At 47.9% G+C, this 244,335-nt stretch overlaps 15 protein-coding genes and 4 non-coding genes across 24 annotated transcripts; 13 read left to right on the plus strand and 6 right to left on the minus strand.

Moving 5' to 3' along the window:
* The first annotated feature begins 275 nt into the window (after window positions 1-275).
* On the plus strand, window positions 276-5,978 carry LOC126002044 (zinc finger protein 10-like). The gene is made up of 4 exons (XM_049769269.1): window positions 276-301; window positions 2,308-2,434; window positions 3,150-3,251; window positions 5,871-5,978. Coding segments are annotated over exons 1-4 (246 nt in total). The 5' UTR covers window positions 276-286; the 3' UTR covers window positions 5,873-5,978.
* Window positions 5,979-13,883: 7,905 nt separating this feature from the next.
* ANHX (anomalous homeobox) lies at window positions 13,884-30,194 on the plus strand. Its single transcript, XM_049768273.1, has 10 exons — window positions 13,884-13,952; window positions 16,936-17,188; window positions 19,944-20,071; window positions 20,822-20,945; window positions 21,455-21,659; window positions 22,072-22,177; window positions 26,714-27,006; window positions 27,724-27,868; window positions 29,501-29,582; window positions 30,114-30,194. The coding sequence occupies exons 2-10, from the start codon at window positions 16,940-16,942 to the stop codon at window positions 30,192-30,194; spliced, it is 1,413 nt and encodes a 470-aa protein (XP_049624230.1). The 5' UTR covers window positions 13,884-13,952; window positions 16,936-16,939.
* A 23,643-nt stretch (window positions 30,195-53,837) lies between these two features.
* Window positions 53,838-53,944, plus strand: LOC126003065 (U6 spliceosomal RNA). Its single transcript, XR_007493609.1, has one exon. It is a non-coding gene; the product is annotated as a U6 spliceosomal RNA (small nuclear RNA).
* A 13,898-nt stretch (window positions 53,945-67,842) lies between these two features.
* On the minus strand, window positions 67,843-68,001 carry LOC126002844 (U1 spliceosomal RNA). The gene has a single exon (XR_007493463.1). It is a non-coding gene; the product is annotated as a U1 spliceosomal RNA (small nuclear RNA).
* Window positions 68,002-68,723: 722 nt separating this feature from the next.
* Window positions 68,724-68,785, plus strand: LOC126002406 (U7 small nuclear RNA). The gene has a single exon (XR_007493118.1). It is a non-coding gene; the product is annotated as a U7 small nuclear RNA (small nuclear RNA).
* Window positions 68,786-80,806: 12,021 nt separating this feature from the next.
* On the plus strand, window positions 80,807-90,352 carry IL9R (interleukin 9 receptor). Its single transcript, XM_049768274.1, has 10 exons — window positions 80,807-80,873; window positions 84,739-84,846; window positions 85,013-85,124; window positions 85,261-85,439; window positions 85,824-85,969; window positions 86,215-86,413; window positions 87,468-87,573; window positions 88,104-88,188; window positions 88,723-88,749; window positions 89,903-90,352. Exons 1-10 carry the CDS (start codon window positions 80,807-80,809, stop codon window positions 90,350-90,352), a joined length of 1,479 nt encoding a protein of 492 aa, XP_049624231.1.
* A 12,219-nt stretch (window positions 90,353-102,571) lies between these two features.
* On the minus strand, window positions 102,572-106,265 carry POLR3K (RNA polymerase III subunit K). Its single transcript, XM_049768010.1, has 3 exons — window positions 106,145-106,265; window positions 104,347-104,434; window positions 102,572-102,972 (listed from the first exon to the last, which is right to left on the minus strand). The coding sequence occupies exons 1-3, from the start codon at window positions 106,253-106,255 to the stop codon at window positions 102,845-102,847; spliced, it is 327 nt and encodes a 108-aa protein (XP_049623967.1). The 5' UTR covers window positions 106,256-106,265; the 3' UTR covers window positions 102,572-102,844.
* A 404-nt stretch (window positions 106,266-106,669) lies between these two features.
* SNRNP25 (small nuclear ribonucleoprotein U11/U12 subunit 25) lies at window positions 106,670-112,565 on the plus strand. Its single transcript, XM_049768002.1, has 5 exons — window positions 106,670-106,817; window positions 110,903-110,993; window positions 111,155-111,260; window positions 111,836-111,910; window positions 112,261-112,565. Exons 1-5 carry the CDS (start codon window positions 106,683-106,685, stop codon window positions 112,316-112,318), a joined length of 465 nt encoding a protein of 154 aa, XP_049623959.1. The 5' UTR covers window positions 106,670-106,682; the 3' UTR covers window positions 112,319-112,565.
* Window positions 109,533-109,720, minus strand: LOC126002901 (U2 spliceosomal RNA). Its single transcript, XR_007493499.1, has one exon. It is a non-coding gene; the product is annotated as a U2 spliceosomal RNA (small nuclear RNA).
* A 635-nt stretch (window positions 112,566-113,200) lies between the features above and the next one.
* RHBDF1 (rhomboid 5 homolog 1) lies at window positions 113,201-128,034 on the minus strand. Its single transcript, XM_049767962.1, has 17 exons — window positions 127,959-128,034; window positions 119,492-119,832; window positions 118,549-118,762; window positions 118,086-118,295; window positions 117,806-117,928; window positions 117,556-117,713; window positions 117,085-117,342; window positions 116,883-116,994; window positions 116,697-116,771; window positions 116,454-116,615; window positions 115,330-115,430; window positions 115,168-115,231; window positions 114,775-114,869; window positions 114,451-114,526; window positions 114,281-114,381; window positions 114,020-114,173; window positions 113,201-113,871 (listed from the first exon to the last, which is right to left on the minus strand). The coding sequence occupies exons 2-17, from the start codon at window positions 119,806-119,808 to the stop codon at window positions 113,452-113,454; spliced, it is 2,640 nt and encodes an 879-aa protein (XP_049623919.1). The 5' UTR covers window positions 119,809-119,832; window positions 127,959-128,034; the 3' UTR covers window positions 113,201-113,451.
* A 65-nt stretch (window positions 128,035-128,099) lies between these two features.
* MPG (N-methylpurine DNA glycosylase) lies at window positions 128,100-138,772 on the plus strand. Of its 2 annotated transcripts, none has more exons than XM_049767988.1 (5): window positions 128,100-128,341; window positions 131,480-131,569; window positions 132,317-132,553; window positions 135,829-136,033; window positions 138,325-138,772. In XM_049767988.1, exons 1-5 carry the CDS (start codon window positions 128,336-128,338, stop codon window positions 138,699-138,701), a joined length of 915 nt encoding a protein of 304 aa, XP_049623945.1. In that variant the 5' UTR covers window positions 128,100-128,335; the 3' UTR covers window positions 138,702-138,772. The 2 variants fall into 2 exon arrangements, with proteins under 2 accessions (XP_049623945.1, XP_049623946.1); XM_049767989.1 differs by having other exon boundaries at window positions 138,328-138,772.
* Window positions 138,773-139,375: 603 nt separating this feature from the next.
* On the minus strand, window positions 139,376-173,195 carry NPRL3 (NPR3 like, GATOR1 complex subunit). Of its 3 annotated transcripts, XM_049767972.1 has the most exons (14): window positions 172,965-173,195; window positions 168,590-168,659; window positions 165,012-165,050; window positions 161,991-162,120; window positions 159,357-159,431; window positions 155,306-155,459; window positions 153,225-153,306; window positions 149,088-149,225; window positions 146,861-147,017; window positions 143,024-143,130; window positions 142,569-142,698; window positions 140,687-140,876; window positions 140,121-140,313; window positions 139,376-139,695 (listed from the first exon to the last, which is right to left on the minus strand). In XM_049767972.1, the coding sequence occupies exons 1-14, from the start codon at window positions 173,080-173,082 to the stop codon at window positions 139,530-139,532; spliced, it is 1,749 nt and encodes a 582-aa protein (XP_049623929.1). In that variant the 5' UTR covers window positions 173,083-173,195; the 3' UTR covers window positions 139,376-139,529. The 3 variants fall into 3 exon arrangements, with proteins under 3 accessions (XP_049623929.1, XP_049623927.1, XP_049623928.1); XM_049767970.1 differs by lacking the exon at window positions 165,012-165,050 and having other exon boundaries at window positions 172,965-173,192; XM_049767971.1 differs by lacking the exons at window positions 161,991-162,120; window positions 168,590-168,659; window positions 172,965-173,195 and having other exon boundaries at window positions 165,012-165,041.
* Window positions 173,196-182,771: 9,576 nt separating this feature from the next.
* HBZ (hemoglobin subunit zeta) lies at window positions 182,772-184,181 on the plus strand. Its single transcript, XM_049768007.1, has 3 exons — window positions 182,772-183,279; window positions 183,738-183,942; window positions 184,052-184,181. Exons 1-3 carry the CDS (start codon window positions 183,185-183,187, stop codon window positions 184,178-184,180), a joined length of 429 nt encoding a protein of 142 aa, XP_049623964.1. The 5' UTR covers window positions 182,772-183,184; the 3' UTR covers window position 184,181.
* Window positions 184,182-189,436: 5,255 nt separating this feature from the next.
* Window positions 189,437-190,523, plus strand: LOC126000850 (hemoglobin subunit zeta-like). The gene is made up of 3 exons (XM_049768009.1): window positions 189,437-189,531; window positions 190,047-190,251; window positions 190,371-190,523. Exons 1-3 carry the CDS (start codon window positions 189,437-189,439, stop codon window positions 190,497-190,499), a joined length of 429 nt encoding a protein of 142 aa, XP_049623966.1. The 3' UTR covers window positions 190,500-190,523.
* Window positions 190,524-191,129: 606 nt separating this feature from the next.
* Window positions 191,130-191,780, plus strand: HBM (hemoglobin subunit mu). The gene is made up of 3 exons (XM_049768008.1): window positions 191,130-191,224; window positions 191,358-191,562; window positions 191,652-191,780. Exons 1-3 carry the CDS (start codon window positions 191,133-191,135, stop codon window positions 191,778-191,780), a joined length of 426 nt encoding a protein of 141 aa, XP_049623965.1. The 5' UTR covers window positions 191,130-191,132.
* Window positions 191,781-193,565: 1,785 nt separating this feature from the next.
* On the plus strand, window positions 193,566-201,846 carry LOC126000847 (hemoglobin subunit alpha). Of its 2 annotated transcripts, XM_049768005.1 has the most exons (4): window positions 193,566-193,680; window positions 193,790-193,994; window positions 194,086-194,246; window positions 201,797-201,846. In XM_049768005.1, the coding sequence occupies exons 1-3, from the start codon at window positions 193,586-193,588 to the stop codon at window positions 194,212-194,214; spliced, it is 429 nt and encodes a 142-aa protein (XP_049623962.1). In that variant the 5' UTR covers window positions 193,566-193,585; the 3' UTR covers window positions 194,215-194,246; window positions 201,797-201,846. The 2 variants fall into 2 exon arrangements, with proteins under 2 accessions (XP_049623962.1, XP_049623961.1); XM_049768004.1 differs by lacking the exon at window positions 201,797-201,846 and having other exon boundaries at window positions 194,086-194,297.
* LOC126000846 (hemoglobin subunit alpha) lies at window positions 201,089-201,846 on the plus strand. The gene is made up of 3 exons (XM_049768003.1): window positions 201,089-201,230; window positions 201,340-201,544; window positions 201,636-201,846. The coding sequence occupies exons 1-3, from the start codon at window positions 201,136-201,138 to the stop codon at window positions 201,762-201,764; spliced, it is 429 nt and encodes a 142-aa protein (XP_049623960.1). The 5' UTR covers window positions 201,089-201,135; the 3' UTR covers window positions 201,765-201,846.
* A 2,460-nt stretch (window positions 201,847-204,306) lies between these two features.
* Window positions 204,307-204,979, plus strand: LOC126000856 (hemoglobin subunit theta-1-like). Its single transcript, XM_049768014.1, has 3 exons — window positions 204,307-204,426; window positions 204,516-204,720; window positions 204,812-204,979. The coding sequence occupies exons 1-3, from the start codon at window positions 204,332-204,334 to the stop codon at window positions 204,938-204,940; spliced, it is 429 nt and encodes a 142-aa protein (XP_049623971.1). The 5' UTR covers window positions 204,307-204,331; the 3' UTR covers window positions 204,941-204,979.
* A 1,562-nt stretch (window positions 204,980-206,541) lies between these two features.
* LUC7L (LUC7 like) lies at window positions 206,542-228,564 on the minus strand. 2 transcript variants are annotated; one of them, XM_049767986.1, is made up of 11 exons: window positions 228,492-228,564; window positions 227,927-227,997; window positions 226,788-226,882; window positions 225,949-226,047; window positions 219,550-219,660; window positions 218,135-218,278; window positions 215,545-215,721; window positions 212,651-212,739; window positions 212,023-212,052; window positions 207,545-207,712; window positions 206,542-206,886 (listed from the first exon to the last, which is right to left on the minus strand). In XM_049767986.1, exons 4-11 carry the CDS (start codon window positions 226,042-226,044, stop codon window positions 206,745-206,747), a joined length of 957 nt encoding a protein of 318 aa, XP_049623943.1. In that variant the 5' UTR covers window positions 226,045-226,047; window positions 226,788-226,882; window positions 227,927-227,997; window positions 228,492-228,564; the 3' UTR covers window positions 206,542-206,744. The 2 variants fall into 2 exon arrangements, with proteins under 2 accessions (XP_049623943.1, XP_049623942.1); XM_049767985.1 differs by lacking the exon at window positions 227,927-227,997.
* Between the last annotated feature and the right edge of the window lie 15,771 nt (window positions 228,565-244,335).

Genomic DNA, 244,335 nt, shown 5'->3' on the forward strand with positions numbered 1-244,335 from the left:
CCTGGCTTTGGGGGACCATATGGGATGCCCGGGGATCGAACCGCGGTCCTTCCTTGGCTAGCGCTTGCAAAGCAGACACCTTACCTCTAGCGCCACCTCGCCAGCCCCAAATTTTTCCGTTTTTGTGTGAGTTACTTGTGTTACACATTAGCCAAACTAATGTTGTATGAACCCTCCTATCACAGCACTTTCTCATGCTTCTTTCCTTTCTTCAGCTTCACCTTTTCAGAATTCTGCTTTTGAAGACCACATCAATCCCAAGGAGAACATGGAAGCTGAGTGTCTGATGGCCCAGTCCCATGTAAGCTGAGCTGTCTCCTTTTCTTTGTTTTCCAAAGGAAAATCTCTTTTTTGCTTATGTTCTGATTAATTCCTTTGGAATTATCTCATGCACTATCTTCCAGGACACTAGCACTGTTTTGTTTGCTTTATTTGTGGTTGTAGTTTTATTTCTTCATAGAAACATGAATGTATGTCTGTATGTAGAGTCCTATGAGATAATGTTAAGGACTGATGAAAAGCTCATTCATTCATATTAAGGTGCTGAGCTCACAGCCAGTTCCTTTCCTTAAATAAGAAGAGAGACCTGGGGTATTGGTACTTCTTGAGGTTTCCTGTGGCCCTTCGTTGTCTGAAGTGTGGTACCGTGTTGGGTAATGACTGGAGCTTGATTTAGGTGGGAATAGATAACTAATCAGTCAAACACAATTGTCTTTCTTCAAAGACCAAATCAGGTGACTGAGTTTCATAAGCCTGTTGACTTCTTTTCCTAGAGAATTCTTACAGGCTTGAATAGGTCATTTGGGCAGACAGGCTGATAGAATCCAACTTCTGTGGCCTCTTCTGTCGAGGCTTAGACTGGGGACTTTGATGTTTGCTACCCCTGGTGAGTAGCACTACACAGTATCAAGTCTCACAACCAAATGTATTTTTTTTTTTTTGGTTTTTGGTTTTTGGGTCCTACCCTGCAGCGCTCAGGGGTTCCTCCTGGCTCTATGCTCAGAAATCTCTCCTGGCAGGCTCAGGAGACCATATGGGATGCTGAGATTTGAACCACCGTCCTTCTGCATGCAGGGCAAACATGCTACCTCCATGCTATCTCTCCGGCCCCTCAAATGTATTTTTTTGTTCACTATACTCATAGCAAAGAGAAGAGGAAAATAGTTTAGTTAGTATTGTTCACAAAAGTGTTTAGTTTTGGGATTAGGGAGTTAATTCAAATGATAGAGCACATTTCTTTGCATGTATTTGTATTTGTATTAGGCTTTGTATTTGATCCCCAGCCCTATGATCACATAAGTCCTCCCTACCTGGCCCTATGATTACATAGTTTCTCCCCAGTGTGTAACCTCCCAAAACACACACACACATACACACACACATACACACACACACACATACACACAACCGAAATATCAAACTTTTACACTTCAGGGCTTTTCATTGAGGGGAATGGTCCTTATAAGATTAGTTATAAGGTGCATATTCTCAATAACCATCTTGTTAATGGTATCACTGATTTTAATTTTGTCTTGATGAATATATTATGTATTTATTTGTCTCATATATCTATAGTAAAGTGTTTATTTTCTTATGCTCACTTCTCAAGTAGGCTGCTTAATATTGAGTTTTGAGAGTCCTTATATATTTCTCACTTTCTACCTAGTCTTTTTTGTTTTGTTTTGGGGCCACATTCAGTGGTGCTTGGGGAGTGAGATAAGGTTCTAGGTGTCACACACAGGGTCTCACAGGCACAGCACTGTGCCGTACCATTTGAGTTCCAATCTCAGCTCTGACTTGTCTTTTTCTACTATCAATAGCATGTGTCTTTCTTTTTTTATCTTTCAGTGCTGGGCATCAAACCCAGAGCCTCATATATGCAAGGCAAATACTTTACTACTGAGTCCCATCTCTGGCCCCAGCAGTGTCTTTGTAAAGGAAAAGAAGGGTTTTAATTGTGATGAAATAAGTACCTAGGGGCCGGAGAGATAGCATGGAGGTAAGGCGTTTGCCTTTCATGCAGGAGGTCATCCGTTCGAATCCCGGCGCCCCATATGGGTCCCCGTGCCTGCCAGGAGCAATTTCTGAGCCTGGAGCCAGGAATAACCCCTGAGCACTGCCGGTGTGACCCAAAAACCACCAAAAAAAAATATTCCTTTTAGGAACTAACCAGATTCTCAAAAGGTTCTTGTCCATCCCCTTTTTCCGTCCTTTTGTCACCCAGCTGAATTTTGTTTCTGCCAATATTCAGGAAAGGAAGGTCAAAGATAGACATCTGATTGAATATAGAATTCTTTCTTCTTATAGACACAAGTGACCTTCAAGGATATACTTGTGAACTTCTCCAGGGATGAGTGGAAGCTACTGGACACTGCCCAACAGATCCTATACAAAGATGTGATGTTGGAGAACTATAAGAACTTGGTTTCCTTGGGTAAGATTACTTCTGTTGTTGGAGTTAATCTCCCTGAAACAAAAAATTTTTTTGGTTTTGTTTGTTTTCTTTTTTGATCAGTAGACACAGAGACTATAAGACAGATATTAGAGTATGGACGTAGAAGTAGGAAGTTAATTTTTTTGGTACATAGAACAGAGTTTTTATGTCTCTGTATTTATAAAAATTTACTTTGACTTGTTGAATTTTAGAGTGGGGAGATACATGTCTGGAGTATTAAGAGATTCACTCTTAGCCATGCTTAGGAACCATATAATGCCAGAGATTGAATCAAAGCCTCCAGCATGCAATGCATCACACTAGCTTTGTGAGCTATCTCAGAGACCTTTTTCTTTTTTTTTTTTTTTTTTGAGGCGGTGAAGGGGAGAGGAGTGTTTTGGGCCTCTAGTAGTGCTAAGAGACTGCAGCTGAATGTCATGGGAACTTCCTGCTGTGGTGCTCAGAGAACCACATGGTGCTAGGAATTGCCCCATTAATTACTTTCTGTATGGAATAAATGCACTCATTCCATTGCCTCCTCATCCCTGAATGTTTTTAAATTTTAGGTTTCTTTTGTAGTTTCTGTGACCTTACTTTGACCACTCGTCAAGCTCCCCTAGTACTATGAAGATATCTCAGGTTATATAACCTCAGTTGCTTCTTTGTACTTGGAGTTCCCCAGACCTTATACAGCTCCTTATCTTTTCTGAACCAGGACATCAGCTTTCCAAGCCAAATGTGATATTCCAGTTGGAAAAAGGAGAAGAACCATGGCTGGTGGAGAAGGGTATTCAACACAAGATTCACCAGGCAAGATGTGGTAGGTAGTAGCTCAGATAACTCATTAGGGTGGAAAAGAGACTTAAATAAAAATTAAAACTGCAAACTTCAGGGGGCTGGAGTGCTGGCACTAGTGATAAGACATCTGCCTTGCAAGCGCTAACCTAGGATGGACTGCGGTTCAATCCCCTGGTGTCCCATATGGTCCCCCAAGCCAGGAGCGATTTCTGAGCACATAGCCAGGAGTAACTCCTGAGTGTCACTAGGTGTGGTCAAAAAATAATAAAAAATAAAGAAATAAAACTTCAGGGGGATCATTTACTGGTATATTTTCAAGGACTTCTGAACCAAAATTTCTTAAACTGGCTTAAAACAACACCAGTTTTTTGTGTCACAGTCATAGATGCTAGAAATCTGAGACAAGTAGGGCCATTTTTTTCTCTAAAGAATGTAGGTGATCATTCTTGCTTCATCCAGACTCTTGTCCTCAGGATTTGTGTTCCAATTGATTGTCTTCATATGATTATTTTCTCAGTGTATGTCTCTATGTCTCCCTGGTATATTGAATTAGGGGAACTGCCTTATTTCAGTACTATGTCCTCTGAAATAATGATATATGATGATTCTGTCCTACATCAGGTCAGATTCAGAGACATTGCAGATTAGGACATTAATAGCATCTGTTGTTTTGGGGCAACACATGACAGTGCTCAGGGCTAACTCTTGGCTTTATGCTTAGGGATCAGTCCTGATGATATTCAAGAGATTGTGTGGGTTCTGAGGATCAAAACTGGGGTGACTGTGTGCAAGGCAAAATGCCCTATCCATTTTACTGTTGCTCAGGTTCCTATTTTGAGGGGATACAAATCAATCCATAATACCAAGTTGGGTTGGGATTTGGGGTACCACTTTAATTATGTAGGAAAAGAAGTGATATGTTATTATTATTATTATTATTATTATTATTATTATTATTTTGATTTTTGTACCACATCCAACAGCACTTGGGTTACTTTTGGCTTTGTGCTCAGAAATTGCTCCTGGCAGGCTCGGGGGACCATAAGGTTTTTTGTTTTGTTTTGGGGGGCATTGGGTTTTGGGCCACACTCAGTGATGCTCAGAGATTACTCCTGGCTATGCGCTCAGAAATTGCTACTGGCTGGGGCCAGAGCAGTGACACAAGGGGTAAGGTATCTGTCTGCCTTGCCCGTGCTAGCCTAGGATGGACCGAGGTTCGATTCCCTGTCATCCCATATGGTCCCCCAAGCCAGGAGCAATTTCTGAGCACATAGCCAGGAGTAACCCCTGAGCATCACCGCGTGTGGCCCAAAAACAAAAACAAAACTAAAAAAAGAAATTGCTGCTGTGCTATTGCTCTGGCCCCTAGGGTAGAATTTTTATAAATAATATCCTCTCCTAAGTTCAGAACCAATTATTCTATCTGAAATGAATGTAGGGAGAAACATAGGCTTTAAGCAAAGGAAATTACATTGTTGTATATAAGTAGAAGGACAAAATGTTGAGGAGAATATGAATTGGGATCTGGGTTCTAAGTTAAAAGTCTTGAGGTTTCAGAACTAGGGAATCAAAATAGAAAGCAGAAATGATAATGATTATCTATGGTTTGCCATAGACTGTAGAGCTCTCATCTGAAATCAGAGTTCTCATCTGAAATCTTTGAAGATAATATAATTTTGGGGAGGAAAGGTTGGGCTACACCCATTGGAATTAATTCCGGTGGTGCTTCGGTGGACCATATGGGGGACTGGAGATCAAATCGCCAGTTTGGCTGAGTGTACAAACAGTCCTTACTCATACCTGCTCTAATTCCTCTCCAGCCTTTAAAAAAATACTTTTAAGTTTAACAACTTGTTTAAGAACTATAGGTTCAGTATAGTTTAGATTAGAACTTGAATGTGAATATCTGTGCCATTGTTTTTCCAGCTTGTTACATGACTTCTGATAAATGTGTATGTTGGTTGTAGACATTATTCTGTACTGCTTTGGTGGTGTAGATAAAGGATATTACCTGACTGATAACTGCTGTTGTAGTTTTGTTTTGTTTTTTACTACTATTGTAGTTTTGTAATATAAAGTTGATGGTAGAATGAAGAATGTATGTTAGGGGTAGGGCTTGACCCAAGTCACATTAGATCTATGTCATTAATAATTGGATTATATGATAGGAGTGTAGTCTTTTCATATGTCTTCATTTATTACTGGTTCCACCACTGAGTATTCTGGGGTTTTTGTTTTGTTTGTTTTGGGCTATACTCAGTGTTGCTTAAGAGCTTAATCCTGGCTCTGCACTCAGGGATCACTCCTGGCAGAATTTGTGGGAGAGTATGGGATTCCAGGGATTCAACCCAGGTCAGCCATATGCAAGGCAGATGCTTACCCATTTTACTATCTCTCCAGCCAAAGGTATTCTGATTTCATATTTTGTACCCTGTCTTGTGGATTGTCTTTACTCTTTTTTATTCCTTTTGAATACTGAGTACTTTCAGTATTGTTACTGCTCCTCCTTTCTCACTCTCTATCAAGGCTGTAAAACCATATTTGAAGCAATGCTACACAGCTTACACACCGTTTCTACAAACAGCACACTAGTATTGTTATTAGTTATGTAAAGCTCTTTCATTTTTTTCAGTTTCAGAGACTGCAGTTGAAATTAAGTCATCAGTTTCAAATAAGAGCATTTATAAAGGTAAATCACCCCATGGTATTAAAAGAGAAAAAACACCAAAGGATGACCTCTGGTATTTGTCATTAGAAGAAGTCTGGAAGTGTGATGACCAGCTAAATAATTATCAGGAAAACCAGGAGAGACATTTGAGACAAGTGGCATTTACTGAAAAGAAAATACTTAATCAGGAGAAAGTCTGTGATAATGGTAGATATGGGGAAAACTGTCTTCTTCCTGCTCAGCTAGTACTGAGAGACTATTTTCATAAACAAGACTCAAGTACTAAGAGTTTACAACATGATTTAATTCTTACTGGCCATCAGGAAAACTATGTAAGTAACAATAATGCGTGTGATAAAACCTTCTGTCAGAATATTCACCTTATTCAGTTAACAAGATCTCAAACGGGGGATAATTCTTACAAATGTCCTGTTGATAACTCTCTTAGTCATAGTACATCTCTTGGTATATCAAAGGCTATGCAGAGAGAGAAGCCCTATGAATGTAAGGAATGTGGAAAATTCTTCAGTTGGCGCTCTAATCTTACCAGACACCGACTTATTCATACTGGAGAAAAACCCTATGAATGCAAAGAATGTGGAAAATCTTTCAGCAGGAGTTCTCACCTTATTGGACATCAAAAGACTCATACTGGTGAGGAACCTTATGAGTGTAAAGAGTGTGGAAAATCTTTCAGCTGGTTTTCTCACCTTGCTACTCATCAGCGAACTCATACCGGAGACAAATTGTACACATGTAATCAGTGTGGAAAATCATTTGTTCATAGCTCCAGGCTTATTAGGCACCAGAGAACGCATACTGGAGAAAAACCTTACGAATGTCCTGAGTGTGGAAAATCTTTCAGACAGAGCACACATCTCATTCTGCATCAGAGAACTCATGTGAGAGTGAGGCCCTATGAATGTACTGTCTGTGGGAAATCTTACAGCCAACGGTCTCATCTTGTGGTACATCATAGAACTCACACTGGACTAAAACCCTTTGAGTGTAAAGATTGTGGAAAATGTTTTAGTCGCAGTTCTCACCTTTTCTCACATCAGAGAACCCATACTGGAGAGAAGCCGTATGAATGCCACCATTGCGGAAAATCCTTCAGTCAGAGCTCTGCCCTCATTGTGCACCAGAGAATTCATACTGGGGAGAAACCATATGAATGTCGCCATTGTGGAAAGGCCTTTATCCGTAAGAATGATCTTATGAAACACCAGAGAATTCATATTGGAGAAGAAACTTTTAAGTGTAATCAGTGTGAACTGTTCTTCAGCCAGAATTCTCCATTTATATTACATCAGATAGGTCATAATGGGAAGCAGTTCTTAAGTTGTAATCATTGTGGATCCGCACTTGTTAGTAGCCTTAACACTATTAGATATGAAACAAATCATATAGAAGATTCTTTGTAATATAATGAATATGGAAAATTCTTAACAAATAACAGCTACTTAGTATTGAAGAATTCCTTTTGTATAGTTGTACAGAAGGGACTATATGAACTTCTCTAACTGTCCTGTAACGCATTAGTGAATTGGTACTGTAATGGGTATGGAAATGTGTTATATTTTTCCCTCTACATTCCTACAAATGTAATTCACCTGGGAGCTTTCTGTTTTTTGTTTGTTTGTTTGTTTTTGTCATGGGGATACACTGGTGCTCAGGGGTCATAGAGCCACTTCCAGCAATACTTCAGAACCAGACAGTATTGGGAATTCAACCTGGGGCTCCTGCATATAAAAAAGCTTACATTTCAGGGGCTGGAGAGATAGCATGGAGGTAAGGCATTTGCCTTTCATGCAAGGGTCGGTGGTTCGAATCCCGTCATCCCATATGGTCCCCTGAGCAAGCCTGCCAGGAGCGATTTCTGAGCAATAGTGCCAGGACTAACCCCTGAGCGCTGCCAGGTGTGACCCCCAAAAAAAAAAAAAAAAAAAAAAAAAGCTTACATTTCAGCTAATTGAATTATTTCATCTCTGGGAGCTTTACTGACCTAAGTGTTAAAATACAAGAATGGTCCATTGTAAAGGTTATCAAATTTGAAATATAAATGAGAGGGCCCATCGTTGTAGCTCAGCAGTAGAATTATTTATCTTTCCTTTCAGAGGCCCTGTGTTTGATGTATTCCTGGCGCATAAAAAACGAGACTACTACCTAAAAATCTAACAAAGTTTGCCACTGAGAGATTAAAAGATGGAAAAAGAAGTTATGCTCTTAACATTGGAGTATCATTTCAGTATATTATGTTATTTCCACTTTGTTGTCTTTCTGGAATAGTTGCTATAACATTCACTCTATTTCATATGTTTTAAACTACATTTTGGTTAATGTCAGGGAAAATGTTTCTAATTTAAAGCAGCTCACTATCAACCCATACACTATTACCCATTTAAATGATAGTGAATTAATTGCTAGTTGTTCATGGGCAGTAAGAGTTTTTTTTTGGTAAATGAACTAGTAAGATTGAGTTTTACAGTATATTTATGCTTTCTATATTGAAGACTATTAGGAAATATTGAGAATCTCTTGCTAACAAACCTTTCCATGAATTATATATTATTTGGAGTTATAGAGTTCAGCTCTTTGAGACTGGATGCCAAAGGCTCCTGGAAATTTTAAAACACACTCTGGATATTGAGATTTTATTGAACACAATATTGAACATCAGGGAGGGTCTTTGATCAGGAACAAGTACTGGAAGGTCTGAGGACGTGAATAGTCATATAAGATAAAAAAAAAAAAAAACAGTGCCCCAAACAGTCCCACTCCAACATAGTCTTTCCTCTGTGAAAAGTTAGCAGTTAAAAGAATAGAATTGACTGAACTATTCACATTGAAATTCTACTTCTGCTCTTAATTAGTAGGGTGATGAAGTGACATGATACCTAACTTTACTTGGCCTAACTTATATTTACTTCCTTTGTAAGTTAGAGATAGTGCTTACCACATAAGATGTTGTTATTTAGTGGGTAACATAAGCAATATTGTGCCTGACATAATAAAATATTTCATAATAATCAACTGTGATTATTAATGTTACTTCTCCACCCTGTTATCTTGTTGGATCCTCCTGTGTCCCGACCACCTGTCAGACAGTTCCCATAGAACCACTCTTGAGGGGATCCTATAGAGCAGCTGCTCCGTGGACTTTCCTTGTAGTCAAAGTCTGAGACACTCCATTCCAGAGAAGGGGAAGGACAAAACCATGGTGTGCTGCCCCCCATAATGATCAAAAGTGAGGGGATGGCACACCTAAGACTTGACTCTGGACCATCCCTTCTCCCTTACATAGAGTTCTGGACAGGAGAGATAAAGCTACTTTTATGGCCCATCATGTTACTTGAAAAGCATTCCTAATCCCCAGTGTTTGTTTCTTATTCCTGGTGCCTCCCTCCCTCTGACTATACTTCTGTTTCGTCCCTGGTCCAGCCACCCCGCATGTATCCAAGTACCTCTGTTTCTATATAAGCTTTGTTAGAATGAAATAAAATGTCTCTGGTCATCAACCTTGGACCCATTCTTTCCCCTGTCATTAGCTGGGGGGAACTTACCTGGTCCCAAATGCATCAGAAGGATGGAAGCGATGGAAGTTGCTGGTGGTACAGTATCTGACATTTAAACTTGGCTTGCGGATGGATAAGAAATGTTAGTATTCACAGTCACACACTTCTCTATATATCTTAGGACTAAACCTTGGGAAGATCACATTTGATGTATGAGGATTTTACAATCCAATTGTTTGTAAACTCTTTGTACAAAGATCTAGGGAGAGAATTTTAGTATTCCGCTTCTCTAGTAAATCCATGGACCAAAAAATATTGGAAATAGAATTTTTTGTTTTTGTTTTTTGGCCACACCCATCAGCTCTCAAGGGTTACTCCTGACTCCACTCAGAAATCATTCCTGTGAGGTTCGGAAGACTATATGGGGTCCTGGAGGTCAAACCTGGGTCAGCCGCATGAAAGGCAAATGCCCTTCCCACCGTACTATTGCTCCTATTCCAGAAATAGAATATTTTAATCTCATTCTATAAAAGGAACTGTGTTTAGGTATTGACCATTTGCCATTTTCTAGTAAGCTCTTTGTATTCAATATTTGTGAGATCAGCAGGCGATTCTCAGGTATAAGTATAAAGTAATTTTTAGAATGATAATACTTGAACTTAAAGGAACATGATATCACTCAGTGCATTCCTATTTATGACTGACAGGAAATGTGTTGGCTCAGGTTTCATAATTTGATATTTTGAGATCAGGATGAAGTCACCCAGAACTACATCTCAGGTTTCTCTACATTACTGCTTCTCTCAGTGTTTATTTACCTATCACAAGTGACTCCTATCAGAAACAACTTTTATTATAAGTAGTTCTTTATGGAAATGAAAGTAAGTGAATTTATGAAAATGAAGTGTTTCTTAAAGTTTTTGTTTGTTTTTGGCCACACCCAGAGGTGCTCAGGAATTAGTTCTGGCTCTATTCTCAGAAATTACTTCTGACAGGCTCAGGAGACCATATGGGATGCTGGGGATTGTGGACCATAGAACACCATTGGAGTGACCTGACCATACACATTAAACTTTAAAGCAGTCAGCCATCAACCATTCACTAAAACTGGTATTTAAAGCAGAATCTATGAATACTACTGTTTCTTCTGAAATTTTACATGCTTATAATAAAACTAGGATTTTCATTCCTAGAAGAATGAAAAGTTGTACTTGAAAAGCCAAAGAATTAGAATTCAAATATGATAAAACTTGTTAAGGCAATAAAATCCAAAACAGTTTGTCTCTGGACACTGACTGAAAGTAGAAAAACAATGTCTTGGGCCCGGAGAGATAGCACAGCGGCGTTTGCCTTGCAAGCAGCCGATCCAGGACCAAAGGTGGTTGGTTCGAATCCCGGTGTCCCATATGGTCCCCCGTGCCTGCCAGGAGCTATTTCTGAGCAGACAGCCAGGAGTCACCCCTGAGCACCGCCGGGTGTGGCCCAAAAACCAAAAAAAAAAAAAAAAAAAAAAAACACAATGTCTTCATGACAGCAAGAATATGCCCTATTTTTTGTCTTAATGTTAGTATTTCATTTATGTCAAGTGTAAAAAAGACAGTAAGTCTCTTTGGGGAAACTGTTAATGAGCAAAAAGTTCCAAGAGAAATCTGAAGTGTGCAGAAAGTGGTGATGCTAAAGTACATACAGGGTCCCAGAGAGACAGCACAGCGGCGTTTGCCTTGCAAGCAGCCAATCCTGGACCAAAAGTGGTTGGTTCGAATCCTGGTGTCCCATATGGTCCCCCATGCCTGCCAGGAGCTATTTCTGAGCAGATAGCCAGGAGTAACCCCTGAGCACCACCGGGTGTGGCCCCAAAACAAAACAACAACAACAACAAAAAAGAGAAAGTACATACAGATACAAAGAATGAAAGATTTATTCTTAAGATCTGTACATTTCCCAAAAAAAAAAAAAAAGAAAATAAAAGGGCCCGGAGAGATAGCACAGCGGCGTTTGCCTGCAAACAGCCGATCCAGGACCAAAGGTGGTTGGTTCAAATCCCGGTGTCCCATATGGTCCCCCGTGCCTGCCAGGAGCTATTTCTGAGCAGACAGCCAGGAGTAACCCCTGAGCACTGCCGGATGTGACCCAAAAACCAAAAAAAAAAAAAAAAAAAAAAGAAGATCTGTACATTTTGAGAGGCTGGAGTGATAGCTTTTAAGGCTGAAGTGCACTGATAGAATGAAAAGGCTAATCGTGGAGCTGGAGCAATAGCACAGAGGGGAGGGCATTAGCCTTGCAACTGGCCCAGCCGGGACTGACCCAGGTTTGATCCTCGGCATTCTATAGGTTCCCCTGAGCCTTTGAGGAGAGATTTCTGAATGCAGAGCCAGGAATAACCCCTGAGTGGCAATGGGGATCCCCCCAAATGACTAATCATTGCGTGATGAGTCTGATCTCTAGTACCACACAGCGCAGTAAACTGATGCTGGGTATAGCTCTTATGCTCAGCAGCACCGCTGGGAATGTAGTTCAGTGGAAGAACTTGCATGTGTAAGGCCTGGGTTTCATCCCTATTTCCACTATGTAAATACAAATAATTTTCTAAATGGTTTAGGTTTTGGGGCCTATTGTGTGACTGATCAAATATTCAAGACTTAAAATGAGAGACATTTTACTACTTGAGCTATCTCAACCTTTGATTTATTATCTTGTGCAACAAAAGCATGTAGGTAGATTTTTTTCAAATTCTGCCATACTCAGGGGAGTCACTCCCATTAGTAGTACCCAAGGGAGCATTCAGTTCAGGGAGGTGGGACCAGGGCTTTGATATGTACACTCACCCTTTGTGAAATCTCCCTGGCTCCAACAATTCTTTTTTTAGATGACAGTTTTTTTTTTTGTTGTTGTTTGTTTTGGTTTTTGGGCCACACCCGGCGGTGCTCAGGGGTGACTCCTGGCTGTCTGCTCAGAAATAGCTCCTGGCAGGCACGGGGGACCATATGGGACACCAGGATTCGAACCAACCACCTTTGGTCCTGGATCGGCTGCTTGCAAGGCAAACACCGCTGTGCTATCTCTCCGGGCCCTAGATGACAGGTTTAATCTGAGCCAGTAGATGGCCTGGAAGGCAAGAAACATGAGGGAAGTTTGCTCAGTAAAGTTCTGCAGGATGACAGAAAACTAGACCCAAGCTCCTTATTTTGGAATTGTCTGCTCATGGCCAAAAAACCCTTGTCCCAGAGTCAAGTCAGAAAGAAAGTCAGCCACATGGGAGTGGGCTACTCCTGGCTGTTTGTAAAAATTCCTGGCAGACTCGGTTTATATGGGGTGCTGGGGATTGAGCCCAGGCTGGCCATGAGCGAGGCAAGTGTCCTTCCCACTGTTCTTGTCATTTTATTTTTTTGTGGGAATTCGTGCCACACCTGGCAATGCTCAGGGAGGAGTAGCTCCTGTCTGCACTCAGGAATCACTCCTGGGGGAGCTCAGTGGGTCATAGGGGGTGTGTCAGGAATTGAACTTGGGTTGGCCATGTTGAAGGCAAGTGCCCTACCCACTGTACTATCTCTGGCTTTTTTAAGGCAGAAGGAAAAATCAGTAATCTTGTCTTTTAAATTATTAATATTTATCGTAGATTATCTGGCATACTTTTGGGGGAAGCCACACCATGTGGCGCGCAGGGGTTCCTTCTGGATTTGCGCTCAGAAATCGCTCCTGGCAGACTCAGGGGACCATACAGGATGCCGGGGATCGAACCTGGGTCTGTCCTGGGCTGGCTATGTGCAAGGCTAAACCCCCTACCGCTGTGCTAGCTTTTCAGCCCCACATAAATTTATTTTTTTATTTTAAAATTTTGAGTGGCCACACCCAGCAATGCTCGGGTGATTCCTGGTGGCTCTTGGAGGACCATACAGAATATCAGGGATTGAACTTGGGTTGTCTGTGTGCAAGGGAAGTGCCCTACCTGCTGTGCTATTTCTCTGGCCCATAAATTAATCCAGGAATTCAAATCAGGATCAACCTTAGGCAAGGCAAAGGCCTTAACCTCTGTGCTCTCTCTGACCTCCCCTGAAATATTTTAGAACATTTACTGTACTGTAGAGAAAAATCTCAGTAAAAGGGAGAATGGAAGGGTGTGCTACAGCAAATCTCTGATTTCCTGTCATTTCTACTCCTGGGCAGGTTCCTTGAGCTTCAGTATACTCCAGCAACAAGATTGCTTCTCTCAGCCCCATTGTCTTTTTCTTTTCTTCCTATTACTTGGAAAAGAACCTTAAAATAGGAAAACTGGGGCCGGGAAGGTGGTGCTAGAGGTAAGGTGTCTGCCTTGCAAGCCCTAGCGTAGGATGGACTGCGGTTCGATCCCCCGGCGTCCCATATGGTCCCCCCAAGCCAGGGGCGATTTCTGAGTGCATAGCCAGGAGTAACCCCTGAGTGTCAAACGGGTGTGGCCCAAAAACCAAAAATAAAATGAAATAGGAAACCAAGGGCCAGGGAGATAGTTCAACAGGCTGGATACTAGACCCTCAGACATAACCAGCAGTCAAGGATGAAGGTCAGTGATAGTGAACATGTTTTTCTTTTTTTCTTCCTTTTTTTTTTGTTTTTGTTTTTGTGTTTGGGTCACACCCGGCAGCGCTCAGGGGTTACTCCTGGCTCTATACTCAGAAATCGCTCCTGGCAGTCTCGGAGGACCAAATGGGATGCGGGGATTCGAACCACCGTCCTTCTGCATGCCAGGCAAACACCCTACTTCCATGCTATTTCTCTGGCCCCTCTTTTTTTTTAAATGCTTTTTATTTCAATCTTGATTGATTTTTGGGCCACACACAGTGGTGCTCAGGGTTTCCTCCTGGCTCTGCACTCAGAAATCACCCCTGGCAGGCTGGGGGGACATATGGGATGCTGGGAATTGAACCAGGCCCCTCCTAGGTCAGCTGCACGCAAGGCAAATGCCCTAGGTCTGTGCTATATCTCTGGCCCATGCGCACATGGTTTTCTTGTGCTTCCCCCTCCCTGGGTTCCACCCTCAGCACATGACCCAGCATTGGGCCCCTAAGCTCTGTTACTAAGGGACTTAAACCAATGGAGGAAGTTGGAACACTGGGCCTGGAGCAGGCTCAATGGTAGGAATGTTCTCTGCACGTGTAGCTCTGGGTTTGATCGCATTGCAACAGAACAATGACTAAGACTTCAGCAAAGGCACGGGAAGAATAAGAAAAAAAAGAATGATTCTGTCACCCATGGGCAACCAGAATTTAACTGTGGCCTGCATATCTGGCTTGCTCTTTTCACATGGGAGTCCTGCTAGATTCCAGCTGCACATATATCCCCATCGGTGGGGCCAGAAAACTTTTGTACTCAGCGCAATTGTAGTCACCTCCATCCAGGAACCCCCTTAGTCTCTGGGAGTGTCTCTGGGAGCCTTCTCTCAGGTGGGCCTGTGCTTTCGGTTTTCTTTTGGAAAAAAAAACAACAAAATGTTTCTCTTGTCGTCCAAGCCTTAGCAAAAACCTTGTCTCTAGAGACATTTTCTGGCTTGCAACCTAAGACCCAGCTAGCTGTGCATGGAAGCTTTGCATGCAGGAAACCTGGGATTCACGCCCCTTCCCTTGTATTTGTGCCCTGGAACACCGAGAGGAGTGATCCCCAAGCACCAGGCCGTTGTGAGTCAGTAACCCTTGAGCACTGCCGGTGTACCCCCAAACTGAACTCCCTGGAAGTCCAGCTTCAGAACTTTCTGTCCTCGCTTCTCGAGCACCTTTGAGCTTTCCTGGCCCGAACCTGCAAGTGGAAAACTGGGCCTTGCTGGCAACACTCACAGCAAAGCTTGACAGGGAGGTCGCCTGGTGGAAGTTCAGATCTTTAGTGGTCCCTGGGGGTGGGTGGTTGTTCCTAGGCCTGCCCCTTGGAGCCCCCTCCTGGGCACCCAACAGGAGGTGGGGTGAAGCAATGTCCTGGGCCTTCCTTCCCTGGGCGTCTGGGACTGAGCAAGGGGGTGTCCGCCTGGAAGGAACCTCATCAGCAGGTTTCCTCACCTCCACTGCAGGGGGCACACATGGGGCGCAATTCTGCAAGCCCTCGGCCTCTGCCTGAGGCTCGAACCCGGGACCCGGGCGCTCAGGGCCTTGTGATTGGCGGGTGCCTCGATATTTTGTAGCGCTCGTCGAGCATCTGCGCAGGACCGGGCCGGACCAGAAGGAAGCAGGAGCTGGTGTCGGGCTGTGGGCGTCGCAGGCCGAGGAGACGAGGCCCGACAGGCCCGGGAAGCATGCACGCCATGTCTAGGCCGGCCATGGCCCAGGGAGGAGCGCTTCTGCCGAGGTTCGGAACCCCGCTGGGGCCCTGGGGAGGCCCAGAACCTGGAGGGCCCTCTCCCTCCAGAAGCCAGACTAGGTTCTGGCTCTGCCGGGCCCAGTGTGGGAGGAAAAGTCGGGGTGTGTGTGTGTGGGGGGGCGCCCCGCTTTGCTCCAAGGCCTCAAGAAGGACGCGGGGCATCTGGTGCATGGAGGCTGAGGCTCCTTGGGGAGCCCGGCCTGGCCCCTTGGGAAGGCGTCTCACGGCGAGGCAGGCCGGCCTGCAGGGTGGTGGAGGGAAGAGCTCGAACCCTGAATCGGCCCCCCACCTCCCCACGCCCTCAGGCCCTGAGCAAGGCCTGGCGGGGTTGGGGTTGGGGCAAGAGCTCGAACCCCGAATCCTGCGCGCAGGCCTGGCCGTGCAGCGCGGGGCTGAGTGAGGTGGGGTTGGGGAGACCTGGAACCCCGAAGAAGGCCCTTCAGGGGGCGCAGCGTGAGGCGTTGCGAGGACGAAGCCTCCCCAGGCCGAGGCTGCACCAGGCCCGGAGCTGCTGGGCGGGCGTGTGCGCAGAAAGAAGGCCTGAGCCCCATCTTTTTTGGGCGCCCTGGAGGTGCGTCATTTCGGGGCCCCCCATAAGTGAGTTCACTGGAGAAGGTGAGGCGAGGAGAGGCAGGCAGAACCGTCTCTCCATGGGTGATTGTAATCTTGCACTTTCTTTTTTTCATTTTGGTTTTCGGGCCACACCCGGTGACGCCCAGGGGTCCCTCCTGTGTCTACCTTACAAATGTTAACCAAGGATGGACCGTGGTTCAATTCCCCTGGCGTCCCATATGGTCCCCCAAGTGAAGAGCAGTTTCTGAGCGCATAGCCAGGAGTAACTTCTGGGTCACAGGGTGTGGCCCAACCCCCCCCCCCCGACCCCCCAAATTTGTTCCAGGTTCCAGGGCCAGACCATAGCACAGTGGGTAGGACATTTTTTTTGTGTGCATGCAACCAACCCGGTTCAATTTCTAGCGTATCATAAGTTCTCCCTGAGTCTTCCAGGAGCGATTTTGAGTGCAACTGGGTGTGGCCCCCCAAAAAACAAACTAAAAAAATAAGACTTAAGGGGGCTGGAGTGATAGTACTGTGGGGTGGGTAGAATTTTTTTTTTCTCTCCAGTGAACTCTTGACCTTGAGGTTCCAAGCCGTTCTCAAAATCACTCCTGTCAGCCTCAGCTTTGTTTTTTCCTTTTTTACAGCAGGATGCAGAGCTTCTTGACACTGCTGAGGGGAACCCAGGGCAGTGGTCCACCCCTGCCAGAGCTGGTGACCCTTGCAGGCACACTGTGTCGTGACTTTAGGGATGATCCTGCTCAGGTACAGCCCTTGGTCGCGGCTGTGCTGGACAGCCAGATTCGCCCGCACCTTCTGAACAATGTGGATGTGACCCTGACGTGTGTCCGCATGCTGGTCCAACAGGACCAGCACCAGGCTGCCTGCTACCTGCTTGAGGTAGGACTGGGTGCCAGCAGAGCTGAGAAGAGGGGAGACAGCCACAGGAACTTCGGCAGCTGTGTTATCCATCAACCCAGCCAGCACCATCCACTCTCACTTCCTTAATCACCAATGTCGTAGGGATTCAGAGGTGACAGAAGTGGGAGCATTAAGTGTGACTCTAGGTTCACTATGCACACCTCTCACAAAAGTGGGTTTACCCCTAAGCAGCTTAAAAAAAAAGAAAACAGGGGCCGGGCGGTGGCGCTAAAGGTAAGGTGCCTGCCTTGCCTGCGCTAGCCTTGGACGGACCGCGGTTCGATCCCCCGGTGTCCCATATGGTCCCCCAAGCCAGGAGCAACTTCTGAGCACATAGCCAGGAGTAACCCCTGAGCGTTACCAGGTGTGGCCCAAAAACCAAAAAAAAAAAAAACAAAAAAAAAAACTATAGTTAGACACACAGTGGCTGGGCATTGTGTTGGGGAGAGCTGGCATCCTGTAAAGTAATTAGACAGCCCACCCAGCCTTCCTTTGCTTCTGGTCAACAGTTGAGAAATCTGAGATAGTATCTCTGCCACTTTTTCTTGTGATCCTGGGAACCTCAACGTGGGTTAAGTTTTGCATGTACCCTTTACATGTGCTGTTGTAAAACTGCTTATGCCGAGTTACATTTTTGTTTTGTTTTGTTTTTGGGCCACACCCAGTGATGCTCAGAAATTGCTCCTGGCTTGGGGGACCGTATGGGATGCCAGGGGATTGAACCTCGGTCTGTTCTAGGTTAGCGCATGCAAAGCAAATGCCCTACTACTTGCGCCACTGCTTGGCCCTATGCTGAGTTACATTTTGTTTCCGGAATAGCAGTTTGTCTGAATGCAAAGTGCTGCATTTGGGTCCATGGTATGTTTTATCTAGTATTGCTCTCAAAAGAAGATTCCTGGGGCCGGAGCGATGGCACAGCGATAGAGCATTTGCCCTACACTTGGTCAACCCAGGACAGACCCCAGTTCAATTCCCAGAATCCCATATGGTTCCTCAAGCCTGCCAGGAGCAATTTCTAAGCCCAGAGCCAGGAGTAACCCCTGAGCGCTGCCAGGTATGACCAAAGAAAATTAAAAAAAAAAAAAAAAAAGGAATATTGGGGCCAGAGAGATAGCATGAAGGTAGGGCATTTGCCTTGCAAGAAGTGGTTCAAATCCCAGCATCCCATATGGTTCCCTGAACCTGCAAGGAGTGATTTCTGAGTGTAGAGTCGGGAGTAACCCCTGAGCACTGCCGAGTGTGACCCAAAAACAAAAGCCAAAAAAAAAAAATTTCTGAATTCTATAATATATCTGTCTGAAGGATTTCCAAGAAAGAACGTGGCATCTCTCATCCCTTTGTATGTCCATGCATGCATCTTGCAGAGTTTCCCTACCCAATCCTTCCCTGTTTTATCTCTTTCTACTCTCTCCCTAAGCTGTGTGGTGTCCTCTGCCCATTCTATTTACTCCTCATGAACCATCACATTTTTTTTTGGTTTTTGGTCATACCTGGAGGTGCTCAGGGATTACTCCTGGCTCTGCACTCAAAAATCATTCCTGCCAGGCTTAGGGGACCATATGGGATGCTGGGATTCAAACCACCGTTTGTCCTGAGTTGGCCGAGTGCAAGGCAAACACCCTATTGGTGTGCTATCTCTCAGGCCCTTATTTTTAAGCTCTGGATGTGGTGTATGCCTGGTGTTCTCTGAGCCTGCTCCACATCTGACTTTGATCACACTTTGCACTTTCTTTGTTGGCGCTTGGATGTGCCATGAACTTTTTCGATGTCCCTGTGTCTCAGGACCTGTGCACAATCCTTTCCTCTGCTAGGGCTGGGACCCCGCTCTCAGTGTAGGTGCTGGCTTCCTGCCTCTTCTTACCTTAAAGGTCACTTTCTCTAGTCAGGGGCTTTCCTTGCTTTTAGAGAGCCGCCCTCAGTTAATAACTACAGTTCATAGCTAGAAACGTACATATATGCTATTTTTTTTTTTGTTTTGGAGCCACATCCGACTCTGATCAGGGTTACTCCTGGCTGAACCCACATTAACCCTGCTCATAATGTATTTTATATCTGCCAACCTCACGAGGCAGGGGCAAGCTCAGACTTAGCCTTTCCAAGATCCAGGGCAGTAGTATGAATCTCCATATAACAGCTGGCTAAAACACTCTAGTGACTCATTGGTTAAAGAAGTTTGTGCTGGAAAGATAAAACAGTGATAAGACGTTTGCCTTGCACGCAGCTGACCCAGGACGGACCCGGGTTCGATTCCCAGATCCCATATGCCAGATTCCCATATTCCCAGATCCCATATCCCCAAGCCTGCCAAGAGTGATTTCTGAGTGCAGAACCACGAGGAACCTCTGAGCACTGCTGGGTGTGTCCCTCCCCCTCCAGAAAAAAAAGTCAAAATAAGTGAAATAACAAGTGAACTCAGAGTTATGACTGCCGTGAAGGCAGCCAAGAGGAGGTGTGTGCATGACTTGAGTGTTGGAAAAGTTCAGGAGAGGAACTATGGATGCAGTCATGGTTTTGCAGTGGTATGGCCAGCAGGCTGGTGTCTTCTGTCCCTTACCCTCCCTTTCAATGTGTGGCAGGAACTGTGTTCTGGAAAGGTTGAAGTCCTGTCGAGTGGACGGCCAAAGGACATAACTATGAGCCTGGTGGGGCCTGCAGAGCTGCCATTGCCGCCTGCCTCACTGATGGCTGCAGATTGATCACTTTTTCCCAGCCAAATCCCAGCTTTTGTTGCCAGGATTGCCGGGTCCCAGGAGGCAGTAAGGAGCTGGTGAAGCTTTGGTATGACATCCATTACGATCTGGCCATAAAGAAACTGGACGTGGCCACACTGACTCCCGTGCAGAAGTTCCGTTGCAGGAAGAGGTATTGGTCACTCACTCGCCTTATTTCTCTGTTACCCTGTCGGGACACACTCTCAGAACCACAAAGGCAGGGGTGTCCAGGCAGGAAAGGCATCAACACCATCAGCCCAAGAGTTGTGCTCTTCATTTGCACTGCTGGCTGGGGGTAGATGCCTTCTTGGATATGCAGGCTGATGAGGGGATCCCATGGAAGTCCCCACTGTGGCAGGACCCTCCAGCTATTCCCTCTCCCATGGCAACACCACAGACACCTTTATCCATGTTCCCCATGCTGGGTTTTGCAAGGCCAATGCCCTAGGACCCCAGGACCTCAGATGTGGCTGTGAGCAAACCCCAGGAGGTTCTTAGATGAGTGTGGCAAGGCATTCCAAAAAGATGTTAGGGACAGCAAGTGGCATCCTGTGGCCTCAGACTGCTGGTGGCTCATGTGTGATCAAACTGAGGCACATATAGGCAAGTGACCTGCCACTGCCACACAGGAAGGAAAGGAGGCAGGAAGCCCACACATGGGGAAAGGAAGTGCATGGCCACTCCAGCATAGCAGTCCCAGCCCTGGCTCAGCTCTGCATTCATCCATGAACCTGGATCTTTGCAGCTAGGCAGGCTCAGTCCTTTCTGTGCACGTGCCCCATATCCACCCCTCGCTGGGCAGAGGAGTGGGCATTGAAGTGTAATGTTGGGGTGTATGGTGTGAGACTGTGGGGTTGCATGCAGGGTGTCTCTGCACCCACCTTCTCACTGTCTTTCCCAGGAACCCTCCGCCGCCCTCCCTCTGCCCTGATGGTCTGAAGAGCAGGAACTTCTCCATGGAGGTTCGCCAGAAGTTGCAGGACTTTGCCTCGGGTGTGAGCAGCAATCCCAGCAAGGCCAATCGAGTAAGAGTAGCCCCCCCCCCCCACCAAGGGACTTCACCCTTCGAGGTGGGCTCTATCCTGAGGAGAGGGTGCCTGCATGGGGGAAGGTTGGCTTCCATCTGGGATGAAGAGGGCCCATGTGGTGGCATCAGCGGGTACTTCTGAGCACTCAGTGGCCTGGCAAGCACCAAAGTGCAGTGAGAGCTTTTTTCTGGGCCTGTGGCCAGGCCTCTCTCTGAGCTCTGATCCTCGACTTAGAGTCTGTAGCCTCCTTCTGAGGCAGGAATTCTGTGTGTGCATTGTCCTTGGACACTCACATCACTGGGCAGTAGATATCCAGCTATCTAGCTCCATCCTCAGTCCCTACCCCCAATGCTGCCTCCCCGCTCCAGCATTGGAGGCAGGTATCTGCCCATGTGGTTCCCTGTTCTTCCTCTACTATCCCCTGTACTTCTCTTTTGTTCCCACCATACCTTTCATCCTGTGGGTCCAGGGAGGGAGACCAGGTGAGTTCATGTTGTTTGGGACAGGAAAATCTGGCTTTGGAGACCAACTTGACTGCAGAGCAGGTGTACAACTGGTTTGCCAATTATCGGCGGCGCCAAAGGGCCCTAGCCCGGCAAGTAGAGTCAGCTGCAGAGGACCCCAGTGCAAGAGAGAGGTGCCCTCTACAGCCCTTAGGACACCTTCATGTGGATGTGGGCTCCGAGCATATGGATAGGCCACAATGGGCAGGTGAGTGGCCTCCACACTCTTATTTTTTGTGTCTGGGGACTCATTTCTGACATTAGTATCCCCTGTCTGGCCTAGAACTAGAGATTGCCCCACCAGTCTGCCCATTTTGGATTTGACCATATGGGCAGCAAAATCACTGCAACTGAGGGTGGTGTTATGGATAGACCCAGGAGGGACTTGGCTTTGGTGTTAGGTACTAACCGGCACTTTGTGGCCAGGCATCAGTGAGCTGAGGGTGCCCCGCACTGGTCATTATGGATTTACATTCACACCAAAGGCAGACTTAGGGACAAAGGGATATTGTGATGAGTTGTGAGCTACATCAGTCTTTAGCCCACTGAAGCATAGTTGCTTATGGGATGCAGGCAGGACTTAAGCACACTCAGCCTCTCTTTCTCTTCTCTGCTTTCAGCATCACAGGAGGAAAACAGGCCAGTGCATACCTCAGTGACCACTCCAGAATTGTGGGAACCACTGGCCTTGGCTGTAGAAGAGACTGTGTCAAGACCACTGCCCAGGTACTGCCAAGCCTACAGTGGGATGGGAGGTCCTTGCCTTATTGGGAGCCCCATCTCACATGGTGACTGCTTGGTGCAGACTCCGCCACAGACCCAGGGATGCAGGTCATGTCAAGAAATGACCTCAGGGGACCCCACACGTATTCAGGGAGGCTGCCGAGCTGCTTCTTTTGTAGGCTGAGAGTGCCGAGGAAAACATTTGGGCCTGGTTTCTTTCTTGCATCTTGTAATGTTTGTACCTCAGCAAGTTAGCACCAGTCACATTCTTTGAGTACCTTGTATTGTGCCAGGCATCGTTCAAGCACTTTCTCTCACTATTCCCTCAAGGATGGGGTGAGCACCAGATCTGTGACTGAGTAAAGCACTGGTCATTAATGGTACAAGGGCCAAGTCTGTGTCTTGTGTCATCATTAAGAAGTATGCTCTGGGGCCTGGAGAGAGAGCACAGCGGCGTTTGCCTTGCAAGTAGCTGATCTAGGACCAAAGGTGGTTGGTTCAAATCCCGGTGTCCCATATGGTCCCCTGTGCCTGCCAGGAGCTATTTCTGAGCAGACAGCCAGGAGTAACCCCTGAGCACTGCCGGGTGTGGCCCAAAAACCAAAAAAAAAAAAAAAAAAAAAAAAAAAAAAAAAAGGTGTGCTCTGGGGCCGGAGCGATGGCACAAGCGGCAGCCTGCCTTGTGCGCGCTAGCCTAGGATGGACTGTGGTTCGATCCCTGACGTCCCAAATGGTCCCCCAAGCCAGGAGCTGTTTCTGAGCGAATAGCCAGGCGTAACCCCTGAGCATCACCAGGTGTGGCATGCTCTGCATTTATCATTTCAGCACCTCATGGTACTGCTCACTATTGGCCTATTGGCCCTGTTTCCAATTCCTTGCTTTATTTCTCTGAGAAATGGGTGTAGTGGTGGGGCCTTCTGTGCAGGTTATTGTGCAGACCACAGGTCAGGGTTAAGGTACTGTAAAATAAATTCCAACTTTGTGAAATCACCACACACACGTATTTTCACTCCAGGTGGACAGGTCAGATGTAGGTAGGGTAGCTGCAAAGAATAAACCAAGCCAGTCAGGAGAGAGTCATGGAGTCAGTTTGCTTTTCACCTCATGGTATCTCTGCCTGCGTGCACCAAAGCCAAACTGTTCTTTCTTTATTCTCAGTACCAATTCAATTGGGTGAGGGGAGTGGAGTAAGATGCAGGTGGACCTTTACATATCAAAGGGCTAGGTGAAACCGAAAGAGGATATTGGGGGAACACCTTTGTTTGGGGTTAACAGCTGGGTATCATCTTTCAGGGGGCCCTGTTTGCCAAGGCTCAGGTGCACCATCCAAGACTCAGTATTTTTGGAATAGAAACTAGTTCCAAAATTTCTCAACCACTGGGCCCGGAGCAATGGCACAGCACATGGCCAACAACAGGATGGACAGTTCGATACCCAGCATCTCATATGGTCCCCCCAGTGCCTGCCAGGAACGACTTCTGAGTGCAGAGCCAGAAGTAACCCCTGAATACTACAGAGTGTGACCCCAAAACAAAACAAAATCTGTCAATTGTTGAAAAACATATTAATTATTGAGTCCTGAATGGAGGTGGATGATGGTGAAATAGATGGATGTTGAGGCCTTTCTCTGCCGGCCCAGGCTATGCACCTGAAACCCCTTTCTTCCAGCCAGCGGGTTTTAGGGTGGCGGTGAGGAAATGATCCACAGGCAATCAGGTTTCTGTCTCCTGCTGCTTCCTGAATCTCCTGCTGAATCCCCCTTCTGAGTCTCAGGCAATCTTTTTGTTACCTACCAAAGAACTCTCCCAGAAAAGGGCTGGTCTTACCATCAGGTACACAGGAAGATGCGGTTGAGTTGACATCTTCCCCTCCTTGAATAATTAATGAAGAAGGGTAATCTTTTGTTTTCCTGACTTCTGCCAGCCAAAGATGGGAACCTTAATATTCCCAAAAGTCACGAAGTCTAAAGTGAAAATTAACATATCAGCCTTTTCCAGAAACTTATCTTTTCTGCAAAATATACCTGTAGTTTAAAATTTTCTTAATGCTTATTTAACCAAGCACTATCCTGGAACTTCCTTGTTCCTATTCTTCCTAATGCTATTTATTTTATTTTATTTTGTTTTGTTTTGTTTTGTTTTGTTTGTGGGTCACACCCAGCAGCGCTCAGGGGTTACTCCTGGCTCTACACTCAGAAATCACCCCTGGAAGGCTCGGGGACTATATGGGATGCCGGGATTCGAAACATCGTCCTTCTGCATGAAAGGCAAACGCTTTACCTCCATGCTCTCTCTCCAGCCACTAATGCTATTTAACCAAGCATTTTTTTCTGAAACATCCTGTTCCTTTTTATTAACCTTCCCTAAACACAAGTACAAGAACATTTATACAGAAAATACAGTTTGAAAACAGGCTACTACATTAAAACACACACTGTAAAACATTATGCAGTTGGGGGCCGGAGAGGTAGCATGGAGGTAAGGTGTTTACCTTGCATGCAGAAGGTCAGTAGTTCGAATTCCGCCATCCCATATGGTTCCCTGAGCCTGCCAGGAGCGATTTCTGAGCATAGAGCCAGGAGTAACCCCTGAGCACTGCCGGTATGACCCAAAAAAAAACATTTAAAAAACATTATGCAATTGAAAACGTTAATTATGGGAAACCCGGCCCGGAGAGATAGCACAGCGGTGTTTGCCTTGCAAGCAGCCGATCCAGGACCAAAGGTGGTTGGTTCGAATCCCGGTGTCCCATATGGTTCCCCGTGCCTGCCAGAAGCTATTTCTGAGCAGACAGCCAGGAGTAACCCCTGAGCACCGCCGGGTGTGGCCCAAAAACCAAAAAAAAAAAAAAAATTATGGGAAACCATAAAGCACATTTAAATCAGCAAGAAAATGACTTAGATCAAGAGATACATCTGAAACAAAGTTAGATGCAGGTGGTTTTAAATCAAAATTTTCAGTTGGGCTTCGCTGTTTTTTTTTTTTCTCCTATTTTAATTTTTTATCCCACCACCAAATTGTCCAAACGTGGATACACTGTGGACTTTCCCATTTTATCCCATCCCCAAATTGTCCAGAGGCTGGGCTTCTCCCAGACTGCTCACCACATGGCTTTAGCTCCATAGAACCTGGTCCAGCAGGCGGTCCGGCTGGGAGCTGCACCACTCGCCTGGTCGGAAGCTTCGCCACAGCTGCAGTTTGTTGCCTGCCCAGGAGACACTGCCTTCGCCTCTTCTCTGCCCCTCCAGGTGGTATTTGGAAGCAGGCTGCAGCATCTTCTCCACCCATCGCTTTTTGCTGCTGTGGTCCACACATCTGGATGTTCAAAGCATGCGTCTGGGCGTTCAAAGCATGGTGGTTTAAACTGAAAGTCCATTAGTTCCAAAGGCCAAAATCCTGTTGGGGGCTTAAGGTCGTAATCCAGGAATCAATCCTTTTTTAATGAAGCTATTTCTTTCTGGTCCTTTTCCAATCAGGGTTCTCCATCAATCTCTGAGGAGGCTGAAGTTCTTGGAAAATGGACTTTTTGCAGAAAAATCGCAGTCCTGGGCCTCGGATGGGGGGGGTGTAATCCAAGCTTTCACCTTCCCTGGCCCTTCTGCCCCCAGACCCTTCTCCATGTTTAGAAATGGCTCCACGTGGTGGCCTAGGCTTTTGTGCTCACTCCAGCTGAAAAGAGCCAAAATCAAACACAAGAAAACCCCATCATAGCTGTCTTCTCAGTCCAGGGTTCAAATCAACGTTCGAGCACTAAAATGTTGAAAAATATATTAATTATTGAGTCCTGGATGGAGGTGGATGATGGTGAGATGGATGGATGTTGAGCCTTTCTCTGCCAGCCCGGGCCACGTGCCTGAAACCCCTTCCTTCCAGCCAGCAGGGTCTTAGGTTGGCGGCGAGGAAATGATCCATAGACAGTCAGGTTTTAGGAGACATCAGCTTTATTAAGGCCCTAGTCACCATGTGTGGCATTTAATCTTTGGGGTTTTTTGTTTGTTTTTGTGTCACACCTGGCAGTTCTCAGAGGTTACTCTTGGCTCTACACTCAGAAATTGCGCCTGGCAGGCTTGCTCGGGGGACCATATGGGATGCCGGGATTTGAACCACAGTCCTTCTGCATGCAAGGCAACACCCTATCTCCATGCTATCTCTCTGGCCCCTAATCCTAAAACTTTGAAGCATTCTCTCTTCAGCTGCTCGGACATCAATTACTTTGCATGGTTCCTTCAGGGTCAATCATCATAGACAAAACATCAAGCCTCTTACCAATTCTCTTAGTTTCAGTGCTTTAGTTTCAAACCATTGTCAATAATCATTGGTGTATCGTAGGTCTCCAGTAATAGCATAAATATAGTGCATCTTGGGCCCTGCAGCCATAAGGGAGAGAAGGCACTAGAACAGGGTTGGTGCTGACTTCACAGCTGTCAGTGTCTTTAAGTCATGTCAGGAACTCAACCTGGGCTGAGCCTTCTCCCGTGCCTCTGCCCCTGCCTCAGGGAGCTTGTGCCCACCCAGTGATGGTGTCTACTGTGTCTCCCAGGTCTCCACAGGGTGATGAGATATATCAAGAGGCTTCTGGACATGACCCTGCCTCCCTCCCTCCTGTCTGCTCTGGCCCTGACTTGTGCTCTCTGGCTGGCAGCAGTGACATGCTGGAACCATCTCTGGCTGCTCCCGAATCCTGGCTGATGTCTCTTTCACTGGCGTCCTCCCTGGAAGCTGGCTTTCAGAGAGGGCCACTGGCACACAACCCCAGCCTGGACTTCATGATGCACCCCACAGATGCTGCTGTGTCTATGTCCATCACCACCCTGGATGAGCCCCATACCACAGGTGTGTCTGCCCCATGGAAATAGGTGTTTGCCCCAGATGCTTTAGCCACCCTGGGTAGAGTTGGAGGGACCAAGGACGTTGCTGGAAGATTTGTATTTGATTGGATCTAGGGTCATTATAGTCGGAACAAAGAACTCATTTATAGAAGTGCTCTTTTATAAATATCCTCAATATTTGTGTGTGTATGTGTGTAGAGGGGCTTCCTAGCCTGTATTAGGAAGGCCAGGGTTGGCTCTAAGCCATCTGGACTCATGATGTCATGCTCGGCCGAAAGATTTGGTGCTGCTCAGCTCCTATGGAACCAAGCATTACCTGTGCACTCCGCATTACTGAGCCCCCATGTGGTGCAGGGGATTGAACCAGGATTAGCTGTATGTAAGTCATATACCTTGACTATTGTGCTCTCTCTGTTCTGTTACTCTTTCTTCAAAATAAAGTATCCACACCCTCACCTGGAGCCTAGGTAGGGGCAGACTAAAGAGGCTGTTTTGGAAGGAGGCAGTGGTGTGAGCTCAGGAACCAGTAAGACTAATTTAAAGTTCAAATGGTGTGACTTTGTCCTGATGTCTGGATACCTGGAGGTATCAATGACTGTTACTTCTTCACTTTCAGCATGGCAGGGAGGTGCTGCCTATCTTCTGAGCAGCTTTGGTTGGACAGTACCTGGTCCCTGGTACTTCCTGATGGCCTTGGGCTCAGGAACTTCTTCCTGTGCAGGATTTGTTGACCCAGTCACCAGTGGCTCCCAGATCATCTACCCAGAGGAAAGGTCGGGCACAAGTGGTAGGCAGGCAGAAGCACAGGTGGGCAGCTTCCTTTTGACACAATTCCAGTCGCAGACTCCTGAATTCATCATGCAGAGGTAAGTTGAACAGTGTCACAGTCTTGGATATGTTTTTTATTTTTTGCCTTCCAGATGTAGTGGTATTCACTGTATAGACTTGCCAGCTAACTCACAGCACAGGCTGAACCTTTTCCCTCGGGATTTTGAAATGCAGTAGCGGTTGCTGTGTTTATCCAAAGAAGAGCGTATATTTACCCACAGAATAGCAGCAACTTAGGAACTGACATTAAAATTGTCCTGTGGATTGTCCATGGAGAAGAGGCAAAAAGATTGCTGTGGGCCCCAGTAGCCTAATCTTGATACTTTCTTTTCCTCAAAGACTCCTGTAATTGCTGAGAAATATCAAACCTTGTTTTTGATTTAGTTTTTGGGGACCATGTGAGATGCCAGGGATCGAACTTGAGCAGAGTGCAAGGTTGGCAGAGTGCAAGGCAAACGCCCTACCACTGTGCTATCACTCTGGTCTCCAAATCCTGTTTTTTGTATTTGAAATTTGTTTGAAAGTGACTGGTAGGGCTGTGACTAGCCTACTGCAGACTATAGTGTGGGAACAACCCCGGAGACTGCAGGAATACAGAGGCCTTCGGGTCAGGTCCCCAGAGTAGTGTCTCCACCTTCTGGGAATGAAAGGGCAGGCAACCTATAGTGGGAGGAGGGAAGATGTTGGCGATCAAGTCACCGCTGTGTCTGTGAACATAGCTTGATGGTGGGAAAACCGATCCCCTTTTTTTGTGCTTCATCAAATTGGGTGGTGTTGAGGGGATCATGAGTTGCTGTCAGGGAATCTTGGCTTCTCACATGCAAAGCACATGTTCAGCCTGTTGATCTACTTTTTCACCTCCATCTTCAGTTTTTGAGCATAGCATACTTGGCTGTGCTCAGGGATAACTCCTGGCATTCATTGTTCAGGGCATCATATGTTATTCCATGGATCAAACCGGGGTTTGCCATGTGTAAGTCAAGAGTTCTGCTAGTTCTATGGCCCTGTTCCATACACACACACACACACATACACACACACACACACACACACATACATGGCTTTTTTTTTTGCCACACCTGGCGATGCTCAGGGGTTACGACTGTTACTAGCCCCATGTTCCATATAATCCATATAGTTTTTATAGTAGTCACCCAACATAATGCAGGTTTCATTACTTGGCCCTAGTAGAGTGAACCTCATTCATGTGCTCAAGCCTTGCTTGGGCCTAATGCTACTGGGTCGGGCATTGCAGTGCTGAGATGAGTGAGGCCCCACCCACAGCTGTGTGCTCAGCACTGGGGCTCCTCCATCCCCGTGTGTGTTTACATTTTAACAAACTCAGACTGTTGTCCTCAAGGGCCACACCTGTCACCTTTTCTTCTGCTCTCTGATACGGTCCTCAAGGTCTCGTTTCCTACACATCCCGAGCTGGGTCTTTATTTTGACTATCTTATTCCTTAGGTACCTGTCAGGGCTTCCCTGCCTTCTCTGAACCTGCTTTAGTATGTTTTGACTCATCCACCTCGGGTGTTACCCAGAGCATCCTGCACTCTGAGAGCACTATGAGAACAGACTGTTCTGGTGGAGAGCTCTCTGGGCTTGTTGCTTAGGGGTGAATGGTGTAACCCGGCACCCTTTGATCGATTTTCATGCCATCCATTTTCTAGTTCCCCAGAGCTGGAACCTGCGTTCCCCAGTCCAGTGTCTGTTGCAGAGATAGCCCAGCCTTTGTCCTCCAACCAGGTGAGGGTTTCTATGGTTTCTCTATGGGTTTCCTTCTCAACTCCTGGGTCTTTTTTTCCTCCTCCTCCTCCTCCTCCTCCTCCTCCTCCTCCTCCTCCTCCTCCTCCTCCTCCTTCTCCTTCCTTCTTCTTCTTCTTCCTCCTCCTCCTCTTCTTCCTTCTCTTCCTCCTCTTCTTCTTTCTTCTTCTTCTTCTCCTCCTCCTCTTCTTCCTCCTCCTTCTCCTCCTCTTCTTCTTCTTTTTTTGGTTTTTGGGTCACACCCGGCAGCGCTCAGGGTGACTCTATGCTCAGTAATTGCTCCTGGCAGGCTCGGGGGACCATATGGGATGCTGGGATTCGAACCACCGACCCTCTGCATACAAGGCAAATGCCTTATCTCCATGCTATCTTTCCAGCCCCAGAGTCCTTTCTTCTTGGTGTTAGGAGAATTAATCTGTTTTGGTGTGACTCAGTGAGGCAGAGACGAGCAGGGGTGTGGGTGTGCTGAGGGTGTAACACTGTGTATAAAGCAAAACTTTATTGGTTTTTCAGGGGCAGTGGCCAAACATACAAGCTTCCAGCGATACCTTCTGGGGAGCCCAGGTGCTTCTGGAACTTTCTGGAAGTAACCTGAGTTGAGCTGCCTGCATCTCGTGAACCTGTGTAGCCCCACATTACACTTTTGTGGGCATCCAGCTGTAGGCTGGAGAGCTTTATTTGGAATTATAAAGAGAGGTTTCTTCTGAGATGCACCGAGGGGATTTCATCCCCTGACATGTTTCAATGATTTGTCAACTCCTATACCAGAGAAGAGTTTGAGAAATGTTCATGAGATTATAAATCAGAGCTAGGGTCTTACCCCGGGGCCAGATAATTGCAGAGCTGACCTTCTGGCTAGGTTGTAGGTGGAGAGGCCTTTGTAGTGAGTGGAGCATGCCCACATTGCTTCCACCCTACTCCGTGTTGGGACAGGCCAGATTTGTTGAAGATCTCTGAATAGTGGTGTGAGGGCGGGGATCGACCGTTATGCATTGATCTGTGATGGGAGGCAGGCATCATTGTTGATGCTCATGCATGGTGGGACATGGTGTGTTATCCCCTGGAGATGTAATTGTTAGAAAAGCAAAATGTTTTATTCAATAAAGTAAGTTTAATGTTGTGAACATCGCCATCAGTAATAACATTTTACACTCAGGACAGTCACTCACTGGATCTATTTCCTATATCCACTACTTTTTTTTTGGGGGGTGTCACACCTGCCAGTGCTCAGGGGTTACTCCCAGCTCTATGCTCAGAAATCACTCCTGGCAGGTTCGGGGGACTATATGGGATGCCAGGATTCGAACCACCGACCCTCTGCATACAAGGCAAATGCCTTACCTCAATGCATTCTCTCCGGCCCCCATATCCAGTACTTTTTAGTTTTAATATTTTTACATAATTACCAATTTTCAGAAATATAAACATACGGTACAAGAACGTTTCTTAGTACCATTTAATACTTACTGACCTTCCATCCAAGTATTTCCTGAATCCTTAATTGTCTTTTTGGGCCACCTCCAGTGGTTCTCAGGGATCACTCCTGATGGTGACTAAAGGACCATATGGGATGCCTGGGATGAAACCTGAAAGTGAGAACCTGTTTAGAGTACAGGCGGGGGTCGGGTGGGGAAGAGGGAGACTTGGGACATTGGTGATGGGAATGTTGCACTGGTGATGGGTTTAAAAAAAAAAAAAAAGAAACCTGTGCCAGGGTCATGTGTAAAATAAGTACCCTGCTCACTATACCATCTCTCTGGTCCCTACTTTTAAACTTTTTTAAAGTTGTTTTTGGTGATTACACCCAGTGGCAGTGTTCAGGGCTTAATCTTGTTCTCTGCTCAGGAATCATTCATGGCAGTGTTTGGGGGACCCTGTGCATTGCGTGCAAGGCATGTGCTGTACCAACTGTACTTTTATCTCTGGCCCTATTCCTTAATACTTTCTAAGTGTTTCCTTCAGATAAGGATTTTGATGTATCTGTTGTACAATCCTGAAAATTGGGACATTAACATAGATACTCTTCTGCCTCCTAGCCACCACACTCGTTTCAATCTAACTCTTTAAGATACCTAATCTGTTCTCATATCCATGTTGCACTCATGTCACATGTCTTCTTTTTGGGGGAGATGTTTCCAAGGGGGATCTAGGGAATACTGTGTACAATACTCAGCCAGTTTCTTTCAGCTCAATGCTTGGTTCATAGCATGGAGTGTTTCTTCGTTCCTGTAGTGTTGGAGACCAGTAATACCACATGAGTGATGCTTGGAGACCTCCACAGCTACTGCTTACAATGCTCATGGAAGAGGTCATGTAAACACATGACCTCTTTCTCTGCTTCATTTATTTTACTCATTATGACACTGATCCTGACCATGTATAAACAAATACCCTGACACAATTTTTCCTAAAAATGGCCTATTACTACATTGTTTAGATATGCTTCATAATTTGTTTTCAGATTCCCAGTATTGATAATGTTTCTACACTGCACAGAGGTTGGTAACTGCCTTCTGTGTATTTCAGGAATCCTTTTTTGATTAAAATAATACCACCATTATTTGAAAGCATGCGACCTTAAAATATCTGTACAAAGTCTGAGGAAAGGAGAGTATCCTCACCAATATCTTCAATGCCATACCTGAGCAATTGTGAACACAAATAACAATTTAACATGTGATTAAAATCTAGAGTTGTCCTAGTGCTTGGCACCTCCAATTCCAGATTCCTCAAAGCTCCACCATCGCCATCAAAACCTGTGGGAAATGGCATTTCTCTAGAAACCTGTTTTCATTTAGAACCAGTCAGGGAGACCTTTTGCAACCTTCACACTACCCATTTGAAACCATTAAGAATGTTCCAGAACATTTAATCCCTAAGAATGCTTGCCCAATGCTCCACAATTGCCATAGAAATTATGGCATCAAAGATTTTCTAGATGGTACTTTCAGAGATACGTCATTTTTGACTGGCTAGATTCAGTCATGTTGACCTCCCTAACTATTCCATTCCTTTAACTACCCAGTTGATACTATCAGTACTGGTCTATGACTTTTTTTGTTTTTGTTTTTGGGTCACACCTGGCAGCACTCAGGGACTACTCCTGGCTCTATGCTCAGAAATCGCCCCCCGGAGGCTCGAGGAACCATATGGGACATTGGGATTCGAACCACCATCCTTCTGCATGTAAGGCAAATGCCTTACCGTTGTGGGGGCCGGGCGGTGGCGCTGGAGGTAAGGTGCCTGCCTTGCCTGCGCTAGCCTAGGACGGACCGCGGTTCGATCCCCTGGCGCCCCATATGGTCCCCCAAGAAGCCAGGAGCAACTTCTGAGCGCATAGCCAGGAGTAACCCCTGAGCGTCACAGGGTGTGGCCCAAAAACCAAAAAAAAAAAAAAAAATGCCTTACCGTTGTGCTATCTCTCCAGTCCCATGTCCTGTGACTTTTATTCTCTATATTTTATTACTCTATATTATCATGGTTTTATTTAATTGTTTTATAATTTTAAAACATTACTTATATTTATATTTTAATACTCTATTACATTTTATTATATTTTAATATAAATATATGAAACATTAAATATGTTAACATAGTAAATATATAAATATGCAATATCACCACTAAATTAGTTAATACTATATTAAATTAATATTGTAATCAGTATATTTTATAATATACTATAATTATAATGTATACAAATAGTAATAGTAATGCAAATAAAGCAATAGTATTACAAATATACTAGAATTACAGAATAAATATAAAATTATATAACTGATTATTTTAGAATAAAATAATAAATCACAAAATTATAAAATCTAAATATAGCTAAAATATAAATTAAATTACAAAATCATGAAACAAGTTATAAATATATTTTTATAATTACGTATAAACATTTGGGGGGGCTGGAGAAATAAAACAGCAGCAGGGCATTTGCCTTGCATGCGACCTACCCGGGACAGACCTGGGTTCAGTTCCATCATATATAATTAAAGAAGTATGGGAAAGCATACCTTAAAATCATTCACTATTACGCATCGTAATTAAATAGCATAACCTATTAGAGCATAACTTCACACAACTCCATAATAAAACAATGTAGCATATATATATATGCTACATTGTTTTATAAATAATATATATATTTTATATATATTTATATATATAAATATAAATATATATAAAATATATATAATATATAATATATATAAATAAATATAAATATATTTATTTATATATAAGTTTTGTTTTATATATAAAAGTTAAACTTTATATATAAAGTTATATATAAGTTAAGTTATATATATATATATATAAGTTTTTTTTTTGGGGGGGGTCACATCTAGCAGCGCTCAGGGGTTACTCCTGGCTCTATGCTCAGAAATCGCTCCTGGCAGGCTCAGGGGGCCATATGGGATGCAGGGATTCAAACCACCATCCTTCAGTGTCAAAGGCAAACGCTCTACCATTGAGCTATCTCTCCGGCCCCACCATAAACCTTTTTTTTTTTTTAATTTAAACACCTTGATTACATACATGATTGTGTTTGGGTTTCAGTCATGTAAAGAACACCACCCATCACCAGTGCAACATTCCCATCACCAATGTCCCAAGTCTCCCTCCTCCCCACCCGACCCCCGCCTGTACTCTAAACAGGCTCTTCATTTCCCTCATACATTCTCATTATTAGGACAGTTCAAAATGTAGTTATTTCTCTAACTAAACTCATCACTCTTTGTGGTGAGCTTCCTGTGGTGAGCTGGAACTTCCAGCTCTTTTCTCTTTTGTGTCTGAAAATTATTATTGCAAGAATGTCTTTCATTTTTCTTAAAACCCATAGATGAGTGAGACCATTCTGTGCTTTTCTCTATCTCTCTGACTTATTTCACTCAGCATAATAGATTCCGTGTACATCCTTGTATAGGAAAATTTCATGACTTCATCTCTCCTGACAGCTGCATAATATTCCATTGTATATATGTACCACAGTTTCTTTAGCCATTCGTCTGTTGAAGGGCATCTTGGTTGTTTCCAGAGTCTTGCTATGATAAATAGTGCTGCAATGAATATAGGTGTATTTTGGGGTTTTTGTATTGTATTTTTGTGTTCCTAGGGTATATTCCTAGGAGTGGTATAGCTGGATCATATGGGAGCTCGATTTCAAGTTTTTGGAGGAATCTCCATATCTCTTTCCATAAAGGTTGAACTAGACGGCATCACAAAGAATGAGAATAAACAGTGTTGGCGGGGATGTGGAGAGAAAGAAACTCTTATCCACTGCTGGTGGGAATGCCGTCATAAACCTTTTTTTTTTTAATTTTTATTTTGATCAAAGTGGATTACAAATTTTTCACAGTAATTTTTTAGGTACATAGTGACATTGAATCAGGGGCATTCTCACCACCAGTTTTGTCCTCCCTCCACCCCTGTTCCAGCATGCATCCCAGATGCCCCTTCTTTACCCCTGGGTTGCTAGTTTAAGTGTGTACCATAAATCTTATTGCAATTTTATAATATAATAGCACCACAATAGAACATTCCTAAACACAACAAAATAATACGATTATAAAAGTTTAATGCATATCCTTATAAACCCTAAAATATCCATAAAATAATGTAGCAGATAGCATCATAAATAATGCTAACCTAGAATATCTGCATTATAATAGCACAGTACATTTTAAATTTCAATATGCATTAATATACAATTTGCCTAAATATCAGTGACAGTAAATAATACATAATATGTAATATAGTTCATAATATCAGACATAGCATGTACTAAATGCTATGTGTAATATTAGACAAAATATATGAACAGTCATACAATGTTTTTTTCACATACTTTATTATGCTCTAATCAACACCAATTCTTTTTTTTGGGGGGGTCACATCTGGCAGAACTCAGGGGTCACTTCTGGCTCTACGCTCAGAAATTGCTTCTAGCAGGCTCAGGGGACATTATGGGATGCCGGGATTTGAACCACCGTCCTTCTGTATGCAAGGCAAATGCCTTACCTCCATTCTAGCTCTCTGGCCCTGAATCAATTTTTTTCTTAAAAGGAAAGAAATTTAAAGTGAAGCAAGGAAACCCTCTTCAAAAAGTGGTGTTGGGGGGCCAGACAGATAGTCTACTAGAAGCAATTTCTGAGCACAGAGCCAGGAGTAACCCCTGAGTGCTGCTGGGTATGACCCAAAAACCAAACCAAACAAACAAAACAGAACAAAAGTGGTGTTGGAAAAATTGGTCAACTACATGCAAAATAGTAACCTCAGACCTCCATAAAATGGTATCAGAACTGAAACCATAAGTTACATACATACATACATACATACATACATATATATAAAGTAAATCTTTGGCAGAATACTCCATGACATTGAATCTTAAGCATAATTAAGGTTGAAACCACTGGCCAAGCAAGTGGAGGCAAATATAAACAAATAGGACTAATTTAAACTGAAAAGCTTCTGAACCTAAAAGGAAATAATGACTAGGAGTCAAAGACTCTCCAAGGAATAGGATTAAACTAATTACCCAAACTTTAGTTAACATTAAAAACATACAAGGCAATGTTAGATCTTAGCTATAAAAAATCATCTTACCTCATCAATTTATAGGGAGAGGGAATGCATAGACATTTCACCAAAGAACATATTTAGATAGCCTAAAGTCACCGGAACAAATGGTCCACATCACACTAATCATCAAGGAGACACAAATCAAAACAATTAGATATCATCTCACACCACAGAGACTGGCACAATTAACAAAGAACAAGAATAACTAGTGCTGGGAAGAGAGGTGAGAAACCAACACATTCACCACTACTGGGAATGCTGTAAGAACCAAGGCCTCCTGGGTTCCATCACTTACCCCAGTGAAGGAGTTCTTGAGACTGGTTAAAAGTTTATGGGGCCGGAGAGATAGCATGGAGGTAAAGCGTTTGCCTTTCATGCAGGAGGTCATCAGTTCGAATCCCGGTGTCCCATATGGTCCCCCGTGCCTGCCAGGAGCAATTTCTGAGCCTGGAGCCAGGAATAACCCCTGAGCACTGCCGGGTGTGACCCAAAAAACAAAAAAACAAAACAAAAAAAAAAGTTTAGGTGAAGCAGAGAGAGTTAACTCAGAAATAAAATCAAAGTTGGTGCCCTTCAGGAATGAAGATCTAGGGGTTGAATGAGCTCGGAATGTTCTATCTGAAATGGCTCCCTTGACAACCAAAGTTTAAATCAGAGTATCCCTTGACAGCCAGGATTTGAATCAGGGTATTCCTAGACAACTAAAGTTGAGCTAGAAAATTCAGTGATTAAGACATCTACACAATAAAGTAATTGTACTATTACTGCTTGTGGGTTTGTTTTGTTTTGTTTTGTTTTTGTTTTTGTCTTTGGATCACACCTGGCGGTTCTCAGGGCTTACTCCTTTCTCTGCACTAGAAATCACTCCTGGCAACCATAGGGGACCATATGGGATGCCGGTATTTGAACCACCGTCCATCCTGTATTTGATCACGTGCAAGGCAAATGCCCTACCATTGTGCTATCTCTCCAGCCCCTGCTTGTGTGTTTTCTATATAAATTGCTTGAAGATTTGACTTAGTTGGATGGGACTTGGACCTCAGCTAGCCAAATAAACTCCCTTTAGTGCTTTGCTTTATTGGAGGTTGGTCTGGATATAGCTCCTGGTAGGCACAGGGCCATATGGGATGCCGGGATTTGAACCATTGTCTGTCCTGGATTGGCTGCGGGCAAGGCAAATGCTCTGTCACTGTGCTATCTCTCCTGCCCCATAGATTGGTCTTTAATTCTCAGTGCTGAGTGTCAACTTGGTCCTAACAATGAAAAGGTCCAGCCCTTTAGAAAAAAACAATAAGTGAAGGAGATCATTCCAGGTTGAATGGATCTGAAGTATGGGAACACAGTTTCATAAAGACATTAGGGAGAAACACATGGTTTCAGGGGCTCCCTGCCTCATTGACTAAGAATCCTGACTGTTCCACACGTACAATATTTATCGTCCAGGGCCAATCAGCATGACAAATAGAGGAGAATTAACATAACAGTTATGTTGAGGTTAGAAGGGAAACTGGGGACATTGGTGGTGGAAAATATTTACTAGGGAAGAGTGTTGTACACTGTATGACTGAAAATCAATTATGAACAACTTTGTAACATGGTGTTTAAATAAAGTGAATGATAAAAATCCGGGGCTGGAGAGACAGCACAGCGGTAGGGCATTTGCCTTGCACACAGCTGACAGATGGTGGTTTGAATCCCAGCATGAATCCCAGCAACCCTCTGGTCCCCCAAACCTGCCAGGAGCGATTTCTGAGCACAGAGCCAGGAATAACTCCTGAGTGCCCCTGGGTGTGGCCCCAAAACAAACAAACAAACAACAACAAAAAAGTGAATAATAAGGGGCCGGGAAGGTGGCGCTAGAGATAAGGTGTCTGCCTTACAAGCGCTAGCGTAGGACGGACAGTGGTTCGATCCCCCGGCGTCCCATATGGTCTCCCCAAGCCAGGGGTGATTTCTGAGCTCATAGCCAGGAGTAACCCCTGAGCGTCAAATGGGTGTGGCCCAAAAACAAAAAAAAAAAAGTGAATAATAAAAATCTGAACCAAGGAAAATAGGTCAAAGGATGGATGTGAGCTCCTCATGCTGGAGGCCTGAATTTATCTCCTTCACTGTACTATCCGGAGTGGTCCCAAGCACCAAGCAGGGTTAAGTATTAGTACCTCTGGGTGTATCTCAAACAAATAAACAGCAAAAAATCAAAACCAAAAAACAATTCCACATGAATCTGTTTACCCTTACACTCTTGAATTTTGTTTGTCCCCTGTTCTATACAAATGCCCCTTTCTTTCTCAGCATTCTTCAGTGGTCTGGCCTTGTATTCAAGCTTGGCTAACTGGAGGTTAAAGACCCAAGATTTTTTTTTAAGATTTTAAAAATCTTTATTTAAAATAAAGTCTCTTCCTTTAAAATATGTTACAGATAATTGGATAAAATATTATTTTAAAAAATCATAGGGAGGAGGGCCCGGAGAGATAGCACAGCGGCGTTTGCCTTGCAAGCAGCTGATCCAGGACCTAAGGTGGTTAGTTTGAATCCCGGTATCCCATATGGTCCCCCGTGCCTGCTAGGAGCTATTTCTGAGCAGACAGCCAGGAGTAACCCCTGAGCACCGCCAGGTGTGGCCCAAAAACAAAACAAACAAAACAAAACAAAAAAAAATCATAGGGAGGGGCTGGAGAGATAGCATGGAGGTAAGGCGTTTGCTTTTCATGCAGAAGGTCATTGGTTCTAATCCCGGCATTCCACATGGTCCCCTGAACCCGCCAGGAGTGATTTCTGAGCGTGGAGCCAGGAGTAACCCCCGAGCGCTGCCGGCTGTGACCCAAAACCAAAAAAAAAAAAAAAAAAAAAAAAAAATCATAGGGAATAAAGTCAGATTCTGATATAAATCAAGGAGAAATGAGTGATGCCTCAGTAATCAATAACAAAGGTGCAGAGGGGGCTGATTGTTAAAGAACCACTGCATACAATTTCCCTCCAATCCTTCATGCAGTGTTTTTGTTCCGAGTTCAGTTCAGAAGTTTTGAATTATATTCTGTCTTATTTTTCTACCCACCTCAGAATGGTGACAGCCTTCATCTAAGAAATAACAGAGAAAGGGACAGTTTCTAGAGGAAAACCACTTGATCAGAGAAACTGAGGATAGGATTCATGTGGGAATTCCCCCTTGTAGCAAGTAGAAAATATTGTTGAAAGAAGGCACGCTTTCTTGTCCAGCTATTTTCTTGACTCAAAATAAAATTTCATTTCTTTCTTTGGGACCATTGGAAGGGCAGTAGTCCCACCAGCCTCCAATCTCCTGACTTCAGCCCAGGGGCCTGACTTTCCTGGGATACAACTGTGAGCAGGAGCAGTGGACAGACCACTGCTAGCCACCCATCCGTACATAAAAATAGAGACAAGAAATTACTCCCTATCATTGTATGTGGGATCACAGCTAGTGGGAGACCATCATAGTTTCAGGGTCTTGATGGGAAAAGCTAAATAGCCTTGACTTTTGCCATCTGTGAGTATGCTGGTCAGCTGAGGGTGGTTGACAAGGCAGGAGGCCATTTCCAGAGACCCAAGATTTTTATGGTGACTGTAAGCTTGAAAGACAGGATACAGTCAACTCCTATTCTGGATTAATTTAAATAAAAATAATATGAAACTTTATGGGGCCAGAGCAGTGTCCCTTGCATGTGCTAACCTAAGATGGACCTGCGTTTGATCCCCCAGTGCCCCATATGGTCCCCCAAGCCAGGAGCGATTTCTGAGCGCATAGCCAGGAGTAACCCCTGAGCATCACCGAGTGTGGCCCCCAAAACCATAATATATACATATATATTCATCTGTATTTCATATATATGAAATATATATACATATATATGAAACCTTACACGCAATGCCTCTCACGTCTACAAGAACTAATAGTGGCCAACAAACAGGTAGAAGACACAATGTAATAATATAAAATGAAGTGACTGAAGAGTAAATTACTAGTATGGCATCCATGCTTTTACACACACTTGCTTTTACATCCATGCAGCACTTGTTTGCTGCCCCTTAGTATTTCAGGTGTATCCTTGGAAGCGCCTGAGCATATCTGGATGGCGTTGGCAGTCCCTAGAATTTTAGGACTTGAGTAGCACTATGATCACAGGCCTGCTAATTTGACTAATAGTCACTGAAAGTGACCCTGATTTTTCCAGAGCACTGATTACCTGTATTCCTTCCTGTTGTAAAAAGAACGCTAGGGGTCAGAGTGAGAGCAGAGCTGGTAAAAAGTTTGACCCACAGAGAGCAGGCCTGGTGTTACCCCTTCTCCCAATTTCCTGTTTATCCCACCTGAATGATCAGACCCACCCACATCTGGAATGGAAGGGGGTATCTTGAAGAAAGGAAATAGAGCTGGCTGGGGGGCGGGGGAGGAGAAGGCTGAGGGCTGATGCAGCAAGGATGGATGGAGGACAAGTGAATCACTTGTAGGCTGCTTGAAAAGGCTTAGCTTAGAAGCAATGTGGAGAAATGGACATGGCATTTAGGACCCTGTAATAAAACTGGCTGTCTCCTGACACCTTAACTGATTGTCTCTGGATCATTTCTCTGCCATAATCCTGCAAATTCAGACCCTCTGGGCAAAGGGGATACAGGATCTGGGCCAAGCCAAGGGAGGCCTCACCCCTCACTAGCACATTATATTTTATATTAATACAACAATTTAAGTTTAGTCCTCGCATCCCTAAGGTCCCCTGAACTGAACTGAAGAAGAAATCATGAGTGAAGAGCCACAAGTGACCCCTGAACAGTGCCTGGTGTGGCCAAAAATAATAAAAAGAATCAAGCTTGCCCCAGAAATATGCCTTCGCTTTTTATAACCATTATTTTAGCCTATTATAGGAAAAAGAGAGAAGATACACACCTTAAAACTGCTCAGTCCAAACCACCCGAAGAAAATCAGAATCAAGGGAAAGAAATAAAATCAATCTTGCTGAAGGGTGCTAAAATGAGCGATGCCAATCTCTTATCCCAAGCTGTGCGCTCAGGAATCATTCCTGTCAATATTCTCAGGACCACATGAGATGCTGGTTAGAACCCAAATCAGCCAGTAATAGTCTCTGGTACAGAAAGAAAGAGTGCTTGAGGCACATAACTGTACACAATTACAGTCACAATTATCAGTCTACATATAATAAGAGAGCCCCATATCCCCTTTTGGAGCATTCAAAAGCTGCAATAATAGATGCTAATGAGCTAGATCTTTTCAGAGCAATCCTGATTATTTATCTTCAAACTAGATGTTCTTTTCCTTCCTTTGAAAAAATAATTTATATTTCATATGTATTAAAATACTTCTAACTAGATAAATACATGATTTGAAACAACGTATATTATAAAAGAGAACATTTTATTTCATTATGTAAATGTTTGTGATAAGACATTCTTTTTTTTTTTTTTTTTTTTTTTTTGTGGTTTTTGGGTCACACCCAGCAGTGCTCAGGGGTTTTTCCTGGCTCCGTGCTCAGAAATTGCTCCTGGCAGGCACGGGGGGACCATATGGGACACCGGGATTCGAACCAATGACCTTCTGCATGAAAGGTAAACGCCTTACCTCCATGCTATCTCTCCGGCCCCTGATAAGACATTCTTAATGTCCAAATTTATATGTGATTAAAGACATATTAAAAACATATATAAGCTCATTAACATATTTAAGGGGAAGTTTTCTCTAACATAAGAGCCTGAGGAAAGTGGGACTGTCTCATCTTTTGTTAGGATTACATCTTAGATCTCAGCTTGCTTCATTCTACCTCTTCCCTTTCTATTCTCTTTTGTGACTCTGACCTCCATCTTGGCTAGCCCCTACCTCTACACTCTCTGCTTTATGACATCATCCTCCCACCAGACCTATCATCACTTGGTAGAATCTTGAAGTTCCCATGGATTTGAGTGTAAACAAATTTGGATCATTGTAAGTAACTACTGACCAAGACCAAAGACCAGTGGCCAGTCACCTTGACTGGAAACTCGGAAGTCTTCTGCCTCAGTATTCAGACATGCTCTACATTGTCTCTTCAGCTCTTGTACCGAAGTTAATACTTTCTCTTCTCTGACCATGTCAGGTAATGGAGGAAACTTTTCAGAGATTTTGTGAAGTTACTTAGCCTTAAGTTCAGAAGTAAAGTCAAAATAGCATGAACTAATGGAGGGAAGTCTTTAACTAAAATTTAACAAGCCTAATTTCAGTTTTGCAACTGACAATTTTGGCTGTGATTTTATACAGGTCATACAAACTGGTTTTATCAGTTTTATTGCATTATGTCTTATAACTACATGCTATGTCATATATATATATTTGTTTTGTTTTGTTTTTGGGTCGCACCCGGCAGTGCTCAGGGGTTACTCCTGGCTGTCTGCTCAGAAATAGCTCCTGGCAGGCACGGGGGACCATATGGGACACCAGGATTCGAACCAACCACCTTTGGTTCTGGATCGGCTGCTTGCGAGGCAAACGCCGCTGTGCTATCTCTCCGGGCCCCTGCTATGTCATATATTTTATGTAAGTAGTTTTTTTTTTCTGTTTTTGGGGGGGCACCTGGGCAGTTCCAGGGGCTACTCCTGGCTCTACGCTCAGAAATTGCCCCGGCAGGCTTGGGGGACCATATGAGATGCCGGGATTCGGATTACTGTCTCTCTGCATGCAAGGCAAAGGCCCTACTGCTGTGCTATCTCTCCAGCCCCTGTAAATAGGTTTTTATGTTCTCAAACAATATTAATGTATTTGAGAGTGCTCGTTCTCTGTGATTTTTACATGGTATCCATGAAAAGACTTAAGTCAGAAACAGGAGTATTTCAACAGAAACAGAATACGTATTCATCATGGAAATATAAACCAGGATATTGTAGATAAAATGGTCTCTACAATTGGATCTTCACTTTAGTATTTTAAATTCCATGCTGCCCAACGATAATAACCACATCTTGGGTTTTCTTTCAAAACATGGTGAAAGAGAAATTGGGGAGAAGGGAGAGGGTGTGGAGTGCTGAGCTGAAAGGAGGAAAGTTTTCGAAGGTAAGGAAGTGTAGGATTCTTATTATTAAATGCTGACCAACAGAAACCAAGGAGAAAACTATATGAGGGACACCAAAATAGAAAATGAATATCAAGGGGCCGGAGAGATAGCAAGGAGGTAAGGCCTTTCATGCAGAAGGTCATCGGTTCGAATCCTGGCGTCCCATATGGTCCCCCGTGCCTGCCAGGAGCAATTTCTAAGCATGAAGCCAGTAGTAACCCCTGAGCACTGCCGGGTGTGACCCAAAAACCACAAAAAAAAAAAAAAAAAAAGAAAATGAATATCAAGGTAGGGGAAACAGTTGTTTGGCAAATGATCAAACAATGGAAAAAATACTCAAAGAATGTGAACAGATAAAAATAGAAGTCCTTGACAAGTTCAATAGAAACAACATAAGAATCATTGGAGTCTCAGAGACCCAGGAAGAATATCCCCAGGAAGAATCAACAGCCAAGAACATCATTTCAGAGAAACTCCCAGAGCTAAAGACTGCATGCCCGAAGAGTACCAGATAAAAGAGACCCAGTGAGGGGCCGGAGAATAGCATAGTGGTAGGGTGTTTGCCTTGCAAGCAGCCAACCTAGGAGCAACAGTGGTTAAAATCCTGGCATCCCATATGGTCTCCCATGCCGCCAGGAGCGATTTCTGAGCAGAGAGCCAGGAGAAACCCCTGAGTGCTGCTGGAAGTGGCCCAAAAACCAAAGAGAGAGAGAGAGAGAGAGAGAGAGAGAGAGAGAGAGAGAGAGAGAGAGAGAGAGAGAGAGAGAGACCCAATAAAAAGCACCCCAAGACACGTTCTAGTCACAATGACAAATACCACAGATAGGGATAAAATACAGAAAGCAAGGGCTGGAGAGATAGCATAGAGGTAAGACGTTTGCCTTGCATGCAGAAGGACAGTGGTTTGAATCCCGGCATTCCATATGGTCCCCTGAGCCTGCCAGGAGCGATTTCTGAGTGTAGAGCCAGGAGTAACCCCTGAGCACTGCTGGGTGTGACCCAAAAAGAAACAAAAATAAATACAGAAAGCAGAATAAAAAGAGAAATTACATTTAAAGGAGCATTCTTAAGATTTACAGCAGGGGTCGGAGAGATAGCATGGAGGTAAGGCGTTTGCCTTTCATGCAGGAGGTCATCGGTTCGAATCCTGGCGTCCCATATGGTCCCCCGTGCCTGCCAGGAGCAATTTCTGAGCCTGGAGCCAGGAATAACCCCTGAGCACTGCCGGGTGTGACCCAAAAACCAAAAAAAAAAAAAAAAAAAGATTTACAGCAGACCTATCAAAGAAATCCTCAAAGCCAGATGGCAGTGGTGGGATAAAGGGACAAAACTCAACGAAATGAATGCTTCGCCTAGAATACTGCACCCAGCCACACTCACTTTCAGGTTTGAAGGAAGTATACATAGTTTCACATATAAACAGCAGCTCATAAACTTTACAGACTCAAAACCAGCCTTACAATAAAAACTTTACGAGAAGACAGACCATGGGGTCGAAGAGATAGCTTGGGGAGGTAAGGCGATTTAGCTTGCATGCTAAAGAAGGACAGATGTGGTTCAAATCCCGGCATTTCATATGGTTCCTCTGAGCCTGCCAGGAGCAATTTCTGAGCCATAGTGCCAGGTGCCATAGAGCACTGCCGGGTGTGACCCAAAAATCAAATAAACAAATAAATAATAAATTAATAAAATAAATAAGACCTAAAAACAGAAGGGCCTAAAAACACACCAAACTTCTACACAAAGATGACTCTAAATACCATGGCAAATATCTCTCTCAACATCAATGGATCAAATGCACTAGTTAAGAGACACAAAGTGCACTAGTTAAGAGACACAAAGTGGGGGGCCGGAGAGATAGCGTGGAGGTAAGGCGTTTGCCTTTCATGCAGGAGGTCATCGGTTCGAATCCCGGCGCCCCATATGGTCCCCTGTGCCTGCCAGGAGCAATTTCTGAGCCTGGAGCCAGAAATAACCCCTGAGCACTGCCGGGTGTGACCCAAAAACCACAAAAAAAAAAAAAAAAAAGAGACACAAAGTGAAAAAAATCAAAAAACTGAATTCAACATTCTGCTGCCTACAAGAAACACATGTGAATAGTCAGAACAAATACAAACTCACAAAGTTGCAAGTACACATCAGAAAAAAAGAAGAGGTCTACTTAAATAGCTTAATGACAGTTTATAAAATTAGAAAATGATCAACAAAATGAACCCCAAATAAGTAGGCAGAAGGAAATAACAAACCTTAGAGCAGAATTTAATGGAGTGTAAACCCCCCCAAAAAAGCCAAAAGATCAATGAAAGCAAAAGTTGGTTCTTTGAAAAAATAAACAAGATTGATAAACCACTAGCAAAACTCACAAAGGGAGAGAGAAACTAAATAAACAGGATTAGAAATGAAAAGGGGGAGATCACTACAGATAATACAGAGATCCAAAGGTTAATCAGAGGGGACGGAGCGATAGCACAGTGGTGAGGTATTTGCCTTGCACAAGGCCAACACAGGATGGACCCCAGTTAGAATCTGACATCCCATTTGATTCCCAAAGCCTGCCAGGAGCAACTTCTGAGAGCATAGCCAGGTGTAACCCCTGAGCACCACCAAGTGTGACCCCCCCAAACCAAAACAAAACAAAATTTAATCAGAGACTAATTTTAGAAACTCTATGCCATGAAACATGAGAACTTGGAAGAAATTAGAAAAAAATAAAATAAAATAAAATAAAATAAAATAAAGACATTGTTGTAATAATAGACAATAAAGAAGAGAGCCAGAAGGATTGACTCATGATAGAAAGCTCGCCACAATTATGACTAGAGTTTGTTTTTGGACTTAAGGACCTTGGCTTTTCCTAACGCGAACTGCTACCTTCTCTCTTCCAACAGCAAACATAGAACATTCTGATGTGATAATTTATGCAATGGGGGCTTCGATATTGGATTTACTTATGTTCGTTTGTAAGAATTGTGAGATTCAAAAACTGTGTATTGAATACTTATCACAAAAAATGTCTGAAGTGTACTCAAAATACTCTGGCTTATTACAAAAATTGTCTGTGATGCTTTCAATTGTTTATGAAAAACATATAAAGGACCAGAAAATATAAGGATTTCCCCATTACACATGTCGTCAAGCCAAAATTCCTGGGGTTGGTGTTTCACTGCCCTCTACAGGCAATAAGCCAGAAGAGCCTCTACTTGCTTCACCAGATAATTTTGGCTTGTTACCTACTGGCGCTAGGCCAAAAGAGCCTCAAAATATTTTACCCAAAATACTTGGTCTCATAAAAGAAACTAATGTAGCCCAATCAGATGAATCAGAGGGAAGATCTATAAGCTTATCATCCAACCCCCCTGCAGCTTTTTTAAGGGAGTGTAGAACAGATATGCTTTCCTCACAACAGATAATTAGAGAGATTGGTATAAATACGAATTGAAATTAAGTTTTCCCTACAGGAAAACAATTTACCACAATTTATTAGTTCTTAAAGAAATAAACACTAATGCAGAAACAGAAACGAATTCTCATCATAAAAACACTCAACCATATGTCCAGTTTGTAAAAAAAATTGGTGCTAATACGGAATCAGAAACACATTTCCTCCATCACAAAAAGTTGATCCTCAACCTATGAAGGCTTAAATATGGGTTATATTTGTTGATTTAAGAAAGCATGCTTTGATGATGATCCATTTTGTGTTGAATTACTTGGTACCTGAAATATATGGCGAAATGAACTCACCAGAATTTCAACACTGCTGCAAAAATTTGTCTAAACACATCCCAATATTTACAGTGAAAGATGTAGCTGCCTGCAGCAGTGAAGAAAAAAATTAATAGCCTAGATCACTTTGGAAAGATGGTTGCAGGAATCATGTTGGCTTATGAAATACTGGCAGGAGAAGGGGAATTCACAGAATTAAGTAATCAGGCAGGATTATGCCATGTTGTTTTGAGAAAAGTCAGAGAAATTTTGCTTTTAAGGGTTTGGAAAAAGTTGACTGTGAAACCAAAAAAAAAAAAAAAAGGAAGGTAATTATACTAAAATTATGCTTGTAGCTATAGAGCCATATGCAGATTTTTCTAGGTAAATTACCAGAAGCAATTAAGAGAAAAAGAAAAGGTAAGGAACTTCAAAAACTCTTACAAAACCTTAGAATTTTTTTAAATTTTTTTTTATTTTGGGCCACACCCAGTGATGCTCAAGGGTTACTCCTGGCTGTGCGCTCAAAATCACTCCTGGCTTGCGGTTCCATATAGGACTTGGGGAATCAAACCGTAGTCTGTCCTAGGCTAGCGCATACAAGGCAGACACCCTACTGCTTGCACCACCGCTCTGGCCCAAAAACCTTAGAATTTGATAATACTAATGATTAGAGCCAGGCAATATTACACTCAATTAGAGAAAAAGATGTTAAGGGATTTCTACATGCTTGTAAAAAAAATGCTGGAACTTACAAGAAGGCTTAAGGCACATAATTCTACACAAGTACAATCATAACAGTCAGTCTACACTTAAGTTATAAGAGAGCCCCACACCCCCTTTTATTTATTTAAAAAAATTTTGTTTTTGGGCCACACTCGGTGATGCCCAGAGGTTACTTCTGGCTATGCACTCAGAAATTGCTCTTGGCTTGGGGGGCCATATAGAACACTGGAGGATCCGAACCATGGTCTGTCTGTCCTAGGTCAGCCTTGTGCAAGACAAATGCCCTACCTGTGCACCACTGCTCCAGCTCCTCACACCCACCCCCTTTTTAAAAGCTACCATATATGCCACTAATGAGAGAGATCTTTTCAGAAAATCCTGATTGTTCTAGGTTTCCTTTCTTTAAATAAAATAATTTATATTTCATATGCATTCAAAGTACTTCTAACTAGATAAGTACATAATTTGAAACATAATGTATATTATAATAGTGAACATTTATTTTATTATGTAAATGTTTGGATAAGAGAGTATTAATGTCCAATTGTATAAGTGATTAAAGGCTTACTATATATTAAATATATGTAGCTCATTAATATATTTAAGGGGAAGATTTCTCTAACATAAGAGCCTGAGGAAAGTGGGACTGACTCATCTTTTGTTAGGATTACATCTCCTCAGATCTCAACTTGCTTCATTCCACCTCTCTCTTTCACACACACACCCCTTTTTAGTCCTCTTTGTGTGAATCTGACCTCCATCTTGGCCAGCCCCTACCTCTAAACTCTGCTTTATGACATCATCCTCCCACCAGACCTATCATCAAGTAGTAGAATCTTGAGGTTCCCATGGATTTGAGTGTAAACAAACTTGGATCATCGCAAGTAAACACTGACCAAGACCAATGACCAGTGGAAGTCATCTGGACTAGACACTTGCAGTATTCTTTCTCAGTACTCAGACATGCTCTACAGTCCCATCATCCCTGTACCCGAAGTTAATACTTTCACTTCTTTGACCATTTCAGGTAATGAAGAAAACTTTTCAAAGTTTTATAAGGTGTTTAGCCCTAAATTAAGAAATGAAGTTAAAATAGTATGAAATAATGGAGGAAACTATTAAACTAAAACTTTATAGGCCTAATTCAATTTTGCAACTGATAATTGCTGGCTGTGATTTTATACAAGTCACACAAACTTTTATATCTAGTTTATTGCATTATGTCTTATACCTACATACTATTTCATTTATGTAAGTAGGTTTTTAGTTCTTAAACAATATTAATGTATTTAAAATAAAATATTAATGTTTTTCATATTGTATCTATTAAAAGACTTAAGCAGAAACAAGAGTATTTCAAGAGATATAGACATTCACAGTGTAAAAATAACAATATATATAAGATATTGTATATATAATGGCCTCTACAATTGTATTTTCACTTTAGTATTTTTTTTTTGTGGTTTTTGGGTCACACCCGGCAGTGCTCAGGGGTTACTCCTGGCCCCATGCTCAGAAATTGCTCCTGGCAGGCACGGGGGACCATATGGGACGCCGGGATTCGAACCGATGACCTTCTGCATGAAAGGCAAACGCCTTACCTCCATGCTATCTCTCCGGCCCCATATTTTCACTTTAGTATTTTTAATTTCATGCTTTCCAACAATAATAGCCACATGTCTTAGAGTTTTCTATCAAAATATTGTGGGTTTTTTTTTTTTTTTTTGGTTTTTGGGCCACACCCGGCGATGCTCAGGGGTTACTCCTGGCTGTCTGCTCAGAAATAGCTCCTGGCAGGCACGGGGGACCATATGGGACAGTGGGATTCGAACCAACCACCTTTGGTCCTGGATCAGCTGCTTGCAAGGCAAACGCTCGCTGCGCTATCTCTCCGGGCCCTCAAAATATTGTGAAAGAGAAATCGAAGAGAAGAGAGTGTGGAGTGCTGAGCTGTAAGGAAGCAAGTCTTCAAAGGTAAGAAAGAAAATTTAGGATCATTGTTATTAAAGACTGACCAACATAAACCAAGGAGAAGACTATATGAAGGACAACAAAATAGTAAATGAATAGGCAGTCCATGTTATCGAGGGAAGGGAAACAGTTGTTTGGCATAGAATGTTGGAGAAAGCCAAAGATTTTAAACAAAAACAGAAAGAATACTTAAAAGTGCTCAGAGCAAGTCAAATCTTGTTTATTTTAATAAACGTTAGGCCTCATCGACTCAAAAAATCTAAACAAACCATAAATAAGGTACTCATAGGAAAAAAGTTGATCAGAAAGCTGTCCTTGATGTTTTCCTGTTTCTCAGAACACAGTTGGCAATTGACAGTTTTGAATATAAACAAACTTTAGAAATAATGCTTCCTATAAATAATGCAGTTATTTTTCTAGGGGAATGGAAGAAACAGAATCTTCAATGTTTTATTCTGATTTTGAACTATATGCATGCTCTGTTGTTCAAATAAATCTTATCACCAACTAACTTGAAACAGGACGATTGAATCCTTTGTATGATAATTAGGTACCAAGTGAAGGCTACCATTTATCCTTCAAATATTTTTTCCCAACATGAGAACATACTGAAAAGAGTCGATGGGGCCGGGTAGGTGGCGCTGGAGGTAAGGTGTCTGCCTTGCAAGCGCTAGCCAAGGAAGGACCGCGGTTCGATCCCCCGGCGTCCCATATGGTCCCCCCAAGCCAGGGGCGATTTCTGAGCACATAGCCAGGAGTAACCCCTGAGCATCAAACGGGTGTGGCCCAAAAACCAAAAAAAAAAAAAAAAAAAAAAGAAAAGAGTCTATATCTATCTTTAGATGCTGAGAAGAAAAAGAAAATTCAAGTCTCACTTTTGTTTTGTTTTGTTTTTTTTTTTTTTTTTTTTTTTTTGGTTTTTGGGCCACACCCGGCGATGCTCAGGGGTTACTCCTGGCTGTCTGCTCAGAAATAGCTCCTGGCAGGCACGGGGGACCCTATGGGACACCGGGATTCGAACCAACCACCTTTTGGTCCTGGATCGGCTGCTTGCAAGGCAAACACCGCTGTGCTATCTCTCCGGGCCCCAAGTCTCACTTTTGTAACTACACATTTATATCTCAGTGTTATGGGGTCACTGAGTTTTCCTACATCAAAATATTTCATTTGGATTCATTTGTATAAGAATTGAGCACGACATTTTCTCGGATGCTAAAATACTCATGATTTTTTTGGGGGGGCCACACCTGGTGGCACTCAGGGGTTACTCCTAGATATGTGCCAGATATCGTTCCTGGCTTAGGGGGCCATCAGGGATGCCGAGGGATGGAACTGAGGTCTGTCCTAGGTCAGCTGTGTGCATGACAAACACCTTACTGCTGTGCCACCGCTCTGGCTGCACTCATAGTTTAAATTTTAAGAATAATATTAAAAATTGTTCGATCAATTTTTTTTTTTTCATTTTTTGGCCACACCCGGCGGCGCTCAGGGGTTACTCCTGGCTATCTGCTCAGGAATAGCTCCTGGCAGGACCATATGGGATGCCGGGATTCGAACTACCACCTTAGGTCCTGGATGGGCTGCTTGCAAGGCAAAGGCCGCTGTGCTATCTCTCCAGCCCCTGTTCGTTCAATTTTAAACATGTCTTTTTTCATTTTACTGAAACTTTATGTACACTACCTTTAATATCTGTTGCTTCCTGATTAATATTCAGACAACATGAATAAGCATATGAAATTGCTTAGACCTATCATTTTTGAACTGTGTGTTGACACACAGCCATGAAATAACTTAAAATCTCCTAGGTGTGTTCTCAAAGTAGGATCACAGCACATTTGATGTCAAAGTTGCAAAAAGACCACCACTTTCAATGAGTATTAACAATAGCATGAAAAACCCCACTACCAGCACAAAGCACAACCTAGTAAATCCTTTGATAATGGTATTAGTTAAATCATTGAGATATAATGATTATTTCATATAGATACTAAATGGTCTAAGTTTTGATAATTTCACTTGCCTTTGTGTTATACAATATGTAGAATGTAGGTTTGTGTCTGCAAATGGGCACACAAGGTGATTGGGGGAATCAAGGATACTGGTGAAGGGAAGATCACACTGATGATGGGATTGGTATTTGAAAATTGAAGGGGCCTGGAGAGATAGCACAGCGGTGTTTGCCTTGCAAGCAGCCAATCCAGAACCTAAGGTGGTTGGTTCGAATCCCCGTGTCCCATATGGTCCCCCGTGCCTGCCAGGAGCTATTTCTGAGCAGACAGCCAGGAGTAACCCCTGAGCACCGCTGGGTATGACCCAAAAACAAAAACAAAAACAAAAGAAAAGAAAATTGAAGAGATAGCAAGGCCAGAGAGATAGCATGGAGGTAAGGCATTTGCCTTGCATGCAGAGTGTAGGTGGTTCAAATCCCGTCATCCCTTATGGTCCCCTGAGCCTGCCAGGAGCAATTTCTGAGTTTAGAGCCAGGAGTAACCCCTGAGTGCTGCTGGGTATGACCCAAAAACCAAGAAAACAAAACAAAACAAACAAAAAACTCTTCTATCATGAAACCTTGGTAAATTATAGTGTCTAAATACAAATAAAAAATTAAAATATAATTGAATTTTTAATTGAATTATTTTTAATTTTTGCTTATATTCACTTATATTCACTTTATAGTTAACAGGCTTGGGGGAACTTTTGGGATGCCAGGAATCAAACTTGGGTCCATACTGGCTCAGCTGTGTGCAAGGCAAACACCAATCTACTGTGCTATCACTCAGGTCCCTTGAGCATTTTCTTTAAAGTCTTTTTCTACAGCTGTATAGGGCTATCCTTGGGTAAATTTAAGAAGTTCAATGAAAATGATGCTAAGGATAAAATGTCTGACAGTGGCCTGCACCTTTTTATATATTTTAATAATTGAGTTCTGAGGATTTTATGAGCAATTTTGAACTATGGCTTGTTATATTTATATTTTATATTTTTGCAAAATGATTGAAAAGTTTTACTGGTATAGGCGCACCATTGTCCATCTTTATGGCTTGTGGATGCCCCTTACAGAAAATCACTGGAGCATGAAGGTACAAACTACTTTAGCTCATTCAGAAGTCATTGGAACTCCCCAGATAAAATGGTAATAGATATCCACCATCACATAGAGATAGGGTTACTTTGGAAAAAAAAAGTCAATATGTGTAAAATCCATTTGCCACAGTTCATTAGTATATAACCCTGGGGGTTGACCCAGTTACATGTGTTCTTTTATTCAAGAGCACACAAACATGTACCGTACCAACTAATTGTCATTACCTTTAGCCATCAACCCTGAGAGACCAGAATGGGCTCTTTCATCAGTGATAAAACTTGCTCACAACGTTTTTGCAGAATTGTTTGTAATTCCTGCAGCAAATCGTGAACAACCTGATTATGAGGACTTAAAGAGGTGATAACTATGCCTGGGATCAATCCTAACACAGAAGCTGAATTGCTTATGTTGCTTGGCTCTGTTACAGTAAGTTGGCTGTTGGAAGAAAGAAGGCAGCAATTTGCGTAAGGAAAAGCCAAGGTCCTTCAATCCAAAAAACAAACTCTAATCATAATTCAATTCCAAATAGACACAAGCTTAAAAACCCAAAATTAACATCTCAACAATCATCAGCCTAGTTCCTGTTTCGGGCACAATGTGCTAGAATTAGGCCTCAGGTTCCAAAGCTAGGAGAACACTGAAGAGATGCCAGTCTGGAAGCAAATGATGTAAGAAATAATAAACACACACTAAAGAGGGAGAAATGGGTTCAGAAATAACAAATTATAAGGTTTCATCTCCTAAGAAGCAGGAAGTTCCAGTGGGAAGTCTAAAATGTAAGAGATCATTTTCCTGCAAGATGGTGTATTTATTGGGAAGGAAGAAACCACACCCGGAGGTGGGATTAGGTGTTCTAAACACGAGTCCAAGGTACAGAGCCAGGGGTGTGGCCCCAAGAGCTAAATATAAAGAAACTGCTCAAGTACAAAAAAAATAATTCACTTATTTGGATAAAAATGAATAATAAATTGATTGCTGGTAATCTTCACATTTGAGGAAATGGGTATGCTTATGTTTCTACAAATTACAAATTTGCCAAGAAACTCTGGCCCCTCTATGCCTTGTCAGAAGCAGGATTCTCATAAATGAGAAAACTCAGACAAAAGTGCATGATAAGTGCTCGCTTCGGCAGCACATATACTAAAATTGGAACGACACAGAGAAGATTAGCATGGCCCCTGCGCAAGGATGACACGCAAATTCGTGAAGCGTTCCAAATTTTAAAAAAAAGAAAAAGTGCATGATAAAACTGCAAACATCCGGGGCCGGAGAGATAGCATGGAGGTAAAGCGTTTGCCTTTCATGCAGGAGGTCATCGGTTCGAATCCCGGCATCCCATATGGTCCCCCGTGCCTGCCAGGAGCAATTTCTGAGCCTGGAGCCAGGAATAACCCCTGAGCACTGCCGGGTGTGACCCAAAAACCAAAAAAAAAAAAAAAAAAAAAAAAACCTGCAAACATCCCCTCAGAACCAACAAGATTCCTAGAAAGGATAAGTGCAAGAAACAAATTGTGACCTTAACTGGCAATCAAGACAATAAGATGACACCATATAAGAGGCAGAAACTACAGGGAAATGACCAGATCCAGAACCTCAGCTCTGTAAATGAGGGAATTGGTCCTGCTCTCACTGGACTTCATAATTTAGAAAACACTTGTTACTTGAACTCAGTATACTACAATACCTCTATAATATTCCAAGTTTGACTGATTACTTTACCAGAACCATTATAGGGGATGTTAACAGTTCAAATCTGTTGGGACATAAAGGCAAAGTGGCAGAAGAGTTTGGTAAAATTATAAAAGACTTGTGGCAGAACAACATTTGTATATTTCAACCCAAAAGACTTAAGATGACCATTGTAAAGATAAATAATCAGTTTACAGGAGATAGTCAACAGGATCCACATGATCTAATTCTATTCTTGATGAAGGGTCTCCATCAGGGCTTGAACAAAGCTGATAGGTAGAACAGACATATAGGAGAAAATATTGATCATCTTGTTGACTCAAAAGTCTTTTTTTTTTTTTTTTTTGGGTCACACCTGGCAGTGCTCAGGGTTTACTCTTGGCTCTATGCTCAGATATCACTCCTGGCAGGCTCGGGGGTGGAGGGGGAACCATATGGGATGCTGGGATTTGAACCACCATCCTTCTGCATCTAAGGCAAACACCCTACCGCTTGCTGTGCTATCTTTCCAGTCCCTACTCAAAAGTCTTAAAACAGGCTTGGCTGAGACACAAGAAGTTTAATGAGTCTATTACTGCTACGTTTCCAAGACGTTTCTATGCCTCATCTGCCACCATGAATCTCAGACATCAGAGATCTATACTCATTTATGCTTGCCTTTGACATCTACAGATAAATGCATATTGCAAGGTTGCCTTAAAGTGTTTTTCAAAGAAAAAGAATTGAGAAACAATAATAAAGTATATTGCAGCCACTGCAACACACAGCAGGATTCCATAAATAGGGCTAAATTTGGAAATTACCACCTGTGCTCTTTTTTTTGGGGGGGGTCGTCACACCTGGCAGCACTCAGGGGTTCCTCCTGGCTCTATGCTCAGAAATTGCTCCTGGCAGGCTCAGGGGACCAGATGGGATGCTGGGATTCGAACCACTGCAAGACAAATGCCTTACCTCCATGCTATCTCTCCGGCTCCCACCTGTGTTCTTAATACAGTGAAACACTTTCCTACTATGGCAAGAAGATAAAAAAGTTACAGGCCTACATGGAATTTCCTTTAGAAAATATTGAATTAGCACAGTACACTATGGACTCAAAAAACAACCCTAAAAAAAATAAAACTTATTCTGTTTTGAGCCATTATGGTAAAATGAAAAGGGGTTATTGCAAGTTCATTGTAAAAATACAGCAAGACGGGGCCGGAGAGATAGCATGGAGGTAAGGCATTTGCCTTTCATGCAGGAGGTCATCAGTTCGAATCCCGGTGTCCCATATGGTCCCCCGTGCCTGCCAGGAGCAATTTCTGAGCATGGAGCCAGGAATAACCTCTGAGCAGTGCCGTGTGTGACCCAAAAGCCAAAAAAAAAAAAAAAAAAAAATACAGCAAGACACCATTGGTTTAAATTTGATGATCAAAAAGTTTCAGAAACTGGGGCCAGAGTGATAGCACAACCTGGGATGGACTTGGCATCCCATATGTTACCCCAAGCCTGCTAGGAGGGATTTCTGAGCAACCCCTAAGAACCTCCGGCTATGGCCCCAAAAAATAGAAGTTTCAGATATCTCCAACACATCTGTGAAATCTTCAGCAGCATTTTTTTTGTTTTGTTTTGTTTTTGGGCCACACCCGGCGGTACTCAGGAGTCACTCCTGGCTGTCTGCTCAGAAATAGCTCCTGGCAGGCACGGGGGACCATATGGGACACCGGGATTCAAACCAACCATCTTTTGGTCCTGGATCGGCTGCTTGCAAGGCAAACACCGCTGTGCTATCTCTCCGGGCCCAGCAGCATATATTTTTTATACTTCAAAGAGACTGCTGCAACTGATACAGCTGTTTAAATTAGTAGATGTTCAATTGAATGCTCTTTGGAGATGTCTATAATAATGTTCTAACGTTTCTACCAGTAGAAAACAGCTGCAGGATGCATTTGAAAGGCATGGACGCCCATTACCATGCTCACCAGAATGTTTTAATGTCTTAATTTATATGTTACTATGTTTATAACCTTTTAATGATTTTGTTCACAGTTATCTGTGGAAATAGTTTGAGTGCCCTCATTTTACATTACAGTGATTTGTTCCTTGGACTCTTAATAAAGTGTTCATTATGATAATGTCTTAACAATTTTTTTTGGTTTTTGGTTTTTGGGCCACACCCGGCGGTGCTCAGGGGTTACTCCTGGCTGTCTGCTCAGAAATAGCTCCTGGCAGGCATAGGGGACCATATGGGACACCGGGATTCGAACCAACCACCTTTGGTCCTGGATCGGCTGCTTGCAAGACAAATGCCACTGTGCTATCTCTCCGGGCCCCTTAACAAATATTTTAAATTACTCATTTTCTATTTGATTATAATGGCTTGTATGATCTTTTGCTTTGTTTTCTTGGACCAAACCTGGCAGTGCTCTGGGGTTACTCGTGGCTCTGCACTCAGAAATTGCTCCTGGCAGGCTCGGAGGACAATATGGGAACCCGGGTCTATCCTGTGTGTAAGGCAAATGCTCTACTGCTGTGCTATCTCTTTGGCATCTGCTTGTATGATCTAATGTTTCTTTCTACAGAGAGCCTTGGATAAGGCATCTGAATGCTATGGCTTCTTGCTACTGTGCTCAGCCATTGAGTTATGTGTTTGCAATTTACCTTTAATTCTTGTTAAGTAATATGCATTTGTTCTCAGTTTGCTTTCAGGAAAGGAACCTGGATGTTTGAAACTTAGATTCTAGACTCTGAGGTATAGACTCTTTTTACAGTGCTCATTACCATACTATTAGTATTGTAGACTTAAAAATCATGATTGTTTATGAAATGTTCTGAGCTCATTCTAGATCAGAAATCTTTTCTTCAGCAAAGTTCCCCTCCAAGAAAATAGAAAAATTTTACACCTGACATGCCGGCTTTCTATTTTGAAGCACTTTGATCCATTATATTTGGGTCTATCTATGTGTGTGTATGAATGTGTGTGATGGCCACTCCTATGTCTGCTTAATGTCCATAATATTGTATGTATTGTCTAGTTATGCTATATATTAATCCTTCTGTTGTACTTGGCCTTTTCTTTTCTATTCTTTCCCACTTTCACCTCCAATTTATTATTTCTCTCTAGTAAATTCTTTTTTTTGTTTGTTTGTTTGTTTGGTTTTTGGTTTTTGGGCCACACCCAGCGGCACTCAGGGGTTACTCCTGGCTATCTGCTCAGAAATAGCTCCTGGCAGGCACGGGGGACCATATGGGTCACCGGGATTCGAACCAACCACCTTAGGTCCTGGATCGGTTTAGGTCCTGGATCGGCTTAGGTCCTGGATTGGTAGTAAATTCTTTTTACCCTCAGTTCTTAACTCCTTATGAACCCCTTTGCCTGGTGGGAACCCCCACCTCCAGTTTAACTCCTGTCTCTGACCCAGAAAGAAGATACTGCCACTGTAGAGTTCACTTTTGGGGGGGGGGATTTGGGGTCACACCTAGTGGTGCTCAGGGCTTACTCCTGGCTCTGTGCTCAGAAATCACTCCTGGCAGGCTCAGAGGACCATATAGAATACTGGGGTTCAAGCCACCGTCCTTCTCCATGCAAGGCAAATGCCATGCCTCCACGCTATCTATCTGGCCTCTGAGGTCACTTTTCTTTTTACCACTTCCCTTCACCATAGACTGTTGCTTGCAACTGGTTTCAGCTTTAGGAAATCCTCAGATCTAGGACATTTCCTGATCAGTGAGTGCTGTAAGCTGTTTTTTCAGACCACAAGACCACATTGATGACTGAGGTTGTGATCCAGAATAATATCCTCCTCTCAAACTACTTGAAATGATTTATAGGGGATATGTATACATCTTCTATTGTTGCAAGTCAGCCCCTGAAGAGGTTGACTGATGGAAGGATGGAGGATGAGATCTTTCCCCTTCAGCTCGGATCACTCGTCTGCCACCCTATCTAGCCGATGGTTCTGAGGTGAAACAGCAGGTAAACAGCTCGCAGATAGTCAGGCTTGTGGAAATATTAGCTTTATTTGGTGGACAAGACTGAAGTCCAAAGCCTCAGCATCAGCTCCTGCCAAAAAGCCCCCCCCCCCCCCGCCTTCCACAGACCCTTGTTTTTATCCCCCAGAATCAGGTAGCACCCAATGGTGGGATCAGATACCAACCAATGGTGGAAGCAGAATCAGGTACTACCCTAGGGTGGGGGCAGAATGCCAGGTCACACTCTAGGGTAGGGCACAATCGCCAATCAGGTTAGGGTCAGTAATATAATAATCCCCTAAAATATTTACATACACAACATTCTATATATTTCTTAAGTGTATTTTATATATATTGGTTTTGGGGTCACACCCGGCAGTGCTCAGGGGTTATTCTGGGATCTACACTCAGAAATCACTCCTGGAAGGCTCGGGGACCATATGGGATGCAGGGATTTGAACCACCGTCCTTCAGCATGTAAGGCAAATGCCCTACCTCCATGCTATCTCTCCAGCCCCTCGATATTTATATTTTTATTGTACATTCATTATGTAGTTATGACTTTCCCCCTTTTCTTTAGATTTGCTAGTAGGAATTCTTAGAAGTAGTATAGATAGTACTCTTGGAGTTTTGTGCTTTAGATAGAACTAGGTCATAGGGATAGTTTGCTTTCTTATTATCTTCCTCTTAGGCTCCATAGTATCTTGTGGCACCATTCTTTTTGTATGGGTGCATTAAAATCAGAAAATATTAGCTAGTAAGAGGAGTTATTATTCATCAGGAATGACAACTCAGAAGTTTTTTGTTACAGGGCGCTTCCACCCTGAACATTTGATATAGTGGTTTGACAGGCTTACATCTGCTTTGACATCAACTGATCATCCCTGAACCTTGGGTCTCATGTTGAGATCCGGCATGGTTTTCTGCACCTATACCAGAAATTGACCTTGTACCATTACAGACCATGGAACGTGTCATATGGAACTGGCTCCCCTGCTAACCTGACTACAGCTTGGAAATCAGCAATGGCCTGCTGAGACATATAATGGTGAGATGAAACCAGGAGATGCCTAAGGTCATCCTGACTTTGATATATAGGATATGTGCTAACACCAACATCTCCAATTACTGATACCTGACAGTGAAAAGAACCTTTCCTGGGACCTTGAAGAAAGACTTTGAGGTTAGACCAGGGATCTCAAACTCGTGGCCCGCAGGCCCTTTGTGGCCCTCCATACAACATTTTGTGGCCCGCGGCCGGCCTTCAAATATTGCAGTATTTGTGATTATTCGCTTATTGAATAATCGCAATAAAAATCGCATTAGTAAGAAAAAAATTGCATTAAACATTCGCATACCCCGAGCAGTTCTGTTCGAGGTATGCAAATGCTTAATGCATTTTTTTGCAATTTTTTTCTTACTAATGAGATTTTTATTGCGAATATTCAGTATGCGAAAAATTGCGAATACTTTGCACCTAGCGCAGAAGTCACCTTTCCGCTGCTCCTGCCCGCTATCCCTTGCATTATCGGAGGCCTAAGGGAGAGAAGGGAGAGAAAGTTTATTACAGAATTAGATTTTGTCATACCTTCATCATGACTTCATCAAAGCCTGCAGTGAAGAGAAAGATTGATGATGAGCACAGACAATTTCAGGAAAAATGGGAGATGCAGTTTTTCTTTGTTGAGCACAGGGGCATCCCCACATGTCTTCTTTGCTCAGACAAAGTTGCAGTGCATAAGGAATACAACTTGAAACGCCATTATTCAACTATACATGCTGAGGAATGTGCAAAATATCAAGGAAATGAGAGAGCCAAGTGGGTTGCCAGTCATAAAGTATGTCTAATGAGGCAACAAGATTTCTTCAAGAAAGCAACCAAAGGGGCTGGAGAGATAGCATGGAGGTAAGGCGTTTACCTTTCATGCAGAAGGTCATCAGTTCGAATCCCGGCGTCCCATATGGTCCCCTGTGCCTGCCAGGAGCAATTTCTGAGCAGGGAGCCAGGAAATACCCTGAGCACTGCAGGGTGTGACCCACAAAAAAAAAAAAAAAAAGAAAAAAAAAAGAAAGCAACCAAAGAGAATGTTGCATCAGTTGAAGCTAGTTACATGGTTAGTGAGATGATTGCTAAGGCAGGGAAACCATTCACAGAAGGAGAGTTTGTTAAAAAATGCATGTTACAGGCTGCAAGTATTATCTGTCCGGAAAAGAAAGGTCAGTTTAGCAAAATCAGTCTTTCTGCCAACACTATGGCAGAGCACATTTCTGACATGTCAAGTGACATTTATCAACAACTATGTGAGAAAGCCAAATGTTTTGATGCATACTCAGTTGCTCATGATGAGGGCACGTGCAGCTCACAATTTATGTCCATGGTGTTGATTGCAATTTTGAATTGACAGAGGAGCTGCTCACAATAATTCCAATGCATGGCCAGACCACCACTAATGAGATATTTCGGCATCTGTGTGATGACATTGAGAATGCAGGTTTGCCATGGAAGAGGTTTGTTGGAATAATAACCGATGGAGCGCCATTGATGATAGGAAGGAAAAATGGACTGGTGGCACTTGTTCAAAAAAAAAACTTGAAGAGGAGGGTGTAGAGAAGGCCATTGCTCTTCACTGCATTATCCATCAGCAGGCCCTTTGCAGTAAATGCCTGCCGTGTGACAATGTGATGTCTGTTGTTGTGAAATGCATCAACCAAATCAGATTCAGTGGCTTAAAGCACAGGAGGTTCGGTGCTTTTTTAGAGGAAATCGAGTCAGAATATGGAGATGTGCTCTATTTCACCAAGGTACATTGGCTCAGCAGGGGAAATATCCTGAAAAGATTTTTTGAGTTGAGAGAAGAAGTGAAAGCCTTCATGGAGAAGGATGGGAATGCTGTTTCTGAGGTGAGTGATCACAAATGGCTCATGAGCTTAGCTTTTCTTGTAGACATCACACATAAGCATCACACATAAGCTGTGTACTAAACAAGATGTTACAAGGCCCGGGGCAGCTTATCAGTGTTGCCTATGACAACGTGAGAGCATTCTCCACAAAACTTGTGTTATGGAAATCCCAGCTCTCTCAGACAAACCTTTGCCATTTCCCAGCATGCAAGGAACTTGTGGATGCAGGCATACCATTCAGTGGTGAGAAATATGTTGATGCTATTTTTAAGCTAGAGAAGGAATTTGATCACAGATTTGCAGACTTCAAAAAGCACAGAGCGGGCCTGGAGAGATAGCACAGCGGCATTTGCCTTGCAAACAGCCAATCCAGGACCAAAGATGGTTGGTTCGAATCCCGGTGTCCCATATGGTCCCCCGTGCCTGCCAGGAGCTATTTCTGAGCAGACAGCCAGGAGTAATCCCTGAGTGTGGCCCAAAAACCAAAAAAAAAAAAAAAAAAAAAAGCACAGAGCCACTTTCCAAATTTTTGTGGACCCCCTTCCCTTTGATATGTAAGATGCCCCTCCTGTGCTTCAAATGGAACTCATTGACCTGCAATGCAACTGATCTCAAAGCCAAGTTCAGGGAGATAAGTGGAAAAGCAGACACGCATGGGCAGTTTTTGAGAGAATTGCCCCCCAGCTTCCCTGAGCTTTCCCGAATGTTCAAGCACACCACGTGCCTTTCTGGGAGCACATATTTGTGTGAAAAGTTATTCTCCACATTGAACTTCAATAAGTCAAAGTACAGGTCTAGACTTAATGATGATCATCTTCAAGCCATACTGAGGTGTAGAATCAAATAATTAACGATGATGCTGGATGGAGAAGGATGGAGGTGGATTTCTCTAGAATCAAATAATTAACGATGATGCTGGATGGAGAAGGATGGAGGTGGATTTCTCTCTGCCATCCCAGGCCACGTGGCTCCGCAACCCCCATGAACCGGTGGGTCCAGGGTTCAGGAAAGCAACGGGTATTGAACTCACTCACAGGCAGGCATCAGGAAGCATTAACTTTATTCATGCCCTATTCACCACGTGTGTGGTCTATCTCACAACCTTTCAAGCATTCAGCCATTCTTATCTAGCCCTGCATCTTAACTCCTTTCAGTCATCTCGTCAAAGACCAAAAGAGGCAATGACCCAAAAGCCAGAGAGCCCAGCAGGGCAGAAACACCTAATCCCCTGGCTCAAAGGCTTATCTACCTTTTCCAAGACCCCTCCCAGGAATGGGTGGGTCTCAGGTAGGTACACCTAAATCCAGGGTGGAGTTACACTGAGGGTCTTAACTGCTTCCTCTCTAAAGCCAAATGTGGTTCAGATTTGTGAGAAGAAGCGCTGTCAAGTCTCTGGCAGCAAGGAATAGGCAAAAGATGCCATGTTCAGAAGAACTGTTCATGATCTTCACTCAATGTTCTATTCATGTTCAGAAGAAATAATTAAAACTGTTAATGATGTTTGAGGGGGCCGGCAAGGTGGCACTAGAGGCAAGGTGTCTGCCTTGCAAGTGCTAGCCAAGGAAGGACCACGGTTCGATCCCCCAGTGTCCCATATGGTCCCCCCAAGCAAGGGGCAATTTCTGAGTGCTTAGCCAGGAGTAACCACTGAGCAGCAAACGGGTGTGGCCTGAAAACCCAAAAAAAGAAAAGAAAAGAATGACGTTTGAGGACTTTTCTTTTTGTGAAATCCCTTATGTGGCCCTGCCTCACCCCGACTTTGCCTCCTGCGGCCCCTAGGTAAATTGAGTTTGAGACCCCTGGGTTAGACAAATTAGTATACCTGGAGCCTGTACTTGGTCTTATGGCAGGATGCTCTGTTTTTAGGCCAAAAGTGTTTCTATTTTTTCCAACTTTTGCTGCACTTATGCAAATTTTGCCAATCCCTTTATCTTTTAGTTAGAGGCAACCACCCTTTTCTTAGAACTTTGGGATGTAAAGTTTTTTGTTTTTTTTTTGGTTTTTTGGGCCACACCCGGCGGTGCTCAGGGGTTACTCCTGGCTGTCTGCTCAGAAATAGCTCCTGGCAGGCACGGGGGACCATATGGGACACCGGGATTCGAACCAACCACCTTTGGTCCTGGATCGGCTGCTTGCAAGGCAAACACCGCTGTGCTATCTCTCCGGGCCCGATGTAAAGTATTTTACCTCATATTTTTGTTTCATATTTATGTTGGATAACCAGGTCCATTCCTATTCTCCACCCCAGAATATGGTCTGGCGTTTCCTAATAAAGACCCAGGTCCCTCCTTATTCTCTACCTTAGGGTGTGATATAGTACTTCCTAATAAAAACCCAGGGTCTCAGCAAAACACTCTCTTGAATTTCCAGATGAAATACTCACTGATCTATGTGCTTCTTAGGAGTGGAAAGCTTGTGTGTTGGAGTTCCTGAACCTGGTTGGTGATTTCCTGCATCAGAGTTTGCTTCTAAACCTGTGTCTCTCCAATGTTCTAGTCTTGAGATATGAGGTTTCCTCCACAAAGCACCAGCCAGACTCTAATCTCTTACTAAATTTTGCCCATACTAAAAAAAATCACAACATATTTATAAATGTAAAATGGTTCAGTTCTTTTCAAAAAAAGTCTGAGAGTTCCTCAATTTACCCACCAATTCTACTACCCAAAGTACATAGGTTTCTAATTTGCGAACCTATAATTAGGCATATTACACAAGTGAAATTAAAATGTCTACCAGTGATATAAAATGAAATATGACACAAATGAAATAAAAATGCCAAATGTGTCCACTTGTCTAGAGAAGCATTGCATGTGATAATCAAAAGTGAAACCACCCTTGGGGGCCAGAGCAAGATAGCACAGCGGTAGGGCATTTGCCTTGCATGCAGCCAACCCTGATGGACCTCAGTTCGATTCCCGGCAACCCATATGGTCCCCCTGCCAGAGGTGATTTCTGAGCACTGAGCCAAGAGTAACCCCTGAGCATTGCCGAGTATGACCCAAAAACCAAAAAATGAACAAACAAAAAAAACAAATCAAAAGTGAAACCACCCAAATATCCATCCACAATGAAAAAGAAGAGTAATTCCTGAATGTGGAGCCAGGAGTAGCCCCCTGAGCAACCAAAAAATTAAGTGAAGACATTAAATATTTCTCTTTAAACATTAGCCACAATAAATTTAAAGTTATTTTTACTCCTGGGGACCTGAGCAATAATACAGTGGGTAGGGCATTAACATTGCCTGTGGTCAATCCGAGCTCGATCCTATATTGTCTTCTGAATCAGCCAGGAGTAATTTCTGAGTGCAGAGCTAAGAATAACCCCCGAGTGTTGCTGAGTGTGACTCCAAATTAAAACACACACACACACACACACACAAACAGCTAATTATTTGTATTCTTAGTCCAATGGCTTATTCTGATTTTTTTCAATTAGATACACATTGTTGGTATTTGGGGTTGCATGGGACACATTATCCCCCCACAATCATTGTATCATATAAAAAATCTGGTAACCAGGAAGACCTATTGTCTTATATCCTTTTGCATAAGATAATTTGGGTGGCCACTGTAGAAAAATCCCATAAGCACCCTGAACATTATTTTCCCTTTCCTTTCTTCCTTCTGATTTCCGCAAGGAGAATACATTTCTATAAATGTTACATTTCTCTCCAATTGGGTGGGGGAGAAAGTGCAGTGAACCCCTTTCACAGCACAGTTACCAAGTAAATAAAACTAGGTGAATAGAAAAAGCATTCTCTACTCCATGGACTCATTTATAACAATACTTTTTTAAATTGGTTTGCTGGATAAGGAGCTCTCTGGCTGTGCACAAGCAGGGACCCTTCTCAAGACTCTTGCATCTGTGGAGGGTACCAGGATTGCCCTGGGAGGAAATGCAGGTCCTCTACCAGTGCAGTATACACCTTGGCACATCTGCTGAAGGTCAAAAAGGTCACACTCAGAGGCATTGAGTGGGGAGGGGGAAGGTAGTCAAGGTGAGTGTGAGATGGAGCTTGGGGTCTGTTGCCTGCAAGGTACGAGCTCCAGCCCTTTAAGCTGTCATCCTGGCACATGACACACTTTAAATCATTGAAAATTCAGGGCCGGATCAATAGCACAGTGGTAGAGTTTTTGCCTTGCATGCAGCCAATCCTGGACAGACCTGGTTGGATTCTCTGCATCCCATATGATCCCCTGAGGGCAATTTCTGAGCACAGAGCCAGGAGTAATTCCTGAGGGCCGCCGGGTGTGGCTCCAAAACCAAAATAAAATAAAATCATTGAAAATTCAAAGCACAGACCAAGTATCATTATATATCATAGATGTTAATTAGATTTTAGGCAGTTGCTATCATAAATTGAATCTTCCCAATTTATATCTTGATATTCATTAAGATACACATCTTTCCCCTTAAAATTACACATCCCAATTTAAATATTGAGGTACAGAAACTGAAATTAGGGAAAGGAAACCTGACCATGCTCAAGAATGGCTGCGAGGTCTTGGATGTATTGGCAGGGAAATAAAAATAAGGATAAAACTAAATACCTAAGTCAAAGTCGACGATAATAGAATCAAGGGGCCTAAACTTTAACAATCTAAACTCAAAGGGGGGCTGTTACACTAGCATGCCAGAGGGCAAAGGATGGTGGGATAGGATGCAATCTGGGTCCACTGGAGGAGGGAGGTTGACACTGGTGGTGGTAAGGGTCCTGACTCATTGTATATCTGAAATTCAACTATGAAGGACTCTTTAGATCACAGTTGTTTCAATAAAAAAAAAAAAAGAGTGGCTGAAAATTGAAATAGCCCAACTAAAATCCTCAAAAAAATGATTTACGCCATGATTTCACTCAGTTCCTCAATAACTCACTATAAACAAGAAACTGAAAACCATTTCAGACCCATTTATAGGATTCTCAGGTTCTTCCGTTACCTGAAGGAGATATTAAATGTAGGGTGCAGCACAGTAAAGAGAGAGGACCACAAATTCAGGGTACCGTACCCTAAACCAGACAATCCCCCAGAACAGTCCCCAATCTCCAGAGCTGATTGCTGTGTCGAAGCAGGAGAGGCAGGAAAACAGCAGTTGAGCGTCAGACTCGGTTCAGATTCTGGCACCTAATTCCACAGCAAGAATGTCAAGGAATCCCCAAAAAGTTTGGGTGTAGCTCAACCACGACATGGGAGCAGAGCAAGGTCCTGATATAAGGAGAGAAGCCTGAACCCCAAGTCCCAATGCAGGGATCAGAACCGCCACTGGGAACCCCTCAGAGCAAAGAGTCAGGTCCTCCCAGCGCTGGCCCAGACACAGAGCTGGTCTCCTGCTACCAAATCACTCCCTCTTAGAGCCAGAGGAACCTCTGAGTCCCCAACCAGGACTACCACAGTACAGTCTCTCTTGGGCCCCCACAACCAGCTCAAGGCAACTGAAGCCCCATCCCACTGCTCACTGTTCATTGCGGGGTTTGTAGGATTTACAGGGTCCTTGGAATTCGCAGGATCCTTAGAATTTGCCAGTTCCCTGGGATCCCATGAGAAATTGCTTAGGCTCCATCTATCTTCACCGCTCTGAGTCCAGAGCCAAAGTGCCAAGTGGGAAAACTGTCACTACGTGGAAACCCGCCTCCTGACCTCTTATTGGTCCATGGTCCGCACTGCTCTTTTCTCATTGGCTGTTACTAAGGCCAGAGATGCAGTTGGGTTGCTAAGGGCAGACTTATAGGGGTCAGTGCTGGAGACAGTTGGTGAGGGCAGTCTTTGCCTCTGATCTGTTGGCACCATGGCAGAGAGGCATCTTTCAATCCCCACTAACTGTCACTGGGGCTCCCTCCTGCTACCCACTTCTCTCTAGATTGGCATAAATGAATCTTTCAGCTATAGAACATGGGCACTATCACTATAGATAGTCCTTTAGTGTCCATTCATAAGTTTCCCCCAATATTTTGCTAAACTTTAAAAACAAACAAACAAACATCCAGTCCTTGGATTCTAGACCAAACTGGAGAACCTTAAGGCTGGGATCCAGGCACAGTGATAGCTTTCTTTGGCTTTCTACAAAGGAGTTCTCAAATCCGGTAGCAGTACTCAAATAATAAAGCATGTCAGATAATGCCTCCATTCCTAGCCTTACCAATGTCACAAAAGAGAAAAGGTGACCAACAATTACCAAAAATTTTTATTCAGACTAATGCCACTGCCCCCATCTTTATTTTTCTTAGTCTTGAAGTCCTTGAGACTGACAGTGAAGTTAAGTATACAAAGCTCATAACTCGGGCCCGGAGAGATAGCACAGCGGCGTTTGCCTTGCAAGCAGCCGATCCAGGACCAAAGGTGGTTGGTTCGAATCCCGGTGTCTCATATGGTCCCCCGTGTCTGCCAGGAGCTATTTCTGAGCAGACAGCCAAGAGTAACCCCTGAGCACTGCCGGGTGTGACCCAAAACAACAACAACAACAACAAAACAAAGCTCATAACTCTGGACTTGTTTTTTTATTGTGTGTTGTTTTGATTTTATTTTTGGGCCACATCCTATGACACTCAGGGGTTACTTCCTCTTTTTTTTTTTTTTTTTTTTTTTAGGGGAGAGTGAGAATGCAGTCACCCACTACCACTAATTATGTAGTCGAGTTTCCCACATTTGGGGAAATCACAGGGGTCAGCACATCCAAAGTGCAATGGCTAAGCCTCGCCCTGGGGAAACCACCTTTGTGATCATGGTATCTCCCCTGCCAGTGTGGCAGGATTATTTCTGGCTCTGCACTTCAGAAATAGTCCTAATAGTGCTTGGGGAACCAAATAGGATGTTGGGCATCAAATTCAGGTTGGTTGCTATAATAGAAATGTCCTATGAGGGACTGGAGAGACAACATGGAGGTAGGGCATTTGCCTTTCATGCAGAAGGTCATCGGTTTGAATTCCGGCATCCCATATGGTCCCCCAAGCCTGCCAGGAGCAATTTCTGAGCGTGGAGCCAGGAGTAATCCCTGAGCGCTGCCAGGCGTGACCCCCCCCCCAAAAAAAAAAGTCCTATTTTCTATCTGGCTATGGGCCTATTTCTATGTAAATCCCTCAAATGTAATCTTTAGCAGTAGAGTCAGTTGTTTATAGGAGTGATGTAAAAGGTACACGTTGAGAAAATATATTGGGAACTTATATTGTATCTTAGTTCGATTTTAAATTAAGTTTAAATTCATTTTAAATGAAGTCATTTGGTTGCAGCAGTGTCTTCAAGGCCTTATTTTTATATAAACCTATTATTTTATCTGTGACAATGAGTCAGTCCAGTAAAGAGATATTGTTTTAATCTCAAAGGCCGGTTCCCTCTTGTAAATACGAAATAGAGTCTGGAAAGAGCTTAAATGATGAGAACACCAGCACAAAGTAGAATAAACCCTTCACAGGAGCTTTTCTTTTTCATACAGAATATAATAACTTAATAAGATTATTAAAGACAATTTAAGTGTTACAGCTCTTTTAGAATTTGTCCAGCAGGCCTTCTGGTCTCCACCGGAAGGCCCTCTCCTCTTTAAAAAAAAAAAAAAAGACAATTTAAAGTTTAAGTCCCTTACCCATTACTACACCCTAACAACTGACATTAGCTGATAAGTCCTGGCCAAGGCAATTCTGATAAAAAAAAAAAAGCATTCCTTCAGGGGCTGGAGAGATAGCATGGAGATAAGGCTTTTGCCTTGCATGCAGAAGGATGTTGGTTCGAATCCCGGCATCCCATATGGTCCCCGAGCCTGCCAGGAGCGAGTTTTGAGCATAGAGACAGAAGTAACCCCTAAGTGCCACTGGGGGAGACCCCAAAACAAACAAATAAACAAAAAACAAAAACAAACAACAAAAAAGGCATTTCTCCAAAATCATTCCAGATTCTCTCTCCTTTTCTGAGAAATCCATATTCTCTTTTGAATACATTACAATTTGTCTTCTCAAGAAAATCTTATTTGGGGGGCCAGAGCTATAGAACAGTGGGAAGTGCTTTTTTCTTGCTGAACCAGGTTGGATTGCAAACATCCCACCACTAGGAGTAATGAATGTCTGAGGGAAAAGTCAGGAGTGACCTCTTGGACATCGTAGGGTATATCGTATTTATTTTTGCCAGTGTAAGAAGAAATCTGAGAAATTTTGGCAGACCTGAGAATTGAGTTTCCTTTTTATTCCTTCATAGAGAAATACACATCTCTGCTTGAAGTCAGAGTTCCTATGACCAGAGATCAAAGAGTCAGTGGTCACGGAGATCTCAGTACATTTGACAACTGCCTTGGGCTACTGGGACACAAGAAATCTGACAGCCATGGCTGACCCCAGAAATTCGTCTGACCCACACTCCAACACCAGCTCCCAGGGAAGATTGAGGTGATCAGATGGGAGGGTAGTACAACTCTCAAAAGAGACCATTTACCTCTCTGACTCCCAAACATCTTCCCAACATTGCCACTAACAGATAACTGTGGAGTGTTACAAGACTATGGCACGATGACTTCCAACTGTTGAAGATTAGATTCCACAATGCTTCATATTCTTTCTTTCTTTTTTTTTTTTTTTTGGTTTTGGTTTTTGGGTCACACCTGGCAGCACTCAGGGGTTCCTCCTGGCTCTCCGCTCAGAAATAGCTCCTGGCAGGCTCAGGGGACCATATGGGATGCTGGGATTCAAACCACCGTCCTTCTGCATGCAAGGCAAACGCTCTACTCCATGCTATCTCTCTGGCCCCAATGCTTCATATTCTAACTAAACTTTTTATTAAGCTTTACTGTCATTGCACTATAAGAATAATTATATTTTAGCCTGCTGGTTTACTCATTATTTTTTTGTGTGTGGTTTTTGGGTCACACCCGGCAGTGCTCAGGGGTTACTCCTGACTCCATGCTCAGAAATTGTTCCTGGCAGGCACGGGGGACCATATGGGACACCTGGATTCGAACCGATGACCTTCTGCATGAAAGGCAAACACCTTACCTCCATGCTATCTCTCCGGCCCCTCATCTAGTTATTATTAAATTAATATAAAATCTTAGTATTTTAGGGGCCGGAGAGATAGCATGGAGGTAAAGCGTTTGCCTTTCATGCAGGAGGTCATCGGTTCAAATCCCGGCGTCCCATATGGTCCCCCGTGCCTGCCAGGAGCAATTTCTGAGCCTGGAGCCAGGAATAACCCCTGAGCACTGCCTGGTGTGACCCAAAAACCAAAAAAAAAAAAAAAAAAATCTTAGTATTTTAAAAGAAAAACTAAAAATAAAATCTTAGAATTTTATTTTAGTCTTTTTGTGGGGGAGCACACTCACTGTTGCTCAGGAATCACTCCAGTTCTGTGCTCAAAGTTCATGCCTGATGGGACTCTGGGAACTATGGGTTGCCCAAATTTCTTTTCTTTGGTTTGGGGGCCACACCAGGCTGTGTTTATGATTTATTCCTGGCTCTGTGCCTCAGGGATCACTTCTAGCAGTGCTTGGGAGAGAGACCATACGGGATATGGGGAATCCCTCATTATATTATCCCTCTAGGCCCTATTGCCCACATGTTATCCTTCCTAAAAACATTAATCATTCCTCTCAATTTTAATATTAATTAAAATTTCTCTCAATTCTCATATTAATATTTTAATATGACCTCAAATATGCAAGTCATCATATAAAACATATAAAAGACATAAACATATAAAACACATATAAGCATACAATATAAACCTATATAAAGCATATATAAAAAGCATATAAAACATTCAGATATGGGCCCGGAGAGATAGCACAGCGGTGTTTGCCTTGCAAGCAGCCGATCCAGGACCTAAGGTGGTTGGTTCAAGTCCCCGTGTCCCATATGGTCCCCCGTGCCTGCCAGGAGCTATTTCTGAGCAGGCAGCCAGGAGTGACCCCTGAGCACTGCCAGATGTGGCCCCAAAAACCAAAAAAAAAAATTCAGATATGGGATCCAGAGAGATAGTAGAGTGGGTAAGATGCTTGCCTTATACTTGGTTGACCTGGGTTTGATGTTAAACATCTTAAACATGAGATCATCCAAGGGGCCGGTGAGGTGGTGCTAGAGGTAAGGTGTCTGCCTTGCCTGTGCTAGCCTTGGACGGACCGCGGTTCGATCCCCTGGTGTCCCATATGGTCCCCCAAGCCAGGAGCAACTTCTGAGCACATAGCCAGGAGTAACCCCTGAGCATTACCGGATATGGCCCCCCCAAAAAAAAAAACAAAACAAAAAAAAAAACATCTTAAACATGAGATCATCCAAGGGGCCGGTGAGGTGGCGCTAGAGGTAAGGTGTCTGCCTTACAAGTGCTAGCCAAAGGGGCCGGGCGGTGGCACTAAAGGTAAGGTGCCTGCCTTGCCTGCGCTAACCTTGGACGGACCGCGGTTCGATCCCCCGGTGTTCCATATGGTCCCCCAAGCCAGGAGCAACTTCTGAGCACATAGCCAGGAGTAACCCCTGAGCGTTACTGGGTGTGGCCCAAAAACCAAAAAAAAAAAAAAAAAAAAACAAGTGCTAGCCAAGGAAAGGACCACGGTTCGATCCCCCGATGTCCCATATGGTCCCCCCAAGCCAGGGGCAATTTCTGAGCGCGTAGCCAGGAGTAACCCCTGAGCATCTAACGGGTGTGGCCCGAAAAAAACAAAAAAACAAAAAAAAAAAAAAACATGAGATCATCCAATCCCCACCTGGAATGATCCCTGAGAACAGAAGCAAGAATAAGCTATGAGCAAGGAGAGTTGATGCCAATGGAGGACTTCTCTCTGTGGGGAAAACTGTCCACCAGCTCTGCTCTTGATCAGGCCTCTAGAGTTCTTTTTTCAAAAGGGAGAGTTTAGGTAATACACAAGCAGTGCTCTGGAAAAATAAGGGTCACTTTCAGTGACTATTGGTCAATTTAGCAGGTCTGTGACCACAATGCTACTCAAGTCCTCAATTTTTTTTGTGTGTGTGATTTTTGGGTCATACCCGGTAGTGCTCAGGGGTTACTCCTGGCTCCATGCTCAGAAATTGCTCCTGGCAGGCACGGAGGACCATATGGGACACTGGGATTCGAACCGATGACCTCCTGCATGAAAGGCAAACGCCTTACCTCCATGCTATCTCTCCAGCCCCAAGTCCTCAAATTTTATAGACTACCAATGTCCTCCCAGATGTGCTCAGTAGCTTCCAGGGATACACTTGAAATGCTTAGGGGCATCAGGCAAGTGCTGCAAAAACTAATCCAGGGTCAGGTGTGTAGAATCATGGATGACATACTCGGAATTCACTATTCAGTCACTTCATTTTACATTATTACATTGCTCGTGTATTGTTTCTTTTGCAGTTTTTGTGTGTCTTCTACTTGTTTGTTGGCCACTAACGGTGTGCCTCTTTTAGTACTTGTAGATGTGAGAGGCATTGGGTGTAAAATTTCATATTGTTTTTATTTAAGTGAATCCAGAATAGTGGTTAACTGTATCCTGACTTTCTTTTTTTTTTTTTTTTTTTTTGGTTTTTGGACCACACCCGTTTGATGCTCAGGGGTTACTCCTGGCTATGCGCTCAGAAATCGCCCCTGGTTTGGGGGGACCATATGGGACGCTGGGGGATAGAACCGCTGTTCGTCCTATGCTAGCGCTGCAAGGCAGACACCTTACCTCTAGCGCCACCTTCCCGGCCCCTGTATCCTGACTTTCAAGCTTACACTCATCATAAAGATCTTGGGTCTCTGGCCTCTGGTTAGCAGAGTTTTGATAAAAGGCCAGACAACTACCCATCAGATAAGGGGCTAATTTAGAAGATATCAAGGTACTAATAGAACAAGGAAAAAAAATCTAATCCCATCAAAAGTGGGGAGAAGAAATTAACTGACACTTCCTCAAAGAAGAAAAACAAATGGCCAAAAGACATATGAAAAAAATTACACTAACAACTATCATGACAATGGTAGTGAGTGAGAGAAGTACTATGCCTGCCTCGAATATAGGTAGGGGTTGTGGAGGAATGATGGCGTCATTGGTGGTGGAAATGTTGCACTGGTGAGGGGGGTGTTCTTTTTTATAACTGAAATCCAATCACAAACATGTTTGTAATCATGGTGCTTAAATAAAGGTATTAATTATTTAAAAAAAAAAGCAAAAGAAGAAAAATGTGAGGGAAAAATGTCAGAGATAACTCAATAGCTTATGCTATTTGAGCCAGGAATATTGCTCACACTATCACCTTACCAGATATGGCCAATCCCCAACCTACCAAAATTAATAAGAAAAATATTGATAGTATTATTTTGTCTAATGATAATCTAAAACTTCCATAATGAGCATGCACAGTTCAAGCTCATATTGCTCCATATGGTCAACTGTTCTCATTAACTTTGTACATGGTTGGAAATAAATTTCTATGAAGATAAAGAGAACAATCTTGAAAAGTATCACATGGGCCCGGAGAGATAGCACAGTGGTGTTTGCCTTGCAAGCAGCCGATCCAGGACCAAAGATGGTTGGTTCGAATCCCGGTGTCCCATATGGTCCCCTGTGCCTGCCAGGGGCTATTTCTGAGCAGACAGCCAGGAGTAACCCCTGAGCACTGCCGGGTGTGGCCCAAAAACCAAAAAAAAAAAAAAAAAAGAAAAGTATCACAGACCTGAAAAAGAAGTATAGATATTATTGAAACCTTGGTTACTTAGCAAGTAGAAAATATGAGGATAGGGTACAGAGTCAGAAATAAACTTTGAGCACACAATTGAGTTGGCCCCAACAAATAAACAAACAGTACAAGTGAACTAACAAATTATGTGTGAAAGATGCAATATTATGAAATATATAGATATAGATATAGATATTGTTTGGTTTTTGGGCCACACCCGGCAGTGCTCAGGGGTTACTCCTGGCTGTCTGCTCAGAAATAGCTCCTGGCAGGCACAGGGACCATATGGGACACCATTCGAACCAACCACCTTTGGTCCTGGATCAGCTGCTTGCAAGGCAAACGCCACTGTGCTATCTCTCCAGGCCCTTTAATATTTATTCTTAAAAATTAAATTATATGGGGCTGGAGAGATAGCATGAAGGTAGGGTTGTTTGCTTTGCATGCAGGAGGACTGTGGTTTGAATCCCGGCATCCCTGAGCCTGCCAGGAACGATTTATGAGTGTAGAACTAGGAGGAACCCCTGAGCGCTGCCAGGTGTGACACAAAAACAAACACCAAAGCCAAAAAACTTAAATTATGAGAATTTTAGCATCCAAAAAAATGTCAGTCCCAATTTTTACACAAATGATTACTAGAATCCAAATGAAATATTTTCATGTAGGAAAACTCAGTGACTCCATAAGAGTCTATGAGATAAAGGTGTAGTTCCAGTGATATTTAAATTTTCTTTTTTTCTCAGCATCTAAATATGATATCGACTGTTATCAGTATGTTCTCATGTTGGTAAAGAAATATTTTAAAGAATAAGTGGTAGCCTTCACTTGATCCCTAATTATCATACAAAGAATTCGATTATTCTGCTTCAAATTAGACAGTGGTAAGATTTATTTGAACAGCAGAGCATGCATAGAGTTTCAAAATCAGAATAAAATAAAACATTGAAGATTCTTTTTCTTCCATTCCCATAGAAAATCACTAGTAGTTATTTATAGAAACATAATTTCTAAATTTTGTTTATATTCAAAGCTGCCAGTTGCCAAAAATGTTCTGAGAAACAATAACGCATCAAAGACAGCTTTCTGATCAACTTTTTTTTCCCTATCAGTACCTTATCTTAGGGTTTGTTTAGATTTTTCAAGTCAATGAGACCTAACATTTATTAAAATAAACAAGCTTTGACTTGCTCCGAGCACATTTAACTCTATTCTTTCTGTTTCAATGTTAAAACCTTTGGTTCTCTCCAACATTCTATCCCAAACAACTGTTTCCCCTTCCTCAATAACAATAAACTGCCTATTCATTTTTTATTTTGGGGTCCCTCATATCGTCTTCTCCTAGGTTTCTGTCAGCATTTAATAATAATGATCCTGTCCTACACTTCCTTACCTTTGAAGACTTGCTTCCTTACAGCTCAGCACTCCTCTTCCTTTTCCCGATTTCTCTTTAACCATGTTTTGATAGAAAACTCTGAGACATGTGGCTTTATTTTTGGACAGCATAAAATTAAAAATACTAAAATGGAAATACAATTATAGAGACCATTATATATACAATATCCTAGTACATATTGCTATTTTTCTACTGTGAATATCTATTTCTGTTGAAGTACTCTTATTTCTGATTTAAGTTTTTTTTATAGATATCATGTAAAAATCACAATGAACACTCTCAAATACATTAATATTATTTGAGAAAATAAAAACCTACTTACACAAAACATATGACATAGCATATAGGTATAAGACATAATGTAATAAGGCAGATATAAAAGTTTGCGTGACCTATATAAAATCCAGCAGCAATTGTCAAATGCAAAACTGAAATTAGGCTTGTAAAGTTTTAGTTTAAGTCTTTGCTCCATTATTTCATGCTATTTTGACTTCTGAATTTAGGGCTAAGAAACCACAAAGAAACTTTGAAAATTTTCTTCATTACCTGACATGGTCAGAGAAAAGAAAGTATTAATTTCGGTACAAGGATGAAGAGACACTGTAGAGTAGAGTGTGTCTGAGTACTGAGGCAGAACACTGCGAGTGTCCAGTCCAGATGACTGCCACTGGTCATTGGTCTTGGTCAGTGGTTACTTGCGATGATCCAAATTTGTTTACACTCAAATCCATGGGAACCTCAAGATTCTACCACTTGGTGATAGGTCTGGTGGGAGGATGATGTCATAAAGCAGAGCGTTTAGAGGTAGGGGCTAGCCAAGATGGAGGTCAGAGTCACAAAAGAGAATAGAAAGGGAAGAGGTAAAATGAAGCAAGCTGAGATCTGAGGTGTAATCCTAACAAAAGATGAGACAGTCCCACTTTCCTCAGAGAAAAGAGAAATCTTCCCCTTAAATATGTTAATGAGCTTATATATGTTTTTAATATATTCTAAGTCTTTAATCACTTATAAATTTGGACATTAAGAACGTCTTATCACAAACATTTACATAATAAAATAAAATGTTCTCTTTTATAATATACATTGTTTCAAATCATGTATTTATCTAGTTAGAAGTATTTTAAATACATATGAAATACATTTTTTCAAGGAAGGAAAGAAACATCTAGTTTGAAGGTGAATCAGGATTGTCCTGAAAGGATATATCTCATTTGTGTCATATATTTGCAGCTTTTGAATGCTCCAAAAGGGGATGTGGAGCTCTTGTAACAAGTGTAGGGCTGACAATTGTGATTGTACTTGTGTAGAATTATGTGCCTCAGCCTTCTTTCTTGTTTGTTTATTTGCTTTTTGTTTTTTGTTTTTGGGTCACACCCGGCAGTGCTCAGGGATTACTTCTGGCTCTACACTCAGAAATCACTCCTGGCAGGCTCAGGGGACCATATGGGATGCTGGGATTCAAACCATCGTCCTTCTGCATGCAAGGCAAACGCCCTTCCTCCATACTATCTCTCCAGCCCCAAGCCTTCTTTCTTGTTCAAACATTTGTTACAAGCATGTATAAATCCCTTACCATCTTTTTCTCTAATCTTGTGTGATATAACTCTAATCATTAAGTATTATCAAGTTCTAAGGTTTTGTCAGGAGTTTTTGAAGTTCCTTACCTTTTATTTTTCTCTTAGTTGCTTCTGGTAATTTACCTAGAAAAATCTGCATATGGCTCTGTAGCTCCAAGAATAATCTTAGTATAACTGCCTTCTTATTTGGTTTCAGGGTCAACTTTTTCCCAAGCCTTCAAAGTAAGTTCTCCGACCTTTCTCAAAACAACATGGGGGTAATCCTGCCTGATTATTTACTTCTGTGAATTCCACTTCTCTTGCAAGCATCTCATAAGACAACATGATTCTTGCAACCATCTAGGCTATTAATTTTTTTCCTTCACTGCTTCAGGCAGCCACATCTTCACTGTAAACATTGCGATGCATTTAAACAAATTTTTGCAGCATTTTTAAAATCCTGGTGAGTTCAATTTGCCATTTTTATCAGGTACCAAGTAATTCAATACAAAATGGATCAGACTCAGGGCATGCTTTCTTAAACCGATCAAGATAACCCATATTTAAACCCTCATAGCTTGAGGATGAATTGTTTTCATGATGGGGGAAGTATGTTTCTGATTCCGTAATAGCACCAATTTCTTTAGAAACTGGCCATTGTAATTGTGTATTTTCATGTTGGGGAGAATTTGTTTGTTTCTGTATTAGTACTAATTTCTTTTGGGGGGGGGATTTGGGCCACACCCAGCAGTGCTCAAGGGTTACTCCTGGCTGTCTGCTCAGAAATAGCTCCTGGCAGGCACGGGGGACCATATGGGACACCAGGATTCGAACCAACCACCGTTGGTCCTGGATTGACTGCTTGCAAGGCAAACGCCGCTGTGCTATCTCTCCAGGCCCTAGTACTAATTTCTTTTTCTTTTCTTTTTTTTTTTTTTTTTTTGGTTTTTGGGCCACACCCGGTGATGCTCAGGGGTTACTCCTGGCTGTCTGCTCAGAAATAGCTCCTGGCAGGCACGGGGGACCCTATGGGACACCGGGATTCGAACCAACCACCTTTGGTCCTGGATCGGCTGCTTGCAAGGCAAACGCCGCTGTGCTATCTCTCCGGGCCCCTAGTACTAATTTCTTTAAGAACTAGTTGTGGTACGTTGTTTATCAGGTAGGGAAAACCATTCCAATTCTACACTGGTGAAGGGGGGTGTTCTCTTTTTGCGTTTTGTTTAAAAGATTTTATTTTGGGAGGCCGGAGAGATAGCATGGAGATAAGGCGTTTGCCTTGCATGCAGAAGGTTGGTGGTTCGCATCCCAGCATCCCATATGGTCCCCTGAGCATACCAGGAGAGATTTCTGAGCATAGAGCCAGGAGGAATCCCTGAGCACTGGTGGGTATGGCCCAAAAAACAAAAAAAAAAAAAAAGATTTTATTTTAAGTATCTTTTATTTAAACACTGTGATTACAAACATGATTGTAGATGAGTTTCACCCCCTTCTCCATGCAACCTTCCCACCACCAATGCCCCCATCTCGTCCTCCCCCAAGCCCTGAATGTATTCGAGACAGGCATTCTACTCCATCACTCATCAACATCGTCATGGTAGTTGTTAGTGTAGTTATTTCTCTAGCTGCACTCACCACTCTTTGTGGTGAAATTCATATCATGAGCTGGTCCATCTGGCCCTCATCTCTGTTTGTCTCCGGGCATTATTAAGATAATGTCTTTTGTTTTTCTTAAAACCCAGACATGAGTCAGACTATTCTGCGTCTCTCTCCCTCTGACTTCTTTCACTCAACATAATAGATTCCATGTACATCCATGTATAGGAAAATTTCATGACTTCATCTCTCCTGATGGCTGCATAGTATTCTATTATGTATATGTACCACAGTTTCTTTAACCTTTCCTCTGTTGAAGGGCATCTTGGCTGTTTCCAGTATCTGGCTATTGTAAATAGTGTTGCATGAATATAGGTGTGAGGAAGGGATGTTGTATTGCGTGTTTTTGTTCCTAGGGTATATTCCTAGTGGTATAGCTGAATCATATGGGAACCCGATTTCCAGTTCTTTAAGGAATCTTCATATTGTATGACCCTGACCTGGACACGTTACCCTGACCCGACAATGACCATGACTCTCAACCTGACACAGAAACATTCATACCCTGACCCACTGAATCTGAGATTATTACTCACTCTGATCCTGACCCTCACATGGACCCTGACCCTACCCCTGTCATAGACCTAGACCCAGACAAGGACCTAGACCTGGACCCTAACCCTGACACATACTCTGACCCTGACAATGACCCTCAACCTGACACACTGACCTTGACCTGACCCGGATTCTTTTTTTTTTTTTTTTTGGTTTTTGGGCCACACCCGTTTGATGCTCAGGGGTTACTCCTGGCTATGCGCTCAGAAATCACCCCTGGCTTGGGGGGACCATATGGGACACCGGGGGATCGAACCGCAGTCCATCCGCTTGCAAGGCAGACACCTAACCTGTAGCGCCACCTTCCCGGCCCCTGGACCCGGATTCTTAAGTGGACCCAGTCCCAGACCGTGACCCGGACCCTGATTTGAACCTGACCTTCACCCTGACCCTAATCCTGACCTGGACCCACAGGGAAAATTAGATTCAGACACTCAAATGGAACCACGTCAGGAATCGGACCTGGAATGAGCCTGTACCCTGACCAGGACTCTGACACTGATGCAGATGATGAAGCTAACTAACCCTTACCCAGACCCTAGGGTACCCAGACCTAAGTCCTGACATAGATAGTGACCTTGACCTGGACCTGGACCCTGGCACTAATCCTGACCCTATGCCTGACTTTGACCCTAACCCAAAGCAAAACCCGGACCCTCGTCTGATGCTAACACAAACCCAGACCTAGAGGGTACATAGACTTGCAGACAAGACTCCGACAACTCTCAGTCTTATTTATCAGAGAAGCTCAGGCATCTTTGGCAAACCCAATTCCAGGAGAGAGATAAAGAGGGAGAGAGAGCTGGGCTTGGGGCCAGGGTACGATCAGATTGAGGGACAGATAAAGCATGCAGTCAAAACTTGCCAAAGGTCTGTCCGAAATCAGGGAGAAAGCCAAAGTCAGGAGTAGAAACAGTTCAATTCATCTGCTCCTTTCAATTGCAACAAACTCTCCTCTTTCTCCAACTGTCTCTTCCAACTGCTAACCCTGAGGATGGTTTTTATAGACACAGTAGCCAATCACACTTAGAATCTTATTTAAGGGGCCCAGAGAGATAGCACAGCAGCGTTTGCCTTGCAAGCAGCCAATCCAGGACCAAAGGTGGTTGGTTCGAATCCCGGTGTCCCATATGGTCCCCTGTGCCTTCCAGGAGCTATTTCTGAGCAGACAGCCAAGAGTAACTCCTGAGCACCGCCGGGTGTGACCCAAAAAACAAACAAACAAACAAAAAGAATCTTATTTAAAGGGGCAAGCTCGGGGCCAGAGAGATAGCATGGGGGTAAGGTGTTTGCCTTGTATGCAGAAGGTTGGTGTTCGAATCCCGGCATCCCATATGGTCCCAGAGCCTGCCAGGAACAATTTCTGAGCGTAGAGCCAGGAATAACCCCTGAGCACTGCCGGGTGTGAACCAAAAGACAACAACAACAACAACAACAACAACAAAAGAATCAAAGTTCCCCTGCACACAGCCAACCCAGGTTTTACTCTCCTGCACCACAAAGGGTCACATGAGCTCCACCAGGTGGACCCCATGAGCACAGTTCCAGGAGGAAGTCTCGATGTGTTCTGTAGCAAACTAAAAACCGAAAAAGAAAAAGATGAGACTTACAGCAGGTATGAATGACTGCCAAATTGGACTGGATGCAGGATTTAGGCTACATTTGTCAGAGGGCTTCCATCTGGGTGTGCTAACAGGATGCCAGTCTCTGTTTCTCTTTGGGTACTGAAGCCTGAGCTCAAGCTGTATGGGACCTCAGACTTAGAGATGCCTGGATGGGTGAGGAGAACCTGCACCTCTGGAAAGAGCCAGAAGAGGGTGCAGCCACTACTTTGTACCTAGGTGAGTGCTGCCTCCTGGAGCTCATTTCACAGACATCTGTGCTGTTTCTGGACAGAGGGGGTAGGTGCCCAAAAAAATGAGGGTCATTTGCACATCTCCCTGTCTGGCAAACTTAGTGTTCCAAGTGACAAGTGATACCCCTCGAGACTGAATGTGTGTGAGCAGGGTGATGCCTTCAGGGGTACCTAGGAGTGACAGGACTGAATGTGATGGGTGAGGTAATAGCACCCCACCACCTGAGCTGCTAAGACTCTGCTCTGTGGTTTCAGATGTGGGCGGAGCATTAGTCGACAATTAGCACACAGATCATTGCTGTGTTGTTCTCCCTTGAAAAGACCTAGGAGCTACAAAAGCACGGATCATCAGCTGGCAATCCCCTTCCAGGCCTGGAGTGCTTTTCCAGCACCCCTCAGAGTCCCATGGCACCAGGCAGATGCTCTTGGGAAGGTGAGTCTATCTGGCTTCCCGACAACTCATCAGCACAGGCCTCAGGAGGCACCCCTCCTCACAGTGAGGGGGCCTGTGCACAAACCCTGGACATGGGTTTGGGGAGTGTCAGCTTTTTGGCTATGCTCCATGTGCTTGCCTGGGCGCCATTAGGAGTCCACACATACATGTGAACAATCCGAATGGGAGACAGGCAGGTTGGGGTGCAGTGAGGGGGGTTAGAGAGGGAAAACTGAGGCAGACTCTTTACTTCACTGATTGAGCAGATCCTTATGTAGATGAAGGCAAGTGGGCAGTCTGGGGCTGGGGGGTCTTTTGTGATGGCCATAAGAAAATATGAGGCCCAGTGGCAGGAAAGCCACTTCAGGACCACATGCCCGGGGACTTTAGGGAGGAAGGGGCATTGGAAAGCCGGTGAGAATGACTACAGCAGAGACCAAAGTAAGAGATCATTCTGCATATTCTTCCCCTCAGTTCCATCCCTCTGTGCTAATACTAACACCCTAAAAAACACTCAGAAGTAGCCGGTGGTCACTCTTCTACCACTTTGATTTTTCTCACTCTTGGCCTCCTTGCTATGTGCCTTCAATCATTCCAAGTCTTTCCTGCCTAGAGCATGGGTCACCCCCAAAGTAGCTTGGGGTGGCCTGCAGGTGATGCCAGGACTCCCTTTTACAGCCATACTTCTAGGTAAAGTCCCTGCACACTACAGGGTTCAGTTTGTTGAGGGGAGCAGGCCTCGTGTCTTACTCATCTGGGTGTACACCTGATGGTAGATGCTCAGGGGACACCCTAACAACCTATCAGCAACTACGCAAAGGGATAGAGCTCTGGAAGGAAACTGACTCTTAAGTCAGTTTTTTTTTTTTTTTTTTTTTTTTGGTTTTTGGGCCACACCCGGTAACGCTCAGGGGTTACTCCTGGCTATGTGCTCAGAAGTTGCTCCTGGCTTGGGGGACCATATGGGACACCGGGGGATCGAACCGCGGTCCGTCCAAGGCAGCGCTGGCAAGGCAGGCACCTTACCTTTAGCGCCACCACCCGGCCCCTTAAGTCAGTTTTTAAGTGTCTTATGCAGGCACCAAGGAGCCAGGGCAGACTGGTCAGCCCCTGAGACAGTGGCCTGGCCTAGACTCATGACTGTGCTCAAGGCACAAGCTGAGGACAGGCCGTCCCCAGAGAGAGTCACACTCGGATGTGCTGCTTCCCTGTCTGGGCTTTGTCCTCCACACAGCTGCATCTGTGTTGAATCGAAAACCCATGCTCCTGGGTCACTCTGTGACCTGTGGCTGCACTGCCCTCAGTCTGTATAGAGGCACAGGCCTGCCCTTAAAGACCTGGGCCTATCTTCTGAACCTGTCCCCATGGGTCTCTGTGCACCAGTCTGCCTTCTCAGGACCTGGAGCACCTCAGCCTGGTTTCAGACCCTCTGAAGGGCTGTCATCCATCTATTCCCCTGCCTGCCCAGTCAACTGCTGCAACAGGAAATGGGTTCTGCTGCACCAGCAACATAGCGTCTGCTCACCCCAAGAAAGGGAGCAGCGTCTTCCTGAGGTTAGCCAGGTCCTTCCTAGGTTGTCTGGGAAGGTGGGGAGGTGTGTTGGATCACACCCAGCAGTACTAGGGCTTGATCTGACTCTGTGTTTGGGATCACTACTGAGGGGACCCAGGAGGTGCCATGTGCAGATTAGCATCAGCCATGTTCAGAGCAAGGCCGGTGTCCTCTCTCTAGCATAGGATCTTCTGCTATGGACTCAATGCTGGTCTGCTGGGGGTAGAGGATGGGCTTGGCATGGAGCTGGCTACAGAGAGATTGACAGTGGGTACCTTATGTGCTGTGGTCTGTCTGCTGCCTCTTATCATCCATCAGGCTTGCATAACCAGGCTAGTCCCTCTTCGTGCTTAGGAGGTATCAGAACCCCATCTGCAGCTGACAGCAGGGGACAGGATGTCAGCTACCTCCCTGCAGCCAAACTCCTCCTAGCACCCGTTCCTGGTCTGAAGCAGCTCACCTCTGTTCTCCTTGTCTCACCCCCACCCCCGATAGTGAGGAGACAAGCAGTGCAGGTCTGTGGGCTGCTTGTTTCATGAGAGCCACGCCAGCAGAACTCGGAGCTGTTCGGATTTAGTTTGGCACCGAGGTCTGTGCTCAGGGATCATATGGCACAGGAAACAGAACCCAGGGCTTCACACATACATGGTGAGTGCTTGGTCACTGAGCTTGATCCCGGGTCTATCAATGGTATAGGAATGAGAATGACAGGGCCGGAGAGATAGCATTGAAGGTAAGGCATTTGCCTTGCATGCAGAAGGACGGTGGTTTAAATCCTGGCATCCCATATGGTCCCTCGAGCCTGGCAGGAGCAGTTTCTGAGTGTAGAGCCAGGAGGAACCCCTGAGGGCTGCTGGGTGTAAAACAAAAACAATAACAAAAAAAAAAGGGGGGAATGAGAATGACTTTCTGGGGCTGGAGTGGACAAGTGAGTAGGGTGTTTGCCTTGTACATGCTGATCCTGGGTTTGAGTTGTGGCACTACAGATAGTCCCCCGAGCCCTACCAGGAGTGACCCCTGAGTACTGGGGTCAGGAACCCTGAGCACCACCTGAGTATGCCACCACAATAATTACCTTCTGGGGGTCAGAGGGATGGTACATGAGAAAGGCACTGCCTTTGTTTGTGGCTAACCCAGGTTCAATTTCCAGTAGCACTTAAGATCCCCAGGTGCACCCTGGGAGGAAACCCCTAACCTGAGCAATGCCAGGTGCCAATCACAAAATATTGACAAAAGCCCTCCCCTCTTTAGGATTCTGCTCTCTTGTCTGGGAGCAACTGGCCATGGCTATTGTGGAATATGCAGGGGAAATGCTTGTTACGCAGCTGAGGGGCCAGATGCATAGAACAGCGGGGAGGGTACTAGCCTTGCACACAGCCAATCTGGCCTTGATCCCCAGCAACCAACAGATCCCTCAAGGCCAGCCACGAATAAGATCTCGAAGTACAGAGCCAGGAGTAAGCCCCAAGCACTACTGGGAATGGACCAAAAAATACCATCAAACAACAGGCACAGTTGATCCACAGAAATTATGGAAATATTATCTGCAGTGGTGGATTATATGCAAGAACCAGCCCTAGGACTAGGGGTAGCGGCTGGGATGGCAGGGGTTGCAAGTACTGGGGCGGGGGTAGGGAGATTCACAGTGTCACAACTCAGGTATCTGGGACCAGAATCACTAGGGGGAGATCCTTTGGGGAGTGGCCCCCTGTGAACTGTAGCTGGGAGTCCAGTGAGGTCAAAGCACCTTGCTGGGGTCCTGTGAGTGGCAGATACATTATGGCTGTGACATGCTTGGAAAAAAAACCCTGACAGGGGGACCTCAAGGGAGCACACTGAGATCCTAAGAACCACAAACCTTTGCAGGTCGGACCTGGGAGAACCACACCCAGCACAAGATGAGCACCTGGTTCCTCTTCTTCACCTGCATGGGCTCCTGGGCTGGTACCAGCATCTCTGTCACAGAACCTGGAGGTGAGGCAGGTGGAAAGAGGGCTGGAGGGGAGGCTGTCATGGGTCTGACTGCACAGGGGAAGGTCTGGAAAGTGCTCAGTCAGAGCATCCTGAGCATTACAGCCTGAGCCTGAGAAGGTGTCTACTGCCAGCCACCTCCTTCCCTCACACCAGTCACTGTGCCCAGGGCCCTGTGCTAGAGATTTCCTCTGCCTCAACAACAACATCCTCAGGATTGACTGCCACTGGTCTGCTCCTAACTGGGCTCAGTACACAGACCCCTGGCTCTTGTTCACTAGGTAAGTGTGGAAGGCAGGCCCTCCTCGGCAGGGGCAGGACAAGGGGCTACAGGAGACATTGGTCCACTGGCACGTGTGTGTGTGTGTGTGTGTGTGTGTGTGTGTGTGTGTGTGTGTGTGTGTGTGCTATTTCCAGTAACCACGAACCAGACATCCAGTCACGCTGCATTTTCCGGGACAATACCTGCACAGTGCATCTACCAGAGGAAAATGTGCTTGTGTCCTCTGACAACTTCACCATCACTTTACACCACCGTGTGTCTGGAAAGGAGCTGGTCACCTGTCAGATCTCAGATTATCTGCCCCGGAAATACGGTGAGGTCTGAGCTGCCTGGGTGGGAGAACTCTTGTGTGAGGAAGATTCCAGGGCACTGCCAAGTGAGTTGCACTGGGGAGACAGCTGAAATCTGGCAGGAAAGGGACACTTAGGATTGGACATTGGGGATGAGGACAATGAAGAAGCTTGGAGTTGGAGAAACTCTGGAAAGATGGGGAAGTGCTTTCCCAGGTAGCTGCAGGAAAGGAAGGAGATTTGCAAGGAACCTTGTCTGGGGAGTGAGGAAAGAGGGGTCCTTGGTGTCCTGTCTATTCCTCCTGGGATTTCTCTGGATTCTGAGCTTTTTTTTTTTTCTGAAATGGCCTGGACCAAGTCCTAGCGGGCAGATCTCAGATGGCTCATGTGGCCTCTTTCTGTTCCAGTGAAGTTGGACCCTCCCTTTGACCTGCACAGCAATGTCAGCTCTGACCACTGTGTGCTGAGCTGGGCTACCAGTCCTGAATTGGAGCCGTTGGGCTCCTTATTCAGCTACGAACTGTCCTTCAAGAGACAGGAAGAAGCTTGGGAGGTAATTGGCTCTCCATGGGGGGCAGCAGCCTGGCGTAGCTCCTCATCTTCCTCATGGAAGAGATGGAGATTGTGGCTGGAATGTATGCACACAAGGGTATCTGCAGCCTGTGTGAGTTTGTGCACAGGCACCTGTGGGAAGAGCAGATGTGAGCCAGCCGTTGATTTTGTGTGTTCTTTGGACATTGCATGGCTCTGTCCTCAACCTGATTACCTCCAACCTGCTCCCTGTCTCTGACCCCACAGCAGGCCAGGCACAAGGATCGAATTGTGGGAGTCTCCAGGATCATACTCGAGGCCATCGAGTTGAAGCCTGGCTCTACCTATGAGGCCAAACTGCGTGTCCAGATGACCACACAGGAGGATGAGATGCTGGAAAACCGCTACGAGGGCCAGTGGAGTGAATGGAGCCAGCCTGTGTGGTTCCCCTCTCCCCAGAGACAAGGTGTGCTGCCCTGCAGCTGCCCTCTGAGGCTCTGGGCAGGGTCTCCCCATTCAGGCCTTTCCCTCCCACCCTCTGGATCTTCTCCCTACAAAGTTCCCTGCTTCTCCAACTGGACTCAGAGGTCGCTGTACTACGGCTCCAGCCTCAGGTTTGCCCATTTCTGGAGTCTGGTCACACACCCCTGAACTCCTAAGGGACAACTGGGCTCTGCTAATAGAGGGACTAGAAAGCCTTGATGGCCCTCAAGAGCACTGTAGAAAAACAGCCCTTAAGATGGGCTTGGATGGAGATGGAGGCCTTTGTCCTTAGGCCCCGGCCATGTGGCTCCATCCCTCATTAACCAGCAGGTCATTATCTTCAGGTGGTCGTGGGGGGAATCAGACTCACTCAGACAGGCTTCATGAGAGATAACATCTTTATTGTCCTGGCCAGCATCTGTGTGGCCTATATCATAAACCTATTTAAGCATTTGCCATTCTTAGCTAGCCCTACATCTTACTTCTTTCATCCAAGTCTCCTTCAACCTCCATCCCGGCAAAAGACCTCAATCCCCTGGGTCAAAGGCCTTATCTAACTTTCCCAAGACCTCTCCCAGGAATGGGCGGGGTCTTGCAGGTAAGATCAGGTTGCCCAGGAAGAATGGGGGGATGGGGCCACAAGCACAGGTGTGTGGTAGGGAGACCCAGGAAGCAGGATGACCCCAAGGTTTCAGAAAGGCCCTCAGGACTGCCAGGACTGCTGCCTTTGTACTTGGACTCTGGACCCTTGCCAGGTGCCTTCACCAAGGGGGTTGGAAGAATATTCTGCTTTGGAGGCATCTGTAACTTTCCTTATTTATTTATTTGTTTGTTTGTTTGTTTGTTTGTTTTGGGTTTTGGGTCACACCCAGAAGCTCAGGGGTTCCTCCTGGCTCTCTGCTCAGAAATTGCTCCTGGCAGGCTCAGGGAACCATATGGGATGCCGGGATTCGAACCACTGGCCTTCTGCATGAAAGGCAAGTGCCTTACCTCCATGCTATCTCTCCGGCCCCTGTAACTTTCCCTTATACTCACAGGCCACCGGAACTCACCTTTGGGACAGCCCCACAATGCCCTTGTCACTGTGTGCATCCTGGTCCTACTCACCAGCCTCACCTACCTTCTGTTCAAGCTGGCTCCCAGGTCAGTAAGCCAGCGGGAGGGAATGTGAGAGTGAGAATGTGTCCATGGGAATGTGTGCGACTGTGCGTGGGAATGTGGGCGCATGAACCTCAGTGATTCCAGGCTTGGGTGAATGTGAGTGAACAAATGTGCCAAGATGACTGTGTGATTGTGCTTGCACGTTTGTGCCCAAGTACTCCTGTGTGTCTTTGAGGTCTGGCTCCACAGGAGGTCCAGCTCCACAAGCTGGATTTGAACCTGTTGGGTTTGAGAATTCTTGTGCAGGGAGCAGAGAGCATCTGATATGCTGGCCTGCTCATGACACCAGTGGGTCTCTGGAGGTGCTGCCACTTCCTCGTCACCACTAAACCACACCATGGCTTTGAGAGGACAGTACCTCGGCACCGATCATTTGAATGGCCAGAGGTTGTTGCCCTGGGAGGTCTGGGTCCAGGAAGGGGCGAGAACTTGCCTGTTGGAAGGATGCTAGACTCATGCTGGGACCCCAGGCTTCCTGCTCTACCTCACTCCCAATATTCTCCTGGACTCAGGGTGAAGAGAACCTTCTATAAGAATGTCCCCTCCCCGGCAGCATTCTTCCAACCGCTCTACAAGGTGCACAATGGAAACTTTCAGGTGAGTTGAGGCTCTTTGAGGTAGGAAGCAAAAGCGACCCCAGGAGGACTGGGCAAGGTTAGGAATCTTTGGGGAAGGGTTCACAGCAGCATGGGCACCTTTGGCCAGTCATCAAAGGTCAGTCACCTTTGGTCAGTTACAGCAGCATAGGCAGACATGCTATGTTTCCATTTACACACAAACTCCAAGGAAGGAAAATGTTGCTTTAGTTTCTACCAATGTTTCGTCCACGGTGGATGGCAGAAAGTTATAGGTTGTCGGGGCCAGAGCAGTGGCGCAAGTGGTAAGACGTCTGCCTTGCCTGCACTAGCCTAGGATGGACTGTGGTTTGATACCCAGTGTCCTGTGTGGTCCCCAAGCCAGGAGCGATTTCTGAGCGCATAACCAGGAGTAACCCCTAAGCATCACCAGGTGTGAGAGAAAATTATAGGTTGTCATGACATTGCTGTTGCAGCCTCTCTGAAGTCCTGAGGTTGCAAACTACTGGAAAGGAGTGGGAGCTGGCCCTCTCTGGCCTCTTCTCTGAAACTGCAGTGTCTGCATCTAGGGGAGGGTTTACGGGTGAGCATGCTAGTCACTAGCATGGAGGCTATCTTGCTTCCAGCACATACTCTGATCCAACAGGGAACAGGCCCCAGAGGTTCTGGCCTCAAAACCCAATAATTCTGCTGTGTCCAAGTACAGAAATGCACATGATATGTGCATGGACTCACAGACCTGTATGTTTGTTCTCTTGTGTGTATATATATACTGCATGATATATAGATACATAGATACATAGGGTTTGTTGTGTGAAATAAATAACGATGGGGCTGGATGGCGATGGATGGAGGCCTTTGTGCTTAGGCCCCAGCCACGTGGCTTCATCCCCATGCAGCCGGTGAGTCCCAGGCCCAGGTGAAATCACTCACTCACACGCAGGCGTCAGGAAGCAACAACTTTATTCATGCCCTATCCACCACATGTGTGTGGCCTACTCATAACCTTTCAAGCATTTAGCCATTCTAGGCTTGCCCTGCGTCTTATCCTCTTTCAGCCATCTCCCTTCGAGAGCCCAGCAGGGCCAAAAGGCAAAGACCCTTAATCCCCTGGCTTCCGGGTTTATCTACCTATTCCAAGACACCTCCCAGGAATGGGCCGGGTCTTGCAGGTAAAGTCACACCTATTATCCGGTTCCCAAGACCCCTCCCAGAAATGGGTGGGTCTCAGATAAGTACCCTACAGGGTTGACATGTCTTGTATGTGCATATGCATATGGGTGAGGGGAATCAGGATGAAGGTGAGTGCTTGACCTATGCAGCTTCTGAAATAAAAAGCACTGTGAGGGGCCGAAGCAATAGCACAGCAGTAGAATGCCTTGCACATGGCCTACCTGGGACTGACCCTGGTTTGATCACCAACATCCCGTATAGGTCCCCCAAGCCTGCCAGGAGTGATTTCTGAGTGCAGAGAATAACCCCTGAATGCTGCTGGTTTCCCCCCCCCCCCACACACACACAAAAAGAACCCACTGCAGCACTCGGCATTTTTTCTCCTTAGTCCCTATTACTTCAGGGACACAAGGAGCTGTGGAAAGGTCAGGGAGATACAATACTTGGGCTGAGAGTATTCTAGACATTCTAGAATGTGATGCTAGAATGCCAGGAGGACTTCCTGGAGAAGAGGGAAAGTCCAGGACAGTTGTCTGATAATCCTCTCTTTCGTACTATCTCAGACCTGGACAGGATCCCACAAAGTTAACCTGAGGTCCAACGAGGCCTTTGCCAGTACCTCATCAGGAGTCTCGGACCCTGCTATCCTGGAATCCATTGATTTGCTCATGTGTGATCCTGCAGAACCCTGGAAACTTGGCCTGAAGAAGGAGAGCTTGGGAGTACAGGATACACCAGTGGGACATGTGGAGGCGGGGCCTCCTCTGGCATACCTGCCGCAGGAGGACTGGGGCCTAGCCAGACCCCCTAGTCCAGCTTCCAGAGGGCCAGCAGGCAGCACTGACTACTGCGCCCTGAGCTGCTCTGATGGGGGTTTCACTTCAGGCTCCACAGGCACAAGGCAGAGCTTTGTGCCCATCCTGGCCAGGGCCCAGGGCCTTTCCTGTGCCCAGTCAACTGGGGATGCCCAGCAGGAATATGCCTGTGTGGGAGCTGGTCAGCACCTGACGTGAGACCCCAGGGACAACCCCACCAGGACCTGGGGGACATTTTCCTCCAACCCTTGGCAGACAGCTCAAAAGTGTGGAAGTGCTGAACTCTGGGGAAGGAAGGGAAGTTTTGAGAGCTGACCTCTGACTGAGTAAAACCCTCTGCCAAGGAGACCCACCAAGTGGACACATCCCCTTCTGGAGAAAGGCAAGAGCCCTGAGCACTGACCCCACACTGCGGCCCAGGCCCTAATCTGCTGAGAACTATCACCTCAGCCCTTGCTAACATCTCTGTATTTATCAGGATAGCCAAAAATTGGGGGTTAAGGGAAGCTGGACCTGGGAGAATTGTACTTGCTGCCCCCATCGTCCCATCAAGGCCCTTCTTTTAAAAACACACATGGTCATCCTTGACCTCTGTGTGCCTGGGGGCTCCCAAGGTTTAAAGGGGGAGTCTCAGCTGAGCCGGATGCTGGTCAGTGGGGCCTGGGGGCAGCACCCAGAATGTATCTTTAGTGTCCAGAGAGCACTGGTGTGGACGGGAAGTAAGGTGCAGATGTCCTCAGCTCTAACCAAGTTAAAAATACTGGCATGAATCCACTTCCTGGGGAGCCCCGGATGTGTATTTATAGGGCTCTGTGTGGCTCCTGTGGGTGAGAGGGACCTAGACCACCTGCATGTGAACCCCCCAATGGGAAGGCTCTCCTGTGGAGGCAGGAACAGTGTTCATCTGAACCACAGACTTTCTCTAGGTGGTACCTGAATGCCTGTAAGGCTTTCAAGGCTCAAACTTTTACTGCAATATTAAATTACTCTGGCTATGCACCTTGGGTTTGGCCAATAAAATGTACAAGACAGCAAGGAATGCTGTACATCAGTATTGCACCTAAGAACTTGACAGATGCTAAGCTATGTAAATCCTCACAGCCAAGATACACTAGGGATTGGTTAGCAAACTACAGCCTACAGATGAAATTCAGCCCATCCTTAAAAACAAGCACATGAGCACAGCAGTAAGGTATTTGCCTTGCACGCAGCTGACCCAGGCTCAATCCCCGGCATCTCATATGGTCCTGATTTCTGAGCACAGAGCCAGGAGTAACCCCTGAGCACCACTGGGTATGGCCCCAAAACAAGAAAAAAAAACACAACAAACAAACAAAAAAAAGCACATGCTTTGCATGTGGGAGGCCCAAGTTGGATTCCCAGCATCTCTCCCAGCTAATCCAGCAAGCACTACAGGGAGCATTGAGCTGGGACTAACCAAAGTACCACAAGGTGTGGTCACAGACACCCCCAGGCTCCCCCAAATACCTGTAATCTAACAAGAGTATACATTGTTTTAATTGCTGGGCGAGAATTTGTGATTCCAAAGTTGGCATCCATAGCTGCATTGAAAGTCACACTCGGTCTGACATCTATGGCTACCACACTGCCGAGAGTGAGTTCAAAAGTGCTGGAGAGATAGCATGGAAGTAAGGCATTTGCCTTGCATGCAGAAGGTCGATGGTTCAAATCCCAGCATCCCATATGGTACCCTTGAATCTGCCAGGAGCAATTTCTGAGCATAGAGCCAGTAGTAACTGCTGAGTGCTATCGGGTGTGACCCAAAAACCAAAAAAAAAAGTGCTGGGTCCTATTGGTGACCATATACCATAGCTGCCAAGACTGCTTATACAGGGGGGAAACCTGGAGAATAATATCTTGACACTGCTCTGTGAAAACCATTCTTCAGAGACACTCGGTTGGTTTAGGATCTGACCCTCGGGCCCTAAATCAGGCTTCTATAGCCTGGTATACTGGATTATTTTTACCAAATTAGATGCCAAGGAATTGTGTTTATTGTAAATGATGCATCCAATGGACACATCATTATTAACAGACCATTTGTCATTATTCTCTATGTATAAAATTTATTCAGGAAAACTAAAGAGAAGCCGGAACAATAGGATAGTGGATAGGGCATTTGCCTGGCATGCAGCTGACCTGGGTTTTAGCTCTGGCATCACATACAATTCCCTTAGCACTGCCAGGTGTGACTCCTGAGTGCAGAGTCAGGAGTAACCCCTGTGCATCACAAGTGGCCTCAAAACAAAACAAACCCTCTAAAAAATAAAATAAAATGTGTATAACTAAATCAAACTTCACGTGATAATCCAGCAAGAAAAGGGTTTCAACTGGTGACTTCTGTTCAGTGATGGCAACTGAAGATGTCCAGAGAAAACAAAACTAAGATATGGGCTTTGCAGTGAGTACTTTTGAAAGTTAAAGATGATAAAGCAATATCAACAGTCCATTAAGAATTTGGTAAATGAGGAATGGGGATGTAGCTCAGAGCGAGAATGCAGACTTCAAGTGTGAGACCCTGAGTTCCATAGCAAACATCAAAAATCAACAACAAAAAACCCAAAAAGAAAAAAATGTCTTGAAGTGGTTTCTTTGAGCCGTAGAGGAATTCATATCTTACTGATACTTATCAATTGTTTCTTCTAAAAAATTTTTTTTTTTTTTTTTTTTTTTTTTTTTTTTTTTTTTTTTTTTTTTTTTTTTATTTTCTTTTTTTTTTTTTTTTTTTTTTTTTTTTTTTATAATTTTTTATTATGAATTATGAGAACAAAAGATGCAAAGAAAGAGGATAAGGTAAAGTTACAGTGGAAGGACAATCACCCATAACATAATTATCAGAAGAAGTCCCCTTGCTGATATCTTAACTTTGAATTTTCACCAAAGAAAGTTAAGATAAATAAAACAGAATCCATGTGCAATTACTTTTTCCCTCAAGTCCCCAGATTGTAGCACATTATAATATTTCTTAACAGCACACAAGGCAATCTAAAGCCATCAAACTTACGTAACTCCTTAAACATTAGAGGCATAGTGTTTTTTACATTTCCATGTACATGCATATTAGCTTAAGTTAACCTCAAATTTTAAGTGGGTGTGTTTTAAGGATTAGAGTCAAAGGAGCACAGTAAAAACGGTGTTAGAGTGGCAATTGTTGTTTGCATAGGCCCACCAAAATATGAGAGGCATGGAAAGGAATAGCCTTGGCCTAAATACAAAGAGATCCTACCCCTGAAGTTTCCTGGCATAAGACCAGCTCTAGGCCTCAGGAAAGTTATCGTTCGCTCCAAGACATTGTCCGTAGCGCCAACACACTTATCACACAGTCTCTGTTGTTGGTCTCATGTTTCTGTATTAAAGATTCTGGAATCTGCATGTCCTACATTGAAGTCGTGATGAGGAGTGCCTTCTCGTTTCACCTCACCATGAAAGGGGAATGCAGGAAGCCCTGTCCTATAAGCAGGTTGTTCTTGTTGTTAAGTCTTCTCAGTGTTAAGGGAAGTCTCTTTTGAGCAGGACGATGTCTGAGCAGTGGTAGGGTCTTCCGTGGTAGAGGATTGCTTCCAGGTGATGTTATAGACAAACCTCACCATAAAGGGGCAATACAGCAAGCCCTGTCCAGTAAACAGGTCATTGTTCTTGTTGTCTTCTCAGTGTTAAGGGATGTCTCTTTTGAGTAGATCGATGTCAGAGCAGCTGTAGGGTCGTCCCTGGTACAGGAATGCCTCCGGGTGATGTTATATACAACCTTGGATGTTTTGTAAATGTCTTCTGTAGATGAAGGGGTAAATGGAGAATGCCCATTCTTCTGAGGCCTGTGCCAGGTCTTTATGTCAATGTTCAGGGTGTAAGGTCTCATTGTACTACAAGATTTGTGTGTTCCCATTTCTATTAGATAAGAACTTATTGGTATGTATAGTATTTTCCCATGTCAGTGTGCCTACGCAAATAAGATATAAAGCCACGTGGTGTTATCAGATATATGGGGGCATAAGAACATTTCCAACAAGACCCATGACTTGGTTCAAACATAAGTATTAAACTGAGGGATTCTTTCACACCAAATTCCATATTGAGCAGTTCACAAAGAGAAGATAAAAAAAAATGGGGGGGGGATCATCACTGTATAAGAAAGTATTTAGCAAAAGTTATAGCCGTCAAAGAAAACACCCATAAAATGTTGAAAAGATATGTGTCCTTTTTATGCCTTTTAAAATAGTTGTGTGGGTGTTAACTCTAGGGCACCACTTTGGTCTGTGAATTAGGACTCAAGAGTACTTAAGTTAGAAAGGGTAAAAAAGGAGTAATGATGATAGGAGTTAAAGAAGTTAAAGAGAAATATGAACTTATGAAGGGGTATGCAAAAGGGCAGAGTACAAAATGGACATTCTGCATACATAAAAACATAATTCAATGATAGTGAGTGCTATTAATGTTTCTTGTGAGAGTACTATTAATGTTTCTTGTGCGATTCTGAAAATGTAGACTGGACAGAGATTACCAGTGCCAGCCAAACCTCCTCCTGCTAGACTCCCGGCTCCCAGGAAGGAGAGATCCTTCAAGAAGCTGGGAGAACAGAAGTTCAGAGCCCCACCCAGACCCTCCCTAAGGAGCCGCATGGATAGTGGGGGAAGGCCTAGGGTCCTTCAAGCTCCACCAAGGGACCCAACTCACCGGCTTGCCCAGGGGTGTGGCCCGGGGAAGCCCTGGAGATCTGGAGCAAGGCGGCAGAGGGGTGCTGGGGTTACCCAAATCCCGCACCCCCCCTAGGCCTGGCCAAGCAGGCCTCCGGCATGGCGTGGGCCTGCCAAACCTCCTCCTGCTTGACTCCTGGCTCCCAGGAAGGAGAGATCCTTCAAGAAGCTGGGAGAACAGAAGTTCAGAGCCCCACCCAGACCCTCCCTAAGGAGCCGCATGGATAGTGGGGGAAGGCCTAGGGTCCTTCAAGCTCCACCAAGGGACCCAACTCACCGGCTTGCCCAGGGGTGTGGCCCGGGGAAGCCCTGGAGATCTGGAGCAAGGCGGCAGAGGGGTGCTGGGGTTATCCAAATCCCGCACCCCACCTAGGCCTGGCCAAGCAGGCCTCCGGCATGGCGTGGGCCTGCCAAACCTCCTCCTGCTTGACTCCCGGCTCCCAGGAAGGAGAGATCCTTCAAGAAGCTGGGAGAACAGAAGTTCAGAGCCCCACCCAGACCCTCCCTAAGGAGCCGCATGGATAGTGGGGGAAGGCCTACGGTCCTTCAAGCTCCACCAAGGGACCCAACTCACCGGCTTGCCCAGGGGTGTGGCCCGGGGAAGCCCTGGAGATCTGGAGCAAGGCGGCAGAGGGGTGTTGGGGTTACCCAAATCCCGCACCCCCCCCTAGGCCTGGCCAAGCAGGCCTCCGGCATGGCGTGGGCCTGCCAAACCTCCTCCTGCTTGACTCCCGGCTCCCAGGAAGGAGAGATCCTTCAAGAAGCTGGGAGAACAGAAGTTCAGAGCCCCACCCAGACCCTCCCTAAGGAGCCGCATGGATAGTGGGGGAAGGCCTAGGGTCCTTCAAGCTCCACCAAGGGACCCAACTCACCGGCTTGCCCAGGGGTGTGGCCCGGGGAAGCCCTGGAGATCTGGAGCAAGGCGGCAGAGGGGTGCTGGGGTTACCCAAATCCCGCACCCCCCCCTAGGCCTGGCCAAGCAGGCCTCCGGCATGGCGTGGGCCTGCCAAACCTCCTCCTGCTTGACTCCCAGCTCCCAGGAAGGAGAGATCCTTCAAGAAGCTGGGAGAACAGAAGTTCAGAGCCCCACCCAGACCCTCCCTAAGGAGCCGCATGGATAGTGGGGGAAGGCCTAGGGTCCTTCAAGCTCCACCAAGGGACCCAACTCACCGGCTTGCCCAGGGGTGTGGCCCGGGGAAGCCCTGGAGATCTGGAGCAAGGCGGCAGAGGGGTGTTGGGGTTACCCAAATGCCGCACCCCCCCCAGGCCTGGCCAAGCAGGCCTCCGGCATGGCGTGGGCCTGCCAAACCTCCTCCTGCTTGACTCCCGGCTCCCAGGAAGGAGAGATCCTTCAAGAAGCTGGGAGAACAGAAGTTCAGAGCCCCACCCAGACCCTCCCTAAGGAGCCGCATGGATAGTGGGGGAAGGCCTACGGTCCTTCAAGCTCCACCAAGGGACCCAACTCACCGGCTTGCCCAGGGGTGTGGCCCGGGGAAGCCCTGGAGATCTGGAGCAAGGCGGCAGAGGGGTGCTGGGGTTACCCAAATCCCGCACCCCCCCTAGGCCTGGCCAAGCAGGCCTCCGGCATGGCGTGGGCCTGCCAAACCTCCTCCTGCTAGACTCCCGGCTCCCAGGAAGCTCTTCTAAAAAATTAACCTAGATACATAGTCTACAAGAAGAATTGCAGCAAAAAGAAAATTTGGGGACCATACCGAGCAATGCTTAGAGCTTGGTTCTGCACAGGGGTCTCTCCTGACAGGTTCAGGGATCTATATGGGGTGCCAGGGATGGAACCTGGGTCAGCCATATTATGGCAAGTACCCTACAAGCTGTTATACCGCTTAGGCCTTAAAATTTTAACTCAGTCCAAAAGTCTGCACCATTTAATATCTGACCCTTCACAGAAAAAGACAAAAAAGTAAACTCTTGAAACATTATTTTGGGAGATTTGGGACATTGATGGTGGAAATGATGCATCGGTGAAGTGGGGTGTTCTTTACATGACTGAAACCCAACTACAATCATATTTGTAATCAAGGTGTTTAAATACATATTAATAAATAAAAAAGAAACATTATTTTATTTTGGAGGCCTGGGGGCCAAACCCAGCTGTAGCAAGCAGGGCTTACCTGGCTTCTTCACTCAGGGATTATACCAAATAGGCCTCAGGAAACCAGATGGGATGCCAGAGACTTAACCCAAGTGGGCTATGGACGAGGCAAGCACCCTACATGCAGTACTACTGACCCGGCCTTTTGTGATTAGATAACTTCGAGGAGAAAAAGGATGACAGGGTTTAGCAATCAGAACCAGTTTCATGTCTGCCGCCTCAAAAGGCATGACGGCCCCTGGCTCACGAAGCCACTCACCCATGCAGCAGCTGTTGCCTGAAGAAGGGAAACTAATGCAGAAGCAGCAGATCCTAAAGACAACAACATCTGAACCCTTGGAAACCCAGAACAAATTGTTTTCAAATACACCAGATAACAGGCTCGGGACCTGGTCAAAATGTGTTATCAATGAGAAAATAATCAGATAAAACCTCAAGTTTAGTCACTTAGAGCAGTGATAAGAAATCTAAAAAAAAAAAATATGTCTAACAAAAAAGGTTAAGATTGATTGATGCCTTATTATTTCATAAATGAGGCTTTGTTATCGTCTCCTGGAGATCTTGAGAACTATTCCATGAAGTTTTATGGAGTCTTACCCCACCAACCAGCACAGTTTCTGAGTACTGAGCTCAATTGGGACACACTACCCAGATAGCGATAGTCCTCCGCCACCACCCTGACCTCAGAGGCCAGTCACAAGCCCTGAGATTCTAACAACTCTTCCTCAGATGTGAGAGACTGATTATAAGGCCGTCTAGACTAGCAGCAAATCATAAGCTACCCAAGGACCCTTTCTTTAGAACACCTCACAGAACTCCAAAATCCGAGTTTCCTAAAGTACACTTAAGGCATTAAAAACACTGAGGAGGTATATGAGATTTATTTTCCTTCCTTTTTATTGCTGGTGCAAGGAAAGAGACCCACAGAATCAGGCACACAAGGCACAGAGCTATATTTTACCTCTAGACTTTTCTAAATAACTTGTTTTACATCCTGTCCACTGTACTATCACTTCAGACCTCACTTTTCCTACTTAAAACTGAATTACGTGCTCACTTTGGCAGCACATATACTAAAACTCTGAATTACTTTTGACAAAGTTGCAATTACCACGAACATATTAGGGAAAACCAATAAACCAAGTATTCATTTTATCAGTGGTGCAAATAGCTAAAATACTAAGAGTGCTGGTTGATGGTGAATGAGTGTTACCTGTCCGGGAATCGTGCAAGAGCCTCTTGGAACACCTTGCTTTTCCCCCAAAAAAGGAATCCCCCAGTTTCATTTTATTTTTCACTCATCTCTTTGACATGTAAAAGTCCCTTACAGGGGCTGGAGAGATAGCATGGAGGTAGTGTGTTTGGCTTGCATGCAGAAGGTCAGTGGTTTGAATCCCAGCATCCCATATGGTCCCCTGAGCCTGCCAGGAGCAATTTCTGAGTGCTGCCAGGTGTGACCCAAATACCAAAAAAAAAAAAAAAAAAAAAAAAAGGAAAGTCCATTACAGTAGGTACTTTTGGTCTCTCACTCTACCCTTCTCCTCTTGTTGGGATTTAAACTGGTAAATAAAGAGGTTTCGGTTTGGAGGGCCTGGAGACCACATGGCGAGAAGACATTTCCGACTCCATGATTCTCTTCTTCATGATTGTCTTGGTTTATTAATTCTTCATGGTTACCCTTCTTCAGACCTGCTCACCTAGGATTGGAAATAAAGGGTGTGGGCATTTTTACACCTGGTGCCCAAACAGGGATTTTGAGAACAAACTTCAACTAGTGAGTGATTTGACCCCTGGTAGATAATCACCATGATGGCCTGCTCAAACTGGACTGAATGTGCCGTGCCTTCACCAGAACATCACCCCTCTGTATGGGTTCATGTTGTTGTGGTCCACCTACCTGCATTTCTCATCTGAACTGTATGTGCCAGGTTCCGTAGATTCTCCATGCACATGCCCCAAGAGGAGGGAGCCTCCCAGTGGTGACAAGTTCTCAATCTAAAGACCTTACCAGGGTCAATAATTTATCATTTGTAGAGAGACCTCCCAGGACTGAGAATAGAACCAAATATCTTTTTTATTCCTCCTGCTGCCACCCAGGGGGTTTCAGAGAGAGGGAGAAAGAGATTCACCAGCCAGAGGTGGCCAGGGGAAGAAGTTCAGGTTCAAGAAAAATAAAGGGATAGATACAAAGCAGACAGCATCTTGTTGATGCTTCATCTCTGGCCCCTGCAAGCTGGTCGGTCGTTTTCCTTTTATACCCAGCATGACAAGAGGGTGTATCCAGGTTCAAATGTCATTACAGTGGATGTGTCCAACTGCCATGCATCAACAGAAGCATTCGCTACTGGCACTAAACCAGAGACCCCATTTTCCAGTAAGTCTTCAGACTCAAGAGTCTAAAAAAGGTTCAATCAGAGATACCCCCACACCCCAAGCACTGGATCAGGTGGACAAGCCGGGTGCTAGTAATCCAATCAAATGGTCAAATGTCTAGAATGGGGGCCGGGCGGTGGCGCTGGAGGTAAGGTGCCTGCCTTGCCTGCGCTAGCCTAGGACGGACCGCGGTTCGATCCCCCGGCGTCCCATATGGTCCCCCAAGAAGCCAGGAGCAACTTCTGAGAGCATAGCCAGGAGTAACCCCTGAGCGTCACAGGGTGTGGCCCAAAAACAAAAACAAACAAAAAAAATGTCTAGAATGGTTATGAATTTATCAGCAGAAATGACACCAAAGATGTCCTTGTTCACCAAACAGCTATTAAGAGAAACAATCCCAGGAGTTTCTGTAGAACGTTGGAGATAGGGAGACTGTGGAGTTTGTGGCCTTGAAAGGAGTGAGGGGTACAGAAGCTGCTAATGATCTGAACCTGGGGGATATGCCAGTGTCCTAAATGACACAGGTCTTGCCACTTCATCCCCCAGCCTCCTTGCTCAGCTGAACCACCACCCATAATGGCAGAGCCCCCTCAGGCAGGACAGAAGCAGACAGTGAAGAGAAGAGCTAAAGACTGGGTAGTGTCCCAGACACCCACCCCACAACCGTTTTCTCTGGAAGGTGCTTTGTGTGAGGACCTTGGCCCTCCCAACCTGTAGCAGCTTATCAAGGTCTGATGGGGTAAAAGCCAAAAAGAAAGGCCCATTGGAGAGGGATCAACAGCAGGGAAATAGATGGGTAGCTCCCCACCCCACCCAGATTCCAGCCCAGGTACCAAACGCCTCCGTCCTTCCTTCCTTTCTTCCTTCCTCCCTCCCTCCCTTTTTCCTTCCTTCCTTCCTTCCTTCCTTCCTTCCTTCCTTCCTTCCTTCCTTCCTTCCTTCCTTCCTTCCTTCCTTCCTTCCTTCCTTCCTTCCTTCCTTCCTTCCTTCCTTCCTTCCTTCCTTCCTTCCTTCCTTCCTTCCTTCCTTCCTTCCTCCTCCCTCCCTCCCTCCCTCCCTCCCTGCCTTCTTCTTTCTCTTTCTCTTTCTTTCGTGGTTTCTGAGTCACACCCGGTAGCACTCAGGGGCTACTCCTGGCTCTACGCTCAGAAATTGTTCCCAGCAGGCTCGGGGGAATATGGGATGCCGGGATTCAAACCCTGTCCTTCTGCATGCAAGGCAAATGCCCACCTCCATGCCATCTCTCATGCCATCCCCCAAAGGCCTTTCTGTCCCAGGCAGCCTATCATAGAAGGTGGAGGAGAAACCAAGCCCAGCCAAAACCCAATTGAGAAGCTGCTTTCAGACATTCCTGCACCGGAGTCACCCAAAAATTAACTTTCCTCTAGTTTACTCTCTTAATCCTATTTGCATTGGTCACTATACTGCTGGTTAAACTCTGTGTGTTCTACCTGTATAGCTTTAAACAGCTACTCTTTTGTTCTATGCCCCACTGCAAACAGATAATTATGTATCCAACTCTAGTGGGTTTAATATTAGTTTGCACAATTCTGGGGAAGTATATATTCTTATTAGATCTTTAATGGTTCTTAGCTATTCTAGTGAATGTTTCCCAATTGCTGTAATGTTTGGTTGAGTATATTTAGCAACTTATTCTTAAATTATGTCTGCAAAAATGCTCTACTTTGGGGCCGGAGCGGTGGTGCAGGGCATAAGGTGTCTGCCTTGCACGTGCTACCGTAGGATGGACCACGGTTTGATCCCCTGGCGCCCCATATGGTCCCCTAAGGCAGGAGAGATTTCTGAGCACATAGACAGGAGTAATCTCTGAGCGGCACTGGGTATGACCCAAAAACAAAACAAAAACAAACAAACAAAAATGCTCTATGTTTCTGTCCACAAAAGTCTATGGAAAAGGAACTTGGAATCTATACTTTTTTTGGGGGGGTTTTGGGTCACACCCGGCAACACTCAAGGGTTACTCCTGGCTCTACGCTCAGAAACCGCTCCTGGCAAGCTCGGAATGCCAGGATTCGAACCACTGTCCTTCTGCATGCAAAGCAAACGCCCTTTCTCCATGCTATCTACGGTCCCTGGAATCTATACTCTTATTACAGTGCTCATTGTAAGAATGTTTAACAAACTTATTTTCAAATTGTGTATAACTGCAGAAATATTTTTATGATTTGTTATGAGACATTTATGGAAAAAAACCTGGATGCTCTACTCATATTACAGTGCTTGGTGTAAGAATATTTAGCAACTTGCTACAACTGTAGAAAGGTTCTAATGTTTATGTTCAGAAAAGTCTATAAAAAAGTCTTGTAAAGATATGGAAAGGCTGATTGTTTTGAGAATGATGGATCTAACCTATTATAATTTTACTGCTAAGTCTACCCTCACCGGCAGTGATTCTAGGAATTAGAAAATTTCTTCACCACCTTAGTCGCCACTGAGGATTTTTTTTCTTTTTATTTCCCCAACTTTTTTTTTTTTTTTTTTTTTTTTTTTTTGTGGTTTTTGGGTCACACCCGGCAGTGCTCAGGGGTTATTCCTGGCTCCAGGCTCAGAAATTGCTCCTGGCAGGCACGGGGGACCATATGGGACGCCGGGATTCGAACCGAAGACCTCCTGCATGAAAGGCAAACGCCTTACCTCCATGCTATCTCTCCGGCCCCTTATTTCCCCAACTTTTACTGTGCCTATGCAAATTAAGAGCTATTATTCTAGTTCCTTTTGGGGTTCCCCCTCTTGCAGAGAACAACAGAACAAAACATGTAACCCTTCTCAATTTTTTTTAACAGAAAAGGGTGAATAGTTGAAACACCCTTTTACCCAAAACAAAGGCCTTCCCAGCTTCCTCTTTCCTTTTTACTCATCTCTTTAACATGTAAAAGTCCACATAAAATAACTACTTTTGTCTCTCACTTGATCCTCCACCTCCAGCTGGGATTTGAACTGGAGGAGGTTTTGGTTTGGGGGGGCCCTGAGACTCGAGGCAAGAAGCTACCCGATGGGGCCGGAGAGATAGCATGGAGGTAAGGTGTGTTTGCCTTTCATGCAGGAGGTCATCGGTTCGAATCCCAGTGTCCCATAAGGTCCCCCGTGCCTGCCAGGAGCAATTTCTGAGCCTGGAGCCAGGAATAACCCCTGAGCACTGCCGGTGTGACCCAAAAACCACAAAAAAAAAAAAAAAGGAAGAAGAAGCTACCGACACCATGATTCTCTTCTTCATGATTGTCTTGTTTATTAAATCTTTGTGGCTACCCCACTCATCCGGGGATGGAAATACAGCACATGGGGCATTTTTACAAGAGCCCAGCTCTGGGTGCTCGAACCAGAACACGGATCTTCCCAAACAGCAAGGAGCTTCTCACTGACTGGCACCTTGGATCGCTTGCTCACAGCCTGGCAGGCCATATGAAAGGGTCACAGCAAACATCCTCCGGACAGATGTCAGAGGCGTGGCTACAGACTGGCCATGCACCAGCCTCCCTAATCCCTCCAGCGATGCCCACACTGGGCATTGCAGCATTTGTAGAAGGTGGTCATGGGCTCGTCTGCAGATCGTGTCTGAAGTTGCATGAAATAGGCTCGAGGGTGTTCACACTTTGGACATGGCTCTGGTAACAAGAAAACAAACACGTGACCCATGTTTTTATAAACAAACAGATATACATCTACATGTACATACATAAATTTGTGACCAGCATGTCTATTAGAAGTAGGTATTCTGAAAAGACAGCAAAGCCTAGCCCTTGCTCAGATGATGCTGGGCCCTACCTTTCCTTGGACTAACTCTGCTTCTCTAATCTGGTTGATTTATTTTTTTTTTTGGGGGGGGTCACACCCGGCGGTGCTCAGGGGTTACTCCTGGCTGTCTGCTCAGAAATAGCTCCTGGCAGGCACGGGGGACCATATGGGACACCGGGATTCGAACCAACCACCTTTGGTCCTGGATCGGCTGCTTGCAAGGCAAACGCCGCTGTGCTCTCTCTCCGGGCCTTCTAATCTGGTTGATTTAAAATAACATGGATGGGGCCGGAGAGGTGGTGCTAGAGGTAAGGTGTCTGCCTTGCAAGCGCTAGCGTAGGACAGACCATGGTTTGATCCCCCGGCATCCCATATGGTCCCCCCATATGGGGGGAGATTTCTGAGCACAAAGCCAGGAGTAACCCCTGACCGTCAAACGGGTGTGCCCCTAAAAACAAAAATAAAATAAATAAAATAAAATAACATGGAAAGGGGCTGGAGAGATAGGATGGAGGTAAGGCGGGTTTGCCTTTCATGCAGAGGACGGTGGTTCAAATCCCAGCATCCCATATGGTCCTGAGCCTTCCAGGAGTGATTTCTGAGAATAGAGCCAGGAGAAACCTCTGAGCGCTGCTGTGTGTGACCCACCCCCCCCCCCCCCACAAAAAAAAAAAAAAATAATATGGAAAGGGGCCGGAGAGATAGCACAGTGGTAAGGTGTTTGCCTTGCACACAGCCACCGATCCAGGATGGACAGTGGTTCAAATCCTGGCTTCTCATATGGTTCCCCATGCCTGCTAGGAGTAATTTCTGAGCACAAAGCCAGACTAACCCCTGAGCGCCACCAGGTGTGACCCAAAAGCCAAAACTAAAAAAATAAAATAGAATGTTTCTGATGCAGTGTCACTATGTACCTAAAATATCACTGCCCCTGGCAGGCTGGGGGACCATATGGGATGCCAGGAATTGAACCAGGTCCTCCTCAGGTCAGCCTCATGTAAGGCAAAAGCTCTACCACTGTGCTCTCTCTCCAGACCCTGGAGTCATGTCCTGTGGTGTTTGGGAAGCAGGGGGTCCTGGGAAACCAACAAGGCTTCCCACATGCAAAAAGAACAGGCTCTGGTCCTCTGAGCCATTTCCAGGTCTGTACTTCTATTTTTAGAGAGTTACTTCACAGAAGTATTTCACAGGCTGACAAAGATAGCCACCTCATACTTAAACACAGCTCAGTGAGAAAAACTCACCTGCAGTGGAGTCCACATTTTCCCAGGCAGCTGCTCCTCCTAGCACATCATCCACTTCCTTCAGCTTTGGGTACTTCCGGTTGGTGACCTGACAAAGAATAAATCTTTAGTTTCTTGAAGAAAGGTGGCAGCACAAACTTGGGTACCAAACCATACCTTCCCTCAAAGATCTCTCTAAATTTCCTTCCTTTTTTTTTTTTTTTTTTTTTTTTTTTAAGATTTCCTTCCTTTGACAAATTGGTATGACCAGGAATGGAAAGTTCCTTTTTTAAGAGCTGAGATGCTGGGGCCGGAGAGATAGCATGGAGGTAAGGCATTTTCCGTGTATGCAGACGGTCGGTGGTTCGAATCCCAGTATCCCATATGGTTCCCCAAGCCTGCCAGGTGCGATTTCTGAGCACTGAACCAGGATGCTGCCGGTTTGACCCCAAAACAAAACAAAACAAAACAAAAAAAGAGCTGAGATGTCTCTGAAAAGGACCCATGATGAAGATACACTTTCCCAAAACTATTCAACTGGTGGAGAAGATCTTGGGAAAAGTCCCATGTTTTGTTTGGTTGGCTTGGTTTTGGTGTCTTTGATTTTTGTTTTTATTTGGGGGCTACATCAAGAACGCTGAGTTACTCCTGGCTCTGCAACAGAAATAATTCCTCAGCAGGGCTGGAAAGATCCATATCAGATAATCCGGGGCCAGGAGATAGCCTGGATGTAAGGCGCTTGCCTTGCATGCACTAGGACTGTGGTTCGAATCCGGGCTACCCCCACCCCCACCCCGTGCCTGCCAGGGGTGATTTCTGAGCATAGAGTCAGGAGTAACCCCTGAGCGCTGCCGGGTGTGACCCCCCCCCAAAAAAAGAGCACTTGGAGGAGCAGCTGCCGGGTGTGATCAAAAACAAAACAAAACAGAAAACCCTTGATAATCTAAGATCAGAGAGAAAAAACAAACAACTGTAAATCTGTAAAATCATGTATTGTATTTCCAAACCCAAGTGAACAAGTGTGAATCAAGGACGCACATGAAATAATCCAAACCAGGCTGAGAGTGAAACACTGAGAGTGGCACTTTTTTGTTTTGTTTTGTTTTGTTTTTGGGTCCCACCCGGCAGCGCTCAGGGGTTACTTGGCTCTACACTCAGAAATCGCTCCTGGCAGCCTCGGGGGACCCTATGGGATGCCGGAATTCAAACCACCGACCGATCAGTCCGCTCACTATACGCAAGGCAAAACGCCTTCCATGCTATCTCTCTGGCCCCAGAACTACAGTTTTTATGGAGTACAGAGACCACCCCAAGGTGGGGCAACTATCCTGAGCCTGTCCGGCCCAAGTTAACATATAAGACAATCTTTGTTTTGGGTAAAAAGCAGGTTGTAAACAAACAGATACAAAGGAACCAGGGGTGAACTTAGGTTTAGGTAAAATAAAGTGGAACCCAACAGAAGCCAAAGTAGATGATTCCAGCCATGCAACTAACACGAAGCTTGCAAATCAGGTCACACTGGGTTGCTCTGTCATGCTCAAGGGGATGCAAAAAATAAAAAATAAAGTACGCTGGTACAACACCGGAATGACCAGGTTCGATGCCATGCCAGGAGTGACCCCCTGAGCATCACAAGGTGGAGCCAACTGTCCCCCATCCCCAAAACATGAACACAGAAGAAAAGCTCCTAGCAACGAAATATTCCTAAGGCAAATAAACAAGAGCATCGCCCCCGACGCTAACACCCTCTGTTCCGTTCGAGGCGTTCAAGCTGCAGTAAGCCGGGGGCCACGCGGACGGCGCCCCTCCCGGGGCCCACCTTGCGGGTGATATTGTGGACGTAGGGGCAGGTGTTGCAGGCGAAGCGATGGCAGCGCTGCCCCTCTTCCACGATGAGTCCGTTGCCGCAGCTCGGGCAGAAGAGCAGCATGGCTGCCAACTCCCAGCAGCCCCCGCCTTATGTCAGCTTTCAGGAGTTCCCATTGGTCCTGGAAGCTGCCACTCTTCCTGATTAACCAATCAGCACGCAGCATTAGCGCTCCCAACGAGCACCGCGGCAGGGAGACTCCAGCTCATTGGCCCTGGCAGCAACTAAACACCGAAGCCGCGCAGCTTCCGCATTCCCAGCGTGCACCGAGGCAGGGAGGCTCCAGCTCATTGGCCCTGGCAGGAACTAAACATCGAGACTGGCCAATAGACACGCAGCTTTCGCGTTCCCGGCGAGCATCGCGGCAGGGAGGCTCCAGCTGATTGGTCTCCGAGACTCGACTCGACTCGACGCCTCCGCTTGGCCCCGCCTCCTTCACTCTCCGCGCGCGGAGCTCAACTAGGCTCCGTCTCCCGGCGCCCTGGAGGGGATGGAGGCCGGGACGCACCTCGAAGTCCCCGAGGACGAAGAGGAGGCGCTGCCTCACTCCGAGGCGGTCGACGTGTTCCAGGAGGGACTCGCCATGGTGGTGCAGGACCCGCTTCTCTGCGACCTCCCGATCCAGGTGTGCGAAGTGGGGCGCGGCCGAATTGACATCCCCGCTGCCAAGGGCTCGGTCGGCTGCAGACGGTTGCCACGAGAGCCCTGGAGGCTGTGGGCTCGGGTGCGGGTTTTAAGAGTCTGCATGAGGGGCCGGGCGGTGGCGCTGGAGGTAAGGTGCCTGCCTTGCCTGCGCTAGCCTAGGACGGACCGCGGTTCGATCCCCCGGCGTCCCATATGGTCCCCCAAGAAGCCAGGAGCAACTTCTGAGCGCATACCAGGAGTAACCCCTGAGCGTCACAGGGTGTGGCCCAAAAACAAAAACAAAAACAAAAAAGAGTCTGCATGTGACCCAGAAATTGTGTGTGTGTGTGTGTGTGTGTGTGTGTGTGTGTGTGTGTGTGTGTGTGTGTGTGTGTGTGTGGTTTTTGGGTCACACCCGGCAGTGCTCAGGGGTTACTCCTGGCTCCGTGCTCAGAAATTGCTCCTGGCATGTTGTGTATGTAAATATTTTAGGGGATTACTATGTCACTCACCCTACTCTGATCGGTGATTGTGCCCTACCCTAGGGTGTGACCTGGCATTCTACCCCCACCCTAGGGTGGTATCTGATTCTGCTCCCACCATTGGTTGGTATCTGATCCCACCATGGGGTGGTACCTGATTCTGGGGGATAAAAACAAGGGTCTGTGGAAGGCGAGGGGCTTTTTGCTGGAACTGAGGCTGAGTCTTTGGACTTCAGTCTTGTCCACCGAATAGAGCTAATATTTCCACAAGCCTGACTGCGAGCTGTTTACCCGCCGTTTCACCTCAGAACCGTTGGCTAGACAGGGTGGCAGACGCGTGCTCCGAGCTGGAAGAGAAAGGCTTCATCCTCCATCCCTCCATCAGTCAACCTCTTCAGGGGCTGATTTGCAACACTGGCAGACACGGGGGACCAGATCGAACCGATGATCTTCTGCATGAAAGGCAAACGCCTTACCTCCATGCTATCTCTCCGGCCCCGATCCAGAAATTCTTGGTATCTACCTCACACCACCACAAACTCAAAGCATTCAATGGAAAGGGTCACTGCACACGTATCTTCTCTGTAGAGCCAAGTAACCAGAATGTGAAAACAGCACAGATGTGCACAGATAAACACAGAAAGAAGTTGTAGTAGATATGCAAGGACGTAGTTACTCGTCTAGAAGAAGAAAGTAGTGAAGGCCGGAGAGATAGCATGGAGGTAGGGCATTTGGAAGGACAGTGGTTCGAATCCTGGCATCCCATATGGTCCCCCAAGCCTCTGAGCTTAGAGCCAGGAGTAACCCCTGAGTGCTGCCGGGTGTGACCCAAAAAAACAAAACAAACAAAAAAGGTAATGAATGCTTACAGTTAGGTGGAGGGTGTCATGTTACGAGCCATAGTAAGCTAGAGGAAATACAAAATACTGAGCGATCTCATTCATCTGGTCCCTAGAGAAACAAAACAAGGGGACTGCATCCAGGGGTGACAAACCCTTAGCCTTGTATTTCAAAACCTATTGTCAAGCTTTGGGAAAAGGAAGCGGGGCACGTAGGAAGAGAGTCTCAAAGTAAAGGGTCTCAGCCACTTTGGTGGTAGGTTAGGTGCAACAACTTTGTATATTAATACCACCTATGTTAAGCATGTTACCTAAAGGACAATAAAAAATAATAGGCTAAGAGTGGTAGTACAGCAGGTAGGGCTATTGCCCTGCATGTGGCTGATCTAGGTTCAATTCCTGGCACCCCATAAAATCTCCTAAACCCTATTAGGGAGTTATCCCTGAACACTGGGCACCAGATATGTGCCCCTGGCCCCAACAAACAACAAATAGTAAAAGGAAGTCAAAATTACTAGCTAGGATCCTTGACATTTTTGTACAGTGTTGTTTTTTGTTTGTTTTGGTTTTATTTTTTTTTTTTGTTTTGTTTTGGGATCACACCCAGCAGCACTCGGGTTATTCCTGACTCTGCGCTCAGAAATCGCTCTTGGCAAGCTCAGGGGACCATATGGGATACCGGAATTCAAACCACTGTTCATCCTGGATCATCTACATGCTGTCTCTCCTGCCCCTTAGTACAACATTTATAAAACGAAGTTGCTGTCAATAGACCTGGTATGTAAAAACGAAGTGAAAATGTGATCTTTCCTTCACCTCAGTTTCTACTGCAGTTTGGCACGGTCTTTAATTTCTTCTAGTAGGGGCCATGCTCAGGGTTGTAGACAGGGAGTTAGGCATCACTGCATCCATTTCTTCACTGCTGGGCCAGCCATACTGCTCAGGTGCGAGGTGCAGAGCCACCCCATATGGTGCTAAGACAGGTGGAGGACTTAGCACCAAACTTCAGGACCAAACTTAGGGCCTCTCACATAGCAGACATGTGTTCTACCCCTTTGGGCCATATCAGTGGGGCACTGTCTTGTCTTATATGCTTGATATTTTGCTAATCATAACTTGGGTTTTAAGGAAAATGGAAGGGCTACATATGGTAGTATTCAGGAATCATTCCTAGTGGGGCTTGGGGTGCAAGGGATCAAACCTATTATACTACACCAGCCCCCCTATCACAGAGTCCTTATTAAATTCTAATTTGGGGAGGAAAGGGTGCCCCCCAACAGTGCCATGAAGCCATGTGACGTTGGGGATCAAATTTGTGCTCTGTTCTTGCTAGTCATGCACCTTAGCTCTTTAAGCTATCTCCTCAGGGATGTTTTTTTTTGTTTTGTTTTGTTTTTTTGGTGCACCGTTCCTGGAGGTACTGCAATACCAGGTCGATGCGTGGAATGGACGGAGCAAGCTCCTATTCCAGTTCCTAGTGCCAAAAATCCATTTAATATATTGTCGGATAGACGACGTATCAGATATTAAACTGATAAGAACAGATACTACACTTGATCTTAGCCAAAAGGCCGAGAAGCGATAGGGATGTATTTCATGGTGAAGCATTTATGTTGCATTTGTGAGACCCTGAGTTGAAATGCTAACACAGGAGGTTAAAATATATATATAACAAAATGTTTATTACTGACCAGAAAGAGGTCAAATATGGGTGGAAAATGAGATGAGAATGCTGACACACAGGGAAACTGTGACATTGGCAAGAACTTCTTCCCGGGGCCGGAGAGGTGGTGCTAGAAGTAAGGTGTCTGCCTTGCAAGTGCTAGCGTAGGACGGACCACGTTCAATTCCCCTGGCGTCCCATATGGTCCCCCCAAGCCAGGAGTAACCCCTGAGCATCAAACGGGTGTGGCCCAAAAAGCAAAAAAAAAGAACTTCTTCCCTTTCTTGGGCTGGAGAGATAATTCAATAAGCTGAGCACATGTAAGGCATACTTTGCATTTGTGGAGGGGTGCTTGGGTTCAATTCCAAACTTGGTGCTCAAGTACCACTGGGTATGACTCCAGAAACTTAAAATACCATGAATGTCTTCCTATTCTGTCTTCATCAGTTGTGGCACTGCTCTTTGGACACTTAACTCAGCTGGTTTTTCTTTTTGGGCCACACTCACGGGGCTCACGGGCTACTCCTGGCTCTGTGCTCAGAAGTCGCTCCTGGCTCGGAGGGCCACATGGGATGCCGGAATCGAACCTGGATCCATCCCAGGACAGCTGCATGCAAGGCCAACTCCCTACCTCTGTGCTACCACTGTGGCCCCTCAGTTGGTTTTTCTTTGTGGTAGTTTGGAGTGGTCAAGAATAACAGGGCTATAGTCGAAGTGATAGATCAGCAGGGAGGGTGTTTGCCTGACATTCTTATGGTCACCTGAGGACCTCCAAGAGTTATCTCTGAGTGCAGAGCAAGGAGTAAGCCATAAGCAATACTAGGTAGGTCCCAAAGTCAAGAAAGGAGAAAGAGCAAAAAAGCAAAGCTTCCGGGGCCGGTGAGGTGGCGCTAGAGGTAAGGTGTCTGCCTTGCAAGCGCTAGCCAAGGAAGGACCGTGGTTCTATCCCCCAGTGTCCCATATGGTCCCCCCAAGCCAGGCAATTTCTGAGCATTTAGCCAGGAGTAATCCCTGAGCATCAAACGGGTGTGGCCGAGAAACCAAAAACAAAAAACAAAAAAAAAAAAACAAAGCTTCCATTACTGCCCTTGCTCTTTCCTAGGTCACTTTGGAAGAGGTCAATTCCCAGATAGCACTAGAATATGGCCAAGCGATGACGGTCCGAGTGTGCAAGATGGATGGAGAAGTCATGCGTAAGTGCCCCCTCCCCTCAGGCCCTGCAGTTCACTTCACAGGGGAAGAGATCAGTCGGGTTGGTCAGGGTGTTGGGGTGACTGTTGTGCCACCTGAAGCTCTGACTCTGGAGTCAACTCTGCCCCGTCACATCTTTCTGCTTGTGTGCCCTCATTTGCAGCTGTGGTGGTGGTGCAGAATGCCACAGTCCTGGACCTGAAGAAGGCCATCCAGAGATACGTGCAGCTCAGGCAGGAGCGCGAAGGGGGCATCCAGCACATCAGCTGGTAAGTGGAGCAGCATTTCCTTCCCCAGCTTGCAGGGGGGCTGCTATGGGACTCCATCTGAGTGCTGCTAGATACCCCATTGATGGATTTGGGCCCTCACAAGCAGTGCTCAAGGGGTCCAGCGGAGGGAGTGGGGGGGTGGGGGACTTCCAGGAATATTGGCTAACCAGGCAGGCAATTCAATCTGATGGCCTTGTGGTGCCAGGAACCAGCAGGGCTGCTTCCAGCAGTGCTCAGGACCATGTGGTAGGCCCACTGAGCCCTGTTGCTCTTCCTGGCCCTGGAAATGTACTTTTAAATTCCACCGACACTCCATTAGGTTCTAATTAGGGCAATGACGGCCACCCCCGCTATGCCTAAGAATCCTGACTTGTCATCCTCATTACCTGCCACAGCAACTGCATTAGGCTTCATGTATTCCATGTATTCCTCACAGGACCTGCCCATATCTGTCTCAGGCCTGCTCTGGAAGAGACCTAAAGAGGAGCCTCTCCCACAGACTGAGTGCTTGAGCCCTTTTCTGTCTTGACTGCCCAGCTCACTCTGCTTCTGCTTTGTTCAAATCCATCTTGCAGGACCTATGTGTGGAGGACATACCATCTGACCTCTGCCGGAGAGAAGCTCACAGAGGACAAGAAGCAGCTCCGGGAGTAAGTGCTCAGGGGTCGCCCCCAGAGGTGCTCAGGGAGCCACAGGTGATGCCACAGACCAAACCTGCATTGGCCCATGCACAACTAATGCCTTCACCGCTGTGCTCTCTCCTGCCCAGGAAGGGATCTTAGATGAGTTTCTGGGACTTGTGAGCACAGCACAGTGCCTGAGTAGAGGTGGGCAGGGAACAACACAAGGGCCTGCTGGTTCTGAGCTGTTGGCCTTACATAGGGCAGGGGGTAACTGCAGGCAGACTTCTGCAGGCAGAAGTCAGCTCCATGTGTGGGAGCTGGAGCTCAACTGCACTTCCTGCTAAAGGACAGACACTTCCCTGTTCCTTCTCTTCCAGTTATGGAATCCGCAATCGGGACGAGGTGTCCTTCATCAAAAAGCTGCGGCAGAAGTGAACTCTTGAGAGGGCTCTTCTGAGAGCTGAGCTGTGACCCCACCTGGAGGAAGCCAAAGGCTACCAACTCCTCTCCGAGATCCTGGAGGTGACCCTGGCCAGACTATTGGTGCTGGCCCTCGGGACCTGGGCTGTTAGAGCTGGTGCTTGTTTCTCTTCCATTTGTCCGGCCTAAAGAACCTGATCCTTCCCAGGACCCAAACACTAATCCCGTGATGGACCCCATGGGGCTGTGGACCCAAATCTGTGCACAGAATAAAAGTTTATTGAAAGGCTGGAGCAAAGGCACAGTGGTAGGGTGTTTGCCTTGCACGCAGCTGACCCAGGACGGATCCAACTTCAATCCCCAGCATCCATATGGTCCCCCGAGCCAGGAGTAACCCCTGAGCATCACCGGGTGTGGCTCAAAAATCAGAAAAAAAAAAAGTTTCTTGGATGTGAAAGGCAAAGAGCCATGGTTTCCAGGGAAGGAGAGACTGCTGCCCTGTCAGAGCTAGGGTTGGAGCCCACATAGTACACCTGGCCATGGCTGTTACTGTCCTCAGCGGGTGGATGGTGTCAGAGGGAAGCAAGCTTTCTGTTTTTGCTTGGGGGGAGGCAGGTGCCAGCTGCCCATCCCAGCTGACAAGGCTTATGTATGTGCAAAAGGAGGAGCCTAGGGGTTAAAGTTGAGGGTACCTCCTATTTGTGGTAATATTGACAGGCACCAGTGGGTCCTTGTCACTAGCGACTCTGAAAGAGAAAAGGTGCAGCTGGCTATGGGGCATCCACTGATGCACACCTGGCATTCAGCTCTACTCTGAGGAATTGAGAGTGGGAGACGGGGCCCCCCCGCAGGCCTCTCAGCAGCCCCAAACCCAACAGGAAGGAAGAGGCAGCTGTGCTCCAATCAGTGGCAGCTAAAACGCTCCCGGGTCCATTTATTGGCCACATGACGTGGTCGTCAAGAGATAGGTTAAAAGGTAACCATGAGAACTAGTGTGATAAATGCCAGAAGTACGAGAGGGTCAACAGCAGTGGACAAGGCACAAGAGGTCTGCGTTGAAGGCACGCAGAGTCCCAGGGCTTGTGGCCAACAGGCCCGGCTCCGGCCTGCTGGAGCACGCGGCTGTCAGCGTCAGCATCCTGGTCAGCTCAGTGGAGCTGCGCGTCCAGCTCATATTTTTCACAGAACTTGTCGGTGAAGGGAATGCAGGTGAGGAACTCGCACCACTCGCAACGGACGGGATAGAAATAGAAGAGGACCACCAGGCCAGCCAGGAGGCCCAGGAAGACCACCTGGAAGACGATAATCTGGCAGCGCTTGCGGTACAGGTCGAACTTGCCAAAGCTGATGTAAGGCAGGAAGGCGAAGGAGAGGAAGAGGCCGCTGATGAAGCCTGAGATGTGGGCGAAGTTATCGATCCACGGCAGCAGCCCAAAGGTGAACAGGAAGAGCACCACCGCCAGCAGCTTGAAGAAGGCACGCCACGGCCGTGCCAGGATCTGCCAGCTCTGAAAGAGCTCCACGAAGAGGCAGGCCAGGATGCCAAACTGGGAGCCAGCGGGGCCCACCTGAGGAGAGAGGAGGTGGCCTTGAAGTGAACTGGAGCTTGAAGCAGAACCTGATGACCCAGGGCTGCCTCTCATCCATGGTTGGGTCAGGGTTGGGAGTCTTAAGTGATGCTTCTGGGACCCAAAGTGAGCACAAACTGGGCCTCACCTCTGCCCTATACGGCAGGAAGATGGCACTGGCGAGGTTCCCTGTGACACCACTCAGGATGTAAATGATGGCAATGCGGTGCCAGCCAGCCAGCTTCTCCAGGTCCCGCAGAACCGTCATCTGGAAGCAGACAGAGACCAGGCAATGCAGGACCCTGTGGGAAGGGTGCACTCAGCAGGAGGCAAGGGTCCCAGCCCTTCCCAGGACCCCTGAGGCCTCCCACCTCACCCAGGCCTACCCAGCCCATAGGGTGGTACTTGCCCAGCGTGTAGGAAGAGGGACAACCACAGGCGGTAGAACTGGTCAGGCACTTCGGGATTGAGGAAGGGCAGGAGCCCGCAGACGTCATCCATGCAATGCACCTGTGTAGATCAGGGCTGGTCAGCACCTGAAGTGGTGCGGGAGCAGGGACAAGCACCCCACAAGCCTACCTGAGAGCAGAGCGTGGCCTCCTCGTGGAAGTAACCCCGCATGAAGTCACAGTATTCTCGAGAGGTGATCTCACACCTGGGAAAAGGGGTGCCGCTGGGTCAGGCCACAGGCAGGGGCTCCTGACCACACCATACCACCCAGGTGCCTTTGTCAGTTTGAGGCCAGAGGGTGCAGGAGACAGCCTGTGAGCCTCCAACCCCACAAACCCCCAGCTATTGGCCTCATCTGTCAGCCTCTGTGCTCAGCTTGCACAAATGCAGTCCCCTGCGCCTCTCGCCACTTTCTCTTGACTGAGAAGGGAGGGCACAGTGCTCTGTACTTACCTGCCTTTGGTGCCAATGCAGCAAGGTCTGCCTGTGATGGCGCAGTCCATGTGGGGGTGGTTGGTGTGGTTCCCTGCGCTGTTCTTAGTGCAGATCTGGGCCACCAATGGGACGAGTCAGGGCCTGCCCCAACCCTGGTCCCAACCCTGCTCCAGGAGCACTGCCATGCCTTCCGCTGGTCTGTCAAGCCCAGCCATGCCCTCTGACCTCTTGACATGTCATTCTGCACCCCTGCTCTAATCAGTGCAGAAGTAAGTGCTAGCAAGGGGGCAGGCCTGGTGCCTGGCATCTGGAAACAGGTGGCCCCTATGAGAACCTTTGGCAGGCATGGGTAAGGTGCTTCCTCCACTACCAGGCGGACAGATGCCCCAGCAGGTCACAATTCCAGCTTACCGGCCATCTGGTGATGTCATCTGGCCACTCATGGGGGTCCTCGGAAGAGGGTTCATCACATACCCTGCATGAGACAAGTGTTTGATCAGGCCCTGGGTTCCCTCCCATCTGCCTCCACACACCCAGGCCCCAACAAGAGGCTGCCCAGAAACATGGACTGACCTGGGGTCCTGGTGACAGACGGAGCCGAACTGTCTCTTGTGGCCATCAAGTTCTGGGGCACTAGGATGAGTGGGCCACCTCACCCACACTGCTAACGTGGACTGCAGAGGACACAGGAAATCCCTGTCAGAACCCAGGAGTGTCTGGGTAGGTTGGCAAGGGCTTCCCAAGGCAGAAACTGAAAGCAAGACCAGTCTCCCTTATCCCTACAGCCTAACCTCTGAGCTGTACAATGCACTTTGGCAGGGGCCAACTAGTCTTATTCCTAATCGCTTATGGTAAGTGTCCTCAAACTTTTTATATGGGGCCAGTTCACTGTTCCTCAGACCACTGAGGCCAGACTATAGTTTAAAATAAAACTGAACCAATTCCTATGCACACTGCACATATCTTATTTTAAAGTAAATATAAAATGGGGGGACAAAATATTTTAAGATGTAGGACAAGTAAAATTAAATTGATCAACAAACTTACAAGTATTTCAATAGGAACTATGGGCCTGCTTTCAGCAGGACCGCTGCCTGAGAGTGAGAGGAGAAGTTAGACAGAAGGAGGGAAGTCAGAAAGTGCTGCACACATCCCACACGTGGACTGCGGGCCTGGGATGAGTCTGCTGCGAAGCAGGACAGGCAGCAGTGGCTAAAACACTGTGAGCCAGATAAATCAGTGAGCCACATATGGCCCACGGACCATAGTTTGAAGACCCCTGGCTTATGGGGATGTAGGTCTTGCACATGGCTGATCCAGGTTCAGTCCCATAGGGTCCTCTGAGCACTGACAGGAGTAATTACTGAGTGCAGAGCAAGGAGTATAAAGTCTGAGCATTGCTGAGTGTGTCCCCTCCCACAACAATAACAACAACAACCAAAAAAAAAAAAAAAAAAAAAAAAAAACCTTGTAAATCTCTTAGAATGAGAGATGAGCTGTGCACAGGGCCAAGAAATGGGGTTAGCACCTCCTACATAAACCTTTCAGACTGCACTGGGAAATTAACTTCCCTAAGACACTTGTGGAAAAAAACCTCTCCAAGAGGCCACCTAAGAAAGAAGTCTGGAGGAGGAAGGAGGAAGATGGTCTGTGGGGCCCAGCCACGAGGTGAGAACAGGTGCAGGAAGGCCACACACCGAGCACTCCTCCTCTGAAGTCTGCACACAGCCAGACTTATCGTTGCGCACGCAGCAGGCCGAGTGCTTCTCTCGCTCCCGGGCAGCACGGATGAGGTTGTGCACCTGCGGGTCCTGGCGCATGCAGGGTGAGAACTTGGCGCCCAGATGGATGAGCGCCTCCTGCAGGAGTGGCAAGAGCTGCTGTGGCCTCTGCCCACCACAGGCCCCACGCATCAAAGCCCAACCCGGCCCTGGCCTCACCGAGCTGGGCCCGACCCAGAAGTTCTCCTGCTGGACATACTTGACATTCTCATAGACCCCTCTGTTCCGAAGCACCTGAGAAATTGCAAGGAGATCAGTCTCCACATGGGCCCTCTCCTCCAGGAATGGGGCCAAAGGGGGAGGCTGGACTCCAGGGCCCAGGTCTGAGGGGGCTCCAGAGCTCACCGAATCTACAGTCTCGTGCTGCGAGAAGCCCACCGGCGCTATGCCATAGATGCACACAGCTAGAATGGTGACGAGCGAGTGCACAAAAGTGAGCCAGTAGGTGAAGAAGGGCCTGTAGGTGGAGAGTGGGCAGAGGTGGCGTCTGCAGCCTCCAACCTAAACCTGGAGCTGCCCGGCACTCGCTCCACCACCCAGGACCTACCTGTGGTCATCCATGTCCTCGATCTGGCGTTTGACGTAGCTGTCGATGCGTTTGCGGTAGGTGCGGTTGGTGAGCCGGCCCACCATGCCCAGGCCGTAGGGCCGCTTCTCCCTGGCGAAGAATTTGCGCACCGGCACGGCGATACGCTGGCCCCGGCGCTGCCCAGCTGTGCTCACCACCTCCTGCCGCAACCGCACCTTTGGCTGGGGGCCCCCAGGGGTCCCCTCCTTCTGCTTCCTCCAGCCACGCTCCAGAGGCCTGGGAGGAAGGGAAATCTCCGTGGGGCAGCCCCCCCAGAGGCTGCAGTTCTGCCAAAGGCACCCCATCATGTTTCTCCAAGTGCAGTCTTGTTCCACCTGGGCGCCCCAATCTCCACAGCTGAGTTGGGCTCTCCAGACCCTAGGTGACTCCAGCCCCTGGAGCCTGGCTGCTCCACATAAGCCTCCCCCCAAAGATCCCCACAAAACTCACAGCATCAAATGGCTACGCTCCAGCTCATTGCGGTCCAGTGCGCCCCCCGTGAGACCCGCTTGCTCTGGGCCTTTCTCCCAGTCCTTCAGTGCTGCCTCCGAGGGAGACTCAAACACCTCGTCTGGGTACGTGGACAGCTCCTCGTGGAGGACACCTTCCTGAGCAAACACTGCAGGTCAGGTGGGGAAGCCGCAACAGAGGGGATGTGGATGACATGCCACCCCACCCCCTGCCCCACCGCAGCACTGACCCGAGCAAAGAAGGACGTGTCAAGCTCCTCGGGGAACTCAACTGTGTCCTCCTCCAGGAAGCTGGCGGGAGTAAAGCTTCGGCGCTGCACCCGGCGGAGGGTGCCATCCCTCACGGACCGGCCCTGCCAGGGAGGACACGAACACAGGGCCTGGCTGCAGCTCAGATGCCACCAGCCCACCCCCCCGCTTCCCCAGCCCTGTGCCCACCTCTCAATGCCAGAGTTGCAACTCGGTTCCTACTCCACCCAGCCCCGTGTGCGGTTCAGACCCTGTGCCCACCTTCACCAGGGCTGCAGCTGCCCGGAAGCTCATCTTGGCCACCGACTCACGCTTGCGTCTCCGCGGGAGCCGGTTGAAACCCGAGCGGGAGCTGGAGAAGGAGCAGAGGGAGGCAGCACCCGGCGTGATGGGCGTGTGCGGGGCGCTCAGGCCATCGGCGGTATCATCCGCCACGCGGAAGGCCCTACCCCGGGCCAGGGGGTCTATGATCTGGCGGGAGGGAGGAGACGCTCAAATCTGGGGAGGCCCACCATGCACAAGGCTCCCTGGACCACTATGAGGACATCAGGTCTATGCCCAATGCACCCAGAACGGGGCCCAGAGTACAGTCCCAGAACCCTGTCATCTCCCCTTTCCCAGGCAACTTCTGGCACCTCATGGGGCCAGCAGACCTCTCCCCTCCCACCTAAGCTCTGCTCGGACTGGCTGGCCCAGGGGAGCAGGGCTGGGGCCGGCCATGCACCTTCTGCATGCCCAGCTGGCATGGCCCCACATATAGGGGTGGAGGCGTCTCAGTGCTGGTCAGGGATACGTTGTCCTGGCTCGGAAGGTCCAGCTCCCGCATGACCTGGGGCTTCAGCTTTCCATAACGCTGACTGCAGTGACGGAGGCTCTTGCGCTGCCATTTCTGGGTGCTGTCACTGTCTTTGCTCACTCCAAACCAGTCGGCTGTGCCCCTGCATGGAGGTAGGGCGCTCGGCGTGACCCAGTGTCATGCACCCCAGGTCTCCAGTCACTCCAGGGACCAGGGTCTCATGAGCAAGTCCTAACCAAGAGGGGTGGGTTCCAGGCCTGGGTACCCTCTGCAGAAACACAAACAACTCCAAATTTCCACCTGAGACGGGGACCCTGGCAACCCCATGTCAGAGCTCAGAACACAGCCAGAGCATGAAGAGATGAGGCAAACCTACACATGCTGTGAGCAGCCCTAGGACATGCAAGAGAGACCCCACAGGCACCTGCTGTTCGGGATCCAGGACCCCAATTCCAAGGAGGGGCTCATGTACCATGCACATGCCAGCTCATGCCAACACCTTTGTGCCCCGACGTGGGTACCTGAGCAGGGACCGAGAGAGAGACTGGCACTGCGGGAGAGCCCGGCGGGCGGCAGGGGAGCCCAAGAGGGGCAGGGTGTGGACACACCCAAAATGCACCTGTCGGCTGCTGAGGGGCCAGAGCGCGGGGTGAAGAAAACAGAGAAGGAGAAAGCGAGTGCTGAAGGGGTGAAGAGGCAGAGAGAGGTGGAAGCGGGAGGAAGGTGGGGCACCGTGGGGCAAAGTTGGCAAAGCCAAGACAGGAGGGGCCCTGCCCAATTCCAAGCCCCAACACCTACAGATGCCCACCCCCACTGCTTCCCGGTGCCCCACCAGCCCCAATCCACGCTGTGCGGGGAGGTGGCCTTGTACCTGCGGATGGTCTGCGTGATGGACATCTGCCGCTGCAGCGCTGATCGTCGGGGCTCATGGTGGGGAGAGGGGACATGGGCCGCCTCGGCTGGCATACTCACACTCCGCAGGAAAACCTGGCGTCTCAGAGGCTGGGCCACAGGGTCCCGGGGAAGGGGTGCTGTTGGGTGTGCCCACAGCCCCTGCTGGCCAGAGCTCACCTGCAGGGAGCTGGACTCCTCAGCCATGGGAGGTGCCGCCACCGGGATGTCCAGCTTCAGCCACGGCGGCTTTTTACGCTGCAGGCTGCTTGTGCTGTCTCTCCGGGCCTCACTCATGCTTGCAGCTGGCGCCAAACAGGCCTGGGGTGTGCACAATATCAGGGAACAGTCTCTGAAGGGACCTGGGACCAGACCCAAGAAGTGGGAACAGTGAGTCCCTAGGACAGAGTGACCACAAGAGCACAGGCCAGGGTCCAACCCCTTCATTTACTACACTCAGATCTTCTGGTTCAAAGACAGAAGCCACCTGGTTCAGGAATGCCATAGGGCAGGAATGGGGAGAGCACTGCAGGGATGATGGCAGCCACCAGGGGGCAAACTTTACCCAAAAACAAACGGCGCCAGGTTGCTGGGAGCATTGCCCCAACCTACCAGGGGCCCAGATGTAGAAGAGGACTCCCCCCGCTATGGTGCTCCACCTCTCATTTCATAAAACATCAGCTTCTCAAGGGTTGGGGAGTTTGATGCAAACATTGAACATGGATTCAATCCACATACAGAACCAAATGTAAGCCCTGAGCACAGCCAGCTGTGGCCCAAACTCCCAGGTCCCCAGGAAAAAAAAATACAAAGAGCAAAACTAAGACATCAGTTTTCCTAAATCTAACCCTATCCCTGCCAGCCCCTGCCAGCCTCATGAGCCAGTCTATGAAGGTAGTAGCACCAACCCCTGCCAGGAATCCACAGGCCTCCTAGGCCCTTCCTGAGCTCCCAAAGTCTTCTGAGTTTGGGAAGGGAGATTCTCACCCGAAGAGGGCTGGCAAAAACCCAAGACTGGGGGTGTTTGGTCCTACAAGGCCAAGCACTGCTGGGAGAAGCTTCTGAGCCCCCTGAACACTGCTTGGTTGGCTCAATCCCCCACCAAGACAAAAAGTCAGCATCCAGGGAGTGTCCCTAAGCATGGGGGGTGGGCACTGAGAGCAGATTTTGGCCAAATGACACTGAAGGACAGAGAACCCTAAATCCCTGAGCTCACTCAAAGTTCTGGTAACCAGGAGGAGCCACTCACTCAAGCCCCAGGAAACAGCTCCCAACTGGAGCCTCTTAACTGCTTGGAAGGGACGTAGATGAAGCTTCACCCACTGGCCTGAAGTCACTTAGTAATGGAAAGTCCTGGCCTGGCTAGTATGAGATCCTGTGTTCAGTCCTTGGTGCCACCCACACACACCTACCTGTTCCTGTGGTTCTGCTGTCTGGGGACACTGATGCTGGCAGGTGTATGAGGACACTGCCACCAACTGTGCCTTGGGCAAGCACCACAACCAAGTATGCATAAGTCCCAACAATAGTGACAGAAGGGACAAAAGGAGTTGGAGGGGGGACTTCAGTCCTGGTGGCAAAGTGAAACTGTTCAAAGACAAAGGTTTAGGGCCCGGAGAGATAGCACAGCGGTGTTTGCCTTGCAAACGGCTGATCCAGGACCAAAGGTGGTTGGTTCGAATCCCGGTGTCCCATATGGTCCCCCGTGCCTGCCAGGAGCTATTTCTGAGCAGACAGCCAGGAGTAACCCCTGAGCAATGCCGGGTGTGACCCAAAAACCAAAAAAAAAAAAAAAAAAGACAAAGGTTTAGGGCCAGAGTGGTAGGGTGTTTGCCTTGCATTTGGTTGACTCAGGATAGACCCAGATTCAATCCCCAGCATCCCAATATGATCCCCCAACCTGCCAGGAACTATTTCTGAGTGCAGAGCCAGGAAGAACCCCCTCAGTATTGCCGGGTGTGGCTAAAAATAAATAAATAAATAAATAAATAAATAAATAAATAAATAAATAAATAAATAAATAAAAAGGTTTGTTTTCCCGGAGGTCTCACATCAAGAGCATAACCAGACCCACTGAGGTTTGGCACACAGCCCCTCCTGGCCCTATAGGCCGTGGGACAAGAGCAGTACAACACACCCCTGTCCCCAAAGGCCTGATGCCCATCAGGGGCCACCCAGGACTCAGCTACAAGCCTCCCCCGCCCCCCAACCAACTCTATACCAACTAGAAACCTGCCAGGCTATCTATTGCCTGCATTCCCGAATGACCTTATTTTGACTCCCAGACAGGACCAACCACCCAACACCATGCAAAGGCACTGTTCCCACTTGAAATGATTCTACATGCACCGAGTAGGGGATTCATCATTCAGGATAGTCACAGGGCCATGCTGAGGAGCTGCCCTCAGAACTTGTCACTGTGGGCGAGCCCTCAGGAAAGTTCTTGGGACACAGCCCGCTCATTCACACCTTGTTTCTCATCTGGCTGTGCACTGGGGCCTTTCCACTCACAATGTCCCTGGCCCTTGGTGAGTCCAAAACATGAGTAAGAAGGCGGTCCCAAGAGGGGTGGAGAGGAAGACCAGTACTCCACACTCAACACGCACCACAGATCCAGGCCAGCCTCTGTGTCCCTGAGCGGGTCCAGTAACATGGCCCTGGAATGGGCCTCTTCCTCACTGTCCCTGCCCCTTTTCACAGATAGGGCAGTGACACTGGCAGTGTGGCTGGCTAGAAATACAGGCAGCTGGGACATCACTCTGAGTGACCCTCTGAGCCACAGCCACTGGTTAGGGAGAGTGCATAATCCCGTTAGGTTACACCTTATTTTTTTTTGGGGGGGGGTCACACCCGGCAGCGCTCAGGGGTTACTCCTGGCTCTACGCTCTTGGCAGATTCAGGGGACCATATGGGATGCCAGGATTCGAACCACCGTCCTTCTGCATGCAAAGCATGCAAGGCAAATGCCCTACCTACCTCCATGCTATCTCTCTGGCCCTGAGGTTACACCTCATTTTAACAAAGATCATCCCTGGTTCCTTTCTATGTTTGTTTACAACTTGGATTTACCCCAAATCAGAGATTGTCTTCCTTGTAAACCTGGGTGGGACTGGCTCAGGATAGCAGAGCTGTTCTGATTCTGTCCTTATTGTCCCACCCAGGGATGGTCTCTGGACTCAATAAAAACGTCAGGGCCAGAGAGATAGCATGCAGAAGGTTGGTGGTTCGAATCCCAGCATCCCATATGGTCCCCCGAGCCTGCCAGGAATGATTTCTGAGCGTAGAGCCTGGAGGAACCCCTGAGCGCTGCCGGGTGTGACCCCAAAACCAAAAAAAAAAAAAAAAAAAACACGGCAGTTCTGGCAGGGAGCTGGGTGGAGATACAAGGTAGAAGACTGCCAGGCTACATGTTTCACCCTCAGCCTGATTACTCCTTCGCCTGGGCTTGGAGATATGGCGCGTGGGGTGATTTCACAGCCCCCGATGTTTCTAAAAGGGTCTGAGCCACCTTCATTTCATCCCTGCAGGCAGTTGACCTCCCAGCCTCAACATTCTGCCTAGAAAATGGTGCGGCCCCTCTGAGGCCTGGAGAGGGTCAGCTCAGAGAGTGCCCTTGGGGACTGTCAAGTGGAAATTGGCTTTGCATGGAGGCCCAGATTCTGACACAGCACTGCAGGCTTCCCTGATCACTGCTGAGTGTAAACCAAAATCTAAAACCTAAGCACAGGGCTAGAGCAATAGCAAGAGCAGTAGAGTTTGCCTTGCTCATGACTAACCCGGGATAAACCTGACTTCAATCCCTGACATCCCATCTGGTTCCGAGCCAGGAGCGATTTTTGAGCACAGTGCCAGCAGTAATCATTGAGCACTGCCAGGTGTAACCCTCCCCCCCCCCAAAAAAAAAAAACCATTTAAGTGCAAAGAAACAGCCTTGGGACACTGCTAGGAACTGTTGGTATCCTCTCAGTCATGCTAGAAAGCCTTTGTCAGCTGAGGGTTCATGTCACCACATATGTCTAGCCCCAGTTCCGGTCACAGTTCCTCTTGCCTGAAAGTCTCTGCAACTTCTGTCCCACCCAGCCCAGTCTTCAGGCCTGGCAGTCCGGGTCAGCACCCCCATACTAGGCAAGCACTGTGTATTACTGTGTATTCCTTGAGTCCAGTGTGTGCCATCTGTCTTGCCCCTTCAGTCTACAATGTCACAACAGCCCACCGTACTCAATAAGCACAGATGGAACCAAGCCAAGGCTGACAAGGACAGGACCCCGAAGATGGCTCTGACCAGGGTTAGGATGTGGGGCTGAGCCTAGCACAGGGCTCCTGCCCTTCTGCCCAGCATCTCTGGCCCCTGCCAGCAATTTGATCCAGTCTGTGAAAGTGGCACCAACCCCTGCCTATATACACAGACCTCCCACATGCATCCTGGGCCCCCCATTGTCTTCTGGGCTCAGGATAGAGGAAGAAAGCCGTTCTTCCTTCAAAACATTCATCCTGATGCCACAGCTCCTGGGTCTGCCCTTCCCTGAGCATCAATTGGGTGACACTCACAGAGGGGACATGCTCCAGAGTGGGCCTGCGGGTACAGGAAGGAGGACCAGGCCCAGGCAGACAAAGAGTCTGGGCTGGGGAGAGGCTCAGTGCCCGCCCAAAGGAGACAGTGGCTCAGTGTCTACGCCTACTGGGCACACAGGGGGCTCTTGTTCCCAGAGAGCCCTGGAGGGAACCCCAACAGCATCTCCATTCCGCTGACCCCTCAATGCGGGAAAAGACACAGCCAGGGTCACGGAGCATCTGAGTCACTCTGGCAGCAGTGAAGCTGCCAGCCAGGAGCTGAGAAGATGCCGGAGGCAGCAGGGTCCACATATATGGTGAGGCCAAGGGGTCTGCTGCAGCTGGCAGAGCAGCTGGTGGTGCCTTCTCAGAGCCACCCTCAGGGGCGATGAGACCCTCCGGCTGGTGCTGTTCTTGGGAGTGAGGGGCAGGAAGCTGGAACCCCAACAGGACACCAGCTCGGACCAAGATGCCGAACACAGCCTAGCACACTCTTCACTGCTGCACACAGATGTTGCGCACAACCCATACATACATGGACATGGGCGCATGTGGACTTGAACACATGGGCACACATGAGTTTGCAATATAGACTACATGGATTCGTACATACATGAATACACATGGATCTGTACACACAGACACACATGGGCATGGGCATGAGTGTGCACATACAAGACATGCATGGATTTGTACATACATGGACGTGTGTGGACATACGTGGAATGCACATAAACACTCATGAGTGTGTACACACAGAGACATGCATGGGCACAAATGAGCCAAATAGGCATGGCTGGACATGGACACATATGGGCATGCACATGAATGAATGAACATGCGCAAAGCTGTGCACCCATATGTGGACATTGTGCATGTTTATAGGGCATCACACACACATATGGACATGCTCACACAGCGGGGTATGTACACATGGCATGAGCACATGGACACACGCACACGTAGCAACAACTGACTCAAAACCAGAAGCTGGTGGCAGTAAACAGCTCAGGATGGCGGCCTGGAGCCAGTGTAAGGGTGTGCCACAAGAGCAGTGGGTTGGCCACCTGAGGTTAGCAGGAGCAATGGATCCCACCTGGGGACACCTGTCCAGAAGTGCCCCACGTCCAGGAGGACCACTCCACCAATCTCGCTCCTGAATTCTGACCCTCAGGGTCCCAGGCCCCCTGTACTCCTGGGGTGGGAAGCACCAGGTGTGAAGCCTTTCTCCGTCACAAATTACTGGATGCCTCAGGGAGTCACCTGGCCTCTGCTCTCACCAGGACCAGGAAAACATTGGAACAATGTGGGCAGTCCCCACTCCAGCAAATCCCACCTTCCTGTAGAAGGAGGTTAGAGGGGTCCAGGGCCAGCTAAGACCCCGCTGCTGGTCCCTCCTCCTGCCCACACTTGTGCTCACACTAGATAACATGTGGAAACCAGGAACAGGAGAGCCTGGACACCTTCTCTAAGAAAGAGTGACCCTCGGGAGCCTGACCAGGTAAGGGGTGCAGAGGTGGGAAAGTAGAACTAGTCCTGGGACAGGGAACAAGCCAGCCTGGCAGTACAGAAGGCCCAGAATGAGAGGCCTGGGCTCTTTGTGTTAGATGGGTAGTGGCAGGGAGCCCCCAGACTCTATGAGGCCTGAACTGACCACCAACAGTCACAAACAGCAGTGCTGTGGGGTTTCTCTTCTGGGATCCCAATAGGAGCTGAAGGCATCCATGCAGAGGGAGCACCCACATCCCAGCACAGAGCGGTGAATAGCTGGGCACCCAGACCTACCCTTGCTATCCCTGTGTGCAGACCCTCAGACTCAGCAAGCCCTTCTGGAAGCACCACATGCGGAAAACAGGCTGAGGAGGGGAGACCAGGTCCCTGAAGTGTATTTCCAGGGGATAAGGAGCATGGCAGGCCAGTCTCAAAACAAACCCACTCCCCACTGACCCAGTCCAACCCCTAGGATCTTCTAACAAAAGAAACTGATGCTCAGAACCAGGCAACGGCAGATCACCAAGCCTTCCAGGGCTCCAAGAGCTTGAGGTCAACGGGTTCAGAACCATAGTTCAGGGAGGGCATTGCGCTTGCATGTAGCTTGCATGTAACTGACCCTGGGTTTGAGCCCCGGCACGCCATATGGTCCCCTGAGCTGGCCAGGAGAACTTCCTGAGCACAGACTCGGGAGTAAGCCCTGTGCATTGCTGGGTGTGACCCCAAACAAAATTAAAAATTAGGGGCCAGGGGACTGGAGAGATAGCATGGAGGTAAAGCGTTTGCCTTGTATGCAGAAGTACGGTGGTTTAAATCCTGGCATCTCATATGGTCCCCTGAGCCTGCCAGGCGCGATTTCTGAGCCAGGAGTAACCCCTGAAAGCTGCCAGGTGTGATCCTTCCCTCCCCCAAAAAAAGAAGAAAAATTAGGGGCCGGATTGATAGCACAGCGGTAGGGCATTTGCTTTGCACAACACAAGACGGACCCTGGTTCGAATCCCAGCATCCCCTATGGTCCCCAGAGGAGCGATTTCTGAGTGTAGAGACAGGAGTATCCCCTGAGCGCTGTCGAGTGTGACCTCAAAAAATAAAAATAATAATTAAAAAAAAGACTTGGGTTAAAGTCTATGCAGCTGGGAGCCACCAGTGGGCTGGAGCAGACTATCGTGGATCCCTCGGGACAGTTCTGAGGGCTGCTAGTCCCAGTTTCACAGTACGGAGAGGAAGTCACCCTCAAACAGAGTCAACCCAGAAAGAAGCAGAGGCGCAGCAAATTGATCTGTGAGGAAAGATGATCTGGTCACAGACACGGAGATGGGGAACTGGAGCTGGCTGGGTGCATGCAGCTCATATCCCAAGGGAAAAGAAAATGGGGTGCTCTGAGGAAGGAGAGTGGGATACTCCCACTCTTGTCTGGAACAAGGCCCAGACAATGCAAGGAGGTGAGGAAGCAGGTGTGAAGGGGTGAAGGAGGTGAAAGAGGCTGGAGTGAAGGAGGCAGGCGAGGACCATAGCCAACTGCTCTGCGTTTCTTGGTTTCTTTGGGCAGCCTCTGGGTCCAGCCTTCTGACCTGTGAGTGCCCTCCCGCTCCTGCTGGGCTCCAGCAAAAGGCTCTCATGGCCCTGAAGTTCTCAGGATTTTTCAAGGTCCCCCTCAACCCCAGCTGCTATCTCTGGTTCCTTCGGAGTGGGGAGTACCCGGCACCCAGCTGGGCCAAACCTGAAAAGCCAGTTTCATCCAGGAACCATCTCCAGGAGAAAGTCCCAGAGCGGGGAAGGGGCCTCACCCCACCCCCGACTCCCAGATTCCGGACGGAACAGGGGCTTGGGCCGGAAGGGTGGGGTTGTCCGGGGAAGGGGGGACACTCGCCATGCAGCCCGCGGACAGGCCCGGGTGGGGAGGCCCTGTCTCCGGCCCAGGAAGGCCGCATCCGGCAGGGGAAGGGGCGCCGGGGCCAAGTCTGGGTTTCCAGTGGGGAGAGGGGGCAGAGCTCGGCGGTGCCACGGTGCGCGCAGGATACCCGCGAACCGGGTCGAACCCGGCCCGGGGCTCCGGCTGCAGACGCCGCCCGACCCGGGGAAGCGTGGGGAGCTCCGATCCCGGACCCGGGGACCCTCCGCTGCCCGGGCTGCAGGGCTGGAGTCGGGCTGTCTGTCCGGCCGGCCAGGGCGCACGGACGTGCTAATCCGGCCACGGGCTATTTTTGCGCGCGCCGGGCGCGGAATCCAGGGCCGGGCCGCCTGGGGAACTCCGGCGGGGAAGTTCTCGCGGCCGCCTCCGGGAACGGGCCTGCCCGGCCCGGCCTGGCCCCAGCCCGGCCCGGCCCGGCCCCCGCACCGCGCGCCCCGCCGGTCCCCAGCCCTGCCCAGTGCCGCCTGCGCGCGCGCGCGCGGTGCCAACTTACCGCGTCCGGCGCGCGGTGCTCGGGGGTCCTGCGGGCTCCGGGCTTAGAGCCCCGCCGCCGCCACCGCCGCTGCCGGCCCGTCCGGCCCGCCGCCCGGGAATGCCATGGAGCGAGGGGCGTGCGCCGGGGGCGGGCCCGGCCTCCGGAGGGGGCGGCCGCGCTGACTCAGGGCTCTGGAATGCGCCAGGCTCGCCTGGCCAGCGAGCCGCCTCCTCCGGGCTGGCCGCCGGGCTCCCCTTGCGAGTGTCCGCGGGGGACCCCCGGGGCTCTGGGGGTGAGTCTGGAGGGTATGGGTGGAGGATGGAGGGCCGCTGACCCCGCAGGATGGAGACCCTCGTGGGCGAGTAACCTCTCTAGGAGAGCGTCTTGCATGCGGGATGTCAGTGAGTCCTGCCCTGGGCATGTCCTGAGACTGTAGCTCAGGGAACAGCGCCCCAAGATCCGAGCCCGACTGAGGGACCACGGCCACAAGTGCGGGGAAGCAGCAGTATTAGGTAACCGTGCATAAGCACCTGCACACGCACCATCGCTTCTTGCTCACATCTGAGCTTAAATCACTGCACTACCCCCCCCCACACACACACAGGTACCAACACCCTGACCACATGCACATCACCAGCCGTGCACTCGTGTGCCTGGCCCCTCTGACTCTGCTCACCCCTTGTTCTTGGATCTGCCTACACACTGAACTCACGCCAGTTCCACATCCTCACACCTACTCACACTAACACACCCTTACATCCATTCGTTGATGACCCAGTGGCATACACACTCTAAAAAAAAAAAAAAAGGGCCCGGGCGGTGGCGCTAAAGGTAAGGTGCCTGCCTTGCCTGCGCTAGCCTTGGACGGACCGCGGTTCGATCCCCCGGCGTCCCATATGGTCCCCCAAGAAGCCAGGAGCAACTTCTGAGCGCATAGCCAGGAGTAACCCCTGAGCATCACAGGGTGTGGCCCAAAAACCAAAAAAAAAAAAAAAAGGGGGAACCTTTTGGGCCTTAAGCACTCTGAGAAAGGCTGGGAATGAGAAAGGGGGTGAAAGGCCAAAGACTGGGTACGTAGGACTCAGTTGGAAGAACCAGAAGTCGGAATGGGAGGGGCCCTTCTCACCTCAGAGAACAAAGAATGTGCAGTTCCTTGGGACCCTCTGTGGGGATCAGAACCCCAACTTCTCAAGCTTAAGATCCTAAAACGTGTCCTCAGGCCCAAATGTGCCTGCTGGTGTCCCTCTCGGCTGCTGCCCTGAATGCACACAGCAGTTTGATCCTGTGCTACAGGAAAATACAGTTGACAACTGGAACCAAAGTTGGCAGCTACCAACTTAGAGGCTGACCCGGGATCCTGAGCCAAAAGGAACCTCTGGCTGTGTGTGTCCTCAGCAAGCCATGAGCAGAGGGTGCCTGAGGCACTGTGGCTATTGCAAAAGGCGGTTCCCAGGCCAGAACAAAGGGAGCTGGGGATGAGAGTAGGAGCAGAATGGGGGTCCAACAGGTGTGTGTCCCCTGGAGACCAGGGACTGTGCCTTGGGATCGCACAGGCTCTCTGCAGCCCAACCCACCAGCCCTGGTTCACCAGGTTCTCAGCTTGAGACACGAGACTCTGGCTGGGAAATCTCTGCCCTCCTGGATGACCCGGCTAATCAGGCAGGGCTAGTGGCAGCCTGATCTCTGAAGTCTGGGCTCTCCCAGACCCACCCCAAGACAGGCCCCAGAGCTGGGTCATCCTGCAGACTGGCTGCAGTGCATCACACAGGCCCCATTTCATGGCCCTGCAACCCTGCAGCCCAGGCCTTCACAGAAGGTGCTGCCTTGCCCCAAAGCATGCTCTTCTTCAGGGAGGGTGGGTCACCGTGTCAAGTGACAGGTCGTGACCACCTCCTAGGACCCCCAGACACAGAGGCAAACCCTCACCTTACAGCCACTGCTCTGGGCACATCTGACCTCTCGTCTCTCCTCCCCACATAATTATGTTGCCTTGGGTAGATCCAAGACCCTCGAGTCCTCTGTCACTCTAGTGCTCTCAGGAGGTCCTGGCATCAGAGGAATGGAAATGAAAATGACAGCTGGCCACACTGCCCAGCAAGTGGGCAAGTGACAGGGCTGGGCAGAGCCTGGGTATTCCAGGGCTTTATGTGAGGTCGAAGGGGGTGGGAGCACTGACCAGTGGGAGCTTCTACCAGCCTCTGCAATCCTCCCTCAGTCACAGGGCCTTGGGGGAGTGGGAAGGGACGCTAAGATGAATCCAGGATCAGCTTGTGGCAATCTGGAGAGAAGGTGGCCACAGACAGCTGAGCTATCAGGGCACAGCTGAATCCAGGCCCAGAAGGAAAACTGGTAGCAAGACCCAGCCAGGAGGGCGCATGTCCTCAAACACACTCGTGACCACCCCTCTGTCCAGGGAGCCAGGAAGCTGGAGAGTGGCGTGAGTTCTGATGGCCTGGCCTCCCCTTTCACTGTGTCCTGAGGGCCTGGTGGGACAGTGCTGGCCTCTGAGCTTGGCTGACATGCAGTGCTTTCTCCCTGGGGGGGGGGGGGGACTACAAACCAAGCCCCATCACAAGGGTATCCAATCATGCCTCTCCCAGCTCAGAGCAGACGGAGGCGGACCATCCCCCCTTGTGTGGCCCCGGCCAGCTGCCCTGCAGACCAGAGTGGGAACAGTCCACCCACCACTTCCAACTTGTGGTGGGGCCTCAGACCACAGACCAGGAAGTGGGGGGATTGCAAGGGGTTGCGCAAGCCCCAGTGCTCAGCCGGAACATCTGGAGAAGTGGGTTGCTGGCACTGGGCCGGCCTCCTCCTCCTCTTGGGGGGCCAGGCCTCCCTTCCCAGTCTCTCTGAGGAGCATGTGAATGCCCCAAGACCTCTTCTATGCCATGCCCCACTTGGAAAATGTGAAGAGCCCTCTCCACAGAGGGTCTCAGTTTCCGCCCTAGAGGGGGAAGGAAGAAAAGGGAGCTGGCACCAAGACTACAGGCAGGAAGGGGTCAAGGTTCCAGCAGAGCGGCTGGGCTGGCCGGGAGGCGTGTAGGAGAGAAGAAAAGGGGTGGGTGGCCTCCACCCAGCACGGATTGATTCTGGGCGCCCGCCCGGCCCCCGGAAACGGCACAGCCGCAAAGCAAACAGCGGGTGGCTTCCCACACTTCGGGCTCAGGGCTGCTGGCCGGGCTCCAGCAAGCTCACCCCGGGAAGTGAGCGGACTCCCAGCCCTCGGACCCAAGCTCTGCGAGGACGATCCCAAAGGGATCTTCTGGACAGCCAGGCGCCCGGCCCACTGCCCCATCTCCGCCTCCCTTAGCACCCCGGCTGCGCCCCCTCCATCTCCTCCGCCTCAGAGACGACTGGAGGTGAAGTGCAGGACTCAGCGAGCTCGGGCACCCGGGAGCACTTGAGGTGGGCAGCGGGGTGTCCTCGCTTCCACGCTCCGCGCGGACTAGGGGGTGTGGCCAGCAACGGGGCGTGGTCTCGGAGGGGCGTGGTCACGGAGGGGCGTGGTCTGGTAGGGCTTTCCCTCTTCTGCGCAGGCGTCGCCCCGCCCCGTCTGCCGCGCTTCCGGCTTGGGCCGTCCCGCCCTCCCAAGCTGCGCGCAGATGTCCAAGCGCCGGGGATCCCAGGTGAGTGTCCCGCCCGGAGCGGGCCAGGGGTCCCGGGTGTCCCACCGCCGGAGTGCACCGGTAATGGACGCCCTGGGGTCCAGCGCGGCGACTTCCTTGTCCCGGAGCAGAGCTGGAGAGACTGGAGCCCAGGGAGACTCACACACACACACCCAACATGCACACACACACCAGCATACACACACACACACACACACACACACACACACACACACACACACACACACACACACACACACCAGCATGCGACCCTCCTCATCAGCCTCTGTCTGTTCCCGGTCATAAGGACCCCTGACGGCTTGGGATACCTGGTGGTGCTTTAGGATTTGGAACATGGTTTGGCGGTAGAGCACTTGCCTTCCCCGCGTGTGTTTTGATCCCATACAGGGGTGTGGGGAGTGATCAGAAACTCAGATGAGATTCCACGTCCTGAGTGGGAACTGGGAGTGCCAACTCCACTTCCCAGGCTTGGTGCCGCTGTGCCAGGGCCTATGATCTTTGCTTCTCCACTGTTCTTCAGGTCTGCACTGTAGTCGTACCACCATGCTCAGGCGTGCAGGCAGTGCCCAGGCTCGTGTTGCCAGGCAGGGCAAACGTGACATTCTGTTTGAACCTGATGTCTCAGGATTTGTAGATTGGGAAACTGAGGCAGGCAGGCACATATAGCCCTGGAGCTTCCTACTCTGACTTCATCACACAATCATTTGTCTTTTGTTTACACAGTGTATTTTGTCCTGCCCCATCCAGTTTTCCCACAGAATGGGGCTGAAAAGACAGCGACTATTGGCAACACAGCAGCCTAGTCAAAGCACACAGAATGGAACCTGGACACCCGCCCCCAAGGAGCCCTGCTTGAGGTCGCCCTGCACCTCAGACCTCCAGCGCAGTATTTACTTCTCAGGTCCAAAGGTGCACCCTCCTCGACTGGGAACTGAGTTCTTTGACCAGCCTGCAGTCTCCCTGGCCCGGGCACTTCTGGGACAGGTAAAGTCAATGCACTGTGACCACTGCACATCAGGCTCCTATCCCTGATGTGGCCCACACTTGTTCGTGCATAACCAGGATGGCGTGACCTATAGTCAGTCCACTTGGAAAAACATGAGATTGTGAGGTTGTGATGTTGCTCACTTGCTCTGAGCACCAAGGATAGGAATACCTTTACCTATCTTCACCTGGGGCCCAGGAGACAGGATCCCCTTCCAACTGGTTCCCTCCAGAATATGTGGTGTACTGTGCCCCGAATCTGTGAGGAGCTGCGTTTGCATCCACCCCTGTGCAGAGATCTAGCAGTGGTCCTCAAACTATGGCCCGTGGGCCACATATTGTATTTGTATCTGTTTTGTTTCTTCATTGCAAAATAATATATATGCAGTGTGCATAATAATTCGTTCATAAGCTTTGTTTTTACTATAGCCAGACCCTCCAATGGTCTGAGGGACAGTGAACTGGCCCCCTGTTTAAAAAGTTTGAGGACCCCTGTTAGTTTTTCTGTGTGGGCAGTGGCCCCTGACTGCCTGGCATCAGGACTGGAGAGCTATAACAGCCTCTCCAGCTGCACACAGACCAGAATCTGGAGTAGAGCATGAGGACTACCCAGCGCCCATGGGAGCAGAGTCAGTCACCATGCAGAATGGGTACATTAGCACCTGACTGCCACCCAGATGTGTCACTTCTGTCTGGAGCCAACCACCGGGTGCCAAACTCTAGGCCTGCTTTCTTTTTTTGTTTTGGGCCATAGCCTATGGTGCTCAGGGGTTACTCCTGACTGCAATCAGAAATTGCTCCTGGCAGGCTCAGAGGACCATATGGGATGCCAGAGATCGAATCCGGGTACTTCTTGGGTCGGCTGTTTGCAAAGCAAATGTCCTATTAGCTGTGCTAACACTCTGGCCTCCTAAGCCTTCTTTCTGTTCCTCCAAGACCACCTCCCTGTTTCCAAGAGTAGGCAGTTCTAACCCTATTGGAGTAGGGAAGGAGTACTGGAGTGATTCCGAGGAGTACAATGGGAAGGTGCTTTCTGTTTATTCACTTAAAGATGGTAAATTTCTGGGGCCAGAGCATGGGCACAAGCAGTAGAGCATTTGTCTTGCACACACTAACCTAGTACGGACCATGGTTTGATCTCCTGGCATCCCATATGGTCCCCCAAGACAGGAGCGATTTCTGAGTGCATAGCCAGGAGTAACTCCTGAGCATCACCAGGTGTGACCCGAAAACCAAAAAACCAAAGCAAAACAAAAAAAAAAGATGGTAGATTTCTGTGCTCAGGCCAGAGCATTGCAGGTAGAGCATTTGCTTTGCACGTGGCCAACCAAGTCTGCCAGGAATAATTTCTAAGCACAAAGCCAGAAGTAACTAACCCCTGAGCAACACTGGGTGTGCATCCCCCCACCAAAAAGAGAGAAGATAGATTTCTAGGAGTGCATATAGTGATTTTTCTCCTGCAAAGGCCACAAAAAAATAGAGAACCTCTGCTCTCTGCTCTCCAAGTTCTATAGTGCCCTGTGTCCTAAAAAGAGTGTGGGCCTTTAGGTGCTGGTGGTCAAGGGCAATCAGTGTCTGTGACTGATAAAAATGCTTGGCTAGGAGTGGGGTATCAGGTGAAGGGCTGTGGAGAGGACTTGCCCCTGGACAAGGAGGATGCTTTCAGCTGTGAGTGCCAGAGAGCCTTCTGGAAGCACCTAAGTTATAAAAAGTCCGTGACCTCACATGAAGTGTCACAAAAGCCAAAGGACTTCCAGTGAAAGATTGTGGCCCAGGCTCCCCTCAGGTTGCCCAAGCAATCATGTTCAAGATTGCTTGGGCTTGGGGATGGAGAGATAGCATAGAGGTAGGGCATTTGCCTTGCATGCAGGATGGTGGTTTGAATCTCGGCATCCCATATGGTCCCCTGAGCATGACAGGAACAATTTCTGAGTATAGAGCCAGGAGTAACCCCTGAGCGCTGCTGGGTGTGACCCAAAAAAAAAAGAAAAAAATGTTGCTTGAACTTGGGCAAAGCTGTATCCATCAGAGGACCTGCTTCCTTGTGTGTGCCTGTGCTCAAGGACAGCCTTTCCACTACCTCACAGATCCTTGTCAGCCTTGGCCCATATGCTCACAGCCCTGAGCAGCCTGTCACAATAGCAATGTGTTGTTGGGCCGGGAGAGATAGCAGTGGTATTTGCTTTGCAAGCAGCTGATCCAGGACCAAAGGTGGTTGGTTCGAATCCCGGTGTCCCATATGGTCCCCCGTGCCTGCCAGGAGCTATTTCTGAGCAGACAGCCAGGAGTAACCCCTGAGCAATGCCGGGTGTAACCCAAAAATGAAGAAAAAAAAAAAAAAAAAAGCAATGTGTTGTCATAACAACTCAGACGTTCTTCCAGTCCCCTTTTGTTTTTTCTGGTTTTTGAGTCACACCCGGTGGTTACTCCAGGCTGTCTGCTCAGAAAGAGCTCCTGGCAGGCACGGGGGACCATATGGGACACCGGGATTCGAACCAAGCACCTTTGGTCCTGGATCGGCTGCTTGCAAGGCAAACGCTGCTGTGCTATCTCTCTGGGCCCTCCAGTCCCCTTTTGACAGAGGATGATGTGTCCCCCACGACCTTGGCACCAGAAGATACTTGTTTGGGTGGAATGAGGCTGCCTTTCTCACCAAAGATACTGGTTAAGCCAAAAGATGGATGCCTTGGGTGACTGCTCAATTCCCTCGACACCAGTCCTTCTTCCTGTCCTGTCTCTTGAGTGTTGGCTTCCAGTCTACCCACTGGGCATCCAGATCCCAGCACCCCACCTTACCCTATCACACTGGCCATAGCCACATAGCCCAGGACTTCCTGGGCAAAGGCTGGTACTAGGAATGCAGCTGCAGCTAAATCCAGTATGCCACACAGTGAGCCCTGGAAAATGGACCTGTGGCTGCAAACACTGGGCATAACTGTTGGCTTCTAAGGCTACACATGACCAAGGAGCAGTTACCACTGTGGAGCTCAGTGTTTGCACTCCAGAGCCCATCCCTGGCTTCCCTGAGAACTGGGTCCTGCTGGTACCCTGAGCTGCACCTACTGTCTCATTCCTACAGCTGGCTACCGCCAGGATGCTACACACATACAAAAAGGCCGTTAGGACTAGGTAGGGACACTGAGTGTGAGGGTGTCTAGATCTTTTGTGGTGGGAGAGTAGAGTCGGGGGGCCACATGATATGTTGGGTTGAACCCAGATCCTGTACATACAAAACCAGCATCTTACACCATCCTCTTCTCGGATCCCACCTTCAGGTCTTGGTCCGGCGACTCCCTGATGGCACAGAGCTCCGTGGCCGCATCGTGGAGACTGAGGCATACTTGGGGCCAGAGGATGAAGCCGCCCACTCAAAGGGAGGCCGGCAGACCCCCCGCAACCGTGGCATGTTCATGAAGCCAGGGACTTTGTATGTGTACCTCATCTATGGCATGTACTTCTGCATTAATGTGTCCAGCCAAGGTGAGCAGTGATGGGACTTGACTAGGGAGCAGGAGGCCTGGACTAGGTCAGTCCCACTTGCAGCTGGGGGTTGTATGGGAGGGGGACAGGGAATTGAGCAAGGAGGTGCCATTGCTGAGCTAGTTGTGGTTCAGGAGCTGGGGGTGCTTTGACAGAATAGCTGGAGATGCTGAGGCCCCCAGGAAAAGGTCATGGTTGATCTGAGCTCAAAGCAGACAGGGCCTACTTCAAGATGGTGTCCCAGTGGCTCAGGAACAGGGGGAGGGGGGACGGTTGTAGGGAAATGGTGAGATGGATAGGGACTGGGCCAAATTCTGGCAGGAAGATCTGCCAGGCAGCAAATCAATTACAGGATATAGATCAATTGTTCTCAGCCATGCTGGGGGACAGTCATTGGCAGTGTTCTGGAACTGCCTGTATTTTGTGAGCAGGAGCTGTTCTCTGGGAAGTCTTGGAAGGAACAGCCCATGGCACTGTTTCTAAGGGATCTGCCATCCCCTTGGGCGAACTAGTATCGGTCATATTGGCTTGTGTATCTTCTTTCCCAGCCTTCACCAAGGGAGCCAGCAGGGGGGCAGGGCAGGGCAGCACAGGGCAGCTGCACATTTGTTGAGTGAATCCAGTAAAGGGGGCCTTGCCTACCTAAAATGTACAGCTGGGCTGAACACTGCCAATGCCACAGGATACCCATGGCCGGTTGTGTCTGGCACAGACCAGGTGCTGAGGTGATAATCAGGATTTATCACCCTTAAGAGCTCTTTCTGGGCCCCTCACATGAGGTGGGGGTGTTGTTGGCACCCAGGGCTGAATAAGGGCAGATGGGAATGCCAGAGCTGAGCAGAGCAATCAGTGAGGATATGGATATGTGCAGGAAGGCACCAAGCTGGTGTGCGAATGTGGGGGAGGGACTGGCACAGAGCTGGGGGAGCCACTGACCCTGGTTCAATCCCTGGCACTGCATATGGTCCTTAAGCACTACCAGGAGTGATTTCTGAGCACAGCATCAGAATAAGCTCTTAGCACCACTGGTCTGTTGTCACCCCAAAACAAGAAAAATGACTAAACACAAAATAGAAGAGGGTGGAGAAGCCAGAGAGATAGTACAATGGATAGGGCACTTGCTTTGCACCTGGAGGGTTTGATCTCTGGAACCCCATTTGGTCTTCTGAGGCTTCACAGGAGGGAGCACTGAGTGAAGAGATAGGAGTAAGCCCTGAGTACAACTAGGTGTGCCCCCCCCAAAAAAAAATGGTGCTGATGATGGGGTGGGGGAAATCTAGCTATTCCTTTGACCCCTCTGTAGGCCTCACAGGAGGCTTGGTGAAATGAAGAGGGACATGTGTGGCACCCTTAAGAGATTAGGGTAGCAGGGGGGAAAAAATCATCATTGTAGGAATGAACTTCGAGGCTTACTTGCTTTTCAGTCTGGTTCCTTTAGAATTCAGTTAAGGAACACCCATCTCCTCCCACTGACTGCCACTTGCCAGACAACCTTGCTGCATTAACCCATCTGACTCTAGGTGCTGACTGGGAGGCCAGGAATAGGCCCCAAAATGCGGCCTTTCCTCTCAGGCTTGGCCTCTTAGACACTATGTGATAGCATAAATCAAGGAAATCAGAATAAAGCAGCCTTGCTGGAAGATCAGAACCCCTCTGGCCAGGGTCAATGCTCTGAGCCTGCCTACCATTCAGAGCTAAGGGAACTGAGGACAGACCCATCATCTTTTTATTCAGGGTGGGAGGGTTGACACCCCAGTGGTGCTCAGGGGTTACTCCTGGCTCTGCCCTCCAATCACTGCTCATGGTGCTAAGGTAACCATATGGGGTGCTCAAGATTGAACCCAGGTCAGCCTCAACCAAAGCAAGCTCTCTCCCTGCTGTACTTCTTCTCTGGCTTCAGATACACCTTCTTGAACAAGGCCGTAGGCCTGGGCATCAGCCTTCCATCTCTGCTACCAAAGCAGTGTCAACTGGTCAGGGGGCCAGAATAGGAGTCCAAGGGGGATGAGGCCTCTACTGCAAACAAGAGTAGGCTCATAGGGTACCTGGTGCTGTCTGTCTGCCCAATATAGTGTGGGGCTGGATGGGGCACCCTGGGGCCTGGTAGGGATGGTCCACGCTGCTTCCTGTGGGGTGACCATGCCCAAACACCATCAGCCAGCATTCAGGATTCACAGGGGTGGTGAATGCAGGTGTGTAAGGAACTGGTCCCAGCTGCTCTAGACAAGGCAGCTGCTGCTGTCCGGGGAGTATGGGGAAAGGCACAACATCCAGGCTTCTGTGTCTCCCAGGAGATGGGGCGTGTGTCCTGCTGCGAGCACTAGAACCCCTGGAGGGCCAGGAGACCATGCGACAGCTTCGCAGCACCAACCGGAAGAGCATGGCCAGTCGAACCCTCAAAGACCGTGAGCTCTGCAGTGGACCCTCCAAGCTGTGCCAGGCCCTGGCTATTGATAAGAGCTTCGATCAGCGAGACCTGGCCGAGGATGAGGCTATGTGGCTGGAGCACGGCTCCCTGACACCCAATGGATCAGCTGTGGTGGCAGCAGCCAGAGTGGGCATTGGCCATGCGGGAGAGTGGACCCGGAAACCACTACGCTTCTATGTCCGGGGTAGTCCTTGGGTCAGCGTAGTAGATAGAGCAGCTGAGCAGGAGATTCAGACCTGAACAAGGAGCTACTCATACTTTTTTTTTAACTGTTTCAAACCAAATAAATAATTTATTTGTAGAAGGTTGCAGACTATGCCAAACCTCCTTGCCATGGTCTCTCCCTCCCCCCCACCCCCCCAGACCCTGCGTTCATAGCAGAACACACAGAGGTACAGTTACTTCTTCTGGTCCCACAATCCTGGGTGCAGATAGAAAAGGAGACTGGTACAAACATACCTGCAGGTAAGAGTAAGATGCATTTCACTAGGCCACAGAGGCCTGTGTGTCTCCTCACCAACAGCAGGCCAAGTTAGCCCAGGACCTCATGCCTCCCCTGACACCTGTAACTGCTTGCCAGGAGCCTGGGGTAAGACACACACCAAGAAAAGCCCACAATAGCTGGTAGAAATGGGTCCACTTACAGAGCAATGTGACTGTGCAGGGTCTCCTACTTTCTTTTGAGGAGAGGGCTTCTGATTACACTCAGGGATCATACCTGGCGGGGCTTGGTGGTGCCAGGGATCAAACTCAGGTCGGACTTGTGCAAAAACAAGCACCTTGCTGTACCTCTGAGGCTCAGAATTTTACATTTGATGGCCATCAGAGGGACAGAGAAGGGCACTGAGAGAAACTGGAGGACCTAGTATCTGGATCTCACAATGATTCTCTGATCCAGAGTCTCACTCAAGAGACACCAAGTCTGCTTTGAAGACTGAGTGAGAACACAGCCCCACAGCTAGTGCTGCCCCCTTGATCAGGCCTCAGACTGGCGGAACGCTGTAGGGAGAAGGGACTGAAGCCCGAGCTCCCACTCGCTGCAGGAGCCTCCAGGCTCTAGTGCCCAGCTCAAGTCAGCAGAGCTTGGAAGACGGCAATAACAGGGTCCTCATGGGTGGTCACCACCAACACGCTTCGGAACTTGTCAAAGAGCATAAGCAACTGAGAGCGCCGTGTGTTCTCGTTGTACATGATCTCCTCCAGGTGGTGGCGGCCCCGGAAGTAGTGCAGGAGCCTAGAAGGGGAGGGTGCTTGAGTTCATCAGTGTGTGTCGAGCACAGGGCTGCCCACAGGTACTGACCAAAGTGCTGAGGGGCATCCACAAGAGTCTTTTCCCAGTGACAGGTGAATCTGAATCTGTCAGCCGTGATTCCTTGAAGTGATTCCTATCAAGCCCAGTCCCTGCCTGAGCCTGAGGGCCACATGCACTCAGTAATCTGATGGGGTGGAGACAGTAAGTCCCATGTGGTTCTGGTTCAAACAAGTGTACTTGCTCTCCTGGGGGGGGGGGGGGATGTCTACACATGTGTGGCAGAGATGGCCTGAAAACTTCACTCCTCCCACCAGACACACGGGGGCGCACCTGAGCCAGAGACAAGCTTGGAGGCAGGAGTGCTTGTTTTCACTTTCAGTCTTAATTGAAGCTTCCCTGGGGCTTACCTGGCAAACATACGGAGGTCCTCTGGGTTCTGAGCTGCAGGCACACTGAGGATGGCTGCCCGTTCATGTTCCGAAAGACTGGCCAGCAGGGTCTCTGTCATCCTCTTGTTGAGTGGTGAGTCCCCGCTGGGGAGTAGCTCTGCACTGGAGTTGTCCATGCTGGGGCTGGTGAGTGTCATATCATCACTGCTGGCTATGGTGGACAAGGCAGGGGCAGAGGTCAAGACACCAGGACACCCCCTAGCGACCCAGCCCCTCTGACCCAGCATGAACTGAGCTCTAGGCAGATTGGGTCTTCAGAAGCCCACTGTGTCCTCCCAGTAACACCGAGATCTGCCAGAGACTAGGGGAACATTAAGGGAGAGTCAGGGGGAGACAAATTCAAGACCAAGGGACACGGTGGAGAAGGGGGCCCAGTTCTCTATTCAGAGCAGGGGGAGGGCATGTGAAAGCACTTCACATGGCGGGGGCAGTGACTGTTGGGCCTTCTGACCATCCTCTACATGTCCCCCCAGTATTCCACCTTCCCCCCACCACAGGTGCACTGGGCAGATGAGGAGTCCTACTTGGGGAGCCAAAGCTGAGGGCATTGGGGGTACTGAGGCTGCGGCCGCCGACTCTGGCAGTGAACGGGACGTCATCTTCTCGAGGGTGTGGCTCATCCTCACTGGGTGAAGCCATGAGGCACACGTAGGTGTGCAGTTGGACCAGGAGCCTGTGCTGTAGCATCCACACCACCATCTGGATGAGCTGAGTCTATGGGATAGAGTCATATCGTGAGGCCTTGGGAGGGGGTGTGAAGGAGCCTGGTCCCAGCCCCAGCCCATTCCTTTAATGGCAGGACTGAAGCAGTGGCTTACTACTGCCTCAGCCCTCTAGTCATGCTGGAGAATGAGGGCACCCACTGCAGGCAGCAAAGTCTGAGAAGGCAGCAGGACCATATCTGTCCCACAGCCTTAAATTCCCAGAGCTGATGAGCAGAATGGGATACAGTGGCCCTGTGGACCCCCTCTTCTCACTCTTCCTTCACGGCAATGAGTCCTGGGCTTGGGTGCCTTGGCCACCCTGAACTAAATATCTCCCTTCCCTGCAGCCTGGTGGTTGTTTAGAAAGAAGCTTTGGAAGCTGCCTTGAAAGCAGGAGGTCCTCTCAGTAGGTCAGCACCGAAGACATGCCAAGAGAGGGACCTCGTGAAGGGTGCCTGGGCCCTGGAGCCCACCCCTGGAAAAGGGGATGGCCCGTGTTCAGGAGTAATGAGGCGTCCCACTGGTTGGTGAATAGCAAGGTACATCCAGACAGCCCGTGTTCACAGACATATGCATATCTTCCTGTCAAAGAGATTGTTGTTGGCGAGTATAACCCTGTAAAATCAAGGGAGACTGAAAATGACTGTAATAAACTTGAAGAAAGGAAAGAGAGGCTTCCTGAGGGCTGGAGAGCACCATCTGGGCCTGACGCAGGAGTCAGGTTGCCTCGCCCTGGGCCACTGCCTCTCAGCCGAGAGGACAGGAGGTGGTGGGTGGTCTCTCGGGTGTGATCTGGACAGTCGACCCCCACCCCGCAAACCAGAAATGAGGGGGTATCTGCTGGGAAAGCCTGAGAGGGTACAGATGAAGTGTCTTATTCAGTTGGTACGGCCTGGCACAGTTCCCGGGAGCCTGAGGCACCATGAAAGATGGCATTTAAGACTTTCACGTTGGTCATGTAAATGAGATCCTCTCATTCACAGCTAGAGAAGGGAAGCGGTTTTCTTTTCGAGCATGGTTTGCCTCACAGAGCTGGTACTTATTTGAACGCTTTACTTTTGAAGATGAAGTCTAGAGAGCAGCCAATCCCATCTCAACTACATGTCCCATCTGCCTCTACCCAGCTCAAGGTCATTTCATGTACCTCACATTCCTGACACACTGGCCAGCCCCATTGGCCACACCCAGCACCCCTCCTACCCTTTGCTCTGACCTAAGGCCTGGGCAGACAGTGACTTGGACCTGATCTCTCTGGGTCTTGAATGGATGGGGATTCTGGCAACCCATGAGTGAGATCTTATGTCTCCCCCTCCCCCCGCCAGACTATGGCAGGGCAGGGACCCAGAAATGTAAGGACCCATCTGTATTCTCCATTCATGGAGCACCATCCCCAGGCTCATAAAGAGTTATCAGGCAGCTCCACTCTCCAGGAAAGGTCAGCTGGGCCTCAACTCAGTTTTAACCCTAAATGTTGCCTACACAACCAGAATGGTCTCCCCAAAAGATTGCCCATATGCTGGGCTCCTGGCCAAGACTGGGAGACAGCTTCTTAGCCACCACAGCAAGACACAACGGGACCTTCTGCAGTGTGCTTAGAAACAGGAAACCAGGGATAAGCATGTGGTAGCAAGGGTACTTGGTTCAGGGGCTGAGTAGGTGATGCCAGGTAGTTCACTGGGTTCCCCAATCTCCTAAGACTTACCTCCTGCACAGGGGGTGCCAAGGGGTTCCTAAATTCTGACAAGGACACAGGCAGAGAGAACTTGGCAAGGACAGATGGCAGGTCATGCGATGGAAACTGACGGGAGAACTGCTCAGCCAGTGGGGAGTACCTGGGGACATGAGGCGAGCATGAGCTCAGTAGGATTCCCAGTCATACTTCCTGGTACCATCTCTGAGCCTACGTGGAGGAAGCCAGATGACAGAGTGAGGACAGAGCTCCTGTGAGCCTTACTTGGGGTTCCCACCTTATCTGCTGCCAGCAAGCACAGCAGGCAGACCCTCATGGAGTCTTCAGGTGCAAGAACATGGACCACTGGCACTAAGCCAAGCCACACTGCAATCAGAGCAGAGGTGAGGATCTGGGTTGGCCTGGGAGCACACACTGGTCCACCTGCTGCATCAGCCCCTTCCTACTCGGAGCCCTGAGATACTCACAGACACACGCTAGCATTGGGAGAAAGCATGTAGACATTGTTCTCACACAGGGGGTAGATGATGATGGCTTTGCCCCAGTATACCAGGTGAGCTGCAAGCTGGAAAACCTGCAGGCAGAGGGAGGGGAACAACAGTGCTGTGAAAATCACCCATATTACCATCAGTCCTGACTCTCCAACCTCCCACCAGGGTGCCGGCACAGCTCTTCACAGTCTTTTCTTTGCACACAAAAAAATGTTTTTCTCATTCGTGGGTTTAGCTTTTGGGTCACAATCAGCTGAGTTTACTCATAGAGGTGCTTAGGGGACCATATATGGTGTCAGGGATCAAACTAGGGCCCTCTGCTGCAAGACAAGCACCCTGCCTTATATCTCTCCAGCCTCCTTTTCCATTTACTTTTGGTCCATAAATGATGCTGCTCGGGGTTATTCCTGGCAGAGCTCAGGAGATCATTTAGTGTAGGGAACTGACTTTGGGCGTCCTGCATACACTCAGTTCGCTGAGCTCTCTCTGGCCCCAGAACAGGGCACCCCCGGAATGCAGCCCACTAACCCTAGCTGATCATACTGGCAGAGGATGCCCCCATGCCCAGCAGAACTGCAGCATTCCTAAAGAACACCCAGGTCCTGTTCTTCTGGACCAGTGGTCCTCAAACTATGGCCCGCGGGCCACATATTGTATTTGTATCTGTTTTGTTTCTTCATTGCAAAATAATATATATGCAGTGTGCATAAGAATTCATTCATAAGTTTTGTTTTTACTATAGTCAGACCCTCCAATGGTCTGAGGGACAGTGAACTGGCCCCTGTTTAAAAAGTTTGAGGACCCCTGTGACCCTCAGATACCAGGAGAGGCCACAGACAGACCAAAAACTCCACAACTTCTTGTGAGCATCATGAGGGGAGAAAAGGCACTGCAGAAGGTTATAAACAGCACAGGGCACTTGTCATACTGCACCCACCTCCTCTTTACCAGTGCCAGCATGAGGCTGGTGAGTCACACCCTGCCAAAAGCAGCACCCATGACACTGAACACTGACAGGGCACCTTTGCCTCATCTGGGCCACAGAATCCCTAGTGGGATGCTGTCCCCAAGACCAGGAATATCAGCTCCTCTGAAGATCTCTCATCCCAAGTTTCCCTGACTTTCACTCTGAAGAAAGACATACACTTACTTTCCTATACCTCTGCCATCACCTACCCAGCCTCTCCAAAACAGCCAGAATGTTATCCTGGAGGGCAGCAATCTCTACTAGCATCACAGTACTGTATCTCCAACACTAGCACTGTTCTTCCCATTTTCAGATGCAGTGATTCTTGATACATGTGGTTTCAACCCACCCCCCTCACAAGAATCCTAATTTTGTGATTCAGGTATGTTTATTTGGAGAGGAAAATACCTGGAAGAATACAGTAGTTGACACCTCTGGAATATGGGATCATGAGTGTTTTTGTTCTGTTTTGTTTTTGTATGTATGCTTGTGAATGCTTTTCTCACAGGGGCCTGCCTCTCAGCTGCTCTCTTCCTCAGCCAGACCTGAGCAAGCTACAGTCGGGTCCTAGGCAGAACCTGCTGCCCCCTGGTGGCCATGCGGTATTCCCCAACACCAGATTCTGGGTTCAACTCCAACTGTGTTACTCAGAAGATACCTCTCCTGCTCTGGATTTCAACTTCTCCTCAGCTGATCTAAAGAACAAGTACAGGGAGTAAGGCACTTGCATGCCTGTATCCCTGGTTTGATTACCAGCACTGCATGTCTGAATATCTGGTACTACATAATAGTCCCCCAGGAATAATCCCTGAAAAGAGCCAGAAGTGAATCCTTAGCACAGTCAGGTGTGGTACCAAAACAAAACAAAAATCATGAGACCAGGGTCTGAGTGATAGCACAGTGGGTAGGGTCTTTGCCTTGCACATGACTAACCCACTTTTCTCCCCGGGCCTGCCAGAAGTGAGTTCTGAGCACAAACCCAAGAGTAACCCCTGAGCACCACTGGGAGGGGGGAAGGAAGGAGGGAGGGATGGTGAGAGCGGAGAGGAGAAAGGAAGGAAGGAAGGGACGGAGGGAGGGAGAGAGGGACGGAGGGATGGAGGGAGAAGAAAGAAGGAAAGAAAGAACGAACAAAGAAGGAAAGAAAAAGAAAAAAGAGAGAGAGAAAGAGAGATCTTGAGACGAAAACTTAATCAAAACTTAAATTTGGGGGCTGGAGAGGTGGCACTAGAGGTAAGGCGTCTGCCTTGCAAGCACTAGCCTAGGATGGACTGCAGTTTGATCCCCTGGCATCCCATATGGTTCCCCCAAGCCAGGGGCAATTTCTGAGCACATAGCCAGGAGTAATCCCTGAGCATCAAACGGGTGTGGCCCCCCCAAAAAACAAAACAAAATAAAAAAAACTTAAAATGGGCCCACTATGCTGGTAGGCTGGAGGGCATGGGATGCACTCTGGGAACATTGGTGGAGGGAGATCAACAATGGTAGTGGGATTGGCCAAAACATTGTATGTCTAAAACCCAAACCATGAAGAACTTTGTAAATCAAAATGGTTTCAATCAAATATGTTAAAAAATAACCAATTTAGGGGCTGGAGCAAGCAGTAAGGCGTCAACATTACACATGCTAGCCTAGGATGGATCATAGTTCAATCCCCGGATGTCCCATACGGTCACCCAAGCCAGGAGCAATTTCTGAGTGCATGGCAAGGGTGTATAACCCGAGTGTCATCTGGTGTGGCCCAAAAATCCAAATAATAATAATAATAATAATAATGAGCCGGAGCGGTGGTGCAAGTGGTAAGCCTTGCGCACGCTAGCCTAGGATGGACCTTGGTTCGACCTGGCATCCTATATGGTCCCCCAAGCCAGAGCGATTTCTGAGCACATAGCCAGGAGTAACCCCTGAGCATCACTGGGTGGGGCCCAAAAACCAAAAAAATAAAACAACAACAACAAAAAAAACCAAACTTATCCCTAGCTAAGTGCATGCTTTGCATGTAGGAGGCCCAAATTCAATCCCAGCACTGTGGGGAGCAACCCCCAAGCAGAGGCCAAGCAGGAACACCAACTGTGAGTTCTTGAATACCACCAACTATGGCCCCACACCAAAATCCCCTTCCCCTCACCCCGTGGTCCTCACCCATGTTCCAGTCAGATGTGTGGCCAGTACTTAAGGACCTTTCCTCCAATCACAAAGGTAATTTCTTTCTTTTTTTTTTTTTTTTTGGTTTTTGGGTCACACCCGGCATTGCTCAGGGGTTACTCCTGGCTGTCTTGCTCAGAAATAGCTCCTGGCAGGTACAGGGGACCATATGGGACACCGGGATTCGAACCAACCACCTTTGGTCCTGGATCAGCTGCTTGCAAGGCAAACGCCGCTGTGCGGCCCCACAAAGGTAATTTCACAAGTACTAAGTGACCACAGTACAACAGACTTACTCATACACTTGGGCAGAGACCCCCAGGAGGGACCTAGATCTGCATGTGGGTGGCCTCGTTGGAGCTTCCTACCCTGACAGTCCACACTGGCAGTAGGGCTGCAATACTGCTTTCTCCAGTGCTCCTGCTTCAATCCTGATCCACTCCCCCAGCCCTGGTGTCCTGTTCTCTGACTCCAGTTAGCCATAACTGGAATTCTCTCCTTATCAGAGAAGAAAGTCAGGCTCGTGTTGAGTTCACAAGGTCAGAATCAGATGTCAGAATTTCATAGCAGACTAGAATCACCCATGCCACCATGGCTGGCTATAAGGAGGTCCTCGGGACACGCTAATAAGTGGCCAGCTGTCCTGTATCTCCCACCCTTATCTAAGGCCACCTCCCTCCAGGCCTCCTTCCAAGCAATACCTGCAGCAAGGCCAGGTCTGCATCCTGGGCCAGTTGCTGCAAGTTCTTCACAGCAGATGTCGTCTTGATTACACGCACCAGGGCTGGGGAGCAGTCAAGTGGAAGCTCACTCAGCAGTGACTTCTCATCACTGAGCAGCAACAAGGCATGGTATGGGCTGCAGAGAATCACAGATTGGGGAGATGAGTGAGAATCAAGTCTACTCGGACAACTACCCAGAACACAGACATAGCCAGGGTCTATAAGCATGAAATCCCACAGGAAAAACCACGAGAGACATTGGAGAGAAGGAAAAAGGTGTGTCCAGACCTTTAAGTCTTCGAGGGTTATTGGGGGCTGAAGAGATAGCACAGAGGTAGGGCGTTTGACTTTCATGCAGCCGACCCATGATGGACAGTGGTTCGAGTTCTGGCATCCTATAAGGTCTCCCAGCCTACCAGGGTCGATTTCTGAGTGCAGAGCCAGGAGTAACCCCTAAGCACCAGTGGGTGTGGCCCCAAAACCAATCAATCAATGAATAAAGATAAAAAAAAAGGCTTTAAGGGTTATTGTCATTTCATTCTCAAAGAAAGAAAAATGAAAATAAAACTATAGGAGGCCAAACAGCCGTACTTTATTCCCTAGCTCATAAAGTGCCTGGTAAATATTCAATTGAAAACTGTTAATGAATGTTCCATAAAGAGTCCCAAATAAGGAAAAAGTAAAACAGCTCATAAAAAGCACAACATAAAAATAAGATTTGGGCTGGAGCAATAGTACAGCATATAGGGCCTTTGCCTTACACTCAGCCAATCTAGATTTGAGCTCCAGCTTCCCATATTGTCCCCCAGGTGCCATCATAAATGATCACTGAGTATAGTGTCAGAAATAAGCTCTGAGTGTCACAGGGTATGGCCCCCCCCCCCAAAAAAAAAAAAATAAAGATTGGGGCCAGCGAGGTGGCGCTAGAGGTAAGGTGTCTGCCTTGCAAGCGCTAGCCAAGGAAGGACCACGGTTTGATTTCCCAGCGTCCCATATGGTCCCCCCAAGCCAGGGGCAATTTCTGAGCGCTAAACCAGGAGTAACCCCTGAGCATCAAACGGGTGTGGCCCAAAAAAACAAAACAAAAACAACAAAAAAATAAAGATAAAAGGGAGATCTCCAGAACTGTTTCTAATTCAGATGCAAATTCTGGGACAACACCATAAAAACAATCTCTCTAGCCTCTCCCCAGTGTATTGTGCCTGGGGCCAGAGGTCTCAAAGTCTCACCTAAGGACTCAATGTACAACCCACTGACCTAAGGCAGTGCCAGAAGATCCAGAAGAAAACTAAGGTTGCTCATTTATGAACTAGATGGACATAAACGAGTACTGTTTTTCTTTGTTTCTGTTTTTGAACAATGGAACACTGGGCTATTCATGCTATGCTTGGGGATCACCCCTGGAGAGGCTCAGGGTGTCATATGTAGTATTGGAGATTGAAATGAGGCCAGCCATGTGCAAGGCAAACACCTTATCCACTGAACTATCTCTATGGCCCTCTTCTCTCTTTTTCTTTGTTTCTGGGCTACATCCAGCAGTGCTCAGGGGTTAATCCTGGTTTTGTACCCAGGCCATCACTCCTAGAAGGGCTCAGGGGATGATATGGACCAGACATGGAACCCACGTTAGCCACATGCACAAGAATAACTGTACTACTGTACTATCTTCTGGCCACCTTTTTTGTTGTTGTTGTTTTTGGGTCACATCTGGCAGCGCTCAGGGATTACTCCTGGCTCTATGCTCAGAAATCACTCCTGGCAGGCTCGAGGGACCAAATGGGATGGCAGGATTCGAACCGCAGTCCTTCTGCATGCAAGGCAAACACCTTACCTCCATGCTATCTTTCTGGCCCCCTGGCCACCTTTCTTTCCTTTCTAAAAAAAACTTAAGTGTTTGAAACACAGTGGTGTTTCAAGTGTTCCAGTGGTGCCAAGGTTATTCCTGGAATTGCGTTTGAGGGTGACTTCAGGTGGTGCTCAGGGGACCCAGCCATGCTGGGAGGAACCTGGGATTCCTACATGCAGAGCTTGAGCTGCAGTCCTCTCTGTGTTTTTACTTCTGTGAAAGCAGAGCCCTATCTATCAATGACTAGTTGTAGCAGGGAATGGAAAATAACCCACAGGGGGAAACACAGTCATTGTAAAATTTCAGGCAGAAAGCTAAAAAGGCATCCCCCAGAGGGACAATGGAAGGGCTGGTTCTCACCGAATAGCCTTCAAGCTCCGCTCAATGGCCTCGGGGGGAATAAGGCTGGCAGCAGCATAGTGGATCTTGTGGGGCAGGCAGAAGCTCACCTCCAGCCAGCTGTTGATGTGAAGCTGGACCACGCCAGAAGTACAGAGGCTGTAAAAAGCAGGGCTTTTCACTATGGTGCCCCATACACACAGCAGTTTCTAACAGTCATAACACCCGGTCTATGGGGAGAGGGGACTTCCTCCTAGTACTGCTCCTGCTGGTTAACAGAAACTGAAAGCGCACACCTCTGGACTAAAAGCACCTTTCCAGATCCGTAACACATACACAGCATGCAGACCAACCCAAATACCAGGGATCTGGAAACCAACCCTCTGTGTTCGTGAATCAAGAGGTGTTCTAGACTTCTGGAGACAAAGAGGAGGAGTGTTCCTTGCACACTTGATGCAGGGTGAAGGGTTGTATGAGAGAGCTGGGGTGGAGAGGATGCAGGGACAGTAATTCCATGTTAGCCACAGTCACTGGGTTCCACACCAGTGTGGGTCCTGTTCTCTGGGGAAGCCACATCAGTTCCCTGGGTTCCACACAGTCTTCACTCAGCTGTTCCAAGCACCTGCTCACCTAGCAGCAACCAAGCAACCTTTTGCTGTATGGAGGGAACCCCAGTGCCTACACAAGTTCCCTGAGGATCAGCCACAGACCCAATGGATTCCTAGGACATCCTAAAGCAAATCCAGAGGACATGAGATGGTTACACTGACATGTGTTTGCCCACTTCGAGCTCTAGGAGAAGAGTGCGAGAAGGATCCACATTGAGCCCATCAAAATAAGAGAAAGTCAAAAAAAAAAAATAAATAGGGCCCGGAGAGATAGCACAGCGGCGTTTGCCTTGCAATCAGCCGATCCAGGACCAAAGGTGGTTGGTTCGAATCCCGGTGTCTGTCCCATATGGTCCCCCGTGCTTGCCAGGAGCTATTTCTGAGCAGACAGCCAGGAGTAACCCCTGAGCATCGCTGGGTATGGCCCAAAAACCAAAAAATAAATAAATAAATAAATAAATAAATAAATAAAAAATGAGAGAAAGTCTGTGTCTGTTCCATCTTAGGGAATACCTGATGGTAGTTGGGGACAATGAAGTGCCAGGAATTAAACCCAAAGCAATATTGTGTCCTGCTGTTAAAGTTCAGTTTTAATACAAGGCTCTAACTGAGCAGGCTTCGAACGGTTCATGCTTGAAGAAAGTAGCTCAGCAGCCTAAAGTGCCTTCCCTGCACCATGAGCCTCTGAGACCAAGCCCCACTGGTGTAACATGCACCAAGGGGATCCCAACAGCCCCACTGTTTGGGATCCCAGATGGGGAAAATTAGTTCTTAATAAAGCACTGAAATCTTTGCTAAGTTTGTATCTGTATATTCTAAAAATGCTGTATAAAGAAGGCACTACTCTGTGTGAGGCTTATCCAGGCCCACACACAACTCCTTGCCACACAGATCAGTCTGGATTTGGAGATAAAGTGTCTCTGCCAAGTCCTGAAGCAATGACTCTGCAAGGCAACAGTTGGCCTTTTAAAACCCACTCTTATCTTTCACAACCCAGGTGGAAATATGTACAAGCTATCCCACTGTTCTGACAGCTAAGAAATTTTCCTTTTCTCCCTTCAGCTAACCCCTAAAACATCCAGCCACCATTTTCCCTGATAGAGACTGCAGAGCTACCTTTGCACCTGCTGGACCCAAGCAGCCAGACTTCCTGCTATGCACTGTGGAAGAATGTTTGGTGCAGGAAGCCAGGTCTGTCCCACAGTCTCACCTAGACATTTCTTTTTTTTTTTTTTTTTTTTTTTTTTTGGTTTTTGGGCCACACCCGGTGATGCTCAGGGGTTACTCCTGGCTATGCGCTAAGAAGTCGCTCCTGGCTTGGGGGACCATATGGGACGCCGGGGGATCGAACCGCGGTCCGTCCTAGGCTAGCGCAGGCAAGGCAGGCACCTTACCTCTAGCGCCACCGCCCGGCCCCTCACCTAGACATTTCAAGCACAAGCTTAAGCACAGTCACATTTTACACAAAGGGGGGATTAAAACTCCAGCAGATTTGGTGGATACAATGTGGAGGGTACTTACCTGGCATGCAGCTGCACTACCAGGAATGATCCCTGAGCACAGAGCCAGAAGTAAGCCCTGAGCACCAACCACCAGGTATGTCCCAAAACCAAAAATTAAAATAAAATCGGGGCTGGAGTACAAAGGGGAGGACATTTGCCTTATAGATGGCTGGCCCAGGTTCAAGCCCCAGCATCCCATATGTTCCCCTGAACCACTGAGGAGTCATCTCTGAGCACAAAGCTAAGAGTGGGCCCTGAACACAAAGGATATGGCCCAAAAGCCAAAAAGAAAATTGTTTTTAATAAATAAAACTCAGCACGGCACTGTTAACTCAGAATTATTCAACAAGAACTTCTTCAGATCCCATAAGGTCTAAATGGTTAACACCATTTACTCTATTCAGCTATTGCTTTGTCTCTCATGCATGAGCTGTACTTCTTCACATGCCAAGAACATGGCTGGATAGGCCCCATGTCAAAGAAGTCTCTGAGTTCATGAGGAAGACAACCTGACAGTGATGGAGGGGAGGTTGTGCTGCCACTAGGTCACTGAGTGACACAGGGAGACATAGGTCCCCAAACAACAGTGTAACCTTGTACTCAAGACAATGGGGTTCTGGCACACACAGCTGCAAGTCATGCCATCATTCTGGATTTAGGTAAAACTAAATTTAATAAATTTAGTAAATCCATAATGAAGCTTCTGAAGAGTCCCAAACCAATCTCTAACCTCCTTAGGTCTCACAGCTCATCTTTTATTTCTGCTGAGAAAATCTTTCCCAGGAAATTGTCAAAAATTATTATTGGGAAGCCGGTAGGGATTCTGCCTTGACTGTACTAACTTAGAATGGATCGTGGTTTGATTCCCTGGCGTCCCATATGGTCCCCCATGCCAGGAGCAATTTCTGAGCACATAGCCAGGAGTAACCCCTGAGTGTCACCAGGTGTGGCCCAAAAACCAAAAAAAAAAAAAAATTACAATTGAGAGGAACGAGTTCTGTAGTCCCTACTACAGTAAGTGATGAATTGTAGTATGTTTTTGTTTTAGGGCCACACTTGGCAGTGGTAAAGGCTTACTACTCCTGGCTCTGCACTCAAGGATCATTCCTGGAAGTATTCAGGGGGACATGTGATGCTGAGGATCAAACCCAAGACTCCTGCTAGGTAAGTGCCTTATTCCTGTACTATTCCTCTAGTCCTTTTCCTACTTTTTTGTTTGCTTTTTGGGTCACACCCAGCAACATTCATGTTCCCTGTGCCTGCCAGGAGCTATTTCTGAGCAGACAGCCAGGAGTAACCCCTGAGCACTGCCGGGTGTGGCCCAAAAACAAAAAAAAAAAAAAAAAAAAGAAAAAAGGAGCCTGAGCAAACCAGATTCCTGGACTGAGTTAACACAAGATATTGTGGGCTACAGCGCTGAGATTGGGTCCATTTCCTGAGTGCCTTGTAGTCCCCACAATGGGAAGTCACAACACTTCACTGACAAATAGCAGAAAATGCTGCCAGGCGGGTCATCACTGACCACTAACCACACCAATTCATCCTCCCCCTGCAAACTTGTGCCAGAGTGCCATAGTCAGAACCACAGGAACACCCTTTAAGAAAGACAAGGATTTCTTGATTTCTTTGTTTCACATCAAGGCAATAATCAGAACAATAAATGCTATATCTCCAATGGCTGCTGTATGCCCCAGTACCCACTGACCAGAATGAGCAAGGCAACTCCAGTTCTGCCCTCTGGGCCTTGGTTCCATCATGAATGATGTGGAGAATCTGGCATACTATCTCAGAAAAGGGTCACTTTGCACTTGATAGTAAAGAGCACTCCCAGGCCTCAGGTGTAAATCCAGATTCCTTTCTGATTCAAGAGAAGTGTAAACACGCTTCCACATGCCACACAGCAAGTCAGCAGAGAGGCTAACATTTCTCATTGGCTCTTGCCCCATCTCAGTAGCACGGGGAGAGCAGACAGTGTAGGCAATTCCCTCAAAGACATTTCTTTACATCCAAAGAAGGAATGCAGAGAGCCTGCTATCCATCAGTCTTACCTGTCATAAGCTTCCTTAAGGTCCCTGGCCAGCTTGCATTTGGGCAGAATGTGATGGAATGGGGACTGAGGACCATCATTTGCTGCAAGAATCCAAACACAGAGGAATTAGTTTCTAAAACAAGAAAATTACTAGATAGAAAACCTAAAATATGTTTAACTAACAATGAAGTTTGGTGATTGTGGGGATTTGAGACAGACCTGGTGATGCTCATGACTTACTCCTGTTTTGTTTTGTTTTGTTTTGTTTTTTGGGCCACAACCAATGACACTCAGGGGTTACTCCTGGATATGCACTCAGAAACAGCTCCTGGCTTGGGGGACTATGTTGGATGCTGGGGGATCGAACCTCGGTCCGTCCTACGCTAGTGCTTGCAAGGCAGACAGACGCCTTACCTCTAGCGGCCCCTTATTCCTGGTTCTGTTCAGGGCAATCCTAGTAGAATTTAGGGGGAACACATGTGGTGCCAGGGACCAAATTGGGGTCAGCAGCATTGTTTATTTTGTTTTGGGGCCACACTCAGCAATATTCAGGGGTAACTCCTGGCTCTGCACTCAGGAATCACTCCATATGATCGGGAGACCGATCATATGGGATGCCAGGGAGCTGGAAATCATACCCAGATTGGCCATGTGCAAGGCAAACATCCTACCTGCTTTACTATCTCTTTGGTCCTCTTTTGCTTTTAATAAAATATTTGCATTCTGTTGAATTAAAACAAGACTCAGGATTAGGAGTCCACAAAATGGCTTGGTGGTTTAATCCTAGCTATTACTTAAACTATGAATCATGACCCCACATATGGTTGTGTAACTTTAGTTTTTGGGCCACACCCCGTGACACTCAGGGGTTACTCCTGGCTATGTGCTCAGAAATCTCTCCTAGCTAGGGGGACTATATGGGACACTGGGGATCAAACCAGGTCCGTCCTGGATCTGCTGCGAGCAAGGCAAACTCCTACTACTGCGCTATCTCGCTGACCCCGTGGTTGCATAACTTTAAAGCAAAAAAAAGTATGGGCCAGAGTGATAGCACAGCAGGAAGGGCTTTTTGCCATGTACTCACCAGACTCAGATTCAACTCCTGGTATCCTATATGGACCCCTGAGCACATAGTGAGGAGTAACACCTGAGCGTCACGGGGTGCTGAGGCAGGAATAAATAACTCCTGACCATAGCCAGGTATGGCACAAAAACAAGAAAGCTAATAATTTTTTAAATATATTTATGATTATCAGTAAATATTAAACTCAGAGTCCATTTGGATTGCCAGATTCATACCTGGCTCAACTAAATACAAGACAAACACTCTACCCACTGTACTGTTGCTCCATGCCCTCAAAAATCATTTTAAGGGGCTGGAGCAGTGGTGCAAGTGGTAAGGCGTCTGCCTTGTGCACGCTAACCTAGGACGGACTGTGGTTTGATCCCCCAGCGTCCCAGATGGTCCCCCAAGCCAGGAGCGATTTCTGAGTTCATAGCCAGTAGTAACCCCTGAGCATCAGCGAGTGTGGCCCCAAAACAAAACAAAACAAAAATCATTTTAAATAAGCTATCTACCTACCAACTAGAGAAATAACATAGCAAGTAGGGAGATTGCCTTGAATGTAGCCTGACTGAAACTCAATTCTCTATGAGCCCAAACCCTGCTAGGAGTGATCCCTGACAGAGCTAGGAGTTAACCCTGAGCACCACTCAGAGTGCAAACCTCCATCACCGCCCCCCCCCCCCAAAAAAAAAAAACCTCAGTTGGTAACTCAGGGTCTCCTTTAATTTAGTAGAAAGCAAACAACTAGAACCAAGTCAGCTTGCCAGCTTTTGCTCCTGTTGGCAGCTCATGTCCCATCCAAGGAAAACATGATCGGAGAAACTAGTGGGAAGTGTTTGAACTATGTGAAGAGCCAACCTGAGGGAAGAGGAAATTTCAGATGAGAAAGTTCCTCACATTAGACAGAAAAGCTCAGTCTCAGGGGAGAGCAGGAGACTTCAGGTTTCCATATTGGCAAAATGTCCTACACCCAGGCCATACCACCAAACACTGCCTGTTCACTGTCGGTACAGATGGGATCCTGCTATGCTCACCATCAGCCACGGCAGACACCTCATCCTGTAGTGCTAGGATGAGCTTGGCCTCCCGTGTGAGGTACTGGCAGCGGCGTTCCTCATGCTGTAGCACGGTGGCGATACGCCGGGAAAGGTTGTGCAAACAGTTTATCACCGATGGGTCCGCATTAGCCTGTGGGAAAGAGGCCATGTGAGACTCAGATCTAGCACGTACACTTGACACACAAACATGGTTGATACTCAAACCATGAAAGAGCCTTTTTCCACTTCTTTGTTCCAGGCTCCTCTCCAGGGACTGTGTATCTGTCCCCACATTCCTGTTCACTCTTTTAGTTTTGCCAGAAGCACCTGTCCACTCAGCACCTAATCTATGAACTGTTGCCTAGAAAGCAGCAAAGAGATGGCTCCCTCAGTATGGAGAAACAAAGACATTTCTAAAAGTAGAGAAAGGCTTGAAGCTCTCCTCTAACAGGCTGTCTCCCAGGCTGCTTTGAAGAAAGCAGGAGACAGATGGCACAGAATCTACAGGCTGCTGTCTGAAAAAGAACAACCCTGTTACTTCCCTTACAAGTCAGATAAGTCAAATGCTCAGAACAAAGCCTACATCACAATCTCAACAGCAAACAGATGCTATGTGGGATGAGTCACAAAGTCCACAGGGAAACACATTCTCAGCTAATTGTTACTGAACACTCTCTGTTTTGCAGGGTAAGAAACTCTTTCCAGGAAAACAAGGATGTACTTCAACAGTTGAGTGCTTGCCTTATAGGTGAGAGGACCTGGTTTTGATCATCAGTCCTATAAGAACGAAAACAAAAACCCAAAAGCTGCTTTTTCCAGAAGAAGTAACTATGGCCAAGAAAAGCCAGCTTCCTGTGGGAACTCTGGGACCTATCAAGAGTTGGAGGTACACTGCCCAAGCCAAGGGTGGAGTGGGTAGCTGTGGGGCCGATGTTCCTTAGAGCAGATAACCGGTCAACCATGACTCAAGGATTTAGAAGACCCACAGGCAGCTGAGTCATCCTACAGGGTGGAGGTGAGCGGAGGGAGAGGGATGAGTGGTACCAGTGATTAGAACTTTGGGTGCCGCCTGTTTATCAGACAGGAAGGGCCCTGCTTGCAGAATGCCCACAGCTAGATTTCTGGACCAAACCAAACTTTCTCACACAAACTTGGAGATTTCCTAAACTCCACTGAAACCTGTACAACATATGCATGCCCAAGCTGAGAAGTGAGCGGCTGCTCTCGTGGCATGCTTACTCTTGGGCAGCAGACTGACTCTCCAAGTCGAGGACAGACATCAGCAGTGTCCTCCCAAAACTGGAGAGCCTGAATCATAGGGCAAATGCCTATTGATAAGAGCCTGTATCAAAATACTCCTGCCAGCAAAACAGAGGGAAGAGAATGATCCAGAGCACCTGATGATAGCCTTGAAGAAATAAGTGTCACAGAACAAAGCCCACACCTTTGCTGGAGGCCACTGGTTCAGGCACAAAGGACATAAATCCTATGTTCCAGGCCTATCTGTCATGCAGGTAGGCCAACTCACATGAGATGTGACCACTTACACTGCGAGGATGCCAGAGACTCCTGCTAGGATACAAAGGTGAGCAGTGGTCAAAGTGCTTGTAGAGTCCAAGTTGGTATGCCTATATTGGGAAAGCTACCAACCAGGGTTTGTTGGGTCTAGTGAAAGTTTGAGGAATATCACACCAGCCTCTCCCTAAATGTGATGGAAAGCAACATGAAGTTTAGGGTCTTTCCTTTGAGATTCTCCCACCTGCATCCCTCATACAACAGGCCTTCTGAGCCAATGTTCAATTACATAAGAGCATACAAAGAAAATGAACGAATCTGACCCAAAACTAGGAACATTTGGGGGCCAGAAAGATAGCATGGAGGTAGGTCATTTGCCTTGCATGCAGAAGGATGGTGGTTTGAATCCCGGCATCCCATATGGTCCCCCGAGCCTGCCAGGAATGATTTCTGAGCATAGAGCCAGGAGTAACCCCTGAACGCTGCCCTGCCGGTGTAACCCAAAACCAAACCAAACCAAAACAAAACAAAAAAAACCTAAGAACATTTGGAGGGAACAAAGGAAGGTGCATTCAGGCCCGGAGGGATAGCACAGCGGCATTTGCCTTGCAAGCAGCCGATCCAGGACCAAACATGGTTGGTTCGAATCCTGGTGTCTCATGTGGTACCCCATGCCTGCCAGGAGCTATTTCTGAGCAGACAGCCAGGAGTAACCCCTGAGCACCGCCAGGTGTGGCCGAAAAGCCAAAAAAAACAAAAAAGAAAGAAAAAAGGAAGGGGCATTCGAGACTGGCAGGGTTGAGAGATATACCACCCCATGCAGCTATTTTCTTCCTGAATCAGACAGTTCAATTACAAAAAATATTTTGACAACTGTGAGCATTTCAGTGGACCAGGTACTAGAGAAATTTGTGAGATATATACCATGGCATAAAATAAATGTTCACATTTTATAGTGATGTCTCCAGAAGTATACAGGAACAAAGAGACATGTGGTCTGGAATTTGTCTCTAAATACTTCCGTGATTCTGTGTGTGTGTGTGTGTGTGTGAGAGAGAGAGAGAGAGAGAGAGAGAGAGAGAGAGAGAGAGAGAGAGAGAGAGAGAGAGAGAGACAGAGACAGAGAGAGACAGAGAGCAGATGGAGCCAGGGTATAAGTGGGAGGCCTACTCATAGAGAAGTATGTGATGCTTCTCAAACTGTCACTAGATCAGGAACTGTTTAAAACTTTTCAAAATTAAAAAGCATATAATTTTTCTTTTTTTTGTTTGTTCTTTTTTTGGGGGCACACCTGTTTGATGCTCAGGGGTTACTCCTTGCTAAGCGCTCAGAAATTGCCCCTGGCTTGGGGGGACCATATGGGATGCCGGGGGATCGAACCGAGGACCTTCCTTGGCTAGCGCTTACAAGGCCAAGACCTTACCTCTAGCACCACCCCGCCGGCCCCAGCATATAATTTTTCAAAATTAAAAAGCATATATATAAAATTTAAAAAGCATATAAAGCCGGAGAGATAGCATGGAGGTAAGGTGTTTGCCTTGCATGCAGAAGGTCGGTGGTTCGAATCTCGGCATCCCATATGGTCACCTGAACCTGCCAGGAGTGATTTCTGAGCATAGAGCCAGGAGTAACCCCTGAGCACTGCCAGGTATGACCCCCCCCCCCAAAAAAAAAAAAAAGCATATAAGAGAGTAAGTACAGAAAAGAATTATCTGGCACAAAATACCATTATACTGGGGCCGGGCGGTGGCGCTCGAGGTAAGGTGCCTGCCTTACCTGCGCTAGCCTAGGAGACGGACCGCGGTTCGATCCCCCGGCGTCCCATATGGTCCCCCAAGCCAGGAGCGACTTCTGAGCGCATAGTCAGGAGTAACCCCTGAGCGTCACCGGGTGTGGCCCAAAAACCAAAAAAAAAAAAAAAAAAAAAAAAAATACCATTATACTCCTTGCTACTCTGCCTGTGCTATTGCTTCCTATGCTTTCAACTAGATGTGATTCATCTGACTCCCTTCAGTGACCATATGATTTGCCAAAGTATAACCACCTTCTTGTTCAATATTAAAGAACCAGAAACAGGAATGTTTCACTTTAATTTTTTTATTTGGGGGCCAAACCTGGTGGAGCTCAGGTTTTATTCCTGGCTGTGTTTAAGAATCATATGGGATGCTAGAGACCAAAGCCGGGTTGGTCACATGCAAGGCAAGAGCCCTATTCTCTTCCCAGCCCCTCAACTCCATTTTTTTTTTTATTCCCACTGTGCCAACTTCTTATTATAAAATCTTATAGAAGGGCTGATGATATAGTACAGCAGATATGGCACTCACCTTTCACATGGCCTACCTGGGTTAAATTGTGGTAATCGAGTGCAGAGCCAGGAGTGAGAACTGAGCAACACCAGGTATGGTTCAAGGCCCCGGCCCCAAATACAATCTTTAAAGAATTTTAGAACTTTTTTGTGGAAAAGGTACGGGGACATTATAAGTCCTCAGGCAGTTCTGGGTACTATGTCATGCAGACATTGACAATCACTCACCCTCAGTGCAAATACAACGTTGAAAAGGATCATGGTGGGAGCTTCTCTTTTGGGAGATGGGTCTGTTTTGGAGACCTATAAAAGAGGCACAATTCAAGTTGAGTGACAGCCACAATTTCCCAAGAAAAACTAGGTACAGAAACTTTATTCATACATAGAAAAGGTCACAGAATATAGAACCAGAAAAAAAAAAAAAAACCAAGATTCCTGGGTTGCTGTGAAGTTATCACCACTGCCTGTATATGAGTGAATGTTGGCCATAGGGGAGACATGAATGGGAAGGTCAGTGCTATAATTCAGAGTGATGAGTCCACCAGGTCAATGGAAGCAAGCTGAGATGCTCAGAGAAGATGGAAAAAAGCATCGAGTGGATAAGGGCTCTCTGATCAGACATCTCTTCCCTGCTGTTACCCCCAGTGTCCATCTGAGTCCCTCCAAACCACCTCTAACAGATATGAAAAGTACTCACGACAGTCGGGCTGGGGACATGGCTCAAGAAGAAGGCAACATGCCTAGCATATGTCAGGGGCTGAGTCAATCCCAGCAAAGGCTGCACCCAAGTACTAATAAAACTGCCTTGGTTTCCCCCAACCACCTTGAGCTTCAGGCCCAAGTGCTAAACTATAGGCCTATTATCAGGCCTATAAACTATTTGGCCAAGCATTGCTAAAGATGAGCCCAACCTTCTCCCCAAGTAGCACTGAAGAAGGTTCCTCAAAAAATTACAGGACAAGTTCAGAGTTGGATACAGGGCTGATATGCCACTTTAGCATCTTTCAGACCTGTCAGTCTTTTTGTTCTGTTTTGGGGCCACATCTGGCAGTGGCACTCAACTGTTACTCCTGGCTCTGCTCTCAGAAGTTACTCCTGGCAAGCTCAGGATCAGATGGGATGCCAGGGATTGAACCTGATCAGGGCCAGACAAAAGCTCTACCCACTGTGCTCTGACTGTGGCTCAGACATGCCCAGTCTTCAACACGAAACTGTCAAGAACTTCCACCAGAGGGAGCCATCTAGGCATCAGACATGTCAATATCCCAGCTTGTTACTCATGCTTTGTAAGGTGTGGCAATAGGCAAACTGCCAAATATCCCTTTACATACCTTCTTGGGATGAGAGAAGGTGCCAACTGTGAGGTCAGGTATGCCCAGTCATTTGAAATTCCTGAATTGGAGATTAAAATTGTAGGGTGGGGATAGGGAGAGCATACCAGCAGTGGTCAGAGACTATACATTTTTTGTTTTGTTTTATTTTGTGTGTGTGTGTGTGTGTGTGTGTGTGTGTGTGTGTGTGTGTGTGTTTTTGGGGGTCACACCCGGCAATGCTGGGGGCTACTCCTGGCTCAATGCTCAAGAATCGCCCCCAGCAGACTCAGGGGACCATTTGGGATGCCAGGATTCGAACCACCATCCTTCTGTATGTAAGGCAAATGCCCTACGGCTGTGCTATCTCTCTGGCCCAATCAGAGACTACTCTATACTACACTAGGAAATGACACTATACTCAGAAATGACCCCTGGCCTTGTTCAGAGGACCCTATGTGGTATAGAGATTTGAGCTAGAAAATTCATAAGGCAAGTGCCTTAACTCTATCTCCCCAACCAAAATGGAGCTGAATCTTATACAAAAGTATCAGAACCATTCAGAATCTGAGTAATGTTGACTCTACTTTCATGCCAACAATCAACTGGTGGGGAATGTGCAGTGCAAATATTTCCTTAGAGAATACATTCATTCTTATTAAAGCTTTCATCAGAAAATACATGTAATGGGGATGGTTTTTGTTTATCTTCATTATTTTTTTATTTGGAGGCTATACCCAGTAGTTCTCAGAATTACTCCTGTCTCTGAGCTCAGGAATCACTCCTAGCAGGGCATAGGGCACCAGAAGTAGTACTGGGGACCAAACTGAATATATATCAATTGTGCTAACTCTGCTTTTTATTTTTGGACCAAAGCCAGTGGCAATATTTGAGGGCTCATGCTGTATCAGGGATCAAATCTAGGCTTCCTGCATTGTGAAGTATACACTCTAGTCCACTGAGCTATTTCTCCAGTCCCAGCTCCTACAATAGAAGAGCTATGTTAATATTGACTACAATATCATTTAATACAAGTAAGTACTTATACTACTTTTATTATAAAGGTTAGGGTTAAGTTTGAAAAATGCTATTGAGGGGCCGGAGAGATAGCCTGGAGGTAAGGCGTTGGCCTTGCATGCAGAATGTTGGTGGTTCGAATCCCAGCATCCCATATGGTCCCCCGAGCCTGCCAGGAGCGATTTCTGAGTGTGGAGCAAGGAGTAACCCTGAGCGCTGCCGGGTGTGACCCGAAAACAAACAAACAAAAAAATGCTATTGAACTCATTTCTTGCTATTGAACTCTCATTTCTAGAAACAGAAACTATGTTCTAGTAGGAAAGCCACTGCATACAGAAAGTAAAAGCCAGGGTCAGAGATAGAAGGATCAGACAAGATGCATCTCCCACTAGATCAGCATGATGTACAAGGTGTGTAGCTGGCAGATAGCTGGTCAAGCTTGCTGCTCAAAGCTGCCTTTCCCAGAACCACCATCACCAAAATGCCCTTTGGATCCCACTAAGGGATAAATTTCCTTGCTAAGGGAAGGCCATACCTGCCCCAAAGCATGCTGCAGTAATGTCGGATGCCCAACAAACCGCACGTTATCAATCTTCAATTCAAATTTTTGGCCACACATTTCAGATTTGGTTGCCAAAATTGTTGCCAGAATGACATCAGAAAACCTTTAGGGAAAAAAGTAGAATGAAAATAAGTTAAAATGTGTAATAACATCTCAAGACATGTCAGGCTCGTTTGTTCTTTAACTCACAGATGACCTGAAAGCTATCAGACACCTTGATGAAGCAACCCCCAAGATTAAGGATATAAAATCACCAGAATTACGAGGTAAAAAGCATGAGCAGCAGAGACTGAAGAACATGCTGTCATTTTTTGGCATGCTCTATGAAATTCAGGAAAGAAATGAATTACAGTTTGCTTTAAAGGGAGGAACAACAGCTGGAGCCGGCACTGTCCTGAGGAATCACTAAGGCTCACATGTGGGGTCCTCTACCAATTGGCTCAGGTTTGCCAGGCTGTACCCCTTATTCCCTGGAATACCCAACCCCTCAATGCTACCTATATAGTGAGCCTGGAACAACACTTACTGCCTTCCTCACGACACAATATCATGTCCTTCCCTTACCCAAAGCTCCTGAACTTTCCAATTTCTAATGAAGAAAAATGTTTCAGAAGACCACTGACATATTGTGAACATAGGGATCAGAGCAGTGGATGCTGTGGGGAGTGGGAATGCCTGCTGTGAGAGAGAGTAGACTGAAGCTCCTCTATCTCGCAAAACTGCTGAGTTCACTCCTTTCCAAGGTACAACTGTGCATCTGTGCAACTCCACACCAACACCCTGTAGCCTGCTGCCCAGGGAGGATCCAGATAAGGGAGAGTTGCCACAGGGAGAGGAGTGTGTAGGGGGTGACCTGAACACTTTATCTCAAAGTCCAGGCTTGGGGCCTCAGCTCTTTTTGGGGCCTCAGCTCTTTTTTCTTTCTTCTTTCTTCTTCCTTCCTTCCTTCTCTTTCTTTTTCTTTCTCTCTCTCCTTCCTTCCTCCCTTCCTTCTTCCCTCCCTCCCTCTCTCTCTTTCTTTTTTTCTTTCTTTCTTTCTTTCTTTTTTTTTTTTTTTTTTTGGTTTTTGGGTCACACCCGGCAGTGCTCAGGGGTTACTCCTGGCTTTCTGCTCAGAAATAGCTCCTGGCAGACACGGGGGACCATATGGGACACCGAGATTCGAACCAACCACCTTTGGTCCTGGATAGGCTGCTTGCAAGGCAAACGCCGCTGTGCTATCTCTCCGGGCCCTCCCTCCCTCCCTCCTTCCTTCCTTCCTTCCTTCCTTCCTTCCTTCCTTCCTTCCTTCCTTCCTTCCTTCCTCCCTCCCTCCCTCCCTCCCTCCTTCCTTCCTTTCTCTCTCTTTCTCTCTCTCTCTCTCTTTCTCTCTTTCTTTCTTTCTTTCTTTCTTTCTTTCTTTCTTTCTTTCTTTCTTTCTTTCTTTCTTTCTTTCTTTCTTTTTTAACTTTTAACTTTTTTAACTTTTTGGGTCATACCCGCAGTACTCAGGGCTGACTCCCAGTTTTATGTTCACGGGTCACTCCTGGCAGGCTTAGGGGCCATATGAGATGCCAGATATAAAACCGGGGTCAGCCATATGCATGGTCAACTTGGGACCTGGACTCTAGAAACCCTGACACACTAAATCTGATCAAGAATAAGAGGGGAGACAAGGCCTGTGCAAGTATCTCCATCTGGAGAAATTTCTCCTTTCTAGACCAGAGAACATGTTCTGCTGGGGAAGGAGGGTCATGTTCCACCCCCTAGGCAAGAGAGACCATGGGGGGACAGACAGTCCAGTATGGATCCATGGACTTCAGTGAGGAGCTGGAAGAAACCAGGCACCACACTTGTCTCTCAGATGGCTAAGAGGGAGTGGGAATGAATCAAAGCTGTCCCATTTTTGCTGAAAAATTTTTTTTCAGAGGTGTTGCATTAGTTTCTATTGTTTAAATGGTGGAAGGTCTGTTAAGTGTAACAGATAATCTGTAACAAAATCATTTATGTACCAGAGTGATGGCACTGGGACTGAAGAGGGTAGAGCATTTCTAGCACTCCATATGGCCCCCAGATCCATCAGGAATGATCCCTGAGTTCTGAACCAACACACACACATACACACACACACACACACACACACAGGAATGATCCCTGAGTTCTGAACCAACACACACACACACATACACACACACACACGGAAGACACACACATACACACACACACATACACACACACACACACACACACACACACACACACACACACACACACGGAAGATGTACCAGTTCATCTAGAAACTGTGCCAAGACCTTCTATTCCTGCCAAGGTATTTGAGAGCAGGGTTCATTCTCTGGCCTACCAGAAAAAGTGCAAGAGAGTTTAAGTCTGCCCCCACTTTGATGGGGCTCATATGTCTTCTGTATACCTCCAATAAGCAACTAAAGAAGTCCTAGGTACAGGAAGGTCTCTCACCTTATTCGTATCTTCCTGAGGAAAAACAGTATATAAAATCCATGAGAATATTTTTGCTTCTAATGGGCATACACTAAAAATCACAGAAGCTTGAGAAACCAGTGTCTTAGAAAGACCTCATCAAACTCCTCTGAGAAATAAAGGCAAAGAACAAAAGTCCAGAATCTTTTGGAGGACTGAAGCAGTATGCTAGGGAGAAAGAATCCCTGCTCCTTCCTTGCCACCAATCACCTTCCCAGGGTCACTGATCCCTGCCTGAGATCTGAATGACGTCTGGTCTCAGAAATCTCCCTGGTGCCAACCAACTTCGGCTTGGCCTCTTAGTGTGAAACAGCTAAATAATTCCATGGGAAGATGGCAGAGACTGTGGTCAGTAAGCCTGGGCACTTGTGGGGGATCAAGGTAGTGAAATCTGAGCCAGAGCCATGTGTCTCGTTAGTCATTCTTCAACATTGAAGGAAATCAGGAGTAAGCACAATTACAAGAAAAGAAGGCAGCAGAAATGGAGATAGGAAGGTGGTGGAAAAGTTTTGGTCTTACCCTGCAACCAATTGCTCATCGGTTGGAGGACATGGCTCGCTGAAATAGGAACAGGACCATCAAGACCAAACAAAAACACATTGCTTTTTGAAATCATGAAAAGTTACAAGGTTGTTTATTTCAAAGTGTTAAACTCTAGCAGAAGTACTACCTTTATATATTAACTGCTAAGGTAAAGGCTGAGCAACTTACCCAATAGTACAGAGGATACTTGGAGCTCGAGAGACAGTCCCAGAAGTAAGGCACTTGTCTTGCATGCAGCTACACTGGTCACAACCCTCATTTAAATCCCCAGCACCCCGTGTAATTCCCCCCCAGCGCTGTCCTGGGTCATTCCTAAGCAGAATGAGAATAGTCCCTAAGCACTGCAGGGGGGAGCCCAAATTCCACCATCACCACCACTTTCCCACCCAGAAGAAAGCGGGTAGCTACTCCTCTGCTGAAATCTAACCATACACTTTTCTCACTAAAGCCCACAACACTCTCACATGTAAATACAGGTTAGGTGAGAAGGACTCCGTTTTCATAAAAGCAAGACTGGAAGCCTGGGCCAAAGCTCAGCAACACACATAACAGCCACAAGTCTTTGCATGAACCTTTAAACATTCTGATGAGAACATCTCAATAAGAACAAATAAGATTCCCATAGTAAAAGGCTTGTGAACACTGGAGAGTGCTGATAAGTATCTCAGCAGCTCCAATTTTTCGATACAGTGAAGGTTCACCTAACAGCCTTTTCACAGTACGAGGCTGATGTCCGTTCAGCAACAACACATCAGTGGCTAATCTATATGTGTGTAGGAGAATGAGATGGTTGAATTATTCAACTTGAATTTGTTGATTTTTTTTTTTTTTTTTGGTTTTTGGGTCACACCCGGCAGTGCTCAGGGTTTATTCCTGGCTCCAGGCTCAGAAATTGCTCCTGGCAGGCACGGGGGACCATATGGGGCGCTGGGATTCGAACCAATGACCTCCTGCATGAAAGGCAAACGCCTTACCTCCAGGCTATCTCTCCAGCCCCGAATTTGTTGATTTTTTAATTTATTTTTTATTTATTTTTTTGTTTGTTTGTTTTGGTTTTTTGTTTTTGGGTCACACCCAGCGGTGCTCATGGGTTACTCCTGGCTGTCTGCTCAGAAATAGCTCCTGGCAGGCACAGGGGACCATGTGGGACACCGGGATTCGAACCAATCACCTTTGGTCCTGGATCAGCTGCTTGCAAGGCAAACGCCACTGTGCTATCTCTCCGGGCCCAATTTGATTTTTTTAAAGGGTCAAAGTTCCTCTGCAGAAGTCTGTTTCTGAGACATGCTCCTTAGTATGCTAGAAAGACAGGCCTGAAGTCCAGCATAGATTCAGCACTGCAGGGTGAGAGCCCATCATGATGCTGTGCACATCGTGTCAAAAAGAAACCACACAGGGCCAGATTCACACAAAGGCCCTTAGTTCTGAGCAGCTCTCAAACTTCAGCTCACCAGTTAGAATAAAGATAGATGGTTCCTGGAATTTACCAAGAGATTCACTAGGAGTCAGAGTCCCTAAAAGTTTAAAAATAATTTTTATAATACTATGTCTGATAACAAGACAAGTCACAATGAAATCACTTCACTTCAAGTGATCAAGGATTCAAGGGACCTCCCTGTGCCAGCGGGATTTCTTTTTTATACCAAGTTAGAGTAGTGACACTTTAGACAGCACAGACATGTGTAATGGACTTGTGTCAGCCCCTCAAGAGAAGCACATTCATTGGCAAATACTATCACCAAGCATTCTCCTGGCACCTGACTTGGGAAGGAGCAGAAGACAGCAAAACTTAAGCTCACATTCTGAAAGCATGCCCACAATCATATACAATAAGATAAAGTGAGAGTCAGACCCAATTCTCAGCACATTGCTCTGTATGGGATGTACTAGAGAAAACAAACCAGTGTAGATACAGTAGCTGGGTCAGGAAAGGATGCGAAACATTTACCAGTTTTGCTAGAGGCCCCAGAAATCCTGTAATTTATAAGAAAAACGTATTTGGTCATTCAGATAATCAAAATATATTCCTCAAATACTTCTGGTTTTCATCTGAGGATTCTGGCTCACAGCTCCTGAAAGTCTTAAAATTTCCTAAGGCCCAAGTAATAAAGACTTTTAGCTATGCAAGGTAAATCAAATACCTGAGGATAGGGACTGGTTATCTGGCAGACCAATTATATAATTAGGAGGCTGGAACTCTCAATTCCACTCCCACACACCTGGGGATCTGGGGTGGATAGATGGGGCTAGAGATGCGGTTTAAACACTAATGGCCAATGAGCTCACCAATCAGACCCAAATAATGCAGCTGCTATTTAAAAAAAGGGGGGGGGGGCGGAGAGATAGCATGGAGGTAGGGCGTTTGCCTTTCATGCAGAAGGTCATTGGTTCGAATCCCGGCATCCCATATGGTCCCCCGAGCCGGCCAGGAGCAATTTCTGAGCACATAGCCAGGAGTAACCCCTGAGTGTCACCGGGTGTGACCCAAAAAACAAAACAAAAAAAAAACAAAAAAAAAAGGAAGGGAAAAAAAAAGAGTTCAGTGACAAAACACTTGCCTTCACCTGTGAGGTCCCAAGTTCAATTCTAATGGGGGTAGCTATCAAAAGAAGCAGGAAAGAATGTAGATTTGAAAAAAATGGGACACTCCTGGAGTAGTCACAGAATTTTGTGTCTTATCCCAATACTACCCATTATGTTTTATTCCATTCAATTTGTCTTTTACTGAATTACATCTTTGCAATGATTCATGATACAGTGAGTAAATGAATTTCCTGAGTTCTGTGAACTTCTCTGGCAAATTGATAGAAACTGAGGAGATCCTGTGAAACTCTGATTGATATATCCTGTAAGTCAGAAGCACAGATAACAACTTGGACTTGCAACTGGTATCTTAGGTAAAGTTACTGATGCTATTTCTGGGGAATGTGTTCAAACTAAGCTATAGGGAATTGAATTACCAGATACCCTGCTGGTTGTTTGGGTTTGCTAGCCACAAAATACCACAATATCCTCAACAAAAAAAGAAAAACCATACTCTTAGAATTTTACACCATGTATAAAGTGTTATCAGATAACTAAGGAAAACTATCAAAGATCTACACAGTAAAGGTCTGGGAGCAGGTACTGGTGTAGGGAGACCTCACTTACTTTTCATGGAACAGTAGAGGTTAGGCTTAGGGAATCCAGAATAGGCAATTTATAATCTCTCTTTCTTCATCTGAAACTGTTACCATCTATTAATCTTTAAAAACATTAGTGGGCATGAAAAAAAAGGTCTGAACACTGGGGCTTTCTTCACCGACTGCTCTTCTCATAGGAAAGAAGCATTCTCCAGGAACATAGCTCTGTGTTCTGACCTGCTTTACCAGCACATAGTCAACAACTGGAACTGATAACCAGCCTCTGCAGGAAACTAGATTAGCAACACAATCCACAGTTGTGCTTGAGGAGGGACGAATGGACACCAGGCTTCTGGTCAAAGAGGTGGAATTTCCACAGGCGTAGAAGCAGGATTTGCCCCTCCACTGGGAAAGAAACTATGGAGCTCTTACCTGGAGTCTCCATCCTGGTCATCAGCATGGTCGCCAGTACTGTTCACAGCATATCTGCTGCGAGGCTTACCTAAGGGCAAACAGGGGAGAACAGCAAAAAAAAAAAAAAAAAAGATTTATTGACAGACAAGAGGCCAGTGGGACCTTTAAAGTAAAGATTTCTAGCATGTATGAAATATGAAATATTATTTGTACTCAAAAAGCAAAGAAGAGGGGCCGGGAAGGTGGCGCTAAAGGTAAGGTGTCTGCCTTGCAAGCGCTAGTGTAGGACGGACCGCGGTTCGATCCCCCGGTGTCCCATATGGTCCCCCCCAAGCCAGGGGCGATTTCTGAGCGCATAGCCAGGAGTAATCCCTGAGCATCAAACGGGTATGGCCCAAAAACCAAAAAAAAAAAAAAAAAAAAAAAAAGCAAAGAAGAGGAGCCGGAGCGATAGCACAGCGGTAAGGCATTTGCCTTGCATGCTGCCAACACAAGACGTGGCTCAAATCCCGGCATCCCATATGGTCCCCTGAGCCTGCCAGGAGCAACTTCTGAGGGCAGAGCCAGGAGTAACCTGAGTGACCCAAAAAAACAAACAAACAAACAAAAAAAGCAATGAAGAGCTCCGAGTGTAAAGCCAGGAGTAACTACTGAGCAGTGTGAGATGTGGCCCAGAAAACAAACAAACAAACAAACAAAAGCAATAAAGTTCTGATATGTACCATAACCAAGGAAGTCAAACACAAAAGGACAAATATTAAACTTATATATAAATAGGTATAAGAAAATTCAGATAGGGGGCCAGAGAGATAGCATGGAGGTAAGGCATATGCCTTTCATGCAGATGGTCAGTGGTTCAAATCCTAGCATCCCATATGGTCCCCCAAGCCTGCCAGGAGTAACCCCTGAGCGCTGCTGGGTGTGACCCAAAAACCAAAAAGAAAAAAAGAAAATCCAGACAGTAAGTAGATTAGCATCTATAAAGGGCTAAAGGCAGGGAAATGAAAATTAATTTTTAATTTGGTTTAAGATGATAAAAAATTTTGGAATGATTGGGTAATGGCTATATAATAGGGTAAATTATTTATGATAAATGTCATTAATATACTATCATCAAGTTTTACACTGAAAGGGGCCAAAAAGTACAGAGGATAGGGCAGTTGCCTTGCATGCATTAACCTAGGTTCAATACCTGGCACTACAAATGGTTCTCTGAACCCCACCAGGAGTGATCTCTGAGTACGGAGCCAGGAATAATTTCTGAGCACTGCTGAGTGTACCTCCTCCAGTGAAGTTTTACACTTAAAATGCCAAATGTTGGGCCCGGAGAGATAGCACGGCAGCGTTTGCCTTGCAAGCAGCCGATCCAGGACCAAAGGCGATTGGTTCGAATCCCGGTGTCCCATAGGGTCCCCCGTGCCTGCCAGGAGCTATTTCTGAGCAGACAGCCAGGAGTAACCCCTGAGCACCGCCGGGTGTGGACCAAAAACAAACAAACAAAAAAAGCCAAATGTTTTACCAGAATAACTTTTTCAAAATAAACTTTGATGGTTTCCAAGAAGTTATGCTGAGAATTACAACTGGGTGGGTATGAGACTCAGCTGCCTGAGGTCACCGCTTTCTCAGCACATGTGAGGAAGCACATGTGTGCTAAGCGCAATTATGGAAGCTCCTGTATGACCTCAAGCTGTCATAGGGCTCCAGCCTCAGCACAGTGAAGAGTGTGAAAGTACCAGAGGGTGTGACTCTGGGAAGTATGATGGCCAGGCAAGCATGTGTGCAGGCACTGCAAGCCCTGACAAACACCACAACCAAAGAATACAAGGGCATACAAGAAGCACAACTAGGGGCCGGCGAGGTGGCGCTAGAGGTAAGGTGTCTGCCTTGCAAGCGCTAGCCAAGGAAGGACCGAGGTTCGATCCCCCGGCGTCCCATATGGTCCCCCCAAGCCAGGGGCGATTTCTGAGCGCTTAGCCAGGAGTAACCCCTGAGCATCAAATGGGTGTGGCCCGAAAAACAAAACAAAACAAAACAAAACAAAAAAAAAAGAAGCACAACCCTTAGCAATCAACCCAACAATCAGTGTACAAGCATATAACCTGACTTACCATTCCTGGAAAGGGCCACAACCAAAAAATGTCTTAGAATAAAACCAAGTACATGTATAATGCTGATCACAACAACAAACAAAATCAACAACAATGAAGAGAAAGGGTAAGGGAGAGAAGAGGGAAGAGAAGGAAAGAAGGAAGGGGGAGAGAGGGAAGGAGAGTAAAAGGGAGGAGAGAAGAGGTGAGGAGAGGGAAGTAGCTTCATATCTAAAAAGTGCTTTTTTTTTTTTTTTTTGGTTTTTGGGTCACACCGGCACCACTCAGGGGTTCCTCCTGGCTCTATGCTCAGAAAACACCCCTGGCAGGCACGGGGTGGGGGTTGGGGGGAGACCGGATTCAACCACAGTCCTTCTGCATGAAAGGCAAACGCCTTACTTCCATGCTATCTCTCCGGCCCTGAAAAGTGCTTTGTGTAGGTGAGACCACAAGTACGATCTCCAATGCCACTCTCACACATCAAGCATGGTCCTGGTAGTTGTTTTATCTGAGAAACATCCAGTGCCAAAAGCATGCAATCTCTGGTACAGTCAGATGTGTGTAAGACTCACAATAAAACTGATACCCAGTCATCATAAAAAATTAGAAACATTTAAAATTTAATATAATTTGTTTAAAATATAGGGGCTGGAGAAAGATAGTACAGTGGGTAGGGCAGTTGCCACACATGCAGCCAATTTCTAGCATCTCATATGATTCCCTGGGCACCCCTAAACATTGCCACAAGTGTCCCAAAACCAAACCAAACCAAAAGATTGTACACTGCACAGGTTCAATGCCTGGGCTCCTAAACACTGCCAGGAGTGATCTAAGAGCAGAGTCAGGACTACCCCTGAGCACTACCAGGTATGGCCCAAAACTCAAAAATAAAGATGCATGACATCCATACATCATACAGGGGCCGAAGTTAGTACAGCAGGGCTAAGGCAGATTTGACCTCCGGCGGCACTTGGCCTCCACCACTGGGAGCATGGCCTGGTGGATTCCACGCCACAGGGCCAGCTGCCCTGGTTCTCAAGCCCAAGCAGTGAAGGGTGGGGCAAGGCTGGCCAGCTTCCAAATAAAACTATCAAGTAAGATTTTTCATCTATCATATTAGCAGACAAAAAAATCTTATTTTTCTTAAAAATCTGCACTGGGGGCTACAGAGACAGTATAGTGGATAAGGCATTTGTGTAGCACGCAGCCCATCTGGGTTCCATTCCCAACACCGAATATGGTCCCCTGAACACTGCCAGGAATGATTTCTGAGTGCAGAGGCAGGAGTAATCCCTGAGCACTGCTGGGTGTGATCCCAAAAACGAACAAAAAACTCTAGATCTGGTGATAGAGTAGTAGAGGCTGAGGCCAGGCCCAGCATGCAAAGATCTGGGAGTCTACTTCCTGCCACAGCAGGTCATTATTAGTCTTGGCTCTTCCACTACATGGCAGCCTTGCTGCACCAGCAATACGAAGGATCCCCCCAAAAAAACCTAAGTGCCCTGAAGGCCCAAGATCCCTGACATCCAACCCTGCAAGAGATGGATTTCTTTTTTTTGTTTTTGTTTTGGGGTCACACTTGCAGCGCTCAGGGGTTACTCCTGGCAGGTTCGGAAGACCATATGGGATGCTGGGATTCAAACTACCATCCACCTGCATGCCAGGCAAACGCCCTATCTCTATGCTCTCTCTGGGGCCCCAAGGGTTAGATTTCTCTAGGATGGCAGATGATCTGCAGAGAATATCCGGGTGTCCATGCTGCTTTAGAAAAAGACTGGAGGGGGCCAGAGAGACAGCACGGAGGTAAGGCGTTTGCCTTGTATGCAGAAGGTCAGTGGTTCGAATCCCGGTATCCCATATGGTCCCCTGAGCCTGCCAGGAGCGATTTCTGAGCGTAGGGCCAGGAATAACCACCCCTGAGTGCTGCTGGGTGTGACCCAAAAAAAAAAAAAAAAACAGGAAAAATAAAGGAAAAGGCTGGAAGCGCGTGTGTGCGTGGAGCACCGTTACTGTGGTGTCTGACAGCTTGCTGGTTCACGTGTGGCATGTGCGCGTGTGCTTGGACCAGTGTGCAGGTGACCGGAAGTTGGCTCGAGGTTGGCTCCTGGAAGCTGCGGCGTGCGCGGGAACGTTCGAGAACGTCGAGCGGCCACTCTTCAGGATCCAAGTGCGCATGCGCAGGCACGGCCGGGGGCCGAGCCGGGTTCGAGGTAGGCCCGAGTCTCTCTCGGCCACCCGGCGCCGCTGACGTGACGTGACGGGGCGTGTGTGTGAGGCGAGGCCGGTCCCCGAGCGCGCCCACTTACTTGTCTGGGCCGCGGGGTGCTCTCGGCTCCTCTGAAAGGGGTACCTGAAGAGCAGCTTATTGCCCCTGCTGCCCGAGCTCACCAGAATCACGCTCAGGGGGCTGGTGTCGTCGCCCATGCTGGGGCCGGGAGGGAGGGTCTGCAGCGCCAGCAGCGCCTGAGGAGAAAAATCGAAGTCTCGCGAGACTTCGCGCGCGACCGGAAGCGCCGAGCGGACCTGCGCGCGCGGTCCCGGGTTCTCTGCGCAGGCGCCGGTCCCGGCCCGAGCCCACTGGCCAAGGGAGCTCAGGCCGGCCAAGCGCACCTGCAAAAGGGAGCCGGGTCTCTTCCGGCCGTCGCGCCCAAAGCACTTTGGTTCCGCCTTTGTGGACATGGCACGTGCTTGAGGACTGAGAGTTCAAACTTCAAAGAGAGACCCAGAGGCTGTCACAGCTCAAGCTTTGGCAGCAGGAGGGCCACTTGGGTCTCTGGTAAACCAGAGTTGTGTGGTCAAATCACACACATACACCCCAGCTCCAGTAGGAGGTCCACTCGGGTCAAATCACACACACACACACACACACACACACACACACACACACACACACACACGAAGGTCCACATGCCAGTAGAAGGTCCATTTGGGTCCCAGGCAACCCAAGGTTCTGCCCCCACATCAATTGTGAGGTAGAATCACACACACACACACACACACACACACACACACACACACACACACACACACACCCTCCAGGCAACTCAGGGTTTCTGGAGCTCAGGGCCCCGGCATCACTAGTGTGGTCAAATCACACACACACACACACCCACACCCCCACACACACACCACACCACCACCACCACACACACATACCAACTCCAGGAGGAAGTCACTCGGGTCCCAGGCAACTCAGGGTTCCTTGATCTCAGGGTCCCTGCATCACTACTGTGGTCAAATCACACACAATCACACACACCCCAACTACAATAAGAGGTCCACTCGGGTCCCAGGCAACTCAGGGTTTTTGGATACACACACACACACACACACACACACACACACACACACACTCTAGTAGGAGGTCCAGTCAGGTCCCAGGCAACTCAGGGTTTCCAGAGCTCAGGGCCCTTGCATCACTAGTATGGTCAAGTCACACACACACACAATCACACACACACACACATCACATATACACACACCAACTCCAAAAGTATTTTTTTCTGGACCACCCCCATTGGCACTCAGGGCTTACTCTTGGCCCTGCGCTCATAAATTACTCCTGGCAGGCTTGGGGGACCATATGGGATGTCAGGGATTGAACCTGGATCTGCCATTTGCAAGGCAAATGCCCTACCTGCTGTGCTATCGATCTGGCTTCTCCCAAAAAGATATTTAAAGAAGTAGGAGGGACGTTGCTCAAAGGCCTGGAGCACCTGCCTTGGATGCATGTAGAGCCCAGGGTTTGATCTTTGATACTGCATATTCTCTGGCTCTATATGACCCACAACACAAACAAGAAATTTGTTTTTATTGTTTTTTGTTTTTTGGTTTTTTTTTTTTTGTTTTTTTTTTTTTTTGGTTTTTGGGCCACACCCGGCATCGCTCAGGGGTTACTCCTGGCTGTCTGCTTAGAAATAGCTCCTGGCAGACACAGGGGACCATATGGGACACCGGGATTTGAACCAACCACCTTTGGTCCTGGATCGGCTGCTTGCAAGGCAAACGCTGCTGTGCTATCTCTCCGGGCCCGCAAACAAGGAATTTGATTTTAAAAATAAAATTAGGGGGCAGGAAAGAAGGTTCAGCGGGTAGGGCACTTGCCTTGCATGTAGCTGACCTGGATTCAATTTCCAGCATTCCATATGGTCCCTGAGCCTGCCAGGAGTAATCCCTTAGCACCACCAGGTGTGACCCCAAAACCAAATAAATTTATATTATATTATTTATAATATAAACAAAAATTTATATTATTTATAATTACATAACATAGATCAATATATATAAACCAAAATATATCTTAATACCATATATCAATGGCCAATAAAATTCTCAGCAGCATTCTATTCCTTAAGGAAATATAACTCAGAACAAAAAGGTTTTTTTTTTCTTTTTTGGTTTTTGGGCCACACCCGGCGGTGCTCAGGGGTTACTCCTGGCTGTCTTGCTCAGAAATAGCTCCTGGCAGGCACGTGGGACCATATGGGACACCGGGGATTCGAACCAACCACCTTTGGTCCTGGATCGGCTGCTTGCAAGGCAAACACCGCTGTGCTATCTCTCCGACAAAAAGATATTTTATAGAACACTACTAAGGGTTAAGAATGCAGCATAGGGCCCGGAGAGATAGCACAGCGGCATTTGCCTTGCAAGCAGCCGATCCAGGACCAAAGGTGGTTGGTTCTATTCCCGGTGTCCCATATGGTCCCCCGTGCCTGCCAGGAGCTATTTCTGAACAGACAGCCAGGAGTAACCCCTGAGCGATGCCGGATGTGGCCCAAAAACCAAAAAAAAAAAAAAAAAAGAATGCAGCATAGAGTACAGGTGTGGGTGGAATGGGGAGGAGGAAGATCTGGGAAATTGGTGGTAGGAATCTTGCACTGGTGAAGGGAGGTGTTCTTTACATGACTGTAATACAACTACAATCATATTTGTAATCACGGTGTTTAAATAAAGATAAAAAAAAGAATGCAGCATAGAGCATTTTCAAGTATATGAGGGCCTGGATTCAATCCCCAGCACCACATACACAACACATTCATGTACACAAATACCTATACACACTCAAATACACTCTAGAAACATAGTACAGCTGGTAGTACCTGGCACAGAGCCAATCCAGGTTTCATCCCTGACATCCCATAGGTCCCCCCAATCACCAAGAGTGATTCCTGAGCACAGAGACAGAAATAAACCCTAAGCACTTCTGGATGTGCACACACACACACACACACACACACACACACACACACAGAAAATAGTAATTGTTGGGCTGGAGAGATAGTATAGTGGGTAGGAGACTTGCTTTGCATGCACCAACCCAGGTTTGATTCCTGGCATCCTAAATGGAGCCAGATCACCACCAGGAGTGATCCCTGAGCACAGAACCAGAAAAGACATAAGCATAACTGAGTATGACCCAAAAACTAAAGAAAAACAAAAAGAAAGAAAAAGAAAACATACTGTTAAAAAAGATGTGATGAGGGCCCAGAGAGATAGCACAGCAGTGTTTGCCTTGCAAGCAGCCGATCCAGGACCAAAGGTGGTTGGTTCGAATCCCGGTGTCCCATATGGTCCCCAGGGCCTGCCAGGAGCTATTTTGAGCAGACAGCCAGGAGTAACCCCTGAGCAAAGCCGGGTGTGGCTCAAAAACCAAAAAAAAAAAAAAAAGATGTGATGAGCCAGAGTAACAGTACAATGGGTAGAGCACTTGCCTTGCAAGTGGCCAACTCAGGTTCTAGCTCTTTCATTTACATAAATGCCTAATAATAGAGGTGAATTCATAGACAGTGATGGTGTTACTGAGTGCAAGATTTTTTGGGGGGTCATGAAAATAGTCTAACTTGGGGATAGTTGGGCAATTCTATGAATATACTAGGAACTATTGAATTGTACAGCTATCTGTACAGGGTGAACTTTGAAGTAGAGAGAGAATAGTGAGGGGAGTCAGCCCTAAGTAGTGCAGATGGCTGCCACTGTCTGTGAGGCTGAGATAGGCTAGTCCCAGCTCCCCAGTGACAGGATAGAGCCTAAGGCCTCTAAGCCAGTCCCAATTCGACCCCAACACTGACTCCTGCACAATGAAGTGCCTCACTGCAAGACACACCTTCTGCCCTGCAAACACCCCCACACCTCTGATTCCACATTGAAAATATAAATAACTGCTTGATAAACTGCTTTGCTAAAAGCAAATAGATTTTTAGAAATTAAATTCAGGGTCTTTCCTCCCACCCTGGGTCTTTCAAGGCAGGGACACCAAACCAGTTGGACAGCTGGGCTTTATCAGTCCTGCCACTTGGTCTGGCCCTAGTGATAGGACCCACAATCATCTGTTCTAAAGCTGGGAGTGACACAAGACCCTCCTGGGTACCCCACCTGCTCAGCTGCAATGTCCCACCCAACAAAATCAGTCACTCACAGAATTAACTACAATAACACTGACTTTTCACTGTCCCATCCTGAGTTCCTTTGAGAGATTTATTTCCCCCTAGAGAGGACCTAGCCCTACCTAGGAGTCCAGACAACAAAGGAGAGCCTGTGAGGATACCTGGTCTACCAGGGAAGGGGCAATTGACCTCTGGCCTCTGGTTCTGTGACTAGGGCTCTCTGAGGTTAGCTCCAGGTCCAAGAATGCATCAAAGGCCAGCAGCTCATGCCACAGTGGGGACACTGAGTGCTGAGAATCACCGATACAAAAGCCAGAACTCACTAAGAATTTCTCTTAAGGTTGCTTGCCCTCCATGGAAACATCATGACTCCCCCAAACTGACTCCTGATCTTAAAATGTACAGTGACGGGGCCGGAGAGATAGCATCGAGGTAAGGCATTTGCCTTCCATGCAGAAGGTCGGTGGTTCGAATCCCGGCATCCCACATGGTCCCCCGGGCCTGCCAGGAGCAATTTCTGAGCATAGAGCCAGGAGTAACCCCTGAGCACTGCTGGGTGTGACCCAAAAACAAAAACAAAATGTACAGTGACAATAAAATAGAAGTTGCTGCTGCTGGAGCCAGAGATATAGCATTAAGTTAGGGCATTTGCCTTGCATGCAGAAGCACAGCAGTTCAAATCCTAGCATCCCCTATAGTCCCCCGGGCCTGCCAGGAGCGATTTCTTAGCATAGAAAAACCAAACCCCCCCCAAAAAAAAAAGTTGTTGCTGCTCAGAGACAGCAATAGGGCCACACCTGTGGCACAAGGGAGGAGAAGGGGTGCTGTAGCCAGGACCTGAACTCTGGATAAAGGGTAGCAGAGGCCAGGCAGCAGGCCTCAGGGCCCCCTGAGGTTCTAAGTACATGAATTACCAGCTCATGGAAAGGCACCCGGATGCTCTCTTCACCTCTGTATGTGACTCTATTTTTATCTCACTATTTTTTATATATATATTTTTTTATTTAAACACCTTGATTACATACATGATTGTGTTTGGGTTATCTCACTATTTTTAAAGTTAATTTTGCAATGGCAAGGCTAACCATTTTGTGTTGGGGGAATTTGGGGGGTCACACCCAGCGGCGCTCAGGGGTTACTCCTGGCTCTGTGCTCAGAAATTACTCCTGACAGGCACGGGGAACCATATGGGATGCCAGGATTTGAACCACCATCTGTCCTGGATCGGCCATGTGCAAGGCAAACACCCCCACTGCTATGCTATCTCTCTGGCCCCTCATTTTGATTTTTCTAAGAGTTCAGATATTTATTATACAAAAGAGCTTCAGTCAAAAAGACTAAGTCCAGAGTGATAGTTCAGTGGGTAGGACTTGCCTTACATGTAGTTAACCCAGGTTTGATCTCCAGCACTTCATATGGTCCCCAGAGCTTACCAAGAGTGATCCAGAGCCAGGAGTAAACCCTGAGACTGCTGGGTGAGCCTTCCCCCTCAAAAAAAAAAAAAAAAGAGAAGAAAAAAAAAGAAAAGAAAGAAGAAAGAGAAAGAAAGAAAGAAAGAAAGAAAGAAAGAAAGAAAGAAAGAAAGAAAGAAAGAAAGAAAGAAAGAAAGAAAGAAAGAAAGAAAGAAAGAAAGAAAGAAAGAAAGAAAGAAAGAGGGCCCGGAGAGATAGCACAGCGGCGTTTGCCTTGCAAACAGCCGATCCAGGACCAAAGGTGGTTGGTTCGAATCCCGGTGTCCCATATGGTCCCCCGTGCCTGCCAGGAGCTATTTCTGAGCAGACAGCCAGGAGTAACCCCTGAGCACCGCCGGGTGTGGCCCAAAAACCAAAAAAAAAAAAAAAAGAAAGAAAGAAAGAAAGAAAGAAGGAAGGAAGGAAGGAAGGAAGGAAGGAAGGAAGGAAGGAAGGAAGGAAGGAAGGAAGGAAGGAAGGAAGGAAGGAAGGAAGAAAGAAAGAAAGAGGGGCCGGGCGGTGGCGCTAAAGGTAAGGTGCCTGCCTTGCCTGCGCTAGCCTTGGACGGACCGCGGTTCGATCCCCAGGTGTCCCATATGGTTCCCCGAGCCAGGAGCAACTTCTGAGCACATAGCCAGGAGTAACCCCTGAGCGTTACCGGGTGTGGCCCAAAAACCAAAAAAAGAAAGAGAAAGAAAGAAAGAAAGAAAGAAAGAAAGAAAGAAAGAAAGAAAGAAAGAAAGAAAGAAAGAAAGAAAGAAAGAAAGAAAGAAAGAAAGAAAGAAAGAAAGAAAGAAAGAAAGAAAGAAAGAGGGAGGGAGGGAGGGAGGGAGGGAGGGAGGGAGGGAGGGAGGGAGGGAGGGAGGGGGGGGGAGGGAGGGAGGGAGGAAGGAAGGAAGGAAGGAAGGAAGGAAGGAAGGAAGGAAGGAAGGAAGGAAGGAAGGAAGGAAGGAAGGAAGGAAGGAAGGAAGGAAGGAAGGAAGGAAGGAAGGAAGGAAGAAAAAGTTTCAATCTTGACCCTGAGGCTGGAGCAATAGCACAGCTGACAAACTAAAACTATACAGACCATTTTTCTAAGTAGCCAGCCACACAACCTCACATTGCCATCAACGGTAACAAAAATCCTAATTTCTCCACATCCTCATTGACACATTGTTTTCTTTTTAACGCAGTCCTGCAAGGCTCTATGGTAGAGACACATAGTAAAAAAAATGTACTATTAGGCGATTATCTTATTAACATTCAGAGAGTAATTACACAACCCTAGTATGTGTTCTGGCCTGGGTATGACTTCTCCAGGTTGAATGGTATTGCAAGTATGTGGGACATACTGTATGTGTAGTTTTCCAGACCATGCTGGGGGACACAGTGCTGAAGAGCATCCTAGACAGTGTTGCAAAGAAACCCTTTCCTGCTTAATTTAAATTTCACTCATAAGTAGGGGCCGGAGCAATGGCACAGAGGTAGGGTGTTTGCCTTGCAAGCGGCAGATCCAGGACAGACCTGGTTTTACCCTCAGCGTCCCATATGGTCCCCCTAGCCAGGAGCAATTTCTGAGGTGTGGCCCAAAAGAAACAAAAAAATTTTTGTTTACTTATAAGCAATAATGGTTATCACCTTTTCACTGTGTCTAATGCCATTTGTCTAAAGTATTTTTTGTTGTTATTGTTTTTAGACCACACCCAGTGATGCTCAGGGGTTACTCCTGGCCATGTGTTCAGAAATCGCTCCTGGCTTGGGGGACCATATGGGACGCCGGGGGATCAAACTGTGGTCCATCCTAGTCTAACGCAGGCAAGGCAGACTCCTTACCTCTTGCGCCACCACTCTGGCCCTAAAGTATTTTTTAAACATTAATTTATTTATTTATTGGTTTGGGGATGGCACCCAGTGGTGTTCAGGGCTTATTTTTGGGTCTACGCCCAGAGTTCACATTGGCAGAACTCAGGGCACATTATGGAATGCTTGGCATCAAACATAAGTAAGCTACATGCCAAGTAAGCACCTTACTTATTTCTCTGACCCCATGTCTACAGTCTTTTTAAGTTTATTTTGCAGTTCCAAGGATAAAGCCCAGGGTCTCACACATATAAGGGAAGTGCTCTACTACTAAAACTACATTCCTAGAATGTATCAGACTCTTTTTGTTTTTGTTTTTTGGGCCACACACAGTGGTGCTCGTTTACTTCTGGTTCTGTGCTCAGGGATATCTCCTGGCAATGCCCAAGAGAACTTATGGGGTGCCAGCACTCAAACCTGTGTCAGCATCTTGCAAGAAAAACAATCTCCCTCTGTACTATTATTGCTCTGGCCCCTGACCAGTTTTTAATTGGTTATTTGTCCCTATATCACTGAGATATGAGACATTTCAAGCATGTCTGGATCAGTCCCTTATTAGATACATGATTTACAAATATTTTCTCTCAGTCCGTATACCAGCATGTACTTTTCTTTCTTTCTTTTTTTTTTTTTTTTTTTTGAATGCCATAATCAGCAGCACCAACAGTGCTAACTGCAGAGCCAGAAATAACCTCTGAGCATTGCCAGGTGTGGCCCTCTAACAATCCAAAAAATAACCAAAACCAGGAGACTAGAGATAAATCTCACATTTACACAAATCCTGTAGCTAAAAGCATGAATCATAAGAAATTGGTATCTATTATGCTGAGTGAAATAAGTCAGAGGGAGAGAGAAAAATGTAGACTAGTCTCACTCATCTACGGGTTTTAAGAAAAATAAAATGGGGCTGGTGAGGTGGCGCTAGAGGTAAGGCGCCTTGCAAGCGTCAGTTAAGGAAGGATCTCGGTTCAATACCCTGCGTCTCATATGGTCCCCCCCCCAAGCCAGGGCAATTTCTGAGCGCTTAGCCAGGAGTAACCCCTGAGCATCAAACGGGTGTGGCCGAAAAAAAAAGAAAAAGAAAAGACATTTTTGCAGTAATTCTCAGAGACAAACGAGAGTAGGGCTGGAAGGTCCAGCTCACTACATGAAGCTCACCACAAAGAGTGATGAGTGTTGTTAGAGAAATAACTACATTGAGAACTATCATAACAATGTGAATGAACGAGGGAAGTAGAAGCCTGCCTAGAGTACAGGTGAGGTTGGGGTGGGAAGGAGGGAGATCTGGGACATTGGTGATGGGAATTTTGTACTGGTGAAGGGGGGTGTTGTTTGCATGGCTGAAACCCAAATACAATCATATTTGTAATCAAGCTGTTTAAATAAAGGTATACAGGGGCCGGAGAGATAGCATAGAGGCAAGGCATTTGCCTTGCATGCAGAAGGATGGTGGTTCAAAACCCAGCATCCCATAGGGTCCCCCAAGCCTGCAAGGAGCGATTTTTGAGCATAGAGCCAGGAGTAACCCCTGAGCGCTGCCGGGTATGACCAAAAAAGAAACAAAAAAACAAAAAGCAAAAAACAAAAAGAAAATAAATAAAGATATACAAAAAAAAAAAGTTGGTAAACTGAATTTTATCAAAATTTAAACTTATGAGCCTAGGAGACAGCTGAGTGGAAGAAATGTTTACCCTGAAAGGAAGGGCTATTAGTTCTTGCTCAGAAAAGAGCTCTGTTGTCTCAGAACCAAATCTGTTCCACAATAGAATATGAACTCAGCTAGATGTGTGGATGTAGCATGACTCGCTCACACACCTGGAAAGTGCAGGATTCAGCACATGGCATCTCATCAGGCTCTTACAAAATGTGCATGAGAAGCACCATGACTTCAAAAGCCCAAGAAATGTTGAGTGGGCCGGTTACAGAGTGCACTGGGGCCTACCTTGTGGCATGAGGGTCCCACAAGGAGACTCTCCAAAGTGCTGCATTGAGGGGAAAAAAGTATTCACTAGAGATGAGGTGTGTGGTGTGATTCTACTGCATGCCTCTTTTGTAGAGAATGAAGTCAGCATAGCAACCTTCAGAGTTCAGGGATGGGCTGGATGGGACTGCACCTAGCAAATGGATAAAAGCATTCTGCGTATTGCAGTGGGGTTAGAACAGTGCATCCAAAGGGTCAGCATTCTCAAAGAAGTCCATTTTGCTATGTGTGCAAATAAAGTTAAGGACTTTACCAGTACCACGAAGGTTTGAGAGTAATCTGGTGAATGGTTAGACCACAATCTCTAAGAGTAACAGACAGTTGAATTATTTATATGGACCTGGCCCAAAAGCTGGAAACAATAAGTAAATTATTCTTCAGTACACAGAGGGGAAGTGTTGTGTCCTCTGCAGAAAGCAAGGAATCAAGGGTCAGAAAGAGGATCAGACATGGCTAACAAGCTGGAGGACCATCATGGGGACAAGCAGCCCAAGCACATTTCACCCAGGAGGGATGTGATGGGCCTGTTCTTTGCCTCTGCTCACTGAGGGGTCCAAAATGGACAAGACTAGCATACAGCTGGACTGCACCCAGCCAGCCCCCCAGTCTGGCCCTATCTCTCTTGGACTATGGTCAGGCTGGAGCCAACACCCCTCTAAGCCAGCAGAGATGACAGCGTGATAGCCCCTCAGCCCAGCATTCTCTCAAGCCCTGACTGCCCTGTCCACTGGGGCTGATAAGAGACCCCACCCTCTACTGACCAGAAGCTCAACCCCAAGTCCTGTATATAAGGAGGACCCTGGGGACTGAGCTCCACCAAAGCCATCCTGCACACTCCCCTTTCTGCTCAGCTCAGCTCAGCTGCCACCATGTCTCTGACCAAGGCCGAGAGGACCCTCGTCCTGTCCTTGTGGAGCAAGGTTGCCACACAGGCAGATGTCCTTGGCACTGAGACCCTGGAGAGGTGAGGCACAAGGGCGGGTGTCTGGAGGATGGGATGGGGTGGGACAGGCAGGGTGGAGGGCAGGGGAAGGGGTTTGGAGGACTGTGAGGGTCACAGCAAGTAGGTGAGTGAGTGAGTGAGTGAGTGAGTGAGTGAGTGAGTGAGTGAGTGAGTGAGTGACTGTATGGGTGAGCCAGGGAGTACACCAGTGAGTGAAGGAGGGAGGACAGAGCAGCGAGGCCTAGAGCTTCCTAGGGCAGCCAAGAACAGGCTTCTTGATGAGGAACAAGACTGATCTGCTCTAAGTGTCAGCATGAAACCATTTGCCTGTAAAGGATTTTCCTGACTAGGGTCCCTGCAGAGGGAGGGAGGAGGCCACCCCCTAAAGGGCAGGGCCCTAGGGCGGAAAGAAGAGCATGGACTCGGGCTCAGCTCTACAACCCCAGGCCCGCTCAACCGTGCCCCGTCCCGTTCCACAGGCTCTTCGCCAGCTACCCGCAGACCAAGACCTACTTCCCGCACTTCGACCTGAGCGCCGGCTCGGCCCAGCTGCGCGCACACGGCTCCAAGGTGGTGGCCGCCTTGGGCGAAGCGGTCAAGAGCCTGGACAACGTCTCCGGCGCCCTGGCCAAGCTGAGCGAGCTGCACGCCTACGTGCTGCGCGTGGACCCCGTCAACTTCAAGGTAAGCGGGCCAGGGCTGCTGGGGTGCGGTGGATGCGCACAGGGGCGCACCCTTCCTCTCTCCCTCCCTCCCGGCCCATCTCTGCTGAGCCTCCTCTGCCCTCCCGCAGCTCCTGTCTCACTGTCTGCTGGTCACTCTGGCCGCGCACTTCCCCGCCGACTTCTCGGCCGAAACCCACGCCGCCTTGGACAAGTTCCTGACCCTCGTGTCCAACGTGCTGACCGAGAAGTACCGCTAAAAACGCAGCAGGAGGCCAGGAGCACCGGACCCTGCCCCATCTCCTCCCCGGATCCCTCCCTAACCACCCGCCCATAAAGGAATCTCCCCCAAGAAACCAATAAACGAATCCAATGGAATCATGCTGGTCTCTGTGGTCACTGGGTCGCTGTGGGTAACAGTTAAGGGGAGACGCCAAGATTAAACAGGCACGCAGTAGGACACAGGGTTACACTAACCCTGGTGTCTTGAACAGGGCAGAGAGACCAGTGCTGGAGTTCCCCTGATGAGGCTGGAGGCCCCTCCCAGCCCCCACCTGTCAGCTACCCTCCTCCCTAAGTTGTGTAGAACCTTCCTGCAACAGTGCAGAAGATGGGTTCAGGACATTAGGTCATTCTGGGCCCCCTTCTGTGTGACAGCATCCTAACACCCCAAACAAAGTAACTCACCACAATAGCAATGCTAGTTGGCTCCAGCAGCAAACAGCAAAAAAGTTTGAAATAATGCCATTTATTTGGGCATGGAGAGGAGAGTTAGGCCACTCTGGCTGGGCTTGTGGGGACAGGTGCAGTGTTGGAACAAACAGTGTTGGAACAAAACCAGTCCTGCAAATACTCTTTTATTGGGGCTGGGGGGGGGCTCAGGGGAACATAAGGGATGCCAGGAATCTAACCCAGGTCAGCCATGTGGAAGGCAAAAGCCCTACCCACTGTGCTATCACTTCAGCCCCAAATTACTCTGTTTTGTATGGGGAATACATACATAAAAGGTTATTAGGGGGCTGGGAGCTATATAGCAGTAGGTAGGGAAAGACACTTGCCATGCAATGGCTGTCCTAAGCTCCTTCCCCGCATGCAGGTGGTCCCCTCAGCACTGTCTCCAGAACATCCTGAAAGTGCTCTCTGAATTCCTGCACTGATCCTCTGGCCTCAGCTCATTTACTCTGTGTCTATGAACTTATGTATTTCAAGTATTGCACAAAAAAAGCAATCAGGCATTGCAGAGTCTGATTTTAGGGCCAGGCTTATCTCACTTTGCACAATGTTTCCAAGATCAGTGTAAGTAGTAGGTTATTCCAGAATTCCTCTTATAGATGAATTAATTACATTTCATTACACATATGCCATGTCTGTTCATCCATTCATCCATCAATGGGCATGTGTCTTTTCTTTCTGCTTTATGGAAGCCCATTTATGCATGAGAGGAGGGTGGGGAGGGCTTTTCCTGATATTCAACTTTGTGAATAGATGCTTATAAATTTTCTTATGCAGTCTTCTTCCCCTGAGGGCCAGGGAAATAACTCAAGGACTAGAAAACAGGCTTTACATGCTGGAGTCCTAGGCTCAGTCCTGGAATTAAATGGTTCTTTGAGCACCTCAAGGAAGGACCCTTAGCACTGCTAAGGGTATGACCCAAAAAGCAAATGCAAAAGAATGTTCTATGGTTCTGGTGACTGGAACTAACTACTCTTCTGGGAATTTTGTTTGACTTAAAGAGACAAGGGGCCACAAAAATAGCATAAAGGGCTGGAGCACAGGCCTGGCATGCTGGGGCCCTCCCTGGGTGTGATCCCTGGAACAATAGAGTCCTGAGCAAAGTTGAGCACTTCTGGGAACACCAACACTGCTACGGAGGCCTCAGCCAAAATGGAGAGACTGAAAGGAACTTTCCCCATAGAGGTGCCTAGACCAAGACTACACAGCCAAAGTCAGAGCTAGCCCTAGACATGTGGTCTCCCCCACCCCAACCCCAGCCCTCTGGGTGTTTCTTTTCTGTGTTGCCATGATTGCTGTCCTGCTTGCAGCTCTCTCATCAATCAGGGACTAACCAAGACTAACCAGTGTGCTGCCTAAGGCAGGCAGGTACATTGCCTTGGGTCAAACAAGGTGTATCTGGTTTGAACAGAGTGGCTAAGGGTCCAGGAAAAGGGCCCAAAAGACTGAGCACATGTAGGAAACTGGCTAGGCCCTTGCACTGAGCATCACAGGCTTGTCCCATGATGTTCATAGCAAGAGGGAAGAGAGTCTGGCAACTGAATATATGCCTCAAAAAAGCTTCAGTTATCAATAAAAGTGCTTTAAACTTTTGTGCAAATTTATTTATTCATTTATAATTATTAATCGCTACAGAAACACATCAATTTAATAGAATGGATAGCTTGTTGGGCCACACCCAGGAGTTCTCAGGACTTACTCCTGGCTCTGCACTCAAAAATTACTCCTGGGAGGTTCAGGGGACCATATGAGATGCTGGGGATTAGACCTGTTGCATGCAAGGCAAATGCCCTAACTGCTATGCTATCACTCTGGCTTTTCTTTTTTAAAAATAACTTTCTTCAGGCGTGAGGGTGGGCAGGGGAAAAAAAACGTTTTTCTCTTCCTTTTTACTTTTTTCCCTTCTATTTTTTTTTGGGGGGTCACACCCGGCAGCACTCAGGGGTTACTCCTGGCTCCACGCTCAGAAATCGCTCCTGGCACGCTCGGGGGGCCATATGGAATGCCGGGATTCGAACCAATGACCTTCTGCATGAAAAGCAAACACCTTACCGCTGTGCTATCTCTCCAGCCCCTCTATTCTTTTTGTTTGTTTGTTTGTTTGTTTGTTTGTTTGTTTGGGGGTCACACCCGGCAGCGCTCAGGGATTACTCCAGGCTTCATGCTCAGAAATTGCTCCTGGCAGGCTCGAGGAACCATATGGGATGCCGGTATTCGAACTGATGACCTTCTGCATGAAAGGCAAAAGCCTTACCTCCATGCTATCTCTCCGGTCCCCTCTATTCTTTTTTTTTAAAAATAATTTTTTAGTTATCTTTAGAATTCTTATTTTTCAGGGCCGGTGAGGTGTCGCTAGAGGTAAGGTATCTGCCTTGCAAGCGCTAGCCAAGGAAGGACCACAGTTCGATCCCCCGGCGTCCCATATGGTGCCCCCAAGCCAGGGGCGATTTCTGAGCGCTTAGCCAGGAGTAACCCCTGAGCATCAAACGGGTGTGGCCCCCGCCAAAAAAAAAAAAAAAAAAAAAGAATTCTTATTTTTCAAGACTCCTTTGGTTCATGCCAGATTCTGAAGGTGCAGTCTAAAGTATAAAGGCCAAACAGTGAAAGGAAAAAAGGAAAGAAGGAAGGAAGAAGGGAAGGAAGGCAAGAAGGAAGAAAGGGAAGGAAGGCAAGAAGGAAGAAAGGAAGGAGGGAAGGTAAGAAGGAGAGAGGGAGTGAGGGAAGGGAATGATGGAGGGAGGAAGTCAGAAAGGAAATCAGGAAGTCAGGCAGGTAGTTAGGTAGGCAGAAAGGCAGAAAGGAAGGCAAGAAGAAAAGCAGGAAAGGGGTCCGAGAGATAGCACAGCAGTAGGGCATTTGCTTTGCACACAGTCAATCCAGGATGGATGGTGGTTCCATTCCTGGCACCCCATATGGTCAGTCCCCCAAGCCTGCCAGGAGCGATTTCTGAGTGCAGAGCCAGAGTAACCCTTGAGCACCTCCAGGTGTGACCCAAAAACAAAAAGAAAGAAAAAGAAAAGCAGGAAGGAAGGCAGGAAGGTAGCTTAAAAAATAACTTTGCCTTCACTTATATGGAACCAAATTTATTATGATCAACTATGTGATGCATTTTCTTTAAATAAATAAAGTTATAAAAAAAATAAAAAGGAAAGGAAGGGGGGATGGCCAGGGAGTAGGCAGGAGCAAAGAGGCTGGCATTGAGGTTTAACCGAGGCAAAGAGGAAGCCACACACAGCTCCTGAGGTTGTGGCTGAACTTGGGAGACCTGTGGACACACATCAGAAATCCCAGGGCATGAGGTAACAGAGGAGACCAAGAGGACTAGAGGGGCTAAATCAAGACAAGTTCAAAAGCAACCACTTCAACTAAAGCTTCAGCCTGGCAAAGATGAGGCAATCCTACTTCTTCCCCATTCTGAGTCCGCCACCACCACTATGCAGTCCAACACCACCAACGCTACAAGCCAAGACCTGAAACAACAAAGACTAGGCAAAGAAATGTTGTTGTTTTGGGGCCACTATAGTGGTGCTCAAGGCTTACTCCTGGCTCTGTGCTCAGGTTTCACTCGTGGTGGGGCTCTGGGAACATATGAGGTGCCAGTCATCAAACCTAGATTGGACACGTGCAAGGCAAATGTTCTATCCGCTGTTCTATTGCTCCAGCCCCAGAGAGAAAAAATTTAAAGCAACTACTTTGGCTTAGTGTTGTAGGGACTCTCCAGGAAAAGCAAAAAGGGGTTTTGAGGGCCCGGAGAGATAGCACAGCGGCGTTTGCCTTGCAAGCAGCCGATCCAGGACCAAAGGTGGTTGGTTCGAATCCCGGTGTCCCATATGGTCCCCCGTGCCTGCCAGGAGCTATTTCTGAGCAGATAGCCAGGAGGAACCCCTGAGCATCGCCGGGTGTGACCCAAAAACCAAAAAAAAAAAAAAAAGGGGGGGGGTTTTGGAAGTTTTGGGGGGGAGAATTTTCTTTTTTTTGGGGGGGATAATAGTCAGTGGTCCTCAGGGCTTACTCCTGGTTCTGTGATCTGGGATCACTCCTGGTGGGCTTGGGGACCCAATGGAGTGCTGGGGATCGAGGGGTCAGTCACATGCAAGTGCCCTACCTGTTGTGGTCTGAGAAAATGGTAAAAGCTGTGGGGTGAGGGGTACAAAACTCCTGGGGCTAGAACACCACATCTGGGAAGAGAAATCAAGCCAGGCCAATGGGCAGACACCAATGAGAATGCACCAAGAGCAGTAAGCCTAAGGGACCCCATGGATTTTTTTTTCAGAGTCCAGCTTCTCCTCCTGGTCTGTGTGTCCACGCTGAGGGACCCCACCAAATGCTAGGCAACATGGACTGTGGGTGGGAGGAGGCCCCACAGTAGAGTTGGAAAAGACTCTGATGCCAACATGTTTCCATTCATGAGACAGTCCGCACTCTGCCCTCTGACCTTTCAGGGAGAATGAAGTGAAAGTTTAAACAAGTGAGCTACAGAGCAGACACCATCAGAGGCACTGTTCCCCCTAAGAACAGCAACAAGGATAGTCACATAGCCAGTCTGACCACAAATGCCTGGGCAGGCCTGGGCCCCAATCTCCTTCCAGCCTGGGCTGGAAAGGCAGCGTGATAGCCCCTCAAACCCTGACTGCCCAGTCCACTGGAGCCGATAAGAGACCCCACCCTCTCCTGACGAGAAGCACCGGCTGGCCCCCACCCCAAGCCCTGCATATAAGTGGACCCCGGGGACTGAGCTCCACCAACATCGTCCTGTACGCTCCCCACTCAGCTCAACTGCCACCATGTCTCTGACCAAGGCCGAGAGGACCCATGTCCTGTCCCTGTGGGACAAGGTCTCTGCACAGGCGAATGTTGTGGGCCCTGAGGCCCTGGAGAGGTGAGGCGCAGGGGAGGGTGTCAGAAGAATGGGGTTGGGGTGGGCAGGGTGGCCAGCAGGGCAGTGAGGCTTTGGAGGGCTGTGAGGGTCTTAGCAAGTGGGTGAGTGAGTGGATGGGTGAGTGAGTGACTGAGTGGGTGGGCAAGTTAATGAGTGGGTGAGTGAGTGAGTGAGTGAGTGAGTGAGTGAGTGAGTGAGTGAGTGAGTGAGTGAGTGATAAATGACTTTGTGGGTGAGCCAGGGAGTGCAACAGTGAGTGAAGGAGGGAGAACAGAGCAGCTAGGCCTCTAGAGCTCCCTGGGGCAGGGCAGCCAACACCAGGCTCGATTGTGAGGAACTTTGGGTCTGATCTGCTCTGACTCTCAGCAGGAAACGGATCTGCCTGAGTAGGGACCCCGCAGCGGGAGGGTGGAGGCGACCAACTAGAGGCAGGGCCACGGGGCAGAAGTAAGAGCTTGGACTTTGGGACTCAGCCCCACAACCTCTGTCCTGCTCAACCGCTCCCTGCCCCGCAGGCTCTTCTGCTGCTTCCCGCAGACCAAGACCTACTTCCCGCACTTCGACCTGAGCGCCGGCTCGGCCCAGCTGCAGGCTCATGGCACCAAGGTGTTGAACGCGTTGGGCGAAGCGGTCAAGAGCCTGGACAACGTCTCCGGCGCCCTGGCCAAGCTGAGCGAGCTGCACGCCTACGTGCTGCGCGTGGACCCCGTCAACTTCAAGGTAAGCGGGCCAGGGGTGCTGGGGTGCGGTGGATGCGCACAGGGGCGCACCCTTCCTCTCTCCCTCCCTGCCCACCTCTGAGCTGAACCTCTTCTGCCCTCCTTCCCGCCCTCCTGTAGCTCTTGGCGCACTGTCTGCTGGTCACTCTGGCCGCGCACTTCCCCGACGACTTCACGGCCGAAACCCACGCCGCCTTGGACAAGTTTCTGACCCTCGTGTCCTCCGTGCTGACCGAGAAGTACCGCTAAGCGAAGCCGCCTCGTAGGAGGCCAGGAGCACCGCAGAGCCCGTCCCTGCCCCCTGGCACCTTCCCTCTGCCCCTCCTGGACCCCAATAAAAGGATGAAACTGGAGTAACTGAGTTCTGCCTTATCAGTGTGTTTGTGTGTATTTGTATGTGTTTCCACGCGCGCTTGGGAGGGACGACTCATGAGAGGGAAGCTAAAGGCGCTTTCCTGGGACACAGTCAGTCCATGCTGGGGTAAGGGGACAGTCTGTATCTCCCCCTTTTTTTTCAGTTGCACCTTCAGACTCCTAGAGTTACCATTTTCAGAGTCTCATGCAGAGGGGGGCCTGGGTCACCTTTGGCGATTCTCAAGGGGTCTCCTTGGAATGACGGTTCCTGCCCTTGCCCCTCCCGTTCCAACATTCCTCAGCACGGACCCCTTTGAGGACCACACCCTGGAGACCTCTCCAAGCTCCAAGCTCCAAGCTCCATCCCCTCGGTGCATGCATGGCCAAGCTAGCAAAGCTTGGAGAGGACGCAGGACGGCGGAGGGTCCCTGCTTCCCGCGCAGATAAGGGGGGTGTGGCGCGCGCGTCCGGCCTCTATAAGGCTGTCGGGCACGGGCGCGGCCCCCCAAAAGCAGCCACGCCTGCACCATGCTCAGCGCCTTGGAGCGCGCGCACATCGCGCGCGTCTGGGACCTCATAGCCGGCCATGAGGCGGTCTTGGGTGCAGAGCTGCTGCTCAGGTGTGCAGGGCGGGTCTCCTGGTTCAGTGGGCGAGACTCAGTGGCCCAGGGTGGTGGGGGAATTTGGGGGGTTCCCGATCTGAGCTTGCCAGCATTGCACGCACCCCAGGAAGCCTGCCCGCCCACCCCGCAGGCTCTTCACCGTGTACCCGAGCACCAAGACCTATTTTCCGCACCTGGGCAGCAACGCGGACGAGGCGCTGCTGCTGAGCCACGGGCAGAACATGCTCCGGGCCGTGGGGGTGGCCGTGCAGTACCTGGACAATCTGCGCGCCGTCCTGAGCCCCCTAGCAGACCTGCACGCCCAGGTGCTCCGCGTGGACCCCGCCAACTTCCCGGTGAGCCGGGTGCTCCCCGAGGCTGGGAAGGGGCTAAGGCAAGGCCCTGCCACCACCCACAGTCTCCCTTCCTCTTTCTCGTTCCACAGCTGCTGATCCAGTGTTTCCAGGTGACACTGGCCTCCCACCTGCAGGACGAGTTCACCGTGGAAATGCACGCGGCCTGGGACAAGTTTCTGACCGCCCTGGCCGTGGTGCTGACCGAGAAATACCGCTGAATTGAACGCGTTTGGCTGAAGCCCCAGAGGGTCTGTTAATAAAGAAACGTTGGAACAAGCTCGCGTGTGGTTTTTGGGCTCTGGGCTGGTGGCATCACTGAGGCAGGGTAGTGGAACAAGGGTCCCGGATCTTAGGGCCTCTGTAGTTCAGGCCAGGGGCTGGAAACCTCTCAAAAGCAATGCAGGGCCCGGAGAGATAGCACAGCGGCGTTTGCCTTGCAAGCAGCCAATTCAGGACCAAAGGTGGTTGGTTCGAATCCCGGTGTCCCATATGGTCCCCCGTGCCTGCCAGGAGCTATTTCTGAGCAGACAGCCAGGAGTAACTCCTGAGCACCGCCGGGTGTGGCCCAAAAAAAAAAAATCAAAAGCAATGCAACCAGTTCCCAGACTGACAGGTCCGGTCTGAGCGGGGTGTGGACACCCCAAAATGTGAAGAATAGTAGCCCTGCTGAGAAGAACAGAATTGGACCATGGTTTTGGGGCTCCCTCACACCCGGAGTTCCAGGCACCAAGCACTCTCATAGCACCCCTGCCCTTCTCATCCCTAACCACCTTTTCTAGTCTTTAAGTTTGATTTTTTTTGAGCCACAATGGCTATCCTAGATCTGCCCTCTGCAGTCACTTCTGGAAATGCCTGGCACCCATATTTGGTAAGCCATGTACACAGACCTCTGCCCTGTGCCATTTCTCCAGCTCCAAACCCAGAATGTTCCTGACATGGAACACAGGAGGAGCCTCAAGCCTCAGAAGCTTTTCCCAAAACTCCCTTAGCAGGACTAGCTGCCGGCTCTCCTATCTCCTGGGTAGAAGGTGGGCTGCAGCAGTCCCAAAGGAGGGAAACCCAACTTCGTGGTCTTTGACATAATCCCTGTGACGACAGACCCTTAGCCAAGGTGGCTCTCTTCTGCTCAACAGCCCCTGTCCCCTTCTACTGAGCAGACAGGAGACTAGGCAGCAACCCCAAAACCCTATAAAAAAGGGGAGCAGGGGGGCCGGAGAGATAGCATGGGGGTAAAGCGTTTGCCTTTCATGCAGGAGGTCATCGGTTCGAATCCCGGCATCCCATATGGTCCCCCGTGCCTGCCAGGAGCAATTTCTGAGCCTGGAGCCAGGAATAACCCCTGAGCACTGCCGGGTGTGACCCAAAAAACCACAAAAAAAAAAAAAAAAAAAAAAGGGGAGCAGGGCTGGGATGCAATGATGGGCGCCCCTGACTCTAAATGAGGAGTGCAGTGTTGACAACCCGCCCCATGCAGGCACCTTGAATAGCTGTAGCAGTGTGTGTGGGGGGGGTGCGGTGCCCTAAGCCCTGAGCTCCCTTCCAAGGTCTTGTCCCTGCCCCTAGGACTGTCCTGGGCGACTTTGCTCCCAGGTGCTAAGAACAAGGTTTAATCGCCTCACCAGGTCAGCTTGGACTCTTTAGAGTTTTAGTTCCTGAGCAGTTTGGTGCAAAGGAGTTTTGCTGACTTCAGGAACGTGTCCCCCATTCTACCTACCGCACTCAAGAGCCACCCAACCTAGGCGTAAACTCAGAGCGCGGGTCAGGATGGCTAGGACGCACAAGCCGTCCCCCCACCCCACCCCCATTAACGGCAACAGTACTAGGATATTAAGGCTCTAGCTAGACCCAGAGCCAGACTGACCCGGACCCCGCAACTGCCCTGTCCATGACTCCACCCCTGGGCGCTCCCCAGCCAACTAGCGCAGCCCGCGAGGGCGAGTTCCCAACACCCCAAGCATAAAAGCTTCCTGCGCCGTAGCAAACGCATTTCTGGTCCTTGAACAGACTCAGAGAAAAAGCCACCATGGTGCTGTCTGCCAACGACAAGGCCAACATCAAGGCCGCCTGGGACAAGGTGGGCGGCCAGGCTGCCAACTACGGCGCAGAGGCCCTGGAGAGGTAAGGGGACCCCTGGACGCCTCCTGCCTGCGGGGACCGGCTTGGGACCTGCCATCCCAGACGAGGTGCGCTCACCCTCACCCTCCCTCCTCTCTTCCTTCCTCCCCAGGACCTTCGCGTCCTTCCCCACCACCAAGACCTACTTCCCCCACTTCGACCTGAGCCCCGGCTCCGCCCAGGTCAAGGGCCATGGCAAGAAGGTGGCAGATGCGCTGACCAAGGCCGTGGGCAGCCTGGACGACCTGCCCGGCGTGCTGTCCGCGCTCAGCGACCTGCACGCACACAAGCTGCGTGTGGACCCCGTCAACTTCAAGGTGGGTGGGCGCGGGACCCCGGGGGGCAACGAGGTCCTACAGAGCTGCAGGGTAGGGCACCCCCCGCTGATCCCTGTCTTCCCTTCCGCAGCTCCTGAGCCACTGTCTGCTGGTCACCCTGGCCGCTCACCACCCCGCGGATTTCACTCCTGCCGTCCACGCTTCTCTGGACAAGTTCTTGGCCTCCGTGAGCACCGTGCTGACCTCCAAGTACCGTTAAGCTGGAACTGGCGTCCACCACCCCGCCCCTACCTGGGGCCTCCTGCCCCTCCCTTGTCTGAATAAAGCCTGAGTGGGCTGCAATGTGTGTGTGCGCGCCTCGCTTCTCTTTGGGGGTAAGGGCCTCAGAGCTCTCTCCTGATCGCTGGGAAAGGTACCCCTTTCCAGTGGAAACGGAGGGAGGACGAGGAGGGAAGTTACCTTCCTGGGGAACCAGCCTTGATGGCCCTAGGAAAACTTCCAAAGATTGGAGGCATCCAGAATCAGTGGAAGTTTCTCTGACTGATCCCAGGTTAAGGCAATCTGGTCTAAATGAAAACACAGGGTAGAGATGGCCCAAAGGCTGGGAGCTTTGCAAGTTCCAGTGACCCCAGGAACTATCTAGGAGCACAAAACCCTATGGGTGTGGCCCACTAAAAATACACAAACATGTGGGGGAAACAACAGGGGGGCAAGAAAGCAAAACAAATCAAGCTTTCTACAAATCCTGCTCCTCACAGAGGAGTAGGTGGGGTAGAAGGACCCAGCTGTAGACTGGAAGGTGGGGGAGGGTGGCGATATCCAGAATTGGGCACTTTCACTCTCCAGGGAATGAAGCAGGCATCTTCACATACATACCAAGGACACTGATCTCCAGGTTAACAAATACATGTGTGCATGGGGAGGGGTGAGTAATAAATATGCGTCTGAGTGTGCATCACTGTGAATGTCTGGGTCACTGCTTTTGTTCAGGTATCAGACTCTGAGCTGGCCCCTAACCCCCAATACTCTTCCTCTGCTGTACAGCCCAATTTTTCACTTCAGAGTGGAGAAGCAGGCTGAGAAGCTAGTTAGCCTGCAGCTGACCCCCATCTACCCCTTGGCACCACAAGCTCCCTGATCAGGACTGGTGGCTGATGCAGCCCTTGAGGGGCTTAGACCTGTCAGCTTGAGCATCACTTGAAACCAGTGTTAGGCCTCCCCCACAAAGAAAAGGAATAACACCACCCAGAGCAGGAAAGATAGTACAGCAGCAGGGCAGGCTTTTTCATTGCAACAGCCAACCTGGGTTCAGTTCCCTGGCCCCCATGTGCTCCCCAGATACTACCAGGAGTGATTTCTGACTGCAAAGACAGGAACCCCTGAGCATTACCAGGCATGGTCCAAAAAAGCAAAAACAAAAACAAACACTAACAAAAACACTTGGGAAATAAACTGAAATTCATGTAAGCTTTATCACTCCTCTTACTTACAATATGCTTCCTCTCACTTACTGGCTCCTATCCTCTGCTGAATCAACACAGCTCTATCTACAGTCCCACAACTTTCTGGTCAAAAATACCACCATGAGGACTGGGGAGATAGCACAGTGGGTAGGGCACCTGCCTTCCTCCTGGCCAACAGGGTTCAATCCCTGTGACAGATGGTCCCCTAATCTCTCCCCACCCCCGGGAGTGATTCAACAGTACAGAACCAGGAGTAAGGCCTGAGCACTGCAGGATATGGCAACCTTCAATAAACACCAGCAAGGGGCTGGAGAGATAGCATGGAGCAAATGCCGGCATCCCATATAGTCCCCTGTGCCTGCCAGGGCGATTTCTGAGTCTAGAGCCAGGAGGAACCCCTGAGCGCTGCCGGGTGTGATCCAAAACAAAACAAAAACAAAAACAAAAACCACCAGCAAGTTGGAGCAATAGTACAGCAGGGACGGTGTTACCCCATCCCCCATTCTTCTTGTAACCTTACCTGCTAATAAGACCTGCCCATTTCTGGGAGGGGTGTTTGGTAGGTAGCAAAGGTTTGGCCTGAAGGAGAGTGGGATTTGGGAGAGAAGATTCGGAAGGATGCAGCAAGAGAAAAAGCAGCAGGAGGATAGATGGCTGAGAGACAAGGTACAATGCATGGCTGAATAGGGATCCAGCGTAAAAGGTTCTGATAGGCCACACACATGTTGGCCAAGGCTGAATAAAGATGGTATCTCCTAAAACCTGTCTGTGGATCTCCTCGCTGCTACCCTGAAACCTCAGACCCGAAGGCTGGATGGAATTGCAGACACTTGGCCTGGGCTGGAGGAGAAAGATTTCTCACCCTCCATCCCATCACTATCCATCACCATCCAGCCCCATCCAAAGGGCTGTTATGCAACAGGAGGGCACTTGCCTTGCATGCAGCCAATCCAGGTTATACCATCAGTACTCTATATGGTCCCCCAAGCCTGCCAGGAGTGGGTCCCAGAAACAGAACCAGGACTAAGCCCCTCTGACTCACACAGCTAATGCTGTGTGTGGTCCCAAATAAACAAAATACCATCAAACTGGGACAGAGCATGTGGTTAAATTGATAGAATACATATTTTTGCATGTTTAAAGCCCTTGGTTTTATCTCTGGCCCCACATATCTCCTAGTACCACTGAGTGTGATCCCTATAACAGTAAATAAATAAATAAATGATTTTTTAAATATTGTATTGAAACCAAATTTACAAAGTTCTTCATAGTTGGATTTCAGACATACAATGTTTCAGGGTGAATCCCACCACCAGTGCCAACTTCCTCGACCAAAGTTACCAAAGTTCATCCCATGTCACCACCTCTCCCTGCCCCCAGCCTGCCAACATAACAGGTACTTTATAAATTTTGATTGTTAAAGTTTGGATCTCTTGATTTCTTTGTTGCTGACCTTGGCTGGATATTTAGTTCTGTCCTTTATTAACATCACCAATGCACCTGAGACCTCTTGGCCCCTGTCCCCATCATTTTATATTTGCATTTCCTCCACATCCACTTAAATGTTATAAAAATCTATTATCATAAAAAAATAATAGCTGCTGACACTTCCCAGGTAGTCAGGTCCTGGCTGATACATCTGTGGCATTCTCAGAAAGCGGGGGGGGGGGGGGGGGCAGATGTCCTTTTCTTCATGAACTACAGCAACCAAAAGGCAGCTCTCACACCAACTGACAGAAATGGCCTGGCTCTGTGTCACTTAAATTTATCAAACTTCCAAGCCACCAAATTTTTTTTTAGATCTATAAATCCTGGACCTCACTATCTGATAGTAGTGTCAGTCCCGTAGCATCACAGAAATCTGATGGGAAAGTTTTATAATAATCTCCCAAGCTCAGGGAGCCTAAAATATAACACAGAAGGCTCAATTAGTACCTACCACAGCCCAGTAAATCCTTCGACACACTGACTTTAGGAATGCCATGGAGAAGTCTAACAATGATTTCAATTTAAACTTTTATAATTCTCACCTCACAAAGAATAAGAACAATCGGTGCTGGCAGGGATGTGGAGAGAAAGGAACTCTTGATTCACTGCTGGTGGGAATGCAGTCTAGTTCAGTCCTTATGGAAAACAATATGGAATTCCTAAAAAAAACTGGAAATTGAGCTCCCCTATGATCCAGCTATACCACTCCTAGGGATATACCCTAGGAACACAAAAACACAATACAAACATCACTTCCTCACACCTATATTCATTCCAGTGCTATTTACAATAGCCAGACTCTGGAAACAACCAAGATGCTCTGCAGCAGGTGAATGGCTAAAGAAACTGAGATACACATACACAATGGAATACTATGAAGCCATCAGGAGAGATGAAGTCATGAAATTTTTCTATACATGGATGGACATGGAATCTATTATGCTGAGTGAAATAAGTCAGAGGGGGAGAGAGAGACACAGAATAGTCTCACGCATCTATGGGTTTTTAGAAAAATAAAAGACACTGGATCCAGAGAGATAGCATAGAGGTAGGGCATTTGTCTTCCATGCAGAAGGATGGTGGTTCGAGTCCTAGCATCCCATATGATTCCCCGAGCCTGCCAGGAGCAATTTCTGAACTTAGAGCCAGGAGTAATCCCTGAGTGCTGCTGGGTGTGACCAAGAAAAACAAAACAAAACAAAACAACAACAAACAAAAAACAAAAGAGAAAGAAAGAAAAAAGACATTATTGTAATAATGCCCAGAGACAATAGAGATGAAGGCTGGAAGGACTGGCTCACCACAAAGGGTGGTGAGTACAGTTAGAGAAATAACTACACTGACAGCTATGGTGACAATGTCAATGAATAAAAGAATTAGACTGCCTGTCGCGAATATGGGGGGCGGGAGGAGGGAGATTGGGGACATTAGTAATGGTAATATTGCACTGGTGAAGGGGAAGTTTTCTTTTTATTAAACCCAACTACAATCATGTTTGTAATCAAGGTGCTTAAATAAATATATTTTTATTAAAAAATAATAGGGGGCTGGAGAGATAGCATGGAGGTAGAGTGTTTGCCTTGCATGCAAAAGGATGGTGGTTTAAATCCCAGCATCACATATAGTTCCCCTAGCCTGCCAGGAACGATTTTCTGAGCGCAGAACCAGGAGTAAACCCTGAGCGCTGCAGGGTGTGACCCAAAAACCAAAAAAATAAAATAAAATAAAATAATAATTTTATTTATAGCCTTACCTCCATGCTATCTTTCTGGCTCCAAAATAATAAATTTTGATAATTCCATTTCCTTTTGTGTTGTGACAAACAGTAGAAAATTGTTTGTGCCTTCATGGAGGTAGACTAGAGTGGTGGGTGGGAATTGGGGACACCAATGTAGGATGAAGGGAAGGGCACACACGTGTAGGATGATTAGTGTTTGAATAGTTAGTGATTGAAATGATTGCATTATGAATAACTTGTTAAATCACTGTATTATAAGAAAAGTTAAGGGAAAAAAATCTATCATCATACCACTGAACCCTAAGAACTCTGGGGTGTGGTTCTGTAGGTTCCTTCGCACTGCTGACTCATCCTGTGTCAGAATGAGCCTGGAGAGTGCTCCCCAGCACTCCTGGGTGTGGTCTCCTACAAAAATATCATCAAAACACAAATATTTGCCTGCAGCCCCATCTCTCACAGAAGCATCTTCTTACTCTCTTCCAGACAGTTTAATTCATATGCTTCCTTTTATTAATTGCCATTTATTTCTGTAAATTTCCTATTGGTGGCTTGTAATGAGTTGCATAAATCATTTGTCTTTTTCTTCTACACATGGACACTCTTCCTATATTAATAATGGGAGCCATAGGGGGTAGGGAGATGGCTCAAGTGGTAGAGGATATGGCCACCATGTGGAAAGCATCACATGGCCACCATACCAATAGAAGTAACCCTGAGCCTCAAAGATACCCACCAGCACAGTGCCCCTTATTTCTTCAGCACCACTGAATGTGGAACCTATATAGATAAAGTGTGTGTGCATAGATAACTTAGCTGAAGTGTGTCCCCAGTGTGACTTCAAAAGGATCAGGGACAAAGAGACTGGAACATGTTTCAGCAGGACAGTTCTGTGAGCTAGGGCATCCTGAACCCCAAGAACTCAGCTATGCATGGGACTGTAGCAAAAGTCAAACAGGTAGAGCACTTGCTTTGCATATGGTCAACCTGGATTCAATTCCCAGCATTCCATATGGTCTCCTGAGCACTGCCAGTAATGAGTGATTCCTGAATGCAGAGCCAGGAGTGAGCCCTGAGCACCATAGGGTGTACTCCCTCCCCCCAAAAAAACAAACAAGCAAAAAGAACTCAGCTGTGTCTTCTTTTTCCTTCAGAGTCAGATGGGACCTGAGGCTCAGGACAGGCTCAGGAAAGGGACTAAGTCTGTGATTAGTGGGACCTTCGAGAAGCCCTAGAGGAGAGAAGCCCAGAGGTAGAGTCCAGATGCAGGATAGAACATTGGCCAGTCCCTGAGCTCCCCTGTCCAGCCTACCTCCGTGATCAGCCCCTTTAGATGAAGAGGTTAGGAGAGGAAGAGGAGAGAGAGGTGGGCTGGAGAATGTCCCAAGTTTTCCTCTTTAGCTTCTGAGAAAGCGAAATTCTGGATTCTGGCTTCCTTTCCTCCCCAAGTTCTGATATTTTGCCCTGTATTTTTGTTAGCCCAGAGAAGAAAGAGCCTTTACTTATCACTGGGCAGAGAATTGTGCCAAGTGGGATTCCAGTCCCTTCCCTCCCGTCCCTAAGCAGAGTCCTCTCCTCCGTGGAGCAGCCCATCCTGTGACTAATTGTCCTCATGCTGTGGTGCTTATGTGCACCCTTGTCTCTCACTCCAAGGCTTGCAGTACTGTGTTCAAGTTTCTGGTTCAAGTTTCTGTTCCTTAAGCTCAGGTCCCCTCCAGCAGCGTCCTTGCTTTCTTCAGCAACTCTCCACTATTCAGTCTGTTTTCCAGACTCAGTTGGGGAACACAGGCTGTTTTAGTAAACCTTGCCCCTCCCCTGGTGGTTGGAGAGGAGGCCTGGGAATTCAGCTCACCCTTCATCACCTGGATTCTAGGAGAGAGCAGCACCTAGACCCTGAGCTAGGCAAACTGGCCTGCGCCCACCATTCCACACCCAGGCCCCCAGATTCTTGCCCCTGAAATTGGAGGAGGCAGGAGGGATTGTGATGGGGTCTGGAGGGAGGGAGGGAGGGAGGGAGGAAGGCTGGCGCTTTGTTCTGATCCCATTTGGCCTCTCAATGCCTGGCTTCTGCTCAAGCCTTAGCATGTATACACAAGGAGTGCCAAGCCTCACTGCCTCTCTCTGGGCCTTTGGGGAAGTGCCCACTGGTGCAAAGGATGCTCATGGCCCTGGCAGAGATGCCAGGGCAGACTGGCCGCACCATCTGCAGAGAGGGGAGTGCTACCAGAGGCGCAGGGACACGGGGGATGGGGAGCAACAAAGGTCAGGCTGAGGACCCGGGGGTCCAATCTGCGTGCGGAGGCCTGATGGCTCCCCGCGGCCCCCCGCGGCCCCCGGCGCCCCCTGTCGTCCAGCCCGTTCGCACGCCCTGGTCCCGGGACAGCCAATGAGTGCGGCCCCCGAGGGCGAGTCCCCAGCACCCCAAGCATAAAAGCTGCCAGCGCAGATACAAACGCATTTCTGGTCCCTGAACAGACTCAGAGAAAAAGCCACCATGGTGCTGTCTGCCAACGACAAGGCCAACATCAAGGCCGCCTGGGACAAGGTGGGCGGCCAGGCTGCCAACTACGGCGCAGAGGCCCTGGAGAGGTAAGGGGACCCCTGGACGCCTCCTGCCTGCGGGGACCGGCTTGGGACCTGCCATCCCAGACGGGGTGCGCTCACCCTCACCCTCCCTCCTCTCTTCCTTCCTCCCCAGGACCTTCGCGTCCTTCCCCACCACCAAGACCTACTTCCCCCACTTCGACCTGAGCCCCGGCTCCGCCCAGGTCAAGGGCCATGGCAAGAAGGTGGCAGATGCGCTGACCAAGGCCGTGGGCAGCCTGGACGACCTGCCCGGCGTGCTGTCCGCGCTCAGCGACCTGCACGCACACAAGCTGCGTGTGGACCCCGTCAACTTCAAGGTGGGTGGGCGCGGGACCCCGGGGGGCAACGAGGTCCTGCAGAGCGGCAGAGTGGGGCACCCCGCGCTGATCCCCGTCTTCCCCTCTGCAGCTCCTGAGCCACTGTCTGCTGGTCACCCTGGCCGCTCACCACCCCGCGGATTTCACTCCCGCCGTCCACGCTTCTCTGGACAAGTTCTTGGCCTCCGTGAGCACTGTGCTGACCTCCAAGTACCGTTAAGCTGGAACTGGCGGCCCCCATCCCGTCCCTACCTGGGGCCTCCTGCCCCTCCCTTGTCTGAATAAAGCCTGAATGGGCTGCAGTATGTGTGTGCGCCTCATTTCTCTTTGGAGATGGGGACCTCAGGGATGGGCAGCTCTCCTGAGCAGAGGGAGGGAGAATGGGAGATGGAGAAAGAGGAACAGTCACACTGTCATTACCTTAAACAGGGGGAGACACATCCTTGCCCTTATCCATCTGCCCTTTCATGCTCACCAAATCCTTGCACTAGAATGAGGTGATCTCCAGCCCTTGCTTGGGGCAGTGCCATGCTCCTTCTGGACAAACCTGGCCCAATCATCCTCTAGGAAAGAAACCCCGAAATATGCACACAGAGTAGACAAAATGAGTCAAAATACACTTTTTTTTTTTATTGTTTTTTGGGTCACACCCGGCAGCACTCAGTGATTACTCCTGGCTCTACGCTCAGAAATCGCTCTGGCAGGCTCAAGGGACCATATGGGATGCCAAGATTCAAACCACCGATCTTCTGCACGCAAGGCAAATGCCTTACCTCCATGCTATCTCTCCGGCCCCCCAAAAATACACTTTCAGTGTGGATGAGATGAGCCTGTTAGCAGCATCCATACATGCCAGGCAATTGCTTCTCCAGGGCCCTGTGCCACCTGGTGGCATCTTCAAATACTCTGACATGGTATTTAGGGCCCTTTAAAGACAAGTCTGGGGGCAGGGTTTGGGGCCCAGCTTGGCATTGGCTGAGTTCACAGCTGTTCTTTGAGATGGGCACTGAGACAGGTCTCTGCACACAGCCCTGTGATGAGCATCTGAGATGTAAGCTATGCACAGGGCCTGCAATGGCTGCACTATTGTTTCTGAGGTGCCCCAGAGACGTTGAATCCAGCCCTGAGTTTCTGAAAGATAGTGTCTTTTCTCCTCTGAGCCCAGATATTTTAGGAAAATACAGGGTGAGTCCCTGCCTCATTCAGTGAGACTGTGCAGAAGGTGGCACAGTAAGAGCTTTCAGGGAGAGTTTGTTGTGTTTCAATATCAGGAGAAATGAGAACTGGAACCAAATAGGTTTATGGAGACAACATAAACTTCCATCTATAGTTGAAAGCACAATCAAATATGGTCTAGCCAGTCAACAAAACATTAATCAGTCCCATAAAGCAATAAAATATTGACAAAAGCTACAGGGTAGAGAGCCCTTTAAGGCAGAAGTCAAAACCTAACCTCTCAGTAAACAAAATTAAATGTAAAACACAGAGGCTTGGGAGAGGCAGTGTGGGGGTTAAGGAGCTTGCCCTTGCATCCAGGTAGTAAACACAAAACCAAGAGTAGCCCAGAAAAAAAAAAAAAAAAAAAAAAAAGAGTAGCCCAGGAGCACCTCCAGGTGTAGTCCCAAACCCAAAATAAAATAAAAATGATCCAGACTGTAAATTGTTATAGATTTTTATAGCAGTTATAGGTTATAAAATTATAGATTTTTAGCACAGTTTAAAAAGATGTGAGTGGAATGAAAGCAGTTCTTTAGAGGTTTGGGCTGCTGCAATTGAAATCTGGGAGGCATTCAGGAAGGGTCCTTGTCCAAAAGAACATTTTTGTTTGTTTTAGGATCACTCCCAGCGGTGCTCATGGCTTATTCCTGGAGGACATATGGGGGAACCCTATGGGGAGCCGATATCAAATCTAGGTGGGTTGCTTCTCACAAGAATCCTGGTGTTGTGTTAATTATTAATTATAAAGTCATCGTGTTGTTGGTGGATGGATACTGAGACCTTTCTTGGCCCGGACCGGCACCTGCAGTCCATACAACCTGGTGGGTCTGTAGGTATCAGGGTGATGGTGAAGAAATGATCCAGAGGCAATCAGATGAAGTTTCAGGAGAAATCCAGCTTTATTACAAGGCCCTAATCGCCATGTGCATATTCCTCACATGGCCTCTAAGCTAAGCAGCCTCTGCACCCATCCAGTCTCTGATCTTCCTTGCAGCTTTTGCTTCTCACCCCTCCCCACCAGGCCACTCTTTACTACCAACCACAGACCCCTCCCAGTTGTGGGAGGGTCTCACGGTCCAGGTAAATTAGCAGTTGGCTTTGGGGAGGGGTAATACCAGGGACAATAGAAAACAGGCTCAGTCCTCCCCAACCCCCAGTCTGTATTTGAGAAGGCATTCTACTTCTCTCTCACTACCTTTGAGGGGGAGGAGGGATATGGGGGACACTCCCCCCCGGTTCCTGCCAGGGGCGATTTCTGAGCGCAGAGACAGGAGTAACCCCTGGGCACCGCCGGGGTGTGACCCCAAAACAAAAACAAAAAAAACCCAAAACATTCCTTTCTATTCAGCGGATGGAAAAAGGGCCTTGGAGGCAGATGATGCAGAGCAGGTAGGTCCCAGGTGGGCACAGACATGGGACTTGTATCCGAGCGCCCCTTGGTGGCCGGAGCGCACAGGAGCAGAATCGGGCCCGGGGGCGGGGCTGGGCGGGACCCCGCGTCTTTGGGGCCCGGCGCGTCGGGGCGTTTTTGGGGAGTCTGGGCTCATCTGAAACCAGGAGCGGGGCGCGATGGCTCTGTCCCCGGCCGAGCTGGCGGTGGTGCACGCACTGTGGAGGAAGATGGGTAGCAACGTGGGCATATACACGTCCGAGGCCCTGGAGAGGTTCGTACCAAGCCGCGCGCACTCTCGGCCCCTGTGCTCAAAGCCCCCTTCCTTCCCCGGGACGCCCCTCACCGGCCTGGCCCCCGCAGGACCTTCGCGGCCTTCCCGTCCACCAAGACCTACTTCCAGCACCTGGACCTGAGCCCCGGCTCCGCGCAGATGAAAGCCCACGGCCAGAAGTTGGCGGACGCGCTGGCGCAGGCCCTGAGCCACCTGGACGACCTGCCCGGCGTGCTGGCCCCTCTGCGGGACCTGCACGGGCAGCAGCTGCGGGTGGCTCCCGCCGACTTCCAGGTGTGCGGGGTCGGCCGTGCCGGGCTGGGCTGCACCCGGGTTACGGCCTGCCCGGGGTGCATGCTCGGGAAGACTCGCGCTCTCTCCGCAGCTCCTGGGCCACTGCCTGCTGGTGACCCTGGCCCGGCACTACCCCGGCGATTTCAGCCCCGCCATGCACGCGTCGCTGCAGAAGTTCCTGGGCTGCGTGTTCTCGGCGCTGCTCTTCGGGGATCACTGAGGCCAGCTGTGGGAATAAACGCGCACGCCAAGGTGCCCATGCCGACTCCTGTGTGCTACGGGGTAGCCGGGAGCGGCCAGTCGGGTAGATCCGCAATGCGCCGTGCTGGGCCCGGCGGGGTTGCAGCAGGGACCCTTCCTGGGCCAGGCCTGACTGGGCTGCCTCAGTAGTCCAGGCGGTGTACACGCCCTCTGCAGGCGTCGCTGGGACCTGACTTGCCACGAGACACTCAGCATATGTGCATTTGCGTGGGTTACTCCTGGCTCTGCACTCAGGGATCACTTCTTGTGGGTCAGGGTCAGGGATCACTTCTTGTGGGCCAGGGGCAGAACTGGGTTGGCCATAACAGGACAAGTGTTCCTTGTCCCAGCTCTCCAGCCCCAGGGCCCTACTGTCCTGCAGGACTCTGTCCTACAGGGCCTGTGTCAAATCCCACTTAAGGTGAGGATGAACACTACCACTAGGTGTTGTCACAGCATGTGGTGCTTCACTGGCACTAACAGTGGATCTTTCTGAGTCTTAAACCACCGGCTGGTCCACTCAGCATTTCTCTCCAGACCTTGCAGTTGACACGCGGAAAGTACCCGCGGCCTGTTCTGGTCCCAAGTTAGCTAACAGTGGGGTTGCAGTGCAGCTCAGCCCTCCCTCTTCCCAGGAGCCCATTGTTCCATGGAAGGCTGGGCTGAGGTAGTCTGCCCTGGGGACAGCTAACCACAACCACTCTGGACAGTTTGTGTTTGGTCAGTCAGGTTTGGTTATTTTCGGTACATACAGCCAGGGGTGATCCAGGGACCATGTGAGACGATGCTGATCAAATGTGGGTCAGTGGTGTGCAAAGGACGTGTTTCTATACCTGGACCCAAGTCCATTTTCCACACCGCCTCCCCTTAAGGCCACACCAATGGTGCTAAGGTTCAATGCTGGGGAACCACACATGGTATCAAGAATCAAAATCCAGGGGCCGGAGAGATAGCATAGAGGTAAGGTGTTTTGCCTTTCATGCAGGTCAGTGGTTCAAATCCCGGCGTTCCATATGGTCCTCCGTGCCTGCCAGGGGCTATTTCTGAGCAGATAGCCAGGAGTAACCCCTGGCACCCTCCCGAAAAAAAAAAATCAAAATCCGGGGCCCGAGAGATAGCATGGAGGTAAAACGTTTGCCTCCAATGCAGAAGGTCAGTGGTTTGAATCCCGGCATCCCATATGATCCCCCGAGCCTGCCAGGTGCGATTTCTGAGCATGGAGCCAGGAGTAACACCTGAGCGATGCCCGGTGTGACCCAAAAACAAAAACAAACAAACAAAAAAAAAAGAATTAAAATCCTGGTCAGTCCCATGCAAAAGGAGTACACTTTGTTGTTTGGGGGTTACATCCATCAGTGCTCAGGGAACAACATCCTTGGTGGGGCTTGGGGACCAAATGAGGGTCAGCCATTGTACAGCAAGTGCCTTAACCCTATACTCTCTCCGGTCCAAGTGTTTAGGTATCTTAACCCTGGTACTAACTTTTCCAGCCCATGCCAGTTTCTGAGGGTAAACACCAGTGTCACCACCACAGAAGCTTAAGGGGGTCTCCAGAGCACAGACAGCAGAGACCCTGGTAGCAGTCAGGAGGCACTGTCCTATTTATTTAATCCTACTAAACATAACCCCGGAACACAGGAACAACTCAGTATATCTCTAGAAATGCTCCAAAACAATAAAAATTTAAAACTACAAAAGACGAGCTGCAACCAGTCAATATAAAGGAGATGTGTGAGGCCGTGTGAAACCTTTATGAGACTATGTACAGTGCCAGGGCAGGGGCTTCAGATCTCGCCAGCCTCCTTCTCCTCTGACCTCCTCGAAGATGTCTTCCCATTGGAGCTCTCGAGCCTCCAGTCAGCAGTCCCCCGCTCGCTTCGCCCACAGCCCCAGGGCTCCTCCCTGGATGCCCGTTCTCTGGAGAACCTGAGGAACAGGGACCGAGGCTCAGGAGAGGCTACCATTCACTTGCGGTTGGCTCCTCGGGCACCGGCAACTTGGACCTTCTACAAGGCACGAAATAAGCCATGAACCCACCGTACTCAAGGACCCCATGGGCAAAGGGCAGCCAGGGCCTAAACTCTGCACTGAGGAGGGATCCCTCAGAACTGAGCCAAGAATAAACCCTGACACAGCCCGGCGTAACCCAAAGACCATCTCATCATCACTAAGTACCGGGAAGAACCAACTGTGGTTTCCTGGGGTTGACAACCAAGGGGAACTTTCATATTCTTTCTTTTGGTGTTTGGACTAATACCATCTGTGCTCAGGGGTTACTCTTGGCAGTGTATGGAGGACCATATAGGATGCTGGAGTATTGAAATCAGGCCAGAAGGTTCACCTGGTGGGTGAGGCCAAAGCCCTCTCTTCTGTATCACTCCAGCCCCAAGGCAAAGGCTGAGTGTGGCAGTACTGGCCTCTCTTTTATCCCAGCCCCAGAGCTGCAGTTCTTAGCTCAGCTGGCCTGCCAGTCTGCTCAAGAACACGGTTCTGGACAGAGGGCCCGCTGACAGCCCCAGCAGACCCTTTGAACACAGAAGGGCTCACTCCTGGCTGCAGCTACTGAAGGAATCAGAGTAGTTACTTGTATTTCACACTCCGGTCCCTGGAGGCCCAGCGGTGGCCCCGGCTGTGGCTGCGGGAACGGCTTCGGTGACGCCGGTGCCTGTCTCGGGACCGAGATCGGGAAGACTTCCGTCGCTCTCTGGAGGTAGATCGAGAGCGCCGCCGACGTCTCTCCCTGGAACGTGACCTGCATCAGAGAAGTAGGAAGGAGTCTCTGGTTCAGACCGAGCCATCTGAGAGTTCATCTCTCAGCAAGATCTGCTCCACCCCACACACTTCCACTCAAATGCACAACAGTCCCGTAAGTTGCCCCATGTGCCAGAAAACTGTGGTTAGATCTGGAATTCCCACCAGTAGGCATTTGGAACACTTCCCAGGAAGTCTCTGCTAGGCCTGCAGCACCACAGGCTCAGAAGCACCCTGTGATTCTCCCCCCTCACACACACACACACACTCTGCATTAAGCTTCAGCACATCTACAACAGAGGGATGCATCTTGCCCACCCCATGCCCTCCCCAATGCCTGGCCAAGACATTGTAAAGTAAAATATTAGGAATATGTATATGTGTGTACAACAGAAGGGAAACTGGTAGTAGGAAATGAACACTAGGTGAAGGACAGGTGCTGGAACATTGCAAGACTGATACTCAACCAACTTAACTCTACCTCACAGTAATTTAAAAAAAAAAACAACAAAACTTTAGGGGGACAGGAGAGGTGGTGCAGCAGGATATTTGCCATGCATGTGGCTGACCTAGGACGGACCACGTTTCAATACCCCAGCATCCCATATGATCCCTCCTAAGCCAGGAGCGATTTCTGAGCGCATAGGCAGGAGTAACCTGAGCATCACTGGGTATGGTCCAAACTCTCCAAAACAAAACAAAACCTTAGGGCAGGGGTCTCAAACTCAATTTACCTGGGGGCCACAGGAGGCAAAGTCAGGGTGAGGCAGGGCCGCATAAGGAATTTCACAAAAAAAATAAAAAGTCCTCAAACGTCATCATTAACAGGTTTTTGTGTGTGTGTGTGTGTGTGTGTGTGTGTGGTTTTTGGGTCACACCCAGAAGTGCTCAGGGGTTATTCCTGGCTCCAGGCTCAGAAATTGCTCCTGGCAAGCGCAGGGGACCATATGGAACGCCGAGATTCGAACCGATGACCTTCTGCATGAAAGGCAAACACCTTACCTCCATGCTATCTCTCCGGCCCCCATTATTAACAGTTTTAATTATTTCTTCTAAACATGAATAGAACATTGAGTGAAGATCATGAACAGTTTTTCTGAACATGGTATCTTTTGCCTATTCCTTGCTGCCAGAGACTTGACAGCGCTTCTTCTCACAAATCTGAACCACATTTGGCTTTAGAGAGGAAGAGTTGAGACCCTCAGTATGGCTTGAAGATGATCATCATTAAGTCTAGACTTGTACTTTGACTTCAATTGAAGTTCAATGTGGAGAGTAACTTTTCACACAAATATGTGCTCCCAAAAAGGCACATGGTGCGCTTGAACATTCGGGAAAGCTCAGGGAAGCTGGGGGGCAATTCTCTCAAAAACTGCCCATGAGGGGCTGGAGAGGTGGCACTAGAGGTAAGGTGTCTGCCTTGCAAGCGCTAGCATAGGACGGACCGCGGTTCGATCCCCCGGTGTCCCATATGGTCCCCCCAAGTCAGGAGCAATTTCTGAGCGCATAGCCAGGAGTAACCTCTGAGCGTCAAACGGGTGTGGCCCGAAAAAAAAAAAAAAAAAAAAAAAACCAGCCCATGCACGTCTGCTTTTCCACTAATCTCCCTGAACTTGGCTTGAGATCAGAGTTGCATTGCAGGTCAATGAGCTCCATTTGAAGCACAGGAGAGGCATCTTGCACATCAAAGGAAAAGGGGTCCACAAAAATTTGGAAAGTGGCTCTGTGCTTTTTGAAGTCTGCAAATCTGTGATCAAATTCCTTCTCTAGCTTAAAAATAGCATCAACATATTTCTCACCACTGAATGGTATGCCTGCATCCACAAGTTCCTTGCATGCTGGGAAATGGCAAAGGTTTGTCTGAGAGAGCTGGGATATCCATAACACAAGTTTTGTGGAGAATGCTCTCACATTGTCATAGGCAGTACTGATAAGCTGCCCTGGGCCTTGCTTGTAACATCTTGTTTAGTACATTCAGATTATGTGTGATGTCAACAAGAAAAGCTAAGTCCATGAGCATCTCAACTCAGAAACAGCATTTCCATCCTTCTCCATGAAGGCTTTCACTTCTCTCAACTCAAAAAAACTTTTCAGGGGCCCAGAGAGATAGCACAGCGGCGTTTGCCTTGCAAGCAGCCGATCCAGGACCGAAGGTGGTTGGTTCGAATCCCAGTGTCCCATATGGTCCCCCATGCCTGCCAGGAGCTATTTCTGAGCAGATAGCCAGGAGTAACCCCTGAGCACCGCCAGGTATGGCCCAAAAACCCAAAAAAAAAAAAAAAAATCTTTTCAGGACATTTCCCCTGCTGAGCCAACGTACCTCAGTGAAATAGAGCACATCTGGGGCTGGAGAGATAGCATGGAGGTAAGGCGTTTGCCTTTCATGCAAGAGGTCATCGGTTCGAATCCCAGCGTCCCATATGGTCCCCCGTGCCTGCCAGGAGCAATTTCTGAGCATGGAGCCAGGAGTAACCCCTGAGCACTGCCGGGTGTGACCCAAAAACCACAAAAAAAAAAAAAAAAAAAAAAAAGAAATAGAGCACATCTCCATATTCTGACTCGATTTCCTCTAAAAAAGCATGGAACCTCCTGTGCTTTAAGCCCCTGGATCTGATTTGGTTGATGCATTTCACAACAACAGACATCACATTGTCACACGGCAGGCATTTACTGCAAAGGGTCTGCTGATGGATAATGCAGTGAAGAGCAATGGCCTTCTCTACACCCTCCTCTTCAAGTTTATTTTTGAACAAGTGCCACCAGTCCATTTTTCCTCCCTGTCATCAATGGCGCTCCATCGGTTATTATTCCAACAAACCTCTTCCATGGCAAATCTGCATTCTCAATGGCATCACACAGATGCCGAAATATCTCATTAGCGGTGGTCTGGCCATGCATTGGAATTATTGTGAGCAGCTCCTCTGTCAATTCAAAATTGCAATCAACAGCATGGACATAAATTTGAGCTGCGCAGTGTCTGTTATATCTGTGCCCTCGTCAAGAGCAACTGAGTATGCATCAAAACATTTGGCTTTCTCACACAGTTGATGATAAATGTCACTTGACATGTTAGAAATGCGCTCTGCCAGTGTTGGCAGAAAGGCTGGTTTTGCTAAACTGACTTTTCTTTTCCAGACAGATAATACTTGCAGTCTGTAACATGTATTTTTTAACAAACTCTCCTTCTGTGAATGGTTTCCCTGCCTTGGCAATCATCTCACTAACCATGTAACTAGCTTTGACCGATGCAACATTCTCTTTGGTTGCTTTCTTGAAGAAATCTTGTTGCCTCATTAGACATGCTTTATGACTGGCAACCTGCTTGGCTCTCTCATTTCCTTGATATTTTGCACATTCCTCAGCATGTATAGTTGAATAATGGCGTTTCAAGTTGTATTCCTTGTGCACTACAACTTTCTCTGAGCAAATAAGACATGTGGGGACGCCCCTATGGTCAACAAAGAAATACTGCGTCTCCCACTTTTCCTGAAATTGTGCTCGTCATCAATCTTTCTCTTCATTGCAGGCTTTGATGAAGTCATGATGAAGGTATGACAAAATCTAATTCTGTAATAAACTTCTCTCCCTTAGGCCTCCAATAATGCAAGGGACAGTGGGCAGGAGCAGCGGAAATGACGTCTGCGCCAGGCGCAAAGTATTCGTAATTATTCGCTTACTGAATATTCGCAATAAAAAATCGCATTAGTAAGAAAAAAAAATCGCAAAAAATCGCATTAAACATTTGCATACCCTGAACAGAACTGCTTACCAAATAATTGCGAATACTGTGATATTTGAAGGCTGGCCGCAGGCTACAAAATGTTGTACGGAGGGCCGCGAGTTTGAGACCCCTGCCTTAGGGGGACTTGGGGCTGAAGCAATAGCACAGTAGTAGGGTATTTGCTTGCAAATGGCTGACCCGGGATGGACCCGGGTTCAATTCCCCACATGGTTCCCTGAACCTGCCAGGAGCAATTTCTGAGCACAGAGTCAGGAGTAACCCCTAAGTGCCAACAAATGTGGCCCAAAAACATTAAATAGTAAAAAAAAAAATTTTTTTTAATGTATGTATAACAAAACATGAGTTCTATAACTGATAACAGACTTACAATGAACAAAAATGAACTGTGACTCCAGAGAAGGGGAAGCAGGTAGACAAAGGGACAAGAGAAGGGGGCTCTTGGTCATGGGGGTGATGGTAACTACATCACGAATACAAATGTCAACACATTGTTTAACAAATGTAAACACATGGCCTGAACTGTAATATATTTAAAACTATTCTATCTGAGAAACCAATATGGATCCTACCTCCTACGATCTCTGGTTCTTGACCCAGACCTGAAAAAGGAAAAAAGAGAATTAATTTTCTCAGAACAATCCCATCTCTCGGCAGTGGGGGACCAGGGATGTTGTTGACTTCTACCCGAGACCTGTTCTGTTCTGACCACTCTAGTCCTCAGGCCCACCATGGGATCAGGCACTGCAGTCCCTGCCAATGGGACCTAGTTCAGCTAAACAATCACATGGCAGACACCTAAGCTAGAGCAGAACCCTACCAAGAGTGATCCCTGAGGGCAGAACCAAGAGTAAGCCCTAAGCAACCACTACGTATATCCCCCCCATTCCAACTGTGCAAGCACTACATGGTAGTGGTTCAGGCAGGCACTCTGTCAATCCACATCTGATCTCATGTGTCAATCAGCAGTCCAGTGAAAGGCACAAAACTGGACACAAAGCCATGGAGACTTTTTTTTTTTTTTTTTTGGTTTTTGGGTCACACCCAGCAGCACTCAGGGGTTACTCCTGGCTCTAGCTCAGAAATTGCTCCTGGCAGGCACGGGGGACCATATGGGACACCGGGATTTGAACCACGAACCTTCTGCATGAAAGGCAAATGCCTTACCTCCATGCTATCTCTCCGGCCCCTCAGACTCACCTTCTGCTCAGCCGTTCCTCCCGTTCCCTCTCCTCTCTCCTCCTCAAGCGATCCTGATTCCTCTTGTCTTGCTTTTCAGCCACAGTTTTCTAATAAATGTGAAATTGGGAAATGAAACAGCAAATTCAAAACTACACAATGAAACTTGTATAACAAAGCAACTAATCAATAATGGTCATTTACATGGTGGTGCTCAGGGGATGATATAGGATGCAGAAGACTGAACCCAAGTCAGCTGCATGCAAGGCAAGTAACCTACTAAGTGTACTATATCTCCAGTCCAGAGGTATTACATTTTATAAATTCAATGACAAAAAATACTCATCACAAGAAATTTATCATACTGCTTTTATTTTGAGGAAGATGCACCCCCAAGAGCTTAAACATCTTTTTTTTTTTTGGGGGGGGGTCCACACCAAGCGGTGCTCAGGGGTTACTCCTGGCTGTCTGCTCAGAAATAACTCCTGGCAGGCACGGGGGACCATATGGCACGACCAACCACCTTAGGTCCTGGGTCGGCTGCTTGCAAGGCAAATGCTGCTGTGCTATCTCTCCAGCCCCAAGAGTGTATTTTTTTTTTTTTTTTTTTTTTTGGTTTTTTGATCACACCCGGCAGCACTCTGGGGTTACTCCTGGCTCTATGCTCAGAAATCGCTCCTGGCAGGCTTGGGGGACCATATGGGGATGCCGGGATTCAAACCACCGTCCTTCTGCGTGCAAGGCAAAAACACCTTATCTCCATGCTATCTCTCCGGCCCCTGGAGTATTTCTTTTTTTTTTTTGGTTTGTTTCTTTTTTGGGTCACACCCAGCAGCGCTCACGAATTACTCCTGATTCTATGCTCAGAAATCGCTCCTGGCAGGCTCAGGGGACCATATGGGATGCTCAGGGGACCACATGGGATGCCGGGATTCGAACCACTGTCCTTGTTCATGAAAAGCAAACACCTTACCTCCATGCTATCTCTCCGGCCCCTAGAGTTATTCTTGACTGTACCACCAGCCCAAAAACCAAAATCCAAAAATAAAACAAAACAAAAATACCTAGGCTGGGCTAGAGAGATAAAATAGCCAGTAGGGGAGAGCAAGCAGGATGTCTTGCACACTATTGATCCAGGCTCAATCTCTGGCACCCCATATGGTGCTTGCAGAGCTTGCATAAGTGATTTCAAAGCAGAGAGTTAAGAGTAACCCCTGGGGCTGGAGAGATAGCATGGAGGTAAGGCGTTTGCCTTTCATGCAAGAGGTCATCAGTTCGAATCCCAGCGTCCCATATGGTCCCCCGTGCCTGCCAGGAGCAATTTCTGAGCATGGAGCCAGGAGTAACCCTGAGCACTGCCGGGTGTGACCCAAAAACCACAAAAAAAAAAAAAAAAAAAAAAAAAAGAGTAACCCCTAAGCATAGCTAAGTGTGACCCAAAAACTAAAACAAAACAAAAGAAAAACCTTGGGCCAGCATTGTGCAAGTAAAGTACCTTAATCCCTGTACTATCTTCAATCTCTTTGGTCCTTGGATCCTGACATTTTTTTAGGCACAACTCATTCATTGTAAGTCTAAGAGGATCAAATTTTTTTTTTTTTTTTTTTTTTTTTTGGTTTTTGGGTCACACCCGGCAGTGCTCAGGGGTTATTCCTGGCTCCAGGCTCAGAAATTGCTCCTGGCAGGCACAGGGGACCATATGGGGCGCCGGGATTCGAACCGATGACCTCCTGCATGAAAGGCAAACGCCTTACCTCCATGCTATCTCTCCGGCCCCGAGGATCAAATTTTTTAAGAATTAAAGAAACAGGGGGCCCGAAGAGATAGCACAGCGGCGTTTGCCTTGCAAGCAGCCGATCCAGGACCTAAGGTGGTTGGTTCGAATCCCGGTGTCCCATATGGTCCCCTGTGCCTGCCAGGAGTAACCCCTGAGCACCACCGGGTGTGGCCCAAAAACTTAAAAAAAAAAAAAAAAAAAAAAAAAAAAGAATGAAAGAAACAGGGGCCAGAGAGATAGCATGGAGGTAGGGCGTTTGCCTTGCATCCAGAAGCACAGTGGTTCAAATCCTGGCATCCCATATGATTCCTGAGCCTGCCAGGAGCAATTTCTGAGCGTAGAGCCAGGAATAACCCCTGAGCGCGACCAGGTGTGACCCAAAAACCAAAAAATAAAAGAAAATTAAAGAAACTCTGGGGGGCCGGGCGGTGGCGCTGAAGGTAAGGTGCCTGCCTTGCCTGCGCTAGCCTTGGATGGACCATGGTTCGATCCCCCGGTGTCCCATATGGTCCCCCAAGCCAGGAGCAACTTCTGAGCACAGAGCCAGGAGTAACCCCTGAGCGTTACCGGGTGTGGCCCAAAAAAAAAAAAAAAAAAAAGAAACTCTGGGACCTGGCCAGCCCAGATTCGATATTTCCCTGACATTCCATACAGTACCCAGGAAAATTCCTAAGTGCAGAGCCAGGGGTGGCCCAAACACAAAAAATTAAAGCCAATAGTATAATATGTAGGCATATGGCTGATTCTGGTTAGATCCCTGGCATACCAGGGATATATATGATCCCTGAGTATAGAGTATTGAGTCAGGAATAAGTCCTGAATACAGCTAAAAGTGGCTCCCAAATGAACAAACATATATAAGGGATGGAGAGGTGGCTCAAGGGGCTGAAGAGCATGCCTTGCATGTAGGAGACCCAAGTAGTCTCCTGAGCAGCACCCACAGCTACCCTGTCTAAGAGGCCCCTCAGCACTGCTGGTGTGGCCCAAAAGAAAAAATAAACATGGAGTAAGGCTATGGGTCAGCAGTAAAGCAAGTCTTGAAAGAGTGAGACCAAGATTTCATGGTCAAAATAAACACGAGAAATATGAAGGTGACAGATTTCTCAGGCTTCTTCAGAAATGCACTATGGGAACATACCCTCAACTGATCAAGCTTCTCACGGATTTGAATGAATCCCAGGTGTAACTTTCCCCCAAAGTGATCTGCAAGACGGCGGTCGTTATCATGGAGACCCAGGTAAGCAGAGCAGACCTCACAGACACGCAACTTCTGCTGCTGGAAACTTGACGCAGGCATGGAATTCCGGTATTCTTCCTGACATGGGGAACACAGTATGTGAGGCATACAGAATTGACACCAGATACTCAGCCTTCAGAGTGAAAAACTAGACCAGGTGACTTTCACTTTTCTTTTGTTTTGTTTTTTGGATCACTCCTGGCAGTACCCAATTGACTCCTGGCTCTGCATTCAACGATCACTCCCAGCTCAAGGGACAAGAGTACATAATTTTTATGCAGGAGATTCAAGTTGCATCCCTAGAAACACATAATCCCCTAAGCATCACAGGGAATGCATAAGCACAGCTAGCTGTACACCCGAAAAAACAAAAAAACTGAAAAAAATTTATAAAATAAAAAATAAAAAACACACACAAAAAAAATAAAAATAAAGGGCCCGGAGAGATAGCACAGCGGTGTTTGCCTTGCAAGCAGCCGATCCAGGACCAAAGGCAGTTGGTTCGAATCCCGGTGTCCCATATGGTCCCGTGTCTGCCAGGAGCTATTTCTGAGCAGACAGCCAGGAGTAACCCCTGAGCACCGCCAGGTGTGGCCCAAAAACCAAAATAAAATAAAAATAAAATAAAAAACACTTAAGAAAATGAATGACAGGGCCCGGAGAGAAAGCACAGCGGCGTTTGCCTTGCAAGCAGCCGATCCAGGACCTAAGGTGGTTGGTTCGAATCCCGGTGTCCCATAGGGTCCCCTGTGCCTGCCAGGAGCTATTTCTGAGCAGACAGCCAGAAATAAACCATGAGCATTGCCGGGTGTGGCCCAAAAAAAAAAAAAAAAAAAAAAAAAAAAAAAAAAAAAAAAAGAAAATGAATGACAGATCCAAACAGTCACTGATGAAGTCTCCCCACAACATTCCTTGAATAGCTTGCACTCTAGCTGACACTTTAACGTTCTCCCCAATCTGTACAAGCCTTTCTCAGGCTATGACATAACTGAAGACACCCAATATTCACTCTTTTTTTCTTTCTTTTCTCTTTTTGGGGTCACCTCAGCAATGCTCAAGGATTACTACTGGCTCTGCATTCAGCAACTGTTCCTGACAGAGTATGGGGGACGGTAGGGATGGTAAGAATCAAACCCAATGAGGCCGGAGAGATAGCATGGAGGTAAGGTGTTTGCCTTTCATGCAGGAGGTCATCAGTTTGAATCCCGGAGCCCCATGTGGTCCCCCGTGCCTGCCAGGAGCAATTTCTGAGCCTGGAGCCAGGAATAACCCCTGAGCACTGCCGGGTGTGACCCAAAAACCAAAAACCAAAACAAAAAAAAAAAAGAATCAAACCCAAGTGAGCCACATGTAAGGCAAGTGCCCTGCCCACTATCATTCCATCCCCCCAACATTCATTCTGGAATGTAACTCTGGCCTAACCAGGCAAGATGAGGTAAGAGAGCTCACCAAACTCAGGAGGCAACAGACCCTACATGGTGAAAATGGTCTCAGGGACGTTTGACAGGGTGTGCTTCCTAGTATTACCCTCAGAGAAAAACACTCAGGAATCTTGCTTTATACCAGAGGGAATCATACTCAGAGCTGGTGACTCAGAGCTGGCGAGTGGCCAGAAGACCAGAGCAAAGACAGAAATCCAACTCTCTGCTGTACATCCTACAATACAGTCCACTTCCAACTCGTAAGTTAAAAGGAGGTTTCAGGGCCAGAGTGATAGCACTGTGGGTAGGGCATTTGCCTTGCACGTGATCCCTGGCATCCCATATGGTCCCCCAAGCCTGCCAGGAGTGATTTCGCGCACACGCGCATGTGTGTGATTTCGTGTGTGTGTTTTGGGTCACACCCGGCAGTGCTCAGGGGTTATTCCTGGCTCCATGCTCAGAAATTGCTCCTGGCAGGCATGGGGGACCATATGGGAAGCCGGGATTCGAACCAATGACCTTCTGCATGAAAGGCAAACGCCTTACCTCCATGCTATCTCTCTGACTCAGGAGTGATTTTCTTTTTTTTTTTTTTTTTGTTTTGTTTTGTTTTTTTTGGTTTTTGGGTCACACCTGGCAGTGCTCAGGGGTTATTCCTGGCTCCAGGCTCAGAAATTGTTCCTGGCAGGCACAGGGGACCATATGGGGCGCCGGGATTCGAACCGATGACCTCCTGCATGAAAGGCAAACGCCTTACCTCCATGCTATCTCTCCGGCCCCCAGGAGTGATTTTCTAAGTGCAGAGACAGGAGTAAAACCTGAGCGCCAACTGGTGTCAAAACCCCACCTCCCCTGCCCCAATAAAAGAGACTCCATAGAACTGGAGAGATGGCTCAAAGCACTGGAACATATGCTTTGCAAGTGGGAGTCCTGGGGTTGAATCCCCATTACTGAAAACCCATACTGGAAATATTCTGTGTGGCTCCAACACCCCCCGACAAGAAGAGACAACTTAATTTTAGTCCAAATAATCAACTCTCTGGATTTACTGTTTCATCTTTCTCACCAACCTCAGCTTCTTTCTTCTTTGCACGGACTTTCTCCACTTCCATAAGAATCTTCTGGGATTCATCCACATTTCCTTCAGCTCCCAGCTGTTCAGCCTTGGCAAGAAGTTTCCCTATTTCTTCATTTAACTCATGTACTTTTTCTGCCTATGGAAAGGAGAACAATTAGGTGAGCAAATATCTAAAAGCAAAAGAGCTTTAATGCAGGGGCCGGTGCAACAGCACAGTGACAAGGCATTTGCCTTGCAAGCGGCTGACTCAGGATGGATCCGAGTTTGGTTCCTGGCATCCCATATGGGCCCCATAGAGATGCCAGGAGCAATTTCTGAGCGCAGAGTTAGAAGTAACTCCCGAGCACTGCTGGGTGTGGCCCAAAAAATTAAAAGAAAAAAAAATGCTTTAATGCAGACAAAACAACATTATTTTGCTATATTTCTTAGTGGTTCCATTAAAAATAGTTAGCCAAGGGCCGGAGAGAGAGCATGGAGGTGGGGCATTTGCCTTGCATGCAGAAGGACGGTGGTTAGAATCCCGGCAGGCCATATGGTTCCCCGAGGCTGCCAGGAGCAATTTCTGAGCTAGAGCCAGGAGGAACCCGAGTAATGCCGGGTGTGACCCAAAAACAAAAAAAAAGAAAAGAGCAACAAAAGCCAAAGACACAGTATTGGCACTGTGTCTCGCAATGCTGCCACCCAGGTTGGATTCCAGGCACTATATATGATCCCTAAACACAGAGCCAGGAGTAAACCCTGAGCTCTGCTGGGTATGGCCCAAAAACCAAAGTTCCTCCACCAAAAAAAGTACCAAACTATACATGAAGGATAAAAGCTTGCTGACAAGTCCTCCCTTTCGACCCCCCAAACAGCAGGAACCCCTACCCAATACACAAGCAGCAGGAAAAATGAGCTCTGAGGCTTAGCAGTACAGGTATCACCAAAAAAGGCAAGGCAGGGGCCGGAACGGTGGCGCAACTAGTAAGGTGTCTGCCTTGCCCGCACTAGCCTAGGGAGGACCACGGTTCGATCCCCAGGCGTCCCAAGCCAGGAGCAATTTCTGAGCACATAGCCAGGAGTAACCCCTGAGCGTCACCGGGTATGACCCAAAAGTAAACAAACAAAAAAAAATGGCAAGATTGATTTGATCCCGGGTTTCGGCGCAAAAAAAAAAAAAAAAAAAAAAAAAAAAAAAGGCAGGGGCCGGGCGGTGGCGCTGGAGGTAAGGTGCCTGCCTTGCCTGCACTAGCCTAGGACGGACCGCGGTTCGATCCCCCGGCGTCCCATATGGTCCCCCAAGAAGCCAGGAGCAACTTCTGAGCGCATAGCCAGGAGTAACCCCTGAGCGGCACAGGGTGTGGCCCAAAAACCAAAAAAAAAAAAAAAAAAAAAAAAAAAGGCAAGGCAAAATCCTCCCAGACATACCTTTGCAGAGACCTCTGCGCTTATCTCCTCTTGTGTCTCTGCCAGCCGCTTCTTGGCAAGCTCAGTTCTCCGATCACATTCAGCAATAAAAGACTCCAAGTGATCCATCGCCTAGTTCATGAGAAGAGAGCTATGATCAACTACATGTACAGTCTCACAACCCATCTGATAGAAAACACTCCTGAGTTGATTTCTGAAAGCCTACAGTGTCAGAGGACCTTACACTATGCTTCACCCTTCAAACACAAAATTGTGTTTGATCCAGGGGCTTGGTTAAACCAAGTAATTGTTCAGAAACACAATCTTCTGAGTTATTTCCGAAGCTTGTAAAAAAAAAAGAAAAAAGAAAAAGAAAAACTCCTATAACTTTTCCAAGAATATTTTGAGTAAAATTAACAGTTTAGGAGTGTGGGAGACCGTAAATTCTACTCCCTTGTCTTTGTAAGATATAATAGTCTAATACCCTCCTACTTTTTGAGGAGTTCCCCCTTCCACCTCTGAACAATCCAATAACTATCACTCTGACCCACGAATACAATTAGTTACTGCCTACCTTCTAGAACAGCAGCAAAAATGGCTACTACTTACCCAAAGAGATAAAGGAAACCAGAAATCTGATTATTCTGGAAAAGAGCTGGTGGGAAACAAGATACTAAGCAGTTTATCTGCCATAAGACATACATATACAGAACAGTAGTTTTCAAACTGTCAGGGTTTGACCAGTAATAGAAACACCTCCTAATCTCAACATCAAGCTAAGCACTAGGCACTGTGGGTATGGCCTAAAGGCCAAAACCAACCAAATAAAAGCCCTAGGTGTCAGGGAAATGGCTCAATGGGCCAGAGCATAGGATTATGACTTGGTTTTGGGGGTAGGGGAGAGCAGCAGGCCACACGTGGCAGTACTCAGGGTATAGTCCCAGCTCAGGGCTTGTTTGTCACTCCCAGCTTCTAGCAGTGATCAGGAAGGAGACTGAGCTGCCAGAGGGCCACCTATGTATAAAGGGTATTGCTCAGCCTACTAAATCCTATCCGATTCTGGAACTCAATTTTTGGTTGTTATTTTTTGGGCAACACCCAGTAGTTCTCAGAGTTTATGCCAGTTTATGCCAGGCTCAGTGCTTAGGGACCCATATATATACATTGCAAGGATTGAACCAGGGTTGGTCATGTGCAAGGCAAGCACATTATCCTCTGTGCTATCCCCTCTGGTATCTTTTATTTTTTTTGGGGGGGGGGGCCTTTTTGGGTCACTCTGCAGCGCTCAGGGGTTCCTCCTGACTCTACGCTCAGAAATCCATTCCTGGCAGGCTCGGGAACCATATGGGATGTCGGGATTCGAACTACCATCCTTCTGCATGCAAGGCAAATGCCCTGCCTCCATGCTATCTCTCTGGCCCCTGGTATCTATTCTTTTTTTTTTTTTCCTAGTATCTATTCTATTTTAGACTTTATTATTTTGGATTTTGGGCCACACCTGGCAGCACACAAGAGTTACTCCTGGCTCTGGGCTCAGAAAGCGCTCCTGGCAGGCTCAGGGGACCATATGGGATGCCAGGAACTGAACCCAGGTCCATCCTGGGCCGGCCATATGCAAGGCAAATGCCCTACTGCTATGCTATCTCCCTGGTCCTCCCCTTTGGTATTTAGAGCATATTTTGCATGCAAGAAACCTAGGTTCACTCTCCAGCATTGCATGACTCCCTCCCCCAAGCATCACCAGGAACAGACCAAAACAACTAAGTGTGGCCCCAAGTAAATTCTTTAGTTCAGAGTCCCAGAAAAGTTTTTGAGCTAACTTGAGAAATTTGAACAGTATCTGATGGAGGGAAAATGTTTAGGGCGAGGGAGGGACTGAGCACTCAATGAGCTGAACTCATGGTTTACACTTATGAAGTTTGGGCTCCAGCCCTGAGCAACAATGACCAAGCACAAAACAAACCAAGTGTTTTTTTTTTTTTTAATTGACCAATATTAAGAGGTGGAGTGCCCAAGAAGTGCTCAGATGACCTTGTACTTGGGAGGGTTTGATGGGGTTCTGGGGTTTAAGCTTGAAGGGACCTCATATTCTAGATATGTGTGCCACTCCTTGGAACCATCTTCCAGTCCTAAAATTATGACTGCCAGCTGTGTGGCTCAGTGGTGGAGCACACACTTTGCACGTGTGAGGCTGTGGGTTTAATCCCTGGTACCACATGCCCCCCATCCATTTCCTAAAAGAAAATTTTAATTTAAAAAAAGAGCTCTTAGATGGGGGGATGGGATAAATAATTAAAAAAGTTAGTGGCCAGAGATGTGGTGCTAGAGGTAAGGTGTCTGCCTTGCAAGCGCTAGCCAAGGAAGGACCACGGTTCGATCCCCCGGCGTCCCATATGGTCCCCCAAGCCAGGGGCAATTTTTGAGCGCTTAGCCAGGAGTAACCCCTGAGCATCAAACGGGTGTGGCCCAAAAAACAAAACAAACAAACAAACAAACAAAAAAGTTAAAAAGAGCTCTTTGGACTGAAGAGATAGTACATAGTACAGTCGGTGCTTTCTCTTGCATGCAGCCAACCTGGGTTCAATCCCCAGCATTCCATAGGGTCCCCACAGCACTGCAGGAATGATTCCTGACAGGTCAAATGTATACCAAGGAGCCGGAGCGGTGGCACAAGCAGTAGGACATTTGCCTTATACATGCTAACCTAGGATGAATCACAGTTAAGATTCCCCCGGCATCCCATATAGTCCCCAAGCCAGGAGCGATTTCTGGGCGCATAGCCAGGAGTAACCCCTAAGCGTCACCAGATGTGGTGCAAAATACCTGCGTAAGGATGATACGCAAATTCATGAAGCATTCCATATTTTTTTCAATGTTTTACAAAACTACATTTTCAAGGGGCGGGAGATAACATGGAGGTATGGCGTTTGCCTTTCATACAGAAGGACAGTGGTTCAAATCCCGGCATCCCATATGGTCCCCTATGCCTGCCAGGGGTGATTTCTGAGCATAGAGCCAGGAGTAACCCCTGAGCACTGCCGGGTATGACCCAAAAACCAAAAAAAAAAAAAAAAAAAAAAGTTTCCTAACAAAGCTACATTTTCAAAAGTTTTTATAATAAAGTTGTTTATTAAAAAAAAAAATTTTTTTTTTTGGGCCCGGAGAGATAGCACAGCGGCGTTTGCCTTGCAAGCAGCCGATCCAGAACCAAAGGTGGTTGGTTCGAATCCCGGTGTCCCATATGGTCCCCGTGCCTGCCATTTTTTTTTTGGCTTTTGGGTCACACCCAGCGGCGCTCAGGGGTGACTCCTGGCTCCACGCTCAGAAATTGCTCCTGGCAGGCTAGGGGGATCATATAGGATGCCAGGATTTGAACCACCGTCCTTCTGCATGCAAGGCAAACAGTCTTTTTTTTTTTTTTTTTTTTTTTTTTTTTTTTTTTTTGGTTTTTGGGCCACACCCGGCGGTGCTCAGAGGTTTCTCCTGGCTGTCTGCTCAGAAATAGCTCCTGGCAGGCACGGGGGACCATATGGGACACCGGGATTTGAACCAACCACCTTTGGTCCTGGATCGGCTGCTTGCAAGGCAAACGCCGCTGTGCTATCTCTCCGGGCCCAAGGCAAACAGTCTTACCTCCATGCTATCTCTCCATTCCAGTTTATTAAAAACTTATGAATAAAAAATAAAATAATAAGAGGCCAGAGAGAGAACACGAAGGTAAGGCGTTTGCCTTGCATGCAGAAGGTTGGTGGCTCGAATTTCGGCATCCCATATGGTTCCCCAAGCCTGCCAGGAGTGATTCCTGAGCAGAGAGCCAGGAGTAACCCGAGTGTTGCCAGGTGTGACCCAAAAACAAACAAAATAAATAAATAAAATTAAAAAATTAAAAAGAAAAACACGGGGGCCCGGAGATATAGTACAGCGGTATTTGCCTTGCAAGCAGCCAATCCAGGACCTAAGGTGGTTGGTTCGAATCCCGGTGTCCCATATGGTCCCTCAAACCTGCCAGGAGCGATTTCTGAGCGTAGGAACACCTGAATGCTGCCATGTGTGACCCAAAAACCAGAAAAAACAAAAACAAACAAAAAAACCCACAAAAGTATACCCTGAGCACAGCTGGTATGACCCCCAAAATAAGAGGGCTGGATAGGGCCAGAGTGACAGTACAGTGGGTAGGGTGCTGCCTTACACGTCGCTGACTCATGTTTGATCCCTAGTACCCCACATGGTCCCCTGGGAACCACTAGGAGTGATCCTTGAGTGTAGAGCCAGGAACAACCCCTACATATTGCTAGGTGTGGGCTAAAAACAAACATAATAAACAAACACAAAATAATAAGAGGACTGGAGATGTAGTACAGGAGGAAGGGCACCTACCTTGCACACTGACAAACTGGGTTCTAGCCTCAGCACTCTATGGTCCTGAGCCCTGGCAGAATTAATACCTGAGTAGAGGTAGAAGGCCCTGAAACTACACTGCCATGTGTTGCCTCCAAAAAAAGTAAAAGTTCTCAAATATTCCTGATTGACCCGATTCCTCCATCAGCTCCATGAACACAATGTTTCCATTAAATTTGATAAACAAGGGGCTGGAGTGATAGCGCAGTGGTAGGTCGTTTGCCTGGCACACGGCCAACCCAGGTCAGACAGTGGTTCGATTCCCAGCATCCCATATGGTCCTTATGTGCCACAGAGTGATTCGTGAGCACTGCTGGGTGTGGCACTTATATAGAAAACAACAAAAATTTAATAGCCCATTAATAGAAGACAAGCTTGAGAAAAATGTAACATATAATTACTCTTTATGAGGAAGTAAGTGATATACAAAACAGCATTTTATCAAACAAACAATATAAAGGGAGGCTCTGGGATCCCCAGCCTTTTATTTGTTTTAAGCTACAGAACTGGGGTCAGAGTGATAACACAGCAGTAGGGCATTTGCCTTGCACATGGCAACCCGGGAAGGACCCAGGTTTGATTTCCAGCATCCCATATGGTCCCCGAACCTGCCAGGATCGATTTCTGAGCACAGAGCCAGGAGTGCCCCTCCCCCAAAGTTACAGAACTAAAGGGGCAGAGTGACAGCATTGCAATAGGGCATTTGCCTTGCATGAGGCCCAACCTATGATAGACCTGGGTTCCATCCCCAGCATCCCATATGGTCCCCTATGCCTGCCAGGAGCCATTTCTGAGCACAGAACCAAGAGTAACCCCTAAGCACTGCCAGGTGTGCCTTAAAACTAAAATAAAATAATCACAGAACTAAGCCAGAGAAATAGTTCAAAGGCTAGTGTGATGGTTTGCTGAAACTTAGTTTTGACCCCTAGCACCAACAGGAACACCCATTAAACCCTACATACTATGTTGTTCATAAACTTAAATACTAAGGAGCCAGAGATAGTAGTGGGTAGGGTGTTGTGGACATCCTATATAGTTCCCTAAGCCCTGCAAAGAGTGAATCCCGAGCACAAGGTGTGGACCTTCCCAAAAAAACCTATAATGGGGCTGGAGCAATAGCACAGTGGTAGTGTTTGCCTTGTACAGAGCTGACCTGGGACAGTCCCAGGTTCAATTCCTAGCACCCCATTTGGTTCCCCAAGCTTGCCAGGAGCAATTTCTTAGCATAGAGCCAGGAAAAACCCCTGAGCACTGCTGGGTGTGGCCCAAAAAACAAACAAACAAAAAAGTACTAGTTGGGCCAAAGAGAGCTAATAGAGTAGGTAGGTTGCTTGCCTTATACACACAACCTGGAATCTATCCCTGGCATCCCATATGGTGCCTGAGCACAGCCAGGAGTAATTTCTAAACACATAACCAGTAATAATACCAGCATTAAAAACAAAACAAAACTAGGGCCGAAGAGATAGCATAGAGGTAAAAGTGTTTGTCTTGCATGCAGAAGGTTAGTGGTTCGAATCCTGGCATGAATATGGTCCCCTGAGCCTGCCAGGAGTGATTTCTGAGCGTAGAGCCAGGAGTAACTCCTGAGTACTGTCAGGTGTGACCCAAAAACCAAAAATAAATAAATTATTAAAACAAAACAAAAACAATACAAAAAGTTCTTTTTTTTTTTTTGCAATAAACCAAGGACCTTATACCCACGAGGCTTGTTCTATCAAATAAGCTATCTTCCCATTCACAATGGGGAAAAAAAAAACAGGAGGCCCTGATTTTACCCAACACCTCATAGTTCCCCACAGCACTGACCTGGCTGTAGCTACCCTCCCCACCCCACCCCAATGCAGAATAACGTTGGTGGTAAACACAAAGACACAGTAGTCCTGATTGTGTTTTAGCTACTGAATTAACCAATGGTATAACATGTCTAATTTATTTTTTTTTTCACAACTTACATCATCATTCTTATTCAGTATTTGGCTCTTCACTATAGGAATGAATTAGTATCAAATAAAAACTTACATCCAATTCAAAAAACAGGTCCCTTTCTTTACTTGCAATCTCATAATCTGCTCTGAGGGCCAAATCGTGGATTTTGGTACATTCTCCTAAATCCATGCGCTGTGAAAAATAAAAAATATTACATATGAATATTTATGTGTAGAACTCACATAGCATCATCTTGCACTTCAACTGTTACCAAAACAAAATGCCTCTTTTGAATACTAAATTAGGATTAAATCAAATAGTATGTAGCAGCTGGGAAGGGAACACAAAGAGCTGAAGCTCTAATTTTACAGTTATTGGGGCCAGAGTCAGAGTACAGCAGGAGGGTGTTTGCACTGTACACTGCTGACTCAAGTTCAATCCCTGGCATCACATATGGTTCCCATGAGCCCCACCAGGAGCAAAGGAACCCTGAGCAAAGTCTGGAATAAACTGGGCATCTCTGGGTGCAGCCCCCCAAAACAAAACATTTTAACTCCTAAAATTCTACTAAACAGCTTATAACATTTAGAAGGAAGAAGGCAATTTCAACCTAGTAAAAGAAACACAATCTGGGGCCGGAGCAGTGCCGAAAGCAGTAAGGCATCTGCCTTGCCAGCTAGCCTAGGATGGACCACAGGACAGACCACAGTTTGATCCGCTGGCATCCCGTATGGTTCCCCCCAGCCAGGAGCTATTTCTGAGCACATAGACAGGAGGAACCCCTGAGCATCACTGGGTGTAACCCAAAAACCAAAAACCAAACAAAATACAATCTAACCTAACCTGAAGCTCTTCTCCCCCTCGTGTACTACATACCAGCATTCACGAGTGCCAAAACAAGCCACCATCACCCCACCCTGCAGTGCACCTACCGTCCCAGCTAGGATGTCGTGAGGGCAGCAGTCCAGGAGGTGACTCTTGCAGACACGGTCATCTGTAAACTTGACCCTCTGTCTGGTTTCATCTCCTGAAATTCATTTGTGGTTTTAAATAAGACCATATTATCACATAAACCACAAAAGCTTGTCCGGTACAACAATTCACCTGGATGTTTTTGCAGGCTATCAAATACACTGAAAAGCTGACCTAAAGGAATTTTTATCACTGGAGCACAATAGAGATGTTTTTGGATGATAAATACATCATGAGGAATCACACTTAATGAGCTCTGACTCCATCACTGTGTCAAAGTCAAGGAGTCAGAAGTGAAAGACTGAGCACCAAAAAGCCATTAGCCCACACACAGACCGGTGGACAATGAAATATCAAAACCCATGCCGATCAGAGACCAAGATCGCCACGTGATTTCTAGCTGGTAGTTCCCACCAACAAAAGTTCCTTATGAACTTGAATTTTTCCTGGTCAATTTCTTATGGACAAACACAGAAGCCGTATTTTGCCCAGAATGACATGATGCAAGCTTTCAGCATCTATGGCTGACAGATGACCTAACCCTAGTATTCCTATTCCCCTTTTCATCCCACCCCCCATTAAAGAGAGTTGGCACCTGGGAGTCACATTTAACAAGGCAGTACCAAAAAATTTTAAGAGGAAAAGGTGAAAAGAAAACTGGGTCAGTCAATACACACTGTGAGCTCCAACACATGCTGTGCCCATTTGCATTCTTCAAGACCTCAGCTGCAGAATTTAGGCTGCTGTAAGTTTAAAGGGCCCCCACACCTGCAGTAAGGAAGTCAGGAGGAATGAATGATACATAAAAAGTAAAGGCGAAACGGCTATGTGACAGATCTGTAAAGCGCTTCTGTGTCTAGAACACAGAACTGTGTACTATGAATGGAAGAATTCTTATCTTAGGGCTCGCAAGCATCCAGGATTAAAGAAGTGTCTTTATATTTAAATGTTTCCTTTTCTTTCTTTCTTTTGACTTTCTAAACTACACTTTTGTAAGATTACTCGTGTGGAGAAAAAATTAAAAAAAAAAGCAAACATTTTTTAATTTTTTTTTTTATTTTTTGGTTATAACAGCTTAGAAATTGGGTTTGTGACTCACGGCTCGATGAACATGAGGCTTTTCTGCAACTCCCTTGCAGAGTGATGTAGGCAGGCAAAGATACACTGAACCTTTGTGAATAAAATAGAGGGGGGCCACAATTGTTCCGTTTGTATGGACTCCACAGAGGGGGGGCAGCAATTCAAAAGCAAACTCAACAGACCGAGGAAGCTAAGCCCGCACAGTCTTCACCTACAGTGAAGAAGTCGGGGTGGGGTCCCCCAGAAGACTCTGGGGTGCGCCCCGAGAACGTGCCTGCGGCTGCAGCGGGCTTAGGCCGAGAGGGTGCGAATGCTACACGCCAGGGCACGGCGTGCTCGGCCCCTCGCTCCGAGGGGGCCCCGGGCGGCACCCCTCTGCTGCCTGCGCTGCTGACCACCTACCTGGCCACGGCCGGGCGCGGCCCACACTCCCCGGAGGCTGCAGGCCCGGCCGGCCGCGCTCCGAGGCTCCACCTGCGGCTCCCGGCGAGGCCCCGGAGGCAGCGCGCGCGGCCCAGCGGGCTCAGGCTGGCACCCCGATTCCGGCCCCGGAGGACGCGCACGCCGCGGCCCCCACGACTCACCGTCCCGGGCCGTGCCCATGAGCTGGTCCAGCAGGGCCCGCATCTGCGCCTGGGCGGACATGGCGGCGGCGGGGACGGCCCGGACAGCGGCTCCCCGGCGAAGGCGCAGGCACAGCGAGAGCGAGAGCGAGCGGGTCGGTCGGGCTCGGGCGCGCTCGGCTGCTTCCGGCCGCGGGGCACGCCGGGTAGAAGTGCGACGGCGGCGGCGGCGCCGAGGATGCTGGGAAATGTATTTTTTTTCTGGGCCGGAGCGCCTCACCGCGGGGGAATGCGGGGAGTGCGGTGGAGAGACACCGAAGCCGGACTGCGACCGAAGAAAGACGGTAGTCATCGACTGTACGGTCGGTTCCCTGGTCTCGCCAGGAATGGTTTCTGCAGGAGAAATCCCTGAGTGTCGCCCGTGTGGTCCAAAAATGTATATACATACATATATAAAGTCCCCAACCAGAAATGTCTTTTCTTGCTACTCATGGGCCATGAGTATGGCCTAAAACAAAACAAATAAAACAAATGTGTGTGTGTGTGTGTGTATATATATATATATATACACACACACATACATATATGTATGTGTATGTATGTATGTATGTATACAGTCCCAAACCAGAAAAGAAACCCTCTTTTCTTGCTACCCGTGGGCCATGTCATATCTATACATATCATGCAACTGTGTTCAGGTTTGCCTTTTTTAATTTTATGGTTTTGAAGTCAGATCACACAGTGCTGACATGCCACTGAACTCCCTGGGGAGCTCAGGGGCTAGTTCAGTGCCCAAAATCTTCAGGCCTCTTGCCTGCCAAGTATGCACTTAGCCCTCTAAGAAAGCTTCCTCTTTTATGAAAGCTTAATCAAACATGTACCTCACAGTGGGCACTCTGTGAGCTCACCGTTATCCATCCGAATGGTAAAGGAAGATAAAAGACAATGGGCAATTGGATATAGTATATAATATGTGTGTATATTATATTTTAATATTCAATGTCTATTATAGAGTCTGAGTTATTTTGATTCTGTCTCCGCTATTGAAATAATAGTTTAGGAGCCGGAGAAATAGCACAGCAATAGGTGTTTGCCTTGCAAGTAGCTGACCCACCACCAATGGTGGTTCTAATCCCGACATCCCATATGGTTCCCATGCCTGCCAGGAGCTATTTCTGAGCACAGAGCCAGAAGTAACCCCTGAGCACGTCCGGGTGTGGCTCAAAAACCAAAAGAAAAAAAAAAGAAATAATAGTTTAAAATAAAAGAAACATAGTTTCCACACATATATACAGTTATGTGAGCAATGTCATCTCTTTAGTGTAAATTTAGCTGTAACATTGCTGGAAAGATGTGTTCTTTAGGGCTAGAGGAGTGGTAATACAGCGGGGAGAGTGTCTAGCTTGCACATGCCTACCAAAGTTCATTCATACCCCAGCAATCATGTGGTCCCCTGGACATATTGCCCATATATACAGCAATCATATAGATCCCAGAGTATTGCCAGGGTTAAGTCCTGAACACCCCTGGGATTGGCCAGGTGAGACAGAGAGAAAGTTTGAGATTCTTTAAGGGAAAAAGCCTCACGGGGATACAAGTATTGGATGCTGGAGAAATCGTACTAGGCTAAGGAATTTGCCTTGCAGGCTGCCAACTCCAGCAGCATCCCAGTGTTATCTATGGTTCCCATCTCCCTCCAGCACAGGGTGTGAGTAGAAGCAAATCCTGAGCATCGCTGATCACCAAGAGTCCAGAATTGTTCTAATTTTGCCACTTAGGTATGGACTAGTACCTCGGACCTCCCCAGAGTCTAGCTAGCACCTTTCTGACCTCTTTAGCACATCTCCCGTACCCCCCAGCATCTTCTTGAAACTCTTATCGTCAGGGGATTGAAAATGAAACAAATCTTGTTTGTCAGATCTTCCCTCTTTAAAACCCCAAGATATGTTAGCTATGGCCTGGGACGTCTATCAGAGGCAGTCTCTTGTGTCTTGTGTGCCTTAAGGAGTCTCCAGGGCCAGGAGACATAGTATGGAAGTAGGGCGTTCGCCTTGCATGCAGAAGGACAGAGGTTCGAATCCCGGCATCCCATAGGGTCCCCAGAGGCTGCAGGAGCGATTTCTGAGTATAGAGCCAGGAGTAAACCTTGAGCACTGCTGGGTGTGCCCAAAAACCAAAAAAAAAAGTCTTCAGGTGTGAGAGCAGCAATTTCCACCGAGAAAGTGATACCAGCCCACGTTCCACGCCGGGCCTGGTGCAGGGACAGGACAGTCCTGGTTTCCCTGAGCAAAGTGATACTTGCTGGGCCAGGCCCGGCCCAGCCCGTCCAGGCCTGGCCGCCCTAGCCTAACCCTAAGCCTTAAGGGCAAAGGGCTCGGCCTTGCTGCCGCTCCGCGGGGGCGGGGCTAGCAGACACTTCCGGTGGGGCCCGGAAGTGACGTCGTCGCGACGGGCTGAGCGCGGCGCGGGCGGCGGCAGGTGAGTGAGCGCGCTCGGCGGGCTTGGCGCGTGCACGCGAGCTGTCAGACCGGCCGGATCCCCGGGTCCCCGGGTCCCCGAGTCCCGTCCCGGCTCCGGGCCTCCCTCGGCGATCTCCGCACTCTGGTCCCGGTGCCAGCATTGGGGACGGGGACCCCCGAACCCCGGACCCTTCTTGCGACCTCAGATCCTCGTCCCGGCCCCTCGACCCACTCACACTTGTGCCCGCCTGTATTGGGGGAATCCTGGTCCCCTCAATACGAAACCTGCGTGCAGCTGGCCCCCACTGCCACGCCCCCTTGGCTTGTGATCCCAGCTTGTGTCCAGGGCCCTCAGGGCCAGGAAATGACACGACAGAAACTGTCCCGCCCTTAGGACCCTGCAAGGGGTCGGTGGGTCGCACACCCTGGGCCAAGCTGAATTGGGGGGCCACAAGGCAATTGGGGGCTGGCCTGCCTGCCTGCCTGCCAGCCTAGCTGGGACCTTGATTTCAGCCGCCAGTTCCCCTCCCAGGCCAGCAGGGCAAGCACTGCCCTGATTTTTGTTTCTTAACACACCAGGCGGTGCTCAGGGCTGAGGCCTGGCTCTGCACTCTGGGATCCTTTCTGGCAGTGCACAGCGGGCACCACATTGGGCGCCAGGTCAGCCGCATCCAAGGCCAGCTGCACCCTCCCTTGCTGTGTCAGCCTGTGCGTACCAGGCCAGCACCCTTCCTGCTGTGCCATTTCTCGCTGCTCCGTCGTACTGCCTTGCTGCTGCTATGAGCAGGCAGACCACTGAGCCAGAACTACTGGTCAGGTGTAGGGGGGCCCAATAGTGAGACCGCCCCCTAAATAAACAGCTCCTGGTGCTATTTGAGGGGTCCTTCTGTCTCCTTGTCCCCTGGTCCTTGGGGACTGCTGATGAAAGAGAAGGCGACGTGATGAGGGATCTAGTAGCCAGTGGACCTACGTGATTTTCCTCAGTTTCCTGAGCGCCTTCTGCTCTCAGCTGAGCCATCAGGAAGGGCAAAAGGGCACCTTGGCTCTGGCAACATAAAGCAATGGGGGGGGTGCTGGGACCACCCACTACAGGACTCACTGAACGTGATTTGGGAGTTGTGTGGGGCCCCCACTTGCTACCTTTTCAGGTCTGATCTTTACAGATCCTGCCAACATCTTGCTTGCATTCATGAGCCCAAAGTTCACTGGGCATTTTATTATCTATATCTGGGTCAAGAACTGAAAGTGGTACAATGAGAGGATTCGGGCTTAGGGACTCTCATGGGGTCACCAAGCACTGGCAGAGGTGGCTGCGCTTCTAGACTAGAACAACTGGCCAATGGGCTAATGGGCAGGCCAGAACAGGGTCCTGTTTGCTGGGTGAATCCCACCTTCGGCTAGTGTCCCCACATGTTGTTCCCCTCAAGTATGATGAGAGACAGGTAGACAGGCGCCTTTATGACATAGTTGGGGACTTGGCCAGTGACTTCTGCCTCTGCACATTCTCTTTGTTGCTTGGTATTTTCCTCTACTGTTGTCTTGTTTGGGGGCCACACTCAATGATGTTCATACTCCAAGTGGAGGTATGAACATACAATTCCTCCAGCCAGTGGATCATCTTCAAGCCTTTTCTTTTAGACTTTTTTAGGGGGTGGGGGGTGGGTTGGGCCACATTCGGTGACACTCAGGGGGTCCTCCTGGCTTTATGCTCAGAAATCACTCTTGGCAGGCTCAGGGGACCATATGAGATGCCAGGGATCGAGCCCTGGTCAGTCCAGGTTGATTGCATGCAAGGCAAATGTCCTACTGCTGTGCTATCACCCTGGCCCTTCTTGAAATTTAAAAATGCAAGGTGACTCAGGGCTGGAGCACATGAATGGCATGAGTGGGACCCTAGATTTAATCCTTAGCACCAAATGGTCCCTTGAGCATCTTCTCATGAAGATGGTGAGCCCCACTACTGCTGGAGGATCCCCCAAAAAAGCAAATTATAAAGTGAAGTTTAACTTATTTCGAAGTGCTCAAGTAATAGTTACTTTATAAGGAGTGTTTTTTGGGGGGTTTGAGAGAGTTTTTTGGGTTAAAGCATTTGCCTTATGTTCTACTGACCCTAGTTGGACCCCTGGCACTGCTGAGTGCAGCCATAGGGGACCCTAAACCTCTACCCTGGAAAACCCCAAACACCATTTGGAGTCCAGCAAAAAGAGCATTTGCTTTCCTGTTCCACCTGCACTTCTTGGAAAGATCAAAATTCACACTACGCTCCCACCCCAAAAAAAAGTCACACTGGTGTGTGGGCCAGTTAAAGGGAATCAAATCTCCCCTGGTGTCAGAAAAAAGTTCTTTTTTTTTTTTTTTGGTTTTTGGGCCAAACCCAACCCAGTGACACTCAGGGGTTACTCCAGGCTCTGTGTTCAGAAATCGCTCCTGGCAGGCTCAGCGGACCATATGGATTCTGGTAATCGAACCCAGGTCCCTCCCATGTCTGCTGCATGGAAGACAAACGCCCTACCGCTGTTCTATTGCTCCAGAACATAAAAAGTTCTTTCCTGAGCAGATCTGCAGATACATGTCTGAAATGCCGATAGATGTTGTTGATCTTGATGCCAAAGGGCTGCTTGGCTCAATTCTGGAAATGGATGTTTGGAACCAGAACGATAGTCCATTGGGAAGGGTAGGACACTTGCCTTGCCCAAAGCCTACCTGGGTTCAATCCCCAACATCCCTCAAACATCCCCAGGAATAATTTCTTTTTTTTTTTTTTTTTTTTTTTTTGTGGTTTTTGGGTCACACCCGGCAGTGCTCAGGGGTTATTCCTGGCTCCAGGCTCAGAAATTGCTCCTGGCAGGCACGGGAGGACCATATATGGGACGCCGGGATTCGAACCGATGACCTCCTGCATGAGAGGCAAACGCCTTACCTCCATGCTATCTCTCCGGCCCCCAGGAATAATTTCTGAATGCAGAACCAGGAATAACCCCTGAGCTGGGTGTGGACCCAAATCAAAAAAAGTTTGCAGGAAAGGTTCTGGAGGATCCTGAGTGCCCCCAACAGAGATGAACTTTGCCTTGTTGGGACCAGGGGGAGCCATGCCGTCTTTCATCTGAACAATTAATGACTAAGGGCCATGCCTGTAGTGGTGAAAAGAAAAGGTTACTCAGCTGTAAACAAGGAAACTGTAGCTGTCATTGTCTGGCTTCTGCTTCAGTCAGCAAAAGAGGCCAGCTCTGCCCTTTGACTGCTGTGGGTGTCTCCTGTTGCTCTTGAAGCACTTGGCCATGAAAAAGGCCTCCTGACACAGAAAACTGTGTGTGGGCAAGCAGGGGTGTGTGTGAGGGTGTGAATCAAACCCAGGTTCTGACACTTGCTGGGCAGATTGCATCCCCGGGACATAAAAGATCTGTTTGTTTGGGGGCCACGCCAGCTGTGTCAGGATTTTACTCTTGACTCTGCTCAAGGATCACTGTTGACAGAGCTTGGAGGACCTTGTGTAGTGCCAGGGATCAAACTCAGGTCAGCTGGGGGGGGGGGCAAGCACCCTACCCACAGTACTATCTCTCCAGCTCCATAACAGACATTCTTTTTGTTTTGTTATTTGGTTTTGGGCCACACCCAGTGGTGTTCCGGTTACTCCTACCTCTGAGCTTAGCGGTCATTTCAGGCAGTGCTTTGGGGCCATATGGGATGTAGAGTATGGAACCTCTTTGCCTGCATGTAACACAACTGCCCTATATGCTGTACATTAGTTCCAGCCTCATAAAAGACATTCTTTTTTTTTTTTTTTTTTTTTTTTTGGTTTTTGGGCCACACCCGTTTGACGCTCAGGGGTTACTCCTGGCTATGTGCTCAGAAATCGCCCCTGGCTTGGGGGAACCATATGGGACGCCGGGGGATCGAACCGCTGTCCGTTCCTTGGCTAGCGCTTGTAAGGCAGGCACCTTACCTCCAGCGCCACCGCCCGGCCCCATAAAAGACATTCTTTTTTTTTTTTTTTTTTTTTTTTTTTGGGCCACACCCGGTAACGCTCAGGGGTTACTCCTGGCTATGCGCTCAGAAGTCGCTCCTGGCTTGGGGGACCATATGGGACGCCGGGGGATCGAACCGCGGTCCGTCTCCTAGGCTAGCGCAGGTAAGGCAGGCACCTTACCTCCAGCGCCACCGCCCGGCCCCCATAAAAGACATTCTTAAACCATTTGTCTCTCAGAGCTGGAGCAATAGCACAGCGGTAGAGCATTTGTCTTGCATGTAGCTGACCTGGAACGGACCTGGGTTCAATCCCCGGCATCCCATATGGTCCCCTGAGCCTGCCAGGTACGATTTCTGAGCACAGAACCAGGAGTGACCCCCTGACCAACAGTGTGGCCCCCCCTGGGGAAAAAAAATGGCCACTTGTCTCTAACAGCCAACTTTAGGGTGAGCCGGTGCACTTTTGCCGTAGGATGGATTAATGGTCATATATCAGGAACTCTGTGTAAAAATTTCAGCCTTAAGGGCCGGAGAGATAGCATGGAGGTAAGGTGTTTGCCTTGCACGCAGAAGGACAGTGGTTCGAACGGCATCCCATATGGTCCCCCAAGCCTGTCAGGAGCAATTTCTGAGTAGAGCCAGGAGTAAACCCAGAGCACTGCTGGGTGTGACCCAAAAACTAAAACAAAAAACAAACAAACAAAATTTTCAGCCCTAGAGGGACCCAGGAAAAGTTCAGTGGTTGAGTGAGTGATTGCCTGCATTCATGCCTGAAGCTGAGTTTTGGTCACCTTGCCAGGGGAGATCCAGGCAGAACCACAGAGCCTATGTGTGACCCTGAGGTGTTTGGGAGAAAGACCACCTCCCTCTGAGAGTAGATCTTGGGGGTATCCGGGGACGGCTCTGTATTTGCTTATTGACTTGCCTTGTTGGCACCAGGCACCTTGCAGGTGTCCTGCCTTTAAACAGCTTCTGTTTCAGCCACAGCAAGGGCATGAGGGGTGCTCTGAAAGCCAGGTGGGGCAGTGGCGCCTGATCATCAGTGTTCCCACAGAATGCCCTATGCCCTGTGTACTGAGGCCTGTGCCAGGCCAGAGCGATTCTTTGTCTTACTTATTGAGATTGTTCCAGCCCAGAGGACAGAGGCTGTTCAAGAAAACAATGTGCTAGGCTGGAGAGATAGCATGGAGGTAGGGCATTTGCCTTGCAAGCAGAAGGACTGTGGTTTGAATCCTGGCATCCCATATGGTCCCCCAAGCCTGCCGGGAGCATAGAGGCAGAAGTGACCCCTGAGTGCCACCTGAGTGACCCAAAAACCAAAAGAAAAAAGAAAAAAAGAAAACAAGGCGCAGATGCAGAAGTCAGTTCTCCACTGTATAATTTCTCTTGTATTCTTATTTGTTTTCGAGTATTTATTTATGTGGGGAACACACTCATTGGTGCTCAGGTCTTCCTCCTGGCTCAGGGATCACTCTTGGTGACATGAGGTGCAGGGGAATCACGCCTAAATTGCCCACCTTACCCCTATACTGCCTCTCTGTCCAACCTACCCTCTGGATTTATTTTAATGGTTATGAAAACACCCCCTCCCCCATCCATCCATGAAGGTTTTGTTCTCAGATAGCTGAGTTGCATTCTGTCCTGACTGAAGGTCACAGCTGTTTTCTTTGAGATTTTTTTTAAATAATGTGATTACAAAACATAACTTTAGTGGTTTTGTTTTTTGTTTTTTTGGTTTGTTTTTTTGGCCATACCCAGCGATGCTCAGGAGTTACTCCTGGCTCTCTGCTCAGAAATCACTCCTAGCAGGTTCGGGGGACCATATGGGATGCTGGGGATCAAACCACTGTCAGTCCTGGTTCAGTTGTGTGCAAGCAAATGCCCTACCACTGTGCTATCTCTCTAGCGCAATTTTGTTGGTTTCGATGGAAATGTTAATGCTCCTTCACTGCCACTCCAGTGCCCCAACCCTCCCCCTCCACCCATGGTCTTCTGTTCTCTCTCTCTCTCTCTCTCTCTCTCTCTCTCTCTCTCTCTCTCTCTCTCTCTCTCTCTTAATTTTTGGGTCACACCCAACGGCACTCAGAGGTTACTCCTGGCTCTGTGCTCAAAAATCGCTCCTGGCAGGCACAGGGGACCATACAGGATGCCAGGATTTGAACCACCATTGGTCCTGGGTTGGCTGCTTGCAATGCAAACGCCCTATCACTGTGCTATCTCTCCGGCCCCTCCTTCTGTTCTCTCTAGTCTGCTGCTCCTTTCCACCTCTCACACAACTTTTTTTTTTTTTTTTTTTGGTTTCTGAGTCACACATGGAGGCACTCAGGGCTTACTCATGGTTCTGCACTCAGAAATCACTCCTGGCAGGCTCTAAGGACCGTATGGGATGCCTGTATAGAACCCAGGTCTGCCTCATTCAAAGCAAATACCCTCCCCGATGTGTTGTCACTCTTGCCCCAACCACAGCTTCTTTAACCTCTGTCTGGGTACTGAGTACTTTCTAGAAGTTGACTAGTATAAATATTGCTGCAATGAAATAGGTATGCATATCTTTTCGAATTAGTGTTTTTGTCTTATTTGGTTTTTTTGTTTCGTTTTTATGGTTTTGGGACCACACCCAGCAGTGCTCAGAAATCTCTCCTGGGAGGCTCAGGAGACCAAATGGGATGGATGCTGGGGGATCAAACTCAGGTCTGTCCCGGTCGGCTGCATGCAAGGCAAATGCTCTATCCCTGTGCTATCAATCCGGCTCCTGTTTTTGTTTTATTTATATAGATATCTAGGAGTATAATTGTTAAATCATCTCATAAGTCTATTTTTATTTTTTTTTTATTTTTTTTTTTTACTTTTTGGGTCACACCCAGCGGTGCTCAGGAGTTACTCCTGGCTGCCTGCTCAGAAATAGCTCCTGGCAGACACGGGGGACCTTATGGGACACCGGGATTCGAACCAACCACCTTTGGTCCTGGATCGGCTGCTTGCAAGGCAAACGCCACTGTGCCATCTCTCCAGGCCCTATTTTTAATTTTCAAGACATCACACTCTTCCTAGGGCTGAGCTGGTTTACAGTCCCACAGTGAGAGCTGGGCCCTTTGCTCCTCCTTCTTCCAGTGTTTATTTCTGGCCCTTTCTAGATCATTCTTTCTCACAGGTGTGATGCTCATTATTTTCACTTTGTCCACCTGTGTCACATGTCACAAGTCACATGTATGCTTAGGCCTTTCCCCCTCTTATTGATGGGGTAGGATTTTTATTGTGGATTTTTTTTTTTTTTTTTTTTTTTTTTTTTGGTTTTTGGGCCACACCCTGTGACGCTCAGGGGTTACTCCTGGCTATGCGCTCAGAAGTTGCTCCTGGCTTCTTGGGGGACCATATGGGACGCCGGGGGATCGAACCGCAGTCCGTCCTAGGCAGCGCAGGCAAGGCAGGCACCTTACCTCCAGCGCCACCGCCCGGCCCCTTATTGTGGATTTTTGTGAATTATTTTTTTCTTCTTTGTTTTTGGGGTCATACCCAGCAGCAATCAGGGGTTTACTCCTGGCTCTGTGCTCAGAAGTCACTTGTGACATACTCGGGGGACCAGAGTGGGTGCCAGGAATCCAACCCAGGTCCATCCAGGGTTGGCCTTGTGCAAGGCAAGTGCCCTTCCACTATGCTATCACTCTGGCCCCTTTGTGAATTCTTTACATACTTTGGAAATTTGTCCTTATCAAATGTGGGATTTTGTTTGTTTGTTTGTTTGTTTGTTTTTGGGGGGTCACACCCCGCAGCACTCGGGTTACTCCTGGCTATATGCTCAGAAATTGCCCCTGGGAGGCCGGAGAGATAGCATGGAGGTAAGGTGTTTACCTTTCATGCAGAAGGTCATCGGTTAGAATCCTGGTGTCCCATATGGTCCCCCGTGCCTGCCAGGAGCAATTTCTGAGCACTGCCAGGTGTGACCCAAAAACCACAAAAAAAAAAAAGAAAAAAGAAAAAGAAAAAGAAAAGAAATTGCCCCTGGGAGGCTCGGGGGACAATTATGGGATGCCGGGATTTGAAAAACCATCCTTCTGCATGCAAGGCAAATGCCCTGCCTCCATGCTATCTCTCCGGCCTCTGTCCTTAACAAATGTGTGAATATTTTTAAAAATAGGGATTTCTGGGGCCGGAGAGATAGCATGGAGGTAAAGCGTTTGCCTTTCATGCAGGAGGTCATCTGTTCGAATCCCGGCGTCCCATATGGTCCCCCGTGCCTGCCAGGAGCAATTTCTGAGCCTGGAGCCAGGAATAACCCCTGAGCACTGCCTGGTGTGACCCAAAAACCAAAAAAAAAAAAAAAAAATAGGGATTTCTCTCATTCTCTGTGTCCTGTTTGATTTATTTTGTTTGTTTCTGTTTTTGTCAGGGCCAGCATCTCACTGCTGCTGCTGCTGCTGCTAACCTGTCCAGCCACAGAAACTTCCTTTTAGAGTATATGAAATATTTTCTCCAAAAAGAAAACATTTATCAAATTCTTGCCATATAGAAAAATGAGGTCTCTTACTTTAAAATATTGTGCAATAACCAGCCATCAGTGCTAGCATTTTTCCTCTGCTTTTGCTAGAACTGCTATGCTTTGTATGTCCATTAAAAAGTAATTAGAGTGGGGCTGCAGCGGTGGCACTAGCCTAGGATGGACCGCGGTTCAATTCCTGGCGTCCCATATGGTCCCCCAAGCCAGGAGCCATTTCTGAGCACATAGCCAGAAGTAACCCCTGAGCATCACTGTTTGTGGCCCCCCCCCCCCAAAAAAAAAGTAATTAGAGTGACCAGAAATACTATAGGGCTAAGGTGCTTGCTTTTCATGCTGCTAATCCTGATTTGATCCCTGGCACAGCATATGGTCCCCTGTGCCCCATCAGGAATGATCCCTGATCACTGCTGGTATGGCCCAGATATCCCTTCTCCCCAAAAAGTATAATAAGGGCTGGAGAGGCTCTTCCAACTGTGTTCTCCCTTGAACATGGATCTCTCTTGCTTGTCTGTTTTTTTGCGTGCCTACACTCTGGAGAAGCCTGTGTTCTCTTGAACACTAATTTTCTCTCTTTCTCTCCACTTCTTTCTAAACAAGTTTCATTAATAAAAAAAACTATCATGTTTCACTTTAAAAATAAAAAGTAAGTGCTGGAAAGATATTACAGGGATTGGGATAGAATACTTTTCTGGCCCCCAAGGCTCACTTCTGAGCTCAGAGCCAGGAATAGCCCCTGAGAACTGCCAGGTGTGACCCAACCTTCTCCCACACACACACAAACCAAAAAATAAAACAACCCCTAAATAAAAAATTATTAGAGGCCCAGGGAGATAGCTCAAGTGACAGAGCCTGGGCCTAGCATGTGTGAGGCACTGACCTGACCCTCAATTCCCCCACCTACCACTGCAGGATGGGACCCTATAAGCAGCTAAAGGGTCCAGCACCCTGAAGAATCATGTCCATATGTTCGTTCCTCGCACAAGTGCTGCTTTCTCTGCCATCATGCCAAAAGAATGAACAAATGAAAGTGAGAAAACATTTCTGCGTGGCACCTGCAGCAGCCGGTCTGCAGTCTGTGGGCCACTGAGCCCTTGGCTGCACCTTACAGGCCAGAGCTCTCCGTGACTCCAGCACCGTGCTGAGGCAGTGTTCCCCAAACCAGGCAACATCCTCATGTTTCAGCCCGAACTCCTGCCCGGACCTTGGTCAGTCGTGCTGCCCAATGTTGCCCAGCTGGCCACTGCCATCACAGCCCCAGTGGAATAAGTCCAGGCCGCCAAGGAAGGTCCCACATGTCTTCCTGAGGATCCTGGGAATGAATGCAGCTCACGGATGAAGACCCAGGACTAGCTCCTGATCTCTTGAAGCCCCACTTCTGCTGTTTCTCCAGTTATCTCTCATGGCTTGACCTTAGAGAAGAAAAGAAAGATCTCAAGGACATTCCCCTGTGAGGGGGGATAAGTGCAGCGAGAGTGGGGTGTGTAGGAGGAAGGAGGAAGTGAGGACAGTTGTGACATTCACCCCCAGCCTGCGACCTTGCACTTTGATTTTTAGTTTTCTTTGTTTTTTGTTTGTTTTGTTTTTGGGTCATGCCCGGTGGTGCTCAGGATTTACTCCTGGATCTGCACTCAGTAATCACTCCTGGCAGGGCTCCAGGAACCATATGGGATGCCTGAGATAGAACCTTGGTTGGCTATATGCAAGGCAGACACTACCTACTATACTATCTCTCCAGCCCCAATGCACTTTAATTTTTTTGTTTGTTTGTTTCTGCACAGGGCTTACTACTCCTGACTAGCACTCAGGGATCATTTCTGGTGATGCTGAGAGAGCAGATATGGATTTTATGTGGAGGGCTGGGTTGAACCTGGGTCCACAGCAAGTGGAAATTGCCCTAATTGTGAACCCAGAGCTTCACACTTTCAGTTCAAGTGCTGCAGTTCTTTTTGTGTGTGTCTGTGTGTGTGTGTGTGTGTGTGTGTGTGTGTGTGTGTGTGTGTGTGTGGTTTTTGGGTCACACCCAGCAGTGCTCAGGGGTTACTCCTGGCTCCATGCTCAGAAATTGCTCCTGGCAGGCACGGGGGACCGTATGGGACGCTGGGATTTGAACCGATGACCTGCATGAAAGGCAAATGCCTTACCTCCATGCTATCTCTCCGGCCCCAAGTGCTGCAGTTCTAAACTGTATCCCTAGTCCTGCTAATGCTTTTTTTTTTTAATGGAAATGAGTCATAATTCACATACCCATTTGTGCCCCCCACGCACACACAAACATTCCCGGGGCCTGAGAGATAGCATGCCTTGCATGCAGAAGGACGGTGCCAGGATTGATTTATGAGCACAGAGCCCGGAGTAACCCCTGAGCGCAGCTGAGTGTGACCCCAAAACAAACAAACAAAAATTCTCTCTTTTTTTTGTGGTTTTTGGGTCACACCCGGCAGTGCTCAGGGGTTACTCCTGGCTTCATGCTCAGAAATTGCTCCTGGCAGGCACGGGGGACCATATGGGACGCCGGGATTCGAACCGATGACCTTCTGCATGAAAGGCAAACGCCTTACCTCCATGCTATCTCTCCGGCCCCACAAAAATTCTCTTCTGTTTGTTTTTATTTTGGGCCCACACCCAGCGGCACAACAGATACTCCTGGCTCTGGGCTCAGAAATCGCTCCTGGCAGACTCAGGGAACCATATGGGATGCTGGAGATCAAACCCAGGTCCATCCAGGATCAGCCGTGTGCAAGGCAAATACCTTACCACTTTGCTATTGCTCCAGCTCCCACAAAACAAACACCCCAACCTTTATTTTGGGGAAATTGTTTAAGTGACTGGTGATGCCCCAACTCGGGTCCCTGTCACAGAGCCCTGCCAGATGTGAGCCTCCCCCATCAAGACCCAGCTCCCAGTAGCCCTTATTCCCCCTCAGCTAGCAGGGCTGCAGAGTGGGGAACATCTCCAGGCCGCCTCCTCATGTGCAAAGAGCTTGCTCTGTTGCTCCCCACAGTCCCCACTCAGGCTGACTTATTTAAGTCAGTCTCGCAACCCATACCAGAATAGCTTGATTTCCTTTTTCCTCTGCCATGAGAGATCAGATGATGTGGCTATTCTTGGCTCGTGTAAAGCCGCAGAGTAAACTCATCAGCTCCCAGAGTATTTGGAGATGCTCTGTGCATCTCCTCGGGAGGAAGCGACACTCAAGTTTTTATTCTCTTAAAATGACTTCAAAGTCTAGAGGGGAGCAGAGTGGGGTGGGGTGGGGTGGGGTGATAGTAAAGTGGTCAGGGCACTTGCCTTACATGTGGTCAACCCAGGTTCAGTCCCTGGCTTCCCATATGGTCCTCCGAGCACTGCCAGGAATAATTCCTGATTGCATCCACCAGGTGGGGTGTTACCCCTCCCTCAACTTCCTGCCTATCTCACCTGGAAAGGGAGAACCCCCACAGCTGGGGGCGTGGTCTGTGGTTGGTAATTAAGAGTGGCCTAACGGGAGGGTTGAGGGAGAGACTCAGCAAGGGAGATCAGAGACAGGTTGGATGCAGGAGCAGGAAAAAGGTTGCTTAGTTTAAAGACCATGTGAGGAATATGCACGTGGTGGTTAGGGCCTTGTAATAAAGCTGATGTCTCCTGAAACTTCAACTGACTGCCTGTGGATCATTTCTTGGCGGATACCCTCATATCAACAGACCCGTGGGCTGAAGGGGCTGCAGGCGCCAGGCTGGGCTGAGGAAGGCCTCACCACCCATCCACACACCACTAGGACTTTAATAATTAATGCAAAGGTGGGGCCCCCCAAAAAACATCTAAAGGGGTGTAGGATCTGGGGAGATAAGACGGGGGAAGGCACTGGCCTTGCACACAACTGACCTGGGTTCAATCCCTAGCACTCTATATGGTCTCCAGAGTCCCACCAGGAGTGGTTCCTGAGAACAGAGCCAATAATCTCTGAGCATTACTCGTTATGACCCAAACATGATAAAAAATCAAGGGCTGGAGAGATTTTTTTTGTGGGGGGAGGTTTACATCCAGATGCTCAGGGACCACTCTTGGCAGTCTCAAGGAACTATATGGGATGCCAGCGATCAAAACCAGGTCAGCCTAGTGCAAAGCAAATGCCCTCTCTACTATACTCTTTCTCCAGCTCTGAAACTCTGTTAATAAAGTCATTTTGCACCATCCTCTAGCCCTGATATTAGCTGCTTCTGCCTGGGGATAGATGGGTGACATGGGGCTCCTGGACAGGGAGATGTGGACCCACCCACTGTGGCCAATTCGGCTTCTTCCCAGTGCTCAGCTTTGCTGCCAGCTTCCTTCCCTGCCAGGGCCCAGGGTAGTAAGGCCATGCCCTGAGCATCTCCCGTGCTCTGCTGTCCGGCTGTTGGCGGATTCTCCCTGACTTCCAGGATGTGGAAACCCATGGCTCAGCACGGAGGAAGATTGCACAGATGTGTTTGCCTTTTGTTATTTTGGTTTTTTGGGCTACACCTGAGGACGCTCAGGGTTTCTCCCAGCTATGCACTCAGAAATTGCTCCTGGCTTGGGGGACCATATGGGATGCCAGGGATCGATCCCAGGCCTGTCCTGGGTCAGCCACTTGCAAGGCAAACGCCCTACCACTGTGCTATCGCTCCAGCACCTGTTTTCATTCTGATTGTAAAAGCCATGATCTGTAACACTTCCCACGAGGTCAAGCTAGTACCTCCTGCTGTTGGACCTTCTCCTTCACCCTTCACTGCCCTACTCCCTTATGTCCAGGGTGCAGGGCTGCCATGTCCCTCTGGGTCTGTTGTTACACTGTATGAGGACGTGGCCAGGCTTCCAAGTGGATCCATGCTTCTCTGTATCCACATACCCATTCTGTTCTTTTCCTTAACTGTTGGTTGTTGATGGCTTTTTGTGTTTGTTTTTGTTTTGTTTTGTTTTTGTTTTTGGGCCACACCTAGCAGTGCTC

Source organism: Suncus etruscus, chromosome 2, assembly GCF_024139225.1.
Source record: "Suncus etruscus isolate mSunEtr1 chromosome 2, mSunEtr1.pri.cur, whole genome shotgun sequence".
In the NCBI taxonomy this organism is placed as follows: Eukaryota; Metazoa; Chordata; class Mammalia; order Eulipotyphla; family Soricidae; genus Suncus; species Suncus etruscus.

Excerpts from the sequence above, each read along its gene's own strand:
- HBZ (XM_049768007.1), top strand. The coding sequence starts at position 183,185 with ATGTCTCTGACCAAGGCCGAGAGGACCCTCGTCCTGTCCTTGTGGAGC. Across the intron at positions 183,280-183,737 it reads GGCACTGAGACCCTGGAGAG|GCTCTTCGCCAGCTACCCGC; the intron begins GTGAGGCACAAG and ends CCCGTTCCACAG. Across the intron at positions 183,943-184,051 it reads TGGACCCCGTCAACTTCAAG|CTCCTGTCTCACTGTCTGCT; the intron begins GTAAGCGGGCCA and ends GCCCTCCCGCAG.
- POLR3K (XM_049768010.1), bottom strand. The coding sequence starts at position 106,255 with ATGCTGCTCTTCTGCCCGAGCTGCGGCAACGGACTCATCGTGGAAGAG. Across the intron at positions 104,435-106,144 it reads TCCACAATATCACCCGCAAG|GTCACCAACCGGAAGTACCC; the intron begins GTGGGCCCCGGG and ends ATTCTTTGTCAG. Across the intron at positions 102,973-104,346 it reads AAATGTGGACTCCACTGCAG|AGCCATGTCCAAAGTGTGAA; the intron begins GTGAGTTTTTCT and ends TCTTGTTACCAG.
- LOC126000850 (XM_049768009.1), top strand. The coding sequence starts at position 189,437 with ATGTCTCTGACCAAGGCCGAGAGGACCCATGTCCTGTCCCTGTGGGAC. Across the intron at positions 189,532-190,046 it reads GGCCCTGAGGCCCTGGAGAG|GCTCTTCTGCTGCTTCCCGC; the intron begins GTGAGGCGCAGG and ends CCTGCCCCGCAG. Across the intron at positions 190,252-190,370 it reads TGGACCCCGTCAACTTCAAG|CTCTTGGCGCACTGTCTGCT; the intron begins GTAAGCGGGCCA and ends GCCCTCCTGTAG.
- HBM (XM_049768008.1), top strand. The coding sequence starts at position 191,133 with ATGCTCAGCGCCTTGGAGCGCGCGCACATCGCGCGCGTCTGGGACCTC. Across the intron at positions 191,225-191,357 it reads GGTGCAGAGCTGCTGCTCAG|GCTCTTCACCGTGTACCCGA; the intron begins GTGTGCAGGGCG and ends CCCACCCCGCAG. Across the intron at positions 191,563-191,651 it reads TGGACCCCGCCAACTTCCCG|CTGCTGATCCAGTGTTTCCA; the intron begins GTGAGCCGGGTG and ends CTCGTTCCACAG.
- MPG (XM_049767988.1), top strand. Across the intron at positions 132,554-135,828 it reads CCCGGGCACTTCTGGGACAG|GTCTTGGTCCGGCGACTCCC; the intron begins GTAAAGTCAATG and ends TCCCACCTTCAG. Across the intron at positions 136,034-138,324 it reads CATTAATGTGTCCAGCCAAG|GAGATGGGGCGTGTGTCCTG; the intron begins GTGAGCAGTGAT and ends TGTGTCTCCCAG.
- LOC126000856 (XM_049768014.1), top strand. The coding sequence starts at position 204,332 with ATGGCTCTGTCCCCGGCCGAGCTGGCGGTGGTGCACGCACTGTGGAGG. Across the intron at positions 204,427-204,515 it reads ACGTCCGAGGCCCTGGAGAG|GACCTTCGCGGCCTTCCCGT; the intron begins GTTCGTACCAAG and ends TGGCCCCCGCAG. Across the intron at positions 204,721-204,811 it reads TGGCTCCCGCCGACTTCCAG|CTCCTGGGCCACTGCCTGCT; the intron begins GTGTGCGGGGTC and ends CTCTCTCCGCAG.
- LUC7L (XM_049767985.1), bottom strand. The coding sequence starts at position 228,552 with ATGTCCGCCCAGGCGCAGATGCGGGCCCTGCTGGACCAGCTCATGGGC. Across the intron at positions 226,883-228,491 it reads CATGGGCACGGCCCGGGACG|GAGATGAAACCAGACAGAGG; the intron begins GTGAGTCGTGGG and ends AATGAATTTCAG. Across the intron at positions 207,713-212,022 it reads AGAACCAGAGATCGTAGGAG|GTCACGTTCCAGGGAGAGAC; the intron begins GTAGGATCCATA and ends TCTCTGATGCAG.
- LOC126000846 (XM_049768003.1), top strand. The coding sequence starts at position 201,136 with ATGGTGCTGTCTGCCAACGACAAGGCCAACATCAAGGCCGCCTGGGAC. Across the intron at positions 201,231-201,339 it reads GGCGCAGAGGCCCTGGAGAG|GACCTTCGCGTCCTTCCCCA; the intron begins GTAAGGGGACCC and ends CTTCCTCCCCAG. Across the intron at positions 201,545-201,635 it reads TGGACCCCGTCAACTTCAAG|CTCCTGAGCCACTGTCTGCT; the intron begins GTGGGTGGGCGC and ends TCCCCTCTGCAG.
- LOC126002044 (XM_049769269.1), top strand. Across the intron at positions 2,435-3,149 it reads TAAGAACTTGGTTTCCTTGG|GACATCAGCTTTCCAAGCCA; the intron begins GTAAGATTACTT and ends TTTCTGAACCAG.
- ANHX (XM_049768273.1), top strand. The coding sequence starts at position 16,940 with ATGCAGAGCTTCTTGACACTGCTGAGGGGAACCCAGGGCAGTGGTCCA. Across the intron at positions 17,189-19,943 it reads CTGCCTGCTACCTGCTTGAG|GATTGCCGGGTCCCAGGAGG; the intron begins GTAGGACTGGGT and ends TTTTGTTGCCAG. Across the intron at positions 20,946-21,454 it reads ATCCCAGCAAGGCCAATCGA|GAAAATCTGGCTTTGGAGAC; the intron begins GTAAGAGTAGCC and ends TGTTTGGGACAG.
- SNRNP25 (XM_049768002.1), top strand. The coding sequence starts at position 106,683 with ATGGAGGCCGGGACGCACCTCGAAGTCCCCGAGGACGAAGAGGAGGCG. Across the intron at positions 110,994-111,154 it reads GATGGATGGAGAAGTCATGC|CTGTGGTGGTGGTGCAGAAT; the intron begins GTAAGTGCCCCC and ends CCTCATTTGCAG. Across the intron at positions 111,261-111,835 it reads GGCATCCAGCACATCAGCTG|GACCTATGTGTGGAGGACAT; the intron begins GTAAGTGGAGCA and ends TCCATCTTGCAG.
- IL9R (XM_049768274.1), top strand. The coding sequence starts at position 80,807 with ATGGGTGAGGAGAACCTGCACCTCTGGAAAGAGCCAGAAGAGGGTGCA. Across the intron at positions 85,970-86,214 it reads GACAGGAAGAAGCTTGGGAG|CAGGCCAGGCACAAGGATCG; the intron begins GTAATTGGCTCT and ends CTGACCCCACAG. Across the intron at positions 87,574-88,103 it reads CTGTTCAAGCTGGCTCCCAG|GGTGAAGAGAACCTTCTATA; the intron begins GTCAGTAAGCCA and ends TCCTGGACTCAG.
- LOC126000847 (XM_049768005.1), top strand. The coding sequence starts at position 193,586 with ATGGTGCTGTCTGCCAACGACAAGGCCAACATCAAGGCCGCCTGGGAC. Across the intron at positions 193,681-193,789 it reads GGCGCAGAGGCCCTGGAGAG|GACCTTCGCGTCCTTCCCCA; the intron begins GTAAGGGGACCC and ends CTTCCTCCCCAG. Across the intron at positions 193,995-194,085 it reads TGGACCCCGTCAACTTCAAG|CTCCTGAGCCACTGTCTGCT; the intron begins GTGGGTGGGCGC and ends TCCCTTCCGCAG.
- RHBDF1 (XM_049767962.1), bottom strand. The coding sequence starts at position 119,808 with ATGAGTGAGGCCCGGAGAGACAGCACAAGCAGCCTGCAGCGTAAAAAG. Across the intron at positions 114,382-114,450 it reads AGGCCACGCTCTGCTCTCAG|GTGCATTGCATGGATGACGT; the intron begins GTAGGCTTGTGG and ends TGATCTACACAG. Across the intron at positions 114,174-114,280 it reads TCCCTCTTCCTACACGCTGG|GGTCCTGCATTGCCTGGTCT; the intron begins GCAAGTACCACC and ends CCCTTCCCACAG.
- NPRL3 (XM_049767972.1), bottom strand. The coding sequence starts at position 173,082 with ATGGGCGACGACACCAGCCCCCTGAGCGTGATTCTGGTGAGCTCGGGC. Across the intron at positions 159,432-161,990 it reads TGCAGCATGCTTTGGGGCAG|GTCTCCAAAACAGACCCATC; the intron begins GTATGGCCTTCC and ends CCTCTTTTATAG. Across the intron at positions 143,131-146,860 it reads CAGACCTGGCCTTGCTGCAG|GTTTTCCAGCTTGCAGCTCA; the intron begins GTATTGCTTGGA and ends CTCTGCCTGCAG.